Source organism: Heteronotia binoei, chromosome 21 (assembly GCF_032191835.1).
Source record: "Heteronotia binoei isolate CCM8104 ecotype False Entrance Well chromosome 21, APGP_CSIRO_Hbin_v1, whole genome shotgun sequence".
Lineage (NCBI taxonomy): Eukaryota > Metazoa > Chordata > Lepidosauria > Squamata > Gekkonidae > Heteronotia > Heteronotia binoei.
The window spans coordinates 154,773,593-155,061,950 of record NC_083243.1 but is presented as its reverse complement, the minus strand read 5'-3'; the positions used below and the strand labels follow the sequence as shown (position 1 = coordinate 155,061,950).

General features: G+C 43.4%; 4 protein-coding genes across 6 annotated transcripts; 3 read left to right on the top strand and 1 right to left on the bottom strand.

The window, feature by feature from the left end:
• Positions 1–27,543: 27,543 nt before the first annotated feature.
• On the bottom strand, positions 27,544–28,276 carry ASCL2 (achaete-scute family bHLH transcription factor 2). Its single transcript, XM_060262148.1, has one exon. The coding sequence runs from the start codon at positions 28,256–28,258 to the stop codon at positions 27,548–27,550; it is 711 nt and encodes a 236-aa protein (XP_060118131.1). The 5' UTR covers positions 28,259–28,276; the 3' UTR covers positions 27,544–27,547.
• Positions 28,277–57,378: 29,102 nt separating this feature from the next.
• Positions 57,379–135,545, top strand: TSPAN32 (tetraspanin 32). Its single transcript, XM_060261999.1, has 8 exons — positions 57,379–57,488; positions 59,381–59,495; positions 62,591–62,688; positions 80,924–80,998; positions 108,897–108,998; positions 118,657–118,749; positions 126,650–126,733; positions 134,993–135,545. The coding sequence occupies exons 1-8, from the start codon at positions 57,420–57,422 to the stop codon at positions 135,086–135,088; spliced, it is 732 nt and encodes a 243-aa protein (XP_060117982.1). The 5' UTR covers positions 57,379–57,419; the 3' UTR covers positions 135,089–135,545.
• Positions 135,546–152,802: 17,257 nt separating this feature from the next.
• CD81 (CD81 molecule) lies at positions 152,803–263,191 on the top strand. Its single transcript, XM_060261636.1, has 8 exons — positions 152,803–153,305; positions 198,529–198,643; positions 241,951–242,048; positions 243,756–243,830; positions 248,408–248,515; positions 250,234–250,329; positions 253,433–253,522; positions 261,784–263,191. Exons 1-8 carry the CDS (start codon positions 153,240–153,242, stop codon positions 261,841–261,843), a joined length of 708 nt encoding a protein of 235 aa, XP_060117619.1. The 5' UTR covers positions 152,803–153,239; the 3' UTR covers positions 261,844–263,191.
• Positions 263,192–278,835: 15,644 nt separating this feature from the next.
• TSSC4 (tumor suppressing subtransferable candidate 4) lies at positions 278,836–287,125 on the top strand. Of its 3 annotated transcripts, XM_060261833.1 has the most exons (4): positions 278,836–279,015; positions 280,769–280,847; positions 281,426–281,496; positions 285,746–287,125. In XM_060261833.1, exon 4 carries the CDS (start codon positions 285,832–285,834, stop codon positions 286,882–286,884), a length of 1,053 nt encoding a protein of 350 aa, XP_060117816.1. In that variant the 5' UTR covers positions 278,836–279,015; positions 280,769–280,847; positions 281,426–281,496; positions 285,746–285,831; the 3' UTR covers positions 286,885–287,125. The 3 variants fall into 3 exon arrangements, with proteins under 3 accessions (XP_060117816.1, XP_060117815.1, XP_060117814.1); XM_060261832.1 differs by lacking the exon at positions 281,426–281,496; XM_060261831.1 differs by lacking the exons at positions 278,836–279,015; positions 280,769–280,847 and having other exon boundaries at positions 281,361–281,496.
• Positions 287,126–288,358: the final 1,233 nt, after the last annotated feature.

Genomic DNA, 288,358 nt, shown 5'->3' with positions numbered 1-288,358 from the left:
GCCCATGAGTTCTTGTATTGTGAGAAAGGAAGAAAAGTACTTCTTTCTCTACTTTCTCCATCCCATGCATAATTTTGTAAACCTCTATCATTTCACCCCACAGTCAACATTTCTCCAAGCTAAAGAGCCCCAAGTGTTTTAACCTTTCTTCATAGGGAAAGTGTTCCAAACCTTTAATCATTCTAGTTGCCCTTTTCTGGACTTTTTCCAAGCTGTAATATCCTTTTTGAGGTGCGGTGACCAATTGTACACAGTATTCCAAATGAGACTGCACCATCAATTTATACAGGGGCATTATGATACTGGCTGCTTTGTTTTCACTTCCCTTCCTAATAATTCCCAGCATGGCATTGCCCTTTTTTATTGCAATCGCACACTGTCTTGACATTTTCAGTGAGTTATCCACAACGACTGCAAGATCTCTCTCTTGGTCAGTCTCTGCCAATTCACACCCCATCAACTTATATTTGTAGCTGGGATTTTTGGCCCCAATGTGCATTACTTTGCACTTGGCCACACTGAACCTCATCTGCCACATTGACGCCCACTCACCCAGCCTCAACAGATCCCTTTGGAGTGCCTCATAATCCTCTCTGGTTCTTACCACCCTGAACAATTTAGTGCCATCTGCAAACTTCACTGCTTACTCTCAACTCCAAATCATTTATGAACAAGTTAAAGAGCATGGGACCCAGTACTGAGCCCTGCAGCACCCCACTGCTTACCGTCTTCCACTGTGAAGATTGCCCATTTATATTCACTCTCTGTTTTTTATTAATTAGCCAGTTTTTGATCCACAAGAGGACTTGTCCTTTTACTCCATGACTCTCACTAAGGAGCCTTTGATGAGGAACTTTATCAAAAGCTTTCTGGAAGTCAAGGTAAACAACATCTATTGGGTCCCCCTTGTCCACATGTTTGTTCATCCCCTCAAAGAACCATAACAGGTTAGTGAGGCAAGATCTTCCCTTACAGAACCCATGCTGAGTCTTCCTCAATAACTCGTGTTCATCAATAAGCCTACTCATTCTGTCCTTGATAATGGTTTCTACCAACTTTCTCGGTATTGAAGTCAGACTGACTGGCCTGTAATTTCCCGGATCTCCTCTGGAACCCTTTTAAAAGATGGGGATGACTGACATTTGCTACCTTCTAGTCCTCAGGAACTGCTTTCTGTTCTTCACCTCAAACCAAACAGCAGGGAGATAAAATAATGGCACTGAGGCAAATTATGTGGACTTCCTTATTCCCAACTAATGCTGGGTACAAACCAAGAGAACAACGTTTGTAGATTTTATCTGTGTACAACTCTCTCCTCATCTTCCATAGGCAACTCTTTTGCTATTGCAGCTCAGACACAGTAAATGATAGATGAGGGGGGATGAAGTACCCCCCCTCATCACAGCACCCTTTCCCCCTCCACCTTATGTGCCTCCACCCACTACTATTCTTCTAGATTTTTACTATAGAGTTTATTTACAAGGAGTGAGACAGGATAATGGGGGCACACAATGAAGATAAAAAGGTCTCCACAATATGCTGCATTGTGCCATGCTCCAGAAAAGAGGGAGCTGAAAGAGGGATGATGGTGAAGAACTGGAGGGAGAAAGGGAGGAGCAGCCAAAGATGAGAAGCCAACAACAACAGCAACAAAAACCATAACAAAAATTATCCTAGCTAGAACACCAAGCAGACTTTTCTGTTTCTTTAGAGAGCTAGAGACATGCACCATGAGGACACTGAGCTTCTTTCATTGGTTCAGAAGTTACACTTCACTCTTTCAAACCTTTCTTCCATAAAAGGGACTCCGTCCCATTCTTTGCTGTTCACTTGCATTTTTTCCTATAACTCTTCTTGCAATGAGAGAGAGAGAGATTTAGAGTTGTGTCACAAAGTAAAACAAAAAGGAACAGCATTCAGAATTGTCACAAGGAACCATACATCATTAGGAAACCTATTTCTAGTCATATTTGAGCTCAGCAACAATGATTTTTGAGGCTTCATACTTCATATTTTGATTTAGTCATAGTAAAGATTATGTGCTTTCTGTCTTCTCTTTCACAGTGTAACAAGATGGAGGTTTAGTAGAAGGCTCTGGATGTTAATTTCACATTCACACACATACACACACACACACGCTTGTTCTTGTTAATTCACCCCTCTAGTGAAAGAGAGAATGGGCATAGGCTTTGCAGGCTGCATGGTTTGCATCCAGGATACTCCAATAATGCTAAAAATGCTACAGTTTGAAGAATCTTCCTTTGCTGGCTTTCTCCCACTCACAGTTCAATACACATTTGTCATATCAAGGCAAGGTACATCTGGCAATCTAGAGCTGCCATCTAACTGTTCACTTGAGTTTAATTGGAAAGGTTCAGGTTTCTTTTCATGGTCCCTGGTTTAGGAATACACCACTGATATTTAGCCACAGAGTGAAAGGATCAAGCTGTCAGCAAGAATCTGCCACAAAGGATGTTTGAATTCAAAGAATTAGGCCATACACAATCTCAGGCCAAGGATTATTTATGCATTGTCAATGTAAGAGCTATTCAAATGCGTAAAAAATATAAATAGGTATCTGAAACTATACATGTCCAACTCCTTACAATAACATTAGTATACATGTCACAGTCTTCATAGCTGACAGATAAGTCCAAGCCTGGGAAAGCCATCAATTATTTGCATTTTATATTTATTTAAATTAAGTGCCATGTATTTAAATTAAGTGCCATGTCCAGGAGCCATGCACTAGAATATGTTCAATTGCTACCTCTTCCAGATTAGCCTCATTCATTCCACTCAGCTTTGATAGCACAAGCCCAAGCGATTATCCAAATGCATGGAAGTACCACAGTGTATAAGAGTAAAATTTATTACATTTACTTTTAGTATTAAACTGTAGATTCAACCAGCTGATGAATGTTCCTTGACAGAAAAAAAGCTTATTTGCATGTGTACAACAAATTTAGGCCAGGTGGTTTAAACATCGTGTGATAATTCATAATGCCTGAGGACATGCTTATTGGGAGCATGGGATATAGCATGTCCCCAAGCATTTTAGATTATCACACCATGTTTAAGCCACCTGGCCTACATTTGTTGTACTAGGTCGAAAAAAAATATATGTCACACATCTTGGTACTATAAAATTGATTGGGTAAATTTACTGGGAGTAGCTCCGTGCTATGGATTTGATGGTCCATTGTCCAGATAGGTACCTACCTCAATTCTCTCTTCAGTCCCATAGCCCCTTCTTTATATACGGGGAGAGGAAAATATGAGACAACTCTTCAAGTTATCTCGGAAATTTAAATAGAAAATGATTCCGACTCACTGAATAGGAAAGACTGAGGTAGTATTGAAAACCATACACTGAACAATTTTTTTAAAAAGATGGTTAGCAAGAAGGGGCGTATGTAAGATACCATGAACTTTCATGAAGCCGCCCTGAGCCTGCCTCAGCGGGGAGGGCGGGGTATAAATAAAAAATTATTATTATTATTATTATGAATGTGTGTGGAAACTGAATCCAAGCAGGTGCAGGGAGGGTCAGGTCTGCTTTACTGATTTACCATTATTTAGGTATGTATTTATTACATTTTGTCCTGCTTTTTGGCTGAAATGAATTCCCAAAGCAACTCATAGACATTTTAAATCACGAACATATAAATTACAGATTCGTAATTCAGATGAGATGATTATGCATCCAGGGAGGCCAGCAACCACATGGAGATCTCTTGATAGGCATTCTCATACCATGTTGACTGACAGAAGCAACACATGGATTTTCAACTTCAGTATGTGCAAATGGCCCTGACTTGGATAATTCAGGCTAGCCTAGTCTCATCAGTCTTTGTATCAGTTCTCCTGAAATCCCAAAAGAAAATGTATGCATTAAAAAAAAAGATGCTGTTAGTTAGTTAAAAAAAGATGCTGTAAGTTAGTTTAAAAAAAAAAGATGCTGTTAGTGATGGCGAAATGGTACATTTATTTCTGCCAAAGAGATGCTCAAACATCCAACAGCTTGGGTTACTTTTTGCTCACCAGTCACAAGGAGGGAGCCAATTGTTTATTTGAGCAGTTTGGCTGCTCAAAAATAGTTTGAGCTTGTTTGGCAAGTTACTTTCCATGTGCTCAAATAGTACAATATGATGCAATCAGCAGAATTTCATACATACACATCCCATAAACCTGTTGCCACATGCTGTTCAGCAGTCAATTATTTTAAACAATAAACCAATCAGTTGGTCAATGATTACTAATATAGTGCTTTTTAGGCTTTAACATTTGAAGTTCAACTGTTCATATAAATTTGTGCTATCAACATGGTTTTGCACATGCATGTTTCTGCGTAGCCTCATGGAATTTGCAGTCTGTAATGTACTGAGTGACGAGACGTGTTGAAGGCAACATGCTTTATTGGCGAGTACATCACAAGGCAAGGAAACGCGGGCCGGGTCCCAATTATATACATACCCCGGAACAACCCTCCATCTGGCCAGGTCCAATCCTGGCCAGTTAAACTTCCTGCCACATATCTTGATTGGCGGAGCATATTAGCGAGCTACATCCGAGGACCAGTGGGCTTCCACTGGTCGCCTCTGTAGCATTCGCTGTGTTGTAACATCAAGACTGAAATGCAAGACATAACACTCCTCCCCCCCTAGTTCAGGGCACAAAGTCTTTCAAGTAGGCTGGTGCCCTGCATTCCCTGGTTGACCTCCTCAGGGTTATTTGGGGAGTTGGAGCGGCTGCCGTGGCTGGTGGGGCAGCTGGTTCCTCATGTTGGGGTGACGCCGGAAGAGGACTGTCCGCCGCTTGTTGCTCTTCCAGAATCTCCTCTCTAAGGGAGTCACTCCTACCACTGTGGTGCTCTTCCGCCCGTATAGTCGGTGCGGCTGGCATAGGCTGGGTAGCTCTCAGGGGTGTTGCTGTCAGTTCTCTCCTGCTCCCCCAATTGCTGTCAGTTCCTCCGGCAAAGTGTGGCGGCGCAGCTGGTCGATATGCCTCCTTAGGATCTGCCCCCCCCCTCCGACCAGACCTCGTAGGAGTGGGACCTGGTGACCCGCAGCACCCGGGCAGCTAACCACTCCGGGCCGCTTGCAAAGTTCTTAGCATACACCGGATCCCCTGGAAAGAACCCCCTAGTGGCTTCCCTGGTTTTGGGGGAACTGCAGAGGTCCGTGGCCCAGTCAGGATGCAACCTGTCTAGCCTCGTGATCAACTTCCTCCCCATTAGTAACTCGGCTGGGTTTAACCCGGTGATGGGGTTGGGGGTGATTCTGTTATCAAATAGGAAGGCTGCCAGGCGGTGGTCCCAATCTCCCTGTACAATGCACCCCAGGGCCTCTTTAGTGGTGCGCACCATGCGCTCTGATTGGCCGTTGGTGGCCAGATGGAAGGGGGCGGACCAAATATGCTGCTTGAGGTATCTATTCAAGAACTCCCAGAATTCCCGGGAGGTGAAAGCAGTCCCATTATCCGTGACGAGGGTATTGGGGATCTCATGAGTGCAAAAGACCCTATGCAAGGCTCTGACCGCTGCCACAGTGGAGGTTGAAGCTATGGGAATAACTTCCATCCACTTGGTGTATGCGTCTACAAGAATAAAGAATATTTGGCCCTGATATGGCCCCGCAAAGTCTAGGTGTAACCGGGACCATGGCCTCCTATTGGACTCCCAGTGGTGGACAGGGCACTGGGTGAATCAGGCCGGGACTCTTGACAGGGTTGGCACCTTCGAACCCACCCTTCAATCTTTTTGTCCATTCCTGGCCACCATACATAGCTACGTGCCAGGGCCTTCATCCGCACTATCCCCGGATGTGTTTTGTGTAAGGCTTCCAGCACTTGTTTCCGCAATGGGGGAGAAACCACCACCCTGCTTCCCCAGAGAAGGCACCCTTTGTGCATGGACAGTTCTTCTCTGCGTAATGCGAATGCCCTGAATTCTGCGTCCTGTTTGCCTGCGGGCCATCCCCTTCCCACCCAGTCTAAAACATGGGCAAGGATGCGGTCTCTACCCATGGCCTTAGCTACCTCAGCAGCATGGAGGGGCCTCTCTGGTAGAGGGGCCAGGTCCATAGAGGGCACCGGTAGGCGGCTGAGGGCATCAGCGTGTTCCATAGCTTTGCCCGGGGGGTGGACCAGGGCATATGTGTATGAATTGAGAAACTGATTCCACTGCAGGACACGCTGTGTCAGAATTTGTGGTGTCTGGCGGTCTGAGGCGAAAAGGCCCAGTAGCGGCTTATGGTCTGTGGTGATCGTGAAAATCCTACCGTACAGGTAGTCATTGAATTTACGCACACCCGCCACTATTGCCAAGGCTTCCTTGTCTATCTGGGCATAGTTGCGCTCGGTGGGGGTCAGGGTCCTCGAATAATAGACCACGGGAACCTCCCTCCCGTCCAGGAGTTGGTGCCCCAGAACGGCGCTCACCCCATACAGGGAAGCATCGAAAGCCAGAATCACTGGTAAGGATTCGTCAAAATGGTGGAACACCTCATTGGAAACTAGGAGGTCCTTGACTGCCTGAAAAGCGGCGGCCTCCTTTTATCAAGGAGCCTATGAAGGGGTTCTGCAATGGCCGCTTTGTGGGGCAAAAATGAATGATAGAAATTTAATAATCCCAAGAAACTTTGTAATTCCGTCTTGCACGTGGGGGCCAGGGCGTGGACAATAGCCCAGGTCTTGTCGGCCGTCGGGTGGATGCCCGTGGTGTCTACTGCAAACCCCAAGAACTCTACCCTCGACACCCCGAGGGAACACTTCTCCCACTTTACTTTAAGTCCCGTTGCCTGGAAACGGTGGAGTACCTCACGCAGACGGCTGAACTCCTCAGTGTCCGGGGTGGTGATCAAAACGTCATCGAAAAACGATTGTGCCCTGGGGATGCCTTTGAGAAGAGAATCCATTATGCTCTGAAAAATCCCCGGAGCCACACTAACCCCAAATTGCAACCACTGCACCCAAAAAACTCCCCTGTGAGTCACAATGGTCTGGGCTTCTGCTGTCTCGGCGTCTACCGGGAGTTGCTGGTATGCCTGGGCCAAGTCCAGTTTCCCAAAGAACTTAGAGCCCGCTAGGGCTGCCAGTACGTGGCTGACCACCGGAATGGGGTATGGATTGTCCTGAAGTGCCTTATTTATTGTGCACTTATAGTCTGCGCAGATGTGCACATCTTCATTAGGCTTCACTGGAGTGACTATGGGTGTTTCCCATGAGGCATAGGAAACCGGTTCTAGCACTCCCTGGGCCGTGGGGCGGTCTAGCTCCTCTTCTATTTTTGGCTTAAGAGAGAACGGAACTCGCCTGGCCTTCAGCCTTATTGGTCTCACGTGGGGATCGAGGGGTAAGGTGATGGGAGGCCCTTTGTAGCACCCCAGGGACCCATCAAACACTTCCAGAAATTCCCGGCACACGTGCTCGAAATTTTGCGTTCGCAGCTGCTGCACCCCCACTATCTGAATACCAAGCTGTCGAAACCAGGCCTGCCCCAGTAATGTGGTGAGCTGGCGTTTGATCATGAGTATGTCCAGTTTGCCCCTAAAGTTCTTAAACTCTACCCTAACAGTGGCCCAACCCAAAATCTGTTCAGGTTTTTTTTTGAAGTCCCGCAGTATGAAATCAGCCAGTCGCAGCTTGGGCCGGCCACGGGGGCAAAGTTTTCTTAGACACTCCTCCAAAATTATGGAGATGGAGGAGCCCGAGTCCAGCTTCATTAGGCATGGGGCGCCCTGGATTAGGACCAACACCCTGACATTATCAAGGGTGGTGAGGGGCAAGTTCATTACCTACAGGCTAGTCGATGCAGTCAAGTAGGCATTGGTCAAGTCGTGGTTGATGGACTGGCATCTGCGGGTGGCCTCGGCCCAGCAAGCCCACACTATGTGGCCCACAGTTCCTGCAGTCTACGTTGCGATAGGGACAGTCCCGTCACTCGTGTGGATCCCCACAGCTGGCACACTTGGTGTTAGCTGGTCTCTCAGTCGCTCATGGCCAATTGGTCGCTCTCAACCCCATTCCTGGTTGGCGACGGAGCTGGTGTGCCTCCTCCTCCTCTGGGTTGCCCGGCACCATCTCCTCTTGGTGGACAGCTTCTGCTCACGGGTTGTGGAAAGCTTTGGTGGCTTTCTCGAACGTGGTGGCTTTGTTGAAGGCGAGTTGGAGGGTGAGCTCCTCCTTTGCGAAGAGCTTTTGCTGCAGTCTTTCATCTCGGAGGCCCCAGATGAATCGATCCCTCAGGGCTTCATCCAGCTTGTCAAAGCTGCAGTTCCCCGCAAGTTGGCAGAGGGCGGCCAGGTAGACTGCAGCCGTCTCTCCCACTCCTTGATCCCTCTTGTGGAAGAGAAATTGGCGGGCGATGATGGATGGCTGGAGCAAGAAGTGCCTGGTCAGGAGTCTGACTATCTCCTCGTATGTTTTCTCCGTGATCTTCGCAGGGGCTGAGAGACCCTTTGCGATCTCAAATTTGACCTCCCCGCAGACACTCAGGAGCACATCTCTCTTACAGCTGTCATCCGTGATCATGTTCACCCGTAGGTAGCAGTCGATCCGCTCCGTGTAGGTCTCCCACCTATCGGGGTTGGCGGGGTCGAACTCTGCAAGGTGGCCCATCGTCACACTCGGGTTAGCCATGGCGGCGGTGGCGACGGGCACTTCAGTCTCCCTAGACTGTGTGCCTTCCTCGTCTCCGGCCAGGTCAACGAAGTCCTGCTTGGGAAGTTACCTGGCTAGGATCCCATCCTCGTCACCACTGTAATATAATGAGTGATGAGACGTGTTGAAGGCAACATACTTTATTGGCGAGTACATCACAAGGCAAGGAAACGCGGGCCGGGTCCCGATTATATACATACCCCGGAACAACCCTCCGTCTGGCCAGGTCCAATCCTGGCCAGTTAAACTTCCCGCCACAGATCTTGATTGGCGGAGCGTATTAGCAAGCTACATCCGGGGACCAGTGGGCTTTCACTGGTTGCCTCTATAGCATTTGCTGTGTTGTAACATCAAGACTGAAATGCAAGACATAACACAGTACCTCAGCATTATTGAATTACCCAACTCAACCATCTATGACCCTGAAGGAGAATCAGTTTCACCAACTACACAGTTGTAAAAGCAGCTGCAAAGCAGAAGGAAATGAAATTGCACTATGAAAGGTAGTGTGCAGTTGCAAAGCTGTTTGGCAGCTACTCCAGTTGGACAATGGTGAGGTCAGGAGATTTGGGCTTCAGCTCATAGGTGGGTGTGGCTGTCAAAAATTATATGTTCACCTGCCAACCATGTTTGCTACAAAGTTTGTGGCACCTCTAACCTCCAGCATTTGTCAATTTATATATACCAGTATATAGCTTTTAATGGTTGTGGGCATAACCACCTCTGTGGTTAGTTTATAAGATTACTTTTTAAATCTCTGTTCCACCCACATCAAAACATATCATTACACATATACAAATTCTAGGCATGCTCTGTGCTATTTTCATATGAATCTATTAACTTCTTCCTTTCAGTCTTTGGACAGTATATACAGTATGTAGTTTAGTAGAATAATTTAGTAGAATCATCTTGCACCTAATTAAGGGCAGTCAAACCTACCATACTAAAATCAATTGGGAGACATGCTCTGATTTCAGCTGATGTTGGATTTGTGCAGCTTACTCATATGAACATTTAATCAGAAAGAAATCCCACAGAGTTCAATGAGATTTCTCCCAAGTAAGTGTGCACAGGATTTAGCCAGACACAATCTGAGTTAATCAAAATGTTCTGTCACATATGTCCTTTATGTTTGTTTTGTTTTAACTGTTAGCCACCATTTTGGCCCTGACTGAGCAGAAAGGCAATGTATAAATCTTCTAATTTAATGTTAACAATATCTAATATTTTCACATTTGTAATTATTGCTATTAATTTCCGATTAATCTGCTTGCATTATTTCTAAAGAATCCAGAGAAATACCATGTGAATACACAATGCTGATGTTGATTTAACATTGATATTCTTTTGTTTGAAGATACTGGATGCTCTCCCCAGAATGTATCTAGCAATAACCCAAGCAATGGTCAGATTGTTGTTAAAAATCTGTGGATTCATACTTTTAAATTCAGTAGTCCTTTATCGTCATTTCATTGAACTTTGCACCCAAGGAGCTGCCAAGTAGGGATGAGCGGGTTTGCCCTATTCTTTTCTTTAGTGTTCTGAAAGTTCTGTCTGGTGCATTCACTTTTTTAAGCTTAATGAGGTGAACTGAAGCACTAGCAATCTGCTTCAGCATTCAGTTCCTTTTATTGTTTGTTCATCTTTCTCTCTCTGCATTACCAGTTCGCAGGGCTATTTTGAAGGAAAAGCCCAGCAGGAACTCATTTGCATATTAGGCCACACCCCTGACATTATCATTGTTTCTGTCAAAACTCAATTGCTGCCACCACTCTGGGTTAAGGGCTCCCCTTGAGAAGGCCCAAAGTTCCCTCCCAAGCCCTTCAGGCTTCTTGTAGCTTAGGTCAAATAACAGAAAAAAAGGTAAAAGTCGGATCTACATGGAACTTAATGAATTCGTATGATTTTTATATTGCAATGAAATAAAACCAGTATTATTCTGTAGATCCTCTCTTAGACTATAGGCAGGACCACAAAAAATCATGCCTCCATGGATTCGTGGTGCCTCAGCAGGGGTCCCAAAAACAGGGTCCCAAAGTACGGATCCTCATGAATTCATATGATTTTTATGGTGAAATGAAATCAAACCATGATTATGCTATAGATCTTTCTTAGACTATAGGCAGCACCAGAAAAATCATGCCTCCATGAATCTGTGGCGCCACAACACTGAAAAAGCATGTTTCCAAACCACGGATCCTCATGGATCCTCATGATTTCTGCTTTGGGCCACCCCAAAATCACTAGCCAATCACATATATCCATGGGCAGAGCTTGCACCACAGAAATCATGGATCCACAGCTTCTTGGCCCCACCAGGGACCAAAAACTTGATTTTGAACCACAGATCCTCATGGATCCTCATGATTTTTGCTTTGGGCCACCCCAAGATAACCAGCCAATCATGTATCATGTCCATGGGTAGAGCTTGTACCACAGAAATCATAGATCCACAGCTTCGTGGCAGCATCATAGACCAAATACTTGGTTTTAAACCACGGATCCTCATGGATCCTCAAGATTTCTGCTTTGCATCCCTCCAAGTCCTCCATCCAATCACGTCTCATGTCCATGGGCAGAGTCTGCACCACAGAAATCATGGATTCACGGCTTCATGACAGTTCCAGGGACCAAAAACTTGGTTTTGAACCACAGATCCTCATGAATCCACGTGATTTCTGCTTTGGATCCCTCCAAGCCCTCCATCCAATCACATATCATGTCCATGGGCAGAGTTTGCACCACAGAAATCATGGATCCACAGCTTCTTGGCAGCCCCAGGGACCAAAAACTTGGTTTTGGACCACGGATCCTCATGGATCCTCGTGATTTTTGCTTTGGATCCCCCCAAGATCACCATCCAGTCACATATCATATCCATGGGCAGAGTTTGCACCACAGAAATCATGGATCCACAGCTTCGTGGCAGCACCAGGGACCAAATACTTGGTTTTGAACCACAGATCCTCTTGGATCCACATGATTTTTGCTTTGGATCCCCACAAGCTCTCCATCCAATCACATATCATGTCCATGGGCAGAGTTTGCACCACTGAAATCGTGGATCCATGGCTTTGTGGCAGTGCTAGGGACCAAAAACTTGGTTTTGGAGCATGGATCCTCATGGAGCCACATGATTTCTGTTTTGGATCCCCCCAAGCTCACCATCCACTCACATATAATGTCCATGGGCAGAGTTTTCACCACAGAAATCATGGTTCCATGGCTTTGTGGCAGTACCAAGGACCAAAAACTTGGTTTTGGACCACGGATTCTACTGGTTCCTCATGATTTCTGCTTTGGGTCCAGCCAAATTCACAATCAAATCAGATATAATTTCCATGGGCAGAGCTCACACAACAGAAATCATGGATTCATGTGGCAAAATCACAGAGCAAAAACAAGTTTCTGAACCGTGGATCCTCACGATATTTGCTTTGGGTCAGCCTCGCATCACCATCAAATCACAGATCCTGTTTATGGGCAGAGTTTGCACCACAGAGATCATGGATCCACGACTTCATGGCAGCACCATGGCCCCAAAAAATGGTTCTAGACCATGGATCCTAATGATTTTTGCTTTGGGCCACCACACAGCTTGCATCACAGAAATCACGGGTGGATGGCTTTGTGGCAACACCAGTGAGCCAAATCATGGTTTTGAAGCATGTTTTCTCACGAATCCTCATGATTTTTGCTTTGCATCTCCCCAAGCTCACCATCCAGTCACATATCATGTACATGGGCAGGGTTTGCACCCTAGAAATCATGGATCCACAGCTTCTTGGCAACACCATGGAGCCAAAATATGGTTTTGAAACATGGATTCCCATGGATCCTCTGGGGTTTTACTTGAAGTCACCACCATATCAGCATCAAATCTCGTATCATATCCATGGCTCAACTTGTGCCACAGAAATCATACATCCACTCTTTCTTTGAGAAGCCATGCTGTAAAAACATGTTTTACCATGGATTCTCATTGATCTTTGGTGTTTTTGCATTGGATGATCCCAATACCCCCATCATATCATATATCATGCCGATGGTCATGGTTTGCATCAGAAATGTCTTGGATCCATGAGTTCATGATGACACCATTCTGCCAAAAGATGGTACTGAAGCTCACATCCTTTTGGATCCTCAAAGTTTTTGCATTCATTCACCAAAACATACCATAAAACACACCATAAGATATGATGTCCATGGGCATAGCTTGCTCTACAACTTAGCGACAACACCATGGAACAAATGCATGGTTCCAGACCATGAATCCTCATGGATCCTTATGTTGTTTCCATTGGTTCAGAAGAAATACACCATTAAATCACATAGTGGCCCCCCAAATTGTATTTTAATTCTGTATAGGAGATAGTGAATTAATTAATTGAATACCTCTTGATTACATTATGGATTTGGATTGATTGACTGGATTAATATAAAGATAATCCATTATTTTATTAATTAAATTGGGCTATTAGAATCATAGAGTTGAAAGAGACCTCCAGGGTCATCTATCGGGAGATGGTTTGCACCTTACAACGGCAGGGAAAAGGGTGTTTGGTAACAGCCTTGCTAACCTAATAAGGAGGGCTTTAAACTAAATTGTATGGGGGAGCGAGACAATAATTCAAAGCCTCATATGATGCCAGAAACGGGATAAGAAAATTAAAGATTTGCAGAGAGTGGCGCATACGCTAGGTGATATGAATTTGCAGGTCTGTATGGAAAATAAACCCTCGGGATGCATAAAACGTGGATTCCGATGTCTCTACACTAATGCACAGACTATGGGAAACAAAAAGGAGGAAATGGAAGACCTAATACAGGAAGGAGACTTTGACATACTATGCCTTACTGAAATTTGGTGGGATGGCACTCACAACTGGAATATTAGGATTATGGGGTACAACTTATTTGAAAGGGACAGACAAATGAGAAAGGGCAGAGGCATAGCGTTATATGTGAAGGAGGTATATACTTGTGAAGAAATATGTGAATCTGAACATGGCAACTCAGTTGAGAGTCTCTGGGTAAAAATAAAAGGAGTAAGAAAAAACAGTGATATTATGGTGGGGGTCTGCTATAGACCACCAAGCCAGGCAGAGGACTTGGATGAGATACGCCTACAATAGATTGCAAAGTTCTCCAAGAGAAGGGACATAGTGATCATGGGAGATTTCAATTACCCAGACATCTGTTGGAAGTCCAACTCTGCTAAAAATGAAAAGTCAAATAGATTCCTGACTTGTCTTGCTGACAACTTCCTTTCCCGGGAAGTGAAGAAAGAAACAAGGGGATCTACTATCTTGGACTTGATTCTCACCAACAAGAATTTCCCAGACTCCTTCCTGGCCCCAGTCAGCTGGCCGGCGGGGGGGAAGCCCCGCCCCCAGAAGACCATGCGCCTTTGCACCTCTGGAGGCTTCAGTCTCCGATTGAAAGGCTTCCTCTTAGGATGGTGTGTCTGTGTTGCTGTGAAGATGTTGGCAGCAACTCTTGAGTAGAGAGGCCAATCCCCTGCTTCAGAGTCGCCAGAAACGGGGGGGGGGGGGGGAAACGTCTGCTGAGCACTTCATTATTCCCTATGTGGAGATCGATTCTCATAGGGTATAATGGAGGTTTCGGGGACTCTGGGGGAGCTGTTTTTTGAGGTAGAGGCACCAAATTTTCAGTATAGTATCTAGTCCCTCTCCCCAAAGTACCCCCAAGTTTCAAAATGATTGGACAAAGGGGTCCAATTCTATGAGCCCCAAAAGAAGGTGCCCATATCCTTCATTATTTCCTATGGAAGGAAGACATTTAAAAAGGTGTGCTATCCCTTTAAATGTGTTGGCCAGAACTCCCTTGGAGTTCAAGTATGCTTGTCACACTCTTGTTCCTGGCTCCGCCCCCAATGTCTCCTGGCTCCACCCCCAAAGTCCCCAGATATTTCTTGAATTGGACTTGGCAACCCTAGATGTAACCAGATGTCTGCAGGGAGTGCCAACATTGCATAAGTTATCGTAGTGACAGAGAGCAGGGAGAGTCACTCCTCTACCACATAAAAAGTAAAGAAGCATCTTAAAAAGCTGAAGGTCTGCACCAATGGATTGAACAGAAGGTAACACAGGCTCTGGCAAAAGAAATATGTCAATAATTAGGCATGCAAAAAGAGATTTTGAGCAGTGGATTGCTAAAAGCATCAAGACAAACAATAGACATTTTAAAAACATATATCTGGAGCAGGAAACCAGCCAGAGAAGCCATGGGGACTTTGGATGACAAAGGAGAAAAGGGATTGTTAAAGGAAGATGGGAAGATAGCAGAGAAGCTCAGTTCCTTTTTTGCTTCTGTGTTCACTGTGGAAAGTCTGGGCACATACACCTGCCACAGTCCCTATTTTCAGGAAGAGGATCTGAAGACCTAAGCCAAATTGAGGTAACCAGAGATGAAGTTCTAGACCTACTGGGGACATTTAAAACTGATAAGTTTCCAGATCTTGATGTCATACACCCAAGAGTCCTTAAGGAACTAAAATGTGAGAAAGTTGATCTACTAACCCATATATGTCATTAAATACAGCTGCTGTACCAGAAGATGAGAGTAGCAAATGTTACACCAGGTTTTTTTAAGGGAACCAGAGGCGAACTAGGAAATTATAGTCAGCCTATTGTCTGCCCCAGGCAAATTATCAGAGATTGTAACCAAAGATAGGATTGTTAGGCACATAGAGGGACAAAGCCTGCTGAAGATAAATAAGCATGGGTTTTTCAAAGGGAAGTCCTGCCTCACCAACTTTTTGGAGTTCTCTGAAAAGTGAACAAGCAGGTAGGCAACAGTGACTTAGTAGACATTATATATCTGGACTTTCAAAATACTTTTGACAAGGTACCTTACCAAAGACACCTGAGCAGGCCGGTAGCCAGAAAATTCTAGTTGGGGGGCCCAAGAAAAAAAAATTTTGGATGGAGCGGCCGCCCGCGGATGGAGCGGACAGAGGGGCCGCCCACTCTCTCTGCCGCCACTTTTCTCCCTGCGGCTCTGGTGGCCACGCCCCCTCTGTGTGGCACCTCCCCCTCCCTCCCACTCACCCACCAACTGGGTGAAAGAGTAAAGAGCGGGCTCCTGGGGCTCTTACAAGGCGGCCCCTCTGTCAATCATGTGACCAGCGGGAAAAGCCGCGCCAAAGCCAGCAGTGTCTATGCCGGCTTTCTGGTGCGATCAGCAAGTTCACTGCTGGGACAGCCAGCGCCAAACTTGCTGATCACACTGGAAAGCCAGCATAGGAACTGCTGGCTTCAGCACTCACGTGATCAACGCGGGCGGGGGGGTGCCTTGAAAGAGCCCCAGGAGCCCGCTCTTTACTCTTTGATGGGTGGGTGGGAGGGAGGGGGAGGTGCCGCACAGAGGGGGATGGGGCTGCCAGAGTCACAGGGAGAAGTGGTGGCAGAGAGAGTGGGGGCCGAAGAAAGGAGAGGCCATAAAGATCCGAGGGGGGATTGGGAGAGGCTGTGCCCCCTGGCCCCTCCCCCGTGGCTACGGGCCTGCTCCTGAGTAGGGATGGGCATGAACCAAACCACAAATCATGATTCATGCTAAAAATGGCTGATTTGTGCTTCGTTCCGAACTGGTTCATCTGATCCCACCGCACCCAAACACAAACCAGCCTTTTTACTTGGCATGTCATTTAGTTCATGTTTGCTTCATTTTTCCAGTCAGCCTGGCACTGGCATGATTCCCCAGCCTTACACTTCTATTTGCCATGGTGTGATGGGGCCGGATGCCATGATCTTAGTTTTTTTTAAGTTGAGTTTCAAGCCTACTTTTGTACTCTCTTCTTTCACCCTCAACAAGAGGTTCTTTAGGTCCTCCTCACATTCTGCCATTAGAGTGGTATCATCCACATATAATAATAATAATAACAACAACAACATTTTATTTATATCCCGCCCTCCACGCCGAAGCAGTCTCAGGGCGGCTAACAACATAATCAATCTATACAATAAGTTATATTACAAATTTTAAAATCAACATTCAGCTTAAAACATTCCAATTTAAAATTAACATTTCTGGTGCTATTCTATTAGATGCAAGCATGTATGATGGCAGAATCACTTAAGACGAGTCTGAGGTTGTTGATGTTTTTTCCCGACAATCTTAATTTTGGCTTCTGCTTCATCCAGGCCAGCATTCCGCACGGTGTATTCTGCATATAAATTAAATAAGAATGGTGACAATATACATCCTTGTCGAACCCCCTTTCCTATTCTAAACCAATCAGTTGCTCCATATCCCATTCTGACAGTTGCTTCTTGACCCTTATATAGGTTTTTCAGGAGACATGTGAGGTGGTCTGGTACTCCCATCTCTTTAAGTACTTGCCACAGTTTGTTGTGATCCACACAATCAAAGGCTTTAGCTTAGTCAATGAAACAGAAATAGACATTTTTCTGATACTCCCATGCTTTCTCCATAATACAGCGAATGTTGGCAATTTGATATCTAGTTCCTCTACCTCTCTGAAACCCAACTTGAACTTCTGGTAGTTCCCAATCTACATACTGCTGAAGCCTAGCTTGTAGGATCTTTAACATGACCTTGCTGACATGTGAAATGAGTGCAATGGTGCGATAATTTGAACACTCCTTGGCATTACCTTTCTTTGGGATTGGAATATAAACTGACCTTTTCCAATCCTGTGGCCACTGTTGTGTTTTCCATATTTGTTGACATAATGTGTGCATCACTTTAACAACATCATCTTTTAGGACTTTGAATAGCTCAACTGGGATACCATCATCTCTGCTCGCTTGTTAGTAATGCTTTCTAAGGCCTATGTGACGTCACACTCCAGGATGTCTGGCTCAAGGTCAGCGATTTCACTTTCATGGTTGTCAAAGACATTGAGATCCTTCTTGTATCATTCTTCTGTGTATTCTTGCCACCTCTTCCTGATCTTGTCTGCTTCTGTTAGGTCCCTACCCTTTTTGTCCTTTATCATGGCTATCTTTGCACGAAATGTTGCCTTGATTTCTCCAATTTTCTTGAAGAGATCTCTTGTCCTTCCCATTCTGTTATTTTCCTCTATTGGTTTGCATTGTTCCTTCAGGAAAGCCTCCTTATCTCTCCTTGCTGTTCTCTGGAAATCTGCATTCAGTTGGGTGAATTTTTCTTTTTCACCTTTGCCTTTCAGTTTTCTTCTTTCCTCAGCTATTTGTAAATCCTCATCAGACAGCCACTTTGCTTTCTTGCATTTCTTTTTCTTTGGGGTGGTGCTGATTGCTGCCTTCTATACAATATCATGAACCTCCATCCATAGTTCTTCTGGCACTCTATCAACTCTAGTTCCTTAAACCTATTCTTCACCTCCACTGTAGATTCATAAAGGATGTGATCAAGGTCAAACCTGAATGGCCTAATGGCTTCCCCAGTTTTCTTCAGTTTAAGCCTGAATTTTGCAATGAGTAGCTGATGATCTGAGCTGCAGTCAACTCCAGGTCTTGTTTTTGCTGACTGTAAGGAGCTTCTCCATCTTTGCAGAGTATATAATCAATCTGATTTCTGTGTTGCCCATCAGGTGATGTCCATGTGTAGAGTCGCCTTTTAGGTTGTTGGAAGAGGGTGTTCGCTATGACCAGCTTGTTCTCTTGACAAATCTCTATTAGCCTTTGCCCAGCCTCATTTTATCTCCAAGGCCAAACTTGTCAGTTGTTCCGGTTACCTTTTGATTTCCTACTTTGGCATTCCAGTCCCCTATGATGAGTAGGACATCTTTTTTTGGTGTTAATTCTAGAAGGTGTTTTAGATCTTCATAGAACTGGTCCACTTCAGCCTCTTCTGCATCAGTGGTTGGGGCATAGACATGGATTAGTGTGATACTGAATGGTTTGCCTTGGATATGGACTGAGATCATTCTATCATTTTTGAGATTGTATCCCATTACTGCCTTCCTCACTCTCTTGTTAACTATAAAGGCCACACCATTTCTTCTACGGGACTCTTGCCCACAATAATAGATGTAGTGATCCTCTGAGTTAAATTCACCCATTCCTGTCCATTTTAGTTCACCGATTCCCAAGATGTCGATGTTCAGTCTTGCCATCTCTAGTTTGACTACATTCAGCTTACCTTGAATCATAGATTTTACATTCAACGTTCCAATGCAGTATTGTTCTTTGCAGCATCGGACTGTTCTTTCACCATCAGGCACATCCACAGCTGAGCGTCCTTTCGGCTTTGGCCCAGCTGCTTCACTCTTTCTGTGGTTACTTGGACTTGCCCTCCGCTCTTCCCCAGTAGCATATTGGGCACCTTCTGACCTGAGGGGCTCATCTTCCAGCACCATAACTTTTAGCCTTTTGTTACTGTCCATGGGGTTTTCTTGGCAAGGATGCTGGAGTGGTTTGCCATTTCCTTCTCCAGTGGATCACATTTTGTCTGGGTTCTCAGCTGTGGCCTGTCCATCTTGGGTGACCCTGCATGGCATAGTCCACAGCCTCACTGAACCACGCAAGCCCTCTCACCACATCAAGGCAGCAATCCATGAGAGGGAAACTCTATGTTAGGAATTAAGAAAAGAACAGAGAATCAGGGATCTTTTTCTAGCAGGAACTCCTCTGCATATTAGGCCATGCCCCCTGATGTAGCCTATGGAGAAACGCCATTTTAGGCCTGTATTTAACTGGAGGCAGGCTTTAGGGCCTAGTCTCTTCCTCCTCCCCCCTCCTGTCTGGAAGCAGCAATTCTGAGGAGGCCTCCTAGAGAGACAGGAAGTCTTTCAAGCTGGTCTCCCAGAAGGCTGCAAGAGGGTAAACCAGTTCCTGGGCAGGAACTGCAATTTATATTGCAGATTTTGGGCAGGAAAACAGTTAGTTAAAGTTGCCAAGGGAAGCTGGCAGTTCAGTCTTGGAGGACAGTTAAAGCTGGCAGTCAGTTGAGTTCAGTCTTGGAGTGCAGACAGACTCAGAAAGTATGGCCAGGCTTGCAACTGTCCAAGTAAGGTGCCTGCCCTGCATGTCATCTAGTTAGGGCAAGTATTATAATAGGGAGAGAAGGAGCGTTCTCCCTACTATGATTTGTTTCTTCTGTTCACTTTTCTTTGAAATGCCTGTACATAGTTAATTACTGTAAATAACTATTTTGTCTGTTTAAAGTGGAGTACCTCTGTACAACCTAGTTCCCCCAACCGCTTGGAACACTAGGAGTGGGTTGGGGAGTCCCTAGGGTGAAGAGAAGTGGCACAGCGGCTGGTTGCCAACTCTCCAGGGGAGCCCCAAAAATCCCTAGGAAGCCGGCGGGTTTCTAGCAACACCAGAGGAAGTTTAGGAGACTGTCCCGCCTAACCAGAGCTCAGAGAGGAACAGTTGGCAGCAAATACCCTGAGGCAGCAAAGCGGAATGGCCCTTTCAGGTCGGTATACTGGGAAGGGCTGGGTGGGAGCAGGGCCAGCTAGCAGACGCGGGACCGGTCCACCACATAGCTAATCCTCCAAGAGCTTAGAGGGCTCTTAGTACAGGGCCTACTGTAAGCTCCAGGAGGATTGGCTGCATCAGGGGGGCATGACCTAATATGCAGAAGAGCTTCTGCTAGAAAAAGAGCCCTGCAGAGAATAAAATGGCTGATAATTACCGTAAATGCTCCTGTATAGATCTATGGTGTGGCCCCATTTGGAATATTGTGTACAGTTCGGGTCACTGTGTCTCAAAAAGAACATTGCAGAGCTGAAAAAAGTACAGAGGATGGCAACCAAGATGATTAGGGGGTTAGAACACCTTTCTTATAAGGAAAACTTGAAAAGTCTGGGACTGAGAAAAGAGATGACTGGGGGGAGTGGACATGATAGAGGATTATAAAATTATGCATGGGGTGTAGAGAATTCACAAAGAATTTTTTTTTCCTTCTCCCATAATACTAGAACTCAAGGGCATTCAATGAAGTTGATGGGCAGACAGATACTACTTTACACAGAGCGATTAAAATATGGAATTCACTGCCAGAGGATGGACATGGGAATAAACAGTTTTAAAGGGGGTTTAGTTAAATTCATGGAGGCTTCTAGCAGTGGTGGCTGATGGGAACCTCCACATGCAGAGACACTAATCCTCTGAAACCCAGAGCTACAGGGAGGCACTATCAGAGGGAAGGCTTCGGCCTTCCCCCTGATAGCCTTTCAGAAGAACTGGTTGGCCACTGTGAGAGACAAGATGCTGGACTAGATGGACTACTGGCTTGATCCAGCAGGACTCATCTTGTGTTCTTTTGCTGGCTGATAAATGCTGAACTGGGCTTAATAATGACATCCTGATATGCATCAGTCTCTGTGTTCTTATCTTGTGTACCTGTAGCCTTTACATAGGAATGTGATGAACCTGTTGTTATATGCATACCTTGTCTGCGGTGCTACACATTTTTCTCTCTAGGCCATGAAGGTTTATGGTCAGCTCTCCTATGGTATCTGTGCCCTGAGGTAGAGCATCTGTAACAGATCTGAGCAAGCCATGTTAGTACTATGCTACAGCAAAGATTTTTTTCCCCTCTCTGCCTGTTTGTGCAGAGTCCTTCCTTGTAGTGCAAAGTGTCTTTTGAGGTGGTTTCCATCTCCGGGTCCCCCATGTGTGCTCTAAATGTGTGGCAATAAGCCAGAAGGATATTGTTTCATGCCACACATCCAAGCATTCTGGCTGAGGTTCATATAAAGCATAGGAAGATGGTAATTATCAGTATCCTAAACTGCAGGGCTTCAGTGCAGGTTGGGACCTCAAGGGAGAGACTTGTGTTTTCATTTTCCATGTGTTCAATAGGGAGTTTTAATGTTATATCAGGGTTCTTGCTGTCATAAATGATATGAGATGGGGATAATCATGGGGAGAGAGGTTTAGGATGCTGACAAAGGATGGACACAAACTGGGGGGAAAGATAGTTCACGGTTTGTTTGATTTCACAAACCAAACAAACCATGAACCAACCAAACCATCATTTTCCTGAACTATTTGTGGTTTATTATGGCTGGGAGAGGGAGGGGGAGGCATTTAAATGCCTCTCTCTCCCTTTTCCAGCAGGCGTGCAGGCTGGCTGAGGAAGTGAAGAAAGATCATGGAGAGTTCTCTCCGCAGGCTTAACTGGGTTTCTACCAGGCAGCCCAGCAGAGCCCACAAAAGAGTTGATCCTGTGGGGAGAGGTCTCCTTGCCAGCTCAGCTAGGCTGACCGGTTGAAACTGGGCAGCACAGCAGAGCTTGCAGAACAGCGGAGCCAATGGGGAGAGCTATCCCCACAGGATCAGCTCTTTTGCAGGCTCTGCTGCACTGACAGGTTTCAACTGGACACCCCAGCAGAGCCTGCCAAGCAGCTGATCCTGTGAGGAGACCTCTCCCTCTGAGCTCAGCTGGGGCTCAGAGGGAAGGCAGTTTAAACCACCTCCCCTTGGCTTCCTCAAGTGCCCTGCAGCCACTTGCTGCCTGGGGAAGCCAAGTGGGCACAAACCATCCCAAAACCTCATGGTTTGTGGGAGGCATGATTCTGAACCATTGGTTTGTAAACCACAAACCAGCCTGATTTGCTTCGGGGCTGCCTCTGATTCCCATTGCAGCAACTGGAACTCCCAAAAACCAGTGCAGAGAGAAGAGCAGGGGCGGAGCAGATGCCGGTGAGTAATCAATCTTAGTCTTCACTAACACTTTCCTATGGACACCACCACCAGCACCCCATTAATGTGTATATTGGTATTTGGAAGGGGCTCCTTAGCATTTTCCCTTTGTTCCAATCTATGCAATCCACCTTGAGCACAAGTGAAAAAGGACTATGAATGGTATAAATAAACAAATGTTCCCCCTCCAAATCACTCCTCTCAACAGTTTCCCTTCCACAAGTGAAAGTTACCATCATGACCCATGATGGACAGCTATGAGCACCTTTACCCCCCTCCCCCCATTGCCAGCTATGAGAAGAAAGGATGCACATTACAGACTACCACAAAGTCAGACCAGTGGACACGACTCCTACAGCAATGCAGGAAAATGTATAGCATTCTTGGGAAAGTTTTATTTTTCGAGTGTGCCATGACCTTATCGAAACGATCTTCATCATCACAGTGCTTCTGGAGCTGCTCGGTTCCTAATGAAGTAGGCTTCCCCTAAAGGACAGGGCGTCTCAAGAAAATGGTGGCAAGTAAAACATTGCCCAGCCTATAATCCCCTTTATGTTGGCTACAGGCATAAAGGAGGTAACTCAGGTATTTTCTCTGCAGATCCTTCTGTTGTCAGTTATGAAGCTAATAAAAGTAACAACAATGTTTACAAGTTGTTGCTGTTTGCTCTCAGCTAAGGCTGTGGTTACAAAACAACTTCCTTGATACAGCATTTGTAATTTTACTGACATCATTTTAAGGTTCTTGGCCTGCATCTCCTTCTATTTAACTCTTCTTTTTCTCTCCCACTCCTTTTCTTGAATTGCGTGGTACAGGCAAAAAACAAGGATGCCAATAATTAAACAGAGTAGCAACAACACCTATTCACAAAGGGATATCACCAGCTCTCCTAGCCAGAGAATATCCATTTTCTGCTTATATTAAGATTGTGTGAATGCCAAAAAAGTATTGCTAAGTATAAATATTTCTGTAAATGTACTTTAACTTGCACTCTGACCTGAATAGTCCAGGCTAGCCCAATGCTGTCATATCTCAGAAGCTAAGCAGGGTCAGTCCTGATTAGTGCTTGGATGGTGACCACCAAGAAATCCATGGTTACTATGCACAGCCAGGCAATGGCAAACTACCACTTTTCATCCCTTGCCTTGGAAACCCTACAGGGTCATTATAAGTTGTCTGCAACTTGACTACATTTTCTCCCACAATTTTAACTTGCCAATGAGGATTTTCAAAGAAGTTAAAACATTTTGATAACAACTAGTGGGAAAGAATAATAAGAAGCTTGGGCTGGATTAGGAAAGCCAAACGGTGTGCAAGGCATAGGTACTGCAAGCCCTCGAGTTCCTCTTGAAAACAAACTTCAGGATCACACCGACTTCATTTTGGTAGTCTTTACCTATAAATACTTAAAAACCCTTCTGAGTGGTTTAGAACCAAAGTTAATGAGGTTGTCCAGTTAGCTGCTGTTGAATTTGATATTAACAACTGAATGTAGTGTAAACAAACCCAGAGACACTGAAACCTCACTGGTCTTTGCATTGCTGTAACTGTTACTGTCAAAACATCAAGTTGTACTCTTCTAGCTAAATCCAGATTCTCTTCCAGGTGTGGGGCAAAAGTATCTATTCTTGATGCCTGTCACTTCAGCTGCCACAGGTTTGCTCTGGCTTTTTTACTGCCAAGAGCCACACAAGTGTTAGAGACTGGGGATCTGCTGGATTCAAGGAATAGCTGAGTGGGACCCCTTCCCTAGTACTCTTCTGAATGAGGTTGGAGAATGCAGATTACCAAAGGATTGGGGGAGTCAGGATTAAATGGGAAAGCAGGTGCTCATTCTGCATACACTGTTGCTGGTTTTGATCTGTACATAAAATGTGAATCCAAACTTCCTTCTATCCAAACAAGTTCTTGTGGAACTGTTTAGTATGGTAAACTTGGGAGAATGTAGCGACGGCCAGTGCAAAAATATTGTTCCAATATAGTTTCATATCAGGAAGTCTCTTTTGTTGGTATGAGACTCAGAAAACTCCATAGAACAATTAAACATGACTTCTAAAAATGAAACGATGTTGGAAATTCATGCCACTCTTTCCCTTTCACTCAGGATTTTATTATGTTCTTAAAGGTTATCTTCATAAACCTCTGAAGCACATTCATTTGAAATAAGGGTATATTTACATAAAGTCTGACTATGGCAGCTCTTTATGCTTGTCTCTCATTAACAATTAACAAAGCAGATTGTGACACCCTTGTTAACTTGAAACTATGTTTCAATGGAAGAAAAGTGCAGCGTATATATGGAATTATAGGAAAGATATCACAAGACTTCCTCTCAGGTTCTGGTTTATTACCATCTATTGTCTCAATTATTTAGGACTTCTTTGATTTTGTCCCAGTCCAATAAATTGAGTCCATTCAATCAACATAAATGTGAAGGCCAAATGTTTATGAGGACGCTGAAGTCATTTTTAAGGGTCTGATATCCCCTTCTGCTCTGTGCCTGGATTTATTAATAACTCACTCATTATTGGCCCTTAAAACAATATCATCCACCACCACTTATTTTTCTTGTACAGTAGGACTAGAGCCCCTCAAGCCCTCACTAATAAAAATTAAGCATGGTATATATTTAAGTCACAGAAAATGCTGTTTTAATCACTCATGTTGTCACTTGGAAAAGCTTCTACAATATTTTGCCATGGAACAATTGCAATGAACGAAATAACTAGTGGAAGGTGGTATGGAACTGTCAGTTAGGCTGCTGCATTCAGTATAATGGAAGAGGTGGACTTTATGAAGCTGGACATGCTTTTCAGTTGTTGGATTGAGGTAGTAGGCCAATAAACTCACAGACCACTGGCTGGGGATGTAATGCTACAGATGCAAATTTAAATAGTACATGAAGAGCAGCATAAACAGCTAAAAAGAGTCCTGCTTTCTGTCCCGCTGTGGCTTCCCTTCCCCCATGCCCATGAGGACAGAAATGTGCAGTTACGATTACAAAAGCTATTTATAAATAGATTTTATTTATAAACTCAATTTACATAAAATAGGATACTCTTTAAAAACTGTATATGTACAACTGGATAAATCCTAGCAAGTGCATACAAAAATACCTTCAATACATTAAAAATAAAACTTCAGGGTGTTCCCAATAAATGAACCTTCACACCAGACCCAAACATACAACAAACAAACATCTGGACACCATATTTGAGACAAACAGTTTTATATCCCTTTAGTCTAAAATGTTAGGAAACTTTTTAATCTAAATTGTGTAAGTTCTCAAACATCCTAGATGGCAGAGTTAAGAAGCCAAAGGTGGGATGGACTTCAACAAATCTTTCATCTTACAATTTCTAAAGATTTTTATACAAAAATAAGTCTTCATATTAACAGTGTTCCCACAGGCAGTTCAAGTTACATATAAAAAGTCTAATTTTGATATTACAAAAGTCCCCTTCCCATTCAGAAAAAGGAAGCATCAAGTTTAAATTGTTTCACCCCTTCCCATTAAAAAGTACACACACACACATTAAGAACAGAAGTCCAGTTCATCTCAGTTTGCAACTGGAAAGAGAAACCAGCCTTTTCACTGGTAATTCAAGAGTCAAAGGGTACCATAAACTACTGTACAACAGCAGGTAAAAATTCTGGTCCCTAATATTATTTACATAATTGCACTTTCTTTTAAAGAGAGAGAGAGAGAATGATCATGATCCACCAGTCTTTTGCTCTATGGAAGAACCTGGAAACATAAACGTCAGACAGTACTGACCATTAAAAAAAACCCTTTTGCAATGAGGCTCGAGGAAAGCAGGAAGCATGTTAAATTAAGAGTCCTTGTTACTCTTCTGCTGAATCTTAACAGGCGCCTGGGACAATGAGGTACTGAGGTCCTACACAGCATTGCTTTCAGTGTTGCTACAAAAGGAAACAGAAAGACCATTAGGAACATGTAAATGACAGATCCCACAGAGCTCAGGGGAGACATCCTCCCTGGTCATGCGTCTCGGCTACTCAGTGTGCTGTGAATCACAAAGTTGTGTTCAAGAGATTTATTGTCTTTAATGCCTACAAAGTACAAAGCAGTGTTTGGCCCATTTAGTGCTGTTCCAATATGTCTACCCCTACTTCAGAATGGTGGAAAAAATTATCTGTAAATAAAGCTTCTTCCTGCTTGCTTGAATAGATTTGGGATGGGAAGGAAAACAGAGGCAGCACTCAAGTGAAAAATCCTTGCATGGAAACAGCAATCCTTCCATTATTTGAGGGTGGGGGGAAGAGTTCCAGTGAAATCAGCCAGGTGTCAGGAGACATATATTTTGATGATTTGTATTGTCACTTTGCCTGAAAGCAATAATTTTACCTATGTTTTTGTTCTTTAGAAACAAGTACCAAAATCAAAGCTCTTCCTCATTCAAACAAATAACAGGATGAGAAATATGGCAAAATGGCAAAGACTAATATTCCAACCCAAGATCTGATGGCAAAGTGCATAAGTTTGAAATGACTACAATGAGGATATTGTTCCCCTCCCCTGACTTCTGAAAGATACACATTAAACTGATGAGCAAGGTCAGATGGTCCAGCTATATGCTAGTCCTACTAATTTCAGTAAAAGCTGAAGACAGGGCTGCAAGTTTTGTTGCAGTGGAAACCCCAGTTCCCTTATTTCAGATTTCAACCAGGCAGCTTTGCGCTAAAAGGCTGGTGGTTTTGCAGAATGGCATCTTCAACCTGACATGACTTGTATCAGCTGTGGTTTAATGTCAGCTTCCAACCCGCTGCTGCCACAAACCCAGTTCACCTTTTTGCTACCTTTGCACCCCTGTGCCAGAACCCACGAGGGCCCTTCTGAGTGTGTGGCAGCAGCATCTACGTGGTGTCACCGCAATCTGCATGGGTGGGTGACGGGGAACCACAACGACCACTGCAGGGTGAAACCGCACTCCTTTTCAGTCATGATTAAAGCCATACATTCCAGAAGCCCACCAATGGTGGCACACTACCCACAATGCTCCCCGATACATGCGCCTGCCATTCAATGTGACTAGGGCAACACTTGGGTTTGCCATGCTTTGCTCCACGTGGAGCATCGCCCAGTTCCACCAAACGATGAGCAGCACGCGCATGAGGAGCACGGGGGGTCAGCGTTCTCCCCGGCACGCTGGGTGTGGACGAGCTGGCCCAGGAGCCCCGGGCTGGGCAGAAGAGGCTGGCCAAGGGGGCCCGGCTTTACCTGCTCCGGGGCGGGGAGGTCAGTAGCCCCCGAACCAGCTGGTGAAGTCGAGCAGCTCCTGCTCCTCGGGGCTGAGCGCCCCCTCGTAGCCGCTCTCGTCGGAGGAGTAGGCGGAGCGCGGCGAGCCGGGCACGGAGCTGCCTTCGCGGCCGTCGAAGGAGGGCGAGGCGGAGGAATAGGTGCTGCCGCCGCTGGGGCAGGCGGCGCCGGGCGGCAGGAGGCCGTCGTGGAAGGCGGCGCTGACGGCGTCGTGCTCGTCGAGCAGCTGCTGCAGGGCCCGGATGTACTCCACGGCGGAGCGGAGCGTCTCCACTTTGCTCATCTTCTTGGCGGCGGCGCCGTTGGGCACGTGCTGGCGCAGGGTCTGGAAGCCCAGGTTGACCAGCTTGACGCGGTTCCTCTCGCGCTCGTTGCGCCGCGCCACCGCCGCCGCGCCGCCCGCCAGGCCCGGGAACGCCAAGCGCCTCTTGCAGCGCAGCAGCTCCGGCGAGCTCGAGCGCCGCTTAGAGCCTTTGCAGCGCGCCGCCGAGGAAGACTGCTGCTGCTGCTGGGAGCCCGCCGCGCCGCCGCCGCCGCCGCCGCAACTCTTACTGGCGCCCCACTGCTGCTGCTGCTGGCCGGCCTGCAGCTTGAGCCCCAAAGAGCCGCAGCCGCCGTGCAACGACGAGTAACTCGCACAAGCGGCTTGGGCTGCCGGTTGCGCGGCCGTGACTGTTGCCCCGCCGTTCATCTTGGGACATCGACCCTATTCCCGGGCCTCCGTGGGGACGCCGCTTGCAAATATCCCCAAGTTTGCAGGGCGAAAAGCAGCGACTGGCCGAAAGTTGCCGCGGAGGGCTGGCTTCTCCGCTCCCTTCAGATGCAGCCGTCGGAGGGAGCCCTGCGCGAGAAAGCTTCGGCGGCAACAGCCCCCCTTTCCTCGCGCCCTGTCTTCTGGCAAGCAACTTTGCGCGCTGTCACAACCTCACTGCGGCGGGCTCCTCGCCGCTCTGCCCCTTATCAACACGCGCAGTTGCTGCCGCCGCTCGCGAGCCCCCGGGTGCAGCACGCGACGCGCCTTACGCCACCCATCACCCCCCCCCCGCCTCCTCCGCCAGCGCCCGCTTGGCTCCTCCGTTGCCTCCCACCCAATGGGAAGCTCGCCTAGCAACTTCGTACGCCCGGCGCGTGGCTCCCGGCGGAGGTTCCCTAAACAATCCCTCCTCCTTGCGAAGAGCACGCGCTGGGACTCATTTGCATCCCAATACTGCCTCGCCGGGGTCTGGGCAGGCTCGCGCTAGCCGTCGAGCGCCTGACGAAGCTGTCCGCGAGGAGGCCTGGCCTTGACACAACACCAAGGGCGGCGGGGGGGGGGGAGAGTCGGCCCTCAAAATTTAAACTAGGCTCCCCCCCGCCCCCCGTGGGTAAACAAGAAGAGTCTGCTGTGGACCTTGGGGCGGGGGAGCATCATTGTTAGGAAGGAGGCGCTTAGACCGAAGTTTAATCTTGACCAGAGTTGCTCTCCTCACTTTCACCAAGTGAGCAGATAGTCTCCCAGATCTTGGGTGATAAATTCAACACGCCTGTACTCTAGAAGCAGAACGTGTGTCATTTGTGTTTCCTGCTAACATAGGGAGTGGGGAAGAGATTTGATAATCCTGGCGAAGTCAACAGTCTGAGGGATTCTGCTTCCTTTTTCAAAGAAATTAATTATTTGTGACTGCAGAGGTCGCCTTGAAAATATTCAGCACTCCCACCTGAAGCCTCAGTCAACCGGGGAACGAGGAAGCAGTTCGTGTGCTGCATTCTGTACCCATTATCAAGCTTGATCTGCTGCGTATTACAAGTGGAGCAGCCATCAGAGTGGCAAGCCTGTTACCTGATATTTGTTGGCAAGAATTCTCATGAACTGACCTTGGGAGGATCTAGAAGCATGTGGCAAAAGTGCTCCTTCTTTGAGGTGGGCCCCTTCCCTTAACTTTGGCTAGTAGCTCTAACCTATATTAGAGACATCTGAAGGCAGCAGATTCACGGTAGAATTATTCAAACTGGGTTAAAGAGTGTAGTATTAGCATGCGTCGACATTCTAATTTCCTGGGTAGGAAATTTAATTTAAAAGAAAAAGGCCTCAAAAGAAAGGGCTTTTCTCCCTTTCTTGGAATTGTATTGTTGAATTAAAAGAATCTTGGTTCATAATTTGGCATTTATTCTGTGTATTGAATAGTTCCACAATTTTTATTGATGGAGATTCAATTAATTTTTGGTAAATTATGTAATTAACTTCACTAATTGAAGGTGATGTGTTGCGTGTGAATGTGGCATTGTCACAATAAATGTGCTTGCGGACTGCTGTTGAAAAGCATTACTTTTTAGTTGGTGCTGACAGACGGTGTAATTCTCACACAGAGGTAGTTTAGTGGTCAGTTCAATTTAGTGCACAAACTTATAGCTTGTCAATTGAAATAGCTTATCAGTTGAACTCAAATTTTCCATATAGACAAATGCTTAGAGAGAAGCATGATAGGAACACATGATGGACATTCTATAATGTCCTCACCTGGAGATTGTCAACAGTGGTTCCCCAGGAAGAAATGGCTGGTTTGAAGGGTGAAATCTATGCCATTGTACCTGTTTGAGTTCCCACTCCTCCTCAAACCCCACCCCCTCCAAACTCCACCCGTCAAAGCTCCAGGTTATGATGCCTATTGTGGGGAGAAATACAACGTGCGCTAGAAATTTGCTGTGGGTGAGTGTCATAACCTTGGCGGGGGGGATGCTGGAAAAGGAAGGGAAAGATAGAGGGAAGCAAGGTATGTTGAGAAGGGAGCTGTTGCGAAGAGAAATGGAGAAAGTGGGGAAATATGGGGTATCAGAGAAGGGGGGTAGATTGAGAAAGAAGAGTTAGGGCCAAAAGAGATGGGGTAGACTGCTTTCCATCTTTTCCCCTCTCCCTGCAGCATCTGCCTAGGAAAAGTACAGTGTTTCTCCACAGTGGGGACCAAAGCAGCTCACTTCATTTTCCTCTCCCTCTTTTACTCTGCACAACAACCTTGTGAGGCAGGTTAGACTGAAAGTCTGTGACTGGTTCAAAATCACCCAGACAGCTTCCACAGCAAGAGGCTGGGTCTGGCAGACCCTACTCTGAAGTGCCAATTGCTAGGTCACACTGGCTGTCATAGGGGAGTGACCTCAGCAGGGTATAATGACTCAGAGTGTACCATTTTCTTCAAAGGAACTGATATCTGCCCATCTGGGGAGCAGTTGTAATTCTCAGTGATCTCCAGCCCCCACCTGGAGATTGGCAACAATGGTTCCCCAGGAGGAAATGGCTGGTTTGGAGGGTGAAATCTATGGCATTATACCTGTCTTGAGTTCCTACTCCTCCTCAAACCCCACCCTCTCCAGGCTCCACCCCTCAAATCTCCAGAAATTTTCCAACCTGGAGTTGGCAACCATCTCTCCTTCCCAACCAACCATCAGTCTGCCCCTTTGACTTCAGCTTTCCATCTCCTCCTCCCTGCAGCCTCTACCTAGGAAAAGGACAGTTTTTCTCTGCAGCGGGGACCAAAGCAGTTTACATCATTTTCCTCTCCCCCTTTTGATCCACATGACAACCGAGTGAGGTAGATTACACTGAAAGTATGTGGGTGGTCTGAAATCACCCAATCAGCTTCCACAGTAGGAACCTAGGTCTGGCAGACCCTGCTCTGAAGTGCTGACTGTCATGTCACAGTGGCTGTCGTAGGAGAAGCTGCTATTTAATTGGAGGACATACAACAAAAAATGCAAGCTAGTGACCAATTTACTAAGAAGTATATAGAAATCAGTCCAAATGTCCAAAACATGTATATTCAAGTCCCAAAGTAGTGTGGTGACAAGCCAATCAATTAAGTACTTGTTTCTTTCCAGTCTTCATCAGTCCTGGGACCAATATTGATTCAATTATATAGATTTTTTACCCAATTTTCAAAAAAGAGGGATGCAGAGTGTCTCCAGCAGCAATTTCACATCAGCTACAGCTCAGTATGTGGCTTCTTGTGCCAAGAGCTGTAGCTGATGTGAAATTGCTGCTGGAGATGCTCTGCGTCCCTCTTTATTGAAAATTGTGTAAAGAATCAATATTGATCCCACGTCTGATGAAGATCGGAAAGAAACAAGTATTTAATCGATTGGCTTGTCACCACACTACTTTGGGACTTGAATATACATGTTTTGGACATTTGGACTGATTTCTATATACTTCTTAGTAAATTGGTCACTAGCTTGCATTTTTTGTTGTGTAATCCATTATAGTGACCTCTCGCAGATTGTATTCTATTGCTTAATTGGAGGAAGCAGCCAGGCCTTGTTAAGTCATGCCAGTCAGATGGCATGAAGTCATACAGAGGGTGCTGCCAAGCCTAGGGTAGGCAACCTCCAGATGGAGGCTGAAGATCTCTTAGTATCACAACTGAACTCCAAACAACAGATCTTTCTCCCCATCCTGGAGAAAATAACTGCTTTGGAGGGTGGGTCCCCAGCTGGGGCCTCTCCCATCCCCAAAGTGTGGCTTCTGTAGACTCTACTGCAAAATCTTCAGGAATGTTCCAACCTGGAGCTGGCAGCCAAAGTCAGGAGTGGCCTCAATGAGTTCTCCCACAAAGGCCAAAATAGGCCTTGAAAGGACCTCCTCCCCCAGCCTTTTACTGACAGAACCAAGCTGGTTGGCTAGCAACAGGCACTGAGGGGAAAGCAAAGACAGTTTTCCCAGTTGCCCAATCTTAAAAATAGAGTCCCTTTATTTAAAGGATGTGATATAGCTTTCTCTGGATGTTGGTGGAAGAGACACAATAAAACCCTACCTTGTTCCCCAGAAAACACTATAAATCATCAGTGCTACTGTTGGGTTTAGAGTTGTTTATAACACATCTGTGACGGAAAGCTAGGGGTTAACCAGAAACTGAAGACGCACAGGGCCTGCGTCAGGTGACCTGAGGGTGGGGGCAAAGTGCTCAGAGCTCTCAGGGAGGAAAAGTAGTTGAGAAAGAGAAACTGCTGAGGCAGTCAGTCAAGTTGATGTCTGACAGAGTGGAGGCCTGTCAGAGAAGTCTGTCAGTGGGGACCTGACAGAGACTGAGAGGATCAGTTCGAGCCTGCCAGAGAGGCTGAGAGGACAGCTGATCCTGTGAAGGAGCTTGAGGCGGAGACGGGGAAGTCTTCCAGAGACTGCAAGCTCGACAAAACCAGCCAAGAGGGCTGTGTGTGTGTGAGTCACAGACACCTATAGACAACTCTGAAGATCTAGTGAGGTGGTTGAGGGAGTGGATGTGGGTCTGAGACACCAAGAAGGGCTGAGAGAGGGACGCCAGTGGAGGGGTGAGACTTGGCACATCATTCCCAAGAGGCCAGACCTGTGCTAGAGGTGGAGAGAGCAAGATATAGGGAAACTGTGAACTGTGTAACTGAGAGAGACTCAAAGAAGGAAAAAGTTTATGAAAAGCCTGAAACAACTGAGCAACGTGTTAGCCTGTGTAAATATCTCCCATATCCCCAAGTTAAGAACTTTGTGTTACAATAAATCTGTGGTTTAAGTTAAAGTTCTCAAGAGCCTATATTTTGTGGGAAGAACAAACAAAGCTGCTGTGGTCCCATCAAATAAACAAGTAAAATACCCCGAAGAGACTGAAATAAAGAGGTCCAGTGAGGCCGTGAGGCGGGCGCTGCTATAACATCCTTTATGCAACATTTACCTAATTGCCACATATGACTCTCTTAACCAAAACATCACCATTAAGCTGAGCTTTAACTTTCAAAAAATTATCAAAAAAGATTTTTAAAAGCCATTTGTTGCCAAAATAGACTGCTTTGTATTTCACAGTTTAAAATAAAATCTTTAAACTCAAACTAGAAAGGAAACATTGTTCCATGCTTGTAACTATTTTTCCCTCAATTTTAAATAATTTGGTGGTTTCTACATTGACATAAGGTACCAGCCAAAGTACATCTTCCATATGATTCTGTATCTCTTATTGCCTATTCTGACTCTTACTGGTTTACTAATGAAGCTTTTATTCTTTAGTCTTAAGGTTCCACCCATGGCAGAAAATCCAGAAAAGATTCCAGATTCCCACAAAATGTGGTTTTGGAGCTCTAATTAAATGTCACCAGCATATGAACAATGCACCCAGGTCCAAGCTGCACATTTGTTTTGGGATTTGTTTGGGGTTTTTTCGTATCAAGTGAGAACCCAGACCTAACTCATGATCTCTGGAGCCACACAACAGCTGGCTTTTTAAAAATAAAGGAGAGCCCAAATGGGCTCAGAACACTACTGCAGAGGGAGGAGATACCCTTTTTCCAGCATGGAAACAGCACTGGGAGGGAATTACATATCTCTTTTTGCTACTCCACAAGGAGCAGTAAAAACAAGGAAATAGCTTCCCGTCAGTGCTGTTTCTGAGTTGGAAAATGGCTTAAGTGGGAGGAAAGAGTCCCTCCTTCAGTGGCAACATTCCAAGCCTATTTGGGCTTTTTAAAAAGTCATTCTCCACAGATGCTATGTGGCTGCAAGCAACCTGAGTTGGATCTAATTAAAAGTCTGAATACATAGTTTGGCCCCTATACTATTTCCTAACAACGTAAGAACCCTGCTGGAGCTAAACAAAAATCCTCTCTAGTCCAGCATGCTAGCTATTGAGCTCTTAAATTGCACATTTCTTTTTAAAAGTATTTATATGCCTGCCTCGCTCCTGACTATGTCACTTATCACCATACATAAATAAATATTCATCTTCTAAAATTAATGAGAATACAAAAAGTTAATAAGAAATCCAGCACCTAATAATACCGTCTTTAGGCTGACTCCACCCACATCTAGTCATAACCAACGTGGTGATCCTGTATAGTTTTCAAGGCAAAAGATATTCAAAGGTAGTTTGCCGTTGCTTGCCTCTGTGTATCAGTCCTGGTATTCCTTGGCAGTCTCCCATGTAAATACTAACCAAGGCTGACCCCACTTAGCTTCCAAGATCAAGCTATCCTAGGCTGTCCTGGCCAGGGCAGATTGACCCAGATGCTCTTCTAAACAGCCCCATTTAACAATTTCATTAAATGACTCTCTTACCTGTTAGAGTCCAGAGGCACGTTTAAGACCAACAAAATTTAATTCTAAGCATTCATGTTTGTGCACAGTTTTTCATCTCTGTCTTGAGTCTTTTTCCTGGGAGCAGAGCAGCAAGGGGAAAGGCTAGAACCTGGGCAATAGCAGATTGTATGCTAGCAATGCAAGGGACCAGTAGCAGACCTTGCAATGAGCAGCAGAGTCGCCACACGGGCCCGTAACAAAGTTGAGCCCTTCAAGCATGTAGGCCCCAGGTCATGAAGGGCTTTAAAGGAAAGCTCCAGAAACAAATAGGGAGCTAGTAAAGGAACTTCAGAATAGATGTAATATGACCTGATGAAAGGCCATTGATACTGCATAGGTCACCATATTTTGCATGAATTGAAGTTTTCAAATAACCTTTAAAGGTAGCTCAGAGTGATAAAGCTGCAGTACTGCAGTTGAAGCCCTCTGCTCACGACCTGAGTTCAATCCCAGCGAAAGCTGGTTCGGGTAGCCGGCTCCAGGTCAACTCAGCCTTCCATTCTTCCGAGGTCAGTAAAATGAGTACCCAGCTTGTTGGGGGGAAAGTGTAGATGACTGGGGAAGGCAATGGCAAACCACCCTGTAAAAAAGTCTGTTGTGAAAATGTGAAAGCAATGTCACCCCAGAGTTGAAAACAACTGGTGCTTGCACCTTTATGTAGAAAGCACTGCAGTAGCACAGCCTTAGGGTTTTCAAGGCATGAATCAGTGCGGCCAAATCAGATGTCTGTGAAAATAGGCTGACTTCCAAAATAAATGCAGTAAGAAATAAATAATTTTTGTTGTAGTGTTTTTCTTTTTTATTAACAGGAAACATGGGTCTAATAAGTTCTTAGTACTTTACTTCAAAAAAGCTGTGCCCCCATCATGGTGTGGAGATGATGGGGGCACCTTCAATGCCAAACCATGAAGTACCCCCCCCAGTGCAGATCCCAAAGGCCTTCATACTTCCATAGATCTTGTTGATATTCATCAGCAGTACCACACTGATCCCCACCCCAAAGAACTCCATTGTTGCACGATGTACCCAGCACAATGACATCACCCAGAAGTGATGTCATCACAACCAGGCACATCGCGCAGGGGACACTCTAGCATTCGGGGTAAAAACTCAATGGTGCCATAATATTAACTTTTATTCAGACTCAGATATATCAGTAAGGTATTTTTCAGGGGTTTTGTTTGTTTGTTTGGATAAATCTAACACACATCCCGAGTGTTGACAACAAATTGAGCTCACTTCTTTCCTACTCTTGTAGTTGCATAAAGCCACACAGCAGAGCTTTTCTGTATTGTGAAGGACCTTTATTTCAAGCCCCAGAGGATGTTGATCCAGAACACATATACACTGTGATTCCTTTGCAATGCGTTTTGAAGCTAAAATTGTTTTGCTTGCATTGGCCACATTTTAGACACTTGGACTGCTTCCATCTCAGTATGTTTTTGAAGGGGTCTTTGTTGTATGGATAATTTTGAGTTGGTGAGGCCTGATGAAGTGGACAAGGTGCTTTTAAGTGTGTGGCCCACTACATCTAGTGTTGCCCCTCATGGGTAATTGTATCATACCAAGCTGGGATGGTGCACTGGGTCCAGGGGGTAATAAATGCCTCTCTGTGGGAGGGTATAGTTCTGACCACGTTGAAAGAGGCAGCTGTGAGAAAAAGGTGTTACCCAGATAACCTAAAACAACTACTGCCCAACGGCTAATATTCAATTAGTGGGCAAGGTGCTCAAACCCACCTCTATTTCTCCTTAACACCCACCTCCATTTCTCCTCAACAGCTAAGTCATGTGAACCTGTGAAAATCCTAAACAGTTGCATGAAAGAAGGTAATGGGATGGATGAAAGTTAATTAACTGAAGCTTCATCCAAACAAGACTGAGGTGATATTGGTCAATGGAAAAGCTGCTCAGGGACTGTGGAGTAAGCCTGTCCTGGAGGAAGTTACTCTCCTCTGGTAGGAGCAGATTCATAGTTTGGGGATGCTGTTAGATCCTGGGCTGCATTTGGATGCTTATGTCTCTTCTGTGGCACACACTGCCTTTTATCATCTACAGCTGGTTCACCAGCTACAGTCATTCCTCAAAAAGTGTGATCTGACCATCGTGATCCATGCTCTGATCTCATCTAAGATCACATCTATGTGAGGCTGCCTTTGCTGGTTTGGAAGCTTCATCTGGTCCCAAATTTGGTGGCCATACTACTGTCAGGGGTTAATTACAGAGATTGTGTCACCCCTGTGCTGAAAGATCTGCACTGGTTTCTGACACAATTCAAGATGCTGGTTCTTACCTTTAAGGTCCTAAATGGCTTGGGTACCTGAAGGACTGGGTCCAGGAGGTAATCTAGTCCACTAGTTAAGATCTGCCACTCAAGCCCTGCTCTCTTATTTCAGAAGTGATAGATATTCTTAGAAAAATATTCTTTAGCAGGAATTAAATCAGCAAAGCAATGAGAAAAGAGTCAGAGCATATTTGAAAAGAAAATGACTTAAACTAATAGGAAAAAGGTAAATGGTATTTAAAACAAGAAATTCTAGATCCTACATGCGTATAGCTAGAAGATTACAGTAGAAGAGAGGTGTCTCTTCTCCAAGCAGACAAAGACAGGAAAAGATACCCCAATATGCAAAATAGCCAATACATTTAGTTCCAATCACAATGCTAAAGTTCAGGTAATTTAACTAAGACCTCCTACAAGATTTGTGGGCTTTCCTCGCTTGATAACAGATTGGTTACAGTAAACACATGTGACTTTCTGTTGACTAACAAACAAAGTTAACTATAATTACTGAAGTGTTTTAACTTGCTAAAGCCAACAAGGAGTGAAGCAGGCAATGAGTAGAGATAACGCATTTTCTTTTGTGGCACCTCAGCTTTGAAATGCACTCCCTCTTGAGGTTTGTATGGTTCCAACTTTACTTTCTTTTAAGCACCAGATCAAACTACATCTTTTTAACCCAAACTTTTAATTAAGAGTTATCTTATCAGCCTTTTAATGGTCTGCTCTGTTTTATGGACAGTTTTTATGCTGCTTATGTCTTATGTATGAAGGCTCATTTTTCATATTGTGGTTTTTAACTGTAAGCTGCCTAGAGTAGAACTTGAGGGGTCATGGTTCTGAGGGAGAGCATCTGCTTGGCATGCAGAAGGTATGAGGAGCAATCCCTGGCATTTCCAGTTTAAAAGTATCAGGTAGTATGTGATACCTGAGACCAACTAGAGCTGCTGCCAGTCTGAGAAGACAATACTGACTTTGATGGACCAAGGGTCTGATTCAGTATAAGGCGGCTTCATGTGCATCATGTGTGACTGAAGAAGTGGCACAGAAATACTCAAAATAAATACATATTCTGCTTTTGGATTTTTTTTTCTGTACCAGACATATGTATCTTCCAAATTTTGGGTCTCTGTTGCTTCAGAAATGCTGGTATGTTAACCAGATCACCAGTGGCAACTTTAAATTTAAATGTGGGGATGCAGTAGTGGAGATGCCCTGAGCTGGATAGCCCAAGCTATCCTGATCTTATCAGCTCTCAGAAGTTAAGCAGGGCCCGCCCTGGTTACTATTTGAATGGGGCACCCACCAAGGAATACGAGGGTTGCTCTGAGGAGGCAGGCAATGGCAAACCACCTCTGAACATCTCTTGTCTTGAAAACTCTACAGGATCACCATAAATTGACTGTGACTTGATGGGTAAAGAAAAAAAACCTGATGGGAAAAGTGTGATCTACCATCATAGTAAAAATAATGTATAGGTAACATAGGAAGGTACAGCATACATTTTAAAAACTATGTCATTCTGCGTCTTGTGACACAGAAACAGAAACTATCATGGGTTTGAGGTGAAGGGCTGCTGTATACACACACTGTGCACTGCTCATCCCTTTAAAAGCCCGTTAGATAGGCAGTGGGTGAAGAAGAGACATAGCTTGTCTGTGTAGAGCAGGAAGCAACATAACTGATTCACCAGCAAGCCAAGTCAAAATTTGTATCCTATTCTTGCTGATATGTACTTTACAATGCTGATACCCCAGTCAGTCAATGAATCTCAAGTGTCATATGTATTTGATACCTGCTTTATAGAAGTAGGTTCTATGCTTCTAGATGCTGCTGAAAAAAACTCATACCTCAGATCCTAGCTGGAAACCCCACATATCAGCATTCCTTTCTGCTGGTGGCTTGACTTGCTGTGCACTAGAATGCTGCTGACCTGTATTCTGAGACTGTATTTTGTCAAACAGGTTTTGTTTATTAGTTGCAAAAAGTGAATTATTTTCAGACTTTCAAAATACTATCTCATATTCCTGAATATGGCTGAGAAACACATAAAACTCACATATATGATAACTGGTGTGCTGTAGTGGTTAGCAAATTGGACTAGAGCTGGTAGACCCAGCTTCATCCAGACCCCCCCTTGAGCTATGGAAGCTTGCTGGGTGACTTCAGGCCAGTCACATACTCTCAACCTAATCAACTCAGTGGGTTTTGGTTCTCACTGGGGGAAAAGATAACGTATAAATAAAATAAGTATTATTTGAGGAGTTGTGCATTATTTTCTGTTAATTGGAAATAATCTTAATATTCCTTCACTGATTGTATTTTTTGTTCCTAGGTAAATATGTCTGTAGAGTTTGTATGAAGATCTTTTTCTTTATTTGTTTGTTATTAAATACAACAACAAGAAGAGAAACTCCTCTTTTTGTTCTTTTCATGTTTTTTAAAAGGTGAGTGTGCTTTTTCTAGCCATTTTCCTCAGCATCCCGTTCACTTGCTTTAAATTCATTGGAAAATGCCTGGAATTCTGCTTGGGTTTCTAAAGCACATTTTAAAAACTTTTTTTTTACAGCTTCTCCTCCCCACACACACACTACCCTTATTGGAGACTTCTCTCATCCCATTTGGTTTTGTTTCTTTTAAGCCAGCTACAGTTAAACTTTGTTTCCATTCACTGGGAAGTCACATCATGAATTTTAAACCTGGCAAACCCAGCAGCTCCCCTCCCCTCCCTCTGCAACCTCTTCCGCTTCATCCCTGCTTGAAAAGGAGACAGGCCTGGGTTTAAAAGTTTATTTTAGCTTTGATTATGTGTATCTGCTAATGCATGTTAATTAGCTTGAACAATGCATCCTTGTGAGACACCAGAGAATGCAGACTTGGGCTGTGGGGGCTTTTTGTTCTCAGGTAATTGTGATGATGAAGGGGGAGCTTGCTCTAATTAATTTAGTTAGTGTATGTTTTGCTGAGGGAGGAAAGGGGGTTGGTGATTTATAGTGCAGCACTTTTATTCTATTTAACAAGCGAATTCCAAAGTGCATATAACCATATTATAGCCAGTAGGTGAAAGACTGAATGCATGAGGGAGAGACAGCAGCACCACCACCACGCTGTCCTTTTCTGCCCTATTCTAAGGCTGGTTTCTACAGAATGAAGAGAGTATTATCAATGCCATGGTTCTTTGCCTGCCTGCAATCCTGTATGCAGTGTGTGTCTGAATGACCATGACACTGGGGTTTTTCCTTCTTCAACTTAATTCCAAAAGAATGCCCAGTGGATTCATGTACTTTCTAGTATCCTGTAGCCATTTTGCAACACATACTACATTTTTTTTTTAAAAAAATTGACAATAACAAAAGTGTCAGAAAAAAATGTTTACAGGGCATTTTTAATCTATGATAAGGGGAAAGCCTTTTAACTTAAGAAATCAATGACAATCATAGATCATTGTACCTTTGGTAGCAAGAAGCACGAAATTCTTAGGGAGAGAAAGTGGAAGATTTGAGACTGGTTTATAAGCTGCTGAGAGATACCAGAGTAGGTCATAAATGGAGAGCCAGTTTGGTGTAGTGGTTAAGTGTGCGGACTCTTATCTGGGAGAACCGGGTTTGATTCCCCACTCCTCCACTTGCACCTGCTGGCATGGCCTTGGGTCAGCTATAGCTCTGGCAGAGGTTGTCCTTGAAAGGGCAGCTGCTGGGAGAGCCCTCTCCAGCCCCACCCACCTCACAGGGTGTCTGTTGTGGGGGAGGAAGGTAAAGGAGATTGTGAGCCGCTCTGAGACTCTTCGGAGTGGAGGGCGGGATATAAATCCAATATCTTCTTCTTCTTCTTAAATTCAAGGGCTTCAGTGCAGCCAGGGCTGCTTTGTTGGATCCTAATCACATTTTTACATAAATGGCTGATGGAATGGAAAGCAGGCCCCTGCTTAATTAAAGATAACCTTCCTTATATCCTAAACTAGTCTCTCTGAGAGTGATGTGTAGCTGGTTATACTATTTGAGCATCACTCTTCAACAAACATTGTAAAACCTCTGGGTATGCATTAGCTTAAAGCCAGTGACATTGTGGTTAGGGTTCATCCATGAATCTCTCTGGGTGACTCTGTGCCAGTCGTTGTCTCAGCCCTTACCTTACAGGCTGGTGGTGAGGATAAAATGAAAGATGAAATATAAAACCATGGACCCTGCCCTGATCCCTTTCTTGAAATGCTGTAATAAATGTATTTACAAGTAAATGTACAGTCAGATTAGATAAAACTAAATCTCAAGGAGTTCAGTAAGGCCCAGTACCACAGAATAAGTATATTAGAGCCTCAGTTTGAACTATGACCCGCCACAACAGCCTGGAAACCCTTTGTCTGCCAGATTCACATGTCTCTGTGCCTCACCCCTGAAACACATCTAGTGAGATCATAGGAGAAGAAAGGGTCATTAAACAATGCAGCATTTCTGATACTACTGTGTACTCAAAGCCAGTCTCCATACCCTTAGGAGTAGGTGACATTCGACTGGGCAACAGGCTGGCTTCCATCTCTTATTTTACCACTGGCTTTTTCTCATAAAAGCACATTAGTAGTCTGAAGGAACCAGTTTCAATTGAAAAGTGAAATGGGGGGAGAAAGAATTAACCTGCTGCTTGCTCACTTACTTAGTCCTTATTCACCACCACCTTCAGGGCTGGCCAGACGATTGCCTAGGTCACCAAATTGGGTGCCCCCACGTGACTCAGTGATGTTATCAGTGCAGGGGGAGGGTGTCAGAGGTTAGTCTTGCCTAGGGTGCCAGACAGTCTAGGGCCGGCCCTTACCACCTTCCTTAGCTGTTTGTATGCTTAAATAAACACAAATGGAGTTCCTTTTACAATATAACACAGCCCAAAGTGGTAACAGTGTTTGAGCCCTATAAGACCAATAAAGTTTAATTCTGGGTATAATTATAATTATACCCAGAATTAATTTTGTTGGTCTTAAAGGTGCCACTGGACTCAAACTTTGTTCTGTTGCTTTAGATCAGGGGTGGGGAACAGTGGCTCTCCAGATGTTTTTTGCCTACAACTCCCATCAGCCCCAGCCATTGGCCATGCTGGCTGGGGCTAATGGGAGTTGTAGGCAAAAAACATCTGGAGAGCCACTGTTCCCCACCCCTGCTTTAGATCAACATGGCTACTCACCTGAATACAGATTTTAAAAATTCAAATTAAAATAATTGGAAAGGTCATAAGTACACACATTGTATTCTGTTTTACTGATTGGGAAGCAGCATTTTGGATGATTTGGTATACTATATGAATAGAACCCATTGCAAGATGACAACCTTTGCTAGGTGAGCATTGCTAGGGAAGGATTTTATTTATTTTTAGATGTACCTCACCCCTCTGCTGGGGGCAACTCACACCATCCAATAAAACAATCTATAAATAAAGGTAAAGCATACTTAAAAAAAACATTAGATTAGTCTATAAAATAATACCCCAGCTCAGGCATCAGAATAAAACATAATCATTTCACACCCAACACCAATATCTCTCACTATTGTAAAAAAAAAAAAAATAGACAGCACTGCTAATAGGTGGTAGAAAGCCTTGAATATCCTTAACAGAAAGCCTGGCAGAAGAACTCCATCTTACTGGCCCTATGGAATCCAGAAAGATCCCAGAGGGCCCAGATGTCATCTGGCAGAGAGTTCCACCAGGCAGGGGTCACCATAAGAAAAGCTTACCCTCGTTGAGGACAGTCAAGCCACCTGTTGGCCTGGTACCACCAGCAAACCACATGAGGAAGAATTAAGCATTCTTAGGGAGACATCTAGGGAAAGCAGTTCCGTAGGTATGAAGGCCCCAGACCATTTAGGGCTTTAACAGTGAGAATGAGAACTTTGAATTTGATTCGGAAACCAATAGGCAACCAGTGTATGCAGCAGCTTAAGAACAGACCATGATGTATTGGTCAGCAACCTAGCAGCTGCATTCTATATAACCTGAAGTTTCCAAAGCAGCCTCAAGGGCACCTCTGCACAGAGCAAGTTGCAATATTCCAGTCTGGAGGTGACCATTTTATGTGATTATGGATCCTGCTTGGAATTACATTTTCTGTCCAGAACAAATTTAGCCACTGTTAAGAGGAAGGAGAAAATATAAGATATCACTGTCATAATTCAAAAGGATTTCTGGTGATGTGCATCCAGTAATCTTGTTAATTGCATTTATGAATTTACTCCAGAAACCGTAGAATAGTCTCACCACAGATTCAGATGAATATCCTTGACTACATATCTCCTTCAGTAATTATCTGACCTGCCATCAGAGTAGAAACTAATTTTAACAGGATGAATGTTTCATTCATTCTTGATTTTAAAAGCCAGTTCGCCAGTATTGGCATATATACAGGAAAACTACCATAGTCCAATTGGTTTATTTTAGATATTAAGGGCAAACAAGTTCTTTGTTTCATTTACAACAGTTTCATTTGTTTGTGTTTAATTCATTATTCATTTATTTTTATTTTCATTTTCCATTAGCTTTGTTAGGAAATATTTTCTATCCAGTTTGAATTAAAATTTCAAGAACTATAATTTTTGTTCAAGGGATCCTGCCTGTCAAATTTCAGGCTAACAGGAGGAAGGATTCCATTTAAACAGGTAATTTCAGGAAAACCATATGCCAGAAAAAAGATCTGCTTGATAATGTATGGACTGGTTGTACGATTTCTATATGTCACTCTCATATCTCTTGGTCTCTCATATCTTTTTCTCTTCTTCGCTTCCTCTAACCACATTGATAAACTGCACTTTTAAAAGCTTAGAAGTGCTTTAGAAACAGGTGAAGGACTGTGAAAGGTTAATTCTTCACAGAAATATATAGCCTTGAGTGACAGGCTATTCCAAGGAATCTGATTGGTTAGCATCAGCTGAACAGAGATTTCTAAACCAGATGCTAAGGAGAATTTAGTCTGATTTCAGGTCTAGCTGAGAAGCATTGAGTACTGACAGTTTTGGAATTCAGCCCTGACTGAGAGCAGTGTAACATGAACAGGAAGGTTGGCAAGGAAGTTTAGGAAGTAGGTAAAGACTCCCATTTGAGCCAAAGAAAGGGGAATAGATCTTCTAGTGAGAGGAGAATATCCCTACCCAGTCAAACAGAGAGTTAGCGCTGAATAGTGGCAAGATCCCTGGCCTACTGAGGTTAGAAACTGTCTTTGGAGACCTTAAGAGTCAGTTAAAAACTCAAGATGAGTACTGGAGTTTCAAGAGAAGGGGTTTGTGTACTGGAAAGAGTGTATCAGCCTTCTGGAAACCAAAGGTGTCAAAGAATACTCAAAGAAAGTAAACTAGAGCAGGGGTGCTACTCAGGGCTTTTAATCAGGCCCTTGACTCTTTTCTTCCCCCTTCTAGCCCCTCCTGTCCTCACCCTTTAAAGCTCTGAGGTTGCCAAAATTCCCAGCTGCTTCTGCCTTGTCTTTGCTTGTTTCAGCAGGAAACTCTTCTGGGCTTGCAAAGCTGCAAAGAAAATGTGGAATGGATTTTTCATTAAGGTCTCTGTGCCCAGATAAACTAATCTGGGAGATATAAGATCTGTTTACTTTAATGGAAAATCCATTCCACATTTTCCAAGCAACTTTGTCTGTGCTGTAGTGTATTTCAATGGAGTGAAGCTCAAGTAGTTTCACCTTCCAGCGTTTGTATGGCCAGTTGAAGCTCCTTGCAAATTAAGGGTTGATGCTTTGAACCAGCTTGTCTCTGTTGAATGGACCTGAGGACAATTGCCTATTGAGTACTCTATCCTGAGAACCCATAGCCAAAGGGGGATATTACGCTGGAGAGCCACTGCCAATCTGAATAGACCCAGGGAGAAGCTTGTAATGCCCAGCCATTTCATGTTTTCCTAGTCTCAGAGCATTTTATATTTTTAATTTCTGCTGTGATCCTTGTGCTTTTTCTTAAAATTGCATTGCCAAGTCCCACTATTACCCCACCTTTCCATTTTAAACTAAATATCACAAAAATTTTAAGCATGTTTTTATTTTAAAAAAATCTTTGTGTTTGTATCCTTTATAAAGTTTATATCATTAGTACCTGACATTACATTTTATGACATATGTGGCCTGGCTGGCCCCACAAAGTCCCATTTATGTCAGATCTAGCCCTTGTAACAAATGAGTTCGATACCCCTGTACTAGAGTATTTGGGAAAACACTGGAACAAAAGCCTCTGAAAATAAAGATTTAAGTAACTCTATCTACTCATGGACGGCCGACCGGTCTGCGCCCCAGAAAATCTAGATCGGGCATTGCAGGCCGTGGCTGAGTGGCTCAGACTGAGTGGACTGAGACTGAATCCTGCGAAGACAGAGGTCCTCTGTTTGGGCCGTCGTGGATCGGGGGGGGGGAAATCCCCCTGCCGACTTTTGACGGTGCGCCGCTGACGTCGGCGGACAGGGTCAAGAGCCTGGGGGTGCTATTGGAGCCGTCCCTAAAGATGGAGGCTCAGATAGCAACCACTGCCAAGTCCGCGTTTTTTCATCTTAGACGGGCAAGGCAGTTGGCCCCCTTCCTGGACCGCGACGACCTAGCAACAGTGATCCATGCTACGGTCACCTCGAGATTGGATTACTGCAATGCCCTCTACATGGGGCTGCCCCTGTGCCGGACCCGGAAATTGCAGCTGGTGCAGAATGCCGCGGCCCGGCTGTTATTGGGCCTCCCAAGGTGGGGGCACATTCGGCCGGGTCTTCGGGCTCTGCACTGGCTTCCAATAACATACCGAGTCCGGTACAAGGTGCTGGTCATTACCTTTAAAGCCCTATATGGCCTGGGACCTGCCTACCTGAAGGACCGTCTCTCCCCACACGTTCCCCAGAGAGTACTGAGGTCTGGGACTCAAAACCTTCTCACCACCCCCGGGCCCAAGGAAGTCCGTCTCAAGACAACCAGAGACAGGGCCTTTTCTACAATGGCCCCCACATGGTGGAACCAGCTGCCGGAAGAGGTGAGGGCCCTGCGGGATCTTACTCAGTTCCGCAGGGCCTGTAAGACAACCCTCTTCCGGTTAGCCTACGCCGACTAGATAAATGTAGCTTATCAGATTTTAGTGAAATATACTGGATAGTTTTAATGTTAAGATTTTAAGGTTTTTAGGGTTTTTTTTAATGTTTTGACTTTTAAATGTATTAACTTTGTACCTTGTTTATTGTTTTGTCATTTGCTGTGAGCCGCCCTGAGCCACTTTGTGGGAAGGGCGGGATATAAGTTATAGAATAAATAAATAAACAACTTAAGATACTTCCATTAGCCTGAAATACAAGAACTGAAGTCTGCGTATGTACTGATTTTACCTCAGAGTTATCTATATCAAGTTACCTCAGAAATTGTACCTCTGGTTTTACTTGACATTTCCCCTCTATGCTGAATAAAATGTTTTGTTAATTTGGAATAGAAAAACTTCTTGAGTGCCGTTTAAGTTGTACAAGTTAAAGGGGGCTCCTATTCTTTCCCTCAGGTTCCTGAGCTGACTAAATAGGGAAAATATTATATTATGACATGGTGGGAGAGTCAGAGTTTTTCAGGAAAGAAGAAAACACATTACTAGGGTGGCTCAGAGTGCACCAGCCTTCTGGAAAGAAGGAAAAGAAAATCAGAGGGAAAATCTAGCCTTTGAAGGAGGGAAGTTGGACAGGGGCATCATACACACATACCGGAAATGTAAGATCTGTTTACTTTGATGACTAATTGAATGCTTCCTATTTATGCAAGAATCCCTTGGGGTATGAAATGTCTACATTTCATGGTAAGACCCATGATATGTTCATAAATCTATCTAGAATATTAGATCAAAAGTTGGCTAGCATATGCATGTGTAAATGTTAGCATCACATCCCATAAAAGATTCCTTGTTTCCCTTTGCTGATTTGATGCTTCTTGAAGAGCTAAATCCCTTGTTGGGTGGATTCCTGAATATTGAGATCGACAAGACTTTCCAATTATGTGTTGATATTGTTTTGTTATAAAAGTACTATAAAAGCATCAGAAATGTGGGTCATGTGTGCTTCACTGTTTGCTATATTAGTCACACAGTGGGCTGATCTGGTTGATACACAGTTCTGTGCACAGTGGGGAGTGGGGACCTCTTTGTCCAGCCAGATTACTAGCTCTGACTCCTTATCTACCTGGTGGCATAGCACCGAGATCTGACCACATTCAGTATTCACAGATTCCATACACATAACTAAAAATAGCTGCCAAGGGTTGGATTATGGTAGCATCCCTTTTTAAAAAATAAACCATTCTTTTATGTTTTTCCTTGAAGGTCAAATAGTAATAGGTGGGATTTAGATGGGGAAAATTGCATGGAGAAAAGTCAGATAGCTCCCCAGAGCTGCTTTTTCAGTGCGATTCAGCTCTCCTCCCCTGTGGCTACTTCAAACTTTAAAACATAGACATGTTTGACCATGGCTGTCCTCTATCTTTTGTTTAAAGAAGGCCTCATCCATAGGCCTGGTGTATTTAAGTGCAGGTTCACCCACAGCTCTGAAACCAAGTAAATGATATAGTGGACTTCTGCTGAGAATCAGGCCTCTCTGTGCTCCCTGGCTGGAATTTCAGGACTGCAGAACATTTAACAAACAATTTTGCTACAGGACCTTTGAACCTGGTTAGCTGCGAGCATGAACTCAGGGAACCTTTGTGAATTTACTGATTAAGCTCTCCTTGCTGTCAATCCAGCATTAAGGAATATGTTTCTAACCAATTCAGTTCTGATTAAGGGCAACTCCAGCACCCAGTTAAATACAGGCCCTGATAAACTGGTTAGCTGAACTTAATTTCTAAAGTGTGTTTGCTGCCACCTGCAGGCCTTCTGCAGAAAGGCAAGAGGATAAGGTAGATCCCAGTAGGCAGCCCTGTAGGTCTGAAGCAATAGAACAAAGCAGTAGAAAAGTGCACCTTTAAGACCAACTAAGTTTTATTCAGAATGTAAGCAGACTTCATCAGACATATGGGAATGCTGTCTTCCCTCCCACCCACACAAGTGAAGGCATTCACTCCACCTACCCGTGGTGTCTTCCCACCCCCTCCAACTACCCCCCCAAAAACACCTCTTTCTCTCAACTACCCTTGGGACTCCACTACTCCCCCCACCAATGACATTTACTCACCCCCATCCTTTCTGTCTTCCCACCCACTCACAAACCCTTGGCCTTCACTCACCCCACCCCAACCTTGCTGTCTTCCCACCCACCCCCGACCATTGCAATTCACTCATTCTGAACCCTTGCTGTCTTCTCACCCCATCCACAGCTGAAATAGATGATGCTTGCTTCCCCCCACAGAGAGATGCTGAAGCTCAGCATTCGTTTTATTTGCAGTGTATTGTTGCTGCCTTTTCCTGTCATATTCAGCCCTGTGGAATTTAGCATCAGCATGAGCTTGTAGCGTGATTTGGGTTTTTTGGCTTGTCATAGTTGTGTTATGGTATACCATAGCATATATGCCTCAAGGCTGTCATTTTCTGTAGGGGAATTGATCTGACTTCAGCTGTAGGGGAATTGATCTGACTCCATCTCCTCTCCCCTCTCTGCAGCCTCTACCTAGGAAAAGTACAATCTTTTTCTACAGTGGGGACCAAAACAGGAGGGAAGCAACCTCAGCAGGGTATAATGACACAATGCTCACCCTGCAAAGCAACCTTTTTCTCCAAGGAAGCTAATCTCTGCCATCTGGAGAGAGGTAATTATGAGTGATGAATGCCACAGAGAGTGGGTAGGCAACTGCAGACGGGAGAGAGGAGTGGACTCAACCAATAAGCACGGCAGAATTTGAGTGGCGGTTGATGGGCCAATGGCTGATGGAGCACACATCACAGCCAATGGGAGAGCTAGAAAGTGCCAATAAGCTTGGGGTTATATATATATAGGATATTCAAGTGTGAGCTCATCTGCGGATACTTAAACCAGCAGATTGGGGCCACACCGACAGAATACAGACAGTTCTTCAAACTTGGGTGAGCCTCAGATTTGCAGAAAACTCTGGAAACAAAAAATGAATGGTTTAAATCCACACATCATCATCACAATCATAAACAGCTCCTGTGTCAGCAGTGGCAGAGTCCAGGAGCTGATCAGGGGTTGCAGCAGTGGTGGCAGAGTGTGGGAACTGCAGAGGCCTGGAGCCCCACCTAACCCAATGATGGGGGGAAGAGTGTAGGGAGCCATGCCTCAGCTCAATGAACCAGTTGGGGGAGCGTGGGATCCCCCCATGAGTCTTGCAGGCCCCCACCTGTTTTTTTTTCTAATGACATAATCCAGTTTTACTATACTGTTTATTTTGTGTCTTATATTGCTCCTATTGCATGGTTTTCAGTTTTGTACCCTGCCTTAGATCTCAATGAGAAAGGTAAAAAATAAATAAATTGTTGTACAATGTTAAATCTCATATGTAGCTATTCTTTAATTTAAAAAGAACTTCTGCAATGGATTGTTTAGAGAAGAAAATAGAATATTTTAGTCTCTGAGCTCCTCTAGTGGACAAAGTGAATTCACATCTGGTTTTCCTTTATTATTTTTTGTTGATTTATTCTAGAATTTATAGAAATGATGAAAAGGAAGAACAAAGATGATATTTTGCCTCTTCCCTGTGATATATATAAGTATTCTTTCTAAACCAGTGATATTATCAAAAGCAGTAGATTCTTTATTATAATCTCACGCACCTACAGCCACCATAGAATCAAAGAGTTGGAAGGGACCTCCTGGGTCATCTACTCCAACCCCCTGCACAATGCTGGAAACTCACAAATACCTCCACCTAAATTCACAGGATCTTCATTGCTGTCAGATGGCCATCTAGCCTCTGTTTAAAAACCTTCAAGGAAGGAGAGCCCACCACCTCCTGAGGAAGCCTGTTCCACTGAGGAACCGCTCTCTAACGGTCAGGAAGTTCTTCCTAATGTTTAGCCGGAAACTCTTTTGATTTAATTTCAACCCACTGGTTCTGGTCCTACCTTTCTGGGGCCATAGAAAAAAATTCCACACCATCCTCTATAAGACAGCCCTTCACGTACTTGAAGATGGTGATCATATCACTTCTCAGACGTCTCCTCTCCAGGCTTAACAGGCCCAGCTCCTTCAACCTTTCTTCATAGGACTTGGTCTCCAGACCCCTCACCATCTTCGTCGCCCTCCTCTGGACCCATTCCAGCTTGTCTATATCCTTCTTAAAATATGGTGCCCAAAACTGAACGCTCATACATTTGGTTTGCTACAAAGGAAATGAGCTTTTCAATATATAAGTAAAATTTAAACATTTTATGTAATCAGATTTGCATTCTCTCATTTTGAATGCAAATGTTTATTCTTAAGTACCCACAGTAGCAAACCATCCCATACAACTGAGCTAAATCATTCTGTAATTTATTGTTATTTATTGTAGGATTTATTGTCATTTTGAAACTTAATGTGACATGCAGAGGGAATTACCTTTGATCATAGCCAGGGTTGCCCATCTGCACTTGGGGGGCAGGGGATCCCCTGGTTGGAGGCACTCCTCCCACTTCAGGGTTATCAGAAAGTGGGGGGTGGGGGAGGGAAATGGCTGCTGGGCATTATACCTATGGAGACCAATTCTCATAGGGTAGAATGGAGAACTGATTTGTGGATAATTGGGGCTCTCGGGGCCTGTTGTTTTGAGATAGCGGTGCCAAATTTTCAGCATAGAATCAGGGGCCTCTCCTCAAAACACCCCCCAAGTTTCAAAAAGATTGGACCAGGGGGTCCAATTCTATGAGCCTCCAAAGAAGGTGCCCCTATCCCTATCAATATTCCAAATGGAGGGAAGGCATTTAAAAGGTGTGCTGTCCCTTTAAATGTGATTGCTAGAACTCCCTTCAGAATTCATTTGTGCTTGTCACACCCTTGCTCCTGGCTCCACTCGGATATTTCTTGAGTTGGACCTGGCAACCCTAATCATAGCTGTCCTGAAGTGTTAAACTAGATGTGATGCATCGTCTGTGAAGTTGAAAGGAGTAATGCCCCCACCTCTTTGATAATTTGCTGTAGCCACTACTGTGAGAGCTGAAACTTGTACAGTAAAATGCTCAGTTTTATATAGTTTGTATTCAGTGTCCCATCTTTCTCCAAAATTTAGATCTGGGGACAGAAAAACTGAACTGATTCTTGGTGCCATTTTTCTGCAAGAAATTGTCCCTCCCTAGTTACCTTCTACATTACAATGAGAAATATGCAAGAGACTAATGATTGCCAGGTATACCTTCATTGATACCTATGTGTCCTGCTTGGACTTCCTGCCAATATGGGAACTTTAAATACATTTCTACTTCTCACACTAAGAAAAAATATTCAGCTGGGTCTCTGAGAAGTTGTCTATCTTAGCTTTTGTTGTCCAGTTGCATAATCGAGTCCGACTCTTTGCGACCCTATGGACAAGGTCACACCAGGTCCTCCTGTCTTCTACCAATCCTGTGGCCTCTGTTGCATTTTCCAAATTTGCTGACATAATGTGTATATCACTTTAACAGCATTGTCTTTTAGGACTTTGAATAGCTCAACTGGGATACCATCATCTCCATTCGCTTTGTTGTTAGTGATGCTTTCTAAGGCCCATTTGACTTTACACTCCAGAATGTCTGGCTCAAGGTCAGCGATTTCACCATTATGGTTGTCAAGGACATTGAGATCCTTCTTGTATCATTCGTCTGTGTATTTTTGCTACCTCTTCCTAATCTCTTCTGCTTCTGTTAGGTCCCTACCATTTTTGTCCTTTATGATGGCCATCTTTGCATGAAACGTTGCCTTGATTTCTCCAATTTTCTTGAAGAGATCTCTTGTCCTTCCCGTTCTATTATTTTCCTCTATTACTTTGCATTGTTCCTTCAGGAAGGCCTCCTTATCTCTCCTTACTGTTCTCTGGAAATCTGCATTCAGTTGGGTGAATCTTTCTTTTTCATGTTTGCCTTTCACTTTCCTTCTTCCATCAGCTATTTGTAAAGCCTCATCAGACAGCCACTTTGCTTTCTTCCATTTCTTTTTCTTTGGGATGGTGCTGATTGCTGCCTTCTGTACAATGTCACGAACCTCTGTCCATAGTTCTTCAGGCACTCTGTCTATCAACTCTAGTTCCTTAAACCTATTCTTCACCTCCACTGTATATTCATAAGGGATGTGATCAAGGTCAAACCTGAATGCTGCCTTCTGTACAATGTCACGAACCTCTGTCCATAGTTCTCCAGGCACTCTGTCTATCAATTCTAGTTCCTTAAACCTATTCTTCACCTCCACTGTATATTCATAAGGGATGTGATCAAGGTCAAACCTGAATGGTCTAATGGCTTCTTCAGTTTTCTTCAATTTTGCAATGGGTAGCTCATCATCTGAGCCGCAGTCATCTCCAGGTCTTGTTTTTGCCAACTGTATGAAGCTTCTCCATCTTTGACTGCAGAATATATAATCAATCTGATTTCTGTGTTGCCCATCAGGTGATGTCCACGTGTAGAGTCGCCTTTTAGGTTGTTAGAAGAGGGTGTTTGCTATGACCAGCTTGTTCTCTTGACAAAACTGTATTAGCCTTTGCCCGGTTTCATTTTATTCTCCAAGGCCAAACTTGTCAGTTCTTCCTGTTACCTTTTGACTTCCTACTTTGGCATTCCAGTCCCCTACGATGAGGAGGACATCTTTTTTTGGTGTTAATTCTAGAAGATGTTGTAGATCTTCATAGAACTGGTCCACTTCAGCCTCTTCTGCGTCAGTGGTTGGAGCATAGGATTACCGTGATATTGAATGGTTTGCCTTGGTTACGGACCAAGATCATTGTGTCATTTTTGAGATTGTATCCCATTACTGCTTAGTGAGAGATTTTTTTAAAATGGAAAGATAATGGCCTCCAAAGGTACCTGTTTATCCCCTATGATATCAGTTTTTTGGCAACTTGTCCAGGGAAACCTGTATTGAGTAAATATTGCTGAGGCAGCCAGGGCTTTTTTTTGTAGCAGGAACTCCTTTGCATATTAGGCCACACACCCCTGATGTAGCCAATCCTCCTGGAGCTTACAGTAAGCCTTGTACTAAGAGCCCTGTAAACTCTTGGAGGATTGGCTACATCAGGGGTGTGTGGCCTAATATGCAAAGGAGTTCCTGCTACACAAAAAGCCCTGGAGGCAGCTACTAATGTGTGCAAGTTAATGGCTCAGAATGATCCAGTAATGGCCCTAATTGTTAGAAGATGGTTCCCCAGTGTCTTGTGAAGCATCCACTTGAGCTTGTAGGAGATGATAAAGGGAGGGGACAGTTATGGGTATGAAAAAAAGTGTTTTGAGTCTGGAAGAAACAGAATGAGAAGCAGTCTGATTATTACAAGTTGATTAAAATACCTTGAGGGTGCAAGAACTCTCTCTCTCTCTCTCTCTTTCTCTCTCTCTCTCTCTCTCCCCCTGGACTTAATTGGAGGGGTAACATATCTGCTGCCCTGTAGGGGTACCTCTTCACCTTCATTTGTGCCCTACTTGTCAATTTGTAAAGGAAGCATACATTACAAGAATACCGCAAGTTTCTAGTGCTCCGTGTTTCAAAGGAAACAAACTCAAGTGATGCTCCTGAAATTTCTTGTTGCTCATAGACATGAGGACATTCTGATTTTTATAAAATCATACAACTTGTGATCCCCAGCATCTTTTGTGATCCGGGAAGGAACACACTGTAGCAGCCAAGAGATGTGGCCTGAGTCTTTTGTATCAGGATTGTCTGTAATATAAGAAAGAATCATGAGACACACCAACCAGACCGTCAACAAGATTCAGTTGTATTTGTGTGTGTAAAGCCTGCCGGGTCATAGCTGACTTATGGTAACCTCATAGGGTTTTCAAGGTATGTGATTAAACAGAGATGGTTTGTTAGTCTTCCTCTGCAGAGTCTTCCTTGGTGGTCTCCCATCTAAGTATCGACCCAGGCTGTACTATACCATTCCACATACCCCTACTCAGGTTCTGGAAAAAATGTCTTTTCTCTGGGCACAGTCCCCGCCCCTGCTCTCCCTCCATCCTACTCTGCCCCTCCCCCTAATGTTCCAACTTCCTAGACCAGGGATGTCAAACATGTGGCCCAGAGGCTGAATCAGGCCTCTAGAGGGCTCCTATCAGACCCACAAGCAATTCACTGTTGTCTGCTTCCTTCTCCCTCTCTTGCTTCCTTCTACATCACAACTTGCTTTGCCAGGTTTGCTCAATCTCACAGGAGCTACAGAGCAAAGCTCCTCCCTTGGGGAGGAAGTGGGGGAAGGAGAGCTAGCTTTGCCAGGCTCTCTCAATTGCACAGCAAAGCTACTGAGCTAAGCCTCTCTTCCAACCTTCAGGTGGAGCCTGAAGATCTCCTGGTATCACAACTGAACTTCAGACAGCAGATCTCTCTCCCCCTGGAAAAAATAACTGCTTTGGAGGGTGGACTCTATGGCATTCTATTCAGCTGAGGCCTCTCCCTTTACTGACAGAACCAAGCTTCGTTGCCTAGCAACAGCCTCTGCTTAGCAGCTTCCCCAGTGGCCCTAATTCACCTCACTGGCTTGTTGAGCCTCAGCCAACAGAAGGCTGAGTGTGTATGTTTGTGCTCTTTATAACATTTATCTCTCTCCTACCTGGCATTTCATCTTATGACACGCATGGCCCGGCCCAACATGGTGAAGATCCGGCCCTCATAACAATGAGTTTGACACCCCTGTCCTAGACAATGCCAAAGGGTATAGATAGGCAGTTTCTAGTGTTCTTTCTTTGTATTTGTTACAGATGATAGTGTAATGCATCTTACACCCATACTTTGAGTCCTTTGTCAAGGAGAAAAGGTAGATAGACCTTCCCTCCAAAATAAATAAATACACAAATTAATGTTTCCTCGTGTCATTTTCACTGTTGGAAAACTGTTTTTGCTGTGACTATGATTCCGAACTGGAAGGTACAAATAAGATCCAGGTATAAATCCGATAAAGAAAAAGGCTTCTCGACCAGGATAAATGAATTTGATGCAATTATTTTTGAGTCAGATCAGAAATTAGTTTCTAGAATTTATAACTGGTTACTAGAATATAAAATGCAGGATGAAGTGGTAAAAGGAGCCTGGGTGCGATGGATGAAAGATTTCAGATACAGTATTGAAATTAACAAATGGGAAAAGATTTGGAAAGAAAATTTGAAATTGACGAAATCTGCTTTATTTAAAGAAAAATTGCACAAATTGATTTATCGCTGGTATTATACCCCAGATAAACTGTCCAGAGCATATCCAGAGGTTTCAAATAAATGTTGGAAGTGTAACAAAACAAAAGGTTCTCTCTTCCACATATGGTGGCTCTGTGATAGGGCAAAGAAATATTGGATTCAGGTGTCCTTATGGATTCAAAAGGTATTAAAAAAACAAATCCCCCATTTACCCAAGCTTTACTTATTAAATGTTTGTAAAATTGATGTGTCCAAATCGGAAAAAAAAGTTCTGCTCCATATACTAACTATTGCCAGAATTCTGTACGCCAGATATTGGAAGACCTATAATATTCCAAATAGGAATGAGTTTATAGTTAAATTAATGGAGACTGTAGAAATGGATCTCTTAACCACGAGGTTGAGAGATGGTAATATTATGGAATGTAATGATACTTGGAAATCGGTGTATGAATGGGTGGAACATTTAAGATTTGAATAAATAGAATAAGATATAAGTGTTAGAAAGTTATCTATACGTTCCTTTGTAAATGGTGGTGGGTATGTTGAATTCTCTGAGTATGTATGTTTGCCTATGTTATATGTTGTATGTATAATATAATAAAACAACTTATTTTTCTGGGGAAAAAAAGATTCATTTGTGTCTTGCAAGTTAGCAAAATGCAAATTGGGAAGATGGTGTAATAGCCATTCTCATACTTGCAGCCTGCTATTGTGCAATCTGGTTTTGCTTACTATATTTCACATCATAGCACATGAATTGGTTTTGTTCCTTCATAGTTCTCATTCCGTTTGTTTATCATGAAACAAAGTAATTCCTGGGATATGTTAGAACCGGCTAAATATTAGCCCAGGGCCTGGCATTGTTCCACACAAGCATTTGCTCCCGGGAGTTATCTTCATGCTTGTTAAATTGATCTGTGAAGGACCTTATTTTTTTGTCATGAGGTTGTGGCTAGTTCTCCAACAAACAATGTGAGTCATTCATAACCCCTTGTCTGACTGAACTGCTCCCATGTAAAATTTTAGCTCTAGTCTGAATGATAACCCTTGGGACATACCACCATGTAACCCAGATTTTAAGACACAGAATACAATAGGGTCTAAAGAGAATTCTGTGCCTTGCTTCTTCCAGGATAAGGAGGCCTGAGGGTGTCTTTCTCAAGGGCTCCCACTATCCCAAAATGGGCACTTCACTTGCTCCAGTCTACTCTAGCCTTGCCTATGCTTAGCAACTAGGACATCAATTTCTGCTGCCATAGCTTTTTACCATGTTCTTTGCTTCTGACATCATCTAGGCTCTGCATCCAGTATCCTGATCACACGTTGTGGTCACTGCCCTGGTTTCCTGTGGCCTGACTTCCCAGCTATGACCTGTGGTCTGATATCAGACCACACCATGTTCATCTGGACTTCTTTCCTCCAAAAAGGCCTCATCCTGCCAGACATAGATGATAACAAGTATCTACATAAAGCTGTCCTGTGAGATTTAATCCCACGAATAAGTTTTCAGTCCAAAATATTTGTAAGCCCTTTATTTGACAATGAGAATATACATCATGTGAATCAAACCTAAATGTGTAAAAACAAAAGCCATGCAATACTTTTTAATTAAAAGAACACAAACCAATGTGCAAACTTTCAGGTGTTCCAGAACTCTTCATCATTCTAGATTTTTTTTTTAATTAATGGGAGCTATGATCTTAAGACCTTGTCTAAGTTCTGTTGTAAGCCTGCAGTGAGGAAAGCTGAGCAGGTGTGCTGATTTATAATGGTGCTGGTGTCAGGGTACACTTTCTTGGAGAAACACCAAACACCAGATTAATGCAGCTATCTATAACCTCCTCAAGAGCCAGTTTGGTGTAGTGGTTAAGAGCAGCAGGACTAAAAACTCCTCCATATAAAGCCAGCTTGGGAGACCTTGGGTCACTCACAGTACTTTCATAGCTCTCTCAACCCAAACCTACCTCACAGGGTATCTGTTGTAGGACGAGGAACAGAAGGTGATTGTAAGCCACTCCAAGAATCCTTTGGGTAGTGAAGGGTGGGGTATAAAACCAACTCTTCTCCTCCTCCTCCTCCTCCTCCTCTTCTTCTTCTTCTTCTTTTTCTTGGAGAAGACTAAAATGTGTTACGGAACTGTCTTTTAAAAAACCCTTATTTTTTAGAGTATCATTAAAATGTGTCTTCTCTTGGAGGAACATGTTATGGGACTACATTTCCCAATCTGCAATGATGCAAGCACTAACTGAAAGCCAGCCCTTCTCAGCAAACTGACTTCCAGTCAGCAGAGAGAAGAGGGAGACATGGGTCAGAAACACTGCTGGGTCCAGGCTATCAAGTGCCAGCTACTGGTTGCCAGTCTCTTTGTCATGGTAATGAAGTGGGGAGTTGTACTGAAATTGTCCGTATTGTTAATAGAGGTGTTAATTTTATTTTGGTAACAAATGTTTAAGTTTTACAAACACAGGAAGCACTAGTTAAACAGTCATGTGTCTTGGGCTGTTATCACTACTTTGCAGCAGTGCCTTTTCTTCTCTACAGTCTTGCTGTCTCTCATTCTCAATATGGTGGGGGGGAGGGGCTTGAGAACACCACTGGACCTATTTTGCTTAGCAAAAATGTGTTGAAAAAGCTTACAGTGTCTGAAATATTCCCCACCCCACCCCCACACTAATATCTGGAGAGATACAGTTTTAGATGATTTGGATTTTGTTTGTTTGTTATTAATTTAAAAATCACCTAAAACAAAACTTTCTGCTATAGGCATCTGCTTTGAATGGAAACTGTCTTATATATTCTTAATGTCAGAGTAGTGAACAAAATTGAGGATTTTGTCAAAGTGAGTAAGAGAAGTCATGTCCCAGGATTGTACCTTGGTAAGGGGAAGGAATACACACACTCTCCTTCCCCCAATCCAGGGCTTTTTTTTTTTTGGGGGGGGGGGTGACAATACTCACTGGTACTGAATAGTAGCAGCACCATTTGGGGATGCTCTCCCAAGCCTCGAGGGAGGAATTAGCAGAAATCAATGTGACTTGTATGTGAATTTATATGTGAGATCTGGCACTTTTTTATTTACAAAAACAGTACCACCACAATCTATACACAAATAATAGCCAGTGAAGCAGAGAAGGGATTGCAAGATGGTGAGTTAGTCAGCAAGGGAACATAGGTGCCTCTTTTATTCTATGCAAACCACTTCCTTCTGAGCTGGGGTTGAGTTCTGTTATTGGTACAGTTCTGTTAGCTGTGAGAGGCATCAAACAGAAAGGATTGGTAGGTAGGTAGGTAGGTAGGTAGGTAGGTAGGTAGGTAGGTAGATAGATAGATAGATAGATAGATAGATAGATAGATAGATAGATAGATAGATAGATAGATAGATAGATAGATAGATAGATAGATAGATAGATAGATAGATAGATAGATAGATAGATAGATAGATATGGCAGATCCAAATATCTTTAGTCTGTTTGATTTGGTTCAGATTGATGTCAGTGTAATGATTCAGCAGTGTGTGAGGCAATTTATTAGAGCTGTTTTCCTGTTCTTTCTTTAATCAATCAGCTGAGAGAGATTCCAGGGTCATCCCTCATCTTCACATGCAATAGATCTATTACAGTTGGTCAGACAGAACCTCCACTTTGGGAAGTTCTTTTGGATCATGCAATTGGGGGCTTCCTTTGCTATGACCTGCAGTTTTCCTTGTATTTAGGTATTCCTGGTTTTCCAAGTAATTGTATTCATGATTAGAATGCTGGGGTGCTTTCGTATGTTGCATAATAGTCTTGACATTGATTTTGCACCAAGCCTTCACATGTAATTATCATTCCATGGCATTTACATAGCAAGAAATAGGTCTGGAAAATCCCCAGACTAAACCAACAAAGGACTAGCTATAATAGTCCAAGCTATGCAAGTTTACCCATATTTACCCAAAAGGAAGACAAGACTGAATGTGGAAGCCACCCCCCCCTAAAAAGTTTCTGCACAGAAGATTTCTTATTACTCTCAAGCTCATATCCTACCACATATTTTGTGAGTCTTTAAGGTCTTACTGGACTCTTACTCTTTTCTACTGCTACAGACAAACACGGCTATCCATCTTGTTGTAACTTGCATGTAAATTTAAAATGCTCCCCCCTTTTTATGATGGTACAAGTGGAGAAACACTAGCTTTCTTTTTGGTAAGTAGATGTTTATTCATTGCCAAACGAATACTTATGAGATTGCAGCCTGTTAGTCTTGATTTCTATTCTCTCTTCAGCTGCTTGGGCTCTCAATAGCTATACTAACGATTATCACCTACCATGAGAAGCATTTCATTGTCATAAGTGAAGTCTCATTGGAAGCAAACCCCATCAGAACCTTTCACAGTTTAGGTAAGTGCTGCAAACTCCAGAAAATAATAAACTTGAGTAGTGTTTCTATTTCATATCCCAGTGCAAAATTGAAAATATGCTGTTGGATGCTGAGATAGGAAATTGTTCTTTATATTCTTGCTATTCTTCATTCAGTAATGACTGAAACCACACTTTAAGGCAGTGGTAGGAAATCCCCTTGATGCTAAGGGGTGGCATTCCAGACCATGGTACTCAGGAACAGTGCTTTGTCTGACCCACTGAGGTAAGCCTCTGAGATGCTGGCAATACCACTGGGATTGTGGTAATGGAGAAAATGTATGTCAGTAATTCCTTCCACAGTGAAATTCCTAGACTTATGGACCCAATGTGAAAAGGATCTTAGATGTTCACTGTTTTTATCTCCGTTAGAGTTAGTGTTATCATAGTAGTTAAGAGGATATATTATGATTCAGGAGGTTACTGGTTCAAATCTCATGTCAGTCCAAACACAGTAGGTAGCAGCAGGAAGTTTATCTCGGTCTCAGTTCCCCACTGTAAGCCAAAATGCCCTCAGAACGAGGTTGGGGAATTGTCAGGTGGACACCTGGCTTAATTAGGATCTTTTACCTGTGTATACAGGATTCCACATCCAGAAATTAATGCTTAAAAATATTAGGGACTCTAATTAAGTAAAACAATTAAATTTTATTCCAGAAAAATATAGGCTTACATACAAGACAATTCACAAAATACACATACAGTCCTAAGAAAAATAGAGAGAGAGAGAGAGAGACAACACATGGGTAGACAAACAGGGTGATAATTACCGATCGTAGTCTTCAAGGAAGGCTCCAATGGCGACAAAAGAGGACGGGGGAAATGGGACCCTCAACTGTGGCCAGAATCGGGGATGGATCTAGACAGTAGAACTGGGGTACTGCTAGATGCACACTTGTGGGGAGCTGTGTCACAGGCTATAAAGACTACCTTGAGCCCTTAGGGAATGGGAGGTACAGGGGTGGATGACAGGTGGTCAGCTGGTACATGACCACAGAAAAGGGGAGTCTCTGCAGTGACCATAAGGGCTGGACTAGTGCAGTAGCCAATAGCCGGTTAGTTGGCAACCCCTGATTGGACGCTCATAGCTAGCCAATGAGCGGACTTGGCCTTAGTTGCCTGATTGGCTGTCCAGGTAACAATGGGCCAAGGGGGAGGCTCCAGGATGACTGTTGGGGAAAAGAATGGGGAAAATTACTGGGTGGAGGTGTGCTTAACACTATTAAACTTATCTAAAAAGGTGACAATAGATGGCCAAATTGCTACCTAAGGTAACACCCGGTTTACACAAAGGAACTTCCTCTGGCTGAAGATGGTCTTCAGTCTTCTTCTTGGCACCAGTCTTTGTCTTGAGTTCCGTTAGACAAAGGCTTAGGCAGTCTGGCAGGATCCACGCTGGCAGGATCCATGCCTAAGATAAGCTTGATTGCCTTATACAGAAGTTGAAGCTGCTGTTGGATATGTGAGTCTCTTGCTTTGCTGTAATGGAGTCAGGAAAACAAGATGGATTCTGGTGGTGTTAGCCTTTGGTTCATGGAAACAGGCTGGAAACTGTTTGCCTGTACAGTTCATGGCGGCATGGCTTCTTCCACTGCAGCCGCCAAGACTGGGCATGCAAGGAGCGGCTGGAAGCCTGTCTGTAGTTCTGGCTAACACCCATCCAGAGATGTAGAATGCTACTGCAAAGCTGAGGCTTATAGTATCCACATAAGCCTTAGAAACCATGGGCAAAGTCCACTTCTTAGAGCAGATGTGTGCGAGTCAAAACTGCAGGCACCCTGGCAACCATACTGGTGATCACAATGTCCATGTGTATGAAAAGTAGGGGGCTTTTTCTTACACCACCTGCAATATAAGAGTAATGATGCTTGCCTACTTTACAAGGCTGTTGTAAGGATAACTATGAAAATCTATGTGAAGTGCTTTGAACATTGAAAGTGCAATATGAATTAAAGTATTATTAGCACCATTATTTTTAGACCAGCACGCTTCAGTCCCTTTCACTGTTTATTTATTGAATTTGTTTATACTCCACCTTTCTCCGCAATGGGGACCCAAAGCAGTTTACACAATTCTCCTCTCCTCCATTTTATCTTCAAATCAACCCTGTGAGGCAGGTTAGGCTGAGAGAGTGTGAGTGGCCCAAGGCCACCCAGCCAGCTTCCATGGCACAAGTGGGAATTCAAAGCTAGAACTCCCAGATCCTAGTCTGCAGCTCTCTAACACTGCACCACACTGGCACTAACTGGTCCATCAGCTAAAGCTGTGACTGCTTTAACAGCGTAGTCCAATTTTAATTCATGAACATACATTTTAATTAGTAGAGCTGAGATTTATTTTTGAGACTATTTTGGTTCTTGTGAATGGGGAACAATAAGTGGCTTTTCCCCTTCTAATACAGACTGGTAATTTTGTAAAGTGCCATATCTGAGAAAAACCAACACACTGATGTTTTAGTGGTACACGTGTAGTTCAGTTGTATCAACTAAAAGGTAGAGAATTTATCAATTAAAATTAAGCAATCATTAGGCAGTGCTAAGCTTTATTTCTTTAATCTACCAACGTCCATAGGCCAAAGGACCCTGAAGGAAATCACACTTAGCCAGTAGCAGATCTGAGATCTAAGATAGGGCCTCTCATTTGGTAACTGGAGTGCCCCTCCCACACATCCGGTGCAATCCTTATTCTTCAGGGCTCTCCTCTGTTTACAAGTCGGAAGACATTCATTTTCCATCACCCCTGAAAACAAAATGATTTTGTCAGCAGCCTCATTATCTTCTCAGGTTTGCTCTTTAGTTAAATACTGTTGTAGGCTGTACAGAACATCCTTTCTCAGATAGTCAGGATATTTAAAACAAAAAACTTCCCTTATATGCATTTTGGGCAGTGATGTTAGGGTCTGGGATATAACAATTCAGAGATGCACAAGACACCGGCAACAAAACAGGCTGTGACTCCATAATGGGAGTCTTTCTGTAATGTAGCTCTTAGGAGAGGGTAGAAGCAACAATGGAATAAAATTGCTTAAACATTACAATGCTTTGTGCACTTATTTGTATGTTTACTCCACTCCTCAGTTTTCTACACTGGAATATGTCTGAGTAGCATCCTGACAGTTGCTGCTATATTGAGCGTTGTTGCCATATGGAGAGACATAAAGAGCGCTGTGGCAGTGGTAAGTTGGCTTAACATGGGTCAGAATTGGGGACTCACAAACTGTAAGATCAGGGGTTTGTGTTTGTTTGCAATTGTGCACAAAGAGACATTTCAGCATTTTTCAATATGCCAGGAAAATGCTAGTCAAGCCACCTTACTAATGCATATGAATAAAAGAAGGAGCATCACACAGCACTTTCAATAACAGCCAAAATATCCGTTAGAACTGCTGGAAAGGTGTATATTTTGCATCTCTAAAAAAATACTTCTATGTATAATTGCAGATGTGTCCAGATACTTGTCTGGATCTTACAAATTATTCCATGTTAGGATGTCGTCTAGATCCTATTGTAATAATTGTAAGTTCTAGGACACAGGGAGGCATGCAGAGATAAATCACCTATGCAACCTATACTGTAAGTTAAAAGAAACTGCTTCCTGTAGAAATATTACACATTAAAAACTAATTTATGCTTGTTTAGGCATAATAGAAGCAAACTGGAAGGAGCCTCTCCCCTCAAAAATCATTCCTAAGAAACAGCTTTACCTATTAATACAAACTTGTGTATTATTAGAAAAAGAAAAAGAAAGGTTTTTGTATACTAGAAATTACGGAAGCTTCTTGTGCTGTACATAGAAGGGTGCTTTGCAGTAGATTACTAAAGCTTGTGGACTGAGGAGTTCATTTCAACTGCCTGGCTGGTTTCCAGCTCTCCCTTTTAATACCTCATACTGAGAAGTTATTTACAGTAGATGCTTCAGCAATACCTCATACTGAGGTATTTTAATACTTCATACTGAGAAGTTATTTACAGTAGATGCTTCAGCAAGTCCCTCTGTTTCATTAACATTGATCACCAAGGATATAAGGGTTTTAAAAAACTTATAAGACTTGACAAAAATTGCCTTTGGTATGTCTTGCTTTCATGACACCCTTTTATTTTGCTTTAGTTTTCATTCTTATATCCGGCTAAACTCTCTAAGTGTAAATCAACTGCGAGCTGTGCTTCTTTATCTGCCCAAATCTAAATGTGTTTGTGTGAGATAGGGGTCTTCTCAGTTATATTAGGTATCTGAGAAAATGTTTGCTCTCCACTTTCACACACCCATAGACCTTGATAAGAATATGCTGATACAGCCTCTGACCAATGCCTACAGATGGCAGAGTGCAGGGGCTTTGATGGCAAAGGACAGAGTATGCTGTGTTGCTGGAACCCATGTGCAGCCTGCCCAGAACAGCACTTGAGGAGTTATGACTATGTATGGTATGTAGTTATGCAGGTATACATTGCACAGCAAGGGGAAGGCTCACTGTGCCTCCCAGCCAAGCAACCAGTGGGTCATATCTAGGCCTCTCCTGTCTCATATCCTGCTGCAGCTATAGTGGCAGAGGCAAGTGGGGTGCACTGAGAAGGGAGCCTGTGACAGGAGAGGCAACCCTGTGCCAAGGGAAAGGCCATAGCAGCAGAAGGGAGATGAGGTGTTCTTTGGAAAACCCCAGTGAGGCACTAAAGAAATCAACTAGTATTCCTTCTTGTTCCTACAATGATGTCTGCATTATTTATTTTATTCCCTTTAAAACAGTTCTGATATGCCTCTCCATGTGCTTGCAAACATAATGAAATAATAATAATAATAAAAGCAACATTTAAAATGACTCAGAACAAAACCAGTGACAGTATAATCTTTTGTCTCCCCTATGCAATACCACTAAATCATTCTCAGCAGTGAGCAATGAGATTGATAGCCACTCAGCTTAAGCGCTTGGCTGAAAAATAAGGTTGACAGAGCTCCCTAAATCTTAAGCAGAAGGCGCATAGGCAGACCTCTGGCAGTTTTTTCCAAAGCTTCAAGACTATTTATTATGGAAAATTCTCTTCACTGCCACCCAGATGAATGGATTTTGAATATAATCCTACTTGCCAGCCTTAATTGCTTAGGAAGAGGTTATATAGACATTTAGGATTGGATTTAGACACTGGATAGTGACGAGGTTTCTTGCAGGGTTGCTCTGTGAATGGAATCAGAATGGAGGGTGAAGGTCTCAGCCTGGTTCTGCCCATGGGAAAAAATGGCTGGCAAGTTCTGCTGCCAGAAATGTCACTCTGGTTAGCAGTTGGGAAACCAAATTGTAGCAAAAGCTAGACTTGGCCCAGGGAGTTTCTGTTGCAGATCTCTAAATTAAATTGGATCCTTATGATTCCCTCTAATCATATCTTCTCCGGCCTGGCCCATTTCAATACATTACCAATTGCTGATCTTTTTGGAGGATTTTCTAACATGCCAAATGGTCAAAGGATCTGTTCTTGTGGTTCCAAGGTGCCTGAAACGTAGACAACTTTTTCTTTACTTTCCCCAAATGCTCAGAGGACTGCAAATGAAAATCACACCTCTGTGGTAGTTGTGAATTATATCTCAGCTGTACTAAAATTTTGAGCTATTGTCATTCAGTGCCTAGTTAAATATACAGGGATTTTGTGGCTGGTTTGTAAAATTTTAATACAATAATATTATATATTCAATATTGAGCAGATAAATATATTGGATGAAAAAAAAATTAAAATAGCTACAGAAACTGTATATTTATTGAATGGCAGTAGCTTGAATTTTTATTTTTAAATTTTAAGCTGCTATTGAATATATAATTGAATATGGGATATATAATTTAATATATTGGATTAAAATTAATAGTAACCACAGAGTCGCAGTATATTTAAGTAGGCACTGAATGGCAGTAGCTCAAAATTTAGGAGTTGTTCTTTTTCTTCTCATGAATTTCAATTATGGTTATTTTGTTTAAAAGCCTATGCACCAGGTAGATGCCCTTGAATAAATTAAATTGATTTGGCTGGATTTTGTGGAACTTCTTTGCTAGCTAGCGGATCAGGATCATCCTCTGGCACTAGGATCCCTCCCCTCTCACATTGCAAGGCCCCTGGCTGCAGAAGAAGCAGCAACTTTGGCAGAGAAGGTCCATACAGTTGAAGTGTTGCCGCTGATCCTCACACATTTGTGGCTTCTGTCACTTTTTAGTGTTGTATGGCTTTTGATATGTATAAGTTGTCTTGAAAGCTGTTTAGGCTGTAAGGTGGAAGAGAAATTTTAAAATAAACTTACTGGGTTGGATTTTTTTAAAAAACTTTCCTGTTGTTTTTGGAACTAGTACACAGATGGGCATATGGACAGAGCAGTCATTAACTCTAGCTGCCAGTACACATGTTCTGAAATATGATCTTATGAAAGTTTGTTAACTTAGTCAGACTCACATTGGGAGTTCTGTGTTCTTTTTAATGTAAAGATGGAAGGGAAAAAGTTGGTTGAATGAGTGTCAAAATGCATAGAGATGGCTTAGCAGATATTATAAGAGCTACTATGCTGAGTCAGACTAAAGGTCCACCTACTCCAGCAGCATCCTGTTTCATACATCTGCCAACCAGATACCACCAGAAGGTCCCAGAGCTAGAACACAGATGATGTTTCCCTTTGTTGTTGTCCCCCAGCAGTGACATTCAGAGGTTTATGGAGGTTCCATATAGATATCATGGCACATACCCATTGATGAAATTAAACTCCATGAATGTGTCTAATCTTGTAATGTAATGTAAAATTTTATTTATATCCCGCCCTCCCCCGCCGAAGCAGGCTCATAAAGCCAACCAAACTAGCAGCCATCAATAAATGCTGTGACAGGGGATTCCACCAGTTAACTAGTACTACGTGTCTGTCCTAAATCTCACCACTGATCAATTTAATGCATTTTAGTATATGCATACTGTATGTACATAGTCTATGCATGCTAGTATCTACATTCTAGTATCTCTCCACTTTCAGTTCGCCAAGCATAACAGAACCAGATCTGACACAAACATTTTATGCAGTGTACACAAAGAAAATTTTTATCAGAATACAAAACCTACATAGGTTTTCCAGTAAAGACCTGAAACTAGGTATCCACCAACTCATGTATATGTAGCTTTCCAACAAAAATGGAACGCAAAATTGGATTGTGCATTCTTATATACAATCTGTCTTCCAGTGAAAAAATTCACATTGATTTTTTTTTCCTCCACTATTCTTATAGTAGTACTCATAGATGGAAAATGTGGAACCTATTGCTATGGCAAGCCAAAATGAAACTCAAGCTCTAATAGCTACAGTATGCTTTGATTTGAGGAAACTGGTGGCTGCTGCTGTTTGTCATGCAGTTTCAGTTGGTCATAAGACAGCAGAACTGGAAAGGGCTTGAATGTTATTGAGTCCTGTTTCTTGTTCTGTAGCAAATACTCAAATTCTAAAATATTAGTCTACAACAACCAGATTTTAATGCACTACAAGCAGAAACCAGTGGGAACACTGCCCACAGGAAAAATTAGTAAGCATGCACATAATAAAATTGGCTGTTGAAACAGAGATGACTAAGGTTTAAATCCGTCTTTCCCAGACTGTTGATGCTTGGGGCGGAAGGGTATTTTTATAGAAGAAAATTAAAGGCACACTAAATGTTTTTACTCAGAGAATATATATAATTCACAGCACTAAGAACAATGCGTCAAATCCGTCTTGCAAATGCAGGTAATTAAGATAATATTCGTCTTGGCATTTCACATTCCCTTTTTTCTTGGTCAATTAGAGACCAGGGCTGGAATTAGAAAGGGTTGCAGAATCATAGAGCTTTTTCACACTGCCTAAGTATTCCGGTATGGCAGCTGGTCAGTTACTGAACAGTAACGGGTTTCTGCTGGCATTTCAGACAGACCTGATTCAGTAATTGGCTGCTACCAGAATACTCTTACCTTTTCACACAGTCCCACGGCTGTCCCGGTGGTGAGGCATGCCTGAGTCATTATTAACAAAGAGCAGCTTCTTCCAGTTTTGTACATCCATCCCCAGTTACTCATTCCCTTTTCTTCCCTCCTACTGAAATTTAGATTATAAATTTCATAGGAACTGTTATTTTGTGAATGTTATTTATTACAGAATCACAAGCATTGATTATGCTATGTAACTAAGCAAATAATAAATAAGCTAGGAGCAGTCTCATATTCCAAAGAGGAAAATACTAAATTGCTGCATGTGTTATTCTCCATTAGACCACTAGAGAGCACTTTGTTTCTTTTTAAAATATAATTGATCTTTTTCTGCCCTCTATATATGAGTTTCTGCTATTTACTGAGCAGTTTATACTTTGTTATAATTTACTGATGGAAATATATTTGTGGTAATGGGAAAATATTACATATTAAATTTTAACATGGGAGTTTAATTGACAGATGAAATCCGGCATTCAAATTTTTTTGGAAATTGCACTAATTGGGTCATTGAAATGAGAGAGATTAATCCTAAACAAGTCTCCTTGTAATTAGGTCCTGTGTTATTTAGTGGGGCTTTCTTAGCATTCCAGATTAGGAAATACCTAGAGGTTTGGAAGTGAAGCATGGGAAGGGCAGAGTTTTGGGGGCGGAGCTCAGCAGGGATGTGATACTATAGAGCAGGGGTGTCAAACATGCAACCCAGGGGCCAAATCAGGCCCCTAGAGGGCTTGAACAACTGGCTGTCGTCTGCTTCCTTCTCCCTCTCTCTTGCTCTGCAAGGCTTGCTCAATTGCGCAGGAGCTACAGAGCAAAACCTCTGTTTTCTCCATTGACGGAGGCTCCTCCCTTGGGGAGGAAGAGGGGAACACAGAGCTTGTTTTTCCAGGCTTTCTCAATTGCACAGCAGAGCTACTGAGCCAAACCTCTCTTCCTTCTATTGACTGAGGCTCCTCCCTCACCAGTCCCCTGGGGAAGGAAGGAAAGAGCCAGAGCTTCCTTTGCCCAGTTCCCTGGATCCCATGGGAGAAATACAAAAGAAAGCACCTTTAAGACCAATGAGTGCTACCGTTTTAAGTTGTTTAAAATATATATATTTAATTGTGTTTGTCTGTGTCCTTTATAAAGTTTATATATCTGCTACCTAATCTTAAATAGGTATACACATGGCCTGGCCCAACCTGACATGGCCCGGCCCGGCCCAACAAGGTCTCATTTATGTCAGATCTGGCCCTCATAACAAATGAGTTCGACACCCCTGCTATAGAGCGCACTCTCCAAAGCAGCCATTTTCTCCAGGGGAGCTGATCTCTGTGGTCTGAAGATAAGCTGCAATTACAGAGAACTTCCAGCCTCACCTGGAAGTAGGGTTCCCAAATCCATCCCCAGAAATATCTGGGGACTTTGGGGGTGAAGCCAGGAGACTTTGGGGGTGGAGCCAGGAGACACTGGGGTGGAGCTAGGGGGAGGGGGGAAACGACGAGCCCTGGCCCGCCTCCACATCCCCGGCCCGCCTCCACCCCCCCTCCGCTTCCACCCCAGAAGCGGAGCGGGCGAGGCGTCAGCGGCGCGGCGGCCTCTTCTCCGCTCACCGTGGCTGCTCCTCCAAGATGGGCTCAGCCTGAGCCCATCTCGGAGGAGCAGCCACGGCGAGCGGAGAAGAGGCCGCCGCGCCGCTGACGCCTCTTCTCTGCTCGCCCACCTCCACATCCCCGGCCCGCCTCCACCCCCCCTCCGCTTCCACCCCAGAAGCGGAGCGGGCGAGGCGGCAGCGGCACGGCGGCCTCTTCTCCGCTCGCCGTGGCTGCTCCTCCAAGATGGGCTCAGATGAGCCCATCTTGGAGGAGCAGCCACGGCGAGCGGAGAAGAGGCCGCCGCGCCGCTGCCGCCTCGCCCGCTCTGCTTCTGGGGTGGAAGCAGAGGGGGGGTGGAGGCGGGCCGGGGATGTGGCAAGCCGCGAGTCCGGGTCCTAGAAGGGCCCGGATTTGCGGATCGCCATGCTCCTGGCCTGCCTCGCCCTCCCCTGCGCTGCTGCCGCCTCTTGGCTGCTCCTCTGAGATGGGCTCAGCCTGGGCTCATCTCGGAGGAGCAGCTGCGGTGGGAGGAGAGGGGGCAGCAGCGGCGCGGCAGCCCCGGGATGCGGCGGCTGGCCATGCTCCCCGGTGCCGTTTCCACCCCCTCCCCCCGCTTCCGTTTTGGGGGGGAGCGGGGGAAGAGGATGGAAATTCTGGGGTCCCCCGCCAAGGCGGGAGGGTTGGGAAGCCTACCTGGAAGGTAGCAACCCTAGGCTTTCTCCAGGAAACATGTCATTAAGATTCCATCCTGTGGGTATAAAATTCTGGAGGCCCTGGTTGTATTGGATGGGGCAATGAATTGAGCAAGATGTTGCTAGTATAAACATACCTGTGGTCAACCATTATAAGTGATCTTCTGAATCTTAAGAGGTATAGAAAGAATTTTTTCCCCTGGTCCATGGTGGCTCTCCTCAGTTCTGTGTACTGCATTTGTAGCTAGCAATTAATGTACTCCATTTACATGTAGACATGGAGATGATTTATCCCAGAGATCCACCAGTCTTTTTCAGTCTGCAAGCACCTTTGATTTTTCTGACACTGGGTGGTAGGCACAGCCACAAAATGGCTGCTATGAGAAGCAAACCTGGCCACAAAATGGCTGCCATGGGAGGCAACCACACAGTGTCTGTGAGTGAGGTTATTCATGGCTCTGATAAATCTTCAACATTTAAGGCAGAAGATCTGTTTAAAAGCCTTTTAGAATTAACATATTGTTTCAAATTTGTTCTTGCATACACACAAAATAAGTATACATACTAAGCTGGCTCAGAAATCCTCATCTGGCAGTATCTGTCTTAATTTAGTAGACATCTAATGTACTTTTGCAATAGGAAAAGAAAAAAATGCTCCCTCTCCTAGCTGTCCCTTTACATGGCCCTTCTCTCATGAGTAGGACTGCCAAGTTCCCGCCGGGGGTGGCGGATCTCCCAGTTTGGCAGGCCCCAATCCACCAACAGGGTGGAGGCCACCGGGGGATCCCCGCTTCCCAAAGAGTCCCGCTGCCACATGGCATTATGACATCACCCAGAAGTGACATATCATGCTGGGCACGTTGTATGTGGACACTCTAGGAAATTATGGAAAACTCTGTGGTTTTGCATGGGGATGCTCTAGCAGTTTGGGGAGTTTCTTTCCAAAATTGCTAGAGCATCCCCAAAGGAAACCATAGAGTTTTCCATGATTTCCTAGAGCATTCCGGTGCAATACATCACTTCTGGGTGATGTCATCACACCATGCTCGCACAGCACACACAGAAAAAAGTCCTCCGCTGATGGCAGGGACTTGGCAACCCTACTCATAAGCCCAATTGTTTTCAGCCCGCACTATACTTACAACAACAGTGCTGAAGGGCTGTTGAGAGCTTCTTGCACATGTGTACAGTAAAAGAGAGATTCCAGCCAAATTTTGATGGGACCGCAAATAATATCTGAAAAGCAAACAAAATTTGTTGTACTGATGTTATTATCAGCTTCCACTTGAATTGTAACAATACATTAGAACTGGGAATATCTGATGGCTTCAATAGAAGTTTTGATTTAGTACATTAAAGATTTTAGCCATGCATCCCAATTATGTTTAGTCAGAATCAAGTCTCACTGTGTCTCACTCCACTATTTGCACAGGTAAAGTTTTTAACATCAAACCACTGTCTGCATTATACCAAAACTCCAACAGCTTTACCTAGTCCTGCCCACTTTCTAAAAACACTTAGTGAGTGCCAGGAAAGGTGCCAGTGGTGCCATGGGCACCATGTTGGGGACTCCTGATTTACACAGCTCAAATCTTAATTTCAAACCAGACCTATAAAGACTAAATCTGAATTAGAGAGAAATTGTTTGAATATTCTTCAAGCAACAGGATGGTGAATACTGTTCCTGGGAGACTGCAGTAAAAACAATTAGGACACATTCTTGTTCACAGTTACATATAAGTAAATCTCATTTATTTCAATGAGACCAACTATGCAATCATTAGAACAGTTACACCCTCCTATGACCATTGGTTTCAATTGACTTAGAAGGATGTAACTCTGCTTAGGATGGCACTGTTAGCCACATATTTCCCTAGGCAATAGGTTTGCCAGGTCTGTGTTGGGAAATACCTGGATACATTGGGGGTGGAGCTGGGAGATGGTGGGATTTGAGGAGGAGAGGGGCCTCAGCATGGTGTACAAAGCCATGGAATCCACCCTTCAAAGCAGTCATTTTCTCCAGGAGAACTGATCTTCTACCTGGAGATGAGTAGTAAAAGCGGGAGACCTCCAGGCCTCTCATAGAAACTGGCAACCCTACCAGGTAGGCTTATAGAAATCTGGCATGCTCACATTGGTGTGATGTATAATTCCAAGCTAGAAAACTATCACAGTATTGACAGGCCTGGATTTGAACCATACTCAAAGGTTTGTTAGTTTTTTATATCTGTGGTGAGTGAGGGTGAACGCACATGAGGAAACATTAAAAATGACCTTCCTACCTGCAGTCTGAAGTGGCACTCAGAATCCAGCAACTTCATTCTTGTTATTCAACACACTTCGATAATAGCATTATTCAACACACTTCTAGACAGTTTAGAATCTTTTCAGGAAAACCGTGCTGTGTGAAAAGCCAATTCCATTTCAGTGATTAAAAATTAAAATCCACAGTGTCTTACTGTTGCCAAAGTGCATCTCTCCTGGCAGATGTTTAAAGCAAACTGTCTTTGTTTTAGTGCTCCCAGTGGTGTAATTGGCAGTACTGTGTCAGGCATTATTAATGGCATAGGAACTCCCTTCCATATGCCTTACATTATACCTGAGAACTGTTTCTCAGCCTGCCTCTGCTCTCATTAGTTATGAACCCTCTTTGTCAATAAGAAAATCCATCTGTCTGTGTGCTTAAAGCTGCAGTGTTGAAAATGTTGACAGAGTAATTAACACAGCTGCAATGTACAACCTGATTAAGGAGTAAAGGTAAAGGTAGTTGCCTGTGCAAGCACCAGTCATTTTCTACTCTGGGGTGACGTTGCTTTCTCAACGTTTTCACAACAGACTTTTTACGGGGTGGTTTGCCATTGCCTTCCCCAATCATCTACACTTTCTCCACAGCAAGCTGGGTACTCATTTTACCGACCTCGGAAGGATGGAAGGCTGAGTCAACCTGGAGCCGGCTACCTGAACCCAGCTTCAGCTGGGATTGAACTCAGGTCATGAGCAGAGGGCTCTGACTGCAGTACTATAGCTTTACCACTCTGCTCCATGGGGCTTCATTTGATTAAGGAGTAGATAAAGGTTTATTTAGGCACTAACATACTTGATAGAAAAAAGAGACAGAGGGTGCATTCAGACTACACTAAATAATGCATTTTGCAACTGGATTTTTGGTATTCTCACACTGTAAATCCAGTTGAAAAACGCATTATTTAGTGGAGTCTGAACAAGCCCAGAGATAGGCTCTTAACTACATCTGAATCTGAGAGAGAGGAGACTGTGTTTGGCACCTCTGAGAAGAAGGGAGAAATTACCCCAAAAGTAGCTATCCGGAGACAAAGAATGACACTTAACAGGAGAAGGAAGGTGCTGTCCTCAGTATCCTATCTCAGGGGTGGCCAACGGTAGTTCTCCAGATGTTTTTTGCCCACAACTCCCATCAGCCCCAGCCATTGGCCATGCTGGCTGGGGCTGATGGGAGTTGTAGGCAAAAAACATCTGGAGAGCCATCGTTGGTCACCCCTGTCCTGTCTAATCACCTTCCTGATGCCCCTTACAGGGTCTTCTTCTCTTCTTTGTATGCCAGACATTGCCTTTTCCAATAGAAAATGGCCTATGCAGAGATAGCTCTAAATTTGTTCTTTTTCTATGGGTAGTTTGAGATTGAGCCACCTGATTGTTCTTATTATGTGACCTCAGGAAGACACATACTGTATACTAGATGCACAGGACTGTGTGAATGATGCCCACATCTTACTTAGATCCAAATTCACATAAGAAAAGCCAAGCATAAGATACTTTCACACAGAGATTTTTCTCAGCTTTGGTGTCCAAACTACAGCAAGTGGGATAGGGGGACATCCATATAACATTGTGCTCTAATTGTGCTCCACATGCCCTTCCCCCCATCCTCAGTACACTCTTTCCTACACATGCTTTGCCCCAATCATTTTGGGAAGAGAGCACCCAAGCACATTACCATACCATCTGGACAGGAAGGAGCACATTTTTAAAGGTCATGCCCACATCGGTGCCATTTTCCTTCTGGCAGCATCTTGTGGCTGCCATTTTCTCTACCATGCAGCCACAAGGCTTTCAGAGGACTTTTTTTAAAAATGTAGTTATTACTTTACAATTTACCATTTTTAAAAAAGCCTATGGCAGAGGAAAATGCAGGGGAGATTGTGGCTAACAGAGAAAAAAAGCCAGAACATTCCCACATGGAACTGACATTGGCAGTGCACAAGCCTCTGTATTTGCAGGGATGATAAATGCAAAACAGTTGACTCCTTACCATGTGGCTGCAGCCCGAGAATCCTGGTTCTCCACCTCTCTTCTGTCCAAACAGCTGGTGTAAGAGGAATGACTCACACACTTCTAAGAGAGCCAGTTTGGTGTAGTGGTTAAGTGTGCGGACTCTTATCTGGGAGAACCAGGTTTGATTCCCCACTCCTCTGCTTGCACCTGCTGGGATGGCCTTGGGTTAGCCATAGCTCTGGCAGAGGTTGTCCTTGAAAGGGCAGTTGCTGTGAGAGCCCTCTCAGCCTCACCCACCTCACAGGGTGTCTGTTGTGGGGGGAGAAGATATAGGAGATTGTGGGTATCTCTGGGACAGCTCTCCCCCAATCACCTCCCTTTGTCCCCGACCATCCAGGAAAGAGGAAAGCCATTGCAAGGCCAGCCCCTGAATCCCTGCATCGGCAAGGCGGCGGGTCAGCAGATTTGGATCCTGCAGCCCATTGTTCCCAAGTCCCCAATCTCAGTTCATATGACTCCAAGAGCCAGGCAGGAATATCCAAAGTCTTCTCGAGTTCACATGAATTCACTTTGGCCATTTTCCCACTCACGTTTTACTGGCGCCACGACCATCCTGACGCCGGCGAATCTGCCTGGATTTCGCATCAGAAGCTCCGGCGCTCCCAGAAGCGCCGGCTACTTCCGTCGCTAAGCCAGCGCAAACGGAAATCGCAAAGATGCAGGAAAACGTTTGCGCTGGCTTAGCGACGGAAAGCGCCGGCGCTTCTGGGAGCGCCGGAGCTTCTGATGCGAAATCCAGGCAGATTCGCCGGCGTCAGGATGGTCGTGGCGCCAGTAAAACGTGAGTGGGAAAACGGCCTTTGTGTCTCTCTTTAGATTTTCTGCAGCCCTTCTTTTTCTTCTCTTTCTGCCCAAGCCTATAAAAATGAACAGGAGACATACAGAGACCTCGTCAATAAGATGGAAACTTAGGAAGAGATCAGGGAGCAGCTGAGAACACTTTATCCAGAATGCACTACTTACTTGTAGAGAATACAAGCTACAGCCAAAAGATTAATCAATTAAACATTACTGGTTGAGGGAAAATTGTATTGTTATTCATTTCCACTCCTCTGATGGCAAGAAATTCCAAGGGCAGTACAACTTTCATAGACCAGAACATTTATACTATACTACAGGATGAGGCAGAGGAGAGAAAATCAAAATACTGAGGCAGGGGGTTCCAGAACCAGAACTTGAAGGAGTATACATGAAGCTTATACAGAATCAAACCATTGGTATATCAAGATCAGTATTTTTTTTTACTCAGACTGGCAGTGGCTCTCCAGGGTCTTAGGCTGAAATCTTACACATCACCTACAACCCATCCTTACTGGAGATGCCAGAGATTGAGGCTGATTCCGCACTAACCTTGCTCCACACCAGGCTGCTGTTTGTCTCCGGTGCAAGCTAGCGATTTCGCACCAGTTACTCCATGCCACCATTTTGCACAGGGAAAACCCACGATTTGCCACACTGCAGCATAAACCCGTTTTTTCAGGTTTGCACTGCAGAGCGGCAAATCGCAGATTTTCCCTGCACAAAATAGCAGCACGGAGCAACTGGTGCAAAATTGCTAGCTTGCTCCGGAGATAAACAGAAGCCTGGTGCGGAGCCAGGTTAGTGCAGGATCAGCCAGAATCTGGGACCTTCTGCATGCCAAGCAGATACCAACTCCAAAAGAAGTTACTTTGCCCACATACTCAGATCCTTAAGAAGAGGCTCCAGAACCTTTAGCTTCATCAACAAGGTTCTATTACCACCTTGCTAAGCCTCAAGACAGCCATGCCCTTTCCAGCCATATTGGAGTATGCACCTTCATCACCACCCATGCCTCTTTCATCCATCAAGAAGAAGAAGAAGAAGACATTGTATTTATATCCCGCCCTCCACTCCAAAGAGTCTCAGAGCAGCTCACAATCTCCTTTACCTTCCTCCCCCACAACAGACACCCTGTGAGGTGGGTGGGGCTGGAGAGGGCTCTCACAGCAGCTGCCCTTTCAAGGACAACCTCTGCCAGAGCTCTGGCTGACCCAAGGCCATTCCAGCAGGTGCAAGTGGAGGAGTGGGGAATCAAACCTGGTTCTCCCAGATAAGAGTCCGCACACTTAACCACTACACAAAACTAGCTTTCTGCTGCAAGTGATTTTGCATCCAGCATGTACTATATGGGATTATATGGGATATCGTAAATAGATCCCTTGTGGAAGGGCGTTTTCCAACACCTCTTAAAGAGGCTGTAGTCCGCCATCTCCTGAAAAAAAATCAACATTAGACCTGGCCGAATTGGCACATTACCGGCCGGTCTCGAATTTACCCTTTTGGGGTAAAATTATTGAGAGGGCAGTAGCGCTACAGTAACAGAGCTTTCTGGATGATGCTTTCGTCCTAGACCCTCACCAGTCCGGCTTCTGCCCAGGTCATGGGATGGAGACAGTGCTGGTCGCCCTGGTGGATGACCTCCAGTGGCATCTGGATCGAGGCGGCTTGGCAGTACTGATGTTGTTGGATCTAGTTTGGTGTAGTGGTTAAGTACGTGGACTCTTATCTGGGAGAACCGGGTTTGATTCCCCACTCCTCCACCTGCACCTGCTGGAATGGCCTTGAGTTAGCCATAGCTCTGGCAGAGGTTGTCCTTGAAAGGGCAGCTGCTGTGAGAGCCCTCTTAGCTCCACCCACCTCACAGGGTGTCTGTTGTGGGGGGAGAAGATATAGGAGATTGTAAGCTGCTCTGAGTCTCTGATTCAGAGAGAAGGGCGGGGTATAAATCTGCAGTCTTCTTCTTCTTCTATTGGCAGCGTTCGATGCGGTCGACCATCGGTTGCTGACCCACCGTCTCGCTGATGCAGGGATTCAGGGGTTGGCCTTTCAATGGCTTTCCTCCTTCCTATTTTTTTTTTGTTTAAAACAATTTTATTGGTAACATATGATAATAAATCTATATCTTACATCTTTTTAAAAAAACTTCTTTTATCTACCCCATATATTACTTTCTACCCACCCCTCCCCCCGTTACTTAACCCCCACCGGTGTTATTTACTTAAAATGCAAATATTTAAAGGTACCCTTAACTATTATAAAGAAAAATTTATATTCTTCTTTTAAAAACTTAATCATTATCAAAAATTGTCCAATGTCCTTTTATTTTTCACTCTTTTTCTACATATCTTCTAAACTTTTTCCATTCCATCTTAAAAACTTCTAAATCCTTGATGGTCGGGGACAAAGGGTGGTGATTGGGGATGAACTGTACCGGAAGCACGCACTTGACTGCGGGGTGCCTTAGGGGGCTGTGCTTTCCCCGATGTTGATCAACATCTACATGCACCCCATTGCCCAGATTGCCCGAAGGTATGGGTTGGGTTGTCACCAGTATGCTGATGACACCCAGCTCTATCTACTGATGGATGGATGGCCTGACTGTGTCCCAGAAAATTTGGAATAGGCACTACAAGCCGTGGCTGGATGGCTTAGGCTGAGTAAATTGAAGCTCAATCCAGTGAAGACAGAGGTCCTTTGCTTGAGTCGTGGCAGTCTGGGAAGGGAAATTCCCCTACCAGCGTTTGACAGTGCACCACTGGCAAGGACACACAAAGTCAAGAGCTTGGAGGTGCTACTGAAGCCTGCCTTGACAATGGAGGCCCAGATAGCGGCCTCTGCTAAATCCGGGTTTTTCCATTTAGGCGGGCAAGGCAGTTGGTCCCCTTCCTGGAGTGCAGCGACCTGGCAACAGTGATCCATGCAACGTTCACCTCGAGGCTGGACTACTGTAATGCCCTCTACATGGGGCTGCCCTTGTGCTGAACCCAGAAGCTGCAGCTAGTGCAGAACACGGCCGCCCGGCTCTTATTGGGGCTCTCCAGGTGGGAGCACATTCAGCTGGGACTGTGGGAACTGCACTGGCTGCCAATAGTATACTGGATTCATTACAAGGTGCTGGTTATTACCTTTAAAGCCCTATATGGCCTAGGACCTGCCTACCTTAGGGACCGTCTCTCCCCACATGTTCCCCAGAGAGTACTCAGATCAGAATCACAAAATCTATTAGTAATCCCCGGGCCGAAGGAGGCCCGATTGAAATCAACCAGAGACAGGGCCTTCTCAATTGTAGCCCCCTGTTGGTGGTACCAACTGCCAGATGAAGTGAGGGCCTTGCGGAACTTTGTGCAGTTTCGCAGGACCTGCAGGACTGTCCTCTTTCAGCTGGCATTCAATTGACTCGGCATCGATATTTAAAAGAAGTGGAAGGAGGCCGTCATCACCAGAATAGCACCAACTCAATATTCTGTTTTAACTGTTTTAATCATTGCATATCTATTTTATTACTGAATGTGTAATTTTAATACTTATTTAATTGTTTGTGGGATTTTATGTTGTAAGCCGCCCAGAGCCTGCTTCAGCGGGGAGGGCGGGATATAAATAAAATAAAATAAATAAAAATACTCAGAGCTAGCTATGGTCCTCAGCTTCTTGTTAGTTTGTTTTGCCTTACCTTCACCTGCTCTGCTTTGTCTTGCATGACCTAATTTACTGTGTTTGCTCCATTTTACTGACACTTCTCTGCCGGACTTCAGCTGGTGGATGTAGCATTTCTCCATGGCAATACTACCTCTAAGCTGTGGAGTCTTGTGAGCAAAAATTCTGCTTTGTGAGCTACTGGCATTGTGAGCTGCTGCATAAATTAGTTTGCTCTGGGATCATTTTTCAGGAGCTAAGACAAAAATGTGTGAGCCAGAGGCTAAAAAACTGTGAACTATTTCACACTAACTCAGCTTAGAGGGCATACCCCATGGTCACTAATCAACCAGGAGACTAGTTTGGGGGAAAGTAGGCCATAGCTTTTATTGAGTACTACAGCAAAAGCCTTGGTGTGGAATAGGGATGGATCCAGCATCAGGTGACCTGCCTGCTGCCTGATGACACTGTTTTTCTCCAAACTGCCTGCTGAGGAGCACCCATGAAATGGCAAGCCCCAGAATCGTACATGCGTGCAAGCCTCACATGGTTCCCTTGGCACCTGGTAAAGAGAGACAGCTGACAGCCAGCCTCTCCCCAGATGGATCTAACCCAATGCCGAAATCGCCAATCCATGCTGTGATGAGAATGCTATTTACAAATACAATATATACTGCGAAACAACCACAGCAACCATAGAATAGGAAGGGTGAAAGGGAATGCTGAGGCAACAGAGGGTGAGGCCCATGCAGCCACCAAAATAAATAGGGAAGGGGCCAACCTGAGGGAAGCCCACAGACTCTAGGCCCATTGGATCTGACTTGGAGGTCCACCCCTCTTGATCTGACCTCAAGCAGCTGATTAGCCAGCCTTGGGCTGTTGCAGCCCCAGCCCCACTCCCTGCCATAAGCCCAGGGCCAAGGAGGACCTTCTTTCAACTCACTCACACCCTGCAGCTACAGCCACAGGTAAGTCTAGGGCTGATACTTCCTCTACTGCCATTGGCATGTCAGAAGGGGAGGGAAAAGGAGGCAATTCTCTACGTTTCTCCATTGTTGGTGCAGCATCCCTTATTGTCATGCAGTTTGTTGGCAACGCTATCTCAACCATCCAAGAATGTTTTCAGGGAAAACTGTAGGCTGCTTCAGGAAGAAAAGGCAGAGGCCAATCACACATGTGAACACAGACAAAACTGCCTTGTACTGAATCAGAACATTAGCTCATCAAGGTCAGCATTGTCCACTTAGACTAGCAGTAGCTCTCCAGGGTCTCATGTGGAGGTCTATCCAGTCACCTGAGGCTTTCAGTTGGAAATGCCAGGGACTGAATCTGGGATCTTCTGCATGCCAAGCAGATGCCCTACTAATGATGCACAGTGAGACACTGCTTTTATGGATTTTCCCACTGCATTCAACTCACAGTGTTTTGAAATATTTGCTTTATTTACAAATATACAAGTAGAGGCAATGAGGCCCTCCCACGAGGCAGCAGATGCACTACCCCACATTAGATGCATAGAGAGAGTGACCCTGCACCTCAGGGGGTTTCAGGGCATTTTTCTCTTTGTGTCTCTTTCCAGAGCTGCTGTTTCTTCACACACCTGTCTCCTCCCTTCATCTAGCAAGGGTCAATTCCTCCAAGTGCTAATGGTTGCTTCATAGGGGTGCCAACAATATGGTGAAAACATGTCCTGTCTCCTTAACAAAGGCTCCATGGGCTGTTATTTACCAGGTGATGTTCTTTACCTTCATGTCATGAAAGGTTTCAGCTGCCCATTCCCACACATTAAACTGCTTCTCCAGGCTGTATGGAACCATATTGCTTCAACAAAGCCATCAGGAAAACATCTTCCAACAATTCTCCCCCACTAAGGAAACATTCACAAATAGTTCAGGAATGTTAGCATTCTTTTCAACTAGGACACTTCCAGTCTACTTAAGCCAACCCCATAACTCTGTTAAGTGAGGCTGTAAATAGAAGCATCATGTGTTTACTTTGAAGCTATTTTTGGTTCTAGCATGTCAGTTTATTCAGGAATGGTGCAGAAAGTATTCATGTTGTCCTCTTTTCCTAATCAAAAGTAGTAGATTTTGTTTGTCAGATTATAAATTACTGTACACTTTTTGCAATGTCTCCAAATTTGAGGTTTGGGTAATCAACAAAAAATTTTAAAATCTCAAAATAATACTCATTAATTGGTTAATAGCTCTAGTTGCTTGATGTGTGGGTGATTAACATGATTAGAACTAGTTTTGTACTGCATTTTCTCTGTGGCAGTATATTAAGCCATAGAAATTCATTGAGGGCTGAACCTTCTGTCTTCAAAGTACATGAATTGCATCTAAGTACAAATATTAGAAACCTCAGTGACAGCACTTTCCAGCACCTAAGAAGGAGTGGTACATGCTCTAATGATGCCTCTTTTTCATCCTTAGGGATTCCTCTGTTTTGCTGTGGTTTTCTGTGTATCCATTCAGGCTGCCTACTGGACAATAACTAACAGCACTGAGGTATGTGCAGCTTTAAACATGATTGAAGGTGCTGAATGACTGATAGTGATGAAAACAGCAAAATAAATTGCGTCCAAATGACACGGTAATGATCTACAGCATTCAGAAGTTGAGAATGTTGCAGTGATTTCATCAACTATATACAGCTTCTTGAATCTCTTTAAAACACTGGTTCTTTTATTGTATTTATCTATACCAGGATTAGTATACAAAAATGTAAGTTAGGAATCCCAAGCTATTGAAAGGGGGAAATGCTGATTCTGGGAACTACAGGGATCCCCAACATTTGTTCCACTCGGCAGGATTTCTGATTGGCTGGCAAATTAAAAAGCATCCTGCCAGATCTTCTGCCTGAAATGTTGAAGAATTGTTACAAGAGTTTTAAATAACCTCACTCCCTAACATTTTGTGGTTGGCTCTGCCTTCTGAAGCAGCCATTGTGTGATTGTGCCCACCCGCTGTCAGAATTCCAAAGTGCCCACAGGCTCAGAAGTGTTGGGGACCCTTATCCCAGGTATTTCCTCTAACTTGTATCTTGGCTGGTCATACTTGGGAAAATATCTCCATAATGTTCTAAGAAAAGGAAGGGGAAAATGCTCTAAAAATAGCACAGTATTCCCCTAAATTAATTTCAGAGCATTGAGCCCTCACCATGGTTACACCATGACTTCCCTATTGACAGTAGTTTCTCTAGACTCTTCCTCTAGTTGTTACTTGCACAGAAGACATGTTCTGGTAGTTGAATCATGTCATAGGTACTTCTACAACCATATTGCATCCACTACACTCTCAGAACCTAAGTAGCACTATATTTAAAATATGCACTTTTAGTTATGTTCCATATAATTCAATTGACTTAATGTTTTGTACCTGTTTAGAATTGCATCCTTAAAAGGGGTTGCTCATTGCAAACTGTGCTGCTCTGAAAGTGTTGGAGCTGCTTCTGGGCATTTGAGTGAAACTAGCTTGGGAAAGTTGGGAGGTAGTTTGAAACTGGGTGTATGCCTGGGTGCTGATTTGTCTTAAAAAAATGCACAGCTGAGTTTTGTTTCAATACCCATACTCAAAACTATTTCTGTTGTTTATAGACAATATACATAGCTGTGCAATTTGAGGCATCCCAGTTTTAGAGATCCCACTATGATCACCTTAGCTGATTATTATTTTGTGTTTTAACAGAGTAAACTAAAGGGATTACTCTCTTCCATTCTGATGAAAGCTTTTTTTCATCTATTGATCTATTTAGTACCTGCAGTTTTGTAGATTAAAAAAAAAACTTTTCTGAAGAGCAATGCTGCTGAAAAAGGAAAATAGTAACTAACAGCCAATAGAATGAGGAAGCTAGGAAGAAGCAATTAGAAAAATTAGAAATCATGTTGCGTATAATTATGTGCTGGGTTATGCAATTTTGGGCTGTATCAACAGGAGTATACTGTCCAGATCATGTGAAGTGATGGTATTGCTTTACTCTGCACTGGTAAGACCTCACCTGGAGTATTATGTTCAGTTTTGGGCATCATATTTTAAGAAGGATATAGACAAGCTGGAGCATGTCCAGAGGAGGGCAAAGAAAATGGTGAGAGGTCTGGGGAGCAAATACTTTGAAGAAAGGTTGAAGGAGCTGGGTATGGTTTGCATGGAGAGGAGGTGGCTGAGAGGTGATATGATCACCATCTTCAAGTACTTGAAGGGCTGTCAGATAGAGGATGGTGCGAAATTGTTTTCTGTTGCCCCAGAAGGTTGGGCCAGAACCGGCAGATTGAAATTAAATCAAAAGAGTTTCCAGCTCAACATTAGAAAGAACTTCCTGATGGTTAGAGCAGTTCCTCAGTGGAACAGGCTTCCTCGGGAGGTGGTGGACTCTCCTTCCTTGGAGGTTTTTAAACAGAGGCTAGATTAGGGTTGCCAAGTCCAATTCAAGAAATATCTGGGGACTTTGGGGGTGGAGCCAGGAGACACTGGGGGCAGAGCCAGGAACAAGGGTGTGACAAGCATAATTGAACTCCAAGAGAGTTCTGGCCATCACATTTAAAGGGACAGCACACCTTTTTAAATGTCTTCCTTCCATAGGAAATAATGAAGGATAGGGGCACCTTCTTTTGGGGCTCATAGAATTGGACCCCCTGGTCCAATCATTTTGAAACTTGGGGGGTACTTTGGGGAGAGGCACTAGATACTATATTGAAAAATTGGTGCCTCTACCTCAAAAAACAGCTCCCCCAGAGCCCCTGAAACCTCCAGAACAATTCCCCATTATACGCTATGAGAATCGATCATATAGGGAATAATGAAAACATTTCCCTCTCCCCCCCCCTTTCTGGCGAGTCTGAAGCAGCGGATCGGCCTCTCTACTCACCAGTTGCTGCCAGCTTTTTCACAGAAACACAGACACACCATCCTAAATTGAAGCCTTTCAAGTCAAGCCTCGGGAGGTGCAAAGGCACATGGTCCTTTGTGGGCAGGGCTCCCTCTCTCCCCCCCCCCACGCCAGCCAGCTGATTGGGGGCGGGAAGCAGCCTGGGAAAACTGAAGAAAGGCTGCTGTGATCGGGGCTGGGTGGGAAGGGCAAGGAGAAGCTGCTGGGATTGGGGCTGGGTGGGAAGGGCTGGCATTCCTCCCCCACCCCCCGCTTTCCAGATTTTTGGCGAGTGGAGGGAGAAGGCTCCAAATCAGGGGTTCCCCGGCTAGGCGGGAGATTTGGGAAGCCTAGGCTAGATGGCCATCTGACAGCAATGCTGATCCTGTGAATTTAGAGGGAGGTATTTGTGAATTTCTTGCTTTGTGCAGGGGATTGGACTAGATGACCCTGGAGTCTCTTCCAGCTCCATGATTCTATGCAAAGACCAGAAGCTCCTCCCTCACCTAGAACACTGGTTTCTACTGAAGATCCCGCCTGCGTTTTTTAAAGCTATAAGTGACACATTTTTATATGAACGCAGCACAATCAAGTTTGTAGATAGGTATCATTCAAGGAGTCTGATTAGCTCCATTTCCCTGATTACACAAGAGCTGCACATCCTGCCTTCTGGACAATAACTAACAGCACTGGCGAGAGTTTGGTATAGTGGTTAAGTGTGGTTAAGTGTGTGGACTCTTATCTAGGAGAACCGGGTTTGATTCCCCACTCCTCCACTTGCAGCTGCTGGAATGGCCTTGGGTCAGCCACAGCTCTGGCAGAGGTTGTCCTTGAAAGGGCAGCTGCTGTGAGAGCCCAGGCTGCTTCCCTTTCATCACACCCCCTCCAGCCTACAAATAGCAGCTCTCCAGCAGCCATGGCCCCACTCAATGCACAGCAGCCAAGAAGGTCTGAGTGCCTGCTCCGGCTGCAACGCCACTGAGGATGTTCTCCGCAGCTGAGAACGAAACGTCTGGAAGGAAAACTTTCTCCAGTAGAACACGGCACTTGATCCCGAAAGATTCTACAAACCCTAATGATGTTACCAGCCGTGAAAACCTGAGATCTTTGAAGACATATGATTAATTGATCAACAAAGCAGATGGCAAAAGAACTTTTCATCAATTGATTTAAGATATGTTTCACTGACTCCTGGATTCTTGAGGAGGAAGAAAGTTAGAATTTTTTCCTCAAGGATTCTTTCATTAAGAATGTGTTTAAAACATTTGGGATCTTCCTGGTTCAATCTTTTGTTCAAAAGGCAAGGACCCCACTTTTTTCTATGCCATATATAAGGAAAGAATTTAGACAGGGAATAGGGGTGACTACAGACAGAACAAATCATGACTAAGGGGTTTGTTGTTGTTCAGTCACACAGTCGAGTCCGACTCTTTGTGACCCTATGGACAAAGTCACATCAGGCCCTCCTGTCTTCCACCATCCTCCGAAAACTGCTCAAATTTGTGTTTGTTTCATCAGTAACTCTGTCCAGCCATCTCATCTTTTGCCATGCCCTTCTTCTTTTGCCTTCTGTCTTTCCCAGCATCAGGATCTTCTCCAGTGAGTGCTCCCTTCTCATTTGGTGGCCAAAGTATTTGAGCTTCAGCTTCAGCATCTGACCTTCCAGGGAACAGTCAGGGTTGATTTCCTTTAGGACTGACTGATTGGATCTTCTTGCAGTCCAAGGGACTATCAGGGTGCCTTAAGATTAATCCTCAAAATCTAGTTTGATCACCCACTCATCAGAGAGATGCTGATTGATTTGACCTACCCTTCCCTTGATGTGAGCAAGACTGCTCTGCTGGTTAGCTCTCTGGTGAAGGAAAGTGTGTAGGCTCACCCTGAGGATTGGCATCCTTCACCTTGCTTCCATTTTTGAGCAAAATGATATGCTTTTGAGATTGCAAAATATAATAGTCACTCTGGAAAATATTAACACAGAAAACTCAGTGAAAGGGACACTTTATATGCTAAAGGACAGCAATTGATTAGTCTACAAAAATTTACTTCATGCAAAGCTTCCAGCACTTGGAGCCCTTTTGATCAAATGTCCTCTTCTACTGAGCCTCAGCTGGAGACAAAGATAGGGAACCTTGCTAGCTGAAAAGGCAAGAATGACTGATAAAACAGAAAATATACTTCCTTGGAATATGGCTGGATGGAAACAAAATGACTATAATGACCTTGCATACTTTCCTCGCTCAAAGGCAAGATTTTCCTTCAATTTTTCTCTATTCTTCTGACTGAGCAGCCCTTTGTGTCTTATTTTCTTTCTTTTTGAAGAACTGTGACTTTCCCATCCTGTCACAATATGAAATTATGCTGCTGGTTCAGCCCAGGGACCTGAGGGAAGGGTCAATATCCCCTTTTATCTTAAACCCCTGAAATGTCACACTGTTAAAAAAAAAACAGACTGTTTTATTCAACATAGAGGGGAAAGGTCAGGTAAAATCAGGGGTAAAAGTTCTGAGGTAAATCAATACAGGCACAAACTACAGTTCATATGTTTCCAGCAATTGAGAGATTCTTAAGCTTTCCACAATGACCTGGAATTTTTAAGATGAGTGGCTTTTGTTTCAGTGTTTCCCAAACACTCCAGTATACTTTCTTGAGAGTATTTTGCTCTTTTGGTTTCCAGAAGGCAGGGATGCTTGGTCCAGTACCCAAATTCCTTCACTAAACACACCAGCACTCTTCTTGAGGGGGGTGGGTTCTGACTCTTTGGGGTTTTAAAAGGCAGTTTCTAAACACACCAGACCACAGATCACTCCACTCCTCAGAGCTATCTCCCTTTACCAACTAGATAGGGAATTTCTTCTCTCACTGGAAGATCTATCTCCTTTTCTGGCCTGAATGGGAATCTTCACCTAACCATAGTTAGGTTGTGGGTGATTCAGTTATTAGGAATATAGAAAGTGGAACTGCTGCAAAAAATTTTAAGAATAGTAATACCATTTAAACCTGAAGTATTTTTATTGAGTATGGTACAGCAATCAATTGATAGAGAAAACAGGCATTTAGCGGTTCATATGATTACAGCTGCCAGAATCGTCCATGCAACAGGTTGGAAGGAAAGAAAGATAACATATGTGGACGAATTATTAAATAAGATCTTAGACATAGCCAAACTACTAATGACCTTACTGAATGGGAAATCAAGTCAAGAAGCTGTTGAAAAATGGCATAAACTATATGATTAACTACAATTTAACTGAGGATAATATACCTAAATGTTGATGTAGCAAAATAGGATTGATGAGTAAATGAATAGGAGGTACCATTAAGTTAACTATTATGGAAATCACCTTCATTGTCTGTTTGTGTGTGTATGTTTAAAGGTATATATTATGTATATTTCTTTTTCTTCAATGCTTACATTGGTTGTTTGTAATAAATAATGAATAAAATCAAAAATACTATTTTTTAAAAAAGGAATATAGAAAGTGGGATCTGTGTCAGGCATTTTGACCTCATAGTGACTTGCCTGCCTGGTGCAAAGATTGCAGACATAGCACACTGACTGGATAGTTTCTTAGATAATGCTAGACAGGGCTTTTTTTGAGCAGGAACACACAGGAACGCAGTTCCGACTGGCTTGGTATCAGGGGGCGTGGCCTAATATGCAAATGAGTTCATCTGGACTTTTTCTATTAAAAAGCCCTGTGTAAAACAATGGTGACACTAGGGGGTATGACCTAAGATGCAAATGAGTTCCTGCTGGGCTTTCTCTATCAAAACAGCCCTGATGCTGGGGATGAGTCAGCAGTTATTGTTTACGTTGACACCATCAACATGAGAAATGCTGGAGGAAAAATTTAGACTGATTCCTCACTAGCAGTTGCTCTGCCCCTGGACTTCTGCTTACCCTGGCTCAAGTGACTGATTCCCCACCAGTTGCTGTGCAGCCACATTTGACCCACAGCCCCTCCAACTTCCCTCATAGCTTTTGGATCTCTAAAAAAAACAAGATCAGGAAGGTGCAAGGGAAATTGGAGGGAGCTGCAGGTCAAAATGTGCCCACACAGCAGCTGGCAGAGAATCAATCACTTGAACTGAGGAAAGCAGAAACCCGGGAGCAACTGCTCATGAGGAGTTGGACCTAGGTTACTAGGCAGGAAGTTAAAGTCCAGGACCTCAAAGGTAACATTCTCAGAAGTGCTGTTGGTTTCGCAAGCAGGGCCAGCTAGGCAGGTACAATGCATAGATGAGAAAGTTGGTTAGAAACTGCAAAACTTTCTGGGACAAACCAAACCTGTAGGAAAGAGATGGGCTTCACTGAACCAAAAGGGAACCAGGCTGCTGGAATTAACATTTAAAAAGTGGCAGAGCAGCTTTTAAACTAATCCCAGGGGAAAACTGACAGGACAGTTCGGGACAAATTAGTTCAAAGGGATGATTCCATAAACACTCAGGGTAATATTGATAGGCACATAATAGAACTTGGGAATGAGGGCAAAATGGTGACTGAGGGCAATGTATGGTGACTAAGGGGCTGAGGGTGGAGAGGAAAACACATTATAGGTGTCTATATGCCAGTGCTAGAAGTCTTTGAGCCAAGATGGGAAAGCTGGAGTGCTTGGTGCTCAATGACAATGTAGATGTAGTGGGTATCTCAGAAAGATGGTGGAATGGGGAAAATTTATGGGATATAGTCATTCCTGGGTATAAGCTCTATATGCAGTACAAAAAGGGAAAGGTTGGTAGAGGTACATCAAAGACAGCAACGAATCAAATCAGGGGAATCAATATCAGGGGAATTAACTACCAACAGAAGTTATATGGGTAGAAATAGAATATAGATTATTGGAAAAATTAACGAGAACTCCTCCTTAAGTAGTCCTCTTGCATTGGTGTACTTTACCATTAAATCACTGGACTGCAGCTACAAATGCCTGGATTCCTGCAGTTCCATCCCATTTGGTGTTCAGTTCCTTCCCACTCTTTAGAATCCAATCTGAGTAACTTCCACTGAAGAGGGAGAATAGCCCATCCTACAGATTTGGGGAGTGTCTGATCCAGGTACTGGAAAAGACTCAAATAACTGTGGTTTAGAAATAATAATACCCACTGAAATCAACAGCTCCCTAGTAAATACATATGATGGAGGTGCTCCATATCCCTATTCCAACCCCATAGATTTGTGTTACTTAACAATAATTACAGTAACAATAATAATAATAATAATAACACATAATGACACAATAACAACAGCAATAATAATAACACATCAGCTACCTGCATGCTGTCTTTGAGAAGTAAAAACAATTTTCTTATTTCATGCTTTTAAAAATCAAACTTCAAGAGCTGTGGTATTCCCAGATGTCTATAAAATGGTAATTCAAACATGTATATTGTGAAAATGGTTCTATGTGCCTTATAAATGTGTGATGTTGTTAAGCTGTTCAGAGTGCAAAAGAATCAATAGAATTCACATTTAGTGTTGTAGTTCAGTACTGAAACATGACTGAGAGCTTCACTAACCTTTATTATTAGCTCAGTTTTTCTTAGCAATAATGCAATTTTAAAAACCAAGATAAATCCAGTATTAGTACACAAGCATTTGTGAGTTGTTAAGGAGGAAAGCATATCTTAAACCAGCAATTTACTGTGTTTGGCAAAAAGAATGATCTAGATCAGGGGTGTCAAACATGTGGCCCGGGGACCGAATAAAGCCCCCGAAGGGCTCCTATCAGGCCCCCGAGCAACTGGCTCTCGTCTGCTTCCTTCTCCCTCTCTCTTGCTTCCTTCTGCATCTCAGCTTGCTTTGCAAGGCTTGCTCAATCTCACAGGAGCTGCAGAGCAAAACCCTCTATTTTCTGCATTGGATGAGACTCCTCCCTTGGGGAGGAAGGGGGGGGAGGCAGAACTTGCTTTGCCAGGCCCACTCAGTAGCACAGCAGAGCTACTGAGCCAAGCCTCTCTTTCTTCTATTGGCTGAGGCTCCTCCCCCTTCTGGTCCCCTGGGGAAGGAAGGAAAGAGCCAGAGCTTCCTTTGCCCAGTTCCCTGGACCCCATGGGAGAAATACAAAGAAAACACCTTTAAGGCCAACAAGTGCTAATGTTTTAAGCATGTTTTATTTTAAGATTTTTAAAAAATCTTTAGTCATGTTTGTCAGTGTCCTTTTAAAAGTTTATATCTCTGCTACCTAATCTTAAATAGGTATACACATGGCCTGGCCCAACATGGCCTGGCCCAACAAGGTCTCATTTATGTCAGATCCAGCCCTCATAACAAATGAGTTCAACACCCCTCTAGACAAATTAAATGTACAAGGAGAATGTGGCCTTGCATTCATCATCATAGCAGAATATAAGATCTCCCCAAAGCTCTATGTAGCTGCTGACATTCTACACTACTTGAAGATGTATAAGAATTGAGCAAACATCACAAAACTGCTTCTAGAAGACTCAAGCTACACTTGCTGGAAGATCTTTAGTTGCTGTAATGTAATCATGTTTGTTGGTTAATATTTATATCAAGTTTTTGAGAGAGGCCATCCAGCCCCAGCACTAGGGGTACTACTGCTCAAGGCGCCGCTGCCCCCTCCCCCAAGCTCCTTCGGGAAGAATAATCACTTGCACACAAAGCACGCAGGCAGCACAGTGACATCACCGAAAGTGACATCATCACACAGGCTGGGCGAGCGGGGAACAAGGGAGCGATGGCCAGAGCACAGCAGTGCTGTCGTGCTACTGCTTTCCCCTGCAGTACACTCTTTGGAGGCTTCCTTGGAAGCCTCCGAAGATCGCACTGTTTTAGTGGTGCCCGGCCGCTTTTGGGTTGAAAGCTGTCGAACAGCACCTTCCCATTGCACTGATGAGCGCAATGGGAAGGGCGCCCCTTGGCCACTTTCAACCGAAAAGCAGCTGGGCACTTCTAAAGCATTGCGCTTGCAAGCGCTGGCCCTGGCTCCACTTAGGAGAGAGAGGGGGCACGCAGTGGTGCCCTCCCCCAGGCAGGGTGGCGCCTGAAGCAGCCATCTACCCCACCTGCTCCCATGTGCCAGCTCTGAGGCCATCCAAAGCTTTGGTAAATGGTGTCATCAGTGACAATCAACATCACTTTCACTTGCCCCAAGTGCTGCTGTACTAATTCTGGAATGACACATGGAGAAGGGCTAACAAACCAGGAGATAAATCAAGATAGGAATGATGACAACTGATGGTTGGTTTGCTTAAGTCTCCTTGAAGTTTCAGATGCATTACGCTGGGTGTATTTCTGAACCCAGCTCTGGTGTAAGATACATCTTGCTGGTTCCATCTGATTCTCTAGCTGAGCCTTTTCCTGGAGGACAAGGGCATTGGCACTGTTCTCCAGTCTCTGCTAAATCTCTCTGACTGACTACTGTGTTTTGGTCTAGAATAGATGGAGCTGCCATGGCTGATCCAAAATAAAGCTGCGCAATTATTAATGGAGGCAGGTAATAGAGAATACAAAGCAGTATTCTGCCACTCAATTTCTTTGCTTACCATTGAGCTTCCAATTGCATTTCAAGTGGCTGATAAATTGTCTTCTCAGCCTCGTTCTTCTGAATCTGTGTTCAGATGAATTAGTTTGCCATTTAAATGAATTTAAATAATTTTCCAGATCCACAGTGCATTTGTGCAGGCTGCTGAAAGTGTTTCAGTATTCTTGTGTTAGTGAGGGTTTGGTAATTAATTGCAAAAAGCCTTAATTTCAGGGGGGTGGGGGTTGTTCAAGATCCCCTTGGATTAAACAGTTGTCTTGGAAAATAAACAATCTGCCAATTGAGCAGATATCACAGTTTTGCTATTTAGGCATTCTGCATCAAGCTTCCCTCTCATGGAGCACTCATAAAGAGTGTGCCCTCCTTTCTGCAGTTAATTCCTCAGCGGCTATCTGTCATTTTTTTTTTCTTCAGAGGTCGAGTTCATTCCTACAGCAATTATAGTTTTTAGGACTATAGTGTCAGCACAGCTTTTTTACAGGGTAGTCATTTGGATGATTGGAATTGATAGCTCTTTTGATTGACCTTTCAAACTTTCCTTTGGAAAATTAATGGAATTCCTCATGGTTCAGCCTTTGTGGTCCTCCCATTGGAATTGGGTATTGGATCAATGGAATCAGTCCCATAGCCAGAAAATGTGGCTTCAGGGGGCTGTGGAACTGGGGTGGGGCATTATGGACCCTAGGAAAAGACATCTCAGAGGGTATGTAAGTGCCTTCAGAAGGTATTTAAATCCCTTTTGAGTTCCCTACCATGGGGCAAGAAAGCTTAGAAGGGCACTCAAGAGTGGTGTCTTCAATACATCTCCAACAATCCCACTTTCTGATAGCCCAGTCCTGCTGTATATCATCTAGGTCATGTTTCCCAAAGGCTCATGAGGATGCTTTTGAAAGACTCACCATGGCAAAGATGGTATACAGCAGGAGTAGCCTAGCAGAAAGGGGAATAACTGAAGAAGTTTTGAAGGTACCACTCTTGAGTGCCATTCTAAGCTTTCGTGTCCATGGAAAGGCACTCAAAAGGCATTTAAATGCCCTCTGAGCTATCTTTTTCCAGGAACTGATGCATTTGCTGCCCTGTCCCTTGACTGCCTTCTCAGTAGAGCATTCTTGGACAGCCGACTCACTGGCAGTCATTCACTTGTGGGGCATGACCACAGGATGCCCCACTGTAGCTACAGACCAGAATGGAATACCAGTCTTGGAAGTTGGCTTTCCACCTTTACCTGAAGCCTCTGGGTTACATTTTTAAATGCCCTGATTTCTGTGTTTCACAATAGAGATTCAATCTCAAATGTAAGCTCCGTATTTTAGGACTGTTCCCTGAGTTTCTGTCATTTGTTGACTCTCAAAAGAGGAGAAAATTGGGATGCTTTATATTTTGTGCTGAATATGGTCAACAATCAAGTTTACTTTGTTCAACTGACACCAGAAATGAGCCAGTCTGTCAGTTTGCCGCTGAATGACTCAGAGTTCTTCCAAAGAAGTTTGTATTAGTTTTTTTTTTCAAAACTTCACTTGTGCCAAAACAATGCCCATGCAAACAGATCAGCAACCATTAATGTTGCTAAGAACTGCTTAGAGAAACACTGAACAGTGGAGTTACTTTTAAAGATTGTATTTATGAGTGCTTTGCATGATTTGTGACTGATTTAACTGTCTGTGTAATCTCTGATAACATCACTAAAGGGTTTTTTCTGGTGATCATTAGTTGCTGATTTTGCACACACACATATAGTGCTCTATTGCTTCTGGGTGTGGTGGGGAGATCTATGTACCAGTTGCCTGCCAAGTAGAGTAGTAGGGCAGAAACAAGCACTCAGATGTATGTGCAGGAATCCAATTGCACTATTTTGTTGTTGTTCAGTTGCACAGCCGAGTTCGACTCTTTGCGACCCCATGGACAAAATCACACCAAGCCCTCCTGTCTTCCACCATTCTCCGAAGTCTGCTCAAATTCATGTTTGTTACATTAGTAACGCTGTCCAGCCATCTCATCTTTTGCCGTCCCCTTCTTCTTTTGCCTTCTGGCTTTCCCAGCATCAGGATCTTCTCCAGGGAGTGCTCCCTTCTCATTTGGTGGCCAAAGTATTTGAGCTTCAGCATCTGACCTTCCAGAGAATAGTCAGGGTTGATTTCCCTTAGGACTGACTGATTTGATCAAAAGCATCTATTCTTCTGCGCTCGGCCTTCCTTATGGTCCAGCTCTCACAGCCATACATTACTACTGGGAATACCATTGCTTTGACTATATGGACTTTTGTTGGCAGGGTGATGTCTCTACTTTTTATTATACTGCCTCGGTTTGCCATAGCTGTCCTCCCAAGGAGCAAATGTCTTTTAATTTCATGGCTACAGTCACTATCTGCAGTGATCTTGAATCCCAGAAATGTGAAGTCTGTCACAACTTCCGTGTCTTCCCCTTCTATTTGCCAAGGTCGGCCAAATAACCACTGATCTCTGCCAGCTGGAGATCAGATGTAAAATAGGGGGATCTCCAGGCCCTACCTGGAGGCTGTGGCAAAGAAGGGGGAAAAACAAAGGAAGATTGAGAACCTGGAGATAACCATGTCTAAAATGGTTCTTGTTATACAATATTAAACCGTTATTCTATTACTGAACACTATTGTTGATTCACTGAATTAGATATTTTGTTTAAGTCTGATCAACTACTCAATCAAATGGCACTGACGGTTCTCTGGTGGACTTTGTATATTTAATTGGATTACAAGGACTTTATGAATATTATGTTATATGTAGAAAGAGTTATTGTGAATTCTGCAATACATTGTAATATGACTGTACATTGTTTCAATTATAACTCTGTTAAGCAAAATATCTAATTCAGTGAATCAGCAATAGTGTTCAGTGGTAGAATAACAATTAAATATTGTGTAGCAAAAACAATTTTAGACATGGTTATCACCAGGTCCCCACCTGGAGGCTGGCAATCCTAGCTCCCTGTCATCGGCTATATTTATTGTTAATTAGTTCATTTATACATAGGCTTGCCAATCCCCAGGTCCCAGCGGGGGATCCCCCGGTTTTACAGGCTTCCCCCTGCCCCCAGCCAGCTGGCTGTCAAGGGAAGCCCGGCCCCCACAGCCACCATGCAACTCTAGATCTCAGGCAAGTTTAGAAACCTGCAAATAAGTCAGTTTCAAAATGTGTGTGTGTGTGCCTTTAAAGTTGAGCAGGATGTACTTCATTGGAAAGGTCAGCAACACAGTCCCTCAGTTTGTTTTGCTGTAAGAGTGTGTGTGTGTGTGTGTGTGTGAGAGAGAGAGAGAGAGAGAGAGAGAGAGAGCAGCGTAACTAGGGTTGCCAAGTCTAATTCAAGAAATATCTGGGGACTTTGGGGGTGGAGCCAGGAGTCTTTGCGGGTGGAGCCAGGAGACATTAGGGGTAGAGCCAAGATCAAGGCTGTGACAAGCATAATTGAACTCCAAAGGGAGTTCTGCCCATCCCATTTAAAGGGACGGTGCACCTTTTCAATTCCTTCCTTCCATAGGAAATAATGAAGGATGGGGCACCTTCTTTTGGGGCTCATAGAATTGGACCCCCTGGCCCAATCTTTTTGAAACTTGGGGGGTATTTTGAGGAGAGGCATAGATGCTATACTGAAAATTTGGTGCCTCTGCCCCAAAACACAGCCCCCCCCCAGAGCCCCAGATACCCACAGATCAATTATCCATGATTTTCTATGGGGATAAATCTCCATAGGGAATAATAGAGTTCCCAGCAGACATTTCCTTCCCCTCCCCCTGATTTCTGATGAGCCTGAAGTGGGGGGAGGGCCTTTAAACCAGGGGATCCCCTGCCCCCACCTGGGGATTGGCAACCTTAAGTGTAACCCCTTTTCAGATGTCGTTGTGGAGGAACCAGACCCAGTAAGTGTGTCTGTGTGTGTGAGAGAGAGGGTTTGGAGCCCCCCCCCAATTTAGGGTCATCAGAATGCAGTGGGGAGGGGGAAATGTCTACTGGGCAATTATTTCCCATGGAGAACGATTTCCATAGGGAATAATGGGGAATTGATCTGCGGGTATCGGGGGCTCTGGGGGGGCTGTTTTTTGAGATAGAGGCACCAAATTTTCTGTATTGCATCTAGTGCCTCTCCCCAAAATACCCCCCAAGTTTCAAAAAGATTGGACCAGGGGGTCCAATTCTATAAGCCCCAAAATAAGGTGCCCCTATCCTTTGTTATTTCCTATGGAAGGAAGGCATTTTAAAGGTGTGTTGTCCCTTTAAATGTGATAGCCAGAACTTCCTTGGAGTTCAGTTATGCTTGTCACACCCTTGCTCCTGGCTCTGTCCCCAAAGTGCCTAGATATTTCTTGAATTGGACTTGGCAACCCTATTTATATACCTTTCTCTTCATTGCTTCTTGAGCTTCTGGCTAAGAGCAAATGTAGTATACCCCACCTTTCTCCACAATGGAGATCCAAAGCAACTTACATCATTCTCCTTTTCTCCATTTTATCCTCACAACAATCCAGTGAAGTAGATTAGACTGAAAATGCATGGGTGGACCAAGGTTACCCATTGAGCCTCCATGGCAGAGTCGGGATTTGAACTTCCATCCTCTGGATCCTATCCTGATACTCTATACCACACAGGCTTTTGTGGTGCAGCTGCCATTGAACAAGTACCAAGCAGCAGGACCTAGTTGAATCATGCAGGTCATGTGCTAGTGAGTCTCCTGGTGGTTACTGCTGGGCCTGGCCCCAATGAGTCCTCTGTCAAAGGCCAAAACAGCACTGAAACTAAGGCTTCAAGGCTAATAATACTGTTGTGATTGCCTAGCAACAGGCACAGAGAAGACATTTGTTTCTTAACCCTACAAGAATTGCTTCTATCATTTTGGAGAATTTAATCCCTTTTTTAAAATGGTATATTCCTCTTCATACTTATGGCTTTTTCCAGATTTTTAGAAATATCTCTCTTGTTTCCTCATGACTCCAGTCTCCAGATTTAAATATCCACAGAACTGGCCATAATAAGAATTAGATATATTGATAGGGGTTTGATAAACTGCAGCTTTTGAGGCTGAAGGTCAAGATGACACATGTGGCCTGTAAGAAAATACAGCTGATGCAACCAGGAGTTATTACACATTTTGCAGGAAGAGAAGGAAAAGTATTTGACAGAAGCACCTTTTCATGCCCCTGTTGCTCCTATGTGTTATTTTGTCACTTCTGGTCCAATATCACAACTTTAACCCAGTCTGTCAATACAACTTAATCCTGACCCATAACTCTCTGGGGGAATTATGCACAGCTGTAAATAATCAGGCCATTTCCCCTTTTTAACCCATCCCATAGGTAGGGTCATAGATATCCAGATGCAGAGGATTTAGAGCATTATCTTTACAACCCAGATACCTAAGCATCCACTTTGAGCAAAGCTAGTTCCTCAAACATTGTTCAGTGACCACTTAAGAGAGGAAATGGTATAAATCCGGAAATTGATGGGGATTTTCTTTGTTTTCCAGCTGATTGTTTTCTGGAACAGCTGTGAGCTTCTATTACAAATGAAGTGTTTTGTCATGATCAGTTACTTTCAGAAATGCGATATATATTGTTCTTTAAGATCAAGTTAGTAATAGTTCCCAGGAAATGAAAAGCACAGTTTGAAGCAAAAGTTGAAATACTGCCACAAACACAGGTCAGATACCCAGGTTATGGCCATAGGAATAAATAAATACATATTTTACCTCCCTTAAGTAACCAATAAGGACTTCTTCCCACGCTCATCTCTATGATATATAAAATGGAAGTGCATAGGGTGATCCAAAATGACACATTGGAAATAGATTAATATTATAATTTTTTATTATATTCTATTTATAGGCCACCCTTCCTTGTGAGCAATGAATTGTCTAGATATAAGGAACTGCTTGTAATTTCCTGTCAGTAAACAATGAGAGCACCCTGACCTGGATAGCCCAGAAAGCCCAATTTCATAGGATTTCAGAAGCTAAGAGGGTCCACTCTGGTTAGTGCTTGGGTGAGAGACCTCCTTGTAATACCAGCAGTCAGGATGATAGAGGCAGGCCTTATTCAGCTACCTCTCTAAATATCCTCCAGGCCTCCAGTAGGGGTCAGTCACCAAAAGTCACCATGACTTACAGATGCAGACACACAGAGAAAGACACATACTGTACATAATATTAAAAACACCAAATAAATAAATCAGAGCCGAATGCCTTTCAAACTGCTAAAGCAAAACTACAGAATACCAACTTCCTTCTAATAGCAGCTTTTACATGAATATTGTTAATATACTGAAATCTTCACTAGACTACCTCAGTGATGTATCTTTTGTGGGCCTCCTATTGCTTTGAAATGCTCTGCTAGGGCATTATCCTAAGAGGAAGAGGAGTTTGTTTATATTCCATCCATTCCCCCATGGGGGCTCAGGGTGGAGTACATCAATATAGATAATAATAAAATCACAATAGAATTACAATAAAATCACAATAAAATCAGTTTCAGTAGCTAGTTAATATTATATTGCTATGCAAAGTTCCAGCATCCATCCAGATGGAAAGCACATAGCATGGCTGATTTTTTTAAAAAAACAAAAAACAAAACACAAAACCAAAATAGGCAAACATATTATCTAGCGCTATTTATGAACTATTGCTTGAGCTTCTAATGACTGCTGTTTTGGCCTACACAAACACTATTCTGCCTCAGGGAAATTGATTATCAGAAAACATTAGGGTTGCCAGATCTGACTGTTTCAGGGTGAAACCAGGAGCAAGGGTGCAACAAGCACGACTGAACTCCTAAGGGAGTGCTAGCAATCACATTTAAAGGGACAGCACTCCTTTTAAATGCCTTCCCTCCATTTGGAACATTGAAGGATAGGGGCACCTTCTTTTAGGGCTCATAGAATTGGACCCCCTAATCTTGGGGGGTGTTTTGAGGAGAGGCACTGGATGCTATGCTTTAAATATGGTGCCTTTACTTCAAAAAACACCCCCAGAGCCAAAGATAACCCATGAATCTAGTCTCCATAAGGTATAATGGAGTGCACAGTAGACATCCCCCCCCCTTTCTGATGATCCTGAAGCAGGGGGAGGACCTCCAAACTAGAGGATCCCCTGCCCCCAGCTGGGGATTAGTAACAACTGAAATAACCATTATGTTACTTATATATTGCAAATAATTGCTCCACAATTTCTTATATCCTATTCATGTCCGTCACCAAAATTCGTACAAATGTCCATGAAGACAGCACAACTCAAAATACAAATTAATTTCCAATTGTTGTAATGGTACCAAGTTCACTGTCTGTATCCTTTTGTTGATAGATGTGTACAGTATCAATAAATGTGCTACTTGTTGCTTGGGTTGCAGTCTGAAATCCAACAGGTGCAGCAACATAGGTCCTAGGTTTAGTCTGTGTTTCATTCACCCTTCTACTGGCCGCTTTTCTTATGTTCTGAAACCCATACTTAAGGCAAAAGCTCACATGACATGTTATGTCTCTTCAGTTTGCACAAATAGTACAGAAAAAAATTCAACCAGATAGCAAAACGCACACATTAAACAATGGAACAGTACTAGAATTACAGAATTATAAAACAATTGGCAAACACAAACCTGTCTAAAGCATGACCATAATTGAGAGCGTGGATTACAAAAGTAGAAAATCAGGCAAAGCAAAGTGACATGTACATTAAACAATGCTCTAGTGTGGTTCTTAAAACAATATCCTCTTAAACTGTTCCATTATGCTGTGGTTCTAATCCTTTTATAAAAACGGCCTTCTAAACATTTCTGTGGATTTTGATCATACACATTTATCAGTATCATATTTAGCTACATCATGAGATTTTTTGAAAAACTGCACTCATTTTTAACTTCCATCTGATAAAGAGTAGTTCCAAAGCATGGACATAGGGTGATGTGGAAAGCCATTGGAGTATGGCATTTTGCATAATATAGTCAGGAGATCTGAAGATTGTCTGGCAGTTTTTAGTTTTAACTCTTTTAGGTAGTGAGCTAGAATTATTTTGTGGGGCTGAGAGACCTCTGAGAGCTGTGACTGACCCAAGGTCACCCAGCTGGTTTTATGTGGAGGGAGTGGACCTCAGTTTGTGAGACCTAAAGAAGGCTGTTATAACAATAGGATGTTTGGGGGTCACTTGACAGCACTTAACACGTGCACACACACTACAGAAACAAATAGAGGCATAAAAAGCAGGTATGTGGTTATTTACAAGGATTCTGTGCATTTGTCTGCTAAAAAATAGCTACTGGAGTGGTGATGTTGTTGATGAAATGTGGAAGCTTATGGTTCAAATTTGCCAGTTACATTCTTAACTCTAGGCATCAGAATAAGAAGGCTTATACAGGAGCACAGTTTAATAAGTCAAGTCCTTCCCTCTGTGGAGCTGCAGTTAATAACTACTTGCTATTCCTCTGTTCCTGCTCACACTAAATCCTGGAGTGGATTCAGGCAATAAGAACATAAGAGAAGCCATGTTGGATCAGGCCAATGGTCCATCCAGTCCAACACTCTGTGTCACAAAGTGGTCAAAGAAAAGGAGGTTCACAAGTGGGGCTAGAAGCCCTTTTACTTTGCCCCTCCCCAAGCACCAAGAATACAGAGCATCACTGCCCCAGACAGTTCCAATAATATGCTGTGGCTAATAGCCACTGATGGACCTCTGCTCCATATGCTTATCCATTCCTCTTTTGAAGCTGTCTATGCTTGTAGCCGCCACCACTTCCTGTGGCAGTGAATTCTACATGCTAATCACCCTTTGGGTGAAGAAATACTTCCTTTTATCCGTTCTAACCCGACTGCTCAGCAAATTTCATTGAATGCCCACGAGTTCTTGTATTCTCAGCAGTGGCTCTTCAGCAGAAGGTCACTGCTCTACGTGACTCTCATTAAAACTTTGCCCATTTTCATACGTGTTTGAGTTCCTGAAGTCAAAAACTGGCAAAACCTTACAGCACCTGAAAAATCCTTAAGATGTTTTTGAGGAATCACAAGGAAACTTCTCAAAAAGTGAATGCAAATTGAGAAATTTGTGGAGAGTCCACTACTTAAAAAGCAGAGTAAGTTTAGAAGTGAGGCTCGAGCTGTAGAAGGATTTTAAGGCTAAATTTAAATTGATGCAGCCATCATGGGAGAAGAGAAAATTTCACATTGTGAAATAACAAATTGTGCAACTTCATATTGAGTTGCATATGTAATTCAGGCATAAATATGTCCTATTCTTTACATGATTCTCTGTTTTTCAGAATAATAAAAAATTGAACATTATGTTCCATGGCATGTAGCAAATTACATGGAGATCTTTCATAAAGCCTGATGCAGCAAATTTTATAAAGAATACTGAAAAATACATTAAAAATGCCGCTAAAGTAAGATAAATATTTTATCCTCTTAGGCTATTATATGTACCATCAAAGTCTCTACCACTTTTCTATTGCCTTTCCAAAGTCAAAACTTTGAATGTTACATTTGATATGCTGTCAAGCAGGATTATATCTGTGACATGGTTAATTTGTTACAGGAAACACTTAGCACTTTAAAATGAAAGAGCCAGAATGAAATTGTAAATTATGCATACAGTCTGTTGAATACATTAGTTGATTCATGATTTATTGGATCCAAGGAAATTCCAATGAGAATCAGAAATGAAATTCAAATTTGGGATCGAGAACACAGTCTTGGAGATGAAGGGGAGAGGGGAGATGGAAGTAGCAGAAAGATGGGCCCCTTGAGTTGGCTACCACTTCATCCCAGTATCTTCCAGAAACCATTTTCTCAGGTTTGCTTTTTCTAAGGCAGCCATCATATGCTGGGATAGGCAACCTCTTGGGGAACCTTCCCACAGGGTTTTCCTTTAAAGTCTCTTTTCAGCACATTACACATGGAGTAAGGCTAGAGGCTTCAATTAACATCTGTGTTCCTTTGCTCAGTGTTTTGATGGGGCTATAGCTCAATGACAGAATATCCACTTTGCATGCTGGGTCAGCCCAAGGATTTTGCAGCATGAGTCACTACTGAGTGTTCCTCTTTAAGAAGAGATTGGATTTATACCCCTCCCTTCACTACCCAAAGAAGTTTCAGAGTGGTTTACAATCTCCTTTTCCTTCCCCTCCTCACAACAGACACCTGTGAGGTAGGTGGAGCTGAAAGAGCTCGGACAGGAACTGCTCTTGAAAAGAGCAGATCTGCAAGAACTTGTGACTAACTCAAGGTCACATCAGCAGGTGCATGTGGAGGGAGTGGAGAAATCAAACCTGGTTCTCTCAGATAAGAATCTGGACACTTAACCACTACACCAAACTTAATTTGCTTTAAAATGAAATCCTTGTTGGTGTATTTTTATTTTCCATTAATAGGCAATCAATTCCACCCAGCCATTTCATTCTCTTTGACAGTGACTGGAGATTCCAGTCTGTCGGCTCAGTCCAAAAGGACCTTTCAGATCTTGAGTGAAAGGCTGTAAAAGGCAGCAAGGTGCTCTGCATATATGAAAGCAGGGAGAGAAAGGGATCTATTGACTTCCTTTTACATTCACATCCATTAAACATTCTTGAAGTACACCTCCCATGTAATGCAATTGTAAAGAATTGCAAGAAATTTTCCAGTCATTTGTTTCAGGGATATTAGATAATATTAGATAATATTAAAATGCTAAACAGCTGCAGTTCTCCAGAGAACTACCAGAAACGAGGGAAGGAGAGCCAGTGTTCTCATCAAAAGATGGCAGAGGCAGCATTGTAGACACTAGTGCCACTATCACAGGAATGTGCAAGTACACAGAAACTGATCAGTAGTGCCCAGGGTGGGTGAAGTTGATGACATCTGTACCTCAGCCAGGCACCCCTTGCCTCTCAGCTTCCATTTTCCTGCACAGTACTATGATAAAAGCCAAACCTCTTCTGCATACCATCTATGAAAACAGAATGAGAAAGGGATTTTCAGTAAAGGGCCAGAAGCTTCCCCATTCAGCACTAAATTCAGCACCACATTAAATAGCCATCCCATAAACCATAACATGAGTCCCCATGCCCCTATAAGGTTGCTAACTGTAGGAAAATGTTCTTTTATTTCAACAGAGGTTAATATATAATGTTATTTACCAGGTAATGTTAATTATCTCCAAGCTAGATTCAGAAGTACACCTGGGTATATATCCCAGTCCCATCTACAGTATGTCACAGAAGTGAGTACACCTCCTCACATTTTGTAAATATTTAAGTATATCATTTCATGTGACAACACTGAAGAAATGACACTTGGCTACAATGTAAAGTAGTGAGTCTACAACTTGTATAACAGTGTAAATGTGCTGTCCCCTCAGAATTACGCAACACACAGCCATTAATGTCTAAACTGCTGGCAACAAAAGTGAGTACACCCCTAAGTGATAATGTCCAAATGGGGCCCAAAGTGTCAATATTTTGTGTAGCCACCATTATTTTCCTTAACCCTCTTGGGCATAGAGTTCACCAGAGCTTCACAGGTTGCCACTGGAGCCCTCTTCCACTCCTCCATGACAACGTCATGTAGCTGGTGGATGTTAGAAAATGAGTCCTGGGCCAACTGGGGATCTCCAGCCTGGAGGTACCCAGGACACACTGGGCTGGCAGGGGGATCCTTCCCCGACATTGCTGGCATGATGACATCACTCGGAAGTGACATCATCGCACTGGCGACGTTGCATGCCAGCCACTCTAGGAGCATCTGGGAAAACTCTATGGTTTTCCCAGGCACTCCTAGAGCGGCTGGCGCGTGATGTCACTGGCATGGTGACATCACCTCCAAGTGACATCATCACACTGCACGCACTTTGCGCTTGCAAAAACAGTCTCCTGCCGGAGGCTGCAAGGGACTTGATCACTGAGAAAGCTTGCAGCAAGTTTAAGCTAACAGCCTAAATCAGCTGCAAGGCTTCAGCAATCAGTTTTGCTCCCCCCCCCCATTAGAAGTGTGGGGGGGGTGAAACTGGCCATTAAATGGCTGGCAGTCATTTGAGTGCTCCCTTTCACTTCCCCATAGCAAAAGAGATCATTCAAATGGCCGCATCCCACTTCCTGTTTTTTGGAACACTTGATCCAAAACATCATTTGGGGTGGGACATCCCTGCCCCCCCCAAACACCCCCAAAGTCTCCTGTTGGCAAGAGGACCTGGCAAGCCTACATGGCAGCCATTTTGTGGTTCTGCACAACACAGTAGGTCAGAATGCCAAAGGTGCCCACAGACTCAAAATGGTTGGGGATCCTTGATAGGCTGTGTAACAAAGACTGACCAGGAAGCACAAAGCAGGAGCTCCAGGCAGAATATTTCCTGACCTGTAAGCTTATATTCCCAGCATAGTTATCAGTAACCATTCAGAAAGGACATAGACAGAGTTCTTCAGGCAGCCTACAAAAAAAAGAGCAAAGTCTATCCTGATGAAGGCCTAAAAGACCTCTGCCTTAACAGGGTAAGCAACTTACTGTGGGCACCAAAGATGCTGGTCTGAGATTTGTAATGCTGGCAGTAGGAGCTATGGATCATATGAAGCTGATCAGTTGGGCCAAAGAAACAATCTCAGGCCAACTTACTATGAGAGGTCTCTATATATTATGAACTGTGAATTTAAATCAGCATAGCTGTCTGCCACCCCATATACGTAAAATTAATTGTTTGCTGGCACTTAGATAATGTACTGTAATGGTTACATTTGATTGTGTCTGCCTTTTATTTTTGCCCCATTCAGCACCTGATCTTTAATTAGCATGTGGTCAGTTTCCCTGTTTTTTCTAACAGCACCTGCTGTGTTACTGATTATGTTGCCTGTAACCATCAAAGCTACTCTGGGAAGATTATAGGTATGTAACAGTTAGGAGCCAGAAATCAGCTGGTAGGAATGTAGTTGTGAGCTGTTCACCCGCACAGAAATACACATGCTGAGAACATTATGATTAATTCTACCATTACCCTTGTGAAGTTACTAGTATTAAAGGTAAATGAACTCTGGCAATAAAATGGCTCCCTTTAATGTTATTCCATGTTGACTAATTCAAAATATTCTTTTCTGATAAGTGAAAATCACTCCTGATAAAAGTGATATGGGTCAAGGCAAATTAATCTCACTTCCTATGTATTCCCCTCCAGAAACAGAGTTGGTTTTCTTAAGCAGTGGTATTGGCCAGAGTTCAGGTTGAGCAAGGAGTATGGTGTCTTGTTAGAATGTACTGGGAACAAGAAAATGGTGAGACACATAGAAGGGAGGCTGTGTGAAAAGAAGGCAGTGGGAGTCCAAAAAGAGGCCATCTGAACAGGCAGGTCAATCAGTTAAAGTCTGCAGCTGTGGATTGGAAGGGGAACAAATGGATTGGAAGGCCTTGAATTCAGCAGGAGCTCATAGGAGTGCAGCTCCTGAACCTTTCTGACAATTCCCCCCCCCCCTTCCTCACCACCTACCTTGTGCACTGAATCATAAGTGTAGTTGCATAACAATCCCTGAATTAGGAGAGCAGCCAGCCAGTCACCAGGAGCTTTGCCACATCCCCAGCAGCCCTGATTAGCCCTTGAAGAAGCCCGCACCATCCTTTCTCCACTTCTTATGTGATTTGGGGTGGTGGGTGGCTTGCTGGCCTTTTGACGGTGGGATGCGGGGTAGCCTAGGAAAGCCCCAGATGAGCAAGGCCTGCTTGGTCTGTCTGGATCTCTAGCCAGCCCACGCAGACCTTGCTTGTCCAGGGCTCTCCTTTCTTGCGTCAGGTTGGTTTTGGCTGGTTGGGAGGGGGCAGCATATGCTAATGAGATATGCTAATGAACTCTACTACCTATTTTTCAATAAAATGACCCCTGTGGATAGAGAACAGATACACTTTATGTTAGGGAACAACTTCAGCAGTTGCAGTTCCATCTCACTTCCATGCCATCTTTACAACAGGCAATAATAAACGCAATCAGTGTAGACTTCAGAGAAGTATTTGCACTTCTTCTGATTGTATTAAGAAGTCTCTATGTTTTGAAATATCTTATATTCAGTTCATCATGCAAACACTGAAGAACACAGGAAGCAAATGTCTGTTCGTTCCTAAAAATTGTTCTGGTCAGGATGTATGACAAATTGCTTATATGAGAAAATCAAAAATAAAATGGAAATGGCTATAGTTGAACTTGAAGCCATTATTCATCGATGGTACCTGGGAGTCAACAGATCCCTAACTAGAGATGAATATGCCTTTTTCATTTCTTTCTGTTTTCCTACATTACTATCATGTGTCTTTCCATTCTATCCAGTTTTGTTGCTGGTTTTCCCAATACAGGTTTTTCTTTTGCCAGTCTGTACAAATCAGAAGCAAAATCATCAATGCACAGCAGCTAAGAAGGTCAGAGCGCCTGCTCCGGCTGCAACGCCACTGAGGATGTTCTCCGCAGCCAAGAACGAAATGTCTGGAAGAAAAACTTTCTCCAGTAGAACACGGCACTTGAGCCCGAAAGATTCTACAAACCCTAATGATGTTACCAGCCGTGAAAACCTGAAACCTTTCTGTGATTGTTTCCCTCCTCCTCCCACCCTCAACCAATGGAATTCAACAGACATTGGTTGATAGTTTGATGGGCCAAAGTTTGATGCAGCACAGTCCCAACCAATCAGGATGCTCCATTTTGCCACCACAAAAGGGCTTTTATATATATACAGGATTACCAGTATTTGGGAGGTAGATTTTAGCAACCCAAATGTATCCAGATTTTCTCAGAAAAACAAAACAAAATTCTGAAAAAAGCCTGAATATATTTGGGGATTACCAGGTAGATCCTGCCCCTAAGCTTTTGTTGGACTTTTCCTGCAGTCCCTTTAAAGTTCTGCAGTTTAAAGAGACTGCAGAAGGCAGCCCAATGATCAGAGTAGAGTGTTTCCACTGGCTCAGCTTGGAGCTGGTTTCTCATGCAGCCCGGTTTAAAGCTGGGGCTAGCTTCTTCCAGAGATACAGGAGTAGCCAGCCTACAGGAGAAGCCAGCCCCAGAATTGCTCTCCACAGGGTGGGCTTTGTGCTTTCTTCTCCTGCAGCCTGGTTTAAAGTGGGCTACAGGAGAAGCGAGTCCAGCCAGAATTGGCTGTGCCCACAGGGAGCAGATTGTTCCCCACAAGCTCAGCTTTGCACTGGTTTAAACTGGGCTGCTGGAGAAATTCTGAAAAATCCCAAATTCAAATACTGTATTGGGAATCGGATCTGAGATTTTTTGAGAACCCGCCCCCCCCCCCATGACCCAATTTCTCTGAAACAACAATGCTTTAGATTTTTCAAGATACATTTAGAATATGATTCACTATATTATGAGGGCAAACCCTTTCCCATTGCAATTTACCACAGTCAACATATCATCCCTGAATCAGTTAGACCCTGGATTTTTATTCTAATCAGATAGGTGGTTAACCTATTTTGGCTACTTGGTGAGACAATTTATAAGAAGAAGAAGATTTTGGATTTATATCCCACCCTATACTCTGAATCTCAGAGTCTCAGAGCGGTCACAATCTCCTCTACCTCCCCCCCCCCCCACAACAAACACCCTGTGAGGTAGGTGGGGCTGAGAGTGCTTTTACAGCAGCTACCCTTTCAAGGACAGCTTCTATGAAAGCTATGGCTGACCCAAGGCCATCTCAGCAGGTGCAAGCGGAGAAATGAGGAATCAAACCCGGTTCTCCCAGATAAGAGTCCATGCACTTAACCACTACACCAAACTAGTGTATAGGATTATCTTACCAAATGATGACATATATACACTGGTAAATTGCCATATAATAAACTGTGTTCATCTTTATTCTACATGCATTATAATATAGCATTCTACTGACTGGTCTACTTATTATTGTTTGGCTTTCACCAAATTTCAAGTTGCAGCCTTTAAAATGTACAGAGGTTCAGAAATTCAGACACCAGGTCATAAGGGCAACCATACCTCTATTTCTGGAATCAGAAAAACAACTCGTCCACTATTCCTGCATCTATGAAAATATCAAACCTGCCAAATCTCTCAAATAAGTCACAAGATCTGGTGGGAAAGGCAGAGCAACCACTGAGAGAGGTTCTGGTTCATTGGTCATTTGGTGCATGAGGTGACAGTATTTCCTGCTATTATAGAGAGCCAGTTTGGTGCAGAGAGCCAGTTTGGTGTAGAGAGCCAGTTTGGTGTAGTGGTTAAGTGTGCGGACTCTTATCTGGGAGAACCAGGTTTGATTCCCCACTCCTCCACTTGCACCTGCTGGAATGGTCTTGGGTCAGCCATAACTCTGGCAGAGGTTGTCCTTGAAAGGGCAGCTGCTGTCAGAGCCCTCTCCAACCCCACCCACCTCACAGGGTGTCTGTTGTGGGGGAGGAAGGTAAAGGAGATTATGAGCCGCTCTGAGACTCTTCAGAGTAGAGGGCGGGATATAAATCCAATATCTTCATCTTCTTCTTCTTATAGTTGTCCTCCTGGGATTATGGCCCTGGTCATGACAAAACACAGAAGTTGGGGTGAGAGAGGGAGGGCCCCATAGTGAGGAGAAGAGGAACCTGGCCTAGCCACTGTTGCTGAGGAACAAGGATGATACAGGAAAAGGAAAGGTCCGCTGTGCAGGCACCAGTCGTTTTTGACTCGAGTGACATCACATCACGACGTTTTCACAGCAGACTTTTTACAGGGTGGTTTGCCATTGCCTTCCCCAGTCATCTACACTTTCCCCCCAGCAAGCTGGGTACTCATTTTACCAACCTCGGAAGGATGGAAGGCTCAGTCAACCTGGAGCCAGCTACCTGAATCCAGCTTCTGCCAGAATCGAACTCAGGTCGTGAGCAGAGAGTTCAGACCACAGTACTGCAGCTTTACCACTCTGCGCCTCGGGGCTCCATGATACAGGGAAGGCGCTGCAAAAACCCTCAAGAGTTGTGACAATAAGGGTGGCCTGCCAAACCGAGTCATAAATTTTGGACCCTTAAGCTGCTTGAGAAAAAATTCATAGGAACATGATGATGAGCTTTTGTATTTCCTAAATTCTTTAAATATCCCATTTGGAGAAATATTATGGCTGACTTTTGAAAGCCCCAAATCCATGTGCAAATGCAATAAGACTTGGTTAGTTAAGACTGCAATTCTATGTAGAAGTAAACCACTAATGAATTGTGAATAAACATGCAGAGGATTGCACTGTAAATTTCCTAGACCTTGGAAACAATACAAGAATCAGCAGTGTCTGTTTCATGGCAAGAATCCCCTCACTCAAGGGGTTTGTGGCAAGAACTCTTGTTTTGAAAAATAGGGAAATATAGCTGAAGGTTTATGTGTACTCCCTTTTATTTAAAAAAAGCCAAATCAAACAACACTCTTTCAGGTTGTGTGAATCAGTCTTTTAGACGGGTTTACTTGGTTGAATATTTGTTTTGCATGGTAAGAATGCCTTATGTGTGTTGAATTCTAAAGCAAAGGTGAATTAATTTCAGATATTTTATCAGTGAAGTCAATCTAGCTGGTGTTTAAAACCTTAGGGAGATTTTTGTATCTCTGTGACTTCATTACCTGCTAGCTTGATTCATTCTCAAGAGAGGATATGAACAGGAATGTGTGTACTCAGCCCTAATTCAATTACAATTCTGTGCCCTGGGAATTCATATTCTGCACCAAGAAACACGGAACTCTACTACATGTATAGTATAATGCTGATTGGGCACATTTGCATGACTTCCCTCTTTTTAAAATTTATTTTGGCTTTGCTGGCCATAGGAAGTGACAAAGAGCTGCCATCCCCAGTTTCTAAAGACATACTTTTGGTTGGCATTGCCCTGTACACTTTCACATATATTTTTGCAGCCACAAGGGTGAGAAACATAGTAGTTGATAAAGCAAATGTGAATGGTTTTCAATAAATTTAATTTTGTACCCCATACTTCATTGTATGTGTGTTTTGTTGTTTGCACTCCTGTAGTATCACAGCATATTGATTGTGATTACCTGTGATTTGAGACTGAGAAATGGCTGGCACTTACAAAATCTTCCTCTTGGTCTATTCTTTTTGTAGGCTGAAGATGCCATGATGGATGTGTATGACTTTGTTTATGAGGAAGTGAAAAGCAACTCTTCCAGTAACAGAAGACAGGAGCTACTTACCATCCATGAAATGGTAATTAGCTCACATGCTGGCATCAGCAGTTCCAAAAAAACATGTTTGTAGAATTTAGACCCTGAGAGGTTTTACTTCAGTAGGATTCCTTTCTCATTTTTTTATACAAATACACATTTTGCGCATGATCTAGCCAGATTTAAGCACACTGAAGGCCTACTGATTTCTGTCTCAATGAAATTGCTCTTTAACCTTGACTAGATCATGCCTTTTGTTCCTTGTTCCTTAGAGTAGAGAGTACCACTTCTTTATTGGTTCTTTGTAGTTAGCCTGTTAGCCGCCCTGAGCCCGCCTGGCGGGGAGGGCGGGATATAAAAAAAAATAAAATAAAATATTATTATTAGTTCTTCACAATGCTCTGGCATAGGAAACAAGTTGGAAACCCAAGGGGGGGGGTTAAATATCTCCATTCAGGCAAAAAAGCAAATGCCCCACTAAATAAAATACTGCTGAAATGATGACATGTGACAAATGTGTGCCAGCTTTACTCCATTATTTATGTGTTTAGATAATTTCTATTTTGCCTTTTCAACAAAATACTCATGGTGGCTCATAGTGTAAAACAGATAAAATACAGTCATTAAAAGGACAAAATACCAACGGAACATAAAAAAAATACACACGAGATCCATCTCAAATAGGCTTCCCAACCCTCCCGCTCTGGCGGGAGTCCCCTGGGTTTGCAGCCTCATCTCCCGGTCTTCAAGAAGTGGGAAGCGGGGGGTGGGGGGTGGAGGGGGGGGGAGAACATACCTGTAGGCTTCATTATAGAGCTCCTGAGCCGTTTGTAAAATGTCTGCCCCTTTAAGGCTGGGCAGGGAGCAGGAAGGCCTTGGGAGAACAGCCCCGCCCTTTCTTTTGCTTTCGCTTTCACAAGAGTTCTCCAGAAGAAGATCTGGTAAGTGTGTGTGTGTGTGAGAGAGAGAGAGAGGGAAGGGGAAGGGGATTCCCTGGTTTGGAGGCCCTCCCCCCTTTTAGAAAGCGGGGGAGGGGGAAATGTCTACTGGGCATTCTATTATTCCCTATGGAGAACGATTCCCATAGGGAATAATAGGGAATTCATCCGTTGGTATTGGGGGCTCTGGGGGGGCTATTTTTTGAGGTAGAGGCACCAAATTTTTAGTATAACATCTAGTGCCTCTCCCCAAAATACCCCCCAAGTTTCAAAACGATTGGACCAGAGGGTCCAATTCTATGAGCCCCAAAAGATGGTGCCCCTATACTTCATTATTTCCTATGGAAGAAAGGAATTTTAAAAGGTGTGCTGTCCCTTTAAATGTGATGGCCAGAACTCCCTTGGAGTTCAATTATGCTTGTCACATCCTTGTTCTTGGCTCCACCCCCAATGTCTCCTGGCTCCACCCCCAAAGTCTCCTGGCTCCGCCCCCAAAGTCCCCAGATTTTTCTTTAATTGGACTTGGCAACCCTAATCTCAAAGCCATCTAGCATAAATATGTTTTCAAGTGCTTCTGGAAGGCTTACAGTGAGGGGGGTTAAATGAAGCTCCTTAATGGCCGGGGTCGTTCCATATTGGCAGGGGTAGCTGCTGAAAAGGCCTTTGCACAGGCCTCCACTTAGCACACGCAAAACAATGCAGGTCACTGCAACAAAATTCCCTTGGCTGATCAGAGTATGAGCAGTGAAGGCAGCCTTTCAGGTACTTTGGACCCAAGTAATTTATTTATTTTTATTTATTTATTTCCATAGATTTATAGGCCGCCCTTTCCCATAGTGGGCTCAGGGCGGCTTCCAACACAATAAAACAATCAAATCAATTTAAAACAATTAAAACAGTTAGAACTGTTTAAAATTAAGATAATTAAGCCACAACTCACATTAGGTGGGGTGGCAAAGATGATATTAACAGATCGATTCAGCTTGCTTGTCCCAACCTAGGTGTTCAAATCCTGGCTATCTTGGTTTCAAATAATCAGTACAGTGCAATCAGTGCAGGGGGGCCCGTTTAAATGATAAGACGCCCGTCTGCCTCAGCCATAGGCCCGATGGAACAGCTCCATTTTACATGCCCTCTGGAATGAAGGAAGGAAAAAAACCACTATAAGGCAACCCGGACTCCAATGTCAGCAATTTAGGTCTTTAAAAGTAAAAAACGAGTACTTGTATTTGAGCCAGGAAATATACTAGGAGCAATCACAATTGGTATAGTATTGGCTAAATGTGCTCATTATATTTGGGCTATCATATTCTAAACCACTTGAAGTTTCTGGATCATCTTCAAAGGTAGCCCCACAGACAGCACATTAGAATAATCTAATCTAGATTATACCAAGCAATATGTCACACAAACCAGGTCTGCTTTTTCCAGGAAAGGCCACAGCTGTTGTATCAACCTACGCTTGTAGACAGCACTCTTTGCTACCTTAATTACCCGCTTTTCCAGGGATAAAGAGCAAATGAAGCACCACCAAGCTACGTATGTATTCTTCTGGTGAGACCACAAGCCCATTCAGAACAAACTGTATATCTATTCCCAAATCAGTTTTACTTCTAACCCATAGCACTTGCATTTTATCTGTACATTCACCCACATCCAGTACTTAACCACTCCTGAGTTCTAATTTAACGCATTAATTGCCCCCATGAAATAGGGTTGCCAAGTTTATGTTGGAAAATACCTGGAGATCTGGGAGAGGGCAGGGTTTGGGGAGGGGAGGGGACTCAGCAAGGTACAATATCATAGAGTCCATCCTTGAAAGTAGCCATTTTCTCTAGGGGAACTGTCATCTGCCAGCTGGAGATCAGTTGTAAAAGCAGGAGACCTCCAGACCCCTCCAGGAAACTGGCAGCCCTACCATGAAGTTATGTGGAATAGATGACAATTATCTTCCGGTCTCCAGATGATCTTTCCCAGAAGTTTTATATAAATAACATAGGGGTCAAGATGAAATCCTGTAGTGATGCATGGGCAAATAGCCCTGGAGCAGAACAAAATCCCCCCAGTAACAGTTTCTGAAATCTGTCCTTCAAGAAGAACAAGAGTTTCTGTCAAAGAATACTACCAAGGCCCACCAGGTAGTGCAGAAGGAGACCATGGTTAACTATACTGAAAGTCCAAGAGAATCAATAGGAACAATCTCCCTTTGTCAGTATAATGGCTTAGATCAGGACTACTTCTGCTTTTTCAGAATAATGCCAAGCATAGAAACTGGATTGAAATGGATCTAGAGAATGCTTGATTCAGAATGTGACCTGTCAGGAAAACCAGGGGAAAGTAAATGGGGCATTTAAACATTGGAATTTAAATATAAACACAATTTTCCATCAATTCTAGGGAAAAGTAACCAGTTATGTCAGAAACCAACTGCCTCACACAAAATTACAAGTATGGATATATTTTTGAACTTGGCAGGTTTTTCCACTCAGCCAGTCATTTATGTGAAACCCTCATTAAAACCATGAAATTGTTGAGGTGTTCCATCTTTCTAGCCCTTTTAATGTCTGCTGCTCTCGCTAATATCCCAAACCTTATTCAGCTGTCTCTTGCATTCAGTAGATAAGGTTCTGTATAAGACAACTCAAAGGCTGCTATCCTATGAACAGTTTCTTGGGAGTAATCCCATTAAATAAAATTTTATTTACTTCTGAGTAGAGCTGATTAGGCTTGCTCCTGAAGTCTGCCTTCCACCTCATCCCTGCTATTTCAACCTGAAAACAGGCAAGCTAATTGGCTTTTTAAAAACAAAGCAGGAAAGGACTGGGTAAATGCTCAGAATGCCTTTTTAAAAAATACAAAACCATTAGCAAGGCACAGGGGAAGGAGCATAAGTCAGTGCTAAATTAGAATTGTGAGGCAGGGGAGCAAAGACAGAAAAGATATGAACTCCATCTGTGATAGCAAAGTAAAGCCTTCACAGAGACAGCTGTGTGCACCCCCAACACACACACTTACCATTGACTGCCCATCAGAGAAGCGAGCAGTCCCAAAGCAAACCCTACATCAGTCTCCCTCTTCTAAATGAGAATGTGGAGCTCATGGTTCATTCTTTTGAGTACTGACTGCACTACCCATTATTTCTCCTTTAGTGCCTTACTTTTATAACATGGTTTAATAATGGCTGACATCCAGTTCACTTGTTGGTAGTCACAGCCAAGGCACCGCCAATTCCTCCTGTTTCCATGAGGGCCAGGGGAAGGGAGGCACCATTCAGTAAAGACACTGACTGCACTCCTCAACTTGGGGCAGGTTGAGCATCCACCTTCCCTTTATCAGTCCATCAGAAAAGTTCAGTCCATGTCACCCTGTGGAAGTTCTATCTGGGTGTATCAGCACAGTACTCTGGGGCTTATTTCTGCTCCACCCCACAGAACAGATACTGGAACCTGCTGCCACTCTAGAGCACACCACCACCAATTCAGGTGACAGGAAAAAGCCACGCAAGCCAGGTACAGTACATGGGTGACAATTTGCTGCAGCTGATTTTGATGTTGCCGCCCCCCCCTCCCAAATGCTGGGCAAGTTCACTAGGCATTAGGGCTTTTAGGAACCCCACCAGCACTAGTGCCCTAGGCAATTGCCCAGGGCACTCTAACAGAAAAGGCTAGCTCTGGGTAAACTAGGGTTGACAGTAGAAGAAGCAGCTTCTGAATGCAGAGATGGAGCAGGGATGCAAATGAGCAAACTGACTATCCCCTTCTTCTGAGCAATGGTGGCCATTAATGCTTGCATATCATTGCTGTCCCAATGGCTAATGAGGAAGCAGCAACGGGCGCTTGTCATTTTTTTCCATGTAAGAAGGATTTGCTGATGGTGATTCATTTGCTGAGATAGCGACTTACAACATCTCTCTCCCTTTCTCTGCTCTGTGCTCATAACAATCTTGTGAGGTTGGTTAAAACTGAGAATGCATGACTAGCCCATGGTTTCCTAAAGAGTTTCCATGGCAGACTGGAGATTTGAAACAGGGTGTCCCAGACCCTAGTCTGACATTCTAACCACTACACCACACTTGCTGTTGTCAAAGGCAGCAGTCCAGAGCAGCACAATGCCAATGATGGGGGCTATCTGGAGGCGGCTTACTCAGGAGCAGCTACCATTCATCCCCTCCATCTGAGCACGTCCTCATTGAATGATTGGGTCCTCTCCAGAGGCTGAACAGGCAAGTGGCAGCAGCAGGTGATAGCTGTCCAAAAGGAAAGACACCTCTTCTACTCAGTGCAAATGAGGTGAGAGTAAGACAAGATCATTGGCAGGACAGAGCCAAAGGGACCTAACAGTGAAAGAAGAGTCAGTGAGATTTTGTAGCCAAGTAGCCATACAGAATACTCCAACCCTTCTCTAGAAGTAATAAATAAAAGAAAGGAAAAGCAGTGGTATGAGATATGTGAGACACAGCAGTACAGATGGAATGTTTGCTGGGAAGGGAGAGAGGCATGGCAGTCCTTGCACAGATAACTGCCTCAAGGAAATACCCGACTTCTGCACAGCTGGAGCTGTTTTTGACATTCTGATTGGAGCCACAGAAGAAAATCAACATTCAAACTATAAGAAGAGATTATAAGATCATTCTCTAACAGGCACAATATTATGGGACTTAATTTTGAATCCCCCCCCCCTTTTTTTGAGGGATTCTTCAAACCTAAAGCAGGATTGTTGGGGTTTTTTATTTTTCAAATTGAATGGGCAGCTTGTTTTGGTTTGGTGTGATTTTCTGCAAAGCTCAAAATCATAATGAAGTTTATCAATCTGTTGCTTAAAAAGAGGGGTTTTAATGACTCTAACAACTTGTAAAACTTTTTAAAATTTAAATATACGCTAATGTAAGGCTAAAAATTAATCTAATTAGATTTGGACTATTGTAGCTAGAATTACATACACACATACATATAAGGAAAGTGTGTACATACCTTTAATATTTTTGCTTTTTCTTGAATGGTTGGTGAGGAGGTGCCCCTTGTTCATTCCCATGCATGGAGATGTCTGCCAATGAATTAATCCACTAAAAGTTTCTTTCTTTGCTTTTCAGAGAAGTAAATGAGTACAATTTGATGGGAGTGAGATGAATCTTCCCTATAGATCAAGGTTCCCCTTTCTGTTTAGTGTGAAGTTGTGGGAGCAATTGGGAATGGCTAGTGCCTTCTAAGATGAGGGCTGCTGTAAAAACAGCCATCCATGGGTTTGTGCAGTTGTTTTTCTTCTCCTCGCTTACTTTTTCTCTTTTCTTTTTGAAAATCTATCCTTTTTGTTTATTAAAGAGAGCTAACTGTTCAAGTAGATGCCTAAAGTTATCAACATTTGCTAATAAGACATGAGTATCATAACTATACCCATCTAACTCAGAAGCCTTTCATGGTTAATGAGAAGCTTGTTTTATTTTCGTTTAGCCTTGAGATTCCTTTGTAAATTAGATAGAGATGCAGCTGCTGTTGCTACATATTGAAACCTCTGGGTTAATAAGCTAGTACTGAAGATCAGAATTTGAACCTTTCTTTCTCTTCTTTTTTTTCTTCCTTCTGTTGCTTTATGGAGATTAAAGATACATAGATTTGGTTTTGTATGATCACAGATATGATAGATAAGTATCTGGAATCTGCCACTAAATAGTTGGTAAAACAGGAGGATTTTACAGTAATATCAAAAGATCATAAAATATTTGTAGACTTAAAATATCTATGTATTAATTTTGAGTACTTGCAGGCATAATGAATTATGTTTCTTTTGTTTTTCTTGATGTAGTAATAACTGTAATCTATTCTTTTATTTTCTGTATCCTATCCCTAATCCTTCCAATTCCTTAATTTTCCCTGTTAAATTTAATAAAACTTTTTATCGATACAAAAATCAACATTTGCTAATTTAGTTCTTTCTGCGCTCCTTTCTTCTCTAATCTCTGCACAAAGAGCTCAAAACCATCTTTGGAGTTTTTCATGACAGTCTTTCAGAAAGTTCTACCCAGTAACTGCATGTCTTATGGTCTGATGACAGAAGCACCAGGTAGAAAAAAATGATATATATATAACCTGAGCATGCTAGAAATCAGATTAAGTAGTAGAATCCTTAATATAGATTTTAATCTGTCTGAACACCATTGTCACACTGCTAGCAGCAATGAGTAAAAGATCCATGGGAGCTATCAGGAAGATTCTCACAGTCTTGAAGAAGCTAAAGACAGACAGATGCCATATGAAGCACAGAAGGGATAGAAGAGAGAAGCAAAAGGGACCCAATGGTGAAAGAAAAGTTGGTGAGATTTTGTAGCCAAGTAGCCATGCAAAATACTCCAACTATTCTCTAGGTAATAAGAAATAAAAGAAGGAAAAAGCAGCGGTATGGAAATATGTGAGATACAGAAGTACCGATGGAATGTTTCCTGAATTGAAAATGCATAAATTTAATATTATTATTATTATTATTGCCTGGTAGTATGGCAAATATTGCCTCAGCATCTACTTCTAATAATGCTACATTGAAACTGAGGGAGGGGGACAAACAGTGGTGGCACAGTAAGAACCAGCAAAACCAAAACAACTGCACCTTAAACAACAATTTACACTTTCATTTTGATATAGAAATATTTAGAAACTTTTATAAATGAACAAGCATCAATAGTACTGTATCTCAGTTACAAATTTTTTAAAAATAAAGGCCCATGGAGAACAAGCTGATTTCACTGCATGACTTCAGGAGAATTCTTGAACATCAATGAGTTGTAGTAACTTCCAAATACTTTTCCAACATGAAGTCTATCTGCAGAACTCGGCTCCAAAGGATAATTCACCTTCATGTGATTTCCAGCTTGAGATTCACGTTTCACTGCACACAGCTTTTTCATAAACCAAGAAATTAAGAACCATAGGAAGCCAGCGACTAGGAATGGCTATTTGCATTATGCCTCCTTCCACCCCCACCCCCAACATCCATCTACATAATAATTTGCCGTATGGCCAATTTTTACGGCTAAAAAGAAATAGCATTTTGGAAAGGGACTACTCAAATACAAGCAATTACCTAGCAGCTCAGTTCAAAGAGTGTGGTTATCCGGTAGCTATTGTTTGACAGGCAGGGTCAAGGGCTTCAAAACAGGATAGAGTAGAAATATTGCAATCCCAGAGAGATAGAAAAGAAAAAAACGATCGCAAATTGTTTTGCTCTTTTCAGTATACTCCCCACACATTGGCAATTAAGAATATAATTCTATGCCACTGGAATGTGGTTTTGGACATTGTGGGCTGTGCTTCTCCCCCTGTTATTGGCTTCCATTGATCATACTCAAATACAAGCAATTACCTAGCAGCTCAGTTCAAAGAGTGTGGTTATCCGGTAGCTATTGTTTGACAGGCAGGGTCAAGGGCTTCAAAACAGGATAGAGTAGAAACACACTCTCTTTAAAAACATATGAAGATCCAAGATCTAACATAACTATTAAACTGACAAGTTTTACAAATTGTGACTCAAAAGGTTTGATTTATGCCTTAGTATGTGGGGAATACTCCAAAATGTATATTGGTTGCTCACGGAGGGCAGTAAAAACATGGGTCCTAGAGCATATCTCAAAGGTTCATCACCAAGTTCCTGGAGTTCCCCTCTCTCAACATTATATGAAACTGGTCATGATTTAGAGTCTTTTAGATTTTTTGTATTGCAAAAAGTTGAGGGTTCCAACTATAGAGGTGATATACAAAAAATCTTGTTGCAAAAAGAGGCTAGATGGATCCACCGTCTAAACACAATTGAACCTTTTGGATTGAATCATTGTAACAACCTTTCCTCTTTTATTTAATTTGTTACATGGGTGTGTGCATTAGGATTTTGTTTGTACAATTGTGTTGGGTCCCTTTCAGTTATAGAATGTGCAACAGCTGCAGTTTGCTTTTTAGTGTCTGCTATCTCTTGCATTGTTAAGCTGTCATTTGAGAAGCTTGTTGTAAAGAAATGGGCATATGCAAGAGATGGTCTGTACGAGATTACAAGGTATGATTGATTTGATGTATAAATTTGGTTTACTGGTAATTGACATTGGGCACTGTGACTAGTTTATTGTTGCACTTTATTCACACTTTACTTGCAGTTAAATTTCTCGGCTTATGAAAAAGCTGGATGCAGTGAAACGTGAATCTCAAGCTGGCGATCACATGAAGGTGAATTATCCTTTGGAGATGAGTTCTGCAGATAGACTTCATGTTGGAAAAGTATTTGGAAGTTATTACAACTCATTGATGTTCAAGAATTCTCCTGAAGTCATGCAGTGAAATCAGTTTGTTCTCCATGGGACTTTATTTTTTAAAAATTTTGTAACTGATACAGTACTATTGATGCTTGTTCACTTATATATTTCTATAGCAAAATGAAAGTGTAAATTGTTGTTTGGGGTGCAGTTGTTTTGGTTTTGCTGCATTGAAACTGAGGCAGTAGAGGTACCAGTAATCCACCTCCTGAGCCAAAAAATTCACCTTCTTGGTGAAGTGTCTATATCAGGAAAAGAATGAAAATAATAATTATCCGGGCTTTTTTTTTCTGGGGAAATGAGGCAGAACAGAGTTCCAGAACCATTCTGTGGAAACAAAATTCTCAACAAAATGTTTTAAAGTTCATGAGGGACACCCATGTGTTTCTGCTTCATTTTCCTCTTGAGAGTTCTGTCACCACTTTTTCCAGAAAAAAATTCCTGATAATTATGGGTGACGTTTTCTTTTCTTTCAGTTTCTCTGTTGTGGAAAGAAGCTACTCTTTGAAGAAGCAAGCCGTATTGAAAATGAAACATGCCAGTCAGAAACAACAGGAACAACTAAAGAGGTACTGTTACATTAGGAGGCTTACTTGTGTAACTACAGTGCTCCCCAGGGCAGTGTTTAGGATGTTTTTCTAATACTATTTTTATTTACCAATATATAGGTGGAGGCAAAGAGACATTTTGGCTGCATTCAGATGGGCAATTTGGGCTGACACAGCCACACACCCCAACCCGGATTAAACAGGCATGCTTACACTTGCACGTCTGGACCCTGCAGCACACTCACCCTTAACTTGCCTCCCATGCCTTGCTGCCACTTCAAAATGCCTTGTCAAATACTTGTCAAGCCCTGATATTCTCAATAATGAAGTCCTTTGTTTTGTTTCAAATGGACTAGTTTATTTAAGAACTCGAAGTTGCCCAAGAAACATGGTCCTTGGAAAGACTGAGATACCAGAGGTTACAAGATGCTATATAGGGTATCATAAACGTTTACAAAAAGCACTCTATTCAAATCAAAGGTTCAAAGGGTACAAGCAGTAATTTTCCTTTATTCTACAAAAGCATTCTATCACTAACCCATGAGCTGATAACGAGCCTGTGAATGTTGGGGAGTATACGCTTTAGATACAGCAAGACGTTCACAGTTAAATAAACATTCTTAGCCAGATGGCATGGCGGATGGGTTGTAAATAATGGAGGAAAACCAGAACCTGGGTTTGACATCTGTTCAACCATCTTTCCCTGAAATAGTCGGGCTTGACATACTGCCGTCCCTTAGGCCCGCCCCTGGGGTTTGAGCAGGTATTTAGCATAGAACTGCTTTATTAAGGCCAGTGCCTCAACATCTGGTTGCGCTATCCACTCATCATGTAATCTCGGGAAATGTTTCTATCGAATTAGAAAATATAACACTCCCTGTTTCACTTTAGCATCTAAAATTTCTTCAACTTCTTGGTGATTTTGATTCCCCACGGGGTCTAGGGTGTCAACGTGTTGCACCAGGGTCTTTCCGGAGTAAGTTCCAATGGAAAACAAGATGAATTTTACTAAACATCTTAGGCGAGTCCAACTCCACAGTCACTTTATTTATGACCCTTTTGATACAGAAAGGTCCCACGAATTTGTACACTAGTTTCTTGGATGGCTGCGAAATTGGCAAGTTCTTGGTTGAAAGGAATACAGTGTCTCCCATTTTAAAATCCCAAATGGGGGAGTGTGCTTTATCATAATGTTTTTTGTATGAATCCTTGGCGGCGTCTAAGTTTCCTAAGTTACCCCACGCCCGCCCCAAGTTGGTCCACCATTGCTCAAATGATGAAGATTCTCCTCCCAGTAGCAATGGGAAAGGCTTCCCCTCATATCCATTCACTACTAGGTATGGAGTAGCTTTTGTGGAACTGTGCACACTATTGTTATATCCATCCACTATATCAAAGGAAGAGGAGGGGGGCTACCACAAAAATCTGTGTCCCAGTGGTCTACTATCCCGACCGGTACTCCTTGCATTTGCTGTGTGCACAGTTCCCCTTTCATTATAGTTCCATCCATCTGTTCGGACTGGATAGGGTGATGTAAAGGGTTCGTTTGGAGGCCTAGCACCTCTACTAACTTTGATTCCTGGCGGCAAATTGCTGGAGCACTTCCCTGGTTCATTTCCAGGCCATCTGAATGGCCGGGACATGCCACGGAAGCACCCTGCAAGTGCATGAGCGGTATGACTGGGGTACACACAGCCTGTGCCTCTCTTGGTAGCTGGGTGTGCACTGTCTGCTCGTGGCGGTGCACCTCAAACTGCGATGGCTTTTTTTAAAGCCAAGAGACTGCCGGCACCTGCCAGTCTGAATGTAGTCATCACTACCTTACTTGAGGTCCTCAATGTTCCCCAAGTCATTTCAGCCAAACTGCAGTATCTTTATAACTTATAATTGCTGTTATACATGCATCTGCTTGCTCTCCCCAACTGTGACAGGGAAACCATCTCTCAGCTCTGCAGGGTATTTTAACAGTGGCACTGAGGAATTATCTCCTAACAATTAGATCCCATTGAGAAACATTAGCCCAACAATCAGAGACATTCAGAGCAGCCACAGTGATGTGGGAACCACTTCTCTGACTTTTTTCAATAGTGTAAAATGTTAAAGTATAGCACCCTGTAATCATCATTGATCATATGGTTTGTTTGTTTTTGATTTTTCAGTGACTCTGTAGGGTTTTTAAGGCAAGAGACATTCAGAGGTGGTTTGGCATTGCCTTCCTCCACACAGCAACCCTGCATTTCCTCAGTGGTCTCCCATCCAAATACTAACCAGGCCAACATGCTTGCCTTCCAAGATCTGATGAGACTGGGCTAGCCTGGGCTACCCATGTCAGGGTTTGTGTTACAGGTGTTTACAAAGCATTAGTATCCTCATGAAATTGTAGTGAAGCATCTGTATGCTCTATCCCACCTGCTGCAGAGTTAGTTCACTACCCAAGTGGCCCAAATGCCTGCTTGGGGCACAACAATCTGACCAGGGTGGGAGCACAGGATAAGGAAACAAGTGGGGCTTGCAGCAACTCCCAGATCTGCAATGTTGCTGCCCAGGTCCAAGGTGAGCTCTAGAGGTGCTGGCTTTACCAGTAGGGCTCATCTTCCATCTAACTAACAGTGGTGCAGGAGGACATGATGGGTTTCACCTATTCCTGAGTGAGTGGCAGAATTCTGTATCAGTCCCTACACAGCCCTCAATGGTTGGGTAGCAGAAGGTAGCAGTTTGGTGTAGTGGTTAAGTTTGTGGATTCTTATCTGGGAGAACTGGGTTTGATTCCCACTCCTCCACTTGCAGCTGCTGGAATGGCTTTGGGTCATCATAGCTCTTGCAGAGCTGTCCTTGAAAGGGAGAGATCTCTCAGTCCCACCTACCTTACAGGGTGCCTGTTGTGGGGAAGGAAGGTAAAGGAGATTGTAAGCCACTCTGAGATTCAGAGCAAAGGGCAGGGTATAAACCCAATATCATCATCATCTTCTTCTTCTTCATACAATAAATGTACATTAGTCTGGTCAATAAAGCTAAATGGAGATATGAAGAAGACTGGTTATCTTACTGTGTGGGCCTATGTATGGCAACCTAGGTTTCAGGGGTTTATTTATAGCCCCTCCCCCCTTCTGACTCACACAGACCCTTTGTTTTAATAATATAATAATGAATTTACTGTCTCTTACATGGAAGGGTTGAGTAAAACCCTTCACAGTAAAACTAGGCTGCACTTCTCATAAGAATCATTACAATGTCACACCCATGCCCAGGGTTACAGAACTGACAGGCTGTTTCTCCTGGTGAGAGAGACACTGATTTTATCTGGAAAAGGCTCACTAAACCTTTGGATATCTGGTCCCTTCATTACTGCCTTCACAACACTGATAGAGATACTTGAAGTATTAACCTTATCTGTTCAGTCTTATACTTCTCCAGTCTGATCACCCCTTGACTCAGACCCTAAGGTAATGTTAATTGGTGACTCAGGATTCTCCCTTGATCCTTTCAGCCACCCCAAACCTAATGCCTGCCTAAAGCTAACTTGCCTAACACAGGATCCCCAGTTCCTATCCATGTTTGGAATCTGTACTCTTCTGTATATTTGGATGAGTCCCAGCTCATGACCCAGGCCTTCCTTTCTCTCACAGAGAGCCCATCGCTTCTCATTGTCTGGAAACAGCAGGAATTTACATAACACCCTAGGGGAACAGGGATTGGCTTTGATAGCTGGAGGGTGCAACTGGAAGCTGTCCTTCGTAGCCTGCCATCACATCCCCAATCTGCACTGTTTTTCCTTAGGTCTAAGCCAAGCCATTGCAGCACTGCAGGAGCAGCTCACTCCTATTTTGGATGGCATGATTCACTATTTAGTATGGCAAAATATGTTGAACCATCCCAATCTACGGTTCCCCCCACCACCATCACCATTGTAATATATAAAAGGTACCTACGTACATGCATTCTACATACAAATTCTGCATACAACAAATTCCTGTTAGTATGTGGCAGCAAGAGGGGAGGAATCTTGTGCCATCTTAACAATCCACAGACTGATTAGTCTTTAAGGTGCTACACAACTGCTTTTTGTTTCTGCCTCCAATATGCTTGCTCTTTAACAAGCAAGAAGGATAGCAGTGGAACACCATGTTCCCAAGAAGGGGAAATAAAATGGCATCTGCCATCCCACAGAATATTTATATTTTTATGTAATTATTTCTCTTATATTGTGCCTTTCTACCTTAAGAGCAGGGCTTTTTTTGTAGCCGGAACTCCTTTGCATATTAGGCCACACACCCCTAATGTAGCCAATCCTCCTGGAGCTTGCAGTAGGCACTGTATGCTTTTAGGCTTGCCAATCCCCAGGTCCAAGTGGGGGTTCTTCCGCTTTCCCAGGCTCCTTCCCATTTCCAGTCAGCTGGCTGGCGGGGGAAGCCCCACCTCCATAGCCCCCATGTACCTTTCCACCTCCGGAGGCTTCACTGGAAAGTGGAGTTGGGATGGTGCGTCTGCGTCTTTAAGGCTGAAGGGGGGTGGGGGAGCAAGCAGAATAACATGGCTGTGAAAGCAGCCCAGACCCTCCGTTGGTTGCACAATCTTTGCAGAGGTCATTTACAGCCCAGACCCTTCCTTGGACTCATAATCTTTTCAGAGGTCGGTTGCTCTGTGTTACTTAGAATAAGTTGGAAGTTCAGCAACTCGTGAGTAGAGATGCCAATCCCCAGGTGGGAGCAGGCCCTCCCCCGCTTCAGAGTTATCAGAAATGGGGGTGGAGGGGAGGGAAATGTCTGCTGGGCACTTCATTATTCCCTATGGAGATCGATTCCCATAGGGAATAATGGAAAATTGATCTGGGGGTATCTGGGGCTCTGGAGGGGCTGTTTTTTGAAGAAGAGGCACCAAATTTTCAGCATAGCATTTAATGACTCACCTCAAAATGTGCTCCAAGTTTCAAATAGATTGGACCAGGGGTTCCAATTCTATGAGCCCCAAAAGAAGGTGCCCCTATCCTTATTTCTAATGTAGGGAAGGCTCCACCCTTAATGTCTCCTGGCTCCGCCCCCAAAGTCCCCAGATATTTCTTGAATTGGACTTGGCAACTCTAATGCTCTTGGAGGATTGGCTACATCAGGGGGGCATGGCCTACTATGCAAAGGAGTTCCTGCTAACCCCCCCCCCCCCCCCCCCGCTTACGAGGTAGGTTATACTGCAGATCATTGTTTTCTACTGCTGTTCTACTGCAGATCATTGTGACTACCATGTGAAATTAAATTAACTTATAAGTTAGCTGTGTGGATTTCAGTAGAGCTTAATAGAGCTTCGGCAGAGTGTCCAAAGAGTTCCTTGATGACTTTTAGAAAATACAGCTTTATTTTTTGGGGGGTCTGACCTTTCACAATATAACATCTGTTCCCCCCTCACACATACACAAATGTTGACTTAGAAACTGAACTTTCAGTGTTTTGTTATCACTTTTGAACAACTACCATAATTTTAAAAGCTGTAATATAGCTTTAAGCTTCCTGGGAACCTTTTGGCAAGGTAAACATTGAAAAATAAAAATAGGTTATGTTTAGCATTACAGCCTAAATAGACTTGACAGAACATTACTTTGACTAACCACAACATCTTTATAAAACATTCAAAGAAAAAAGGAAATCATGTGCAGTGGGGTATATAGCTTCACATTTCTGCTCGTCTCAGAAATGTGACCACTATATGTATTAATGTATTTTCTTACAAAAAAGCAGATTCATCTAAGATGACATTTTCATGTTTGTAAAATGCTCTCTTGGGATAGGCAACCCAAAATGAAACCTTTTATTTATAATCCAGTATTTGTGATGGGAATTGTATTTCTGTTCCATGTGGATATTAAGTTTGTTCCTGAAACATGGATATGTCAGCTATTCAGTTAAACCAATTAACTTTGCCATATGTTCAAACTAGTTCTAAACATTTTCCCCACATATTCAAAATTTGTGATGATTGCTGGGTAGTCAGGGAAGTTAAAGGGAACCCCTACATTCAAAGGAAATAACACGTCTGAGTATTACATGGTAGAAAATAATAATAATAATAATAATAATAATAATAATAATAATAATAATATAATAATAATAATAATATAATAACTTTTATTTCTATCCCGCCCTCCCTGCCTAGGCGGCTCAGGGCGGCTAACAACAACTTACACATTAACATAAATAATAAAACTTTAAATTTAACAATTAAAATTAAACATAAAAACCAGTCAGTTAAATTAAAATACATGATTTTCATTAGACTAAATATATATGAGTATATCTGGCAGCGATAGAGCTGTTATGGCGCTGGTTCTGCCAGTTTAGGTAGTCTTATGGATGGCGGTTCTTACACCAAGCAACTCAGCAGTCAGTGTCATTATAGGCTTGCCTAAAAAGGGCGGTCTTGCAGGCCCTGCGGAACTGGCCGAGGTCCCGCAGGGCCCGCACCTCCTCCGGAAGCTGGTTCCACAATGCCGGTGCAGCCGCTGAAAAGGCCCGTACTCTAGTATGTTGAAGTTTGACCTCTCTCGGCCCAGGGATGGTCATTTTGTTTTTACCCACTGACCTCAGTGCCCTCTGGGGTTCATATGGGGAGAGACGGTCCCTTAGGTAGGCTGGTCCTCGGCCATATAGGGCTTTAAAGGTGATAACCAACACTTTGTACTGGACTCGGTAGATAATTGGTAGCCAGTGCAGTCCGCGCAGCCCCGGCCGTATGTGCTCCCATTTCGAGAGCCCTAACAGTAGCCTGGCCGACGCATTCTGCACCAGCTGTAACTTCCGAGTCCGGCACAGAGGTAGCCCCAAGTAGAGGGCATTACAGTAGTCCAATCTTGAGGTGACCGTTGCATGGATCACTGTTGCGAGGTCCCGGCGCTCCAGGAAGGGGGCCAACTGCCTTGCCCGCTTCAGATGGAAGAATGCTGACTTGGCAGTGGCTGCTATCTGGGCCTCCATTGATAATGAAGGCTCCAGTAAAACACCCAGACTTTTTACCTGGCGCGCTGGTTCCAATGGTGCGCCATCGAAAGTTGGGAGAGCTATTTCCCCTCCCCGAGCGCCACGACCCACACAAAGGACCTCTGTCTTCGCTGGATTCAACTTCAACCCACTCAATCTGAGCCACGTCGCCACAGCCTGTAAGGCCCGATCCAGGTTCCCCGGGGCGGAGCCAGGCTGGCCATCCATTAGCAGATAGAGCTGGGTGTCATCCGCATATTGATGGCAACCCAGCCCAAACCTCCGGACAATCTGGGCAAGGGGGCGCATGTAGATGTTGAACAACATTGGGGAGAGAACTGCTCCCTGAGGCACCCCACAATCAAGTGTGCGCCTCTGGGATCGCTCACCCCCAATGGCCACCCTTTGTCCCCGATCAGAGAGGAAGGAGGAAAGCCATTGTAAGGCCAACCCCCCAACCCCTATGTCGGCGAGGCGGCGCTTTAGCAACTGGTGGTCGACTGTATCAAATGCCGCCGACAGGTCTAATAACATCAGTACCGCAGCGCCGCCCCGATCCAGATGCCGCTGGAGGGGAGAGCTGCAGGGGAGAGCTGTTGCCTTGATGTCCTGCTTGTGAGTTTCCCAGAGGCACCTGCCTGATTTCTGTTGCAAACACCAGCAGAGTGCAAATGGTCCTGGGCATGTGAAATGATTGATAGTTCACCCAAAGGAGGTTAACACTGAAGCATATTAACCGTGTGGTTTTAAAGAGAGCTTACACCTTTCTGTGTCAATTGACTTCAGAAGGGCACAAAGATGGCACTGTAGCAGCATAGGTCTATTCAACAGGGATTACTCCCAGGGAAGGACTCTACTAACACTGAATTTGTGAAGAGCTGGTAGGATTGTAGAGTGCAAAAGGAAATTTAACTTATCAAGGTTCTTCCTTCCTTAAAACGGTTTCTCTCAAATTGTAGGATTGCCTCCAAGAGATTCACATCTTCCTGAAAAAACATATGAGATTTGTCTCCATACTGATGATCATTACAACTATAATCATGGTAACTATGTGTGTTCTGGTACCATCCTGCTTTTATAGAGCAGTTGAAATAGAGATGCTAGAGATAGAGTCCCATTTGGTGCATAGGAACTCAGTTCTGGAGAATTTTACATCCAACCCCAGTTCAAATCAGAGCTAGGCATGCAAATACAATTTATCCTTAACAGACCGATGCAGAACTTTTTCACATCTGTTTGTGCCCTAAAATGGATGAGCAGATCATTATCCTTCAAGAAATGGAGCTATATACTTATTACCGAATAGGGTATTTGGATATATCAAAATATACCGCTATATTTGGATATATATGGTATTCGGCTCCCATTATACCCTATGGGCCATTGAAGTCAATGGCACAATAGGGTATATTGGAAACTGCCTGGAGGGGACCTGCAAGGGACTCTCCCCTACAAAACCTCCAAGTCCCAAAAAGATTGGACTAGGGGGTCCCATTCCAGGGGCACCCAAAGAGGGTGCCCCTATCCCACCATTATACCCTAAGGGCCTTTGAACTCAATGGCAACATAGGGCATAATCAAAGGCTGCTGGGGGGACAGGGGGGTTGAGGGAAACCCCCCAAAACTGCAGGAAACCTGCAGGGGATTCTCCGCCACAAAACCCCCAAGTCCCAAAAAGGTTGGGCTAGGGGGGTCCCATTCCAGGGGCACCCAAAGAGGGTGTCCCTATCTCACCATTACACCCTATGGGCCATTGAACTCATTGGCAACATAGGGCATAATCAAAGGCTGCTGGGGGGCAGGGGGGTTGAGGGAGAGCTCCAAAACTGCAGGGAACCTGCAGGGGACTCTCCCCTACAAAATCCCCAAGTCCCAAAAAGATTGGACCAGGGGGTCCCTGTCTGTGGGGTCCCCAAAAGGCCAATTTTGCTGGGGAAAGCCCTATTAGCCACTTCCTCCACTATAATTGCTGTGGGGAAAGTGGCTCTGGCCAGAAGAGGGTTTGAGGGAGAGCCCCCAAAACTGCAGGGGACTCTCCCACATGCAACCTCCATGACTCAAAAAGACTGCCCCTATCTGTGGGCACCCCAAAAGGTACACTGCTCCCAATGGTGAGAAAAAAAACCAATTAGTCACTTCCTCCCCCGTAATTATCATGGGAAAAGTGACTCTGGGAGCAGGGGGGGTTGGGGAGAGCCCCCAAAACTGCTGTGCAGCTTCAGGGCACTGTTCCACACAAAACCCACAAGGCAAAAAAAAAAATTGGACCAGGGAGTCCAATTCCTGGGGCACCCAAAGACAAACCTAACTTCAAATCAGAGAATCTCTGTAGGACCCTAATGCACTACATTCATCTATCTACTCTGTATGCACCCTGGCACCAACATAAACCCAGTTGCCAACCTCAGTGCCACACAAAACACAATCTGGTCAAGGTCTGCAAACCCGGGCTGCAGCAAACCCAGATGCCAGCTCTCCAGACCTGCCTCAAACAACACAGGGAGAGCTGACCAAGCACACCAACCATGCTGGTTCTGGGTCTCTCACCCAGATGCCAGCTTCCCTGCAACAGAACACACAATCTACAGATGCCAGCTCTCCAGCCCTGCCCCAAACAACACAACTCTCAAACAATAGGAGCAGTGTACCACACCTAGGTCCACATCTGTATTTGACACAAAGCAAGATGAAGATTCAGACTTACCTTGAGCGCTAAATGGTTGGCTGGTCTAGGCTCTTTGGCGTTACCCAGGGTGCACCGTGAGGAGGCGAGCCAGAGTTGCACCCGAAATGAGGGAGATGTATGGGAGGTCCTCAGAGAGTGAGAGGGAGGGAACCATTCCCTCTCTCTCAGCAGCAACACACACCAGCCATCACTGTCCCACTAAGGGAACTTTAGCCAAGGTGTGGCTGCCCTCCTCATCATAGCCCCCCCGTCTTTCACCTCCAATGAAGAAGAAACAGAAGGAAAAGAAGAAATAGAGGACAAGAAACAAAAAATACATTGGATTTCCCTCCTGCCCTTCACTCTGAATCTCAGAGTCTCAGAGTGGCTTACACAACAAGTCACACAGTCTCCCTTACATCTTCTCCTCACCCCCCCACCCCCCAGCAAATGCCCTGGGTTGGCCTGAGAGAGCTCTCACAGAAGGCACCCTTTCAAAAAGAAACTCTGAGAGAGCCATGGCTGACACAAGGCCACTCCAGCAGCTGCTCTGCCAGCAGAGGAGTGGGGAATCACACCAGTTCAAAAAAAGATAACAGTCCATACACTTAACCATTATGGCACTCTGACTGGAGCTGCCGGTTTTTCTTAGCCCTTTCAAAAATTCTATTGGCTATGATGACTTGGGGATTGGGAAAATTTTCTTTTACTGCTCTGTGCTGACTTCATGCAGCATTCTTTCTGAGTCAGGCAGGCAGCATGATGGAAGAAATGTTGGGGCTGGGCCGTTTTCCCGCCAATCAATTGACCAATTACTGGGCTCTGGGCTGGGGCTCCTTCTGGGCTCTCTCTACTTTTATTTTAGGGAGGAGCATTTCCCTGACTTCTCAGACCAGACTGAGGGTGGATGCAGTTACAACTAGGTGCTCACTTCATACACCCTCATACACCCTCAGAGTTCACGTCTGGGCAACTGAACAGTGGCATGTTGACCTTCAAGAAGACCAGCATTGCCACTGTGTTGGGATTGAGGCTTGTGCAATGCGGGCTGACAATGTTGCACGCATGGGGAAAAACGCGCTCGCTCTCAACGCTCGTCAGTGGGCATGAGAGAAACGCCTGGGCCATGGCAGAGAGGTCCAGCCAGACCATCTCCTTCGAGACCCGGTAGTCCAATGGACTCATGTCCTGCAGTGCGTAGAGCTCCTCAAGGTACACCCTGACCTGCGGAGCACCCGTGTCTGCTCTCACAGGCCCAACACTTCGGGAGGGGCCAAAAAACCACCCGAAGAGTGCCATCTCCGCAGTCTTTGGTGTGGGAGCCCTGTGGGAAATGCCGCCTAGCAAGGGAAGTGGGGGATGAGTAGCAGCCACCAAAGCAGAGGAGCTGCTTTCACCCCTCACTTCCTCAGCTCCTGCCGACCTTGCCCTCTTGGCCCGCCTCTGTTCAACCTCCTGCGAGAGCTCGTCTTGCCATTGATTGAGCTTGCTGACCTGCTTGGCGACCTTGCCCTTACAGCACGGGTCACACATGGCCGCCAGCATGTAGACCTTCTGCTTCATGAGTGCCCCAAAACGTTGCTCAAGCCCGCTTTGAAGACATCTCACGAGTGCACACACTGCTGGAAGGTAGTCTGCACAGTCTTCGTGTCACACCAGAAACTGGGCCAGTATCCCCTTGGCCATGTGTACCATGGGAACAACCAGTGCAATGCTCACCATGTCAGATGAGAGCATCTCCAGGAAGGTCTTGAAGGGCTGAAGAACCTCCACAGCCTGAGAGGCGGTCAACCAGTCCTCCTCGTTGAGCCAGCTCTCCTCTGAAATGACCCTGCTCTCATCGATCTGGGCATCCAGGGCTGCTCTCAGCTCCACCAAGCGCTCCAGCATGGCACAGGTGGAGTTCCAGCGAGTGCTTACGTCCCCCATCAGGTGGTGATCTGGCAAGCCAATCGGTGCCTGTTTCTCCTCCAGCAAACGAGCATCTGTATTGCTGTGGGAGAAGTGACTCACCATGTGTCGGCATTTCTGGAGCAGAAGCTTTGTGGAGCATTGTGGAGCATTGTGAGTTGCCACAATGTAATTATCATCCCTTTGGGATGACTGACCCAAGGCATCCGTCACCACATTGTGGATTAGGTGGGCTGTGCAGGGAATGCGTATAATGCCCATACACTCTGTCATCGCGATCATGTTCGTGCCACCATCTGTCACCATGAAGCCCACGGTGACCTACCCATTGCTCTATCAACCTAGTGATGATGGCACTGATGTTGTCCCCCGTGTGTGGCCTTTTGATTGGTTCGGCATGTAGCAAAGCCTTGCGATAGCCGGCCTCAGGGCCCTGACTCTGCCTGTCGCTTCCACCACCCCCACCCACCTCCTTGGCTTGCCACCAGTGCACAGTCAGGGACAGATACCCTTCATGCAAATTGTGGGGAGTCCACAAATCTGAGGTGAACAGTTGCCCTGGCAGCATGGGACAAATGCTGCCTCACCACAGACTTCATTGCCCTGAAAAAATTTGGCACAACGCTCCCGCTCATCGTGGTGTGGCAGGGAACCTTGTACCAGGGGGCAAGTTTGCGGAGCATCCCCCACAAGCCATTACTATCCACTAAGGAGAAGGGACGTCCCTTGGTGATCATCTTGGCAATGTGCCAAGTGATCCCCGCACTAAGGCACTTCCTCACCGCCGTTGGCATGCTAAAGCCACCCCCACCAAGATCTTGGTCACAGTTGCCTGGCACTCCCTCCTTACAACGGAACTCCCTAGGAGAGCTCTGGAGGTGGATGCAGCAGGAGGATCCACCTCCATGCTGGGTGGCGTGGCCCACTTGGGCACCCCACCGACAGCCTGTCTCTCCCCTCAAAGAAGCACCGCCGCCATGGTGCTTTGTCAAGTGGTTCCACATCCCCGCAGTCGAGATATGGGCAAGATCCCTCCCACAACTGATGCGGTCCCTACAAAGCTAGCACTGCGCAAACCGGGGATCCTCCATGATCTGGAAGTGCTTCCAGACATCGGAGGTGAATGGGTGCCCATGCTTACAGGAAGGTGGGGTCACCGGAGCCGCCTCCTGTGAAGGGTTTGAGGAAGGCACGTTGTGCCTTGGGGTGGCAGGAGGAGATGGCCGTCAGGGAGGAGGGGTGGAGATGGCGGCACCTGGGGGTGCCTCTCCATCTCTTCCTCCTCCACCTCCTTCGGTGTCATCTCCTCTTGTCCATCCCAGAAGGCCTGCTGGAGTCCAGAGGAACCAGAGATGTGGGTTGGTCAGTGGCCACTGTCTCCTCCAGCTCCTCCAAAACCCTTCGCGTCCTTGGGGTGATGCAAGACAGAAAACTGTCACTCAGCCCCAGCCCCAAAGGCAACCGCTCTTGCTCCTTCTCCTCCTGACTGAGCAACAACAGCTGGAGGAGTGAGTGCCTGAGCAGCAGACCCCTGCCAGGTGCCAGCACCTGCAGGTACCTCTGCTGGGGCAACCCCTGAGGCAGCCACGGGGAAGAGGCAGGGCCTCTTCCTCGTACCACTGAACCCCAAGGGTGGAGTGCTGAAAGGCCCCTCTGGAGCAGTCTCACACACAGGTGTGGGGGTCCTCCCCCACCCCTCCCCTTCCCCCCTCTGGTCTTCTCCTTCGCTTTGCCCCCAGGGCCCCTCTTAGGTCCCTTCCTGCCACTCATCTCTTCCCTTGGCCAAGCTCTGTCTAGACTGATAGTGTTTGGGGTGTTTAGATCACCTAACCTGCTACACTATGCAACCTTACCAATTAGAACCTGACTCCTTTTTAATTACCCTCCTTCCACCAAATTTTCTTGTTTTTAAAAAGGTCCCTAACCTATCCTTTTTTGTGTTTGAGCTGGTAGTGGTGGTTTAAACTAGGGAAACCTGACCATTCCTGGCTGAATGTTTTAAAAGGCTTCCTCGAGATGGACAAGTAAACCTTTTTAGTAGGATTTTAAAGCTTCCCCTAACTGAATCTACTGGGACAAACCTGATTTCTGTTTAAACAAGAAATGCAGATGTCCCCTAAATGAAGATAAATCTGGTGTAACCCTGACTAAATCAAATAGGCTGGCACTGACCTTCAGTCACTGAAGGCAAAGTGCAGTTTTTCTACGAGGTTTTTTTTTAGTACAACCCCCCCCAGGTTAGTTGCCTTTATGGTAAAACATTTGCTCTTTTTAGATTCCTGACACTTCCTTTTAAATCATCAAACTGCAGCCCTACACAAAGTTAAGTAAAAGGGGGAAAACTATCAGGCAGTCCCTCCTAACACTAGCCCAACAGATATGGGATCCTATTTAAATGCCCTGCCAAAAAAACCAAAAACTCCCAAGAGCACCAGACCAGAAGACCAAAAAACACCAGGCAAACCAAGGCCCCCAACCCCCCAAAAAATAACCCTCAGGCCACAAACAAGTAGACTTTGCCAAAGGACCACCAGACCAGGCTACTGGCTAGCAAGCAACAGAGCACAGGACAGAGAGACCAAGAAGGGTCACCAGACCTCCCCTGCCAACCCACCCAGAAGCCCAAACCACCACGCCAACCAGACCAGGTAGGCTAAGTTGGCACTGAGGCTACAGGAGAAATAGAAGCCAAGGGACTGACCAGACCAGGCTACTGGCTAGCAAGCAACAGAGCACAGGACAGACTCTCAAGGCCACAGAAAAATGGCCTGTTCCAAAACAAACAAACAGAGGCCCAAAAAAGCAGAAATTATTTCAACAAACTAGCAAAAGTGATTAAAGCAAACAACCCCAGCCAGGCCAGGCCAGGGCCACCCCTTCCCCCCCCCAGCAACTCCCCCCCAACACAAAACCACCCAGACACCTACCCAAGGAAAACAGAAGGTTTTCTAAAAGAAACAAAAACCTACTTATAAAAATTCCCCAGTCTCCTTCCCCACAATAAAGAAAAAAAGGAAGGATCTCACCCAGTCAGATGCTGAAGTCCAGGTCCAGGATTCAGGATCAGGATCACCACACCAGGCCACAGAGAGCAGAGCAGAGCACTTTGCCAAAGCAGCAGAGGCTCAACACCAGCTCACAGTCTCTCTATGGCAACAGGAACAGCAGTGGAGTCCAGGGGGCAAGAGATGGTAAATAAATACCCTCTCTTTGCCCATGGACAGAACAGAACAGTTTGAAAATAAATTGTTCTGTTCTCTGATTGGCTTGAGGGGGGAAATATGCAATTCCGTTGGAGAATCACAGTTTCTCCCTCCCTTCTTGATCCATACTAGCGGGTCATAGGACTAAAGGTTTAGCTAGATATGATAATGGGAAGATGAGTGCATTTCCTGCTGTTTCTAAAAATGCAGCAGGAATCCATGGCACCCAGATTCAGATCCACAGTAAGGGTGAGGGCAAGTTGTCCTGCAGTACAATATATAGTGCATATAGGTTTTTTTCTCTGGGTCAAATAGCAATTGAAGGCAAATGAGATCATGAAATGAGATCTGGAGAGAAAATGATTAAGAACCCCACTCTCCACTAAAGTGCAAGACCATGGTTCAGTGGCAGAGCATCTACTTAGCATGCAGAAGGTTTCAGGTTTAGTCTCCAGCATCTCCAGTTAAAATGATCAAGTGGTAGGTGGGGCCTGAGGCTCTGGAGAGCAGCTGCCAGTCTGAGTAGACAATACAGACCTATGGTCTGACTCAGTATAAGGCTGCTATATGTGTTAATAGACACTTTCACACATGCTAAATAATGCAGTTTCAATCCACTTCAGCAATCATTTGCCAAGTGGGTTTTGTTATTTCGCACAGTAAAATCCAGTTGCAAAGTGCATTGAAAGTAGATTTAAAGTGCATTATTTAGTATGTGTGAAACCACCTAATGTGTTTGTTCACTTCATAGTCTCAGCTGAAATAGTGAGTGTAGGGTTCTCTTTACAGTTTTAAAAACAGGAGATCTTCTGCTATTGTATCTGTGAAGTCCCTGAGGAAACCTTGGTAGACAAAGAGGTTTTTCTCTGTTGACTCTCCAGGCCCTCCCTATGGCTTTTAATGCAGCATCTCACACTGACTAAATTTTTTGTTAAATTTTATATTTTTAACCGGAGTTTAATTTGAATAGCTGTATACCTGATAATTTTTTCCCCAGTTGGATCTGGTCATGGACCATAATAAAATTGAATTGAACTATTCCACTGACTGATTAAAAGTTAAAGTCACCTGCATAGTAACATGAGACTCCTAAGGTGCCAGATCTGTGGGAAGATCCATGCAATAATGCAATCACATTATTTACCCATGGAGCCCCAGCAACATGGGCTCATGTGATATGGGAGCAACTTCCATACTGCTGGATGCATGCAAAGGGAGCCACAGGACAGATTTTAATTATTGCTCTTAGACTACATGTCCTGTCTAACAGAAGCATTACATATCTCTTCATCCATACCATAATGACTAGAAGCAGAAACTTTGCAACAGAAACTTTATCTGCCTGTTTGTTCTTTCCCATCTCTAAGAAGCATAACTGCCTGTAGTAATTTTCTCAATTTGATACCTAGTTTTTGACAGTGATATGTCACTTCTGCCCCATGTACATTATTTCTGTACTCAGGTAAATTAATATTAACATAATCAGTAATGATGCTTGCTTTTCATTTTCTTCTCTTCCCTAGGTATATGGGATGATCTTAACTTCATTCCTCTGCTTTTCAATTCATTTCAACAACAGTTTGGATCGAAAGGACAAGTATGTTCTCACAGGACGCTAGGAAATTGCCTATTGAGCCCTGCCCCTGGAGAAAAGTTCAAGGCCACTGCAAACCATGAGATATTGAACAATGTGTTGTGGTTGTGAGAGGACTATCACTGGCCATTCAAGTTCTTATTATTCATTCTACTTGTTTTTGCATCTATGATATTCTAAATATGTCCAGACCAACATTATACAACCAAAAAAGCTGTGGAGACAGTAGGTAAAGCCTGAACAAAGGGTTGGTTGGAAAAGGACATGATCAGTATGCAGATTTATGTGGGGGGGGGGGGGGGAATGACAAGAAATATACAAGAACCCAAGAAGTTGCCCAACCAGAAGTATGATTTCCACTTGAAAACCATGACTGAATGCCCCCATAACTAGTCATAATAGAACAGCCTATCCCAGCTGAAAGGAAACTCAAGAAAAGTCAAGCTGTAATTCAGTAGCCACAAAAAAATTAAATATCAGAAAGAAGAGACAGAAACAGCAGTCAGTTTTATGTGATTCTCATTAGTTTTAAAGGTTACTGCCATTGAATCTGAATTGCATTTCATTTACTTTGACAGTTTAAATAAATTGTCATCTGCAAATTTGGCCACTTCACTGCTCACTCCCAACTCCAAATCCTTTATGAACAAGTTAAAGAGCTTGGGACCCAGTACCAAGCCCTGTGGCACCCCACTGCTTACCGTCCTCCACTGCGAAGACTGCCCATTTGTACTCACTCTCTGTTTCCTATTAATTAGCCAGTTTTTGATCCACAAGAGGACCTGTCCTTTTACTCCATGACTCTCGAGCTTTCTAAGGAGCCTTTGATGAAGAACTTTATCAAAAGTTTTCTGGAAGTCAAGGTAAACAACATCTATTGGGTCTCCTTTGTCCACATGTTTGTTCACCCCCTCGAAGAAATGCAACAGGTTAGTGAGGCAAGATCTTCCCTTACAGAACCCATGCTGAGTCAGTTCTTGTACATTTGTAATTGTAATCCTTTTTCTTCCATATTCAAAACTTAGACCTTCTGGCAGTATCCATCTATATTTCACTTCATTCTCCCGCAGCTTGTCAGTTAGTTTTTTATACAATCTTCTGTCATTTATAACCTTTCTTGGAAACTCTTTCATGATTCTTACTCTGCTTTCGTCAACTTCCAATGTTTTTTCAAATTGTTTACTTAAGATCTTTCCCACCATATCTCTTGATATAAATCTTATTACCACATCTCTTGGTAACTTATTTTTCTTGGCATACAATGAATTGAACCTATATATATAGTCATAAATATAATTAGATTTATCAGGGTCCACCTCCAAAAACTCAGCAATGATTCTTATTATATATGTCTTTAGATCAGATCATTCGTTTTCAAGTACTCCTCTCAGATGTATCTGGTTTCCGTTAACTTACAGTCTTGCAAAACTACTTTCTCCTGCAATTTATTAATAATGGAATCTTGATCTTTCACTTTATTTTCAACCACATGTACTTTATTTAATGTTACTTGTGAGTCCTTTCTGCGATACTCAATTTCTTTTTTGATTTCTGTCTTCACCACTTCTGCACTTGGTTCAATATCTTTTTTTAATTAATTAATTGCTTCTTATTATCAGTTATTAAGTCTTTCATCACTTTGACCAGTCTTGCCTCCCTAGCATCCAGTTGTTCTTGTATTTTAGCCATTTTCCCTTCCTCAAGTGAGCTGGACCTTGCACGTGTCAATTTCGGTCCTGGCTTGTGTTCAGACATTACTGTCTTCCCATAACATAAATAGGCTCTCAAGTTGGTCTCTCCAAATTAAAATTAAACCACAGCGTCTTGTAGATTAGGAGATGCCCTTTTCAGTGAGCCCAAAATCGCCGTTCTTGGGGTTTCCTGACTTAAGATATTAATTTTTAAAGTTTTTAAATTACTCAAAATGGCGTCCGTGATTTTTCTGACCCTTTTGAAAAATTTTCCCTTTTTCTCCAAAAGTTCACCAAAATTAGTTCCAGTTATATAATCCAATATTTTCACCCTATAATCATAATATCTGCCAGCTCCACTGATTTTTAAAGTCCCATTCTTTTTACTTAAATTTTTAAGTTTTTTGACCTTCCTTTAATGGCCACCACAATTTTTCTATGGTTTTAAAATCCTAGAGAAGGCCAGGAGGTTTAAAAATCCCCTTCTTCCAATGGCTCCTTCCTTCTTTTCTTGCCATGAAGTCACGTTCTTGATGGTTGAGAGATCTCGTGATACTTTTATGATGCCACTTCCTGTGACGTCTTCCAGTTCAGCAACTCAGTGACAATGGGTTTTTTTTGCAGAAACCTCAAGTATTCCAAACAAAAGTTGTTTTTCGTCTTTTAACTTTGCTTCTTAAATTCGAAAAGTCCCGAAATTACGCCCTTCCCTTCTTTACAACTTTAGAATATTGTAGTTAGGTCCAAATCTTAATCCTTATCTCAAGTAGAATTGATTTTAGTCCCGGAATTATAAAGATCTTCTTACCTTGCAACCAAATATATCCTTCTTAACACCATTCTTTTCAAAGATAGGTATTTAGATATTAGAATAGTTCAAAGAAAGCTTGAATCGTGATGAATTTAAGTCAATTTAATGACTACGGAGACCCTCTGTTGACGCTGGAATGCGATTCTTCGCTGGGGACTCTTCAAAGCATAAAAGGAACCCCACTGGGACTCCTCGTCAGCCAAAGTAAATCCCCTCAGAATTCTCCTAAGCATGTCTTGGCCTTTTCCCTCACTGAGAAAAGTAGGCAGCAGGTGTTTGGATCACCTTCTCTGCCCAGAACAGAGGCTCCGGTCCGCTCCTCTTTGAGAAGCGACTCAATTCTCCATGATCCAACCTCAGAAGCTTCTGGAGAAGGTGCTTAATTAATTAAATATGCGGGGTAGCTACGTCATGGTGGGGCATAGATGGTGATTGGCGGGGCTAGGTCACGTGGGGGTGGGGCTAGACAGGACACCTCCTGGTGGAAGGTGCTTAATTATGCAGGGTGCCTTCATCATGGTGGCGCCCCCAAAATAAGTCACTTCTGTCCTCCATTTGACACAGTTTCCGGTTACATGACTCTGGGGTCATGACCTGCATGACGTCATTGGGACCACGACCCTGATGACGCAGTTTCTGGTGACATCACTATTTGTGACGTAACTGGCCACGCCCTTCATTAATTATGCATGGGGTTGACATTCTGAACTGGGTTTCAGTGGAACAGAATCTGAAGCTCCTTTTCCTTCCTTTAGAGTTTAGTTTCTGGTTTACTGCAGCTTGTTAGATCTTTTCACAAAGCTAACATTCCTGGACTCCTTTATGCAGGTCATATTTTTCAGATTCTTTATTATAGCTCTTTACCTAAATCCTCTTCAGTGTGACCCTAATATAGGGCCTAGAGCTGGATAAACCTGATTTTCAATAGAGTGGCAGTGTTATCTTTTACATTTTGTACTTAATACATCCCCAGTGGAATTTACCATTTTTCCAGCAACACATTTTTCTACTCATGTATACTGTGATCCTCTATAACTGCTTGCCCCTTCTCAGGTTTCTCTTGCAAGGGCAGGAGCAATGGTGAGATTAACTGTACAAACCTGTATGGAGTGCAGCCTTCAATTCAACTCAGTCTTGTATTGATAACCTGCAAAATTATTTCTGTTTCTTCTTCAAGCAGCCAAAAGAGAAGTAATGATTAGTATACTGAATTTATTGACATTGGCACTTCCTACTTGGTCCATCAGCATGTTTTTCTTCCTACCTTGCAATTCTCCCTTTACATAATGTGGAACAAACACAACACATGATTATTCAGCCTGTGCATCCAAGAGCTGATGTTCCAGCCAATGTTCAGATTATGCATTGCGCTCAAGATATTGAGAGATCAAGGGCTGCATTCACATTATCTTCCATTATAATCTTGTTCATTTATCCTCTGCAGCATCTGAATGTATGTGTGAATATACTTGCCTTCCACTCAGTCTCTTTCATGTAGCTGGCAAAAATGGGCCCGTCACAATTTTTTTTTCCTGTATTTATTTTAGCTCATTTATAGACTGCCTTTCTCATTGAGACTCGATTAAAAGTCATGTCTTAGTCTGTATAGAAAGCCTCTATGGTACAAAAGCACAAATTGTCCTTATGTTAAAAAGAAAGAGAATATGACAGACCTGGATATCAGGCTTAAAAGATGGGATTTGTGGGCCAATTCTAATTTTTTGTTTTCTTACTTCATGTACCAAAATTTTTATTTTTAAAAAAACCCACAACCAAGGACATGCATCTTTGTAATGTGAAGATTATTATGTAGGTTACATATATTTTTTCAAAAATTAAAAGCAAAATATACAATTAAATCATAAGCAAAAATACATTTATTATAGAAAGTTAAAAATATTTAGGGGCCCATCATTAGCCTCTGTAACATCATAAAACAACAATGGAAAGCCACTTGACTTGACATGTTTTGACCTAGAATGGTCTTCTTCAGAGGTCAAACAAGTATATACACATAATTAGGGTTTGTAGAATCTTTCGGGATCAAGTGCCGTGTTCTACTGGAGAAAGTTTTCCTTCCAGACGTTTTGTTCTCAGCTGCGGAGAACATCCTCAGTGGCGTTGCAGCCGGAGCAGGCGCTCAGACCTTCTTGGCTGCTGTGCATTGAGTGGGGCCAGGGCTGCTGGAGAGCTGCTATTTGTAGGCTGGAGGGGGTGTGATGAATTGTGGATGTGCCCATTGTTTGGTGGGGCTTCCTGGAAGGGTACCCTTCCAGGAAGCCCCACCAAACAATGGGCACATCCACAAACCAATTGCCCTAAATGGGCCCTAAATGTTTTTAACTTTCAATAATACATGTATTTTTGCTTATGATTTAATTGTATATTTTGCTTCTAACTTTTGGCCCTTAAGTTGTACCTTATAGGTTCTTGATTCCAGGTTTTGAGTTAAGTCTCTTTCCTCCCTCTGTTTTTCCTTCCATATATTTTCTCACCAAATTCAGGTCCCAAGCTCTCATTTAAACTTTTACATACTCCAAATGCACATCTTAGCCATTTTCTAGCTGTTCTCATCACCCCGCCTTTTGTTAAAATGTGAAGATGCATCAGAACCAGCCTTCAGTAATGTACACTAGAGCAGAAACATGTTTCTTCATTTTCTCAAGCACCTATTATAGCACCTGGAAATTGTATAGGGTTGTCATTGTAAAACACAGAATAAAAGAAACCATTCCAAGGGTTTAGCTTTGTTTTTTTGGAAAGGCAGCCATTGTTCCTGCCAAGCATCCTGTTATTTATAATTCTCAAATTCCTCTGATAAGTGAAGATTCCAATGTATTACTGACTCTGATGATAGGCCCTTGGAAATAGCAGGGTGGAGGGATTAATTTGTTCAGGGTTGGCAGAACTAGGTAGAAGTAGCTAGTTGTTGGTAAGAATAGGTAACAATGGCTAGTGACCCTCTGGAAATGTCCCTGTCATGTCCCTCATTTTGGTTGGGAATCACCACCCCATTTGAATTTCACTTCCATTCGCAAGCGTGCCTTGTAAAGCTCAATTCATTTTTAGCCTCTGGTTTTCTTGTTCTCAGTTCCCTAAACAGCAAGAAAAATGTTACATGCAGCCAAGATCAACTTGTAGGCCAAAACATGAAATGTTTAAAAATAACTCACTGAGCAAACAAGTCAGTTTCAGTGAGTTGTTGTAAAGTCAGAGATGTACTGAAATCTGCACTCTATTTAATTCATTAACATTTAACATGCTGGATTTATCTAAGCAGTTTAACACATTGACTTGCTTAGGAGGAGTTTAACAACAGCAGCACTAGAACTGTTAAACATAAAAGGCTTTAGCCTTCATATGGTAGCAATATAAAACTTCTGCTTAGCCTGTGTTCCCGTCCTCAAGAAATGCTTTCAAATGTGCCCAGAACGGTCCAGCTAAAAGAACTCTTATGTTACATAGACGTAAAGCTTCGTGGAACTCTGCCAGTGTTCAGCCCTGGAAACAATTCTCAATGTTAGGACTCAGCTCTGGAATATGTGAAGGACTACACAAAGTATACAAAGCATACTGGGTATACCAGGTATACAAAGCACACTGGGCACCCTCGCCATTGAGTAACCACTGCATATATCCAGCAAAATCGTATGAGGATTAGCAGATACTGCCAAGAGAGGGGGCATGGCTTCCAGAGAGACTTGAAAGTTCTGGTTCTACTTGCTAGAAAAGAAGGTTCTCTCTTGGATTTCTATGAATGCAGTGAAAAATTGCTCTATTTAAAGGCACTGTGTTCCTTAGCTGGGAGCCTGTCTCCATGGCAGCATTCTCCCCAACCATTCCTTTTGCAGCCTTCAAGAATTATGGCTTCCTTTCCCTTATCTTCGTAAACCACTCATCCCTACCACTAATGTTTCCCAGGATTACCTGAACCTTAATTCAACCATTTTTGCTTAGTGAAGAGAAAGGAGATTAAACAGATTGGCAATTGCCAAAGATGGCTGTGACTCAGACCAGAAAGGCAGGATGGATTTGGGAAATATGACCCCATACTTTTTGTGTCAGGCTGAGCTCTACTGTTTAACTGGCAGGCACATTATTGAGGGGCTTTTCCTTGCCTTGTAGAAAGCGAGCAAACCAGCCAGCCAGCCTGCCTTAAGGTATAGTACTTCAAGAATTCCTCTTTCCCTCCCGCCATGTAAATGACTTGAGATTTTTCCAGGTGCGACTATGTCAGTGACACAGAAGTGTTCCCAACACATTTTGAAACACTGCTCTTTGACAAGGATTCCAAACCTGAAGATACAAAAAAAAAAAAAAAAATTAAAGTAGACTTCCCCCCAGTTGCCATTATTGTAAATAACATTATCCAATTTATCGTTTGCAATCATAATTATTAGTAAAGCCTATTCTTAAAATAAAGAACTCTTCAATCTAATTCAAGATTCATAGCTTAGAATAACCGCACTCTTTCAAGAACAAAAATTGTTCAAACTATCCTCCTAAAACAGTTTACGGATTTCAAAAAAAGAGCCCAATCTATTTGTTATCTATTGTTGTATTGCCTAGATATCACAAATGATAGTTCATCCAGTACTGACCTATTTGTCACCTTCAGGGGCATACTTTCCAACTCAGAGGATCACTTTAGTACCTAGTTCCCATAAAAATGCTTTTTTCTTTCACCATTAAAGAGGTTTTTTCCAACCAAGTATAAATACATGGAGGTGTTAATTCTCCCTTAACTAGAGCCTCAGCTCTGATACATATTCACCACCCCTCCAATTGCTACTGCTTATTTTTGGTCAAGGGACATCCGAAGTTCCTGTCAGGAACTTCATCATCACATGGAGTTTCATTCATAGTTCAATTAACTTTCTCTTAAAAGGTTCAAATTTCAAAAGTTAAAGTTAGTTGCTTACAATCTCTTTCATATCATATAGAAGACATTCAAAGACATATTAAATCATCTGGGTGAATACTGACCCTAGAATGTATCTCTGAGTCTTCAACTTTTAGTGTAGCACTTAAACTAGCGGACGAGGATCTGAGAAACCCACATTTGAATCCACAACCTGCCATGGAAGATAGCTGGGCAATCATGAGCCAGTCTGATACTTTCTATGTAACCTACTTCACAGGGTTGTTTTGAGGATAACATGGAAGAGAGAAGAACAATGTAAACTGCTTTATGTCCCCTTTGGAGAGAAAAGTGGGTTACAAATGAAGTAAACAAAACAAAACAAACCAATATTCTTGGGAAAGAGCAATGGCTCAGACTATCCTAGCTCAATGTCTATGATTCTCCATAGCCCCTTTGGACAGGTGCCTTTTTTGTGTGTTTACAATTTATTTATTCAGAAAGTGTATATGCCACCTCTCCAGAGACCCGAGTAACCTGGGTTATAACTGACAATACAGAAAGCTATCTTACAGGAGAGAGCCTTGATAGGTATTGTTGATGGCATACTGCATATGGCAGACTCATGGATCTGTGGTTTCAGATTGGGAATAGTAACACTGGTGTCATGGGACTTCAACCAGGCTTCCACTGGCTTCCCATTTAACTATGTTTGAGGTCCCTGTCCAAAGTACCCGTCCCCAGTATGCACTCCATCCATACACACCAAGAAACAAGCAACCCTCTAAATGCACTTTAGAGACCCTATTTCTAGCAATTAACAAAGACAACACAATCATTTGGCTCAAGTAAGATAGCAATTGCTGCATCACCCAGACACTATAGCAATCATGCAACTCCATGAACATCCATGACTACTGACTGTCCCATTTGCCTACCTAGCTAATAACTTGTTCCCTCTGTCTCACTTTCCCTACCATGGCAAGTGTGGGGTTTAGTGACAGAGAAAAACCATCCTTCTATTCTTTCACACCCTAATGCTGCAGGCCAAGAGATGTAGATTGTGGTAGGGATTGATGACAGCATGACAGACTCTGACTGTGCTACCAGTCTCAACTTAAAAATAGTTAACTGGAAAGGTGTCTTCCAGCATCATTACAATATGAGCAACCTGATATATCATTACTTGAGCTATTTAATTAGGCTTTCCCTTTTCCATATTCTGATATGCTGCAGAAAAAACAGAGATGGGGGACTCATGTATGATTTTAATTTCCATTGCAGTCAGATTCAAGTACTTCAGGGAGACTTGCTCCTTGTTTTTCAGCACAGTCAGTCATGTCTTGCCCTTGTGGGCACTGCACCCTTATCATACCCTTTTCCATCTGTTCAAAAATGTTTCTATGTTGTGTATGACATAATTATACCTTCAGAGGGAGTCTTTTAACTGCATCCACCCTCCTTGTTCTCCATCATGCTCTTATAGATCTTGACTGGCTCACCAAAAGTTACATGGGTATAAATATTTAAATCTGGCATGAGAGGCTGAATGCACACATGGGAGCCATTTGTAAAAAGCTTTAAGAAGAAACAGAAAGCTCACGCAACAGCCATTCTCCAACACAACAACGTACACAATCCAGCCAAAGTGAAGTATTTTTAAGATGTGCTGCTTTAAATAGAGTTAAGCCAACCTTTAAGAAGGCTTAATTTGGATTGGACTGCTTTCAAAGAGGGAGGAGAGACAGTGTGTGTGCATGCAAAGGGGGACTGAGATAAAAATAGTAACTGTTAAATTCAGAAAGGATCTTTTTAAAAGTCCAGCTTCCTTCACAGTGAAAAGGAAGCAGATTCTCCCAGGGGACTAGGCAACAAACTATGGAAACTCCTTCCAATTAGACATGACCAGTTTTTTCCACACTGAAGAACAGTTTTGGCTTGATTATGACAGCTCACACATGGTGCATGATAAAAACTTATCTATAGTTAACTCCACATTGCTTTCATTTCCATAAGAAGCCTCTTTGTTCCACCCTTGTCCAGCAGATTTGCATGAGCTCTGGTTGTAATTTTGAGGAGAAATTTGTTCCATAGACATCCATCTGCCAAATCTAGTGAAGTCAAGTATTCTTTTATTATTTGTTCCCTTTGCTTTTGCTTTAGTGCAACATGTATCATATTTGTAGATCCTCTTTGCAAGAGCCAGACTGCTTGAATAATGCCAATCTTCTAGGGAATGCAGTGGTTCCTCCACATTTGTGACTGTTGTAAGACGCTCTAGTCTACACACTTGTTCCTCATTATGTTGAATGGCTGAGTTGCTCATATTGGAAAAAAGAACTGTGGAAGATCTGAAGCTATTCAGAAATTGAACATTTTCATTAATACTGTTACGCATGTATCTTTTTTCAATGATTTTCAACATTTATTTCAAAAACCACCAGTCATTTCACCTTCGAATGCCATCACCTGCCATCTGCTTATGTTGAACCAAGAAGTGTATCTGGAGGAAGGCTTCAGCTCCAGGTTTCAGTTTTTAAAAAATACATAACACAATGACTGTGCTAGTAGGTTACACTTATGTTGGTGGTTCACAATTTGTGTGCGCTTGTTCTACAAAAACAAAACAAAACATCATATTGGGTCCATCCTGAGACAGGACTGATGCCTCCAGCATAAACTCACTGTCTACATAACAATCAGAACTAGAAGAAAACAATGAAGTAGGATAGAAATTGCATTAATACCACTTTTAATTGGACAGTTAAAGTCCACTCTCTAGACTCCTATCAAGAAAGAGATCTGGGTTACAAAAGATTTGTTTTTGTTTCCATTTTCTCTAGTTCTAGTGTCTAATGTCTCCCAAGCGATCTGCCATGGGAACAGTCAGGTTCTCTCAGTCTGACTCCTGAATCAAATGTCTGTGGAGCAAATATCTTATATATGTAATTCTCTAATGGTGATGGCCAAATGCAGCTCTCCCATTGACTTAGGGGTACATTCCATGTACTCCATAAACCATTGGCCCATCATGGCTCAGTCAGCATTTCTGGCCTCCCCTATCCCCACCTACTGCAGGCCTGGGAATGTTGAACAAACCAGAGACAGACCAGGACTTTTTTTTTTTTTGAGCAAGAGTGCAGTTCCTGCTGGCTTGGCATCAGGGAATGTGGCGTAATATGCAAATGAGTCCCTTCTGGGCTTTTTCTACAAAAAAAAAAGCCCTATGTGAAACAATGGTAATGTGTGACTTAACATGTAAATGACATTCTGCTGGGCTTTTTCTACAATAAAAGCCCTGAGACAGACACATCTCCAATGTTCCTCTGTGTCCTTTCGGTCAACCACCCTCAGAAATGGCTGCCACTCTACTGCTGCCTCACAAAAGGCATTGCGGCTGCTGCTGGCAACAGACGTCTGCCGCCCCATCAACAGCCCACACAGACAGCTTCTCAAAACAAACAGCCTCTGAAGGCTGCTGCAATAGCCAGGGAGCTGCTGCCACAGCTGTAATATGACTAAGCAGCAAGGCCTGGCCCTTCTGGGAGCATTTCCTCAGAGTCCATGGTGGCTGCCTTTTTCCTGTCACTCCCTCCCTCAGACTCACCCCAGGGCAGATGAGGATTGGGCCACTGGCGAAGCTGATAGCCAGAGGCTGTTGCTAGGCAGTAAAGGGAGACCCCTCAGTTGAATAGAATGCCATAGCACCCACCCTTCAAAGCTGTTATTTTCTCCAGGCTGAGGAGAGAGATCTGTTGTCTGAAGTTCAGTTGTGATCCCAGGAGATCTTCAGGCTCCACGTGGAGGTTGGCTACCCCAGGCCTAGCAACACCCTCTGGGTGACTTGATGCCACCTAACCGGCAAGACTTAACTAGGACTGACTGCTTGCTCCGGTTCAGTTGGGAGTGATCATAACTCTTTGAAGTTTGAAAATTTCTTCGGAGTCACCCAGTGAAATTGACCTACTCTTTATGGGACTTTCTATTTTTTAATTGTCTTTGGAACTGTTGTTAGAATTGTATATGCAATGTGATATTTTTCTACTTTGAATCAAGTATTTGGTATTTTTGGCACAGTTGTTTGGATTAATATTTTGTACTGTGCTGCCACTGTTTTGCTTAGCTCCTGTTCAGCAGCAGTCTATGACAGCTGGTGTGATTTAGCACTTGCCAACTCCAGGTTGGGAAATTCCAGGAGACTTGAGTGGTGCAGCCTGGAAAGGGTGGAGTTTGAGGAGCGGTGGGACCTCAGACAAGTACAATGCCATAGACTCCACTTCCTCCTGGGGAACCACTGTTGCCAATCTCCAGGTGAGGGCTGGAGAGCACTCAGAATTACAACTGCTCTCCAGATGGCAGAGATCAGCTCCCCTTGAGGTGGGAGGGGAGTGAATGCCTTCACTTGGGTGGGTTGGAAGACAGCAAGGGGAGGCCCTTGCCCAGAGCCTCTTTCTAGAGCCCGTTGTATTTTTCTTCACAACGGGGCTTATTCCTAGTGGTAATATAAAGAACACAGGCCTTTTAAATGAAAAGCTTTCTCAGGAAGTTAACTACAATATTGACTGGAAGGGTGACAGAATGGAAGAGGGGGAAAATAAGGTGCTTAAACCAGCAGTCTTCAACTCCTGTCTCAGGACTTTCAGAGGGGTTGCAGAGCCCCACCTACAAGGGTGGTCTTTGTGATTCTGAGGCCATAAAGCAGGCTCAATGTGATCGACAACATTTTACATGAACATAAAAACAATCTATTAATCAAGATACAGAATTAAGATATAAAAATCTTAAAACAACAGAGGATTTTTACAGAAGCATAAAACCCATACGGTGTCAGTACAGTTTAACTCTTATGGTAGGGGGGACGGGGAGAGGCAGCTAATTGGCCAGACTGTTACTTTCCTTAGCCATAAGCTTGGTGGAACATCTCTGCTTTACAGGCCTTTTGGAATTGTAGTAAGTCCCACAGGGCCCCAATATTATTTGGCAAAGAGTTCCACCAAGTTGGGGCCAGGACCGAGAAAGCCCTGGCCCTGGTTGAGGACAGTCAGACACTCTTTGGGCCAGGGATTTCCAGCAGATGTTGTTCTCTGGAGCGCAATGCTCTCTGGGGGACCTACCAGGAGAGGCAGTCCTGCAGGTACAACAGTCCCTGACTGTTTAGGGCATTAAAGGTCAAAATCAAAATCTTGAACCTGGCCTTGTAAACAATCTAGAGCTGGCGAAGCACAAATTGAATGTATACAGTTAATGATGTCCCTGTAAGGACACAGGCTACTGCATTCTGGACTAGTTGGAACTTCTGGATCAGTCTCAAGGGCAGCCCTGCATAGAGCAAGTTATAGTAATCAAGCCTAGAGGTGACCATTGCAGTGGCCAGGTCAGGGTGAGACAGGTAGGGGGCCAGTTGCCAGATCTGGCATAGTTGAAAAAATGCTAGTCTGACAATATGTGTGATCAGGGCCTCCACTGATAACGAGGCATCCAGAAAGAACAGCCCTGGCTCGTAACCATCTGTGGGTGTTAATGGCACATAGTCAAGAGCTGGAAGAGCTCTCTTTCTTTGGAATTCTGGGAGACTGCTCTAGTAAGCAGCCAGGCGGCCAAACCTGCTCTTCTAAACCAGCAGCAGTGTCTCCTGAGAGGCCCTGCTGGCCATCACTTTCCTCTCCCTCTCCCCCTTCCACCCACTTCAAATGAGGTGTGCCCGCTGAATCTGACCCTCCCTCCTCAAGCAACAGGGGGAGGAGGTTGCCTCTGTCTAGAGCCCGTTGTATCTCCCCAGTGGGCCTTATTACTAGTGTGTGTGTGTACACACACACACAAACATACATACACATGGTTTTGTTTTTTTTTCTGGACAGAGAACAAGAATGAGGGGAAGAAGTCTCCAGACTTACTTCAGCCCATCTTCATACAAATGTGAATAGTTTTAGACAATGGGATGGTCAACATAAGAATATAAGAGAAGCCATGCTGGATCAGGCCAATGGCCCATCCAGTCCAACACTATGTCACACAGTGGCCAAAAAAAAGTGCCATCAGGAGGTCCACCTGTGGGGCTAGAAGCCCTCCCATTGTGCCTGCCCTAAGCACCAAGAATATAGAGCATCACTGCCCCAGACAGAGAGTTCCAACAACACACTGTGGCTAGTAGCCACTGATGGACCTCTGCTCCATATGCTTATCCAATCCCCTTTGAAGCTGTCTATGCTTGTAGCCACCACCACCTCCTGCAGTCAAGCTTTTCCCTTTTCCAGGCAGGGAACAGTTAGTCTGGAGGACTATAATGCTAGAACAAATCCGTGGGTAATCTCCAGGAAGGAGCTGGAGGAAATGTTTCTCTGACCTGGGATGGAGGAAAGAGAGATGATAACAACTCCTTGCTGCAAGGAGCTCTCTTTCTTTGGGATGCTGCATTCATGAGAACTAGTCTTAGCTGATGGCTGCAAGCAGGCAGCCATAGACCATGTATGCAAGCTTTAAGGTAATGGTGGCTCAGTAGAGAACTAGAACATCTATACCAGGGGTGGCCAAACTTGCTCGACGTAAGAGCCACATGGAATAAATGTCAGATATTTGAGAGCCACAAGAAATGAACATCAGATGTTTGATAGCCACAAAGAAGGATAGAAGGAAAAACGGAGGGAAGGAAGGAAAGCAAATAGTTGAGGGAGGGAGCGAGAGGTGGAAAGAAAGCTACTTTAACTTTAAGCTGCCAGCTGGCTTGGCTTGGAGAAGTGATTTAAAGAGATAAGTGCCTTCTCCAAGCCATGGGGCAGTGGGGGTTCAAAAGCCACACAATATCTTTGAAAGAGTCACACGAGAGCCAGTTTGGTGTAGTGATTAAGTGCGTAGACTCTTATCTGGAAGAACCAGGTTTGATTCCCCACTCCTCCACTTGCACCTGCTGGAATGGCCTTGGGTCAGCCATAGCTCTGGCAGAGGTTGTCCTTGAAAGGGCAGTTGCTGTGAGAGCCCTCTCAGCCCCACCCACCTCACAGGGTGTCTGTTGTGGGGGGAGAAGATATAGGAGATTGTAAACTGCTCTGAGTCTCTGATTCTTATTCTTATGTGGCTCCCAAGCCACATTTGGTCACCCATGAACTATACTAACTAGCCTGCCCTATACTTCAACAACTGTTAATACTCCCTCTAAGTTGTGGAGTTTTGTGAGCTAAAATTCTACTTTGTGAGCTACTGGCATTAAAGTTGTGAGCTACAGCAAAAATTAGTTTGCTCCGGGCCCATTTTTCCTGAGTGAAGACAAAAATATGTGAGCTGGAGGCTAAAAAAATTGTGAGCTAGCTCACACTAGCTCAGCTTAGAGGGAACACTAGTTATGGCATATATAGAGAAAGGGACAGAGGATTCACATTTTTACCAAATTATTTTGTATTCCTTGCTCATTCTGGTGTTATGTAAACATTTTCTTTTAAATAAATACATTATAACTTTTGATGCTGGGAATGGTTCTCTGTACCACATAGACTTCCACCATCTTGGACATGCTATCTGAGAAGTGAGCCAGAGAGAAGGCAAGCAGTTGGCAAGCAACTATTCTTTCAAGGGAGCCTTACTCTGTCCCTGTGGTGACCAGGTGCTCAGCAGCAGGAGACACTAAAGAAGGCCTCTGAACAGGGAAGGCAATTTGAGAGTCCAGATCTTCCCAGTGGGAAATCCCAACAATGATCAGGTAGTGGCAGTGATCTACCCTAGAGTGGAATAAAAGCCCCTCCAGGGAGGTGGGAACCCTTGGGAGGGCAAGGTGAAATAGGGCCTGCTAGCCAGAGCAGGTGCATTCTGCCAGTCTTCCCCAGGCTCCACTCCCAAATCCCCAGGAACATCTCAACCTAGAGCTGGCAATCCTCCTGCTCACAGCTCTCTTAATCAGCTGGTTCCAGCTTTAACTTCAGTAAGATCATCACTCTGGCTTTGCTTCTACCTGTCTTGTGATGGCACAAGCTTACAGATCCCTTACTTCATGGGGATTAAAAGTGAGTCCCAAGTCTTGTAAGGCAGATGACTACCAGCTTAAACTTCCCTAGTCATTTTTACTTTCCCTTGGGAAGGCCTTGTTCAGTGTTTATCTTCATAGGACCTTTCTTGCTCTTCTGTTCAAAATCTCAGCTTCCCAGAGGCTACTTTTCGCTTAAAGAGATATTGTCTTGGAAATAGTTTTCCTTATATGCAAACCTATGAAGATTCCATAATAAATCCATTAAAACACATATTATTAACATTTCTTTAACGGGAAACAATCTTAATACACATGCGGCCCAATGAAATTATTATTAATTGCACCTTCCCAACATTACACTTGCTTGCAATTACTCTCAGACCTCCTCTGCCAAGTTATACACAAGGGTCCTAGTTTTCTCTGATGCAGCACTGAAAAATATATGACAACTTTACAGAGGTAACACTACAAGGCCCTATCGATTTATTTTAACTATTCATTCTCATCTATTTTCAATCCATTTTGTTGTAAATCATAGGCTTCCCAACCCTCCTGCCCTGGCGGGGGACCCCCGGGTTTGCACCCTCCTCCCCCGCTGTCCCAAAAAATGGAAGCGGGAGGAGGGAAGAGGGGAACGGCGCAAAGGCCGCGGCGCGAGTCGACTCCGGGTCCTTCGGAGCAGCAAGTTGAAGAGGCGGCAGCGGCGCACAGCGTCGTCGTCGGCCTGCTCCGCTCCCCTCCCCTCTGAGGTCAATCAGAGAAGGGGAGGGGGCAGGCCAGGACTCAGCAAGAGCGGGCAGCAGAGCGCAGCGGCGGCAGACTGTTCTGCTGTCCTCCAGTCCTCTGAGGTGAGGAGGAGGCAGCAAGCGCGAGCGGGCAGCAGAGCGCAGCGGCGGCGGCCTGTTCTGGGAATCACAGGGATTTGTATTGATAGCAACTACACAGGATTCAAATAAACAATGAAAGATTCCATGCATAAAATGAACACCAGGGATCACAGCCAGCAGTGCACCTTATAGAATTTAAAGCAGGGTGAGTGCTAATGTTTTAAGTTTCTTTTTTAAAAAAAAAATCTTTAATTGTGTTTGTGGAAGAAAGGCATTTAAAAAGGTGTGCTGTCCCTTTAAATGTGATGGCCAGCACTCCCTTGGAGTTCAATTATGCTCGCCACACCCTTGTTCCTGGCTCCACCCCCAATGTCTCCTGGCTCCACCCCCAAAGTCTCCTGGCTCCGCCCCCAAAGTCTCCTGGCTCCGCCCCCAAAGTCCCCAGATTTTTCTTTGATTGGACTTGGCAACCCTAGTAAATCACCTACAATATTTTAATACCAATAAAAACAAAGGAAGAACCCTAAGGCAGCAAATAAAGCAACTGAAGTCATTAAATACTTGTTGCTGTTTTGCAACTTTTGGGCAAAACTTTTTCAAAAAACCAAGATAGGCCAACAACAGGTGAGTCACCTGGAGCACACTTTGAGTTCCCCTAGTTTATACAACAGCATGCAGAAAACTAACATACTATCAAATCAATGTGGTGGTCCAGCCAAGACACTGCTTTTGACCTTCCAGGACCAATTAGTCTCTACTGTTTGTTTGCCTGGGCCCATTTCCTTTCTTTTTGCAGTGTGCTTTGTAGGTATGCTAAATGTATATATTAAAGACTTGTGAAAAACCTGTCTGTGAGTCTGGCATTTCGTTTCAGCCTACATTCTCTCTTTTAGCCAGAAGCTGGCTTGAATTCAGCCAGTCCCCATTACTGTTAAACCGTTCTAATCTTCTCCAATTGGAAGATGTGCAAGGTAAATATTTATTCATTAATTAATCCCACAGGTTGCAAAGAGGCTTGGTCCTGGGAAGTGTAGGTAGGCTGGCTATAGGGTTGCCAATCCCCAGGTAGGGGCAGGGGATCCCCCGGTTTGGAGGCCCTCCCCCCGCTTCAGGGTCATCAGAAAGCGGGGGGAGGGGAGGGAAATGTCTGCTGGAAACTCTGTTATTCTCTATGGAGATTTATTCCCATAGAAAATCATGGAGAATTGATCTGCGGGTATCTGGGGCTCTGGGGGGGGCTGTTTTTTGGGTTAGAGGCACCAAATTTTCAGTATAGCATCTAGTGCCTCTCCCCAAAATACCCCCCAAGTTTCAAAACGATTGGACCAGGGGGTCCAATTCTATGAGCCCCAAAAGAAGGTGCCCCTATCCATTATTTCCTATGGAAGGAAGGAATTGAAAAGGTGTGCCGTCCCTTTAAATGTGATGGCCAGAACTCCCTTTGGAGTTCAATTATGCTTGCCACAGCCTTGATCTTGGCTCCACCCCAATGTATCCTGGCTCCACCCCCAAAGTCTCCTGGCTCCACCCCCAAAGTCCCCAGATATTTCTTGAATTGGACTTGGCAACCCTAGCTGGCTAACAGACCAACCTCAGGTTTACAGCTTTCAGTGTGAATCTAGGCGGGGCAGACCCAGCATAAGAAGCTATTTTTCTACGCTTCATGCAGCAACGAGGCCCTGGAATTACACGACGCGCGTGCCTTTCCCAGGGTTGACGCAAGAAAAGAAGCGATGTCTAGCAGCTCCCTGTAGGGGGCAGTGGCTCCTTCTCTTCTGCGGTACACCAGGCAATGGGAGGGGAAGCCTGGCTCGGCTCCAGGGTCAAAAGGAGGGTGTCTGTAGAAGCAAGGGAGGAGATATAACGGAGGAGAAAGAGGGAAGGAGACTGGTTAGCCCCAGAAGAAAAAAACAAACCACAAAACAAAAACACACAGGACCCGCCGTCTGCAATAGCAGCTGTCCCTGCACATCTCCTCCTCCTGCTCGGCAATCACAGGCCAAATCCGAACAGTCAGCGAAAAGCTGCCACGATGGGAGTGGAAGGCTGTACCAAATGCATCAAATATCTGCTTTTCGTCTTTAATTTTGTCTTCTGGGTAAGTATGGAGCTTTCTGTCTTTCGCCCGTCCACCTCTTGACCAGCATGTGGCTTGCTGGGAGATTTCTGTGCATCATGAGGGCGCCCAGGGGTGTATTGCTTTTCCTCTTCTCCAGCCTTCCTTCCCACGGTGACCGCGATTGCCGCTGCCGCTGCCGCCGCCTCTTTGAGTCCCACCAAAACAATGAAGTGGGCTGCGAACGGAGCCTGGCCGTTTCTTTTGCCTCCCGCGTCTTTCTCTCCCTCCTCTCAGCTTTTCACCTGACAGTTGTGGGAAGCTGGGGATGAGACATGGCCGAAGATGGAAAGCAACTCCGTTTCGTTCTAAATGCAGCTCTCCTTTCACCAAAGCAATAAATAAAAGCGGTTATTGCTTTGAAAGAGCCCAGGATCCGATTTGAACTGCATGTTGCTCTTTTAGAAGGAATGGAGGGGAGGAGGGTTATGCCTTACTGCACAATCTCATTACACGGCCATCTTTTAAAATATTAATAACATTTAAAGCAAGCAACAAATTGGCAGCCTTATCTGGTGTTAACTCCACGGGAAATTTTGAAACCATTAATTTCCATCTTATTTTAAAGTTCGACTTGACCAACTTTGGTTAATAGAAAGTGTTGGTCTGGGGTGTGCTTTTGCTCTTTATGCAGGCCGGGTGTGTTGCTGTCAAGGGGGAAAGCCTTGGCAGAGACGTGCTGTTTGCTTCTGAGAGGGGGTTCCGAAAGTGTTTGAATGTTCTAAAGAGAACATGTATTAGGTAGTACTGAACTCTAGGACATGGTTATGGGTAGGGGGAACATTTTCTGCTTGGGATAGTTTTTAAAGTGATTTTGTGTCATTGGGGAGGGGGTCGGTCTTGGTTTTAGGGTGGGGGAAGGCTTTAGCAGAAGTTGAAGATACGTGTAATAAAAGTTTGGGGGGTGTGTCTAACTAAAATAGATTAAAATGATGGAGTGACTATTTCTCTTTTGAAAGCATTCTGGTTTCCCAACATAAGACAGTTGTTTTTTTCTTGGGGGGGGGTAGTATTTGTGGATGCGGAGTGTACATTGAGATATGCAGGGAAAGAGCTAAAATTATTTGTATGGGATGTTTTTTAAATGGATGACTTGCAGTGCTTTTCATAGTTCCTTGTATGATCTCATCTTTCCTTCTTGGCTGGAGATTTTTCGCACTGACCACACCCCACATCTTGGGAGAATTTAGGCATCTCTGAGTTCCTTTGGTTTTGAGTTGAGATTAGTTTGGGCTGTTCTGTGACTTCTGCATCTGTGAAGACTTTTCTTTCTTTTTTAAAAAAGTGAGGTTTCTTTTAATGAATAGATCCAGATGAATAGGATATTAATGAATAGGGTATTCTGGGGAAGGGGGAAGGGATGAACTGCTACAAAGCAGCTGTCACCCTCCTCCCTAAATCTCCAGCGTTGTCAGTGGAAACCGCTAAAAACATTTTGTTCCCGACTGTTTTTGAGTTCTGACTCCTGCCTGGAAATATTGCTGTTTCCTTAGGTTCCCCCCCCCCCCAAGTGTTCACCCTCATAAAAAGTGTCAGGGCCAAGGACTTACATTTCCAAGAAGGTGGTGCCTTGCATGCTGTTTTAATGGTAGAAAAGTGGGACATAGGCTTTGTAAACAAAAAGTATATCCTGTATAGGACAGTTTCTAAAACCTTAAAGTAGTCTTTCCTCTGCTCTTAATGCCCTGTAGTAGTTGTACTGTGCACTACTGCTAACAACCAGTTAGTAACTGAACCACTGCAATAATGAAATTATAACATTTTTAAAGTCCCCGGTGGCTGATATGAGACTTTGCTTTTCCCCTCATGTTGTTTTCATATAAATTAACACTTCTTAGTATTCAGGCTCCTGGTCCTTCACAATAATATCAAACGATTTCCAGCTCATACAAACTTTAATGAAATAACTTTTAAATACTCTTTTAAGCTATTAGCTAGTGTTAGAACCCTTAGTTCTGAAATTCTCTTAAATCAACATTGTAATTTTTTGACACTATAAAGTAATTTGTATTCTTGCTGTTTTTTCAGATTGTTGGATAGGGAATTAAAGGGGGCAAAGCTTTTGAGGCAGAGGAAGGTAGTTTGTATCTCTTTAAATTGGAAGGGAGCACCTTTGTGTGGAGTTCCTTTGAAGTCTGGTTCTACAGAGCAATGAAAATAAGAGTAATTTTCCAACCCTTAATCTTTAACATGCAGAATTTACCAAAATAAACTCTGGAGTTATTCTTTAATATTTATGTTTTAAAACTAAAATTATGTTATTGCAGCCACATCAGCCTCCCCACCCACCCACCCCCGCCACTGTTTATAGAGGGATTTTTTTTTTTACAGTCTTGGCACGTAAAGAGAGACTTGGTTTAAGAAAGTACTGTTTAGTAAGTTGGTGGTAGTGTACTGGACTTATGTGATCCACTACCAGATTTATTTGGATTTACAAATGTTTTAATTACATTATTTGCTTTTAATCCTATTATTTTGAACTAAATCATTGCATGTTGACTCCTCCTGCTGCAAATGCTATACAAACTTTATTACCCAATTATTCAAAAGCCTTCTAAGAATTTGTTTTTATTTAGAATAATTGCAGATAGGGTTAGTTTGGTATGTCTTTTTTGCTAAGTAAGAACAGATTCACAAATCAGGTGCCTTTTCTGTTTCCATGTGATGGTCCTTTCTGATTGTCCTCAAATATCAGACTATATGGAGAGAAATTTGTACCTTGTACAAATTTATACCTTGGGGTGTTGCTGGAACCAAGGCTTCCTGCTGGATAAATAAGCATCAGTGATGAGCAGGGGTGCCTTTCACCAACTTCAGTTAGCCAGCTGTGGCCTTTTCTGGACAAAAAAGGGATGCATGTTCTGGTAATATCTAGATTAGACTAGTGCAGTGTGTGATACCTGGGGCTTCCATTGAAAAGTGTCTGGAAGCTACAAGTGGTGCAGAATGCTGTGGATAAAACTATCATTAAGGTGGGTTGTAAGGACCATGTCACTCCAATGCAGTGCTGCCTTCACTGGTTCCCGGTTTGCTTACTCCCATATGGACCTACCTGACCACTGCAGTCATCTTTGAAGGACTTGATTCAGGTTCCCCCACTATCTGAAGACAGATGAGTGGCAACCTGGGAATGGGGCTTCTTGTTCTTGGTACCAAAATTATGGTATTCTTCCACAAGGAGTCATTGTCTTCCACCATCAGATGAGGACTTTTAAAATCTTGTCTGGCGTTTGCTTGCTGATTCTCATTGATCATTTCTCAGGTTTGTGTTCTGTTTTAATTATTTTTAGTTTTATGTACGTGTAAATGTTTTTATTGTTGAATAAAACAAACATTTCTAAATTGAAGCATTCTGCTTTAATTTCTGCCATTTCCCTGATGTTTCAAGCAGCCACAATTTCAAAAGTTGCAACAAAGTTCATGTATGTACTGCTCACATTTGCTTGCAATCATTAAGCCTACTCCTAGGCTACTTAAGCGCATCCAAGGACTCATGCATGTTTATTCGTCTGAGAAATGACATGCTGGGTTGAAAAACTCTTATGTCCAAAGTGATATGAATGATCTGTGAACTTTTACCTGTGATTGATTGTTTGCTGTTTCCCAAATGCAGGCTGTTGTTTGATGTTGCTGTAGTCATCTAATAAGCATGCATGTGTGAATCAGAGCCAAGTAAGTTGCAAGCTGGGGTACTTTTCTTTGCTCTGTAGGGTTCTTTGACCAAACCACAAAGCCTCATTTGAATTCCTGTTTTAAAACCTATGACTTTTATTATTATTTGTAGGGTACACTTGGAATAATAGATCATGGCTCCATGTGCACACCTGGTCTTTTCCAATGGCACAAATAGTGCCTCCAGAGCTGTTTCAGCTCAGGAAAACATTGGGTGTGTGTGTCAAGGGATTTTAACCCCCCTCCTTGTGCACCAGGATCTTCATCTAAATCAGATCCTACATGCCTTTGAAATCACAATATGGAACTTGCAATATATATTTGATCATGTGGAGATGAGGAAACTGGTATCTGTAGTTAGCACCTAAGAAACGTGATAATTTGGTTGCAGATGCTAAGCACCCTAAACAAAGCATGTGTTTCAGGTCCCCATTGACTTTCCAGTGTTCAGCCAGTGCTAAAGATCAACAGCATAGAATAGTTTGCAGAGTGAAGCTGTGGGTTTCAAAGATGCTGCTCTTGGTATTTATTTGCTAGAACGGCTGTCATCTAGGCATAATGTTCTTGGAGGTTGCTGGAATGTAAAAGAGGATATAATTAGAGCCAATGTAACTCAGGTAGCAGAAAGATACATTGCTGTTCTTCTGGTCTGTGTTTCTGTTTTGACTGCAAGTGAAGGATATCTCTTAGTACATTCCTAAAAGAAATATATAACACCATGAATAAGGGGAGTGCTTTCTATCTCAGTTGCAAAAAAGGCTTGGGGGGGGGGGGAGAAAGATTTTTGTTGCTTCTGTCAGAGCAAGGAAGAGTTGTAGAACTATTTCCTGTCAATGGAAATCTGCTCTTAATGTTCTCTCTTGCTCTTACTCCTCCTGTGAATGTTTGGATATGACTGACTGTCTTCACAAATAGCTCGACATAGCTAGCTCTCTCTGATGAACGTGAAGGAAAACTTTGTAAATTAGGGGAAAGTAGACATAACTTCTTTCACAAGACTGTACTGTAAATTATTTATTGATTCATTGTATTCTTTTCCTGCACACTCAGGGCAACTCATCGTTCTTCTCTTCTTCATCTTACCCTCACAACTCTGTGAACTAGGTTAGACTGAGGGAGAGTGATAGCACGAGGTTACCCAGTAAGCTTCATGGCAAGCAAGAATTTGAACTTGACTCTTCTAGTCTAATTAATATGCAACATGGTGTCCTCATGTGCAAGACCCTCTTTACATGTATCCTGTCTGGTGTGATTTCCACCATTCTCATCCCCGTAGTAGATGTATGTAAATATTCCTGCATATACAGTACCTTTAACATAGCATGTATTGTTGCTCAGACCCTGGAGTTGTGTGTTGCTTGCATGGTATGAGAACACTTCTTAGAGGGACCATATGAACAGAATTCTGGTTGTAAGAGTTGTCATGCTCTTTGGGGTTCAGATGTAGAGGACTAGGGAAATGGCTTGTGGGGGTAGACTATTAAAGTTTTATTAATGTACTGTAGGACTCTTTGCCGTAAGTCAGCTGTGAATCAACAGCAATGTGTATATTAAATGGAAGCTAAGCTGCGCTGTGGAATATTGATCCAGTCATGGAGGCAGAATCCTTGAAGAGATTACCCTGATACCAAGTGGCCTCGCATGTTCTTTGGCTTCCAGAGATACAAAAAGTCTGTGGGAGTTTGAAGGGTTCTCAGGACAGACGCTAGACTGGCTTGTTAGTATGCAAGGCTGTGCTCTCCCTTGCCTCTCCACTGTTCCCCACACTCATTTGCTTATCTGTGGTTTGGCAATTGTTGGCAACAACAACTGTGAAGCAGAACAAAAACTCTGGCAGATTTCTGCAGCAGCATTGGCATGTCAAAGAGAAATTTGTTTGGAGGCTTTGGAAGACGAAATAAGCCCTTTAACTGCTTGACTATATTCACTAGCAAGACAAAACCTTCTTGGTTTTTTTGAAGGTGGGAAGGAGTTTACATCTCAAATTAATCTTCAGTGACAAAAAGCTTGAATCCTCTTCTCCTTATACTGCTTCACAGCTACATTGGGAGTTTTTCTATCTCTTTACCTGTGCGTCATACATTCTGCTGATGCAGTCCTTTAAACATACAGGAATTACTAAATTAGAAGAAGATGATAATGGTACTGGAATTTATATCCCACCCTCCACTCCGAATCTCAGAGCGGCTCACAATCTCCTTTATCTTCCTCCCCCACAACAGACACCCTGTGAGGTGGGTGGGGCTGAGAGGACTCTCACAGCAGCTGCCCTTTCAAGGACAATCTCTGGCAGAGCTATGACTGACCCAAGGCCATTCCAGCACATGCAAGTAGAGGAGTGGGAAATCAAACCTGGTTCTCCCAGATAAGAGCCCGCACACTTAACCACTACACCAAACTGGCACTTAACCACTACATCAAATTAGGTTAACAAGGGGTTAATCGTAAGTATCTGATTCAGATTATGCTTAGAGGGAGGATTGAGAGATGCAGGTTTGGTTCTGATTGCATGTATGTATTTGTGAATGAACAAGCATTGTAGTTTGTTCTGCCAGAAGAATATCTCAGTCTGGATGGTACCGCAGTAGGAATGGGTGCATGCATAGAATTTGCTGTTTAGATGTCTGCAATAAAGCTAGAATGGAGCTCTTCTCCTACACATGCTAATTTTACATAAGGATGGATATGTTTGTTTATTTTGCCTGGATGAGCATTCCATCATGTGAACCACAAGGTATGGCCTGATGCTATAGCCCAGGTACAAGTTTGCTATCTACAGATTTGCTAGATTTGAGTCCAGTAGCACATTAGAGACCAACAAGATTTTCGAAGTATAAGCTTTTGAGGGTCCAAGCTCCTTTTATCAGGTGTACCTAGTATCTGAGGAGGGAGCTTTGACTCTTGAAAGCTTCTATCCTGAAAATCTTATTGGTCTATATGGCCAGGGGCCAGCATACTTTTAGGATCACCTCTCCCTGCATGAGCCCCAGAGGACTCTAAAATTGATGACTCAGCATCTCCTGGTGGTCCCCCAGCCCCAGAGATGTCCAACTTGCCTCGACTAGGGCCAGGGATTTTTTGGCTCTGGCCCCTGTCTGGTTGAATGAGCTTTCTTTGGAGATCAGGGCCCTGTGGGACCTGTTGCAGTTCTGCAGGGCCTGTAAAACAGAGCTCTTCCACCAGGCCTTCAGTTAAGGCAGCAGATGTCACCTTCTATTAGGCCTCCCGCCTCCTCAGCAATCATGGGGTTCTAATATAATTTTATTTTGTTGATTTTATTTTCCTGGGGCAAATCTTTAAGCCATACATATAAATATTGTTTGTGAACTTCAAAACCTGTATGTACATCACATGGTCCTGCGTGATGCATGGTCATTTTTGTTTACTAACTGCTTGATGTATACAAGTTATTTTTAACATTTTCCAGCTGGATGTTTCAAGAATGAACAGAGAAACTTGCAGTACAGTCCCAAAAATGCTTGGGATATGGACATATGAAGCTGCCTTATACTGAATCAGACCCTTGGTCCATCAAAGTCAGTATTGTCTACTCAGACTGGCATCGGCTCTCCAGGGTCTCAAGCTGAGGTTTTTCACACCTATTTGCCTGGACCCTTTTTTGGAGATGCCAGGGATTGAACCTGGGACCTTCTGCTTACCAAGCAGATGCTCTACCACTGAGCCACCATCCCTCCTATCCCTGACCACAATGTAAAGCCTTGCTTCCCCGAATTTTAGATTTTATTTAACAAGTTCGTAGGTTGAAAAACCAACTGTTACATAGTTTTTAAAGTATACAGATATTGATGCAAGTTTATTCTTGACTGTCCAGGAGACCTTTCTTACTTGGGTGTAAATAAACATGTCACATCTGAGATCAGCCCCAGCATGGAATTGCCTTGTCTTATTTGCAAGTATCCAAGTTGACTCAGAGGACATCGGAGTAGCAGGCATATGGAACCCAGAGGGCAAGATTGACACTATTTAGTAGAGCTCTTTGCTGCAGTAAGTTATATTCCTCTTACAGGACCATGCACAACCTCCAGCTTGGCATTCTGTCTCCTCTGCAGCAGAGCAAAGGATTGACTTAAAACTCTTCAGTAAGCATAGGCACAAACCAGGAAAATGGAGTTTCATTGGGGGTTCAGGGTCCATGAAAACCCTGAACCTCCAACAAACTACTCCATTGGATGAACTGGTTCGTGGTTCATCGAGTTTGCCCCATCATTTATGGGGCATTTATTTCTGTGTCAGGTCACCCAACTGGAAGTGAATTCTGAGGGCATTTAAATGTCTTTGGAGCCCACCTCTGGTCAGGCCAGCTTTTATAGGCTTCCAGAGTTCACTCCAGAAGCTCGGTCGAGTCAGGCTGCCTGACTTGTCTGAGCTCCCAGATCAAGCTCAAAGGCTATTATAGACCTTATATACCCTTATATGGAGGTGGACTCTGAAGACCTATAAAAGCCTTCAGAGCTCACTATGAGAGCACAGTCAAGTTGGGCCACCTGACTGGACTGAGCTCCAAGAGTGAGCTCCAAAGGCTTTTAAAGAGTGAACTCCAAAGGCTCAGTTGGGCTGGCCTTATCCAGGGGTGAGCTCTGAAGGCATTTAAATGCCTTTGGAGCCACCAGTACAAATCCTCCCCAAACCTCATAAACCTCCATGGAGGTTTGGGAAGGGTTTGTGGGAGGCGCGTTCTCCCAATCCTGCCTAGTGTGTGGTTCACTTTGTGCTTATTCCTAGTCTTTTAGAAATATGATGAGAGCAAGAGGCTTCAACTCCAGTCTGCCCTCGTGCTTTCCAGATTTTCTCTTTTTTAAAACTGGAGTTCCGTTGCTTGCATAGGAAAAATGGATAAGTGTTGTACAATCCAATGCCACGTGGCTCAGTTTGCTCTCTCTCTACCCGACCTGAACTAAGATGACCCATCCTTACAAGTGCCAGATTTTGCTTTCTAAAATATAATTAAATATAACTGCACAGAGATTGGTTTAATTTCTGTCTAATATATCCTGTAGCAAGTATCCAGGTCTAGAACATGCATTTTGTGCGGCCACGCAGATGTGTAATTACGAAGTATTGGAATTGCTTTTAATTTTTTTTTCCAGGCTTCATATCTATTTTCTCTTTCTTGTGGTATCCTTAAACATTATGTGGACATAAAATACGAGCTTCAGCAGTATACATGATTTACTTACCTTGCTTCATGTGACTATATGCATTCCTGTTGGCTATTAACAATATCTTGGTCTCATACCATCATTAGGGTCTTTGTTCACTATATCTCTTGATAAAATCATTATAGAATTAAACGACTTCCATTTTGACTTAGTTATGTATAGATAAATAGGTTGGAATTCTATATTGGTTTCTGTAGCAACTAACTAAGGGAGCAATCCTAATTGGCTTTACTTAAAAGCAAGTCCCATCTTATTCAGTGGGGCTTACTTTCAGCAAACTTAGTATTGCAGCATATATCATGACACTAGAAAAATACTGCTGTTTCATTTGTATGTCTCCTCCACCCCAGATGTAATAGCACTCTGGTATTTAAATCAGGAAAAAGGATTGGAGTAAGGTTAGCACAGCTCAACATGTGTCAGTTCCAAGAGGACATTGGTATGGAATTGCTGTATTCCATGCTTAAGAGGTTGTGATTCATATTTTGCTTGCATGAGAAACATGAGTGTGCATAACGTAGTGCAAGGCAATTGTGGAGAAATACCTTCTACTCTTCTCTAAAGATCACATTTAAAGATCACATCTATGTGACAATAATTAGGTCTGTTTCATACCTGTGTCCAGTAGCTTGGCTGCAAGTTACAACTGGCAAAAGGAACTAACTATACAGGAGATCAATCATGGATCCCCAGGGGAGTACTTCAGTGCTTAGACAGGCAAATGGATCTGGCCAGAGTGGGACAAAAGTTTTATCAACCAACACCTCAGCTGGATTGTCACACTTAAGGTGACAGAGACTGGGAAAGCCAAAAAGTTATATCATAATTTTGATTTTAGTCCAGGAAGAGTGGGGATCGCCTCAGAAGAGGATGGACTCCTAATGGAAGATTATAAATTCTCTGGGTATGATGAGGAAGCTGTCTTATCTTTTGGCTTTCATTATTTTGTTCTTCTGTATGTGGCGCAGAGTGGTAAAGCTGCAGTACTGCAGTCGGAGCCCTCGGCTCACGACCTGAGTTCAATCCCAGTGGAAGCTGGTTCAGGTAGCCGGCTCCAGGTTGACTTAGCCTTCCATCCTTCCGAGGTCGGTAAAATGAGTACCCAGCTTGCTGGGGGGAAAGTGTAGATGATTGGGGAAGGCAATGGCAAACCACCCCGTAAAAAGTTTGCCATGAAAACGTTGTGAAAGCAACGTCACCCCAGAGTCAAAAACAACTGGTGATCTAGCTTTACTCTTTTTTACTTAAGCCATAAAGGACTAATCCTTTACAATCAGACTCTATCTTGACCACTTGTTGAGAGAGAATTGAGAAAAGTCCCATATTCTAAAACTAATGTAATGGAGGATTTTAAATGCTCAACTTAAAGGGATACTAGCCTGCCCTAGGTTTTAGAGACTCTTTTCCTTTCATTTATTTTTATCCTTGATCAGCTTGATGCTTGTACAGATCATGTATACTCTTGTTTGTTAAACTTTCTTACAATTTGAATACCCAAAGCCTGTTCTTTGTACCCTCATCATGCCTAATTTGGTCCTGCTTTCTAAAGAGTGGTAAAGGGGAGGAGCAGCAGTGGAGCTTATCAACCTTAAGGTGCAAAGTGGGGTTGGTATGAGATTGAGCAGGTAGCCTTGCTTTGTACATATTCTAGGTACTGGTAGATAATTTCTTCTAATATTTATGTATTTATTTTATTGGGGAAGTGGGACAGTCTCCTTCTTTGACCTATCTGTTGTTGTTGTTCAGTCGCACAGTCGAGTCCAACTCTTTGCGACCCCAAGGACAAAGTCGCGCCAGGCCCTCCTGTCTTCCACCATTCTCCAAAGTCTGCTCAAATTCGTGTTTGTTACATCAGTAACGCTGTCCAGCCATCTTTTGCTGTCTCCTCCTTCTTTGCCTTCTGTCTTTCCCAGCATCAGGATCTTCTCCAGTGAGTGCTCCCTTCTCATTAAGTTGCCAAAGTATTTAAGCTTCAGCTTCAGCATCTGACTTTCCAGGGAACATTCTGGGCTGATTTCCCTTAGGACTGACTGATTTGATCTTCTTGCAGTCCAAGGGACTCTCAAGAGTCTTCCAAAAGCATCTATTCTTCTGCGCTTGACCTTCCCTATGGTCCAGCTCTCACAGCCATACTTTACTACTGGGAATACCATTGCTTTGACTATACGGACTTTGGTTGGCAGGGTGTTGTCTCTACTTTTTATTATACTGCCCAGGTTTGCCATAGCTGTACTCCCAAGAAGCAAACGTCTTTTAATTTCATGGCTACAGTCACCATCTGCAGTGATCTGGGATCCCAGAAATGTGAAGGCTGTCACTACTTCCATGTCTTCCCCTTCTATTTGCCAAGTTGTGATGGGGCCGGATGTCATGATCTTAGGGTTTTTTTGATGTTGAGTTTCAAGCCTACTTTTGTGCTCTCCTCTTTCACCCTCAACAAGAGGTCTGCAGTCTGCTTAATAATCAACACTCTGTCCTTTGTTACTTACAAGCAACATCTATACATTTTTACTGGGAAGTTACCCATTATGCTCATTAAACTTACTCCAAAAAAGGGCGTATAGGCTGCAGTTCTGTGCAGTCTTCCTTGGAATAAGTGTTACTGAGTTTTTCAAGGATGAAGTAGTTCCTTACTCCCAGGACACTGTTCTTAGTATGGTACTTTAGGAATGTTATGGATGCATTGGGGCTATGAGGACAGTTTTACCCACCCTCAGTAAATAGAATAAGCTTTCTTGTCCAGCAACACCAGATAGGTACATTTCAGCAGTCTTTCAGGTATAGTTAACTTACCAGCATCTGTTTGGACTTCTACAGAAGTATGTTAGACTTGCAGCCAAAGAGAATAATGTTGGTATTAAGATGCTGACAGCTTGCAGTATTAGTGCTTAAGATACATTTCAAAGCTCTCTGGAGATGTATTGTGAGACTTCTAGACTTCAAAGCACATCTTTTTCTTTTGCACATATCCATAAACATGTGGCAGAGAGAAACAGAGTTTTACAGTTTTTGCAAAAGGATGATAGTCATTCCTAAGAGTTTTGCCCACTGGCTTCTACTTGCCACCTCTAACTCTACTTGATTTTTATATTTCCATGTAGCAGTTCATAGCAGTCAGCAGATTCTCCTACGAATCTGAAATCTAATAGATACATCTTCCTACTGGATCTTATTTTGCTGCTAGAACTCTTATTATTGACTTAGTGCAATCTTTGGTGCTTCATGAAGCACATTTTCAATATATATTGACCACTTTATTTTGCAGGGCTGCTTCAGACATCCCTGCCTTTGAGATGAGGTGTGTGGCAATCCAGTGCATAAGAACATAAGAAAAGCCCTGTTGGATCAGACCAGTGGTCCATCTAGTCCAGGGGTGTTTAACTCATTTGTTATGAGTGCCAAATCTGATATAAATGAGACCTTGTTAGTCCAGGCCATGGGTGTACCTATTTAAGATTAGGTAGCAGAGATATAAACTTTATAAAGGACACAAACACAATTGAAATTTTTTAAAAAACAAACCTTAAAACATGCTTAAAACATTAGCATTTGTTGGTCTTAAAGGTGCTTTCTTTGTATTTCTTCCATGGGATCAAGGGAACAAGGCAAAGGAAGCTCTGGCTCTTTCCTTCCTTCCCCAGTGGAGCAGGAGGGGGAGGAGCTTCAGCCAATAGAAGGAAGAAAGGCTTGGCTCAGTAGCTCTGTTGTGCAATTGAGAAAGCATAGCAAAGCAGCTATCCCTTCCCCCCTTCCTCCCCAAGGGAGGAGCCTCAGTCAACGGAGAAAACAGAGGTTTCACTCTGTAGCTCCTGTGCAGTTGAGCCAGCCTGGCACAGCAAGCTGTGATGCAGAAGGAAACGAGAGGAGAAGGAAGCATATGATAGCCAGTTGCTTGGGGGCCTGATTCAGCCCCCAGGCCATGTGTTTGAAACCCCTGGTCTAGTCCAATCTGCTGTCCCACATAGGAGCCAACCAGTTCCTCTGGAGGCCCAGCAACAGGGCATAGAAGCTGAGGCCTCCTCCTGATGTTACCTCCTAGCACCAGTATTCAGATGTTTGCTACCTCTGAATGTGGAGGTTCTCTTTAGTCACCATGGCTAGTAGCCGCTGATAAATCTATCCTCCATGAATCTGCCTAACCATCTTTTTTAAAGCTAACTGTGCCTGTGGCCATCACTATATCCTATGGCAGCAAATTCCAAAATTTAATCACCTGTGGCATATACAAATATTTCCTTTTGTCTGTCCTGAATTTACTGACGATCAGCTTCATTGGATGCCCTCAAGATCCAGGAAGAAGAAGGGCCTTCTTGGTCATAATGCCAAAACTCTGTCACTCTCTCTTCAGAGAGACTCATCTGTCCCATTCTGTTGCCTTCTTCCACCAGTTGAGTAAAGACTTCTTTGCATAATCTGGCATTCCCTCAGTGATCTACTCTTCCATTTCCATACTTTAATTGCTGTGTTTATGTTTTATATGTGCACTTTAGCTTAAGTTTTAATTGGTGTGTTTTGTTTGGTTTGTGAGATGTAGGTTTATTATGTATATTTTTAAAATCTCTCCTAAGTATATTCTCCTGGAGCACTCGGTGATGCATTATCATTGAGCTAAAGGAGTGTCACTGTTTTCTATCTCCCTTGCTTAATGTGTTGGTGATGGGATGAAGAAACAATATGCCACCATTGCATGCACACAGTATAGACGTGTGGAATTCTTCCAGGGGTCAGAGGGCTATTGGATTCTGGCCTCTTGGAGGCAGCAGACTGCTATGTAGGCTGCTGTGATCTTTTTGCTCAATACTTTTCAGATAAAATTTCTTGAAACTGTTGTAACTTGGACTCTACATTAGCATTAGAACTCAACGGCCCCAGGGCGCAGATTCATCTTGTTGTGTGAGATACCTTGCAGCTTGTTCAGTATAAGAATGCGAACAGATTCTTGGAAGTCTGATATCTACCACCTGCTTGTACAGCCAATATCTTAAAAACCTGCTGGGGTGGGTGGGGTTCTGGGTCTGGGCGACAGTAAATGCCTCTCTGATAGGGGGGTAGTCACCCTACCTTGAAATGGACAGTGGTACATCTATTTCTAAAGCAACCTACTCTGGCCCCAGGAAAGCTGAATTACTATCATCCTGTCCCAATTGTACCATTCTTGAGCAAGGTATGAGTGGTGACTGGGCAATTACATGGGTTCCTTAATGAAGCATATTGTTTGGCTCCATTGCAGTCTGATTTCAGGCCTGATTAGGGGACTGAAATAGCCTTGGTCACCCTGATGGATAACCTGTGCTGAGAGATGGATAGGGGAATGCAACCCTTTTAATTGTCCTGGAATTCTTGGTAGCTTTCAGTTCTGTCAATCATTGTATCCTTCTGCATCTCATCTTAGGGTTTGGACTGGGAGGCACCATTTTGCAGTGGGTTCACTCCTTCCTTGAAGGTGTAAGTTTCAGAGTGTGGTCCTAGGTGACTGCTGCTCAGCCCCTTGGCCTCTGGTCTGTGGGATCCAACAAGGTTACATCTTTTTAATCATCTTTGTGAAGGCACTGAGAGAGGTCATCCAGAGATTTGGGCTGAGTTGCCACCAATATGCAAATGACACTTGGCCCTATCATGATTTCAGAAGTTTCTAAGAAAGCTGTGGAAACCATGAACAGGTGCCTGGAGGCAGTTTTGGGATGGGTGAGAGCTAACAAAGCTTAAATCCTGACAAAACAGAGGTGCTGCTGGTGGGAGGAAAGTCTGACCCAAGATTGTAGGTATGTCTTGGTTTGCAGCTGCTGAGACCCAGGCCTCCCATTGAATAAATGAGTGACAGCACTGGCCAGAAGTAAGACAGCTGCAGCCATTTCTGAACAGGAACGTTCTTGCCACTGTGGTGCATGCCCTGGTAACAGCTAGATCAGTGACCCCCAACCTTTTTGGCACCAAGGATCAGTTTCGTGGAAGACAATTTTTCCACAGACTGGGTGCGGGCAGTTCTGGGGATTTTGCCACCCCAGGCTGCCCCTGCTGCTTACACAACATCCCTGCCCCCCATGGGTTTTTTTAATGGTGGGGGGAAGACTGGGGCTGTTTATCCCTCCCTCTCCCATTTAAAGACCCCACTGATCAGCTGATCAGTAGAAAACTATAAATGAGGGGTAGGCAAAGGTCACAGCAGTGCTGCCCCTTCCGCTGGCCTGGGACCTGGGCAGACGAAAGAGGTGGTGTGGCCTCGCTCCAAGGCTGCCTCCCCTGCTAGGGAAGGCAGCCTTGGAGCAAGGCTGTGCCACCTCTTTAGTCTGGGGCTGCTCTGCCTTGCTCTATGGCCTGGTTGCTAGCAGGCCGCAGACTGGTATTGGTCCACGGCCCTGTGGTTGGGAACCCCTGATCTAAATAAAGCAAGTATATGAATGGTTCCAATTGAAAATACTTTTCCTGTGTTAGGTAAAAGAGAACACACTTCTTCATTTTGAATATTTTGAGTTTTTCTCATGTTCCATTCACATTTTCTTAGATATCTTAGTAGTTAGCACAGAAACTTCTTCATGGCTCTAATCTGTGAGTATTTTAAGTTTGGCAGTTAGACATAAAATTAGCACAACAGAAATTCTGCAAAGAAAGGACATACAAAATGGTTACTTGTGCTTTTAGTGGCCTATATGGTAGACTGGTAACATTTTGCTTAACCATAGGACAAAGAAACAAGGCCTCTGTGTGTTAAAAATCATGAATGATTTTGTTTTAATAGAATATTTCTTTCTAATTTTCCCCTTACAAATATGCTCTGTTTAAATATCAAAAAGGACGCTTCAAGATAAACACCATGTGCTGTTGAATTTCTAGTTAATAGATTGATTCCACAGGGATGAAACATTGCCCAATTACACTCTGTCATATCTTTCCACTATTTAGTATAAATCTGTCACAGATATCTGAATAAAGTGCTGCCGATTGCCAATGAATTTGCAGTTTTGGCTGTTATCTTAATGTAGAAGGTCAAATTACTTCAGTGGAATTATTTCCCTGTAATGTTGTGTTTGGGAATCAAGTTGTGCCTTATGCCTGTAGGTGTTCCCTTTTTCTTTTGTTTAGAATGAGTTACTGTGTAGGCTCAGGTTGCCAACAACCTGGAGGAAAATATGTCTTATTCTCTTAACAGAGGTTTATTAGGTATTATGTACCAAGTGGTGTTATTTATTTCCATGTCACAAAAAGCTTCACTTGCTCATTTCAATATATTAAGCCTCTGTTAAAGGAGCAGGAGGACATTTTCTTTCTCTCCATGTTGTTGGCAGCCCTGATGTAGTACTGAGAAGTTCCTGAAATGCTCAATCTTTTCCATCAGTTGAAAGGATGTAGCCTCTTGAAATAGTTTCTGGGCAGACAAAATGAAATACTTCTTTACTCATTGAGTAATAAAACTGGAATTCACTGCCATGGGAGGTAGTGATTGCCACAATCATAGATAATTTTAAAAGAGGTTAGGCAGATTCATCAAAGTCCATCAATGGCTACTAACCATGGTGTTTGAAAGGAGCCTCTATATAAGAGAGAGCAAACATCTGAATACTGGGAGGCAGCAGCAGGGGACCGCCTCAGCCTCTATGCCCTGTGTGAAACCAGATGCTGGACTAAATGGACTACTGGTCTGATCCAGAAGTCTTACATCCAATCCCCTTGGTTGCCCTCCTTTGTATTTTTTTTTTTATTTGCCACTATGTTGTCTATTGGCAAAATTTAGAGAAATCCTGCCATACTTACTCACAATCTGCCTTGGTCTTTACCATCCTGAATAATTTGCTATCATCTACAGACTTGGCTACTACACTGCTCACCCCAAGTTTCATATTGTTTATGAGCCAATTAAATAGTGCTGGCCTGAATATGGATTCTTGTGTGACTCCACTTAGTTCTTCAATTGAAAGAATTGTCTGTTCTTATTTTGTGGTTCCTGTAGTTTAACCAGTTTTTAGTCCATGAAAGACTTGTCCTCTTAGCTCATAGTTGCTAAGATAATTCAAGAATCTTTCTTGAGATTCCTTGTTACAAGCCTTTTGTAAGTCCAAGTATATGATATGTACTGGATTGTCCTTATTCAAATGCTTGTTCTGGTCATCTGACACAGAGGCATCAAGTTATGTATGTTTCTTAGTAGATCAGCAGTTTCGCATTTGAGTTCTTTAAATAACTCATCTGTATGCCATGTGGACCTGCAGACTCATTGGCATTGAGTTGACCTAGTAGTGTTAGAACTTCCCGACTTGTCATTGCAATCTGACTCAGTTCTTCAGATAGCAACACTGGTGTGCCATAGTGAAAATCAATACAAAGAAGTCATTCAGTTTCTCTGCCATCTCCTCATCTTCCTTAATCCTTTGCCATCCAACGGTCTAACTGCTTCCTTAGTTGGCTGCCTGTTCCTGATATATTTGAAGAAATGCTTACTGATTTTTCTCAGTGCTTTTGGCCATCAGCTCCTCAAAATCTCAATCTGCTTGCCTTCTATTTGTTTTACAAGAACCTGTGCTCCTTTCTGCTTTTTGATGATGATGATGATGATATTGGATTTATATCCCACCCTCCACTCTGAATCTCAGAGTCTCAGATTGGCTCGCAGTCTCCTTTATCTTTCTCTCCCCCACAACAGACACCTTGTGAGGTGGGTAGGGCTAAGAGGACTCTCACAGCAGCTGCCCTTTCAAGGACAACCTCTGCCAGAGCTATGGTTAACCCAAGGCTATTCCAGCAGGTGCAAGTGGAGGAGTGGGGAATCAAATCTGGTTCTCCTAGATAAGAGTCTGCATACTTAACCACTGCATCAAACTGGATCTTTGTCCACAGTTTCACTTGTAAGAAATGTAGACTAAATGTAGCCCAAGATCTGCCTATTATTGGACAGCCCTTAGCTATATGATCAACTGCTTGAGTCTTTTTAAAAGTGTGACTTCAAATAGTAAAACAGAACTGTGGTGTGAGTCTGTAGTATTAGATGACACATAATTTTGTAGTTTTGTGCTTCTCACATTGAATAGGTATAGTTGGATGGCCTAGGCTGGCTCAATCTCATCAAGATCTTGGAAGCTAAGCAGGGTCAACTCTGGTTAGTACTTGGATGGGTCAGTGCTTCCTCTAAGCTGTACATATGAGTAGCTGCTCATTAATGCAGGAAGCCTGCTCAGCAGCAATGTGGAGCCTCACAGGGTCTTGCACTGCCCATTGCCCCTTTTTTTAAATTTTAAATGTTTTATTAAGTTTCAGTATAAAGGGAAAGGAATGATGCGGGGATACAGAAGCGATAAAAGGTAAAGAGTTAGGGGAAGAACAAAACAGAAAAAAAAAGAAAACCGTAAATATAGCTGTTACATTTCTACCTTCCAAACCTGATACTAAATTCTTTCTACCTGCAAGTCTTAAATTTTAACCCAATACAACCATTACATTCTAGTCATTATTTTATTATATATTTTTTACTATTCTATTGCTTATGATATAAATCTAAGCTTTTTAATACAAACAAACGAGAAAAGCAAAGAAACCAACCACAAAATAAAGCCGCTGGTTAATTTTGAGCATGTTAGGGATAAGCACTAACTTTTTAACAATATTGACAATAGTCATAAGCAGAGAAGATGAATATAATTTCTTTATCCATAATACTACCTTAATTGCTTCCAACATAGAAAAAATGAAAAAAAATTAACAAAAGACCAAAATAAAACCTAGCAGGCAATACTTTATCTGTTTTCAATATCAACACATTCTATTGCAACCCCCCCCCCAAAAAAAAACCAGGAGCAGATCTTTAAAATTTTCAAATACCTGTGTTGTTTACCTTATAAATTGACCCAAATTAATTGTTTGTCTAGGTTGAATGTTTAAGATTCATTAAACTTTTGGAGACTATCTCCTATTTTCATAATACTCTAAGAAGCACAAGTTTAATAAACAGTGACAGTTAATAAAAATAATACTTATTATTTTTACCTAGGTAAGAAATCCTACAATCTCTATAACCCTCTCTCTATTAAATTGCTCTATTTAACTTTATCCCTAGATGAAAACGGCCTCCTCTCTCAAACATTTATTTTTGCCTATGGAAAAAATCATACACCTCTATAACCCACTCTCTATTAAATTGCTCTTTTTAGCTTTGAAAATATACGATCCATAGATAAAAATAACAAACAGAAGAGAAGCATACAGATTCTAAAAGTCTCATTTGCCATTTCAAAGCCACACACCTCGCTTGCCATTTCAAAGCTGTTTCAAGGCTGCATGCCAGTTTCCTTTTATTAATTTTGTGTTGACCAATTACGAGAAAGAGCAACAGTTTATAATCCCTTCTTTTTGAAAGCTTTCCAAGTCTTGATCTTCTTGAAGTAGTCTGTCTTTTCTCCCTTTGGCACATAGATCCGTTTTACTGAAAGCGATCAGATCTCCCCGCCGGCACTTCCTCCTGTAAAAACTTCAATCAGGCTTGATTTCCGCCACCCTTTTGTAACTGCGCACAATGTCTTCATTTTGATTACTTTCAACTCCTTTCCCACCAGATCTTTATTCACCTCTCTCATCTCTGTAGACATCCCTGGGATCCCTTCACCACTCCGCTCGTGTACATTTTCGATTTTGCTGTGTTTTAAAATAAAGGTTTCCACCTTGTCTTGTATCAACTCTGTCAGCATACTGATTTCCTGCTTTAAGGAGGATATGGCAACCATAATATCTTTTTAATCAAATGCTTCAGGTTGAATCGCCATCTTCTCCACAGTATAACTCAGTCTGATAATCAAAGTTAAAAAGCAACCCAAAGTCCCAGATAGTCTATCTTTCTAAATCTCCTCCAGCCTTGTGCTTTTCTCTTACAGTCCGGTTGTAATCATTTCAGTCCCGATCAGGTATCTCAAACATTTCTCTTAAAGATATATCTGACTTTTATTCAGACCATATTGAAATAAAATAATGCTTTCATTATAGCTTGTTTAATTGTAAGCCAAATTAATTCTTTGTCTTTTTGAAGCCTCCCTTGGGGGAAAAAGGGGGAGGGGATATCCTCTTCCCCCTTTTTTTTTAACAGTCCCAATTGGTGTTATAACAAAAGATCCATTAATTGGTAGTAGTAAAAAAAAAGACTTACTTGCATGATAGCATTTTGATGATTAAGCTAGAAATATGTGATAGAAGCTTGTTAAAAGAAGAAAGCAGTCGGGCATTCATCTCTTACTGCCATCATGGCGACCACAATGACGGAGGATCGGGGCAGACAGGAGGAACAGGAACCAGCTGCCACTGTTTCTCTGGCTCCTGTAGAGCCCCTTGCTGTCAGAAGATCCCTCCAGGGTGTCTCTCAAGATGCCACAGCTGTGGCACCCCTCCTACCGCCCGGTTCAGGGGGCCGCCAAGAGCGAGCTCCACAAACCCTACCAAGCTCAGGATACCAAAACCCGGAACTTCCCCCATTGCCCATTTTAAGATTATAGCAGTTATATTCTGCTCACGATAGGAGCTGCTCCACTCAGTGGGGGGGAGGGATTAGAGGGAACACTGGAAACCAACAAGGAAGTCCAAGATTGCTATGCAGGGATAAGCAATGGAAAATGTCTCTTGCCTTGAAAACCCTATGGCAGTGATTCCCAACCAGAGTACCGTGGTACCCCAGGGTACCTTAAACACTTCCCAGGAGTACTGTGAGATGTAGATGTACTTCAACGCCATTCAACTCCCATCATCACCTCCCTCCAACCAGGCTGGCCATGCGCGGGGCAACTCCAAAAAACACACACAAACAAGGCTGGCAGCGCTGCTGTATGCTCGTACAAGGAGGCTCTGCCTGGTCCCACCTCCTTGGCATCCTCCTTTTTGTGCATGCTGTGCCGATCAGCAGCAGGCAGTGAACAGAGCAGCACATGACACCTGCTGCTATTGCTGCCAATGCCCGACACCTCTGCCCCTTTTTCGCCGAGCCAGCTGCTTTCCTACTCCTCTGTTGCTCGGACTGACAACTGGGTGCTGCAGCCGGCCCTAGTATTGAGTTGACAGCAGATTGGTAAGCAGCAAGTTCAGCAGCATGCCATGCCACAAGGAGGGCGTGCGAGGGAAAGTTGACTGGGCGGGCCTTGGGGGCCAGGGCTCTTGAGGCTGCTGTGCGCAATTCCACTTGCACAGAGGGAGAAGGAGGCGGCAAGGCAAGTGCACAGAGCCAGGACTACTGGGGGATAAGTGGTTCAAGGGGACAGGTAGGTGAGGCAGAGAGCGAGCACCATGTGGGCGATGGCAAGAGCTCTGCCCCTCTTCTCTAAGGCACCTAAAATGGTGGATGCTGAACTGGTGCAAAATGGACCCCCTCCCTCACAGGTGTGGGGAGATCCTTCCGCAAGTTGCACTAAGTTGCAGCACAACTCTCCCAGGCAGGTTACCTCCTCAGTTTGTATTTACTTTTAATGATTTGAAAGAATAACACAGGGTATTTAGACATGTTTTCTAATTAGGCTTATTTTGGAGTAGCCACTCTTGGATGAATGGCTGCAAAGTTGCAGTGCACCCAATCAAGTGCTAACCATACTGTGTTAAGCAGAGTCACACTCTAAACCCATTGACATAGATGAATTTAGGAGGAAACTCCATTTAGGATTGCACTGTTAGCTTGTTTTTTCCTACATGCTATTCATATTGATTTTAAGAACTCACATTGGGACTTTGAATGTAAAGACTACACTGGCTAGAAGAAGCATTCATTTAAAAATGTGCTTTCTTCTGCTGCCAGTCATATTTTAATGAACCCATACCATTGTCTGATGAAGTGTGCTTTTAGCATACAAACGCTTGCATTCACAGGTTGCGCATTCCAGGCTAGCATCAGTTCTGACGCTGAAAATTTTTGTGTTGCAGTGTGGTGGACATTTGTTGGACATTTATAAATTGCATTCAGAACAGTTTCTTAACATTACTGTTGGGACTTGTGTCTGTTGTGTGCTTTGAAGAATTTTAAAATATCACACTATTCTGTCTCAATTTAATTAGTTTAAATTACATTCATTTTCATATCATTAATTAATGAATAAACAGAAACTTAACTGCAATAAACTATTATGTCTCTCACGTAACTAGAAAGTAAATCATTTTTTAAAAAATAGGTGTTTTCCTCAAGTGTACTGCGAGATATGAAGAGCGAGGTCAAAGGTACCGCTACGCCGAAAAGGTTGAGAATCACTGCCCTGTGGGGTCGCCATAAGTTGGCTGCAGCTTGATGGTACTTCCCACTACCCGATATAGTTTCGGTGGCTCCTATCCTTACAAGTTATTTGCATTTTACATTATTTCACTTTAATCTTTACACCAGTGATACTTTCTATATGACTTCTTGTTTTGTCTGTTGATACAAATGAACTACTTCTTGGACCTTTTAGTAATTGAAGGTTCAGATATGTGAAATCAGTAGGCTCCTTGAAGTGAATTGGTGGTAGTTTTTGGGTGACATCAAGTGATGAGAGCCAGTTCGGTGTAGTGGTTAAGAGCGGTGGACTCTTACATGGAGAACTGGGTTTGATTCCCCACTCCACACGCTGCTGGGTGACTTTGGGTCAGTCACAGTTCCTGCAGAGCTGTTCTGTCAAGAGCTGTTCTCAAAGAGCTCTCTCAGCCCCACCTACTAGGTTGTGGGGAGAGGAAGGGAAGGAGATTGTAAGCTGTTCTGAGACCCCAAGTAAAGGGCAGAGTATAGATTCAGTCCTCCTCCTCCTCATATTATTAGCAGTCAGTTAGTATCTTATTTATTTTTGCCAGTAAACTGAACCACAAAGCAAAATTTGTGAGAGTCCACAAAACCTAGCTGTGTGCTATACATATTAGATATTTGCATAAAATGGGAAACCTGCACTGCTATATTAAAAAGTGGGGAGTGATTTGAAGGTGCCATCTGCAGTTTCACAATATTATATTTTTAGCAGTACTTATCCCTGTATCCAGCAGGAAAGATCATTTCTTGTGCTAACCTTGTTGTGTGTGAGGCTGTGTCCTGTTATTCAGAATCTAAGAAGCATAAATATTGTTTTGTGTGTGGAAAACTGTGCCCCTGTTTGCATTTTCTGGAAACTGAATAATGTGTGAGTGCAATGGAGGAGGAAAAATACATATCTATATGCTTTGTTGTGGGAAGACTCTGTTGCTGAAGCTATCTTCTTTATACCAGCGGAAGAATGTTAGAATTCTTCTATATTTAAAAAAAATGTTGTTGATTATGACTGGTAGAAGCAAAATACTTCGTTTAATAACTTCCTCTTAACATTTCAAATAGATATGACTGTCCTTTTCTAACAGACTTCATATCTGGTTTGGTGGCTCCTCACCAAATGATAGGAATTTTTTGGAATGGAGCACTGTTGAATTTTAATAATCATCTGCTTGTGTTTTGCATCTCCCCATTGGTGTAATTTTTGTGCAGACCATAGGGGATCTCATGGAAGATCATATGGAGGATTTTACTCAGTGGGGTAAAGGTATAACGTTGCATTCTAAATGGAATACATAGGTAGGGCATAATGTTGTATTCTAAATTTGAAGTCATGAAGCCCATCAAGGTTAGTATCATACTCAAAATGGCAGCAACTCTCCAGGGTTTTAGATCACCTACTACCTGATCCTTTTAACTGGTGATGCCAGGGACATACCTTCTGCATGCCAAGCAGATGCTCTAACACTGTCACAGCCCATCCCACCCTCCACATGTACCCTGCTTCTTTAAGTTAATTTTAGCCTCCCTTCAGTGCAAAGGCACCAGTATTTTGTGTGTGTGTGTGTGTTTGTGCTCTTACGCGCACCTGGAAGTCATGGTGACTTCTGGTGACTGACCCTGTTCTCCAAAGTGGGTATTTCAAGGAAGTCTTCCATCCAAGTACTAACCACAGTGGACCCTGCTTAGCTTATTAGATGAGATTGGACTTCCCTGGGCTATCCAGGTCAGGGCAATCCTCAAAATAGTTTGTATTGATCCAGTTTTTCCTTCACAGCTGCTAGTGTTCCTTCATGCATAATTATACCAACTATGTGACCTTCTCCCCCATATAGGTTTGCACTGCATTTAAGCAGTTACCTCTGATCTAATATTCCCTGCTCCTTCACAAGTAGTTGTTTAAATTTCTACAGATGTTCTGTAGTATAGCGTGAACTTTTCAATAATCTGTTCAGTGTATACTGGGAAAGCATGGGAAGTTACTGGAATATAAGCAACTTGTATTTGTTTATGAACTTACTTTCCGAGTTTGTGGGGTGGAACTGGGAGCCAAAGCACTCTGTCTTGAAGGCATGGCAGAATTGTGAGTGTAGAGAGACAAGGCAAAGAGTTTTGGAATAACATTGTTGAGTCAAGGGAAAGACTTAAAAAAAACCCCTCAATTCAAAAGAGTGGCATTAAAAGAATGAGGCACTGAGTGACGTGGCCACCATCACATTTATCCACCAGTTTAAATATCCTCATTCCAGAAAGTTGTCTGTGTAGGGGGAAAAATTTGGTCAGACCAGTAATCTGTAACAGAATATAGCTGGTTCTTGTACTTCCTTAATATGTGATAATATATTGCAGTCTTTCCACAAACAATACCAAGTACTGTCTACTACAGTGAACACTTTTATTAAAACTTATTAACTGTGGGAAATGTATGAGAATAAATGGCGTCCATATGAGATATGAGACTCTATTTTTCACATACAAATTATATGAGCAATAATTCACATGGCACAGTAGCAGTTTCTCATATGGCCAGTAAGTCTGAAGCAAGTGGGCAACTTGGAGAGTATGAAGGATGTTTGGAGACACAGCGGATTCTCTTGCTTCACTGTTGTTTTTCTGCTGCCAAGTAGGGTTGATTATGAATAATGTCCACTCCCAGTAACAGCATATAGTAAAGGAATATAGCTGTTTCTTTCTGAAAGTGCACTTAGAAAATGTGCCCACATTGGTGTCATACAGTTCTCAGGACAAGCTCCAGTTAAAACCTTTGAGTTGCATTGTGGACTGATTGAAGTTTTTAGACATTGTTCAGATACATCCTCATGTGTAGCCCGATTACAGCATAATTGGAATGTATGGTGGAATTGAATTGCTACTTCCCTAGATGATATCATACTTTGTTCTAGTGACTGCTTCCAGAACTGAGGCAACTCCTGGTTGTAACCGAATAGTATTTTTCTCCTATTGTCCCACATTTAGAGGAATTCTTTCTTTGTTGAGTCTGCATGTGTGTAACGGAAAAAAGACAAATAGAGCTGTTGCTGGTCTTTCCTGGAAACAATAATCTTTGGCTTGGGAAACAGAGGAAAAAAGCAATAAAGAAATCCTATGAGACACAGCTTCTGTCTTGTATACACAGGAACTCTCATGCAGCCATGCATAGCTGGAGCTGTTTCCAAGGTCAAATCCTTCTTTACTCTGTTTCTTAGGCTGTGTCATCTATACATTGTAAACCCAACTTCCTTCCTTTTATTAAAAAGGGTGTGTAATTTTCCTCATCTATGGACTTTCAATAAGATTTCTTCATGGAATTTCATAACAGCTGGTATGTCAATTTCTCCCACTTCACAAAATAATAAAACCTATGCCTAAAGTACTGGAGCAGCTGGTTAAAATTCTTTCATAAGATCATACCTTTCTGTCCAAAGAGCTCTTACAGTTCCATCTGCCTCTAAGAGCCACTTCTTCTCTTCCATCCTCAGTGGAATGGCATTACCCTTGTTCTTATGTCTTTTAAAATAGTTCCAAGAGTCATCCTATCCTGCATAACTTATTTCTTCACCTTGTCTCAAAACATTTGTCTTCTGCACTCTTACAATTGCATTATACTTTAAGATGACACTTCTGCCTACTAGTTCCACTCTCAGGGACTAACTGTATGCTAACTGTTACCAAGGTTCACCCTGGGTCCTGATGAACCAGACATGTGCAGTGAGTTCCATGTTTGGAGATTCAGTCAGTTTTTAAAAACTTGTTCTCAGTTTATAGATCGGCATTCGATGAAATTGCTGAGCAGACAGGTTAAAACGGATAAAAGGAAGTACTTCTTCACCCAAAGGGTGATTAACATGTGGAATTCACTGCCACAGGAGGTGGTGGCGGCCACAAGCATAGCCACCTTCAAGAGGAGTTTAGATAAAAATATGGAGCAGAGGTCCATCAGTGGCTATTAGCCACAGTGTGTGTGTATATATAATTTTTTTTGCCACTGTGTGACACAGTGTTGGACTGGATGGGCCACTGGCCTGATCCAACATGGCTTCTCTTACGTTCTTATGTTCTTATAATGATTCCCCTACTTCCTTTTGTCTTTCTCTAGACTGAGCAGCCCCTTTCTTCTGCTGAAGTGGAGACAGGAACTAAATTCTTCCTTTTCCTGTGATATGGGAGTCACCCATTTATTCAGTTCTGTTCCTGTCTCAAGGGAGAAGCAATTCTATAATCAGCTTTTTCTACTAATTTGATTCTTAGACACCTCAATTGCTTCCTCTATTACTGAATTACTATTACTGAATCTATTACTGAATTACTTAAGAGCACACAAAAGTTTACGTTCTAAATAAAAATTGGTTGATCTTAAAGGTGCAACTTGACTCTTGCTTTGTTCAACTGCTTCAGACCAACACGGCTGCCCGCTTGGAAGCCTATTTCCTGTTTTACTCCCTTTTCTTTTCTTTTCTTTTCTTTTCTTTTCTTTTCTTTTCTTTTCTTTTCTTTTCTTTTCTTTTCTTTTCTTTTCTTTTCTTTTCTTTTCTTTTCTCCTCTCCTAATCCTTTCTCCAATAGCCTTTCTATCTGTGGAATTTGTTTTTCTTCTCCAGAGATGACTAGCTTATCAGGGCCAGCCTTTCAGTTCACTCTCAGAGTCTACTCCCATGATGTTAGTAAAGGATGGTTTCCTTTCCAGAGGAGAGGCAGAAGCCTCATTCGCAGATGGCACTGCTGAGCCCATCCAAGTTGGAGCCAGCATGTGTTTTCTGCTTGCCTGTTACTCTGCAACCACTACAGCTTTCCCAGTGCCACAAAATCACGCGCAAAAGCTGTGCCACAACAAGCCCGTGCTGAAAACAACTGCCCACTCCTGCCCCTTAGTTCTGAGCGGCAGCCTTATTGGCACAAAAATTGTAGTGGGAAAACCACTTCATAGCCACCATTTGGAGCCTATTGATGCCAAGGCCAACCTCCCAGCAGAGGAATCAGACAAAGGCCTCCTCCTGTCTTTGGGACGAATTTCTCCATTTCTCAACCAGCAGAGGAATCAGACAAAGGCCTCCTCCTGTCTTTGGGACGAATTTCTCCATTTCTCAACCAGGACCTCTCTCCAGAGCAGTAACCTAGCTGGATCTGGTTCCCTGGCTCATTCTCCTGAATTGTTGAATTTATTAAGACAAACTGTGAGGGATGAAATAATTAACTTGTGCCACATGGAAATCCTTCTCAATGTTAAGATGACTTTGGAACACTCCTCTCGGCCCCACTCCCAGACATGGGGGCAACCCTTACAATGGGTGTACTCTTTACTAGAAAAATGAGTAATGGAGGCCCCTTGGGAGGTTGAACAATCCTCCAATAGTGAGAGGGAGGATAAGGGGGAATTTCTTTCTGATGAAGAAACAGAGGAGATTAAAGTATCAGAGCAATCTGTCTGTTTAAACTTGAGGACTACCAATATTTACTTAATAAGGCTCTCTCAGCCCTAGAACTTCAAGAGTCACCTACTGGAGAGCATACTTCCTCTACCAAGACAGGAACCAAAGCTAGACCCAAACGGAATTAGGAATTCTTTCCTATACATCAGGGGTGGCCAACAGCAGCTTTCCAGATGTTTTTTGCCTACAACTCCCGTCAGCCCTAGCCAGCATGGCCAATGGCTGAGGCTGATGGGAGTTGTAGGCAAAAAACATCTGGAGAACTACCATTGGCCACCCCTGCTATACATGATACATCAGAGAAGGTATATCCGCTGTTTTTGGCTCTACCTGGTAATTCCCAAATATATTCAGGATTTTTTTTTTCAGTTATCCCAAGAAAACCTGGATACATTCAGGAAGCTGAAATATACCTGAAAAATACCTTATCAATATACTTCCATTTTTTGCCCAAGTAGATCTGAATGCACACCCCCTATGTGAGACCTAGAGTCTCAGAGACCAACCTAACATTAAGGGTTCAGCAAACATACAGGTAGATTGGCTCAGCAGGGAGACCATCCAAGAAGGGAAACATGTCTAAAAGTCATTAGGAATTAGGAAACTGGTGGTTTGCCATAGGTTTAGCCCATTCAGCCCTAAGTTATCTCTCAAAGAACTTGGGAAAGGGAAATATTTAAGGATATATCAATCCCCGGTGTTGACATATTTATTTCCTTTGCTATATTTCCCCACAGAATTAAACCTAAACAAATGGTAACCTGAGCTTGTTATTCCTGTTTGATCCTTGCATATGTTAAATATATTTATTATATGCTGCATGATAATTTGCTGCCCACCCTCTACCTATATGCTGGTAACTTCTGTTTCATTGTATCTGAAGAAGTGTGCATGCACGTGAAACCATATACCATTAAATGTTGTTAGCCGCCCTGAGCCTGCTTCGGCAGGGGAGGGCGGGATACAAATAAAATTTTACCTTACCTTACCTTACCTTTGTCACGTAGGTTTTCTGTTAATTTCTTATATGTTCTCCTGTCATTTATCACTTGTCTTGGCAATTTTTTCACTATTCTTACTCTGCTTCTCCCCACTGTCAATGTCTTCTCAAAATTTTTATTCAAGATCTTCCCCACTATTTCTTTTGTCATATATCTTATAACCACATCTCTTGGTAAGTTATTTTTCTTGGCATATGATGAATTCACTCTATACATATAATCATACATATTTCTAGTCCCTTCAGGATCTTCCTCCAAGAAATCAGCAATTATTTTTATTACATGTTCTTTTAAGTCTGTCCCTTCTTCTTCAGGTACTCCTCTCAGATGTATTTGTGTCTCCATCAATTTACAGTCATGGGTTGTTATTTTTTCTTGCATTTTTAATAAGGTGGAATTCTGGAGTTTAGCTTTCCCTTCTACCTCCTGCACTTTTTTTGACACCACCACTGTTTCATTTCTAAGCTCTTCCATTTCTTTTTTAAAGTCCTCAATATCTTTTTAAAGTTCTTTTTTGCAAGCATTTATCATATTTTCCACCCCTTTCATCATCCTAGCTTCCATTGCTTCCAACTGATCTTGCATCTTCTCCAGTGAGGCAGCCCTTGCACGGGTTACCTTTGACTATGACATTAAAAAAACAGCGAAAAATTTGATATCACCAAATTTAATTTCAACTATCAGGTTTGATAGATTAGAACTTGCCCTTTCAAATGAGCCTAATTTCGCCATCCTCCGACCTTCCCAGGCTCAGATATATATATATATTTTTAATTTAGCCTCCCAGTAATGGCCGCCGATGTTTTTCTGTGGTAATACAATCCTAGAGTAGGTCCACTTCTTCAATAGTTACTTCCTGCTTTGCTTGCCCCAAGTCACGTTTTCACTGGTAACAAAGTCTCACGATACTTGACGTATTTCCTGTGTTGACTGTAGAAACTGCAGATCTCTGACAATGGTGCTTTCACTCCACGACCACAGGTAGACAAAACAATAAATTCCTTTCCAATTTTTAACACTGTCCTTAATTTAACAAAGTCCAAAATTCACCCCTTCTCCTCTTCTTCTTCCAAGCTTTTAAACTTTCTCTTTCCCACCTTCTAATATTATTTTGTTTGCTTTAAAATAGTCCCAGAATGGTAGATAACAATCAGTACCTTTTTCTAAGGTTATTCAGATCAACACTGGTCTCGTACAGCATCCGATGTTTAGCAGTCTCAAAGAAGATTAGGATCTTGTCAGGTTTATGTCAAATAAATGACTCTGTAAGCTTCTGCAACGCTTCTCCGGGGATCCCTCAAAGGAGCCCCCCCCCCGGGACTCCCTTTTAGCCAAGGTAAATCACCTCAAAGATTCCTGTGCATATCTTGGACTAATCTCTCACTGAGAAAAGTAAGCAGAAGGCAAAAATTTGCCCTTTACTGCCCCGAACAGAAGCTCCAGTCTGCCCCTGTTAGAGAGGCAGGTCAGCTCAGCATTCTCCAAATCCCGGAAGTCCATGAAGCCATATACCTTGAATAAAACTTCGTTGGTCTTAAATGTGCCACGGGACTCAAACTTTGTTCTGTAAAGATAACAGTTTTAGATTAACCACTTCGGAAAAGATAATTTTGGCCTGCCTAGTAGGAAGGGATTGATATAAGCAGGCAGATAGAATGCATGTCATGCTTCTTTTGTGTAATTGGATTCAGTCTCCAGTAAATATGCTATGAGGTAACTTGGTTAAAATAGTGGAGAGGAGGTTAGAAAAATTGATCTTGTCAGATTACTCTGACCAAACCTCACTCAGGCCACTGTGGACTGTGTTTGTCACACCCAGTCGTTATAAACATTGGCTCTTTTCCTCCCTCTTTAGGTGTTGACTTCTTCTTTTTAGATGATGTGCACTCAGTCTGCAGCACTTTTCCTATGCATTTCCTTCAGTTTGAGACGAAAGACTCATCCCATTCAATTACATGGAGGAGCTAGAGATAACATTTAATATGATTTGCTCCAGTAAAGAACAGAGAAAATCTTACAGCTGGACATGTTTTGATAGATGATCACCATGGATGAATGAATGAACTTTATTACAGTCATAGACCAATATAAAAACTACAACACATCATATAAAACCCTCCTAAAATACCTAAGATAGTATAAAATACCCTCCTAAAAAAACATAAAATACTTGAACATTTCCCCACCTATACAATCCAAGATAACTAAAATATAATTTAACCGATTTTAAAATTCAAGTCAGTTCCAATTTATATAAATCCTTTAAATCAGAGTATATAAAAACATTTATAAACTAAAATTCCAAGCGGTCATACAAGACATGCAGTTTCTTAGTATGGAACTTCACAAGATAATGGCAAAATTTGGCTATCTGTCTAGAGATAGTTGGACTTGCATCCACCAAAAGTTTCTCCAAACATGCCTCATCCGCGTCTGCCATTGGTTTAACTACAAACGGGGAAACAAACCTATTCCTCTGTACTTGGTGGAAAGGGCATCGAAAAAACATATGGGTCATCGACTCCACCTCTCCCATAGCACAAGGACAGCGTCGGTCTTCATACGGGACTTTTCTATATTTCCCTTCTAGCACCTTTGAGGGCATGGCTGCACATCGAGCCAACGTAAAGGCTCTTCTGTGGGCTGGTACCTCCAAATAAAAAAAGTACTTGGCCGTCCTCATAACATATTTGGTCTCAGTAGATGCTAAAAAAGAGGGGGCCTGTTCTAGATCCCTTTGTCTCTCTATATCACAGATTCTTTGTTTGATAATACTTTTTGCTTTGGCATAGCTCTGCGCCAAGAGGTTTTCAAGTGAGAATCCTATACTTTCTAAGTTGCTTCTGACCAATTGCAGCCACCTTGGCCTATAGGGGTCTTGAGTTATTAAAGGGAAGAGGCCTTTTTTGTTTTTATTGATCCTTAGCCATTGATATGCCGAAGATAACATAATTCTGGCCTCAATTCTCATTTGCCCAGTTTCTAAACGCAAAAGGGCATTTGACACACCTGGCGGAAGCTGCAAAACGTTACGAAGAAATTTAGATTGCACTTTCTCGAGAGCCTTCAGTTTTTTAGCCGAAATGCCCAGGTTAATACCATAGAGCAATTGTGTTAACACTTTGTATTGGAACAGTTTCAGTGCTGCCGGAACATAGAAGGCCCCCTTAGAGCGAAAAAATCTCAGGATAGCGTACATTGTTTTCTCAGCTTTCTCCACCCTCATATTACAATGTTCAGTATAGGCACCTGTATTCTGAATTACCATTCCCAAATAAGTAAATTTTGTTACTTGTTCTATTTTTTTCCCTTTCATAGTACAATACCTCTTCTTGGCTTTTTTGCCAAATGCCATCACTTTTGTTTTGGAGACTTATAGGCAGATGTCAGTAGTGAGTTCCCTGTGGAAACAGTCTTCAAGCAGGTAGTTCATAAGGATTTTTAACAGAAGCTAGATGGCCATCTGACAGCGATGAAGATCCTGTGAATTTGGGGTAGGTATTTGTAGATTTCCTACACTGTGCAAGGGGCTGGGACTAGATGACCCTGGAGGTCCCTTCCAACTCTGTGATTCTATGATTCTAGGTAGGATCTCAGCTGGGACAACAGTATGTAGGCAGAAGTGATTCCTGCTTTCCCTGCCATTTTCCCAACCTAAAAAACTCTGGAAGACTATTTGGCAGCTGCATGTGTTGCCAATCAGTACACGTGCATCTGCCAAGATGGCCAATATTGCACCCTTGTACTGTTTTGGGTAAAGAAAATTGTGGGGAGGGGGGAAGGCAGATTCCCTCTGTGTGCTGTGGATCTGCTAAGTTTTGGTTATGCTGCCTCCAAACTTATTTGGCAGTGGAATGAAAACTGATTGCAGGAAGATCCAAGTAGTCAGATGTATTGGTCTGAAGTAGTAGAACACCTTTAAGACCAACTTACTTTTATTCAGAACATAAGCTTTCATGTACTCCAATGACAGTATAGTAAAATTATCTGGTAGGGAGTGATTTGGAATGCAAAATGGTACAAATTTAAGATTCAATGACAGAATAGTAAAATTAACAAATTGAGCAAATCTTTGATCTGAGTAGCATGAGCATGCAAAAGAAATAAAACAATAATATGTCAATTAGTTGGATGGGAAATCTTTTGAGATTTAAATACCTTCCTTTTGACCCAGGCTTAATACAATATAGTCATTAACAGCCATTCTCACATTTTGACATATTACTGTTTTATTGCTTTTGCATGCTCATGCTACTCAGATCAAAGGTTTGCTCAATTTGTTAATTTTAATATTCTGTCATTGAATCTTAAATTTGTACCATTTTGCATTCTGAGCCACTGACTACCAGCTATGTGTGGCTTTGCTCACTGTACCAGATTCCACGTCTGATGAAGTGGGCTTAGAGAGCACACGAAAGCTTACGTTCTTAATAAAACTTAGTTGGTCTTAAAGGTTGAACTTGACTCCTATTTTGTTTTGATTGCAGGAAGTTATTTCCACATGGCTGTTTGCATGATGAAACAAGCCTTTATCTTCTTGTGATAGGCATTTTTGGATGAGGAAAGCAGAAAGGGGAGGGGGGGAGAACTCATGCATCCTGTTCAAACAGCTCAACTAAAGGCTTAATGGAGCCTGAACTTTTCAGCTAGGAATATCAAATAAAAACTTGATTTAGTTTTTTCATGCACACAATCAATGAACCAAATACACTTAAAAGCTGGCACAAAATTCAAAATGCTAATGAGCACCACACTCTCTATATGTTATTATAAAGAACTACACATATATATCAAAAACAGAATATACAAAATGTGATAACATATTTAAACACTAGAACATATACATGTAAAATGTGATACAGAATGCATAACAGATACAGAATTCATAACAGAATAATATATATTGTTGAAAATATGATAAACATAACTGGAATCCACTGTTGTTGTATCCTGTTTTGAAATGTCTTCATCGAAAGAGTACAAAATTGAAGTAAAACAAAACTTCGTAGCTATGTCTCAAGTGAGTTCTAGATCAAATCAAGCCTGAACTTTCTCTAGACGCTAGAAGAACTAAGCTGAGGCTATTGTACTTTGGCTCCATTATGAGAAGATAGGAGTCACTGGAAAAGACAATAATGTCAAGAAAAGTAGGAAAAGAGGAAAACCCAACATGAGATGGATTGACTCAATAAAGGAAGCCATGATCCTTAGTTCGAAAGATCTGACCAAGGCTGTTAGTTTTATGATATTTTGGAGGACATAGGGTCACTATAAGTCAGAAGTGATTAGTCTCTGATATTCAGCAAAGTTGCTGAATATTCTGGTTAATTCCCACAAAATGTAAACTCTAAACATTTGAAAACAGTGCTTCATCCTTTGTGTAATAGAAAGTCATTACTTGCTATATGTATTATCTTGTGCCTGCACACACTTCAGATGCTTGTGAACTAAAATGCACAAACTTTTTATGAATGTGTGTATAGCTGCAGAATTAAGTACTAACTGGTTTTAAACTGCAATAAACTGAGGTCTGCTTTGTTGCCTGTCTGTCATTTTATCCTTTCATCATCCAATTTAGACACTGTAGCAAACTGAATTGTTGGTGTCCTTGAAGACTTCCATGAGCTGGGGGTGGGGGGGAGCCACAAGCCTATGGAGTTCCTGACTTATTCTTATAATGAATCAACCAAGCTTTATTTGTGACATATAAATGCACCCTCTGTGAGAGTCACAGGGCACAGATATGACAGGCCATATCAGTGTATCATTTTTTCTAAAAATTTTCCCTCATAAAAAGAGAAGGAACTTGGAGGAGGCAATTTTAGTAAGTGCTTCCTGTGGCCCGGTGGCGCAGAGTGGTAAAGCTGCAGTACTGCAGTCCTAAGCTCTGCTCACGACCTGAGTTCGATCCTGGCGGAAGCTGGGTTCAGGTAGCCAACTCAAGGTTGACTCAGCCTTCCATCATTCCAAGGTTGGTAAAACGAGTACCCAGCTTGCTGGGGGTAAAGTGTAGATGACTGGGGAAGGCAATGGCAAACCACCCCATAAAAAGTCTGTCATGAGAACGTCGTGGTACGACGTCACGCTAGAGTTGAAAACGACTGATGCTTGCACAAGGGACTACCTTTACCTTTTACACACCCCTCCTCTTCCTTGAAATACTTTGGTTTCAGATTGTAGCTTTGCACAGTTGCTTTTGCTTTTAAAGTAATTAAAAAATGTTACTTGCTTAAGCCTAATTTTCCATGTCTAATTCATATTGGTTATTAGCTAGGATTGCAGTGGTTATAACATGTTCCAGCCACGGTGATCATTGCATATCTATCACTGTGTATTTTTGCCACAACATGGAATTTTTTATGGACCAGTTTTGAAACTTCTGAGGCAACAGTCCTTGAAGAGTTCCGTTGTGAGGCAACCAGCCTATAACTCACATTAAGCTTCCAGAAGCAGCAAATTATAGGAACTCTCAAGTCCATCTGCCCATTTCAGATTTAAGTGATCCCCAAACAATAATTTCTGTTAATGCAAAACAGTATAAAGTACATTACAGTAATCTAGGATTAGGATTTTTGAGAAATTTCCAATGTCAAATCCTATAAAGTAGTGCTGTAGATAATGCCAGTGGTAGGGTTATGCAACCCCCCCCCCCGGCCTGACCTAATAATCCTTTTGCCCCCACCTTGCATGAAGTGACTTTCCCTCAATTAGGTTGCCACCTTGTACTGGACATAAGATCTTTTTAAAAAATCTTTTCTAACACAGCAACATTCTATGATGGTGTGGTTGCATGCTCTGCAAAAATGGCTTGATTATGAAGGAGAGGAAAGGTTTTGCTTTTGAAAAAATTCATAACTTCTGTGCTACTGCATGTTGTGTCTCTTACTCCCAAATAGTTTGAGAAGGGGAGACATTAGTAGTAATAGTAATTTTATCTTTCAACCGTGCTTCCTTGGTACTTATGTATTTGTGAGAGATAGTCCCCAACACCTGCTACTGGTAAACTCAAAGTTCCCATGAGGCTGTTTTCAGATATAACACCATTAGTAAAGTAAAACAAAGCATAGCCATTAAGTGAAAAATGTTACTAGGTTGTTTCATGGCATCTTTCCCATGTTCTGAAACTCTCATTAGTCTTAAAGAGCCAGATGTGTATCTCAGTTTTGTATCCAGATTTAGCTCTCAGTCATAAATTCTTCTCAACCATTTATAGGCATGTGGTGTTCTAACATCCCAGTTCGAATGTTTTGTTTTTCCTGTTGCAAAAGCTGATGTTTGGTGTTGGTGAGTTAACATCTCTTGTGTGGTTTATTAAAAAATCAAGAATCTCCTTGTTAATTGGGTAGGGCCTTTTAAATGAATATTGCCTTGCTAAACAAATATAAAGGATTTAATATGATTACTAAACAATAGTTAACATAGGTGCTGCTGAATTAAATGACTTGCTTGGGTGAGTTTTTTCTGAGTATCCTTATATATATCTAAAAGCTCTATGGTATTGGCACTTTCCAGCTCTCCCATTGGCTGTGGTGTCTGTCAGCTGCCTGTCAAGGTCAGTTGTGTTCCATTGGCTGAGGATTGAGGCACTGCTTTGCAGAGGAGAGAAAGCCTCCCTCGATTGGCTGAGAGTGGGGTGGCGGAGGGAAATAGCCACAGAAAGTCTTCTCCCAATTGGCTGAAGGCTCCTGGGTCTTCTTGGTGAGTGCATAAAAAGACGAGGAGTGAGCAGAGTCTCCCTGTTTGTTTGGAGCTGCTTTGCTTTTGTTTCTTTTTAGTCTGAAGAACTTGGTTGAAATACAGCAGACGGTTACATTCAGCAGTTCCAGCAAGCAAATTGTCCCAGTGAGTAAATTGCCCCAGTGAGATCACAAAAGTCTGTGCTTGCAAACTGTTTAGTTTGGCTGCTTTGTGAGAGTGTGTGTGTGCATGTTCAGTTTCATTTAGTGGAAGTGCTGTCAGCTGCTGGGGGATGAGCAAATGAAGACTATATTCAGGGGAATGGCATTTTTGTATTTTTATTTATTTTGAGAAGGAATGGGAAAGTCTCCTGGCGCCACCCCCCAAATTCCCCAGGTATTCCCCCCCTCCCGGCAGCCTTACAACCAAGCTTGTTTCTGCCAGTAAAAGGTGGGGTGTAGGGGGAGGAAGCCCTGTCCAGGCCTGTTTTGACCTTTGAGGGAGAACTTATTGGGGCCAGTCCTGACTAGGGCTGCCAATTCCAGGTTGGTGGGAAATTCCTGGAGATTTTGTGGTGGAGTCTATGAAAGCCAGACTTTGAGGAGGGGAGAGGCCCCAGCTTAAATATAATGCCATAGAGTCCACCCTCCAGAGCAGTTATTTTCTCCAGTGGAAAAGAGTTATGTTGTCTGGAGTTCAGTTGTGATACCAAGATACCTTTAGCCTCCACCTGGAGATTTCCTGCCCTAGGCCTGGCAACACTCTCTGGGTGACTTGATGCTGCCTGACTGCCATGAATTAACTAGGTCTGGCTGCTTGCTTCTGTTCATAAAATAAAAACAAACAAACACTGTGATATACTGTCTAACAACATTTAGTAAAGCATTGCTTTTAAAGTCATGCAAATCCTTTTAAACGCATTATAAAGAAGTACAGCGTTACAAGATCACAAAGAAAAGTTCATCCAGTGAGCACCCAGATGTAAGCTCATTTAATCAAAAGTCTTCCTCAGGAGTATTTCTATTTTCTTCAAAGTTAATAGCATCTTATTACAATTCAGTATTAATATTGGGAGCAAACCGAGCCTTAACGTCTTCTCTAAACAGATGCAAAAACCTTTTGAATTTGGCTGGCAAAATGTTCTCTGGAACCTCTTTATTTTCTTCAGAATTTCTCAACCTGGAATAAGTATTAGTTTAGGAGCAAGCCAGTCCTGATCCTTTCTCTAACTTGATGCAAAAACCTTCTGAATTTTACTGGCAAAATGTTCTCACCAAAAAGCTTGAAAACTATCTCTGAGTCATTATACCCCCCTAAGGTCACCCCCCCTCCCCATGACAGACGGTGTGACCTGGCAGCTGGCACTTCAGAGCAGGGTTTGCCATACCTAGCTTCTTGCTGTGGAAGCTGACTGGGTGATTTCAGACCAGTCACAGACTTTCAGCCTAACCTGCTTCATAGGGTTGTTGTGCAGATCAAAAGGGGGAAGAGGAGAATGATGTAAGCTGCTTTGGTTCCCACTGCATAGATAGACTGTCCTTTTCCTAGGTAGAGGCTGCAGGGAGGGAGGAGAAGATGGAAAGTAATCTACCCCATCTCTTTTGCCCCATCCCTTCTTTCTCAAGATATGCCCGTTCTCTGATAATCTACCCCACATTTCCCCACTTTCTCTATTTCCTTTCCCAACAGCTGTCTTCTTAACATACCTTGCCTCTCTCTATCTTTCCCTTACCTCCCCAGCCCCCCTCTCAGGCCATGAAACACACCCATTGCAAATTTCTAGTGCCCGTTGTATTTCTCCCCACAACAGGCCTTATTACTAGTGCCTACATAAAGCTGTTGCAGAAATTAGATACACTCAGCACATTGTCCATATACAGCAGCTGCATAGAAGATAGTGGAAATGAAAGTTCAAATGGCCCATGCTAGCAGGTTTTTTAGCACACCTTCTCTTTTCCTTCTGATGGGGGCTGGGTGGGAAGGATATGTTTCAGGCCCTGTCTAGTTAAATTGTCTTGGAAACTGGATCTGGGAGAAATCTGTGTGGTTGATTTTGGTGTCCGCATTGCCCTTCAACTTGGCTTTACTAGATAGCAAGTCATTTTAAAGCAAGGCAAAATTAACAAGTTTTTCCAACTGCCTTTCCATCTGACTGAAGCTATTGTCAGTTTCGCCTTGCACCTGTTGAATTTCCTCTTCTTCTGCACTACTGTATTAATGGTACAAGAGCTCAGTCTTCCTTTTGCTCATATTTGTGTATGCATACATGCAAGCACACTATATAATAAGCTACTGTCCTTCTGTTGCTTAAATTGTATGATAAAACAGCTGGGGCATGATTTTTTAAAATCAGACTGGTGAGCTGTTTATTCATAATAAGGAGGTTCTTGCAAAACTCTCCTACAAAAGGGAGACATTGCATTGTGTTGACGCATGTGGACAAAGGACAGTCTTCTGTCCATTGAGAATATAAGGTGTTTCAACATACAAGAAATCCGGTTGAGGGAGTTTTTTCTATTTGGAGACTGAAAGCATGGGGCAGTGATAGAGGTCTTCTGGAAAACATTGGAATAGAAATTTTATCCAAGGCCTTAAATACTGCATGATTTGACTTGTATTCAATAAATTTTAAAAGTAACTCATATTAATTTTATGTTAACATAGCAACAAAGACTTCAACTTAAATATTGGGGGGGACAGATCAAGTGGTTTTAATTGTTGTCATTAACAAAATTTATATCCCACCTGTTTGCCCTTATAAGAGCTGCCAAGGCATCTAGCAATTTAAAATATACGAAGTAAAATGACATAAAACTATTAAAATCAGCCCCCTTCCAAACACATATCATCAAAACCATTTTAAAGAGTTAAAAATAGAATTAAAATACATACAAAACAGTTAAAATACATACAAAACATTAAAACATTGTTTAGGAAGCAGGGGTTATTGAAGTAATGCCAAATAAAACAAATCCTTACCTGCTGTCAGAAGACGGCAACAGAAAGGGATAGACAGATCTCCCTGGAGAAAAAGTTCCAGAGCGTTAGTACTATTAACAAGAAGGCCCTCTCCTGGGCTGCCTCCTGCCTGATCTCAGAAGGTGGGGGTACCTGAAGCAGAACCTGTGAAGAGGACCATAACAGTCAGAGGAGTTCATAAGGAATTAGGCACTTGTTCAGGTATATTGATCCCAAACCATATAGGGCTTTGAAGTCAAGACCAGCACCTTGAATTGTGCCTGGCAACAAACTGAAAGCCAGTACAAATAGGCCGAGACTGGAGTGATATGGTCTCTATGACCCACTCCTTTCAGCATCCTGGCTACAGTATTCTGTTCCAGTTGGTGTTTACAGCCATTTTTCCAGGGCAGCACCATGTAAAGCTCGTTGCAGTAATCTAATCTGGATGTAGCCAGGGCATGCATCACAGTTGCCAGATCATTTCTGCCCAGGAAAAGGCTGCAGCTGGCTAACCAGTCAAAGGTGGCAAAGGCCACTCTTGGACACAGCTGCCACCTACTTATCCAGCAGTAGGCCTGAGTCTAAGATCACTCGCAGACTACAAACTTGTTCCTTCAAAGGGAGTGCAACCCCATCCAGATCAGGTGATACCTTAAATCCCAGGTCACTTCTTCCACCTACCCGTAGCACTTTCATCAATTTATTAGCCTGCACCCACTGCAAAACACTCTTTTTATAATGTATTTCATCATGTATATTTTACATTGTTAGCTACCTCTGTGCCCCTTGTAAAGATTGGGTAAACAAAACTGCCTCCAGGCACTGGTTCAGGGTTCCCTAGGATCTTACCTGGAATCATCTGGAAGTATGAGATAGAACTGAGTGTCATCCACATAGTGGTGACAACCCTGTCTGAATTTCTAGGTGACCTCACCCAGTGGTTTCATATATATATTAAAGAGCATAGGAGACAAGGTGGAACTTGTGGAACCCCATAATCCAAGGGACTGCACCACCTTATGAAACATACCCTCCAGGTGGAACTGGAACCACCACAGAACAGTGCCTCCCAATCCCAGTCCAGATAGGTGGTCCAGAAAGATCCTATGAAAGATGATATCAAAAGCCATTGAGAGGTCCAGGAGACTCAACAGAGTCACACTCCCTCTGTCCATCTCCCAGTGCAAGTCATCCATCAGGATGACCAAGGTTGTTTCAGTTCCATAACCAGGCCTAAATCCAGACTGGAGGGGGGGTCTAAACAATTTGCCTCATCCACGAAAGCCATCACCCATTCAGTCACCTTGCTCACAAGTGGAACATTTGAGACTGGCCAATAATTACTGAGATCTCATGAGTCAAGTGTAGGTTTCTTTAGAAGTAGAAGCACCACAGCTTGCTTCACCCCCTCTCTTAACTATTTCTCACTATTTTTCATAGAGAATATTTATTAATAACATGACTTACTGTGCATATAGTGTTTCCCCAACCTCCAGGTGGTGGCTGGAGATCTCCTGCTAATACAACTAATCTTCAGGCAACAGAGATCAGTTCATCTACAGAAAATTGCCACTTTATTAGTTGGATTCTATGGCATTATACTCAAAACTCTGCCCTCCTCAGGCTCCACCCTAGGGATTCCAGCCCCCTGATCCAGGTAGGGAATCCCCTTGATTTAGGGAGGGTGTCCACTCAGATGGCTGCAAGCCTTCAGCAACTCTGATATCTGAGGAGGCTTGAAGCAAGTTTAGGCTGTTAACCTAAACTTGCTGCAAGCCTTTTCAGCAATCAGGTCCACTCCCCTCCCTCTAATTAGAAGTGTGTGTGGAGGGTGAAACTGGCTGTGAAATGGCAGGCAGCCGTTTGAGTGGTCCCTTTCACTTCCCCCTAGCAAAAGGGACCACTCAAATGGCTGCATCCCACTTCCTGTTTTTCAGGCTACTTCCAGCCAGAAGTTGTCCAAAACATCATTTTGGGGGTGGACATCCCAGAAGCCTCCCCCCCAAAAAGCCAAGGTAAGGGAAACTAGCAAACCTACTCCATCCCCAAAGGGAACTAGCAAACCGATTCCATCCCCAAAATCTCCAGGTATTTCTCAACCCAAAGCCGGCAGTCCTAGCCTGACTCCATCTCATCCCTTGTCTCTTTGGAAACTGCAAGTCAACATGAAGATAATTTCCCAGAGAGGAGCCTTCAAAGCCTGAACCAACATTTGAAAGGCCAAGAAACAGGTAAACAAGGCCAGTTTCTTGACAACACCAAAGAACTGTGCTGCATATATCATGGTTGTCCTCTCATCTGCTACAGCAGAATTTAACTCTCCTCTGTGGTGGTTACTGGGGTACCTCAACTCAGTAGTTGTTGGTTCATATCAGATTGCTGATTAGCTATGTCTTACACTGTCTGAGAGGAGATATAAATAAGAATTTTAGGTTGGCCAGGCAGATCAAATTGGGTGATTTCATAACCTGTTTGCTGGGTTTTTTTAATTGGATAGTAATATGTGGTTTTATCTTCCAACCTCTGTTTTACAAATATTTTAACATGTACTCTCCCACCTGAAAACCATTAATTGGAACTTTGAAACTGTCATGTTTGCCTAATATTGAAATGGAAATGGCATCCATTAGTAGTTTAATTTTATGAATATTTAGAAAGATTTTTTCATGGAGAAAAAACATTAGAAATTTTTCTGACCCTCATCTACACATAGCAGCTTTGTCTAGGCTTCCCAAATTCCCCACCTGGCTGGGGAACCCCAGATTTGGAGCCTCCTCCCCCCGCTCGGCAAAAATCCAGAAAGCGGGGGGAATGGCGGTCCTTCCCACGCAGCCTAGATCCCAGCAGTTTCTCCTCTCCCCTTCCCACCGATCCCTGATGCTTCTCCTCCTCCCTTCCCTTCCCTTCTCACCTCGGATCACAGCAGCTTCTCCTTGCCCCTCCCCTTCCCACCCAGCTCCATCGCAGCAGCCGGAGCTTTCCCAGGCTGCTTCCTGCCCCACCCCAAAGGACCATGTGCCTTTGCACCTCTGGAGGTGGTGAAAGGCTTCAACTTTCTGTGTCTGTGCCTTTGTTGCTGTGAAGAAGCTGGCTGGTGAGTAGAGAGGCCACTCCCCTACATCAGATTTGCGAGAACGGGTGTGTGTGTGGAGGAGAGGGAAACGTCTTCATTATTCCCTATGTGGAATATTTCTCATAGGGTATAATGGGGAATTGATCTGGAGGTTTGGGGGGCTCTGGGGGAGCTATTTTTTGAGGTAGAGGCACCAAATTTTCAGTATAGTATCTAGTGCCTCTCCCCAAAATACCCTCCAAGTTTCAAAATGATTGGACCAGGGAGTCCAGTTGTATGAGCCCCAAAAGAAGGTGCCCCTATCCTTCATTATTTCCTATGGAAGAAAGACATTTAAAAAGGTGTGCTGTCCCTTTAAATGTGATGACCAGAACTCCCTTGGAGTTCAATTATGCTTGTCACACCCTTGTTCCTGGCTCCCCCCCCCCCCAATGTCTCCTGGCTCCACCCCCAAAGTCCCCAGATATTTCTTGAATTGGACTTGGCAACCCTAGCTTTGTCTAAAGCATTGTGAAATAATAGAAATATATTACACAATACTTTTAGACTTATTACATTTGTACTTGGTAATACTGATGTATGTAGCTCTTCGCAGTTGTGTAAAAAAAATTATACCAATAGAGCTTTTTTTTAAAGCTTCTGGAGGAGTCTCTTTTTAAGACACACTGGCACGTCTTCCTCTTTCAGTGGCTGTGAAGTCTGCACAAGAGCTCCAATCTAAATTTGGCCCATGTTACAGACATCACTCACCCACCCTCCCTTGAGAAAATGAAAATAGCACTGTTGTTTAGCTGTGTGTAAATGCTGCTTGCAGAGGCTCTTGAATTTATATCTTATTCTGGAATGTAGAAGACTGAGATGGACACCTGGAATGGCAACTGGAAAAACAAGAGTACCAGAGAGCAGAACCAGTGCAGTATGTTTCCAAGTTGTCAAAATTCTTGCTAACTCTGAGTGGAAAAAGCAGAATTGCAGGCTGCATCAGTGTTTAGCTTTCCTCTCAGGTTTTATGAGCAGCTCTGGGCTGTTTTCTTATTTGTCTAACACTGAAGCCAGAATTACTGTAGATCGGCAATACCAGATGCTTACTTTAGGCTCCAGAAAGAATTCCCAACTCAACTTTAATGTTTCTGGTGATTGCTTTATATTTTTGCTAAGTAGGGGAGGGCCTCACAAAGGGGTGGTAGAATCTGATTTACTGACTTGCACCTCCCTCTCCCCAGTTACTGTAGGATCATGCCTAGACCCTTCTGGAATTTGTACCTGATATCAAACTGATCTGTCTTGGGATAACCCAGGGGTTATCTTGGTTGTCTCTGTCATTCTCCAGATTTTATTCTGATGGAAATGTCATGGATTGCTTGCAGTTATGGTTCAGTATTATAATGTATGACCAGTCTTTCTCAGACCCACCTTGTGGTCTGAAGGACAAGTTTTGACATAGTCTCTCCCTCCTGTTGTAAACTGGGTGTGGAGAGGCTTGGATCCAGTTTTACCATGTTGTATAACACAATTTGCTTAATCTGACTTTTTTCTTTCTGTGATGGGGTGAGATTCAGCACAGGCAAATCACATATCACCAACATGACAAAAATCTTTTCCCATTTATTGAAGCTCCTAGTATCCTTACCTATCCCCCTCTTTACCAATCTTTCTCCTTAATGTTCTGTTCCAGTTAGGCCTGTAGATTCCAACCTCATGAAATCCTCTATACCACAAAATATACCAGGCAAGTCTCTGTGCAAGCTGTTGTCTGCTCAATACCAGTGAGAAAATAGCAGCTCTTTACCGTGAAGAGATCATTGCCCAAATTTTAGAGTAGGGTAGGGCATGCCTGAAGTAATTTCTTTTTGATGCTTCCATGTTCTGTTCTGTTGCTGAAGGTGTACACATGGTCCATCTTGATTTTAATCCATGCTCCCCCCCCCCCCCTTAACACTGTAAAATATCTGATGGTGATACTGCAGGTGCATTTTTTTTAATTGCTCTGATTCCATTGTTGCAATGCTGGCTGGTGGCTGTTGCTTCCAAATGAACAGATTCACTTATCCATGCTCATCACATTGCAACACTATTGCCTGAAAATTCCTGCAATCTCAAATACAGTATTTTTCAGTAATGTTCTCTCCCCTCCAGCCCCTGTGCTTGGCTTGTTTGCTTGTAGCCCCCCCCCCCCCCCGAAAGTTAATTTAAAACCTTGTCCCAACACAATTGCTAAGAGGAAAGGTGGCAGGAAAATGTGCTAGAATAACCTTAGAACAATTTACATTGATGTTTATCTCACAGCAAATGCACTAGGGTATTTGGGGGGGGGGGGAGCATGAGCAAAAAGATGGGGTTGTGGCAAGGAGGAACTCAGACTAGATGGTCTTGTGGCCAAGCTAGGTAGTTTGGGCAGCAACAGGAAAAAAGGAAATTTCAGTTTGCATTCAGGCAAAGTACTTGATGGAAGTACTGTGACACTATGTAGCTCCAGTCATGCAGAGGCGAAGCATATTTTATGGCTATGAACCTAGCTAAATACCTTTGATTGGGAAAGGTGACAGCAGTGACTGGGAACCCACACGAGCCCATCTCCATGCGGAAAGCAACCCAGTCATTATGCTGCACTACTAGCTTTCCAACCATCAGTGCTAGAAACTGGTTCTTTAAAAATGAAAGCTGAGTGTTTTGTACCTTGTACTATATTCTGTGGTTGTGTGTAATCCCATCCTTCAAATACAGCCATTACTGTAGGAAATGCATTGGAAATGCTGTATTGCCTACTTGGCAAATATTTGCTGATATGGTTCCCACCTGAGGAGACAGTGGGATGTGGGTTCATTTTACCTGCTCAGCATCCTGCTTAGGTAAGTTTTCATTCATCAGTTTGCTCTTCTAAAGGATACTGTCTGAGCATTTTTAGATGCCTAATGTGTCTGACCAGAATGCTTAGCAAAATCACAGGATGAACTTGTAAAGAGATGGGACTGGTATTAATCTGCCGTTCTTGCTTCTTTTCAGCTGGCGGGAGGAATCATTCTAGGAGTGGCATTGTGGCTTCGCCATGACTCGCAGACCACAACTCTCTTGGGAGTAACACTAGATGACCGGGAACCTCCCAACACTTTCTATGTTGGTAAGCAGAGAGAACAGAGGGAGCTAATTTTGAAAGTGGATGGAATTAAGGACTGGTTTGGGCATATATTTTGTAAGAGGGTCACCTCCTCAATTGATCCTCAACAGATCTTGGGGGAATTAACTGTCCGTAGTAAAAGTAATGCAAAGTAAGACACATGCACAGAATGTGCATTTCATGACATGGGAAACTCAGTACATTGGTAGTACGCTTTCCTACAGACTTAAGTAAATGTTGCATTTTACTGGCAATTGCCTTCTTCTTTAGACATAATCTGTGAGTTTGATCATTTGAGCTGATTGGCGAACAATGTTGTGGGAATAAAGCATATTATGTTAGTGACTGTAGAAGATCTTATGTTCTTTTCAGATAAAGGGATTCTGTCACATTCTGTGTAAGACAGTTGTGTAGTACTTGTTAAATTTCCAAACTTCAGAATTCAGATTACAATAAATATGTCTGTTTTGCTGATTCTGATTGAAGAGCTATGAACATAATTTGAATCATCTGTCTTAACTGAGGTATGGTAATACCACAATCAAAGCTTGTTCCAGGAACTCTTGCTGTCTCCTGCCTTTCCTCTGATCTATTTTTTGCAGCCTGAAAGCTCTGCCTGCCTAGCCTCTTGATGTTATAGGCTGATCTTGTATGCAGGTTTATAGGCAGGGTGTCAGCTCCTTTGACTGCTGTTTACTTAGCTCCCCTTCGATGCAAGGGGCTCCTGGTCCTCAGGGAACGAAGCAGAGACGGTCAGTTAGGCCCTTGGGGAAGACTCTCGGGGGCGTATTAGATGAGCCCCGCTCTGAACGTAGCAGCCCCATTGCTGCCAGAGAGCGTGAGGGTCGAGAGGGAACAGGGCACCGTGCTGAGGAAAAGGGGAATGTGCCCTCAGAAGGGACCTCTTCTTCGGTTGGTGGGCAGGAATCCTTTCGTGCCAAGGAACCATCCTTGGGCAGGGGGAGGGGGGGGTTGGTAGTTGGTGATTCGATCCTTAGGCAAGTAGACAGCTGGGTGGCGAAACCGCATACTGACCGTATGGTGACTTGCCTGCCTGGTGCGAAGGTAGCAGACATTACGCGTGTAGTAGATAGGCTGATAGACAGTGCTGGGGAGGAGCCAGTAGTCTTGGTACATGTTAGCACCAACGATGTGGGAAAATGCAGTCGTGAGGTCCTGGAGGAAAAATTTAGGCTGCTAGGCGGGAGACTTAAGGCCAGGACCTCCAAGGTGGCCTTCTCAGACGTGCTACCTGTTCCACGTGCAGGGCAAGAGAGACTGGCACAAATTAGAAGTCTCAATGTTTGGATGAGACGATGGTGTAAGGAGGAAGGGTTTAAGTTTGTTAGGCACTGGGATGCTTTCTGGAACAAGCGGGAGCTGTACAAAAGAGACAGTCTCCACTTGTCCCCGGATGGAACCAGGCTGCTGGTGCTTAAAATCAAAAAGGTGGCAGAGCAGTTTTTAAACTAAATCTTGGCGGAAAACCGACAGGAGATGAAATGTCTCTGGTTCGGGAGGACTCGTCTCAAAGAGATGAAGGGTTGGCTGCTATTTTTCTACCAGGTAACACATCAGAGTTGTCCACTGTGATGGTGACAAACAGTATGGACTGTCTGCCAGCGTCTCGAGGCAGCAGGAGGAAGGTGGCGGGCCTAGCTTGCCTGGGAAATTATAGATGTTTGTATGCAAATGCCAGAAGTGTTCGAAGTAAAATTGGTGAATTGGAATGTTTAGTGTTGGGAGAAAACATAATTGTAAAAATTTCAGAAACTTGGTGGAATGAGGAGAATCAGTGGGACACGGTGATTCCTGGATATAAGTTATATTGGAAGGATAGGGAGGGAAGGGTTGGAGGTTGGGTGGCTCTGTATGTCAGAGAGGATATACGGTCCAGTAAGACTGAGGTCAGAGAATTAGATTCCCTTTTAGAAATGCTTTGGGTTGAAATAGAGGGCCCAAAAGGAAATTTAACTATGGGAGTTTGTTATCGCCCACCAAATCAAAAGAGAGAGGACGATTATAATATGATGGAAGGCTTAAAGATAGCGGCTAATCGTAAAAACTGTGTCGTGATGGGTGATTTTAACTACCCGCAGATTGATTGGGTCAATATGTGTTCTGGTCGAGGGAAAGAGATTGAGTCTCTTTATGCTCTCAATGACTGTGCTATGGAGCAGATGGTCTCAGAACCTACCAGGGGTGGGGCGATCCTGGATTTGGTCCTAAGTGATGCCCAAGACTTGGTGAGAGATGTAAAAGTGATTGCACCGCTTGGGAGCAGTGACCATAATGTTATTGATTTCACCGTTTGTATAAATAGGGAGTTGCCCAAAAAGACCGCCACAACCACGTTTAACTTTAAAAGGGGTAAATTCACTGAGATGAGGAGGCATGTGAGGAGGAAACTGAAAGGAAAGGTAAATACGGTCAAAACCCTTGGGGAAGCTTGGAGACTATTTAAAACTATAATCCTAGAAGCTCAGATAAAATACATACCACAAGTTAGGAAAGGCACAAACAGGCATAAGAAAAGGCCTGCAAGGTTAACAAACAAAGTAATGGAAGCTGTAAAAGGTAAGAAGGACTCCTTTAAGCGGTGGAAAACCAGTCCAAGTGAGATTAATAAAAGGGAACACAGGCTGTGGCAAATCAAATGCAAGACTGTGATCAGGCAGGCAAAAAGGGACTATGAGGAGCATAAAAAACATAAAGACCAACAATAAAAATTTCTTCAAATATATTAGAAGTAGGAAACCAGCCAGGGAGGCAGTGGGGCCCTTGGATGACCATGGGTTAAAAGGATTACTGAAGGAGGATAGGGAAATGGCTGAAAAGCTGAATGAATTTTTTGCCTCCGTCTTCACTGTGGAAGATGAGAACTTTTTGCCCGACCCAGAACCACTAATTTTGGAAGGGGTGTTGAAAGACCTGTGTCAGATTGAGGTGACAAAAGAGGAGGTCCTACAACTGATGGACGAATTAAAAACTAATAAATCACCAGGTCCGGATGGGATATATCCAAGAGTTCTGAAAGAACTCAAAGTTGAACTTGTGGATCTTCTAACAAAAATCTGTAATCTTTCATTGAAATCTGCCTCCGTTCCTGAGGACTGGAAGGTAGCAAATGACACCCCCATCTTTAAAAAGGTTTCCAGAGGAGATCCGGGAAATTACAGGCCAGTCAGTCTGACTTCAATACCAGGAAAATTGGTAGAAACCATTATCAAGGACAGAATGAGTAGGCACATTGATGAACACGGGTTATTGAGGAAGACTCAGCATGGGTTCTATAAGGGAAGATCTTGCCTCACTAACCTGTTACATTTCTTTGAGGGTGTGAACAAACATGTGGACAAAGGAGACCCGATAGATATTGTTTACCTTGACTTCCAGAAAGCCTTTGATAAAGTTCCTCATCAAAGGCTCCTTAGAAAGCTTGAGAGTCATGGAGTAAAAGGACAGGTCCTCTTGTGGATCAAAAACTGGCTGAGTAATAGGAAGCAGAGAGTGCGTATAAATGGGCAGCCTTTGCAGTGGAGGACGGTAAGCAGTGGGGTGCCGCAGGGCTCGGTACTGGGTCCCATGCTCTTTAACTTGTTCATAAATGATTTAGAGTTGGGAGTGAGCAGTGAAATGGCCAAGTTTGCGGATGACACTAAATTGTTCAGGGTGGTGAGAACCAGATAGGATTATGAGGAACTCCAAAGGGATCTGTTGAGGCTGGGTGAGTGGGCGTCAACGTGGCAGATGCGGTTCAATGTACGTCAGATATGGGAGTTCTCCATATTTATGCTGCCATGGGCTTTCAAATGACCCTTGCTGAAGAGGTTCAGATTTTGCCCCCAGAGACTAACAGCTAGCATTTACTGCTTTTGCATTTCATAATTCTCTTCAGTGTAGAATTAGGAAAGGTAGGTTGGCAGTAGGGTGGGCTATCAACTGTAGTGTTTTTCAGACTTCTTGAACTGGGTGGGGAAAGAATAATATTATCATCTGGGGTCCTTCAACCAGTCAACTCTTCCACTGGTCACTGTGCAGAGATTTTGCTTGTAGCACAGCAGCACATTGGCATTGGAAGAGCGTTAGAGGCTGTATACTCCATGGAAAAAGTCAGAAGGGTAGAGTCATTCCCACAAATTCAACAGAGATCAGTGAGGGTCTGCTGCATTTAATTCTCCTGATTTGACTAATGGAGAGTATGCTGCCTGCCTTAGAATCATATTGCTTCCTTAGAACTTTGTATTCCGATTCCAGGTGCCCCAAAACTCCTGCTACATGGGTCCACCCTACAGTTTTAGGACCATAGCTTTACTGAGAACAGTGTAGAGCAGCTGCCTTCAATTGAAAATAAATTGATGTTCAGCATGACTCATGTTCTCCAGGCCTGTGTGTGTGCAAGTCTGTAATAAATGTATTAAGGCTTCATGTGATCCCTCTCTCTCTTTAATTTTACAAGTGAATCAGCCAGCTTGCTGACTTTCTTGAAAGCAGAGTCCCTTATTTGGACATGTTCATCTCTACATGAGCAGCAGTGCAAAGCTACAAACATATCAAACTGCATTCACTTTAGAGCCCTGATTTCCCTCTCAAACTTGCAAGTGAGGCTTTTTGCACTCTTGTTAGCAGCTGCCTCCCTCTTTTGAATCCACAAGTCATGAAACACTGATGGGGGAGAGTGTCTCATTGCCCTTTCCCAGGGCCTTCGTGGTTGCTGCCCTCTTACTGTTTCCCACTAGCAGCTCCTAATCGCTCCTGTTTTACCTTCCTTCAGAGTGTTATGGCATTTTCCTTTCAACAGCAGTTTCTGTTCTGAAATTACTTTACCTAAGCTATATCTCAGTCCTCCCGACATTCATGCCTGTGACCCTCCATCACTCTGGCCAGTTTAACCACAACTTCTCTTTTCTCTTGCTTCCAGATATTTACCAAAGGGTTCTTCAGTGGGTGGGCACTGTCTCTCTCTTAATCACAACTCAGCAACCTTTCCTTCTTTGACGTATGAACGCCTTTGCAGGGGAAATATCTTCCTTTTTCTCAGCTGCAGCCACTGAGGATTTTTTAGCTAGGTTCTGTCTGAGGTGGGGGTTCTCAGACAAATTCAGGGGTACACCTGTTACAGCTCATTCAAAGTTTTTGTTGATGCCCCTTGCAGGATCTATTATCCATATATCCACAGGAGTAAGATTTTTGAATATGCAGCAAGCTGCTGTTGGAAGATGGGTAATGGGAGAAATCCATGCCATGAGTCTCACTGCTCACTCCGTCCTAAAGTACTTTATCTTGGGTTGTTCCACAAGGTGGCATTTTGAAGCCCCATAGTTACTGTAGCTGCTAATTTAGCACACCATCAATGGTGTTTCCTGGTGGAAGCTCTGTCCTGCATTTTTCCTCCCCCAGCCCCATGGGGGGATCATTCTCCCCAACCACCAGAAAGCTTTTTTTTGAAATATTGTTTTTATAATTGACATAACACTGTACAATTATATTGTATATGAAGCACAATTTAATAAAAAGCCTTTTTAAAAAAGTGGTACAGGGGCAGAATGGATGCTGTGGGGACTGAGGGAGGGGAAATGGGTGCTGTGTGAGTAGGACCAGGAAAATCTGGCCTTTCCTGCCCTCATGATAGTTGCCTATGCTTTGCTGCAAATTTTGTAGCAAAGCAGGTTTAGGGAAGATCAGAAAAAAGTGGGGGGAAGGGAGGTACATGAATTTATTGCAGTGCTGTGGGGAAGCAGGGGGGAAAACCACAAAGTTGAACATATAACCTGCAATGAAAATTATCCTGTACAAAAACTCTGCTTTCTGATCCCTCCTAGATACCTTGTTTCAAATATTGCCCACCGATTCAAAGAATAAATGTGCTCAATCTCACTGCCCCTTTCACAGTAGAAGCTGACACATTGAGGACCCCCAAGGAACTGGGGGAGGGGATGATTGCAAAATCCCCATCTCTTTGACCCAGGTCTTCCAATCCACAGTATGAAAGTTGCTTAGAATCTTAAGCAAGTCAATTTCCCTTTGTCTTTCTCAGGGCATTTTTTGTAGGAAAAAACACAGCAGGAACTCATTTGCATATTAAGCCGCACCTTTTGACATCACCACTGTATTACAAGGGGCTTTTTTGTAGAAAAAGCCCAGTAAGAACTAATTTGCATCTCAAGCCACACACGCTGACACCAAGCCAGCCGGAACTGCATTCCTGTGCATTACTGCTTTAAAAAACAAAGCCCTGGTCTTTCTGATTTTTCTCTTCTGGCTCTCAACCTGAAGCTCAATCTTCTCCACCTCATTTTTGGGAAATAAACCTTTTTTAAATTAATTATTTTCTGTGAATGTAAGGAGTATCTCAAGTATATAGAAATGTCTGTCTTACCTGTGTGTGGGTCCCGTTAACTGATAGACACTTAGTTATGCAGTTCATTCTTACACGAAACAAAGTACCTGAAAAGAATTTGTAGGGTGGGGGGATAATTTGGAAATTTCACCTTCCTTAGTCCAGATCAGCTTGTCCAGGATATCATATGCTCACAGGGGCCTTAGCCCACCAGTTTTTCCTATCTTCTCTCCTATAAGAGGCTCTTATTTCATGACTCCAGGAATGCTCTTGGTTCTCATTAGGCCATGGGGGGGGGTCAAATCTTTCTATGTATAGTATGTCACAAAACTGAGTACACCCCCTCACATTTTGTAAATATTTAAGTATATCTTTTCATGTGACAACACTGAAGAAATGACACTTGGCTACAATGTAAAGTAGTGAGTCTACAGTTTGTATAACAGTGTAAATGTGCTGTCCCCTCAAAATTACACAATACACAGCCATTAATGTCTAAACTGCTGGCAACAAAAATGAGTACACCCCTAAATGATAATGTCCAAATGGGGCCCAAAGTGTTAATATTTTTTGTGGCCACCATTATTTTCCAGCACTGCCTTAACCCTCTTGGGCACAGAGTTCACCAGAGCGTCACAGGTTGCCACTGGAGTCGTCTTCCACTCCTCCATGATGACGTCACGTAGCTGGTGGATGTTAGAGACCTTGCGCACCTCCACCTTCCATTTCAGGATGCCCCACAGATGCTCAATAGGATTTAGATCTGGAGATATGCTTGGCCAGTCCATCACCTTTACCCTCAGCTTCTTTAGCAAGGCAGTGGTCGTTTTGAAGGTGTCCATGTTGGAATACTGCCCTGCAGCCCAGTCTTCGAAGGGTGGGGATCATGTTCTGCTTCAGTATGTCACAGTACATGTTGGCGTTCATGGTTCCCTCAATGAACTGTAGCTCCCCAGTGCCGGCAGCACTCATGTAGCCCCAGACCATGATTTTCCCACCAGCATGCTTGACTGCAGGCAAGACACACTTGTCTTTGTACTCCTCTCCTGGTTGCCACCACACACGCTTGACACCATCTGAACAAAATAAGTTTTATCTTGGTCTCATCAGACCACAGGACATGGTTCCGGAAATCCATGTCCTTAGTCTGCTTGTCTGCAGCAAACCATTTGTGGGCTTTCTTGTGCATCATCGTTAGAAGAGGCTTCCTTCTGGGATGACAGCCCTGCAGACCAGTTTGATGCAGCATGTGGTGTATGGTCTGAGCACTGACAGGTTGACCCCCACCCCTTCAACCTCTGTAGCAATGCTGGCAGCACTCATATGTCTATTTCCCAAAGCCAACCTCTGGATATGATGCTGAGCACGGGCACTCAACTTCTTTGGTCGACCATGTTGAGGCCTGTTCTAATTGAATAATAAGAATGACTGGTTCCAAATGCAACAAATAAAGAGCTTGGTGGAAAATGATATTAAAAACGAAGGAATAAGGAAAGTGCAAACTGAAATAGAAAATGTTCTGCTTGGAGATAATGAAAAATTGATTACAAAACTATATAAACTATTACTGAAATGGTCTACTGAAGAAGAAGTAGTAAAATCTCAAATGATAAAATGGGCAATTAATGTTAATAAAGAAATACAGATGAAAACATGGAAATACTTGTGGAAGAACTCTACGAAAATTTTGACATGTTATAATATCAAAGAAAACTGTTATAAAATGATGTACAGGTGGTATATGACTCCTAAAAAGTTAGCAAAAATGAACAATAAGATGCCAGATAGATGTTGGAAATGTAAAAAGCATGAAGGTTCTTTCTACCATATGTGGTGGACTTGTGAAAGAGCGAAACAGTTTTGGCAAATGATTCAACAAGAAATTTCTAGAATCTTGGGATATGAATTTAAGAGAACTCCAGGGACTTTCCTATTGGGATTACAAATGGAGAATTTCCAAAAGAAGATAGAACTGTAATTTGGTACTTGCTTTCAGCTGCTAGGACATTATATGCACAGTTATGGAAGCAAGATAAAATACCAGAAAAATGGGATTGGATTGTAAAAGTTATGTCATGGAGTGAAATGGATAAACTCACAAGAATCTTGAAAGACGATGATTTAGAGGGATTTAAAATGGATTGGGATAAATTCAGAAGATATATAGAAAAAGAATGGAAAGTAAAAAGACATTGGGTGATTTTTGAGAATACCACTTAGGTTTTTAATAGAAGAAAGATGATGAACTATAATAACTGGGTGAGACTTTATAAAGTATAGGAAATGTGTTTGTTTATTTCTCTGCAAAATAATAAATATATATATATACACATATCCTTTTTAAAATTAAGATTCTTTTAAAGTTAAAAATACCTTTTGATATCAGAATTTTAGGTAATTGGCACCGGCGGAAGTCAAGATTTGGGGGGGGGGAGGGGAAAGCGTAATGTATGCGGAAGGTAGTAAGTGTTTATTAATATTTTATTAGTATTGGATATAATTACCATATATTACCAAAAATTGTTTAACCCAGACCATGGTGAGGCCTGTTCTGAGTGGAGCCTGTCCTGTTAAACCGCTGTATGGTCTTGGCCACCATGCTGCAGCTCAGTTTCAGGGTCTGGGCAATCTTCTTATAGCCTAGGCCATCTTTATGTAGAGCAACAATTTGTTTTTTCAAATTCTCAGAGAGTTCATTGCCATGAGGTGCCATGTGGAACTTCCAGTGACCAGTATGAGGGAGTGAGAGTGATAACCTGCTCCCCCTTCACACCTGATACCTTGTACCACTAATGAGTCACATGACACCAGGGAGGGAAAATGGCTACTTGGGCCCATTTGGACATTATCACTTAGGGATGTACTCACTTTTGTTGCCAGCAGTTTAGACATTATTAATGGCTGTGTGTTGCATAATTTTGAGGGGACAGCACATTTACACTGTTATACAAGCTGTAGACTCACTACTTTACATTGTAGCCAAGTGTAATTTCTTCAGTGTTGTCACATGAAAAGATATACTTAAATATTTACAAATGTGAGGGGGTGTACTCACTTCTGTGACATACTGTAAATAAAATTGTTTTCTTGCATACATGAAGAACTGTAGAAACTCCTGCCTTGTAGGTAGGTAGCCTGCTGGCTTTGTTGTTTTCATGATAGGCAAAGCAATCCACTTTAGTGTTAAATGTAGTCATTGGAAATAAAAATGATATGGCAAAGTTGTAGACAAAGAGAGAGCTCAGTTTTATTTCCTAATTAAAACGTTAAATTCTCAATTATGTCTTGAAATATGCTAGAGTGTTTCAGCCATGTTAAAATTGTAGCTATAATAGGCAAAGACTTTGCATAGAGTATCCTGTGTTCTGCAAACATATTTGCAGCGTCTGCACAGGTTTTGCTTAACTGTGTCCTTTATTTCAGTTTGCAGAAAGGTACAGCTTGATTGAGGGGAAGCTGCAGGGTGTAGAATACAACGCTTAATTTTTCTGTTGAAGGCTTAAAAAGGAAATGTTTGGAATGCTCAGTGTGCTTTGGGCAAAGAGATGTAAACTTTTTGAGCTTTGAGAAATAGGTAATGCCAGTATTAAATGAAGTCTCACTCCCCCCCCCCCCCACACACACACACATACACTTATCTGGAATCTCTGTTCAACTATAACTAATGCTGGAGGAATTTTTTTGCTAGTTATTTAGGCTGCAATCCTAAAGACATTTTCCAGATAGTAAACCCTGTTTAATCATGTGGGGATTACTTCTAAGTAGTCTTGTTTAGGATTACTCACTTCATCATGAAACAGCAATCCTCTTTAATTCAGGCTAGAGGCACCATCCAGACTGCTATCCAAAGCTGAGTTACTCTCCAGAGAGTGTAACTCTGTTTAGGATGGAACTGTGAGAGAAATAAAAGAGCCTTGTTAAAAGTTGAGCTGCTCCAGGTGACAGAGTTGGAATATCAGCAGTTTTTTTCCTGAGCTCTCTGAGTGAAAGATCTGGAAACAAACAGGATGTTTCCCTTCTAGTGGGTAGCTGTGTTAGTCTGAAATGGCAGAATAAAGTATGACTCTGGTGGCACCTTTAACACCACCAAATTTTATTCAGTGTAGAAGCTCTGGGGTGCGAACATACCTCTTCACAGACAGTGAAACAGAATTTCTTCAACCATTACATATTGGGGAGGGGGGGTAGTTGCCAGGAAGGGCTAGTTAGAATCAAGATGCATAAATAACTGGGCTGAGATTGGATTAAGGCAGCTGGTGAAATCTGTGAATGGCAGTAAATTAGCATACTTATTCAAGAGTAAAAAAAAACAGATGTGAGAATGAAGTTTGAGCCCGGTGGCACTTCCAAGATACCAAAATTCATTTCTGGGCATGGAGAACTGAGAGACTTAGCATGTGTAAATGCACACTCCTTCAGATACATTGAAACAGATTTCCTCAAATATTACATATAGGGGGGGGGGGGTTAGTTTTCAAGAAAGGCTAATTAGAGTCAAGCTGCATAAGTAACTGTGCAATAAATATAGCTAGGACTGAAACAACACATTTGGTAAAACATGAGTAGCAGCGAATCAGCACACAGGTAATAAAGGAGTTAACAACAAATTCGAGAACTGAGATTGAGTCCCGTGGCCCACAAAGTTTAATTTCTAGGTATAAGTAAGAACAGAGTGACTTAGTATGTGTAGTGGGATAAGAACCTGATGTCTCTGTTAAGTCCTGGGGGTTCCATTATAATGAGTGTTGTAATAACCTGAGCCCGTTTGGGAAGGACGGGATACAGGTGCAATAAATAAATAACTTGTAAGCCAGCAATCTCCCATTCCAGGTTGTTTCTGATACTGATTCCTCACTAGCAGTCACTCCACCCCTAGGCTTCTGCTTTCCTCAGAACAAGCAACCAATTCCCCACTAGTTGCTGTGCAGCTACATTTTGACTCACGGCTCCCTTCAGTTTCCCCCTGTGGCGACCTGATCTTGTTTTTTGGAGATCCAGAAGCTGCAAGGGAAATCAGAGGAAGCCACGAGTCAAAATGTGGTGATGCAGTGACTAGTGGGGAGTCAGTTGCTTGCTCTGAGGAAAACAAAAGCCCTGGGGCGGAGCAACTTCTAGTGAGGAATCAGTAGGAAAATCATAATTGATCTGTGCAGGCCCACATGAGCAGACCTGCCATCCTGCTGCCTTCTCCTGGCCTTTGCGGAAGATGCTCTGAGCGTGGGTGGGTTTGTGGACACACACAAGAGAAATGCTACTTGTAGGCTACTTGCTGTGCTGGATAGACAGTTAACATGGAAACTCTCAGGGAAAGGAAATGGTGACTAAGGAGCTGTTTTCTTTCAAAACCAATCATTCCTTGTCCAGAGAGCAAATCAGAGGTAGTGGTAAATAAAACTGCTATGTATCTGGCTGGGTCCCCCCCCGCCGCCCTGTACTACACCTGCCCCCAGCTTAAGCACCTGAATCTTCATGGCACTGCTGGCACTGTGGCTGGCATTCAATGTAGCATTATAGTCGAATGAGGCAGCCCCAGCCATCCCTTGATTACACCCCTCCCAAGTTTTCTCTGTGTATTAGAAAAAACTGCCAGCTCTCTAAATGGAATTTCCCCTTTTGCAATCATCTAAAAGCCACGATTCTTAGGACTGTATTCATGGGGCTCTATTTTCTGCTGGGTGCCACCAGAGCTCCTAGTTTTAGGGCAACAGAATTTCCCAACAGCCACAGACTGTTCCCTGCCATCAGCACTGTGCTAACAATAAGCAATAGCTGGTTTTATCTACAGAGATGGCAGAGGCTGTTTCATGAGTTGATTTTGCACTGTTCAGATTGATATAGTAAGGAAGAAATAATAACTGGGTAGGTGCAGCAACCCCTGCAATTACTATTACCAAAGTAGTAATGAGTGCTGGAGCCAGTGACTGGAAATGTGATGCATGATGAGTGGGCAGCAACAGGCAGCTACGGGGATTAGGAGCAATGGACAGGCAGCATTTATGCTACATTCACTGGGTGTATTTCTGTTGAATGGCTTCATCTGCCTTCCCAGAAATGAAACTGCCTGCCTTCGTGCAGAGAATTCTTCTCCCCTGCCCCACACACTCTTGTGTTTATTCTCTTGCAATCTTAATTCTGTTTTGGCAGAGTGAGTGGAACAGCTGGATATCTTTTTTCAGTGCTAGCTGAAGGAAGGGTTTCTTTTCCTCCCTATTCTGCTGCATCTCTGGCTGTTGAGGCTGGGCCTCAGTGCCATGGCGCCTGTTTAGTGTCAGCCAGAGACAGTATTCTTCTGAAAGCAGGGGAGGGAAACCATACTGATGTGAAATTGAGGGCAGAGGGGAGGTGGGGGCAGAAAAGAGAAGATGCATTTTCCATGATACATTCCTGAAGTCTTTACCATTGGTACCATCTGTGGCTACAAATCTGTAGCCAGGATGGACAGCTGCTGCTATCCCCGTTTTCATTCCTGGCTGAAAAGAGCTTGAGGTCATTTTTTTTTTCACACCAAAGAACTTTACTGGGGGGCAGGGAGGGGGGTTCCCTTCAGTTTTGGCACGAACATTGATACTTTTGCATTAATAGTTCTCCTGCATGTCCATGCTGCTACAAGGAGTAGATTCAAACATATGTAGGCTATGTAGTACGCAATAGTTGTCCTGTTGTTGAGAGGGATGATGGCATTACTGCTCAAAATCTGTGGGACAGATGAGAGATGGTCTGAAGTGAAGGGCAGGCCAGAAAAGGAGGAGGCCAAGGAGCTTAGAACAGGGGTGTCAAACATGTTGCCTGAGGGCCGAATCAGACCCCCAGAGGGCTCCTATCAGGCCCCTGAGCAACTAGCTGTTATCTGCTTCCTTCTCCCTCTCTCTTACTTCCTTCTGCATCATAGCTTGTTGTGCCAGGCTTGCTAAATCGCACAGGTGCTACAGAGCAAAGCCTCTATTTTCTCAATTGGCTGAGACTCCTCCCTTGGGGAGGAGGAATAGCTTGCTTTGCAAGGCTCTCTCAATCACAAGCAGAGCTACTGAGCCAAGCCTCTCCTCCTTCTATTGGCTGAGGCTCCTATCCCTCCTGGTCCTCTGGGGAAGGAAGGAAAGAGCCAGAGCTTCCTTTGCCCAGTTCCCTGGATCACATAGAGAGAGATACAAGAAAGTACCTTTAAGACCAATAAGTGCTAATGTTTTAAGCATGTTTTGTTCGAAGCTTTTAAAAAATCATTGTGTTTGTCTGTGTACTTTATAAAGTTTATATTTCTGCTACCTGGCATTACATTTTATGACACACATTGCTCAGCCCAACAAGGTCTCATTTATGTCAGATCTGGCCCTCATCACAAATGAGTCCAACACCCCTGGCTTAGACTATTAACTCTCCCCAGTTTTCCTCACAGTCAAAGGTTTTCTGGCTACAATGCCAATAGCACATCTGGCTGTGAAGAACTGATGTTAAATGCTAGATCTGTGAATGGGGAAACAATCACTATTTGGGGATTGATTTGGTTAAAGGAGCCAAGCATTTGGCTTGGGCAGGGAAGCCAAACCACCTGCCTCATCTGTTCCTGAGACCTGGCCTGACGAGGCAGGTGGTTTTAATGTATTCTGGGATTCTTTGAACAGGCACAGCGAGGGATTAGTGGGCAAGAAGACAGAGTTACTGTGGTCTATTTTCTAGGTTCCCTGTCCAACAGTCTTCTGATTTCAAATGTACATGCTTGATGATGGTACAGAATAAGAATATCAGTTCACTCACCACTGTGTTACCTAATGGTCTTCTTAGCTGAGTTTGTGGTGAGGCTCCCCACCCCAAGCCTGTTTTCTTGGTGGACATCATCATCTTTGTTAGGTGCAGTTTAGAAGTTTCATGACAACCTTGGATCTCTCCCTACTTCTGGCCCTAATCATGTAGCAGACCTTCTGGGCAGAGATATATTCACCGTTGCTTTATCAAAGGTTAGTCACTATTTGGTGGTGATTAATCTTGCAGGAATTCTTAATTTCCTGAAGGAGAATGGTTTTAAGGTTGAACAAGGGAATTTTGCCTAGTTCATTTCTTTTGGAATACTTTAAAACATCTGGCCAAAACATTTTACATTTTGTTCAGCCTGGGAGGTTGCAAATCATTTGTGTTCCTTGCTCTTTTCTTATTATTTTAAATCATTGCTTCTACTTTGAAGTCATTGTCAGACTTAGTTCTTTGCTTCTTTTCTGTTCATGGCTTGTTTTAATGTGGGTCAGTTATGTTTTACATTTTAATTGATGTAAGCCACTTTGTGGATTGTTTTGATGAAACAGCACCATATTTAATGCTTGTATATATTTTATTTATTTGATACATTTGTACCCAAGTTTAAAGTGTGAAGTGTTCATCAGTTTGCTTCTGTTAATGTTTAGGATCAGGCTGAAGTGTGCTGTGCTTAAAATTTACCCTCAGTAGGTCTCTTGCCTTAGGATCAGTTTCACAAAATTATTCGATGGAAGTGGTTTTTTGTTTGTTTGTTTGTTTTTGCTTGTTTGGGGTTAGGTGGGTTTTTTTTTTCTTTTTTTTTTGGTAGCAAAAGGAAATGGTAAAGGAATGGCTCTCTAAAAACGCTCCCCATGATCTTCTACATAGGAAATATTGTATACCAGAGGTGAACAGTGGCATAATAAACTGCACTGTTCTCTATGATGATTTGTCTCCTTTACTCAAAGCACATGGCATTGAAAGATCTTTTGACCTGCTTGTTTGGTTTTTGTGTTTACTGTCTTATCTTTTCATGGACATATTGCAATCCTCTGAATGTGCAAATGTCAGTTAAAACAGTCAAGTACTGCTATTTATGTGAACACATGGCACATTTTAGTATGTCTTTATTAATTTTTTATTCTGAAATCTTAATAGAAACATTAGGAAATGTGTAGTGTGTAGAGACTGATTTTAAAAGCATATTTTAGCTTGCATTTCTGTAGAGACTTGACTTGACTGCGAAAGCAAAACCACATTCCAATCTAGCAGATTGCCCTTAATGACCCATCTAAACACCAACATTTGGCCTCCCGTTTGTGGGCAACGGAGTAATTTAGCTCAGGAAGGAAACCCAGCCAGGAGACAAGAGAAAACTTAGCATGTCTTCGAAGGCCTGCAAATTACTACAATTGTTTTTTGTTGTTCAGTCACACAGTTGAGTCTGATTCTTTGCGATCACATGGACAAAGTCACACCAGGCCCTCCTGTCTTCCACCATCCTCCAAAATCTGCTCAAATTTGTGTTTGTTACATCAGTAACGCTGTCCATCTCATCTTTTGCTGTCCCCTTCTTCTTTTGCCTTCTGTCTTTCCCAGCATCAGGATCTTCTCCAAGGAGTGCTCCCTTCTCATTTGGTGGCCAAAGTATTTGAGCTTCAGCATCTGACCTTCCAGGGAACATTCTGGGTTGATTTCCCTTAGGACTGACTGATTTGATCTTCTTGCAGTCCAAGGGACTCTCAAGATTCTTCTCCAGCACCACAGCTCAAAAGCATCTATTCTTCTGCACTCGGCCTTCCTTATGGTCTAGCTCTCACAGCCATACATTACTACTGGAAATACCATCGCTTTGACTATATGGACTTTTGTTGGCAGGGTGATTCTCTACTTTTTATTATATTGCTTGGGGGGGAGGGGGGGCTCCCTCTTGGGTATCCTGCCCCGCCAGGGAAAGTGTATGTGCAATACATAGGCTCTCCTTTCCTGGTGTAGTGAACGTCGCGTGGTCACTGTCCGGCTATGCCTGGCAGATGGTCACTGCAATGGCCTCTCCTGCATTACTGCATCCGTGGCAACACCTTCCCGCTGGTCCCCCCTGTTTCTCACAGAGTTTGCCACGTCATGGTGTGACCGAATGTCCAGCGGTATAACTGGATGGGCAGGCTGGGCTCACCAACCTCGCCAGCCAAGAGAAGGAAAACTCTAACATCAAACCCGGGCAGATAGAGCTCGTTAATGTAACACCTACCACCTGGAGCACTCGCTGCTGGCGTCCCGGCTTACTGGGCCATGGCAGATGACCCCAAGGTGAAAGGGTGGAGCCAGTGCCGCGCACACTGTGCTTCACCTAAAAATTCCTCTGCGCAGGCCTGAAGGGCATATCCACATCCACAACCCACAACACACCAAGTTCTGCAGCGATGGGCAAGGGGCGAAACGGCAGGTGGAAGATGCCAATGGAAGCTGCAGTCCCGATCCGGCGTGTAGGCAGTTCAGGGTATTGGTCGCCTGATGCTGACCCGGAGACGAAAACATTTTTCGGCAGCACCCTGAACGATCAAGCAGCCTTATCTAGGGACAGCACTGCTTGCTCCACATGGAGAGGGGCCTAGAAAAGGTGGCCTAAACAAAGCTCGTCTCCCCCACCCCAGTTGGCTAGCCGCGGTCAACGGGCATCCTTACTTGCGGTCAAAAAATAACAACAAAGAAAAGGCATGCACCTGCCTCACAAAGTGTGCAAAGACTAAAGCTTGCGTGTTGGAACATCAGAACCATGCTTGACACAGTAGACAGTGGTCGCCCTGAACGATGCTCTGCTCTAGTTGCCCACGAACTTCTCAGCTTGAATATTGACATAGCAGCTCTCAGTGAGGTCCGTTTCCCTGAGGAAGGTGGTCTTCAAGAACATGGTGCTGGCTATACCCTCTACTGGTTAGGTAAGTCAAAGGCTGAGAGCCGCCTTTCTGGCGTTGGCTTCATGGTCAGGAACTCCATCGCCTCCAAACTCGAAAACCTGCCAACAGGTCACTCAGATCGCATTATGTCCATGCGCCTCCCAAGCAGCATGCAACACTCTTCGGTGTGTATGCCCCAACCCTTCAAGCAGATCCTGCAGAAAAGAACAAGTTCTATGCTGATCTACGCAACCTTGTACGGAAGACCCCTACAGAGGACAAGGTGATCATCCTTGGCGACTTCAATGCCAGAGTAGGTAAAGACTCGGAAGCCTGGAAAGGAGTACTTGGCAAACACGGCATTGGCAACTGCAATGATAACGGGCGCCTCCTGCTAGAATTCTGCACGGAGCACCAGCTCACCATCACCAACACTATCTTTCAGCAGAAGAACAGCCTGAAGACAACCTGGATGCACCCACGGTCCAAGCACTGGCACCTTATCGACTACATTCTGGTGCGCCAGAGAGACCTTCGAGATGTCTTACACACCCGAGTAATGCCCAGTGCGGAATGTCATACGGATCATCGTCTTGTACACTGCAATCTCCGTCTTCACTTTAAACCCACACCCAGGAGAGGAGGTATCCCTCGGAGGAAGCTTCAGGTTGGCAGCCTTCAGTCAGCCGAAGTTAAAGCTGCCTTCCAGGCAAAACTCCAGTCAAGAATTGAGGACCCCAGTTGCCCCACAGACCCTTCTCCAGAAGCACTCTGGGAACACCTAAAAACTATCATGCTGTCGATCTCTGAAGAAGTCCTCGGGTTCTCCACAAGGAAGAACAAGGACTGGTTTGACGAGAACAATCAAGAGATCCAAGAATTACTAGTGAAAAAGAGATCTGCCTACCAAGCGCATCTTGCTCAGCCCTCCTGTCCCAGGAAGAAAACAATCTTTCGTGCTGCATGTAGCAACCTCCAGCACAAGCTTCGAGACATTCAGAACGAGTGGTGGACCAAGCTTGCAGAGAGAACCCAGCTGTGTGCAGACACTGGTGATTTAAGAGGGTTCTACGAAGCCCTGAAGGCAGTATATGGTCCATCATATCAGGCTCAGAGTCCCTTGCGTAGTGCAGACGGCCAAGTGCTCCTCACAGACAAGGCATCCATACTGAACCGGTGGTCGGAGTATTTTCAGGTTCTCTTCAGTGCCAACCGCGTAGTTCAAGATTCAGCAATCCACCTCACCCCACTTCAACCAGTGAAACAGAGTTGGATGAGATCCCCACCCTAGAAGAGACTGTTAAAGCCATCAAGCAACTGAAAAGTGGCAAGGCAGCGGGAGTTGATGGAATCCCACCAGAGATCTGGAAGCATGGGGGCATAGCACTACATAGCACACTTCACAAAGTATTTGTCACCTGCTGGGAACAAGGCAAACTACCACAGGACTTTTGTGATGCAATCATCATCACTCTACACAAGAACAAAGGGGAAAAGTCAGACTGCTCCAACTACCGGGGGATAACCCTGCTCTCCATTGCAGGCAAAATCCTTGCCAGAATACTCCTGAACAGACTGGTGCCCACCATTGCAGAAGAACTCCTCCCAGAGAGCCAGTGCGGCTTCAGAGCTAACAGGAGCACCACCGACATGGTATTTGTTCTCAGGCAGCTCCAAGAGAAATGCAGGGAACAGAACAAGGGTCTATATGTGACTTTTGTCGACCTTACCAAAGCTTTCGATACCGTTAGCAGGAAAGGCCTGTGGTAAATCTTGGAACGTTTAGGATGTCCCCCAAGGTTCCTCAGCATGATCATCCAGCTACATGAAGACCAGCGAGGCCAAGTCAGACACTGCAATGACCTCTCGGAGCCCTTCCCAATAGGCACAGGTGTAAAGCAAGGCTGCGTTCTCGCGCCAACTCTCTTTACGATCTTCTTTAGCATGATGCTTCAAAGAGCCGCAGTAGATCTAGATGATGACAATGGTGTCTACATCCGCTATCGCACCGATGGCAGCCTGTTCAACCTGAGGCGACTAAAGGCCCACTCCAAGACAATGGAAAAACTTATCCAAGAGCTACTGTTTGCTGATGATGCTGCACTCGTCTCCCACTCGGTATCAGCTCTGCAGCATATGACATCCTGCTTTGCAGAGGCTGCCAAGCTATTCGGCCTAGAAGTTAGTCTGAAGAAGACAGAAGTTCTCCACCAGCCTGCACCCCAGGAAGATTATCACCCTCCCTGCATCACCGTGGGTGAATCAGTTCTGAAGACAGTCCAGCAGTTCAGCTACCTGGGGTGCATCATCTCCTCAGATGCCAAGATCGACAAGGAGATTGACAACAGGCTGGCAAAGGCAAACCGTGCATTTGGCCGACTGCACAAAAGAGTGTGGAGCAACAAGCATCTGAAAAAAGGCACAAAGATCAATGTTTACAAAGCGGTTGTGATGACAACCCTCATCTACGGCTCCGAATCGTGGGTTTTATACCGTCATCACCTGCGACTCTTTGAGCGCTTTCATCAGCGCTGCCTTCGCACCATCCTCAACATCCACTGGAGAGACTTTGTGACCAACACTGAAGTCCTCAAGAGGGCGGAGGTTACAAGCATCGAGGCACTGCTGTTGAAGACGCAGCTGTGCAGGGCAGGGCATATTTCTAGGATGGAAAACCACCGCCTTCCCAAGATTGCCCTGTATGGCGAACTTTTCACCGGCCATCGAAATAGAGGGGCACCAAAGAAGAGGTACAAGGACTCCTTGAAGAAATCCCTTGGCACCTGTCACATCAACCATCACCAGTGGTCTGACCTAGCCTCAGATCGCAAAGCATGGAGGCACACCATCCACCAGGCTGTCTCTTCCTTTGAGAACGCACGCATAGCTGGTCTTGAGGACAAAAGGAGATTGAGGAAGAATCGCACTGCTACAGCACCAACCCCAAATCAGACTTTTCCCTGCAGCCACTGTGGCCGGATCTGCCTGTCCCGCATTGGTCTTGTCAGCCACCAGCGAGCCTGCAGCAGACGTGGACTACTGCACCCTTCTTAAATCTTCATTCGCGAAGTCAAGCCGAGAGAGAGAGAGATTATATTGCCCAGGTTTGCCATAGCTGTCCTCCCAAGGAGCAAATGTCTTTTAATTTCATGGCTACAGTCACCATCTGCAGTGATCTTGGATCCCAGAAATGTGAAGGCTGTCACTACTTCCATGTCTTCCCCTTCTATTTGCCAAGGTATGATGGGGCCGGTTGCCATGATCTTAGTTTTTTTGATGTTGAGTTTCAAGCCTACTTTTGTGCTTTCCTCTTTCACCCTCAACAAGAGGTTCCAAACTTGCCACAGTTGTTGTGATCCACACAATCAAAGGCTTTAGCATAGTCAATGAAACAGAAATAGACATTTTTCTGATACTCCCGTGCTTTCTCCATAATCCAGCGAATGTTGGCAATTTGATCTCTAGTTCCTCTACCTCTCCGAAACCCAGCTTGAACGTCTGGTATTTCCCGATCGACATACTGCTGAAGCCTAGCTTGTAGGATCTCTAACATGACCTTGCTGGCATATGAAATGAGTGCAATGGTGCAATAGTTTGAACATTCCTTGGCATTACCCTTCTTTAGGATTGGAATATAAACTGACCTTTTCCAATCCTGTGGCCACTGCTGCGTTTTCCATATTTGTTGACATAATGTGTGCATCACTTTAACAGCATCATCTTTTAGGAGTTTGTATAGCTCAACTGGGATACCATCATCTCCACTCGCTTTGTTGTTAGTGATGCTTTCTAAGGCCCATTTGACTTCACACTCCAGAATATCTGGCTCAAGGTCTGCGATATCACCATCATGGTTGTCAAGGACACTGAGATCCTTCTTGTATAATTCTTATGTGTATTCTTGCAACCTCTTCTTGATCTCGTCTGCTTCTGTTAGGTCTCTACCGTTTTTGTCCTTTATCATGGCCATATTTGCATGAAACGTTCCCTTGATTTCTCCTATTTTCTTGAAGAGATCTTTTGTTCTTCCCATTCGATTATTTTCCTCTACTGCTTTGCATTGTTCCTTCAGGAAGGCCTCCTTATCTCTCCTTGTTCTCTGGAAATCTGCATTCAGTTGAGTGAATTTTTCCTTTTCACCTTTGCCTTTCGCTTTCCTTCTTTCCTCAGCTATTTGTAAAGCTTCATCAGACAGCCACTTTGCTTTCTTGCATTTCTTTTTCTTTAGGGTGGTGCTGATTACTGCCTTCTGTACAATGTCACGAACTGCCGTCCATAGTTCTTCAGGCACTCTGTCTATCAACTCTAGTTCCTTAAACCCAGGCCTCAGATTCAGTGGGAGTTCACAGGAGCACAGCTCCTGAACCTTTCTGAGAGTTCCACCTCCTCCTTCTGAGAGTTTCACCTCCTTGTCCGTTGAATAGTATGTGCAGCTGCATAACAATCCCTGGATGAGCTCCACCACCTATTTTTCTACAAAATGACCCCTGCTTAAACCTATTCTTCACCTCCACTATATATTCATAAGGGATGTGATCAAGGTCAAACCTGAATGGCCTAATAGCTTCCCCAGTTTTCTTCCGTTTAAGCCTGAATTTTGCAATGAGTAGCTCATGATCTGAGCCGCAGTCAGCTCCAGGTCTTGTGTTTGCTGACTGTAAAGAGCGTCATCTTTGACTGCAGAGTATATAATCAAACTGATTTCTGTGTTGCCCATCAGGTGATGTCCATGTGTAGAGTCGCCTTTTAGGTTGTTGGAAGAGGGTGTTCGCTATGATCAGCTTGTTCTCTTGACGAAACTCTATTAGCCTTTCCCAGCTTCATTTTGTTCTCCAAGGCCAAACTTATCAGTTCTTCCAGTTACCTTTTGACTTCCCACTTTGGCATTCCAGTCCCCTATGATGAGGAGGACATCTTTTTTTGGTGTTAATTCTAGAAGATATTGTAGATCTTCATAGAACTGGTTCACCTCAGCCTCTTCTGTGTAAGTGGTTGGGGCTAGGGATGTGCAAAAAAAAAATTCGGTAGTACACGGATTCGGAAGTATACGGGGGAAAAAAATATGGAATCCCGTATATTTCTGAATTCCGTAGTCGGAATAGCCACATATACGGTAGATGTGCGGCTATTTCCGAAAATACGGCCCCATTATACCCTATGGGCCATTGAAATCAATGGCAAATAGGGTATATTTATATTTGTAGCCCTTTCAGAGGGAGAAAAAAAACTTCACAAGATTTAGCTCTCTATGTGGACTTTTCAGTCATTTTCCTCCATGCTAAGGCAATTTTGTATATTTTGGGACTTCCCTGTAGTGGAAAGTCTTCTTTTTCTTCTTCCTCTTCCTCCTCCTTCCTACTCCTCCTCCATGTTAAAGTTTTGAAAATTGTTTATTATCCTTAAGCTTTCAAAACCAAGAAGTGCTGAACAGGAGTAAATTTGAGATGCTCTATCAAAGTCTGTGCTGTAAATTTGAATTTGTGCCATGCATAGGAGCTCCAAGAAAGAAACTAGGCTTATAGCATTTGGTTTGCTGTCCTCAGAAAAGCGTTAAATATTTTCCAAAAATTGGAGTGCAGCTTTGTTGCTTTTATTATATTGGTTGCTGTTGCTATCTGATGTTGGCTTATGAGCACATTAATCAGCCTTGTAACATGTCAGACTGCTGGTTCATCTAGTCTGACTGGCAGATTTGTTTTATTCAAGCAGGGCAATTCCCCAGCCTTGATACATTTAATTATTTAGTTAGAGAGCTAGAGAGGATTTCATGTGAAGTATGTGCTGTACAACTAAGCTGTGAACCCTCTGATACCACTCATTTGGAAATGGTAGAAGTGGGTAAACGACTTGAACATCATGTCTCTGATTTAACAGCTAAAGGGAAACTCCTGTGCCTCTGTCACAGAAAGAAATAGAAGCATAAGATGTCTCATACAGCTTACCCAATTTGCCACTTTCTTTCTTTCCATTTCATATCTGCCAGTTGCAGACATCTGAATTTCCCTTTTGGATTTCATAATACAACCATGAAAGGGGAGAATGTATGACTCAGTTTTGTCTTCACTTTCTTTTAAAATAGCTATATGGGCCTAACTAGATGTTATACTGTCTTTACATAAGCTAGCAATTTCTGATCCACGTGTATATTTGTGCATGTAAGAAATGGGTTCTAGATGCATTGCATTTATCTCGTGCTTTGTTTCTGCTGCTACCCAAACATAGGTGTTTTGTTGGCGTGCCAGCATGAGATTGTCTTCACTCAGATGCTATCCTGTGATTCCTTGCAGTTATCAGGAGATTTTTATTTTTGGTGTTGCCATATGTCCCAGAAGGCGGTGGCAATGCAATGCCTGGTGCAATGTCTGATTGCTGATCTTGAATTTTTTAAACCTGAGCATGATCATACATTGGGTTGCATGTGCACCGTCTGTGACCTGATGCTAAAAAATTTTATAACACTCATGTGGTCCCATCCAACATAGAAACCAAAACATAAAAGTATTGGTATATGATTCATCCCCATGGTGCTCTTGTGAAATACAAGCATAGAGGTCAACAGTAACAGGTTGACCAGTGTGAACCTAGCTGCTGGTTGATGCTGTTTGCTGCAGTCTTGGTAATCTCTAGGTATACCCAACACAGTGATGCAAGAAAAAGACTATAAGAACAGAGAGGAAATGTGGGCAGAATAGTCAGACATGATACTTTCTGGGTACTTTTCTGGGTGTACAGGAGGATAATGGCATGTATGGTTAGGCCCACAGTTTGTGCAATTGCACACTGCGTTCAGTGGGATCAGAAGAGGAATCACACAGCTGCTGATCAGGTCACTTAACACACAAGTTGTTTGCTCTGAGTTGGGTATTATGGGAAGCACAATGGGGGGTTTATTCCCTGTTTCCTCACAGCATCAAGGTGCTTCAATGTACCTTCCTTTCTTTTGATTCTTCCCAAACCTGCTTTGTTGCAGTGTTTTGGGAAGCACTGCAGCGAAACTAGAGCACCACCTATGCTGAAACCAAAAGTCTGGATTTCCCATCCCTGACGGCATTGGCACCTTTTTCCTGTTTCCTCCCTATCACTGAACTGCTTTAAAAATTAGCAGTTGGATATTATTATATATTACAGTGTTATAACAATGTGCTTATTGGGTTTTCTGAATTCCTAGATTTCACTTTTTAAAAAATGCCTCACCCCTTATATCTCCATAATAGAGAGGGCTATAGAGACAAGAGGCTGACTTTCTCAAGTTAGCTGAGCTCAGCTGCGCGGTTTCTCAGGATGCCTTTGATAGATCTGTGTGAGATTTATATGTGGGAGAGAGTGTCTGTTTCTATGCCTGTGTTCCTTCTGCCACAGTAAAAGAAAAAAAGGGGATGCTATCACTGATTCACTCATCGCAGTATTCTTAGCTTGGGTACTCCCCATTGGTAAAATGGATAATCATTTTCTGTGCTTTACATGGGTGACTCAACATGTGATCTGTGGCTTAACTCAAGACATGAGCCATCTGTTCAGCATGCAGATTATTTCCTGCTCTCTGATGGCACAGTTGTTGTCTAGATTGTGTTGTGATCTGTAGGGGCCTAGTGCCAACGTTATGCTTTCCTGAATACAATAACACTTGAAAGACAGTCCCTGCCAATATGACTCCATGCTGTAGCTTTACTTAGCAGAACAGCACCTGTTGCTTATTGCAAGATCTTGCAGGGGTACTTTCCACAGCTGCCTGCTCATGTGCTTTCACCAGTAGCCACACCGGGCCTTCCAGAAGAAAGTTTCATAAAGGCAGCAACAGGGCTTTTAAAGAGAGTTTTTGGTGTCTCTTGATGGCTTCCATAGCCTGGTGGTTCTTAAGGGCAGAAGTATCTTATTCTTAAGGTTTCTGATGGCTGTTTTTAATAGTTTGATGTGCCTAAACTTTCTGTGACTGGTACCGTTTTTTATTTGTTGCTGCGTTGGATTCCAGATGTACAGAAGAAAATTGGGCTTATAAATGTCTGAGACAAATAAACACTTCGGGGAGGGCAGTGGGTAAAATTAACTGGCTGTAACAAAATATATTTAGCCTGTCCTGCAGAGATGTGTCACAGGCAACTAACCTATATAATCCAGGTGAATGTGGTTGCAGAATTTAGTACAGCGGCTGCTTTCTGCACCACACTGTTCTTAACTGCCTCTGCTGCAATCTCTCTCCTGCCCTGAACCATTACTGAAGGCAATAAAGGTCCACCCAGCTGTGTATTTGAGCAATAATTAAATACAATTTCTCTTGGGAGTAATGGAATTCCAGCTTTGCTGTTTTCCACTTCTATCCCACTTCTGTTCTTTCCCACTTCCATCCCAGTATAAAGAAGCCTCTAGTGTATGTAGTTTTTCCCTCTCATTTGGAGAGGGGAAATCCTCTTTGGTCCATAATCAAGCCTTATCTCTGGCCAGAGAAACTATTGGAGGTACTACAGGTTTAGATCAGGGGTATTTTGTAGGCAGTAAGTGATCTTGAAATGAGAAAGATGAGTACTGTTGTGCACTTCACAATATATGTACTCACTCATAATACATACTGTTAATGTGCTGCCTTTGATTACATCCCTGAAAGTCATGGTGCTCTGAATGTGTATCAAATCCTTTGGGTTTTGATAAATGGTGGATGGATGTGCTGCTTATAGTTTGAATCCCTCTTGCGCTGCTGCCCGTAGAAACTGGTTATCTTTAACCGTACTAGTCCTAGGCTGGGGCTTCAATTTCAGTATTTTTCCAGTATGGCTGCTTCCAAATAGCCTTACAGCTCTGGATCTCTTGGAATCTGCTGTGGCTGTGCTTGCTTTGTGTGCTGCTGCATCTGGAAGTCATCAGTGGCCACAAAGCTCCTTGCAGGAAACACAGAGAGGGAGGGATTTTCCACTTTCTTCTACCAACATCAACCAAGGAAAAAAGGTGGAGGGAAGACTTTGTATCTACTTTTAACACTAGATGAGCCTGAGAGTGTGTACCTTGAAAACCACATTGTGTAAATTCGGAACTAGTTCAGCCCTTTAGTGAGATGACATCTCATCCCAGGTATCTGTAAAAAATTACAACTTTGCAAGGTAAATGTTGGATTTGCAGCTTGTGAATGCTCGGAGATTAACCTAAAATCATCATTATAGATAGGCAAAAGGTTGCAGGGCAGATTTTTCTATTTTACATTCCAGTTTGCCAGGATAACAGGACATCAGGTGATATGTTGATGGTGATAGACAAGAGGAACAAAGACCTTTTCCTAGGACTCTGTGGAGCAACAAAAAGATTGGAGGGAATCTTCTCGGATCTGGCTGTTAGATAGATAGATGAGACATGGTCTGTCTGAACAAGTGTCCTGACTGACTCATCAATGCCCAGCCCAAACCCCCGGACCTAGCAACCCAACATTTGGGGAGTGCATTCCTTCCATGACACAAGTGCCCACTCTGAAGGGATTTTTAGAAGATTCTACATTTAAGGGGGTAAAATGTGTTTTCACAAAGGGGTAAAGCCTTGCTGTGTATCTAACAGGCTGCTGCCTGCTTGGACCCCCCCCCCCATTGTTCAGCTACATTTGACCATGCAGAGAATTAGATATATTGATGATGACCTCTTTTACAGCTGGCCCTAACTATAAACATCCAGTCCTGTAAACTAATCAGAATGACAGATGTGACACCAGCAGGCCTGTAACTATGGGAGGGCATAGTCTCTTTATTAATATCACCACAAAGAAGAGAAGAGAAACTAAACCAGGCAAGCAAAAATCTCCAAAGGAAGGTTAAAATACTAGTAAGGGGCCAAAATTTAAAAACATCAATTAAAAGCATCAATAGTTATAGACTTATAGCAGTAAGTATATTAAATCAGGTTGGAGTAGCATATGCATCATCAATATTTGATGGGATTTTCCAATTGGGTAGCATATTAATCAATAATATATTTTTAATCTCTCCTATAGCATTCCATTTTGGTCCTATATTAATTGTTTATTGATTTACAAGTGTAACAGGGACTTTGTTGTATGTTGAAATTAGCCGCCCTGAGCCTGCCTAGGCGGGGAGGGCGGGATACAAATAAAATTTAATAATAATAATAATAAAGTATATTTGACCTCTGAAGAAAGTCTCTGCAGGCTGAAATGCGTTAGGTTCTTTCATTTGCATTTGTCACTTTGATGATTTTATGAGGCTTCATTTAGGCCCCTAAAAGGTTTTTATATGTTTTTGTAATAAACATGTGTACTTTTGTCTATAACTAATGATGTATTTAACTTTTGACTCTTTAATATCACACCACACCATATCACACCATGGGATCCATAATGTCCAGGTTTCAACTTAAAAAAAAAAAAAAATCTAGTTCAGGCGTGTCAAACTCATTTTGTTATGAGGGCTGAATCTGACATAAATGAGACCTTGTCAGGCCAGGCCATGTCAGGCTGGGCTGTGTGTGTTCCTATTTAAGATTCGATAGCAGAGATATAAACTTTATAAAGGACAAAGACAAAAACAATTAAAGATTTTTTAAAAAACTTAAAATCTGCTTAAAACATTAGCACTTGTTGGTCTTCAGATGCTTTCTTTGTATTTCTCCCAAGCCATGGGATCCAGAGAATTGGAAGCTCTGGCTCTCTCACTCCCTCCCCAGGGGACCAGGAGGGGGGAGCCTCAGCCAATGGAGAAAATAGAGGTTTTGCTCTGTAGCTCCTGTGCAATTGAGCCACCCTTGCAAAACAAGCTGTTATGCAGAAGGAAGAAGGAAAGAGGGAGAAGGAAGCAGATGACAGTCAGTTGCTTGGGGGCCTGATTCAGCCCCCAGGCCGCATGTTTGACACCCCTTTTCCCTACCTAACATGTACAGAAAGTATGCTGAAGCTATAGTGATTCGTGCTTTGATTATATCAAGGTTAAATTACATTTAAAACATTCTACATTGGGCTCTCTTTGAAAACTGTTTGGAAACTTCAGTTGGTCAAGAATGTTGCAGACAGGTTATTGTTAGGGGCTGGATATAGGGACTGTATCACTCCTCTGTGGAAAGATCTATAGGGACTGCCCATCAGTTTTGAGGAAACAATTCAAAGTAGTGGAACAAAGCAGGAGTCAAGTTTCACCTTTACCAACCAATTTTTATTTAGAACATAAGCTTTCATGTGCTCTTAAACACACTTCATCAGACGAGGAATCCAACACAGTGAGCAAAGCCATACATAGCTGAGCTGAGCCATACATAGCTGGTAGGCAGTGGCCCAGAATGCAACATGGTACAGATTTAAGAACCAATGACAGTGAAGTAAAATTATCTGGTAGGCAGTGGTTTAGAATGTAAAATGGTACAATGACAGAATAGTAAAATTAACAAATTGAGCAAACCTTTGATCTGAGTAGCATGAGCATGCAAAAGCAACAAAACAGCAGTATGCAGTAAAATTAACAAATTGAGCAAACCTTTGAACTGAGTAGCATGAGCATAGGAAAGCAACAAAACAGTAGTATGTCATAATGTGAGATTGTCTTTCAATGACAATGGGAGATGGGTTCAATATATGTAATGGGATAAGCAACCAAAGTCCCTGTTTGAGTGTGTCAGTACAGCTAAAAGAGAAATACATTGATGACGTATAAATTTTCTTTTAGCTGTACTGACACACTCAAACAGGGACTTTGGTTGCTTATCCCCTTACATATACTGAACCCATCTCCCATTGTCATTGACAGACAATCTCACATTTTGACATACTACTGTTTTGTTGCTTTTGCATGCTCATGCTACTCAGATCAAAAGTTTGCTCAATTTGTTAATTTTACTATTCTGTCATTGTACTATTTTACATTCTAAACCACTGCCTACCAGATAATTTTACTTCACTGTCATTGGTTCTTAAATCTGTACCATGTTGCATTCTGCGCCACTGCCTACCAGCTATGTACGGCTCTGCTCAGCTATGTATGGCTTTGCTCACTGTGCTGGATTCCTCATCTGATGAAGTGTGTTTAAGAGCACACGAAAACTTACTTTCTAAATAAAAATTGGATGATCTTAAAGGTGCAACTTGACTCCTGCTTTGTTCAGCTGCTTCAGACCAACACGGCTGCCCACTTGGATCAATTCAAGATAGTGTTTCTTACCTGTAATGCCCTAAATGGCATGGGTCAGGAGTGCAGGAATGACCACCTCCTCCCATACTAGCCCACTTCTTTTACAGGCCCTGCTTGCTGTGACCCCATCTGCAGAGGTAAGGTGGGTGACAACAGACCAAGTGGTAATGCTTAGTCTTTTGAATTACCTTCCACTTGATTCCTGCCTGGCACCTACTTTACTCTCCTTTTAGGTGCCAGGTCCAAACATTTTTTCTTCACCCAGGCTTTTAACTAATGGATTCCATCTTTATTTTTGGTTGTCATATGGTCAGGCATGAGTACTACTTTATCAATATTTCAGACTGTTCTGTTTTATGTGTTTTTATGCCCTGGTTTGCTTGTATTGCAGTTTTTATTGGTATATTTTTATTATAGTCTTAGATTACTTTATTGCTATTTTATTGTTATGATTTGTTTAAATTGCCTGCTTTATTTTCTTTTATTGTTGTGAGCTACCAAGAGCAGATCTAGAGAGTCACCGTATAAATTTTCTAATTAAATAAAATACTTTAAGGGGAAATGTGTAAGCAGTTTTTGACATGATTTTCTGGAAAATACAGGAGTGAGTAAATTGCAAGATGGTTTTACAGCTCGTTCTTGTCCTGAGTCAGTGAACCCATTAGTTATTAACTGAACTAATTATGCTACAATCTGTGGCATGACCTTTCCTTTTTACTTTGTCTTTTCCTTCTGAGTTACTTTATCTCCCCCATAATATCTGCAACAAGGCAGAATGTTAAAGTGCAACTTATACTGGGGGGGGGGGGGGCAGTTCCACATCTGCTTGAAGTAGGGGATTTGCTACAACAGTAATTTAGGTTATGGAAACAGGGACAGGAGAGAACAAACAAGTACCCAATCTAAACCAGCCTGTGATCTGTTTTTAATCATTCACTGTAAGCCATCTTGCTGAAATGTGCTTGCATAAAAGCATGTTCTGTTTGTGTAGGCACAATTCCTTTTGCTCATCAAGAATAACTTCTGTCAAGATTCTGTATTTACCTTCCCCAAAATCTAGGCACTGGGGCTAAAGAACAAAGGAAAAGTCTTTGGGGGGTGGTGGTGGGGAGGAAACTAAGAAAATCCAAGCAAAAGTTAAGCTCTCAGTTCCAAGATATGGGTGAAAACCATTCACATACTGCACAGTAACTGCACATGCTAAACTAGTATTAGTGGGCGGAAGTTGATCATATGAAGTCATTTCAATAAGGGAAAACCAGCTTAAGATCCCCACTGAGGATTCAGTTACACACAACATTGGGAGTTCAAGAGCTTCTAGTGTGTTTGTGTTGTTTTGTTTTAATTGTCAGGCACACTGGAGTCTAATTCTGATTGGAATCACAGTACAAGGAAAGGGGAGCTTGTGTGTGTTTATGTGTCAAGTGCCGAGTTGCTTCTGGCTTGTGAGATCCTATGAATTAATGTCCTCTAAAATGTCCTATCATTAACAGCCTTGCTCAGGTCTTGCAAACTGAAGATCATGGCTTCCTTCATTGAGTCAATCCATCTCGTTCTTCCTCTTTTCCTAATGCCTTCAGCTTTTCTTGGCATTATTGTCTTTTTCAGTGACTCCAGTCTTCTCATAATGTAGCCAAAGTACAATAGCCTCAGTTTAATCATTTTAACTTCTAGGGAGAGTTCAGGCTTGATTCTAGAACCGACTTACGTATCTTTTTTTGTCAGTTCACGGTATTTGTAAAACTCTCCTCCAAAACCGCATTGCAAATGAAGTAACTTTCTTCCTGTCAGCTTTCTTCATTGTCCAAATTTCACACTCATATGTATTAATGTGGAATACTGTAGTATTATCTTGATCTTGGTCACAAGTGACATATCCTTACACTTAAAAACTTTTTCTAGCTCCTTCTTGATTGCCAGTCTCGATCTGCTTCTGATTTCTTGGTTGCAGTCTTGCTTTTGGTTGATGATAGAGCCAAGCGAGAGAAAACATTTAACTATTTCAGTTTCTTCATCATCTACCTTAAAGCTATGTAGTTCCCTACTAGTCGTTATGTTTGTCTTCTTGATGTACAGCTGTAATCCTCCTTTGGCACTTGCTGCTTTAATCTTCATCAGAAGTCGTATTAAGTCTTAACTGTTTTCTGTCAGTAATGTGGTATCATCTGCATATCTCAAATTGTTAATGTTTCTTCCCCCAATATTCACTTCACCTTCATCTGAATCTAATCCACCTTTCCTTATGATATTCTGCATATAGATTGCAGAGATAAGGAGATGCAATGCATCCTTATCTGGCCCCTTTGTCAATTGGAAACCACTCTGTTTCTCCATATTCTGTCCTAACAGTAGCCTCTTGTCTAAAGTACAGATTGCACAACAAAACAGTCAGATGCTGTGGTACACCCATTTCTTTTAAACCCATCCATAGATTTTCATGATACACACAGTCAAAAGCTTTGCTGTAATCTATGAAAAACCTGATGATTTTCTTCTGAAATTCCCTTATATGCTCTGGTAAACAATATAAATTTACAATATGATCTAGAACAGGGGTGTCAAACTCATTTGTTAGGAGGCCTGGATCTGACACAAATGGGACTTTGTGGGGCCGGGCCATGAATGTCATAAATTATGTCAGGTAGTGGAGATATAAACTTTATAATGGACACAGACAAACCCAATTAAAGATATTTTTTAAAACTTAAAATACAAACATGCTTAAAACTCTTCCAGTGGTTTAAGTTGGAAAGGTGGGGAACTAGGGTTTGGCAAGCAATTTTTAAAATAAAACATCAAGAAAAAGCACAAGGCTCTGACTTTGTGAAAACAATGAAATGGCATTGTAAACTTCTCCCCACAAGTCTACTCAGATTGGCAGAGCCTTTCCAGTATAATATCCCCCTTTGGCTGTGGGTTCCCACATTAGAGTACTCACTAGGTTAGGTCCATTCAGGAGAGATAAGCTGGCTGAAAGCATCAACCCTTGTTTGCAAGGACACAACTCCAGGAAGCATGAGTTTCAGCTAGCTATAGGAAAGCTGAAAATTTAATCATCTCTACTCCATTTGAAACCATTTCAGCGGACAGACAAAGCTGCAAGGAAAATGTGGAATGGATCTTAAAACCCACCCCACGTTTTCCTTGCAGCAGCCAGCAAAGAAAGGCAGGAAGAACCTGAGACTCAGCCCACAAGCTTCAAAGGGTGCTTCAAAGAGCCTTTGAAGCTCACAGGCTGAAACTGAAAGAGTCTCAGCCTGGGAGCTGTAAGAGCCTGGGAGCTTCAAGGGTAAGGACAGGAGGGGGAGAAGGGGGGAGAAAGAGCCCCTTGGGCCTGATCAAAGTCTTGGACAGGCCAGGTGTTTGATTCTAGAATAATAGAATCATAGCGTTGGAAAGGACATTCAGGGTCATCTAGTCCAACCCCCTGCACAATGCAGAAAATTCACAAATACCACCGCCCCCCCCCCCCCCGTGAAACCTGCTCCACACCCAGAAGATGGCAAAAAACAAACAAAACACTCCTGGAGCCCTGATTAAAATGGCCTTTCTTTTCTGACCCTTTTGGGGATTCCCCTGCCCCGAATACAATCATCTGAAAACTTGAATGACAGTACTCAATAAGATGCCATGGAGGTTTGCAACTTGTTTAATTTTAACTGATTTTAATGGTTTACGTGTATGGATTTTATTTTTTGTTGTATATTGCCTAGAGCCTGGCAATGGCTGGTATGAGGTGATTTATCAAGTTGAATAAAACAAACAAATAAATAAATTGATGCCTGACCCCAAAGTGGCAATCAGCATTTCCCTGAGCATGTAAGAAAGGGCCACGAGAACTAAGCACTGATGTGACACTTCCTGCCCTCCCTCCCATCTCCTAATTTACAGAATCAACATCGCTGTCAGATGGCCATCTAGCCTCTGTTTAAAAACCTCCAAGGAAGGAGAGCCCACCACCTCCCGAGGAAGCCTGTTCCACTGAGGAACTTCTCTAACTGTCAAGAAGTTCTTCCTAATGTTGAGCCGGAAACTCTTTTGATTTAATTTCAACCCACTGGTTCTGGTCTGACCTTCTGGGCCAACAGAAAACAACTCTGCGCCATCCTCTCTATATAACAACCATTAAAGTGCTTGAAGATGGTTATCATGTCACTTCTCAGTTTTCTTCCCTCCACACTAAACATACTGAGCTTCTTTAGCCTTTCCTTGTAGGACTTGGTCTCCAGACCCCTCACCATCTTCGTTGCCTCCTCTGGACAGCTTGACCATATGCCCCTTAAATTGTGGTGCCCAAAACTAAACACAATACTCTAGGTGTAGCCAATCCTCCAAGAGTTTATAGGGCTCAGTGGTGTGTGGCCTAATATGCAAAGGAGCTCCTGCTATGAAATGACCTGTTTCTGTTGATACAGGCCAAAAAGCACATTTGCCTTTTTAGCTACTGCATCACACTGCTGACTCCTGTTCAGTGTATGGTCCACTAAGACCCCTAGATCCTTTTCACACATACTACTGCCAAGACAAGTCTGCCCCATCGTATAAATTATGCATTTCATCTTTCCTACCTAAATGCAGAACTTTACATTTGTCCCTGTTAAATTCATTTTATTAGTTTTAGTCAGTATGTGGAACCTTATTAAAAGCTTTACTGAAATCAAGATAAATGATGTCTACAGCATTCCCCTGATCCAGTAAGGTAGTAACTTTCTCAAAAAAAGAGAGAAAAAGTTAATCTGACATGACTTGTTCTTGAGAAACCCATGCTGGTACCACTTCCTTTTCTGAATCCAGTTGGAACATCTGGCATTTCTCATTCCATATTTAACAGTGTTGTAAGATTTCGAGCATCATATGATTTGTGTGAAAAATTAAGGCAGTGGTCCAATAGGTGCTGTAGTCTTTGATATCTCCTCTCTCTCTCTCTCTCACTTTTTAGTTTGAATGTAGATTGTGTATTTCTGGTCTGTGAGTCATTGTTTTGTTTTGTTTTTAAATTTGTTGCCATATTCTTGTTAAGATTTTGATGGACTCAGTTTCTGTGCCTTGGAATAGCGCTGTTGATATCCCAGCTACTCCTGGTGATGTGTTTTCCCCAATTGCTCTCAGCAATCAGTGCAGCTTTCACTTCACTTTCTAAAACTGTAGGTTCTTGAAAATATTCTTCAAAGGAGCCTGCCATTCTGTTATCTGTACAGTTCTTCAGTGTATTATTCCCATATTTTCTGTATTTTGTCCTGTTCAGTTAATACGTTTTCATGTTGATATTTCAGCCTACCTAACTGTACTTTAAATTTCTCTTTGATTTCTTGGATGTTGTGGAAAAGATCTCTTGTTTTTCCTTTTATTTGTTGTTCTCTTCTATTTCACTACACTGGTTATTGTAACAGCTCTCATTGTCTCTATGTGCAAGTCACTGGATGCTACATTTAGACTTCTGGTTTTATTTGTCACCTTTTACTTTTGCTTCTCATCAGTTCTTAGCAATTTTAAGAGTTTCATTAGTCATCCACTGAGACTTTTCATTTCTTTTAGCTGCAAGAATAGTCTTTGTGCATTCTTAGATACATGTGAAGCTCCCTTATACTTTACAAAACTGTTGGTCCATCAAGTTCAGTATTGTCTACTTAGACCAGCAGCAGCTCTCAGGGGTTTCACATCACCTATTATATGAACTTTTTAACTGGAGATGCTGGGGGATTGAATCTAGGATCTTCTGTGTGGCAAATCACTGAGCCACAGCCTTCTTCCTTGATAATGTCTCTGTTTTCAACTAATAGTTCTTCTGTTTCATATCATGATTTTGTATGTAGGTGTCTTTGCCCCCCCCCCATCCAGTTGAAATGACAAGACAGACACCATCTTGGAATCAAACAAGGGCCACTTTATTAAACTTTATAACTAAGCAGCAAAGGGGGAAGGATCTGCAGGTGCGGAACAAAGGCCAGGCAGGTGTCACCTATTGACCAACCTCCTTGCCTGCCTTGGGCAAGCACTCAGCCCTGACCCAAAGCCAAATTCTGGCTCCTGACCGGCAGCCTGGCAACTGGTTGCCACAATGGAAAGCCATCACTGAAACCTTACAACTTGCAGAGATGAGCCTAACCAAGCAGCTCCCAACAGCAATCCTCAATCCCAGCCCTGGGCCATGGAAACCTGAAGGCTGTTCATGATGAACCGCTGATACCAAATTTACAATGCCAAAGATGCTCACTGATTCTGATTTTATACTTGCCCTACACTGCCACCGCTAAGATTAAGCCTCTACTTAGATCTTCATACCTCACTCAGTAGCCCAGAGCCATCTTAACCCCTTGCTGCAAATCAGCCAAGAAAATATCATTCCCCTCGTTTCATAAGTGGACTCCATCACTCTTATACAGGTATTACAACTCAACCGTATAATGAGGTGTGGCAAAAAACACAAATGTCTCCGTTTTCAACTAATAGTTCTTCTGTTTCATACCATAATTTTGTATGCAGGTGTCTTAACTTTGTACTTCTATCGGTCTCGTATCACTAATCTGTTATAAAAGTGCTAACATGTTAAATAACTGAGCAGGGAAGAGATGAATAGCCAGCAGAGTCTTTGCAGTCTCTCCTGTGCAGGCCAGCACTGCCTAATTCAGGCAGGCCAAATGGTGGGCAGAGGACAAGGAATGGAAGCTGCCCCTCCCTCCCTCTGCCTCCAAGATGGCAGCACTGTGGGTGAGGGAAGAGGTTCAGGAGCTTGGTCTCTTTGCCTCTTGACCTATGTGGCGAAGGGGGAACACGATTTGCTGCAGTGGATGTCTTGCAAGTAGCCAGACTACAGCAGGATGGGAGAGAGGGTGGGATTCTCTGGCCTTCTAATGGCCATGAATTGTGTGTGGAAAAGGAAGGGTGGGCCAGAGCTACTGGTGGAGCCACATTTGCAAGGTGGGTGGCACCTCTGCAGGGGGAGGAAACAAGTGTGGGTGACCCAGTTGGGGACAAAAAGAATGAGATCCTCTCCATTAATCATGCAAGTCCCCACTTGTAAAATGCTATTGCATTTATATTGTTAAATTAAGTGATTTCGACTCTGTTGGACTTGCGCTTAATTTTTGCCATTTCAGGAAATTGTACTCTTAATCTCCATCGCCAAAACATTTCCATTTAGGGTTCTGCTTGTTACAGAAAGGTGGTTTTTCAGTAAGTGATTGCAAAAAACGTTCAGAGGGGAGTTAGAGGTGGAGAGTGACTATGGCTAAACAGCTGTTGTAGGGTTTTAAAACAGTGTTTCTTCAAGTGAGATACTATGATTGACAGTGTCTTTCCCCCTGAAGGATCAGGAAGTGGCCTCTTCTTACAGTTCTTCATTGAAAGAGAGAGACCTGCGATATTTGTTGTTGAAAAGCATTGTTTGTTTACAGAGAGGACACATAACAGATTTCCATATTGAGAGATGGAAAATTCAAAGATCTGATAACAGAGGAAGAAAGCTAGAGAGTTTCTAACTGTGTGGCAGCCAGTGGAGATGGGCTAATAATCCCCAGGAGAAATGCTTCCATAGGCTCCAATGGTATGTGCACCAGAAAGCGCATAAAGAAACTGGATTGTACTTTGACTACTGCTTATAAATCTAGACAACACATTATCTTTTTTTAAATAGAGGGAATTGCTAATTTTCTCAATAAAATGTAGTCAAATACAGAGGACCATTGTATGCTTCCCTCGTTTTAAAATAAACTGAAGAGAGGAGTCCCTCTCTCTTTGCCTCCAGTTGTCTCTTTGGCTCTGGCTGTCAGGCAGAGACAAAGAGTAACTTCATAAAGCCGTCTGTGTCTTAAAATGAATCTGGCTTTCCCCCCAAAGGCCGCTTAGTCATTTTATTGCTTTCTGACTGCAGTTCCGTTGTCACACATCTTTCCCACTCTCCAGGGCAATAACACAATGTTCCTCTCACTTCTCTTGATGAATGCCTTCCACCCTCCTGAATGTTGAACAAGAAAATCGGCATAGGGCAGGGGTGGCCAACAGTAGCTCTCCAGATGTTTTTCCCCCTACAACTCCCATCAGCCCCAGCCATTGGCCATGCTGGCTGGGGCTGATGGGAGTTGTAGGCAAAAAACATCTGGACAGCTACAGTTGGCCACCCCTGGCATAGGGCATGGGGTCATTTGTATTGGAAAACTCCTGTAGTCTGCTGCCTGGTTTCTTTTCCTTTCTTCTAAGAACTGGGCTGAAAATTTGTGAGGAGGTGCATACTGATGACTTTCCAGTGTGTAAACCAGGGTTGACTAATCTGACTCAGGAAATTCTTGAGCTTTGGGGGTAGAAGCTGGGGGGGATGGAGATTGGGGCTAGGAGGGACTTCAGTCAGGGATGGGTGGATGTAATAGGAGGAAGGTATCCCTGTCTCTCTGCCAGTGGCAACAGCAGCCAGCTGAGCAGAGAGGAGGCTGAAGTTCCTTATTCGCAGTTCCTTATTCATTACTTATTTGTGAATGCAACCAAAAACACTGAAGAGAGTTTGAAAGCTCTGAACCCCAAAATAAGGTCAGGACCCCCATATGCCATACACCCCCACGTTCAGGGGACTCTGCCCTTTGAGAAGACATGTGCTGCCTCATCGTCCAAAGAGCGATTCTCATGCCAGCTGCTCCAAAGCAAGGTGCCCCCAGGACACTCAAACAGGCAGACACTGGGGTCAGGCTGTACCCCAAAACAATATTTGGACCCCCCCCCCTCCAAAGTGACACATCCCTATGCTCAGGACACTGTCCCCTGCAAGAAGACATGCAGTGCTGTCTGGTCTACACAATGGTACTTCCACTGCGGGTGCCACCTAGAAGCCTGTGTTCCAAAGGAGATCTGGATAAGGAACTGTGTTGACGGCTTGCACCCCAAAATGCAGTTTGGACCACCATATGCCATACATGCACACATTCAGGGGACTCTGCCCTTCGAGAGGATATGCACTGCCTCATGGTCCAAAGAGCGGTTCTTGTTCCAGCTTTTAAAAAGTATGGCACTACATGCTTTGTTTTGGGGGACCACTGTAAAGGCCTGCCTTTCAAAGTATATTGGAGTAAAACATAGTAGGAGTTCAGTAGCACCTTTAAGATCTACAAAGTTTCATTCAGAATGTAAGCTTTCATATGCATGCATATTTCATCGGACAATGGTATGGGGTACAGTGAGCAGAGCTACATATAGCTGGTAGGCAGTGGTTTAGAATGCAAAGTGGTATAGTGAAACTAACAAATTAAAAGAACATTTGGTCTGGATTGCACTTGCTTGGGAAACCAATAAAACAGTAACATGTCAGAATGGGAGAATGAGGTAACAAATGTCTGCGAATTACTCTTATTCAAATGAGATAGATCCAGCCGTGTTGGTCTGAAGCAGTTGAACAAAGCAGGAGTCAAGTTTCACCTTTAAGACCAACCAATTTTTATTTAGAACGAAAGCTTACGTTCTAAATAAAAATTGGTTGGTCTTAAAGGTGAAACTTGACTCCTGCTTTGTTCTATTAAAATGAGAACATTTCTTTCTCAGAGATTTTTCCTGTCCACCTAATTTACTTTTTAACATATAACACGCATAAACATCGTTCTAGTTTGCCATTAGAAAAAAAAGAATATATTAAAATGTAGTGGAAGATGGGTTTAATATATGTATGAGATAAACAGCCAATATCCCTTATTTGAGTATGTCAATACAAAAAACATTCTGATTTCACTCTTCTAAAAGAGAAATGTGGTACTACAAGCTTTGATTTGGGGCACCACTGTAAAGGCCTGACTTTCAAAGTGCATTGGATAAAGGAACCTCTTCCAGTGATGTGCCAGTTTGCAGACCCCCTTAGGGTGAAAGTCATTTTGGTGCTGAATAGGGATTAACAGTCCTCCAAGCTTCAATTCATGGTAACAAACTAAGATTTCTACATTTGAATTCATTCTCAAATTCACAGTGATGGATCCGTCAGGGCTTAATGGATTCTTACCTAACCTTTGATGCTAATGTACCATACCCATGTCCCAAACATCATTCTAGTTTGCCATAAGAAAAAAAGGAATACATTAACATATAGTGAAAGATGGGTTTAGTATATATGATGAGATAAACAGCCAGTATCCCTTATTTCAGGGGTGGTCAATGGTAGCTCTCCAGATGTTTTTCGCCTACAACTCCCATCAGCCCCAGCCATTGGCCATGCTCTGGAGAGCTACTGTTGGCCACCCCTGCCTTATTTGAAGAGCCCCATGGCGCAGAGTGGTAAAGCTGCAGTACTGCAGTTGGAGCCCTCTGCTCACGACGTGAGTTCGATCCCAGCGGAAGCTAGTTCAGGTAGCCGGCTCTAGGTTGACTCAGCCTTCCATCCTTCCGAGGTCGGTAAAATGAGTACCCAGCTTGTTGGGGGGAAAGTGTAGATGACTGGGGAAGGCAATGGCAAACCACCCTGTAAAAAGTCTGCCGTGAAAACGTGAAAGCGGCATCACCCCAGAGTTGAAAACAACTGGTGCTTGCACAGGGGACTACCTTTACCTTTACCATTTATCCCTTATTTGAGTATGTCAATACAAAAAACATTATTCTGATATATTATTCTAAAAGAGAAATACATTGAAATACCAACCTATGTAGAGAACTGTTTGCCCTATGTAGAAAACTGAAGGGCACTGTTGGCATTTAATGGCATATGTAATGTTGGAAGATGAACAAGTGAATGAGCCTGAGATGGTGTAGTTAATGCTCTTAGGTCCTGTGGTTGTGTTGTCTGAGTGTATGTGGCAGTGAAGTTGGCACTTGAGTTTATTGCAAGCTTTGATACCAGTGCCCATGCTCAAGTGAGATGTTGTATTTTTGTGGGTGAGGAGTTGTTTGAGATTAGGGGGGTGTCTGTGTGCAAGAAAAGGTTTAACCCCCAGTACATGTTTTCTCGAAGGGCAGAGTCCCCTGAATGTGGGGGTGTATGGCATGTGGTGATCCCTGCTGTATTTTGGGATTCAGAGGACAAGCCGTCAACACAGTTCCTTATTTAAATCTCCTTTGAAATACAGGCGTCTTGGTGGCACTCCAAGTAGAAGCTTGTGGTGCCAGAACCAGTATTTGGACTGGGGACCACTGCATGTCATCTTGCAGGGGACGGTGTCCTGAGCATGGGGATGTGTCACTTGTGGTGGTCCAAACATTGTTTTGGGGTACAGCCTAGCCCCAGTGTCTGCCTCTTTGAGTGTCCTGGGGGCACCTTGCTCTGGAGCAGCTGGCATGAGAACTGCTCTTTGGATCATGAGGCAGATCATGTCTTCTTGAAGGACAGAGTCCCCTGAACATGGGGGTGTATGGCATGTGGTGGTCCATGCTGTATTTTAGGGTGCAGAGGGCAAGCAGTCAGAATAGTTCCTTATTCAAATATCCTTTGGAATACAAGCTTCTAGGTGGCACTCCAAATGGAAGCTTGTGGCACCGGAACCATTGTTTGGACCAGACAGCACTGCATGTCTTCTTGCAGGAGATAGTGTCCTTAGCATGGGGATGTGTCACTTGAGGGAGTCCAAATATTTTTTTGGGAGTACAGCCTGGCCCTAGTGTTTGCCTGTTTGAGTGTTCTGGAAGCAGCTTGCTTTGGAGCAGCTGGCACATGAAGCAGCACATGTCTTCTCGAAGAACAGAGTCCCCTGAACAAGAGGGTGTATGATACATGGGGGTCCTGACCTTATTTTGGGGTTCAGAGCTTTCAAACTCTCTTCAGTGTTTTTGGTTGAATTCACGAATAAGGAATGAACAAGGAACTCAAATAAGGAACCAACTTCAGCCTCTTTGAGCAGAGAGGAGTTCTTTGCCAGCTCAGATTACCATCCTATTTCCTTTTCTCCAAATACAATTTACAACTGACTTGCACAGTTGAGGGCCATTAGTAGTGGCAGCAATCCTTAAGGTTAAATGGTTTTAAAAGAAGATTTGCCAAAATCATGGATAATAGGTCTATGAGTGACTACTGGCCATGATAGCTAAATGAACCTTCCTGGTATAAAGGCAGCATCTTCTGAAATCCAGGTACTGGAGATGAACATAAACAGCTCTTGAAAGACAATAAATAAAAAAAAACTCATTTAGGAAATGGAAGGATGGCCTTATAACCAAAGATGAATATAAACAAATCACCAGTTCTTATAGAGAAAGAGTTAGGAAAGCAAAAGCTCAGTATAAGCTTAGCCTAGCCAAAGATGCTAAAAACAACAAAAAAAGGGTTCTTTTCTTATGTTCAGAGTAAGAAAAAGACCAAGGACATTGTAGGCCCGTTGCAAGGACAGAAAAGTGAAATTCTAACAAGTGATGAAGAGAGGGCAGAATTGCTTAATTCCTACTTTTCCTCAGTCTTCTCTTCTGAGGGAAACACTGCTCAACAAGGCAAAAACAAAACATATAAATGAAAGTATGGAGTTCCAACCTAGAATTAGCATGGGGTACTACATAAACACCTAGTTTATTTAAATGCAATGAAGTCCTCAGGGTCAGATGAACTGCATCTAAGAGTACTAAAAGAGCTTGCAGATATAAATTCTAAGCCTCTCACCATTATTTTTGAGAATTCTTGGAGAACAGGTGTGGGCAAATGTCCCCATCTTCAAGAAGAGGGAAAAGGAGGATCCGGGTAACTACCGACCCATCAGCTTGACGTCTATACCTGGAAAGGTTTTAGAACAAATCATCAGTCAGTCCTGGAACATTTAGAAAGAATAGCTGTGATTACTAGTAGCCAGTATGGGTTTCTCAAGAACAAGTCATGTCAGACTAACCTGATCTCTTTTTTTGAGAAAGTGACTACCTTGCTGGATCAGGGGAATGCTGTAGACATCATTTATCTTGATTTCAGTAAGTTCCACACACTATCTTTGATAAAGTTCCACACACTATCTTTGTTGACAAGTTGGTAAAATGTGGTTTGGATCCTGTTACCGTTATGTGGATCTGAAACTGGTTGACAGATTGCACCAAAAGAGTGCTTGTGAATGGTTCCTCATCCTCTTGGAGAGGAGTGACAAGTGGAGTGCCTCAAGGATCTGTCCTGGGGCCTGTTTTGTTCAACATCTTTATAAATGATTTGTATGAAGGAATAGAGGGAATGCTTATTAAATTTGCAGATGATACTAAATTGGGAGGGGTTGCAAATACAGTAGAAAACAAACAGGATACAGGATGGTCTTGACAAGTTGGAAAACTGGGCTGAAACCAATAAAATGAATTTTAACAGAGATAAATGTAAAGTTCTGCATTTAGGTAGGAAAAATCCAATGCACGGTTACAGGATGGGCGAGAGTTGTCTTAGCAGTAGTATGTGCAAAAAGGAACTGGGGGTGTTAGTGGATCCTACGCTGAACATGAGTCAACAGTGTGATGTGGTGGTTAAAAAGGCAAATGCAATATTGGGCTGTATCAACAGAAGTATAGTGTCCAAATCACGTGAAGTCATGGTATCGCTTTACTCTGCTCTAGAAGACCTCACCTGGGGTATTGTGTTCAGTTTTGGGCACCACATTTTAAGAAGGATATAGACAAGCTGGAATGGGTCCGGAGGAGGGCAACAAAGATGGTAAGGGGTCTGGAGGCCAAGTCCTATGAAGAAAGGTTGAAGGAGTTGGGCATGTTTAGCCAGGAGAGGAGGTGGCTGAGATCACCATCTTCAAGTACTTGAAGGGCTGTCATATAGAGGATGGTGCAAAATTGTTTTTTGTGGCCCCAGAAGATAGGATGAGAACCAACAGGTTGAAATTAAATCAGAAGAGTTTCCAGTTTACCATTAGGAAGAACTTCTTGAGAGAGTAGTTCCTCAGTGGAACAGGCTTCCTTGGGGGGTGGTGGGCTCTCCTTCTTTGGAAGTTTTTAAACAGAGGCTGAATGGCCATTTGACAACAATGAGAATCCTGTGAATTTAAGGAGGGGCAGTATTTGTGAATTTCCTGCATTTTGCAGGGGATTGATGATCCTGGAGGTCCTTTCCAACTATGATTCTAACTGATACCTTTACATCATGCAGTTAGAAGCATTTAGCCAAGTACTTTTGGAAACACTGCTGAGGTGGATGGGCATTTGATCTGATTCAGCAGTGGTCTTATTTATGCACTTAGCTCAAAGTCAGACTTCCCTTGTCCCCCCCCCCCCCCCATTTATCCTGTAAACTAACCTTCACAGGCAGCCCAGGCTATTTAATCACATGACAAGATGTTTCTAATCAGATTGTTTTTTATATATGTGCTCTCCTTTTGTGCTCCTCTGCAGGAATCTACATCTTGATTGCTGTTGGAGCAGTGATGATGTTTGTGGGTTTCCTGGGATGCTATGGTGCCATCCAGGAATCACAGTGCCTTCTTGGAACAGTAAGAGGACGTTTTCTTTTAATGTTTCCCAAACAGTAACAATCCCTCTAACTTGAGAGCAGAAATCATAGTTCTTTCTTCTCTAGTTATTGTGACTTGCTCCATCCCACATATCCTCTTGTCTCCTCTTTCCATCCTGTCCTCCTGTGTTTTGCCATGTAACATCACAGACCTGGAGTACCTAGGTCTCCCTGCTCTACTCCATTGTTCAGAAACCATTCCAGTGTTCAAGGCAGTAAGGTTTTACTGTGCCATAAAAGTCCTAAACCACACCCTTCCTCTCAGTAGCTATTATTTTCTGTGCCACTACCCTATCCTTTACATATGAACCAGATATTGATACGAATGAAGACTTGAGGGAATATCACAGTCATGGCCGGTGCATGGGAGTAGGCAAAGTAGGCAGTCACTTAGGGCACTACCTGGCCTAGGGGGCACCACTGGGTGCCCCGTCCCTGACCATTGGAGGCCCCCTCCCTGACTCTGGCTCCTGACCGCTGTCACCTTGTCCTCTCCCATCACCAAGCAGCCCTCAACAAAGCCAAGCCACCCCCCTCTCCCCGATGTGTGATTTGGCCTCCCACCTCATCCTATCCTGCCACCCTCCTTCCTGACATGGCCGGCAAGCACTTATTCTCACAATTTTTTTTATAACATCACATTTTTTGAAAAAAATTAAAATTAAACATCAGTAAATTAAAAAATGTGAAAAGTTTCAAGTTTGGCACTCTTCAATTTCCCTATATTTTTTAATAATGGGGGAGGGCACTAGTGGGTGATTCGCCTAGGGCGCCAGAAAGCCTAGCACCGGCCTGATCTCAGTAAGATCATAATAAGATAGAGGTATGCATTCATTGCTCAGACTTGGATACCCCAGGCTAGCCAGATCTCGGGAACCTAAGCAGGAGCAGCTCTGGTCAGTATCTGGATGAGATACCACCAAAGATACCAGGGTCGCTACACAAATGCAGGCAAACCACCTCTGAACATCTCTTGCCTTGAAAACCCTTAATAGTTGCCGCAAGTTGACCGGGGGGGGGGGGGGGGGGGATGTTCCCTAGTATTGGTTCTCCATCACTCTGTTGCTACTATTTTATGTGTGAGTTGCTAACTTTTGTCCCATCCTGCCCTGTCTGAATATTTTAAATTGCAAGTCCCCTAAGGTGAACACTTTTGCTTTTATGTACTATATTTTACAAAAATTCCACTGGCACTAACAATCCATAGTAATTAATTCTTGAACATTTAAGACAAATGTATGAGCCTGTTTCAGAGCACCTTCAGAGGAAGAGAAGAATGAATACCCGGGTACATCTCCACAAAGGGCACTATACAGCCTTTTAGTCTTAAAGTTCTTCAGCCAAACGGGAATGTTGAAATAAGAATTACGTGCTGTTGTGCTCTCAATGCAAGACTTGCTATGCTGCTTCTAATTGCCAATGTCTTCCTGCTTTCTGTGGGTGCAAGGAAAAGAACACTGACAATTTAATGGTATATGGAGACACAGGGAGTATTCTTTCTGAATTATACACACTGGGAATGGGTGATCCACAGTGATCTGTGTGTTGCTCATTTATCCTGCTGTTATGAAACCCCATTGACACTTCTGAATACTATGTTGTTAGTCTACCATACTGCAACACATGCTTTCAAGACACACTGCCAGCACTACAGTCTCCTCTTATCTGATCTATATTTTGTCTACAGTTCTTCACATGCCTTGTTATCCTATTTGCTTGTGAAGTGGCTGCTGGAATCTGGGGATTTGTTCACAAAGATCAGGTAAGGAATTTGCTACTCATTTATTTACATTTCCTTAGGGGGAAAAAATAGTGTTGCATATGATTAAATACATTTTGCTTTTGTGGATTCCCCAGTAAATCAATTGCTTTCACTGCTAGGAATCAATTGCTTTTGTTTGTATCGTGAGTAAAAATAGTGTTCTTAATTGGGTTTGCCTGTATTCTTTATAAAGTTTATATCTCTGGTATCCAGCATTACATTTTATGGCACACATGGCCTGGCCTGACAAAGTGACCTTTATGTCAGATCCAGCCCTTGTAACAAATGAGTTTGACACTTCTGATATAGAGCCTTAGGCTTGCAAAACTGCAGTATCCTCTGGCACCTTAAAGGCTTTCTTTGGTGGTCTGTTTCTAGCATACTAGAAAAATTAAACAGAAGTCTAATAGCATTTTGAAAACTGCCAAAATGTATTGCAGCATAAGCTTTTCTCTTTACATCCAAAGGAGATATTTGCTATAGAGGCATCTCAGATATCCGCTAAAGTTTGATAACATGCTGTGGATGTACATTTCTTGCATCTGGTGAAGCGACTTCTGATGCATGGAAGTTTATAGTATAAGAACAAACTCTAAGAACAGTCTTCAAGGAACCACTGGACTCCTGTTTAATTCTGCGGCAACAGGCAAACATAGCAATCCCTCCAGAGCCTGCTAAGCGTGCAAAGTGATTATAATCAGAGCACAGTGATTATAATCCTTATTTTTCCTCATGAAAGCTCTGCAAAGATAGGATAAACTGCAGAAGAGACATGGAACTGCTGCTGCTCCATTACTTTACTCTGGTTTTCTGGTCAAATCTAAGCAAACCATGTCCAGTATGATCTGTCCCTGTTTCCCATCATTGCTACAGAGATGCAGCAGTGGCACTTCTGTCTCTTGTGATGTCTAATCTGTTCTGATTGAGAGTGATATTCCAAAAACTTTCCAATGGGCTTTATATCTGAGTAGAAATTTATTTTTTGCTGTCTCCTCAAATCTAGCACTCTGTGATCCCTTCAAAGACTGTACCAATCTCAGAGCACATTCAGATGAAACAAACAAAAAAATCTTACTCTGTCTGGGGCTCCTAGCTCCTGATCAACAGATGTTGTTGTTGAGTTCCAGGGTATTTATTAATTCATTAAATATTTGTATTCTTCCCTTTCTGGTGGTTCAAGGGTAAAAAAGTAGCACGCAATGTTCTCCCAAACAGTACTGCAGCATCATGGCCCACCAGCTAGAAGCCTTGTTCTCTGTGTCTCCGCATTCAGCTAGGCCAAAAGATTTCTTTTTACCAGGATTCCAATTGGTATTTTGATGTTTTGAAGTTTCTATCTTGAGCACTATTACAAGAGCCATGTTGTGTTGCATAGTGATGTATGCAGTTTTTATACTCTGGCAAATTTTTAATAGTTTGTAAATTGTAATGGTCTTATTCTTTTTTGCACTTGAAATGTCTCAAACACATTTTTGGAATGGTGTCATACACATTTTCTAAGTAAATAATGTGCTTGGTTAAAGATGGGGACTGTCTCTAGATCAGGGGATAGCAGTCCTGTTGCTGGCTGTAAAATGCTCTAGCCTGAACAATGTGGGTTGCTACATTTAAAGTGTTTTAGAGTATGGGAGATAGGAAATTGTTTTGTTAAAGGATACAGGTCTTACGTATAGTGGTAGTCCATTTGAAGGACTCTGTTTTCACTAAGCTGCAGCTTTGACAACACTCATCCAGTGAATCACAGGCATAGAACATTACTTCAGAAGTGGTAACTCTCTCTGCAGCTGGTTTTGTGGAGGAAAGCAGGATGCTGTTGCCTAGCAACTAATGCAAGTGAATACGGTAGTTCCCTTCTGAGGCTATGCACATAGTTTTCCAAAGACTTGAATGCTGCATGATAGGATTGGGGCCTGGAGTCCCCAATTAGTCCGTTTTCCTACCCCTTTTGGTAAGGTTGTGGGAGATACTGGGGTAGAAAAACCTGCAATATGATGCTAATTCTGTTGCCATATTATAAAATAGCCTACCTAGTGGTCTTAATGACAAAAGTAAGGCAATACAAGCGGTTATTACAGCCATGCACTGGGTTTATTTTAATTATTAAAGCAGTAATTATTTTAGAAAATTAATAATGTGATGGTGGATTCTCCTTCTCAGGAGACTGCATGCAGTGTATTCTGAAGCATGCTTTAGATGCAAGCCTGTTACAATGACTGCTACAGCAAAGTGTATGTGAGGCTGCCTTTGGAGACTATCTGGAAACTTCAACTGGTTCAGAACTGGCAGTCATACTGTTAACTGGGAATCACTAGTCTGAACATCTTTTGTTATTGGGGATAGGGGAGACAGGTGGAGTGGTATGCTACAGGGGCAGAATCTTAACCCCATCCAAGTGGTAGCCAGACTAAGGATTTCCTCTGTAGTAACGGTGCCCAACCTAGGGAAAACTGACCTTAATGCTACAGGCCTTACTGCTACTGGCTTTTAGCCATCCCAAAAAAGGCACTATCCAGATGCACAGACAGACAACATATACTTATATGCAAACCACTGTACATGGAGAGGAAACAAAAGCTAATGCACTGTCCCACTCTGCTATATGTGTTTGCCTTACATCAGCACAGTGCCCCTTGTGCATACAAAGTTTACACATGTAGGCTTCATTCATATGATTAGGAGCACTTTTTAAAATGATCTTAACTACAAGTATGAAGAAGCCAAGCACCAGTACCGCACTGCCCAGGTGCATGAGAATAATAATAACTCACACATCTGGATCAAGTCATTAGCACCAGTGTCATCTGAGCCCTTGTATATGCTGTAGAGTAGACAGTGTGAGAAAATTCTATTACTGGTGTTTTATCCACTAGTCAGTTTCAGATGGCAATGAAGAAATGGAATAGGGATACTGTGTTTATAGCCCTTAACAGTCTTCCCCCAAGGACAATTATCCCTAATAAAAAAGCTTCCCATTCTTGCTTTTCAAAATGAAATCTGACATGCTGTTTTTCAGCTTCTGACTTCCCAAGGGTAGCTTAGTTTGGAATGAGAAGTATATGTTCCTCTCTGCATTCTAGCAAGCTGCTAGCCCAGACTTCAAATTGATCTTTTAGGGAAGAGCAGGACACAGAACAAAGGCAACAAGATACATTTCCCTCTAGATTTTAAATCCATACTCTAATTGCTTCTCAGCAGCCTGCTTGATTATAGTAGGATTGCTTTGGTATTGTGGAGTGCAGCATTTCTTGTACTTTATTTAACCAGCATAGTATAGTGGTTACAGTATCAGACTAGGATCTTGGAAACCCAGCTTTGAATCCCCACTCATACTATGGAAGCTTGATGGGTGACCTTGGGCCAGTCATATACTCTCAACCCTAACCTACCTCACAGAGTTGTTGTAGGATAAAATGGAGGTGAGGAGAACAATATAAGCTGCTTTGGGTCTGCACTGGTTAGAGGGGCAGTAAATACATTTATTTAGTGCTTGAAAAAACAAAGAAAACCTGTACCATGAGTAAGATATTTTCCTTCTACTTGTGAGCCAGGTATAAGGTATAAGATCATTCTCTCACAGGAAAGAAACCTCATCATTCCCTTGCTTGCTACTTTTCCTGCCTATGTCTCTTTTCCAATTAGTGATTTTCTCTCGGTCTCATCACATTGTCAGAATGACTAGGTCTTAAATCCTACATACGTTGGAGAAGATGTAATTTGTGACATTACCTTTTCTGCGAGATGCATGTTTATGACAGACATGTGGGGCTAAAACCCAGAAAAAGGGAGAAGTTTAAATGAAGAAGCAGTGAGCTTGTGATGAGTATGTGTGTTTATGTTCATAGACTGCTATTTGAATGCAGGCAGCAAAGGATGTGACAGCACAAAGCAGTTTTAATAATGTTGTATTTTAGGTATATCAGCATAAATGTAGTATAAAAAGGGAGGCAACATGTAAAACACTGCTCCCAGTCATGTACAGCCCAAACTCTGTTTTTAAAAGAGTTGTAACGCTTCTAAAATGGTCAGCTAAGTTGTTCTGGCCTGATTATTAGAGGAAGTAGTTGTCCATTTGAGGGTGAGGTGCCACCAAAAAGCTTTGAGTACCAATAGTGGCCAGTCTCACTTTTTAAAAGTAGTGGCATCTGCAGGAAGATCTCAGTGCCATATTTCAAAATATAGGGAGGAACTTGTAGGACAGTATGTTGACTATTCCAGGCAAAAGCTCTAAAGAGCTTTTCTGAATCAAAGCGAAATTCAGCCTCAAAACACTGAATGGTAACCAGTGGAGAGCAGCATTAGTTTAATATGTGATCCAAGCTTAGATGCTTTATTCTGGACCAGCAAATGCTTCTGAATTACCTTCAGGGGCAGTCCTATAGAACGTGCTTTACAGTAATCAAGAAGTTACCAGGATATGCACAAGTAGTACCGTTCTAGTTTCCTGAAAGAGGCACCTGAAGTGCCAAACAAAGCTGACAGGAAGCCAGGAGTACTCCCAAGCCAAGAAAGCATTTGAGTTGACTTGTTTCCTCATCACTGTGTCACTTTCCTTTATCTTTTCCTCTCTTCTGTTACAGGTTGCCAAAGATGTCAAACATTTCTATGATGAAGCATTGGCCCAAGCACAGGGACAGGGTGACAAAGCACAGAAGGCAAAGACTGTTGTGAAAACCTTCCATGATACAGTAAGCTGTCTGGAGTCCTCTGTAGGAAATCTGTCATAACTAGAATGTAACTTTCCAATGACATATCTGTTGATTGGGTTGGGCTTTTATTCAAGAAAGGCCTCCAGTATTATACCATGTCTTGAGAATTTTACTATACTGCACTGTAAAGCGAGCATTCAAGAGGAATTTCCCCATTAGCACACAAGAACTGGTGAGAGTAGTGAGTTGAGACCAGTGGGCAGGATGTAAAACAGAAAATAGAAGTTGTTGAGAGGGGAGGATATTGGGATATTTGTGGGCCAGATTTCCTATCCCCCAGAATGGCATAAGGAGAGGTCCACAGAAGAGATCCAGTTTTGCTTCTTGTTGAACTGCATTGATGAGAAGAGTGTCTTCCACACAGGGATGGGATTCTGTGGTTTCCATGTAGGTGATCCGGCTGCAATTAAAGCACAGCAGCAGTGGGGCTTTCCCATGGCAGGTTTCCCAGCAGTTTGCCTGCCCCAATCCCTTTGCAGACCCAGCACCTCACCTAGCCCAGTTACTTTGGCAACTCAGCCAGTGCCTTGTTTACACTCTTCCCTGCCTCAGCAGCTCAGTCCTTCTGTTGACAATAATGGAGGCAGCTCACTTGCCCCCCTCAGCAGTGCCAAACCAAGCTCCCTGGCGTTTTCATCACCTCACTGCCTTGGTTGGCAGCTTGCCCAACCTCTTTGCTTTCTTGGCAGCTTGCCCATCTGCCCTATGTCTTCACTGCTACGATAGTGGCAGTTCATCTCCCCCCCCCCGCCATAGCAGCATTGGCAGAGACTCACTCTCCCCCCCCCCCCCGCCCCACATGATTGCCACCCAGAACGGCCGAGCCCAGAGTGGCTCCTGGATGCTGCCACAGTGGCCAGGTCCAGAGCAGTTCTCAGACTCTGTAGGGGCCCAGAATGGCTCCAGGACTCCCAATGCTGCCAAACCTGTGGAACAATGGAGGTAAGTCCCCACTGTCAGTGTTGCTGTCTCACTGCATTAGAGGCTGCTGAGGAGAGTTGGGCCTCACTAAGGCAGCCACTGTTGTGTGCATGTCCAGAGAGGTTTGTTTGGGGGCAGATTAAAGACCCCACTACCATGTTGCGAAAGTTTTTAAATTTTTCTGCAAACCTGGGTGGTGGCCCAAGTTTGCAGGAAAATTGGATATACATAGGATTGTTAAGAAACTGGCTCCTCCAGCAATTACTGTAAGGATGAAATCAGACATAATCTAGAAATGGATGTAGAACCTTGCCGTGGGGTGGGGGTAGGATTTGAATTGGAAGCCCATAGTGAATAGGATGTTAACTTCCCTCCTCCATTAGCTCGCTGAGGTAAAAAAGGTCACCCCATTTATGCCCATTCCCCACCCCATTTGATGGCTAACTGGAGCACAAGGGAGGGGGTCCATTTCAATTGGCAAAACCGCACAGAGGGGACAGATTACCCCCCTCCCCCCCCATACACACATACACATTCCCACTCTAGATCTGATCTCTGCAAAGTTTATACTAGCACAATATTTTTAAAAGAGGATCCCATCATGCAGTTCCCAGCATCTCAGCAGTTTAGACCCTAAATTACCACTTTGCTACAGTCATGTCAGCATCAGCATGTAAGAAGTTCTATGTGGATTGCTGAAAGAATACAAACTGAAATCTTTACAACTGAGTGTCTGCAAGTCTATTAACTTATCTATTTTTTTTCTCTGCTTACAGCTAGATTGCTGTGGCACAAATGCCTTCTCAGTTGCAGCTTCTTACCTGGCTGGTGAAAACTTGTGCTCAGACAAGAGCCTTACGCAGATGATTACTGTAAGGAAGCCTCTATACTGTTCACCCATTATCTATGGTGCATGCATGCCCTTTTCCCAACCAGAAAGATTTCAGAGGACTGGGCATCTTTGGTTTGTGTTTTTAATTGTATAAAGTAACTCTAATGAAGAGACTTCTGTAAAACGTTTCTCTGCAGGATCCCCAACCTTTCTAGGAATAAACTACAGACATAATATTTAAAGAGAGATTGCAAAGGGTTTTTGCCCATGATATGAATGCTGTTTTTTCTCCTTCCTTCACTGACTTAAGGCCAAACTGAGGGTAGGAGATCCATAACCTGTTCTCCTCAGGGGGCAGATATAAGTTGAAAGCAGCTGTGTGGGAGCCTGTCAGGGAGCCTTTCACACTCATAAGAATATAAGAGAAGCCATGTTGGATGGAAGCCAGTGGCCCATCCGGTCCAACACTCTGTGTCACACAGTGGCCAAAAAAACCAAGTGCCATCAGGAGGTCCACCAGTGGGGCCAGGACACTAGAAGCCCTCCCACTTTGCCACAAGCACCAAGAATACAGAGCATCACTGCCCCAGACAGAGAGTTCCAACAATACGCTGTGGCTAATAGCCACTGATGGACCTCTGCTCCATATGTTTATCCAATCCCCTCTTGAAGCTGTCTATGCTTGTAGCCATCGCCACCTCCTGTGGCAGTGAATTCCATGTGTTAATCACCCTTTGGGTGAAGAACTACTTCCTTTTATCAGTACTAACCCAACTGCTCAGCAGTTTCCTTGAATGTCCACGAGTTCTTGTATTGTGAGAAATGGAGAAAAGTACTTTCTCTACCTTCTCTATCCCATGCATAATCTTGTAAACCTCTATCATGTCACTCCTCTGTTGACATTTCTCCAAGCTAAAGAGCCCCAAGCATTTTAACCTTTCTTCATAGGGAAAGTGTTCCAACCCTTTAATCATTCTGTTTGCTCTTTTCTGCACTTTTTCCAATGCTATGATATTTTTTCTGAGGTGTGGTGACCAGAATTGTACACAGTACTCCAAATGAGGCTGCACCATCAATTTATATAGGCGCATTATAATACCGGCTGATTTGTTTTCAATTCCCTTCCTAATAATTCCCAGCATGGCATTTTCTTTTTTTATTGCAACCGCACACAGTCTCGACATTTTCAATGAGTTATCTACCATGACCCCAAGATCTCTCTTGGTCAGTCTCTGCCAGTTCATACCCCACCAACTTGTATTTATAGCTGGGATTTTTTGCCCCAATGTGCATTACTTTGCACTTGGCCACATTGAACCTCATTTGCCATGTTGACGCCCACTCGCTCAGCCTCAACAGATCCCTTTGGAGTGCCTCACAATCCTCTCTTGTTCTCACCACCCTGAACAGTTTAGTATCATCTGCAAACTTAGCCACTTCACTGCTTACTCCCAACTCCAACTCATTAATGAACAAGTTAAATAGCATCAGACTCAGCACTGAGCCCTGTGGCACCCCGCTGCTTACCCCCCTCCACTGAGATAATTGTCCATTTATACTCTCGCCCTTCTGTTTTCCTGATTGAGCTCCCCCTCATTCCAAAGCTGTTCTTTGCACTTCAGGGGAAGTTTATAGGGCAGCTGTCAAGTCTTGCCTCCCACATACTTCAGCAAAGCAGTTTGCTTCTATATGTTTGCAGAGTCCTGCATGTAAATGAATGTATTTATATGGTTATGCTTTTCCAGTGTGTGTGAGAAAGAAAGTGCATCCTAGAAAATAGTTGCAGCTTTGTTTAATCAGTGATGGTAGGAAAAAGAAGATGTCTCAGTGTGCTGTTAATTTGCAGAACTGGTTATTTTTGGAGCTGGAAAGAGAATTTTACATTTGTTCTGAATACAAAGGGTGATTTGGTCAAGCAATCAATCTTCACCTAAGATCATGATTGGATATCTTTTTTTCTTTTTTAAAAAAAGCACAAAGGCTACTGAATCATCCCCTTTCCCATAGCATCTTAGCTCTGATATGATTTGAGGATCCCTGCAATAACCATTATCTTGTTTTAGAGCCAGTGTAGGATTGTGATTGGTGTGTATGACTCTAATCTGCCTCACAGAATTGTTGCAAACATAAAGGAAGGGAAAATCACATGTGCTTCACTGAGTTCCTGGAAAAAGAAGAGAATAACGATATATTTAAAATAGAACTTTTTGAAATCTAGGAGATTTAATCATCTTCCTCTATCATGTCTACACTGGTCCCAGATATGTTTTATGCAGTAAAATATTTAAAGTCAGAATTGGATATGAATATTAGAGTTAGAACAGGGGAGGATATGTACAGTGTTTCAAGGAGATGGGGGAAGGTAGTGCTTTCAAGCCATGCGAGAAGCAGAAGTGATCTATTGATGCTTCAAGCCTTCAAGGCAGATCTACTATAAAACTAATGAAGCTTAAGCTTCAGGACCCCTAATCCTGGAGGGCCCCTGAAGCAACTTCTTAAAAAATGAGTGAATTTTCCAACAAAACTGATGGAGTATTTTAAAGTGTTTGTTATTAAAATAAGGCTGTTTTAGTGACAGAATCATAAGGCAATGGGTTGAAGTATTTAATATTGACCTTAGAATATGCTCTAATACCCATTTCATATGGCCTCAAAATGTCCCTGTAATTGGTCAGATTTCAAAATTTTGTTGGGGGCTCGCAGTATCCGAACCACCAGCTGTATGGGCTCACTGGGTTCGCCAGATTCTATTCATACCCTGCACTTCGCCAGCTGGATCCTCAAATCCTTCGTTGGTGCCTGGCTGAATAGTTCTAGAAGTCATTTTCAAGGGCTCCACCCCACCACCCTGTTCTCTGCCATTTGACAGACCAGTTCTGGATGTTGCCCTATTGTTGCTGGTTGAGAAAGGGTCCCCACAACATTTCAGGCTTCAGGGTCCCAAAAATATCGGTTTGCCACTGCTTCAAGGTCCACTTTTGATTGCCTTCACCCATCATTCTGGCAGCTGCTGTATACAAGTAGCCTGACTGAGCAAGTGTTTTCTTCGGTACCCTCAACCATCAGGATGGTTATATTTATAGTGGGAAAAGTGTTCTTATATAGGATATGGATCTGCTACATGTTTTTTGTTCTCACTGCAGGGTCAAGACTGTCACTCTAGAATTGATGAGCTGTTCTCTGGAAAGTTGTACCTGATTGGTATTGCTGCCATTGTGGTGGCTGTGATCATGGTAAGTTTCTGGGGTTTGGGTGGGGAAGATAACACAATGGGCTGTGAGTCTCTCCCAAAAAACTGGACCAATAACTCCAATTGGAGTTATGTTTGTGGGGCTCACAGATGAGGATTCTGCTGGCAATTTTACAGACGTGGAAAGTGATTAAAAGTATGCGATGCTATGGGCTAAACTTGCTTCTTTAGGCAACAGCTGCTTTGTCCTCCCTTTTCTCTGCTGAGCTCCTGAACAATGAAGGAGAAAAATGGAAGCTTCTGAGTACACGTGTGCATAGACCTTGGATATTCCAGGCTCCTCTGCCTACCTAAAGAAGGAGAAGCATCACTTTAAACTTCTGATCTTTCTAATGGATTTTAAAAAATATTTTACTGTACAGTACCGACAAGCAGCTGCTTTAGTTTGGATTACAAATCCAAATGGAATACTTTTTTGTAGTATTTTGTTTGTGTGTGCTTGTGTGCCTGGACGTCAGGGTGACTTCTGGCAACCCCTTGTGGGGCTAGGACGTTTTCAGAGAGGTGGCTTGATATGTGTGCCTCTGCATCCCAGCCCTGGTATTCCTTTGGAGGCCTCCCTTCCACATACTTGCCAGGGTCAGCCCTGCTTTGCTTCCAAGATCTGATGAGATCGGGCTTGCCTGGGCTATTCAGGTCAAAGTGGAATAGAAGAAGTAGAATAGAAGAAATTGGAAACAACTGATAACAAAGAAGGAATTCACAACTATTTATGGACTAAGAAGTCATTAAAAAGTAGTCAAAGACTACTGGTAATCACATTTTGAGGGATGATTATTATGAATATGGTTTCAATGCAGAAATAGAATAAGTCTGACAACTTCACCATTGACATCTCGATGATCTGCATTGCGATACCAACACAAGAATGAAAACTGACCATATTTAATTACCAAATGGCTGGCCTCGGATTCAGCAGAAGCTTTCTGAGGGTTCCACCTCTTCCTCCCCACCTACCTTGTTCATTGAATAGTAGGTGCAGCTGCATAACAATCCCTGGGATCTTCTTCGTGGTCTCTGTGCATCACACTGATGGGATATAGGCGCCTGCGCCGATCTCGATCGGTATTCTTGAAAGCTGTGGATTTCCGCGCCCCAGGCCCAGTGCGCATGCGCAGAAGCCCCACTGCGCATGCCCACAGGGACCGGAGCGGACATCCCGCCAGTTCTCTTCTGACCGCCGCTTGGATCGGTCGATCTCTCGCACGGTCGGTAGAAATCCTTTTCTTGGAAGTTGCTAGTTGTTGGATTTTGAACGTTATAGGACTTTACTTGGCATAGACCACACAACAGTCTTTTTAAAGACTAGGGAGGGAGAAGGCAAAAGATTTTTCCGAGATTTTTCCCTCAGTTTTCCCCTTTTTCCCGCCTTTCCCTCACCCCCCCCCCCCGTATGGAAAAACGGTGGGGATTTTTCAAAAGGTGTAAGAACTGCGGTAGCAAGATCTCCCCCACAGACGGACACCTTCTTTGCCTTTTTTGCTTGGGAGAAACGCATATCCCCGACGCGTGTGTCCACTGCGCAAAATTTTCCCGCCAGACGAAAAAGAACCGCGCGGGTCGTTTAGCAGCGGCACTGATGGAGAAAGCACTGTCGCCTAAACGAACGTCGGCAGCGACGCACACCCCGTCGACATCGGAGTCGCTCGGCGCCGACAAGAGCACCTCCGACGCCGACCGCCCCACAAAATCGGGCTCGGCATCAAAGTCCGCCTCCTCCACTCCTGCAAAACGGCCAAGGGAGGAGAAGGGACTGCAGCCGGAAGCGAAGAAAAAGAAAAAATCGGACAAACATCGATCGTCCGCAACTTCGCTACCGACGTCACCATCGGGATCGACGGCGAAAGTACCACCACTGAAGCTGTTCGCTTCCCCACGCCGCCGGTTAAGCCCCCCGGTGTTGGCATCGATGTCGACGCAGATCGCCATTTCGTCAGACTCGGATCGCGACTTAGAGCTATCCCAGAGATCGGGAGCGGAGAGCAGTCCACTGGAGATTCACACCGTGGAAGACACCGCTCAACCCCGAACGCCGATCAGGGAACCATCAGTCAGCCCCGATCGTCGGCAAACCCAGAACCCCAAGGAAGATCGATCTACCACGCCGAGAGAGGACCGCGGGCGCGACCGTTCAAGAAGCCCTCGGCATGCTCCCCGGTATCGGCATCGATCCAGAGATTCAGAGGAGAGATCTCGCAACAGGGATCGTTCTCCTCCGAAACCACCGCCTACAATGTCGTGGGATCAAAGACAGTGGCAGTACCTCTACGGGTCCTGCCCCATGCCTTCTATGTTCCCCTGGTTCCCTCCCAGACATCTGGATTGGGACCAACAATCGGAAGCATCTGTCAGATCCCGAACGTCATACCGACCTCGACACACACCGTCGGCGTCGGTGTCGAAACCACCGGACACATCGCCACCGAAAGAGCTGAAGACTACCCCACGATCTCGGAGCCCCGAGCGGAAGACTCCCGAGTCACCAAGGGCCCAAGAAACACCCAAGCATTCCTCGGAGCACTCAGAATCCAGAGAAGGCTCCCCAACATCCGGGGAAGACTCTCCCCGAGAGGAAATTTCTTCGCCGGAAGAGCCAGCTCCATCCAGCAAGGTAGGCGAAGAGTTGCCCATATCTCCATCAGAGGACTTAAAATCATATGGAGATCTAATTAAAAGGATGGCACATACCCTATCGCTACCGACGATCCAACCCAAGCCGGTGGTTACCGATAACGTGTTCGATGTCGTGCAATTGGATACCTCGACGGCCATAGCTTTACCACTTACTACGGTGATGCTACACACGACAAAAGCATCGTGGGACAAGCCAGCCTCGACACCAATAAGCTCCCGAAGACTCGACCACATGTATCGAGTTCAGGAATCCACAGCCGAGTTTTTGTTTACCCACCCGAAACCGAACTCGGTGGTGGTGGCGTCCTCGTCAAAGGCCAGAAAGACACATGCTTCTCCTCCAGACAAGGAAGGAAAGAAGTTGGACAATTTAGGCAGAAAAATTTATACGGCGGGCTCGCTGGGTATAAAGGTGGCAAATTATGGCGCGTGCATGGGCCGCTACCAATACGCCCTATGGGACCAGTTATCAACACTTCCGGACCTGTCAGAACAAGCCAAACAGGCACTCAAGAAGATTCAAAGGGAAGGCATAGCACTAGCTAAGCAGCAAATTAATTCGGCTAAACATGCAGGTGACATCTCAGCAAAAACACTCACCTCGGCTATCACCTTAAGACGCCACTCTTGGTTGAGGTCGACGGCACTCCAGCCGGATACACAATCCTGCATCGAAGATCTCCCCTTCGACGGAAGTGGGCTATTCAGCTCCACCACAGACACCATATTGCAAGAGATGGACAAAAGCATCAAAACATCTCGCAATTTGGGGGTTCCCATGTCATCTAGAACCCAGGGGAAGCGCTCCTGGAACAAACCTTGGAGTAAGAAGCCATTCTCCAAGCAACCCACAGAGCAACAATGGAGGCCCAAAGGTTCCTCAACCTACTCCAAGCCGCCGTACAACCCGAAAACGAAGTACTCACCTAATTCATCACAGCCATCCAGACAAAAGGGGAATAGACCGTCCAAACAGGGTCTTTGACTGCCTTTCCCCCTGCTTTGCCCCCTACCTTTCGGACTCACACCATACCAGACTTTTCCCATACTCTCCGGCATGGTCCACAATCACTACGGACAAATGGGTTCTGTCGATAATCCGCGAGGGTTATCAAATAGAATTCAGAGAAAACCCCACAGTTCCCACTGTCGTTCACACCAGAACATCTCTCACTCTACAGGAGGAGGTCCAATCGCTTCTCCTAAAAGATGCGATAGAGAAGGTGCCAACCAACCAAGAGGGGCGAGGGTTTTACTCCCGTTATTTCACCATCCCCAAAAAGGATGGAGGCCTTCGACCCATCATGGACTTACGAGGCCTAAACAATTTCATACAAAACCACAAATTCAGAATGGTCTCCCTACAAAACATCCTACCCCTACTGAACCAAGGGGATTGGATGGCCACATTAGACCTGCAAGATGCCTACTTCCATGTGACCATACATCAGGGCCACAGAAAGTTCCTCAGATTCACAATTGGAGACTCCCACTACCAATACAAAGCTTTGCCCTTTGGCCTCTCTACGGCACCGAGAGTTTTTACAAAGATCATGGTGGTGGTGGCTGCTCATCTACGTCTACAGGGGATCACTGTCTTTCCCTATATAGACGACTGGCTGCTGGTAGCGAGTTCGGAAAAACTTTTGACACGGCACGTAGAAGTCACCTTAGCCCTTCTGCAAAAATTAGGCCTACAGGTCAACCTAAAGAAATCGGCATTGCAGCCCTCCCAGAGGGTGCAATTCATAGGGGCCATATTGGACTCAAAGGCCTGCAGGGCTTTCCTGCCGACACAAAGAGCGGAAGACATCATATCTCTAATACACGTGTTCCTGACCAACCCTACAGTCACGGCGTTCCAAGCTCAACGCCTCCTGGGCTTAATGGCAGCGACCACGGCAGTACTGAGATTCACCAGATTCCACATGAGGACACTGCAACTGTGGTTCCTACGTGTGTTCAACTGCCAAACAGACCCCCCTTCACGCCAACTGACGGTCCCACCGTCGGTGCTCTGGACCCTGCCCTGGTGGCAGGAGAGACAGAACCTCCTCCAGGGAGCCCCGTTCCACAGGCAGACTCCCACGCTGACTATAACCACGGATGCATCCCTGTGGGGCTGGGGTGCACACGCGAACGACATGTGTGTGGGGGGCAAATGGCCTCAGGATCTTCTGCGTTACCACATCAACTTCCTGGAGCTGTTGGCCATACATCATGCCGTCCTCTCCTTCAAACACCTGATTACGGGGAGAACGGTAGCGATCTTGACAGACAACACCACTGCCCTATCTTATGTGAACAGACAAGGCGGCACGGTTTCGAGGAAACTGTGCTTTCTGGCCCTAAGGATTTGGGAAATCTGCAGAGAATTGGACACAACTCTAGTAGCCACACATCTGCCAGGCAATCTGAACGCCTGTGCGGATTACCTCAGTCGAGGGGGAGCCTCTCTCCACGAATGGGAACTCAATTGGGAGTTCCTTCGGCCGGTGTTCCAGAAATGGGGCACACCGGAAGTGGACGTGTTTGCCACACGCAGCACCTCAAAATGCGAAAAATTTTGCTGCAGAGGGGGGGCGGACCCCCTATCGTTGGGAGACGGGTTACTGATCCCATGGTCCCGCCGGCACGTGTACCTCTTCCCACCGATCCCACTGATCACGAGAGTGGTTCACAAGATTCATTTAGAATGCCCCAAGGGGATTCTCGTCACACCGTGGTGGCCCAGACAACAATGGTTCTCCCCGATACTGCGGCTGTCTCACGGGAGGTTCCACCAATTTCCAGTGAGCTCAGACCTTCTACTATCTCACGAGGGCAGGGTGATTCACCACGATGTACCCCACCTGAAACTCACAGCTTGGCGGCTGGAGTGACGAGATTGTCGGACAGAGCCCTTGACGTCATGTTGAATAGTAGAAAGTTATCCACGAGGAAATCGTATCAGTATAAATGGACAAGGTTTGCCCAATTTATTAATAAGACTAATAAAGAACCTAGGACAGCAGGCCTACCACTAATATTTGACTTTTTGCTTTCACTAATGGACAAGGGGCTAACCGTGTCATCGGTGAGGGTATACCTGGCAGCTATATCGGCTAACCATGAACAATTGGGAGGCCATTCGGTATTTTCTCACCCTGATACCAAACGGTTCTTAAAGGGCTTAGCAAGACTGTACCCTACGGTACGTGACCCAGCCCCGGCTTGGGACCTTCCAGCAGTGTTGCAGGCATTAACGGGAAAACCCTTCGAACCAATGGCGACATGTTCCTTGCAATTACTGTCTTGGAAAACAGCCTTCTTAGTGGCCGTTACCTCAGCCCGCAGGGTCGGTGAACTGGCAGCGTTGCGCTGCGATGACCCATACTTGAAATTCAGTGCAGAAGGAGTGAGGCTGCGCCCGGATGTAACCTTCCTGCCGAAAGTGACATCTGCCTTTCACCTGAATGCAGAGATATGCTTACCTGTGTACTTTCCAAACCCAAGGTCAGACTGGGAGAGGAAACTTCACACTCTAGATGTAAAAAGGGCACTCTCGTTCTACTTACATAGAGTGAGGCCTGGACGTAAGGACACTAGACTTTTTGTCTCATATTCCACAACATCACAAGGTGTAAGAGTATCGTCACAGCGAATCTCCAAATGGATAACTGAGACGATAAAACTATGCTACTTGTTATGCAAGAGACCCCTGCCAAGACAGATTAGAGCTCATTCCACTAGAGCCCTAGCGACATCGGCAGCCTTTATGAGAGGAATCCCACTGAAGGACATTTGTGATGCGGCCACTTGGTCCTCCCCGCATACGTTTGTAAACCATTACGCGTTGGACCTGGACTGGCGTAGGCGCTCATCAGTGGGCCGTGCGGTGCTTCAAGAGGCTTCTCGATGATGGACCGTTGCACCCTCCTCCAGGTAGGACTCTGCTTGCTAATCTCCCATCAGTGTGATGCACAGAGACCACGAAGAAGATGAACAGGTTGCTTACCTGTAACTGATGATCTTCGAGTGGTCATCTGTGCAGTCACACTACCCGCCCTCCTTCCCCTCCGCTGCCGGTCCATCTCTAAGGGCTTACGCAGCGGTCAGAAGGAACTGGCGGGATGTCCGCTCCGGTCCCTGTGGGCATGCGCAGTGGGGCTTCTGCGCATGCGCACTGGGCCTGGGGCGCGGAAATCCGCAGCTTTCAAGAATACCGATCGAGATCGGCGCAGGCGCCTATATCCCATCAGTGTGACTGCACAGATGACCACTCGAAGATCATCAGTTACAGGTAAGCAACCTGTTCTTCAGAGAGCAGGCAGCCAACCACCACCCTTTCTCCACTTCTTATGTGATTTTGAGTGGCGGGTGACTTGCTGGTCTTTTGACTGGGGGGGGGCGGCCCAGGAGAACCCCAGGTGAGCAAGGCCTGCTTGGGCTGGTTGGAGCTCTAGCCAGCCCAAGCAGGCCTCGCTCGCCTGGAAGTCTCCTTTCTTGCCTCGGATTACTTTTGGCTGGGTGGCTGCAGCATATGCTAATATTATGCTAATGAGCTCTGCCACCTATTTTTCTAGAAAACAACCCCTGCCAAATGGTATCTAAATTTAAAGAACAAATAGCTAAAGGAGGTTGTTTAAGAGAGAAAATGGTTTTTGAACAATTAATCACTAGCAATTCAAAGCACTTGTTAGGAACATTTATAAAATGTTGTTGCAACATGATACAGAATCAGAGCAAGTGAAAAAATGTATTATAAAATGAGCCAGTGAAAAACCTGTGGACAAAATAATGCCAATTATTGAGGGAGAATTGGTATAAAACATTTTATAGGTGGTACATAGCCCCCAAAGACATTACAGGGCAGGTTACAACCAATTCTATCATATGCCATTGACTTGCAAGAAAATATTGGATAGAGATACATGGAGAAATATATTAAAATTTAAGTTTGCAATGAATCCCCAAAACTTTTCTGTTATATATGTTACTAAATAAGATCCCAAGAATTTATAGTGAATTATTTAAGCATATGGTAATAGTGACAAGAGTAGTATTTGCCGCAAATTGGAAGGCAGAAAGATGCCTAGATCTGAAGGACTAAAAGGATAAGTTATATGAATATAAATGGCAAAATAACATCTTATATACATGGCAAACTGGTTTCAGAATTCCAGTTCCATAGTGTTATATTATTTTTCTGGCTAACGTACTTGTGTATCAACTTGGTTATGTTTTTCATCTCTGCCATATGTTAAATAATAATAATCCGGCTAACATGACTATGTTATGTTTTTTGACTACATTGTTCAATGTGAGAAGGAGTAGAAACTTGGAGGAATATTAAGCATCTGCAGAATTCCATCTAAAAGTGATACATTTGGTGTTTGTTTTTTATTTTTTTACTTCTGCAAATAATTAAAATGTAGATTGACATTGTTTAGAGCTGCAACAGTGAAGGTGAACAGTCCATCTCTGACTATTTATTCCCAGCATTGTTTGCTTCTCAGGTTCTTGTGGGGTTAAATTGCAATGAGTAGATGGGTAGCATTGATGGGTGAAGATACTTTCCATGGAAATGCAACTTAAGTCTGATATCCCTGTGTTCCCTCTTTCCTGCAGATTTTTGAAATGATCCTGAGCATGGTACTGTGCTGTGGCATCAGAAGCTCTGTCTATTGAGAAGTGGAAGGACAGGGGCAAAGCAATGGTGCCGAAGGGACCCAAAAGTGCCACTGTTTGACCAGGAGATGCTTCCAATGAAAGACAAAGAAAATTATGTATATAAATATTTCAGATATTACCATACAGTACTTATCATTCTTACTTGGAAGTCTTTTTTTAAGTGTGTGGGGGGAGTTTTCTGTGTGTTTGTGGTGGAGTTAGTTTCACATCAGTTTGTGTTGTTGGAAAGCTGTTACACCAGTAGTTCCAGACCTTTTATCAAAGATGGCCATTCTCTTCCCCTGCCTTTTGCCACTGCTCCTCTTTTGCCAGCAAGGAACTATACCTTTGTGTCTTTATTCCCCCCAGTAGTGCAAGGGTGTTGTTTTCTTGGGCCCAGTATTTTACTGTTTTATGCAGTAAAAGGTTCAAGATCAGAGTTTTGTGCATTAGAGTTAGAACAAGGGAGGATCTGTATAGCTCTTCAGGAAGATGGGGGAAAGAAGGTCCTCCAGGTTGCAAGAGCAGAACAAGTGATCTGTCAGTGCTTCAAAGGCCATTTTTTACTGCAGTCACTCATCATTCTGTCGGCTGCTGTATACAAGTAGCTTGACTGAGCAAGTGGTGCCAGCATTTTCTTTCCCACTATTTCCTGTCTTGGTTATAAGCTATGCTTGGTCTATTTCTGAGAGTTTGTGGGAGTACAGCAGTCCCTTGATGCAAGGTGCTGTTTCAAGTCATGCTGTTTTGTTACTAAGCATGCAGTTTGGCAGTATTCCTGTCCCTCAATGATGAGTGAAGAGACTTATTTCATAAACTCTGTAAATACATTTGTTGTGATCAGTGCAATCCTCAGAGCACTTTGTTGGGAGTATGCCCTATTGAATACTTGTGTAGGATTCTGATTCATGTGGAAGTCATTGGACTTCAAAATACATAGCTCTGTTTAGGATTGTGCTGTTAGTCACCTAGGGTTGCCTAATATACATGAAGACCAAATTGCAGTACTTAAAATAAAATATCAGTTCCTATCCAGAGATGCCTTTTTAAATAACTTTTGAATTTAGTTCCTGATCTGGAGTTGGGGTGTGTGTATGTGTGTGTTTTTGTTCTTTTAAATGGCTCAGAAGAATCAGAGAAAAAAATTAACAGGTCTGATACTGGAATGTTAGAGCTTTCTGTATGCACTCCTAAAACTGAACTCCAGTGTATGCTTACAAAATCAGTTCTGAAATACAAGTACTGTTTGATGTCATTTACTTGGTAACTATGTAGTATTCTAATGATGCCAAAAATGTTGAGGAAATCAGTTAAATAGTTATAATGGCTGGAAAATTATTCATTAAATATGCATTTTTTAAGGAGACACCTGTTCTTTTTGCTTCTTTTTTTAAATGGAGCAATAGAGTTGAATGATCTGTAAGGGAATGATGTGGTATACCAACTTGGGAAGATATTCTCCAAGCACCAGAAGCTAGAAGACTGTATACTTTTTATGCAAAGCCATTTTTCATATTCTTGCCAACCAGTACCAGAGGTGCAAATACTGTAGCAGTTTTGTTGTTTTACTTCAACTGACCAGTCAAGGCATTTTGTTCTCCTGTGACCTAGCTGAGATGTTAATAGCAGTTCTCCTGCCCTCAGAAAGGCTTATAAAACATGTTGGGTTGAGAGGAAAAGGCCTGCTGTGCTACCTGGGTTCTACTAACCTCTTCTCTATTGCACAGTGGCCATATTTACATGATTTTTAAAAATTATTATCATCATCATCATTATCGTTGTTATTATTTAAATTTTTGAATTGCCTCATCCCGGCCAATGCCAGGCTCTAGGTGATATACAACAAAATACACATAAAATCAGTAAAGTCAATGAATTAAAAACAATTGCAACCCAATGGACGTTCTTTATAATGTGCTGCAATTCTGCTTTCTAGGCATTGGGAGCAGTCTCCCCCCTTAAGAGGAGGGGTTGCCAGCCCAGCAACCATCACTGTCCTCAAGCAAAAGCCTGGCGGAACATCTCTGTTTTATAGGCCCTGCGGAAATATAAAAGATCCCACAGGGCCCTGGTATCATCCGGAATTTAGTGGTTACTTTTGCTTGTTTGTTCGTTTCACACAGGATTAACTACAACTTGAAATAGTTTTGTAAAAGCAATCCCACTTAATAGTTCAGTTTCTATGTTTGCATGTATGATGGACCCCTGGCATTTCCCCATTAAGCAGTTTTTGCCACCAAACGTTAGTTCCCAACTGTGACTGATCAGCCTAAGTGTGGATTTAGTTATTGTTTCAAAAGTCTGTCTGTCCCACCTCAAAGATCTAATTTTGTCTTCATCTCTGCCCAGCTCAAGAACTTGATGGGATAAACAGGAACCCTCTTGTTTTTACCTTTCAAATGGCATTTGAGGCAATACAACATTCAAACAGAAATAACAATTTCATTTAAGAGGCAAGGAATGAATACTTGTAGAGAGGGGTTGGAAATGCTGACTAAAAATAGTTGTTAATACAGATTATACTTTTAACCATCCAAATAGTGTTGTTGAAGCTTATTTTCATATATGCTTGGATCTTAACAGTGAGAGGCATCTGAGTACTTTCATTACAGTGTTTCTTCATATCATTTCTTATGACGCTTCAGGTTTCCTGGAGATGGTCTTATTAGTTGTGTACATAGTCTCCCCCTTTTGGAAACCACAGTTAATTTCAATATCCCGAGGTGTCTAAATTCAATTCCCTTCATGACAAACCAGGGATATCCTCAGAGCAACCTCCCCCCATTTAACGAGGCAGGAATTCTCCTCCTCCTCCTCAGAAGATACCTTATCTTTTGGCCTAAATGGGAGTTTCAGCATACTACCCAATCACCCTTTCCAAAATCTTGGTCCTAATTCTGGTGTCAGTGGAAAACAGACTTCAATTTAGGCTGACTAAGACTAACATCTAAGTTACATTCGAGAGCTGAATTTTTCCTCAGAATGGATAGAAAACAGTTAAGGCAAGGAGACATTTCCCTTCACTCCAAAAGTGAACCTGTCTGACTGTCAGACTCACTGACTCCAACCAACTGTGTCTGAAACCAACTGACTGACTGATTGACTTTCAAAGACCAACTGGCCAAAAAGGCTCCCCCTCCCCTCCAAAAAAGGCCATGCCCTTAGCAGATCATAAAGTTCTCCTCAGCTGGTGCTGGCCCATTAGAGGAAAGAGAGCCAGTTTGGTGTAGTGGTTAAGTGTGTGGACTCTTACCTGGGAGAACCAGGTTTGATTCCCCGCTCCTCCACTTGCAGCTGCTGGAATGGCCTTGGGTCAGCCATAGCTCTTGCAGGGCTGTCCTTGAAAGGGCAGCTTCTGTGAGAGCTCTCTCAGCCCCACCCACCTCACAGGGTGTTTGTTGTGGGGGAAGAAGATAAAGGAGATTGTAAACTGCTCTGAGACTCTGATTCAAAGAAAAGGGTGGGGTATAAATCTACAGTCTTCTTCTTCCTCAGCTGCTGCTGGCCCATCAGAGGAAAGCGGGGGGGGGGGGGAGGAAGCAGCCTGGCACTCAAGGTCTCCATTCCAGTGAAGGGTTAACTCTTCACCTCCCATCTATCTGAAATGGCTGCACTAGGAAACCTGTTGTTAAAGGCAGTTCCTCACAGCATGTTACAGTTTTGCAGAAGTCATTTGTCCTTGTTTTGCTTTGTTGTTGCTCTTAGGAAGACACTTTTAAAAAGAGGGAGATTGCATAAACAAGACAATAGACATAATGCTGCAATATTCCAACAGTAGTGCTCACTCAGAACTCATATGGACTTTCTAAGCACTAATTACAATAGGAGCAAAGTACAGATGCAATGCAAATATAACCTTAAGGTCCTGACGATTCTTCAGAACACTGAAAGAAAGGAATAAATTGATCAGTTTTCTCCATTTGAGCTTTTAACTAACATGGGCTCTTCTACATCTTTAAAAAAGAACCCCAGATCAAATCATGGTGCCCCAAAGAAGCAGTATCTCAGTCTTGCTGGTTTGAGGGAGAAGGAATGACATCTTTAGCCTTAGGAACAGACTTAAAAGTAACACTGCCCTGAATGTCAGTGTTGCTGCACTGGAAACTGGAATTGCTTCTTCCAATAGACCCCCTCTTCAAGAATTTGGGATCACATGCTCAGTATGCACAATTTTAAAATATTAGAGCATACACTATACATACACATGCACATTGGGGTTGCAGCATACAGAATGGATGTGTAATTTGCTTCCTTTTCCCTGTTGTAAATGGAGCATAACTTCAAAGCCCAGGGGGAAGAGCAAGGAGACCCTTGCAAAGTTGCTGTAATTGATCAGCTGCATTCAGCTCTGGGCAGAGGAAGATTATTAGTTCCAAAACGGATGAAGTTTAAGATGGGGGGGGGGGGAACAAACTCATGAAATGCAGGGCTTTTTTGTAGCAGGAACGCAGTTCCTGCTGGTTGGGTGTGATCTAATATGCAAATGAGCTCCTGCTGGACTTTTCCTGAAAAAAAGCCCTGTGTGAAACAATAGTGACATCAGTGGGTGTGGCCTAATATGCAAATGAATTCCTGCTGGGCTTCTACCAAAAAAAGCCCTGCTGAAATGCATTCCCCACTATTTCCTCTTTCCCTTTTCGTGGCAGTCCCCGTATCTTCGCTTTCCCTTCTTCCCACGAGTGAACCTTCCTTTGTCCTGCCCCTCCATCTTAAGCTGCATTGATAATTATTTACTTTATTTATACCCCTTTGTTTATACTTCAACCACTACACCACACTGATTGTTAAAGGAAACTGAAGGTGACATATGAAAACAAACCTCCCAAAAGCTAGCAGTGTACTGCCAGATTTATTCCTTCCCCAGTACTATGGAATGGGAGTGTGAGATCTGACTTTCTGAATTCTATTTTCTTAATAAAGCAGTTGTTTTTTTCCACTTCCTGTGCAAAACCATTGGTCTCTTCCTGTTCCCAAAATACCTATGAAAGATACTGCTGTTGAGGCTGCTATACTCCATCCTGTTATTGTGTGGTGCAGTTTAAAGCTTTGAGTACCAATAGTGGCCAGTCTCACTTTGTGAAAGTAGTGGCTGCAGGAAGACCTCAGTGCCATATTTCAAAATATAGGGAGGAACTTGTAGGACAGTATGTTGACTATTCCAGGCAAAAGCTCTAAAGAGCTTTTCCTGCATCTCCTTTAGCCAAAAGCACAGTTGAAGTATGTGTTTCTCAAGAAGTCTTCTAAAGCAAAACTAAAAGTCCAAATAAGTGGGAGTGTTTACTGAGAGCTATGTGGCAGTCCGCTTAAAAAGTCTGAGAAATCTGTAGTTTAGGAATTTGAAATTTATTGCTTTGTGGAGCTGCAACCTCTGTGAATGAAACTGATATGTAGAAATGTCATACTCGTATAACACTGGTTATGTTCATAGACTGATATATTTTGCAAACATGGCAATTTCTTCCACATTCTCTACTAGTGCTAGACTTGCTGAGTAGTAACTACATTGGTTAGTTATGTTTGAATGGTTCAGAGAATTTTTCTCTCATGCACATTCTGTCCTTCTCCTTCTCCCTCTGTTTACTCACTATCCTGCTTCATGGAGATTGTGCTGGAATGGGTCTGCTATGGCCTGCAGCCTGTTCCACCCTGCCCTCTTACCTGGCTTCCAGTGGGGGACCGTGGTCCTTTTACTTGTCTTTGCCAAATGCATAAAGCACATGTGGCGCGATGACATCATCTGAAAGTGACATCATTGAGCCAGCTATATTGCATAGGGGACACACTATCATTTCAGAAAAAAACCTCCATGGTTATCAGAGAGTTTCCCCCAAAAATTATGGGAGGGTTCCTGGTGTGATGACATCACTTCTGGATTATGTAATTGCACCGGGCACATCAGGTGCACTGGCATTCTTTGTGGGGTGGGGCTTCCCCTGCCAACCAGTTCCATGGTGGTGGGTTGGAGGCCCCGAAATCAGGGAAAACCCCTGCCCCCAGCAGGATGCTGAGAATCCTACCAACACCTGGTGAGGCTTCTTTTTCTCTTTCAAGTAACCATTTCCACCAACTAACTATTGTAACGAATTGCCCACTGGGAAGGTCAGGACTCCCAGCTTCCCTTACAAGACTTTGCTTCTGTGTCTCCCAGTGCCTGGTCACCATAGCGACCATTTACTATCATTATTCCAGCTTTATGATTAGGATGCTGATGGTGTATGCTAGGTTCTGGTTTGCATGCCACACCCAGTCCAATTTCATATACATTCATATCTTAACCTACTTTGGATTATAATATGAACTGTTGCCCACAGTCATATTTGGCTCCCTTGACAAGCCATTCCACTTGGAACTCCAAGTGTGTAGGTCAAGGGTCCAATTGGATCATCAGATACTTGAATGCTCAAAAGCCATTTCAGATGATGTTCCTGTACAGAAAAGGACAGGTAATATCTCCCACTGATCTCTTTGCTGGCAGTTTTCTTCTCCCTCTCTCCAGCCTTCAGTTCTCTGAGGTTCAAGTTGCACCAGCATTTTGTTTTGGAGTTACAACTGTGTACAGGTAATATGGGAATTTTAGTGCTGATGAGATTTCCAAGGCACTGAAGGGAGAATAAATGGAAAGGCATTGGGCATTGACTGCATCCATAATGAGTTCCTGATCAACAGCAGCATGTTCACTAAGAGGTGACTTGCAAAGTTTCTCACTGACACCATGAAATTTATTTATTGATTTGATTTCCTTAATCGCCCCATTCCAGCCTAGGCCAGGCTCTGGGTGATGTACATCAGATAAAACAATACAAAATTAAAATCCAGGTTAAACCAATAACATTTTTTTAAAAAACCTGTTGGCATCCTGCTAATTGAATTCTCTTTTTGAACTATCAGAGAATATGGTGGGGGGGAGAGAGGAAAAACCTTCTGAAGGGGGTTGAGAAAAAAGGAAAGATGATGGGATGGCTTGTTCAGGTTTTTACACATTTTCACATACACATAAGTGTTGGGACATTTTCTGAGGGAGGGATAGGGACACTGGGATGAAAAATAATAATACTATAGACTACATCCTTACTCCATCACTAACAAGCTTGATAGTCAGCTCTCATCTGATCTAAAACTACAAACTGCTGTTCTTTAGCTGTCATTTTTCAACTCTCTCAACATTCCATCAGCTCTCATCTCATTGGCAGTGAACCAGATATCCCTTCCTGAGTCAGCTGAACAATATAAACTGGTGAACATATTTAACCCTATAATGACTGAACTTTAGACATTGCCTAGACATGCAGTATAAATACTCAGAAATCTTCGTGGTCTTTGTGCTTCACACTGATGGGATATAGTGTGCCTGCACCCATCCTGAGCGGTACTTCAAAGCCTAGAAAAAAAAGGATTTTCGCACCCCTCCCAATGGTCATGCGCATGGGCTCCACCACGCATGCCCATTGGGATGGGCACAAGAATCTCGCCAGTTCCCTTATGACCGCCGCACAGATTGGTTCTCCATTCTAGTTCTTGTTGGTATTTACACTTTCCTGCAGTTTTCTCCTCCTCACTTCTTTTTCCTGCAAAACGAGACTATCAGGGGTTTTTGGTAGAAAAAGTCCAGCAGGAACTTATTTCCATATTAGACCATACTCCCTGACATCACTATTGTTTCACGTAGGACTTTTTTGTAGAAAACACCCAGTGGGAACTTATCTGCATATTAGGCCACAACCCCTGACATCAAGCCAGCCAGAACTGGGTTCCTGCTCAAAAAAAAGCCCTGCTGCTTATTACTCTAGGGTAAGAGCTTACTGTCCCCCGCCATTTCCCCCCCCTTGCACCCCCCTTTTCTAACGAAGTGGAAGCTTTAACTGCTGCGTGGAAAAACCTTAGGGTGTGGCAGCAAAATCCCCCCACCAGATAGACACTGTTATGTATATGGACTCAAGAGAAGCCTTTGGTGTTTCCGCCTGGCTCATTGCAGCCATACGGACTTGGGAACAAAAGGCTGTAGGATTCAAATCCCCGCAGCCCAAGACCAATCACAAGCCCCCGCCGGTTTGAATGATCCAATAACGTGCTTGCTTGGGAACCCAGAGATGTATATAAGTTTGGCCCATGGGCCCCAACAGCAGTCTTGTATTGTAACCTTTTACTATGTGGTTCCTATTAAAGAGCTTGTTATCACTTACTCCAAGACTCTGCCATACATAGAACCCACTATATTATAGTGGCGACGAGGATGGGATCCGGATGAGTGAGATCCAGGGCATCCCGGCACCGCCAAGCGCACCAAGCTCCAGTGCCGTCGCATCCAGATTGCAAAACTCCATCCCGGAGTTCAACACGGCCCAGCCCGAGGCCTAGGAAGCCTAGGTCAAAAGACTCAAGTACCATTTCATGGCACAGCGAATCAAGGAGGATGAACACGAAATCAAGAAGGCTATTGTGCTGAGCAACTGTGGCATCACCACGCTACAGCTAGCGGAGGGCCTGGTCTCACTAGAGACTCTCGAGGCGTCTTCCTTCGACAAGATCATTGAGGCGATGACCGGCCATTTTGTCCCAAAGTCTACTCTCCTCGCCCAGAAGCTACAGTTCCTCGACAGCTTCAAGGAGCCGAACAAGACCATAGCGACCTTCCTAGCCTGCCTGTGAGATTTGGGCAGGAAGGCAGAGTACGGCACACAATTGGAGGAGAACCTGCTTGTGAAGTTCACTCACGGCCTCAAGGACGGGAAGACATGTCGGAAAATCGCAATGGAATCAAAGCCGACCTTGGAGAAGGCCCTACAAATAGCCACCATCGCCGAGGATGCACACAAAGAAAAATCCCGCCGCCCAGGGACCAGCACCCACCAGTTGCGACCGGCCACAGAATCAGATGACTCAGACGGGGACGACGCCCTCAAGCTGCATCAGGCGACCCAACAAAAGCCTAGGCCACAAACAACAGAATCGACCACCCCCAAGACCTGCGCCAGCTGTGGGGAGCCACACGAGTGGCGCATGTGCAAGTTCAGGTGCACATAGCCCAGGTGTGCCGGTCGGTGGCGCTGCGCCAAGGAAAACTTCCTCGCCAACAAAATGGCCACCGCCATGAGGTCACACTGGTGGATGACATCCAGGTACTCACCACTTCGGGAACCCAGGTATGCCAGTTGCCCATTCCCTCCCCGGATAAATATTACGTGACTGTGTTCATGGAAGGCAAGCCCTGAAAAATGAAGGTGGACTCCGGGGCGGGCCAGACAGTCATTTCGGCCCGCACGTTCAGGGAGATGTGCCCTGGGGGGGGGGGAAGCCCAATTAAAATCAACCTCATTCTTTGTCCAAGACTTTCAAAAGCGGGAGGTTGTGGTCCAGGGAGCGGGCCTGGTCCTTGTTAGGTACGGAAAGTTCAAGGGTGAGCTCCCCCTCATCGTAGTGGAGGGTGATCTGTGCAGCCTTCTAGGTCGGTCCTGGTTCCAGTCACTGGGCATCCAGGTGACGGGGATCCATTACACCCCCGTTCAAAGGGATTTTCAAAGGGTATGCAAAGAGTTCCCTGGGGTTTTTGACGGAACTCTGGGGACATACACCGGGTCCCCCGTAGCCTTACAACTAGACCCCAACGTGCAGTGCATACAGCTGAAGGCCAGGCGGGTGCCACTAGCTCCAGGGGTTCTGGAACCAGTCGCTAATGCAAAGTGGGGGACTCCCATAGTAACCCTGATCAAACCCAATGGCAGCATACGCATCTGCGCTGACTATAAATACATGATAAATAAGGCGTTGCAAGGCCATGCATACCTCGTTCCGGTGGTGAGCCACATGTTAGCATCCCTAGTGGGAGCAAAAATCTTTGGGAAACTGGATTTGGCACAAGCATACCAACAGCTCCCTGTGGACACAGCCACAGCAGAAGTGCAAACTATCGTAACACACCGGGGGGATCTTCAAGATTAGATGCTTGCATTTCGGGGTCAGTGTGGCTCCGGGACTGTTTCAGAACTTAATGGATTCCCTTCTTAAAGGCATCCCTGGGGTACAGCCGTTCTTCAACAATGTGCTGATTGCGGCAGCCACCAAAGATGAATTTGGCGACTGCCTCCGAATCATGTTACAGCATTTTGAGGGGGCAGGGTTAAAGGTAAAATGGGAAAAATGTGTATTGGGGATGCCCACCATAGATTTTCTGGGGCATACGGTGGATGGGAGCGGCATTCATCTGGCCCAGGACAAAATAAAGGCCATTTGTGCTGCGCTGGCTCCCACCAACAAGGCTGTTACAATCATTATTGGGAATTCTCAATTTCTACCATGCCTTCCTTCCCCACAAGGCGGCGGTAGCAGAGCTCTTACACAGACTGCTGGACAAAAGGGCACCGTGGGTTTGGGGTCATTGGCAAGCTGCCGTTTTCCAGGCGGTAAAAGACATTTTAACTTCTAATAGCTTGCTGGTGCACTTAGACGAGCGGCTACCCGTCGTGCTCGCATGTGATGCCTTGCCTTACAGGATTGGTGCCATGTTGGCCCACAGGCTGCCAGATAGGCATGAGGTCCCGGTAGCCTATTCAAGGACCTTACAAAAACCAGAGTGGGGTCTTCCAGGGGCATATATTCTTCCTTATTGTGGACTCCTACTCCAAATGGCTAGAGGTAGTGCCAGTGGCCTCCAGCTCTTCTCGGGCGGCATTAGGGGCGCTATGCAGGGTATTCACCACACATGGCCTCCCTGACACGTTAGTGTCAGATAATGGGACAGCCTTCACCTCGGCCAAGTTTCAGGATTTCTGTGGCTGAAATTTAATAAAACACACAAGGTCAGCCCCCTGTCACCCAGGCACAAACAGCCAATCAGAAAGAATGGTGTGGGCTATAAAGGAAACACTCTGCCGAATCATATACGGGGAGTGAGAAGCACACCTCGCTGAGTGTCTCTTAGCGCAACATTCCACATCCAGTATGGTCACCGGCCCAGCAGAGCTTCTCATGGGACTTCCTTTTCCTATGTAGAGGCTGCAGGGAGGAGGGAGGTGATGGAAAGCTGAAGTCAGAGCGGCAGATAGGGTTGCCAACTGCAGGTTAGAAAATTCCTGGAAATTTAAGAGGTGGAGCCTGGAGAGGATGGGGTTCGAGGAGGGGTGGGACCTCAGACAGGTACAATCCAGTACATTGCACCCTCCAAACCAGCCATTTTCTCCTGGGGAACAATTGCTGCCAATCTCCAGGTGAGGAAAAAACAAAGCCCAAAGGCATCCACAACCAACCAACCATGGAAAACTTATACCAATAATATATTGAATACAAAAATTACTTATGATAAATACACAAATACAGATAAATATGTTTCCCCCCGAAGACAAAGTCTTATCTTTCAAATGAAAAGTTCCATTATAAAGTAGATGTCTGGGGGAAAAAATTCTTGAAAAGCCATAAGCAGGAATTCCAAGAGTAATTCTTTCAGTCGAGAAGGCATATATGGAATGAGATATACAGCATTATTCAGCTAAGGCGACCCAGCGCAACTTCATAATTTTTGAAGCCGAAAAATTGTAGAAGTGAAAAGCGATATACAGCTATTTTGCAAAAGCAGCAGAGCGCATTTGAGTGACAGGGAAGCTCATATAGCTCTGTTTCATTGGAGGCTTTAACAAGCTGCACAAGAGTTAATAGTGTCACCACAAGTTACAGTACATGTTAAACTCTTTAAATATCAGACATAATATCCACAGAGATCCACAGTGAAACTTACATACAGTTGCAAACACTAAATTCATTATCATAAAAAACAAGAAAGATCCCAATCATTGTTCAAACCATTAGGTGTTAAGGAGGTCAATTTAAAAATCCACTGCATTTCCTGCCTGAGTAACCATTTATAAGGATCTACCTTACCCTGGAGTTGTGGAGGAAATTTTTCCAAAACAAAAAATCTCAAATCATTAGAGTCATGAGCAAGTTGACAAAAATGCTCAGTAAGATGAGCCTCAGAAATAAAAATTTTTACACGAGACTTATGTTCCAAGACGCGTGTCCTGACAGCGCGTCTTGTACTGCCACAATAGATTTTTAAGCAAGGACACAAAATAATGTAAACACAAGCTTTAGTAGAACAGGTGGTAGTGTCATGCAAGATGATCTTGAAGCCTGTGGTAGGATGTTCAAAAATTTTCAATTCTAAAGACAAAGGGCAGGTGGAACAAACTCCGCATTTATGATGTCCTCCAGTCCCTTTAACCACAGACGTTTTATTAAAGTCAGATCGAATCAAAGAATCTGACAAATTCCGAGTTCTCCTGTAGCCTATTTTGGGAAATTCATCGCACCCAGGTAAATTTCTTACTAAAACCCAAAAATGTTTGAGCACATTTTGGATAGGATAGGCTAAAGGGGAAAATTGAAAGGCACATGCCAGCCTATTTTTTACCTCTGCCTCATGAACATTGCTCTTTTGTTGTGACAACATAGTGCTTCTAGACATACTATCAGCCCTCTTGCATGCTGAATTAAGTACATGTCTAGGGTATCCACATGAAACAAATTGGGTATAGATGCGGGTTTTCTCGATCTCATAGTCTTCCCTATTTGTAGAATTGTGTTTAGCCCTGATGAGCTGTGAAACGGACAAACGCTTTTTTAAATGGGTAGGATGGCAGCTGTCATATTTTAATGGAAGAGATTTATCAATAGATTTGTGATACGGTCTTACAGCTAAGGTACTGTCATCTGATTTAAAAATTACAGTATCCAAAAAGGATATAGATTGATTAGTTGTGTAACTAAACTGATTAGATGGATACCATTCATCCAATCTATCCATGGACCCACTTTGTCAGCATCAGAAAAAATGGCCATGACATTATCAATATACCACTGAAACCATATCACAGAAGAGAAAAATGGATTGATTAACGTATTACAATAGAATTCCCTCTCTAAATAATCCACGAACAAACAGGCAACACTGGGAGAAAAGGGGCTCCGCATGGAAACCGCTTTGACTTGTACATAAAAGGAATCCTCAAATCGAAAACAATTATGTTCAAAAATTATTAGCTCCAGAAGAAAATGAGTAGGAGGAAAACATTCATTTCTAGACTCTAAGATATTCTCCAACACAAGTCTCACCTCATCATGGGGAATGTTAGTATATAAGGCACTGGCATCAAGAGACATCAACATTGCATTCTCTGGTACCAGAAAACCTTCTGTTTTAGCAATAAAATCAGTAGTATCCTTAATGTAAGTAGGTGGCAGTGGCACAAAAGATTTCAGAAAAAAAGTCCACATACTGACTAATAGGCTCTAAAAGGGAAGAGGAAGCAGAAATAATAGGTCTACCAGGAAGGGGATGACCAACCTTGTGGATTTTGGGGAGTATATAAAAAAACTGGAATACGTGGAAATTGGTTACAAAGCCATTGTTTAAGTTGGTCAGAAATACACCCCATGTTGTTGGCTTCAACCACAACAATTTGAATCAACCTCTTAACTCTATCAGTAGGGTCAAAATCTAATAAATTGAAATAAGTGTCATTATTCAGTTGACGATGTACCTCTTTAAGGTAATCAGAAGTATTAAGGATCACAATACTACCACCTTTGTCAGCAAGTTTGATAGTGATTGTTTCATTGTCAATAAGGAACTGTTTGAAAAATTACACTATCTGGATTTAAACTGTCTTTCCACCCGCTCAATCTCATGAATAAACACTGAGATTGAGGAATCAAAATGAGCCGGATCGGGCATTTAATAAATAATGCAAAAGGGTTAGGGTTGTAGAACCAACCAGAAATCTAAAAACAGAAGCACAGCATAAGCACTAACATGACATATTAAATGATGCAAAATTACATAGTAGGATCCTACTTACAGCAATCTATAAACAGTAGTATAGACCACTATCCTTATTAATTTATCCAAGCACTTTGTGAATCATTTTGTACACTGCAACCCTATTGCTTGCATAGAAAAGCCCTCTTGAATAATTCAGTGTTGCATAGTTTGTCCAATTCAGCAATCGCTCCACTGGCTCTCTATCAGTTACTGGGCTCAGTTTATGGTATTGGCTATCACATACTGCTGAATGGGAATAATATGCACACTCCACCTAGTTTCCTATAATAGCTGCGTTGTAGCATTCTGCACTAATCAGAGTTTCTAACAATTTTGAGGGAAGACCAATGTAACTGCATTGCAGTAGTCTACTCTCAATGTTACTTTGGTGTGAATCCAAGTGGCCAGATCAAAGTACAGTACATGGCCATATCAAAGTACGTGGCCATCTTTTGGGCTAGGCTAAGTTGGAAAAAGGCAAATTTTGCAGCTGCTTTAACTTGCTCCTCCAGCAATAACACTGGGTCCAGTATAACCTCAAGGTTCTTAACTGGGTCACCAAGGATTATCTGAACACCATCAAAAGTGGGGGGAACAATGTATTTCAATATATCCGCCTTCCCAATCAGTTTTTTTCAGAGTTAGTTTCAATTTGTTCATTATGAGCCAATTTACCACAGTAGCCACACCATTATCCAGGACATTTAACTTATCACCAGGGATTTTGAAAAGGACACATAGAGCTAGGTACCACATATGGGTTACAACCAACCCTAAAGCTATGAATGAGTTGTCCTAAGGGCTTTACATGAAGAAGGCATGGGGGAAAGAACTGCACCCTATGGAACTCTCCAGGATAGGTCCTACACAGATAACAATTGGTATCCAGTAGCAACCATTCAATCCATGAGGAATGATTTGAACCAGTTCTACACACATCTTGACACCTACTGCTGCCTCCAAGCAAGCACCTCAGCAAGATGGTATGATCTGCCTTGACCAGGATAGCACAGGCAAGCCCGATCTAGGAAATGAAACAGGGCCAACCCTGGAAAGTACTTGCATGGAAGATTTCCTAGGAATACCAGGACCAAAAGCCACTTTTCTAAACATCCTCCATGCCCCAGTTAGTGCCACCAGAAGTTACCATGACTTCCAGGGATGTATGCACACACAAACACACTACAAAAAAATACTCTCCCTAAAAAAGATGGCATGATCTGCTATATCAAAAGACTAAAGATAAGCCCTGTAACAGCAACAAAAGGGCCTGGCCTTTACAGTCAGAAGAGGTCATCAACTAAAGTTAGTGCCATCTCTGTCCCAGCCAGCCTGGCTTGAAGCTAGACTGAAAAGGAGACCCTTTTATCCAAGAAGACCTGAAGTTGGTCTGCTACTGCTCTTTCAGTCACTTTGCCCAGAGAGGGCAGATTAGAGACTGGACGATATTTGGCCATCACTTTTTTTCTGTAGGGAATGCCTAATTGGTCGTCATTCATGTACAAAACTGAACCCAGACTAACCCATCAAACATGTACTGATAAGCATATTGTTATATCTTATTCCCATGCTATTGTGATCTTCCAAGATAATCTGAAGCACAGAGAATATTCTGTGCTTCCTGCTAGTCAGACTAACTATATTTTTCCACTTCTTTCCAGCTAAGAAACCGTTTGCTGTTCATCTGCCTCTTGTTATGGTTTTGAATACAACAAGCTTTCCAAACCCCATCCCCTTTTTCTTACAGTGGTGCTCCAGATATTTAAATGGCAGCAAATAGCCCCTCAAGCTGAATTGGGAAGAAGCAGCACACATATTATTAAAATTTGTTTTTAAAATAAAATGGTAATTAAAAACACAAAGGTTTTATTTTAAAATAAAATGGTAGTTAAAAACACAAAGGTTGGCCAGTATCTGGAGTTCTTGTGGCCTTAACTATTTGTTGGCACTACAAGCTTTGACTTCTGCTTGTCCTTGGGATTCCCCACTGACTTTTTATTTACCAGAAAGTCCCAGAATACTATTTCTTCTGCTAGTTTTTGTATCAAGCTACCCCCATGATTATCTTCTGTATGTTAAATTTCATCTCTCAGCACATGCACCATTAATAACTTGCTTTCACTTCCTCCTGAACTACTAAATCAGGTGAAAAACAAGTTGACAGCTGGTCTCATCCTTTGCAAAGAAAATAAGAGGCTTGTTTGTTTGTTTAAAGGTTGACATCCAAGTAGCTTTAAATGTCCTCATAGAGTTCCAGAATCTGTAGACATCCTTGAAAACAAAACGGCATGGAACGATAAGTTCACCACAAGATGCTGTGTGCGAAGCAGGGAAGGAGGGGAAAATAGGCAAACTTGCAAGCTCTTCTCCACCACAGAGGTGGCCCGGAAACCTGGAGTGGGGAAAGAGAGTGCAGCTGAGGGAGCCACTGGAAGGAGGGATGGACTTAAAAAGGGCAGAGCAGGGTTCCCCCTTTGTTTCATGGTTTTTTAAGGAGCCGTATTTATTCGTGTCAAGGAAAAGAGATGCATGATGCAAACCGTGGTCAGTGATTTATATGGTACATGTGCGTTTCCTTTTCTCACTTGTGCAAAAAAAAACCCAATTCCCTTTGCTGGACTTATGGTGACTGACTCCCAATCTTATAGCAAGATCATGTTGTAAAGTGCATACACACGTACTTTATCTTTCTGCGCAAAGAAAGTATTAAGAGTTTAATGACGTATTTATTCATGTCTTGTGGCTCTCAAGCATCTGTGTGGCTCTTACGTTGAGCAAGTTTGGCCACCTCGGGCTAAACACTACTAGCGAACAGTGATACCCTCCCCTAAATCTTCACATCACTCTCTGTTGGCGGCTGCTCTGATTTTCTAGCCAAAGTTATCCCCCACAAAGAAACCAAGTCGCAGCAATCGCCCATCTGGTGCAAATGCCGCAGTCAGCACACACCGAACACCCCAAATCTAGCGCACTCTCATTTGCGGACACCATAGCCCTTCCAGTTGCGCTTCAAGAGTACTAGGACGTGTGTCGCTCTAGTCTTCTTTCTATCTCTATGGTTACCAACACACGTTTCTTTGCAAGGCCGGATCTTCGTTACGGCAAAAAAAAAAAAAATCAAGCACTACAAATCCCAGCATGCATGGGGCAGAAAAGTCGAAAGGAAAAGGTTTTATTTCCTTCCGTTGCTTGAAGTGCGATGGATCTTTGGGATATGTAGTTTTATCACTTTGAAGCTAGCAGTGACTTCTATGGAACTTGGCGTGAGAAAAAACTACGTCCCGGCGTGCTCCGCATCATTAGCGTAGAAGATAGTGGGCCGCTGCAAGAATTCGTGCGGAGCGGCGGGGGTACATTTGCAAGCTTTTGCTGCAACAGAGGTAAGGAGGTTACACAGGACAACAGAGGCTTCCTCGTTGTTGGTAGAGAAAACGTAGGGGACATATAAGAACAGCTCTGCTGACTCAGAGCAATGCTCCGTCTAGTCGCCTGTCTGATTTCCTACAGTGAACAGCCAGAGGAACTCAAAAGCTGGGCACGAAGGCCCTAGCCCACCTTTGTTGTTGCCCTAGCAGCTGGTACACTGTGACCAGTTTCGCACTAGACCTTTAATCCTGGTTTAGCCCTTTCCCCAAACTGACATTCTACACTAGAAACCAACTCTATACGATTCTATGATTTTAGTGTATAATGTCAGCTTGGGCCCTGGGGACAGGGCAAGACCAGGATTAAAGGTCTAAGTGCGAATTTGGTCTGTCTCTCACCATGGAGGTTTAACGTTGTTGTCACCTTGATACACCAAACCTCCTCTGCGAAAGCTCTCTAGGCCATCTTTTGGTACAAATTCCATAAATGAGATGCTGATGGATTATATATTGTACTTTTTTTCTCTCTCTCTGAATCTGCTGCCAGTCAGTTTTATGGGACAACAGCGCTGTGTAGTATGTCAGTGGGGGAGTGTGCTCTTTCTCTGATCCCTGTGCCACCATTTCTCTGTGATTTATTTCAAATATCACATTTTGATCAGCTCTTTAATGTTATAGTCTGCCCTTCCCAGAGGTTTAGGACAGGTAACTGCAGTTTATCTGGCAGACTCTTATCTGGGAGAACCAGGTTGATTCCCCACTTCTCCACTTGCTGATGTAACCTTGAGTCAGTCACAAATTCTCACAGAGCTGTTCTGCTCAAGAGCAGTTTCTGTCAGCTCTCTCAACCCCACCTACCTCCCAGGGTGTCTGGGGGGGGGGGGGGGAGGGAGGGAAGGGAGATTGAAAGCTGCCCTGACACTCCTTTGGGTAGTGAAGAATGAGGTACAAATCCAGTCTCTTCTTCATTAAAAGAGAATCATTTTCTGCTCTTGAAGAGAACATCTGTATTCAGAATAATACTTAACTGTTATACTGCAGTTGAGGAGGTTCCAAATGTTTTCAGACATGCTGTCATAGTCATCCTTTTAACAGTCCTTGTATCACCTATAAATTCGCTAATTTAATCCTGTTAACAGACCCTTAAGTAACTTTTAACTCCTGTTCTGCTTTCCCTGAAAGTGGATTAAGGTTTGTGCATGTTCAGAAATGGCTAATTTGTACATTTAGAATTGAAAAATAATTGAACCAAAGCTAATTGTGGCCTTAGCTGGGGAAAGGAAGATTTTCTTTTGGGTCATCTCAATATAATTCTGTGAAGTTACTTTCTCAGCCAGACAGTTCTTTAACTCACACCTACACTCTGGTTGTCAGCTAGGTGGTTTTGGTTGCATAGGTTCCACATGTGGAAGTGGAACAACTGATGAAGATTTTTGCAGTGTGCAGTGGATCCAAGCCAGTGGTTTTGTCACACTTTTGTACTCTGAAACAAATGACTATCTTTCCCAGTGGCTTTTTATTGACTTGAAGTAAGGCTATGTGAAAGATCCCAGCTTGTAATATCCTGCTCTGGTTAATATGCCTGGACAAGGTACAGAAATCTGACTAAAATATGTGGCAGCCCCACATTTTATTGGATCCATTTGACAACTTGTACTTCAGGCCTAAGTATTAACTGTAAGGTAATGACCAGAACAGAAAGATACTTTGCTGTAAAAAGATGAGGTGGAAGAGGAGGAAAGTAACATGCTCTTTGGTTTTTCCACAGATGAGATAATAGGGACCAAGACTAGTATGGAAGATTCTAAGGGGGACTTTTCCATTCAGAGAGAAGCTGCAAAGAACCTGTGAGTCTTTCCAGGTGTTATTTTGTATTTTTCCTGTTTACTACCCAGAAATTATTTTGTTTTTGTTTTTTCTGCTTACTGCCCAAGCACCTAAAGTCTCAACTTGAAAATAATTCCTACACAATGTAATCCCCTCCCCCTTGAGCCTTTGGATTTGGTCCACTTATTTTACTGCTTGAAAAACAAAGTGTTAACTTAATCTGATTCATTTATTTTCTGCCCATTTCTCTCACAAGAATTTTCGCTAACAGGAGTTATACTGGGTAGCTTTCTAACAAATTCCACTGGTTGAAAGCCATTTAGATGGTTATTGTTAAATGGCATTATTCTAGTCTCTGCAAGTCATGTAGCTGTGCGCGTTGCAGAGTGAAGCTGAGTACCTGATTAACTACATTTACATCTTAGAGAGATGTGCAAAGGATCTTCTTGCCAATTTAATAAAGAACTTGCAGATGTCTTATTGGTAAAGAACTAGCAAGTCAAACCTATCAAAATGATGGGTACTGTTGACATACCAGAAAGTTGCTATTCCGTAGTATTTCTTTGCGTTGATGACATGTCCACCCTCTTACTGCCAGGGTACGAGATCTAAGAACCTTGGTGGCTTTAACTGACCCAGAGGATGGGATACTGGTTCAAACTCCAGATGGTGAGTGGCTAGTAGATTTTTCTATGCCTTATTACTGTCACCATAAAATTGTACTCTGTCCAGTAAATTGGCTCTGTCCAGTACAATTCTTATCTCTTAAGAAATCAGTTATTAGAATCTAGAAAATCTGCTTAAAATAAGTATTTTAGAGTTATTGAACATAGTAGTCTCAGCAGCTGAATGAATGCAGGAAAAAAGTAATGTGTGAAATGACCCTTGAGAGGTAGGACATCTATTTGAAAGATTTGTATCTCATGTTTCTGCCATAAATGGAACTCAAGATAGCCTACAGTATACAATGTAAAATACTAAAATACATAAATAGTTTAATTTATTACAGTCTCAAGACCAGAATACAGTGTAAACATAATTTAGAAAAGTAAAAGCAAACATAGTATAAAAAACTAGCTATCAACTTTTAAAATGCAAATCCTGCAGTCTAAATCAATGCACAAAACTCAGCAACTAAATGTGTAATCTCTGAATTCTTATCTGATAAGAGCCAATGAAGTCTTGCTTTGTTTGTATTAATATAACCAGGTGTCCTATCAATTAATGGAATAATAATTCTAAAACAAGTCTCCTTATAATATAGCCCAGTGTTTCCCATTTGCAGGGTCGTGACCCGGAACCGGGCCACGGAAGCCTCACTACTGGGTCACAAGAAAAGCCAAAGCTAGCCCCACCCCCAGCAAAGCTAGCCCCACCCCGTCTCTGTGTTGTGCAGATTGAAGCTGGGCTGCCTCTCCTTCCTTCTCCCCCGCTCCCAGTGTTTGAGAGAAAAGCTGGCATCCATTGGCATTTTAGACCCATGAAGTGTTCTTCAAGGTAGAGCTTTCATGTGCCTTGCAGTATGTTCTTTTGGGGAGATTTCCCCAGGAGGCCTGGGTGGCAAAGAAGGGTGTGTTTGTGTTTTGCAGCTGGGAGGGGCGTGGAGTGGGCATTCCAGTAGCTATTTTTTTTACCAAACGACCCCTGGGCAGAATTTTTGCTGGCTGGGGTCATTGATGGTGAGGAAGGCTTTTTTTTCTCCCCCCCCCCTTATTTCTTTCCCTGCAAGTGATGCTCTGTCTGTATTCTTGGTGCTGGGAGGGGGGGTAACAATGGAAGGCTTCTAGTGCCCTGGCCCCACTGGTGGACATTCTGGTGCTTTTTGGGCATTGTATGAGGGAATTTTGGACTGGATAGTCCACTGGCCTGATTCAACATGGCTCCTCTTATGTTTATGTTCTTTCTTTCCATGTCTTTCTTTTTCTTTCTTTCTTTCTTTCTTTCTTTCTTTCTTTCTTTCTTTCTTTCTTTCTTTCTTTCTTTCTTTCTTTCTTTCTTTCTTTCTTTCTTTCTTTCTTTCTTTCTTTCTTTCTTTCCCCTTCTCTTTTTTTCTTTCCTTCCATTTTTGCTGGATGAAACTTTTCTGTTCATCATACTGTTGTTGCAGACATAGGAGCTCTGCCAATGAAAGTTGGCACCCCCAGTTGTAGCCAGGTGGCCTTCTATGAGATTTCTGTGTGAGTGAGTGAGAGTAAGAGGTGTGGGGCAGAAAGAGATTATTGGAGATTACTGCAGTATATCTCAACAGCACTGGAAGAGATGGTACTATGAACTTGGCACCATTTTACTGGTCCTGCTTTTAACAGCTGTCTGACACCAAAATTAAAGTCCTCCTGTAGATATTAAAAAGGATGAAAGTAGTTCACTGGCTAAGTATCTGCACAACGGGTTGCTTTTAAAGGCATGGGAAACACAGCCAGTAAAAAGCTGCAAGCCCCTCATAAATATCCGTTTTGGAATAACTGCAGAAAAGCTTGTGTGAACTTCATATAACTTGAAATTAATTCATTAATTGCAGTACAATTCTCTGCTACCTTTCACAGCAATTTCCCAGTGTTTCAACCAAAGAAAAGTATGAAAAATAGCTGTCAAAAGATTTTCTTGAAACCAAGCAAGCTTGGTTGTAGCTTGAGGCAGGGTTCTAGTAGTAGCAGCTGAAGGAAGGGCCTACTAAATGTGTCAGCATATTTTGAGGTAGAGCAACTGCCAGGGCCCAATGTGAGTGGTACACAGTGCTGGCATTCCTGATGGCAATGGCAACAGCACTCCCAACTGCATACACTGGCCAGTGCTGTTGAGGAAGGGATGTGTAGGTGGTGCAGGCAATTGAACGTGGGCATTAGGAGTGCTTGCAAGCTGGAGAAGAATACACAAACAGGTGCATGCAGGTGTGGGGGTGAAAAGAGAGGACCGCCCACTTTCCACCCCCATTTTGGCTCAGCATGTGTTTCAGAGAGATTTTTCTGAAAATGAATTTACTGCTGAAGAAGAGGCAGGTTTGGGGGAGTGCCCTGTAAGTGACATCACAGGAAAAGGTGGAATTTGGGTTCAGTGTGCCCCGGAAGTGACATCACTTGGTCCTTGACACCACAGGAAATGACATCACTTGGTCCTTGACACCACAGGAAATGGCATAATTCGTGTCTCCCGACTCCACCCCCAACGTCTCCTGGCTCCACCCCACCACGAAGGAGAAGTGTAAAAATAACTGGGCCACAAGAAAGAAAAGTTTGGGAAACCCTAATATAGGCAACTGAAAAACTTATGTTCTACAGATTCGACCTCGTTTGAAGAGCATGAGCATAGCCTTTCAGAGTAGATAATTTTATTATACCTGCCTTGCATAACTGCAGATGGAAGGGCAGAACATCTAGCTAAAGCAAATGCCCTTCTAAGATTCCTTCTTTCCACTGAGGACAGATATGATGCCGGCTCAGTAGCGCTTTTAACAAATTTAAAATGTAGAACCTAGCAACCACCTAAAAAAGAAATATTTTTCCCTCCCCCCCAAAATCAGCGAGAATAAAGCCAATCAAAGACCAAATGTCAGTAATAAAATCAGCAGTGAAATCACATATTAAAACTATACATTAGGGAAAACAAATACCAAAATGCCCTCTGAAATGACATTGTCTTACTAAGATTCTGGATGGCAGGACTGAGGTGAAATGACTGGGGAGAAGAAAGACCAAATGTTAGGGGCCACAACTGAAAGAAACATGTCCTCCATAAACATCAGCCTTTCTTTCCTTCATGCAGTCACCCATAGCAGGGCACCATCAGTTGGTCTAAAAACACAGGCAGGCTTATATAGGCAAAGGTAGTCTCCCAGAGGCTCAGACCCTAAACTTTTGGGGGCACTTTAAATTGAGCCCAAGGGATGACAGCTAATATACTTAAGCTGGAACTGGTGTTACATGGTCTCGCAGAAAGCTCCAGTTACAATACTTGCAGCCATATTTTGGACCCAGTGAGGTTTAAATGCAGTCCAAAGTAGATTGCTACATGTTAAGTAAATGATGCTGGCACTCAAATTTACCATAGAAGTTTAGCAAGATTTGAGGGCCCATTTTTCCTTGTCATTAAAAAAAAACTGTTTTAGGAGAGTTTAAACATTATTCATTTTAGAATCAGTAAGAACTTGAAACTCCAAGAGACCCCTGATTTATACTGGTTTTAGTTTTTAAATGGTGAGCACATGTATGTATATTTGTGGAGCAAGGGGGCAAATGACTAGATTTTAATTTACTTGCTGGATATGTCACCAGTGGTAAAAATTAATCTGGACTGGGTCACATTTCTCTCTGCCTTTTCCCCATCATATGCAAGTGTCATTTTTTTCTTGCCTCATTTACAGCTGATCTTTAATGTTGGAATTTGGATGCTGCCTTGAGTGTTCTTTTCAAACAGAAAGGCAAGATATAAATAAAACAAATAGAACTCAAATTTTGGCAGATCTGTTCATTGGCACATTCTCAGCATAATGTTTAAAATTTCTCATTTGGAATGAAATAGTCTGTAAATCTATATTCAGATACAGAGCTTGAAAAATAGCTCAGCTGAAAGTGCTTTTAACACACTGTACTGTTACCTGACCATTGCAATATGTGGGAAGGGGGTAAACAAGCCAAAGAATGACAGAAGCTCTCATTGTATTTTATTTTTTATTTATTTAAGAGATAATCTGTCTTACTTTTCAACTTTAAGAAACCAACAAAATGATTACAAACAATATTTGTCCAATATGAAATAGAAGTGATAAAGCAAGCACCAGATAATACACTCGAGTGAGCAGAACCAATGAAGTTCTTTCAGGAATGAAGAATACGTTCTGCCTGGCTAGTCTCAGTTAACAATCTGACTGCATTGTTTTGGCTAATTCTTCATAGCTGAACTGAATTGTTCCTTTTTGTTTTAGGCGTTAAACTCCCCGGACAACTGGAAAACTTAATTTGCTGCAGCAGGGTCAAAGTCAAGTTAGGATAATCAAGTAATTGCCCAAAGATGGGAGATGAAGGCACAGGTGAACCTTTTCTGGGTATAGTGGCTGGTGGGGACAAAGATTATGAGGGTGCCCTTCCCTCAGACACAGTTTCCTTGAGTGATTCAGATTCAGATGACTTTGGGTTTCCAGATGAGGCTGAAGTTGATACCGTGTCCCCTGAAGAACCCTTACCCTTGGATGATGTGAGAGGTGGATCAGATGAAAGTGGTGGCCATCTGCATGGCCCTCATAGATCACCTGTTCAACCCTTTCACCTGAAAGGCATGAGCTCAAGCTTCTCCCAGCGCAGCCAAAGCATATTTGATTGTCTAGAAGGGGCAGCCAAACGGGCAGTACCCTCACTGGCTGAAGACAGTGTTGTTGACGGAAGGTTTAAGCGCCCTCTGCCTCCACCCAGTCTTTCAAACAAGATGCTTGCAGAAAATGTTGGAAGACAAAGCAGGCAACTACTGTCTCTTAAAAGCTCTCCTGCAGTGCCTGACTATGTGGCACACCCAGAACGCTGGACGAAGTACAGCTTAGATGGTGTTTCAGAGACTAGTGATAAGGCAAACAGATCAATTGCCATGGAGTTTCTGGAGGGCTTGAAGAAGAGCAGAGAAGAACAAAGTACTACTAGTTCTGAAAGCTACACCCCATCTTTCAACCAGGATCCCTCCAGCTCTGGGGTTGGAAGGATTGTCTTTACCAAACCATCAAAGGCAGTCTTAGATGTCTCAGAAAGAAAAAGGCCTGCTATGGAGAAGGAGGAAGAGGCAGAGCCTATAGATACAAAGCAGGAGCTCAGAGGAAAACCACAAAAGAAGTCCAGCAACCAGAAGGAAGATGAAATGGTTGGACTAGATCACTTAGATAGTGGAGTAAAGGAAGTGGAAGATGAAAAGCCATTGAAGCTGGAAGTGCTGGGCATTCAGAAAGAGTCTGGCACAGATTCTGCTGAGGCATGTGAAGATACAGCAGTGGCAACAGTGGGATTCCATGGCAGCAAGAAACGGAACAGGAAACATTTCCGACTCAAAGCCAGCCCGGACGAAAAGGAGGAAGATTCCTAAAGAAGCTGGAGAAGTGATATGTGCATTTGTGTTCTAGTGTTTTTAAATATAAGATTCCTTGATGTTTTTCCTTTGCCAGGTTTGCATAAGTTACTCAACTTGCTTGGTTTGTTTAATATTCTTCAAACCATGACTTAAAATATCCCTTCTGTTTCATTTTGCCTTCCCGAAATAGCCTTCTGTGCTAGTTTTGTTTGAAGTGTATTAGAGATGCTTATAAAAGATTCAGTAACAGCATAAACATCTGTCTTTTGAGAGAAGGTCTGTTTATATAACCTGTTTCAAGTGGGGGAGCAGCTCCTATGGCCCACTGCTGGTTTTCCTCTTCCTAAGATTATTGCTGAAGTGTTGCTTTGCCTCAGCCATTTGTATACTCTCTGTTAACTAGTATCTTATCCCTGAGCCCTGTGGCACAGAGTGGTAAAGCTACAGTATTGCAGTCTGAGCTCTTTGCTCATGACCTGAGTTTGATCCCAGCGGAAGCTGGGTTCAGGTAGCCGGCTCAAGGATGACTCAGCCTTCCATCCTTCCAAGGTCGGTAAAATGAGTACCCAGCTTGCTGGGGGGAAAGTGTAGATGACTGGGGAAGGCAATGGCAAACCATCCCATTAAAAAGTCTGCTGCGAAAACATGATGCGACGTCACCCCCGAGTCGGAAATGATTGGTGCTGTACTTTTTTTATCTCTGAATATCTTAACTGGTGGAACATATTAGGTGGATGAGGCCCAAAAATGTTTGATTGGGGGTCATGTGGAGTGAAAGGCTTAATCTATACCTTTCCACATTGCCAGTGAAAATAAAAGCACACTAAAGGACAAGCTGTGTCCCAGGGAGCCACAAAAAGGAAGATGTACACATTCAGTAATGGCATGGCTGTGTGGGGGGAAATAAAGGCAGTCTGAATTTTACCATGTTTCTTTTTAATGTGTAGTAGTTGTTGAAAAATTAGTAACATAGAAAGTTCGAAAAAGTTAGCTGGATGGAGTGCATCAACTAAAACAACTTAGCAACTAGTCCAGTGCTCATTCAATTGTGAAAATTGGGGAAAAGTCACCCTCAGGATCAGCTCTGCCACTAGGCAAACTAGGTGATTCCCTAGGGCACCGACCTTCTGGGGGTGCTGAAATGGGTGCCCCACATGACTCAGAGATGTCATGCTGCTGCCCAACCTGGCACCTCTCTGAGTTCCCCCTGTGGGCCTCTCAGAGTCTCCAAGAGGTGCCGGCACTGGCAGCAGAAACCCCAAGAGGCACAAGCTTTTGCACACCTGAGGTGCAAAAGTAGGGGAAGGAGCTCCTCCCCACCACGCCTCTTGGAGGCCTCTGGGGTGCAAAAACAGGAGAATGATCTCTCCCCTCCAAGAAGTGTGGGCAGCGGGGCAGTGCCTTCTCTGGAGTCTATTCTATCATATGGCCCCATAGGATAGAATGGAGGGATTGGGCTGTTGCTGCAGTGCGACCCCAGAGAAGGGGT

Coding starts and splice junctions, on each gene's coding strand:
- TSPAN32 (XM_060261999.1), top strand. CDS start 57,420: ATGGGTCAGAAACACTGCTGGGTCCAGGCTATCAAGTGCCAGCTACTG. Junction 59,496..62,590: donor CAGAACCTTTCACAGTTTAG/GTAAGTGCTGCA, acceptor TCCACTCCTCAG/TTTTCTACACTGGAATATGT. Junction 80,999..108,896: donor CAATAACTAACAGCACTGAG/GTATGTGCAGCT, acceptor TTCTTTTTGTAG/GCTGAAGATGCCATGATGGA.
- ASCL2 (XM_060262148.1), bottom strand. CDS start 28,258: ATGAACGGCGGGGCAACAGTCACGGCCGCGCAACCGGCAGCCCAAGCC.
- CD81 (XM_060261636.1), top strand. CDS start 153,240: ATGGGAGTGGAAGGCTGTACCAAATGCATCAAATATCTGCTTTTCGTC. Junction 250,330..253,432: donor GCCTTACGCAGATGATTACT/GTAAGGAAGCCT, acceptor TTCTCACTGCAG/GGTCAAGACTGTCACTCTAG. Junction 253,523..261,783: donor TTGTGGTGGCTGTGATCATG/GTAAGTTTCTGG, acceptor TCTTTCCTGCAG/ATTTTTGAAATGATCCTGAG.
- TSSC4 (XM_060261832.1), top strand. CDS start 285,832: ATGGGAGATGAAGGCACAGGTGAACCTTTTCTGGGTATAGTGGCTGGT.